Source organism: Furipterus horrens, unplaced genomic scaffold, assembly GCF_987537825.1.
Source record: "Furipterus horrens unplaced genomic scaffold, mFurHor1.1.pri manual_scaffold_21, whole genome shotgun sequence".
In the NCBI taxonomy this organism is placed as follows: Eukaryota; Metazoa; Chordata; class Mammalia; order Chiroptera; family Furipteridae; genus Furipterus; species Furipterus horrens.
In genome coordinates, this window is record NW_028327191.1 from 1957206 (window position 1) to 2239874 (window position 282669).

At 55.0% G+C, this 282669-nt stretch overlaps 3 protein-coding genes and 2 long non-coding RNA genes across 18 annotated transcripts; 3 read left to right on the top strand and 2 right to left on the bottom strand.

Annotated features, from left to right (window-relative positions):
• Positions 1-11377: 11377 nt before the first annotated feature.
• On the top strand, positions 11378-16103 carry HSP90AA1 (heat shock protein 90 alpha family class A member 1). Its single transcript, XM_090265598.1, has 11 exons — positions 11378-11449; positions 11916-12077; positions 12170-12536; positions 12715-12848; positions 13088-13408; positions 13489-13654; positions 13792-13982; positions 14075-14222; positions 14389-14657; positions 14963-15296; positions 15438-16103. Exons 2-11 carry the CDS (start codon positions 11916-11918, stop codon positions 15545-15547), a joined length of 2202 nt encoding a protein of 733 aa, XP_090121724.1. The 5' UTR covers positions 11378-11449; the 3' UTR covers positions 15548-16103.
• Positions 16104-25821: 9718 nt separating this feature from the next.
• Positions 25822-26609, top strand: LOC149990222 (uncharacterized). Its single transcript, XR_016508901.1, has 3 exons — positions 25822-26116; positions 26206-26390; positions 26512-26609. It is a non-coding gene; the product is annotated as an uncharacterized LOC149990222 (long non-coding RNA).
• A 1270-nt stretch (positions 26610-27879) lies between these two features.
• Positions 27880-86554, bottom strand: DYNC1H1 (dynein cytoplasmic 1 heavy chain 1). Its single transcript, XM_090265615.1, has 78 exons — positions 86281-86554; positions 78197-78284; positions 75924-76097; positions 75446-75701; positions 74901-75087; positions 73427-73698; positions 73113-73340; positions 70626-71702; positions 69599-69778; positions 68248-68397; positions 67024-67170; positions 64595-64735; positions 64109-64285; positions 63879-63989; positions 63686-63805; positions 62947-63186; positions 61417-61572; positions 61181-61294; positions 60851-60961; positions 60567-60776; positions 60263-60409; positions 59892-60058; positions 59641-59814; positions 58717-58882; positions 58446-58634; positions 58163-58357; positions 57344-57626; positions 56999-57099; positions 56347-56506; positions 55152-55395; positions 54806-54989; positions 54468-54680; positions 53465-53703; positions 53117-53273; positions 51265-51492; positions 50576-50806; positions 50215-50355; positions 49744-49977; positions 49454-49660; positions 49249-49370; positions 48717-48882; positions 47088-47251; positions 44980-45109; positions 43569-43702; positions 43042-43156; positions 42783-42944; positions 42484-42698; positions 42180-42384; positions 40850-41023; positions 40079-40198; positions 39831-39951; positions 38714-38909; positions 38354-38471; positions 38055-38270; positions 37741-37953; positions 37514-37641; positions 36207-36360; positions 35575-35721; positions 35330-35480; positions 34953-35206; positions 34732-34866; positions 34546-34640; positions 34285-34459; positions 34048-34123; positions 33307-33467; positions 33087-33198; positions 32944-33004; positions 32729-32852; positions 32494-32607; positions 31101-31271; positions 30779-30996; positions 30581-30684; positions 29790-30001; positions 29280-29433; positions 28906-29048; positions 28642-28810; positions 28340-28467; positions 27880-28198 (listed from the first exon to the last, which is right to left on the bottom strand). Exons 1-78 carry the CDS (start codon positions 86537-86539, stop codon positions 28070-28072), a joined length of 13944 nt encoding a protein of 4647 aa, XP_090121741.1. The 5' UTR covers positions 86540-86554; the 3' UTR covers positions 27880-28069.
• A 13880-nt stretch (positions 86555-100434) lies between these two features.
• Positions 100435-224927, bottom strand: PPP2R5C (protein phosphatase 2 regulatory subunit B'gamma). 10 transcript variants are annotated; one of them, XM_090265587.1, is made up of 17 exons: positions 224836-224923; positions 224042-224107; positions 213566-213728; positions 153337-153536; positions 134877-134987; positions 133925-134017; positions 133711-133841; positions 129304-129363; positions 127295-127403; positions 126028-126081; positions 118432-118602; positions 116689-116816; positions 112161-112262; positions 110832-110904; positions 105965-106081; positions 102960-103030; positions 100990-101009 (listed from the first exon to the last, which is right to left on the bottom strand). In XM_090265587.1, exons 1-16 carry the CDS (start codon positions 224860-224862, stop codon positions 102983-102985), a joined length of 1653 nt encoding a protein of 550 aa, XP_090121713.1. In that variant the 5' UTR covers positions 224863-224923; the 3' UTR covers positions 100990-101009; positions 102960-102982. The 10 variants fall into 10 exon arrangements, with proteins under 10 accessions (XP_090121711.1, XP_090121712.1, XP_090121715.1 ...); XM_090265585.1 differs by lacking the exon at positions 102960-103030 and having other exon boundaries at positions 100435-101009; positions 224836-224925; XM_090265588.1 differs by lacking the exons at positions 100990-101009; positions 102960-103030 and adding an exon at positions 104877-105121.
• A 576-nt stretch (positions 224928-225503) lies between these two features.
• LOC149990225 (uncharacterized) lies at positions 225504-231200 on the top strand. Of its 5 annotated transcripts, XR_016508895.1 has the most exons (6): positions 225504-225571; positions 226095-226236; positions 226434-226522; positions 227260-227436; positions 230411-230666; positions 230955-231200. It is a non-coding gene; the product is annotated as an uncharacterized LOC149990225 (long non-coding RNA). The 5 variants fall into 5 exon arrangements; XR_016508892.1 differs by lacking the exon at positions 230411-230666; XR_016508891.1 differs by lacking the exons at positions 230411-230666; positions 230955-231200 and having other exon boundaries at positions 227260-227499.
• The last annotated feature ends 51469 nt before the right edge of the window (positions 231201-282669 follow it).

Genomic DNA, 282669 nt, shown 5'->3' on the forward strand with positions numbered 1-282669 from the left:
TGCGAGCCCTTCCCATAGGTCCCACGTCTCTCAATGGCCTCTGGGTTCGGCCACCCCAGGTTTGTCAATGGGTGGTCATGGGGCACCGCTCACAGGGCCCGAACGCACTGCCGAGCTCCCTGGCTCTCCCGTGGCAAGCTTCAACTGTGGAGGAAGCAGTGTGCTGATTCTGTCCGGGGGAAAGCAGCCAGGTGACAGCTGGTGCATTGCGGCCCTTCCACAGACAGTACTTGGAACAGCTCTGTCTTTGATGAGATGGTTTGGGTCTCAGGAGGTTTGTAAAGATCCCCTTGCTCCTCTGCCTGCGTTCAGAACTACGTGAGAGTCACAAGGCTTGGACAGGTGGCGATCAAGCTATGAGCTTCGTTACTGAAAAGCTGATTAGAAAGAAGAGTCTCACATCTGTGGCCGAGGGCCGTCCCTTTGAATTCAAATTCTCTTAGAACTCATTTCACCCACCAGAGCCTGCGGGGACAGTGGCAGGCCCCGCTGTGGGCAGAGAGCAGGCTGGGGCGCGTGCTCTGTGCAGGAGGCCACCAAAAGGCCTGCTGTCAGGGTGCTCATTCGTCCTCCCAGACGCCAATCATCCCCTCAGAGAGGCGGGGAAGGCGCAGGTGGGATGAGAGACCACAGTGTTAGGCCAGCCAGTCCTTACCTGCAGTCTGTGGCTTCTGGGGGTCTGGGAGTCCCTATAATTGAAATGCATGTGCATGCATGCGTGTGTGTGCGTGTGTGTGTGTGTGAGAGAGAGAGAGAGACAGAGAGAGAGAAAGGCGAGAGAGGCGGGAGCATGGAGGGAATTTTTCTGGAGAGTCTGTAGAAAATGTTGTGGGTACCTTGGCCAGATCCCTTCAACCCACGCCCAGGGCTGTTGTGACAGCTGCCCCCCTTGGATGATTCTCCTTGGCCAAAAAGGAGCCCCTACCCAGAAAGGCTACACCTGCCCCCACGGGGGAAAGCGACCGCCTCGGGTGGAACAGCTGGGTGGTGGGACACGTGCTTCAGGACACCTTGCGAGGCCAGGCTGAGCTGGGGGGGCCTCGCTTAGCCTCTCTCCCGGCCCCAGCCTGCTCTCCTCGCTCACTTCCTCCTGGGAACACTCCCTCCATGAGTCACCTGTGCAAGTGCCCCATCTCCAGGCTCTGCTTCCCGGATATACAAAAAAGATACATTCACATCCTGATCCCTGAAACCTGCAAGTGTCCCCATATTTGGGAAAAAAGGGCCTTTGCGGCAATTAAGGATCTCGAGATGGGATCGTCCTGGATTATCCAGGTGGACCCTAAATCCAATGACAAGTGTCCTTAAAGAGATACGGACACTGGAAGAAGCCACGTGAACCTGGAGGCAGAAGTTAGAGTGGTGCCGCCACAAGTCAAGGAACACCCGGGGCCACCAGAAGCTGGAACAGACCGGGAGGATCCTCCCCTGGGGTCTTTGGAGGGAGCCAGGCTCTGCCAACGCCTTGAGTCCGGACTCCACGCTGAGAGAGACGTCCCTGTTGCTTTAAGCCACCAGCTTATGACAGTCTGTGACAGCAGCCACAGGACCTGATATCGGGTTGGCCAAAAAGTTTTTTGTTTTTTTTGTAAATTAAAAGACCCATTTTTCACTTTCACCAATAACTTTATTGATTTGAATACTTTGAGGATGTTGTCTACCTCCCACATAATATAATGTTGATTGTTCTTAATTCAGGCCTCCATTGGATCACTGTCCACTTCAGCGGGTCCACCCGGCCATGGGGCATCGTCGGGCAAGGAATCTCCAGCACGAAACTTCGCAAACCACTTCTGACACGTTCAGTGGGTCACAGCACCTTCTCCACACACAACACAAATCATTTCTTTTGCATTTCAGTTGCATTTTTACCTTTCTTGAAACAATAAAGTATCATATGCCAAAAATGTCTATTTCCTTCCATCTTCAATATTAAAATGGCTGCACAAAAATTCACCAATTTGATGTATTTTTTAAATGCACGCTGATATGACAGCTGTCATGATACAATCTAACAAAATTATTTCGAATGAAGTTCAGGACAACTAAGCACTACTAGAGCCATCGTATGGAAAAACCAAACGAACTTTTTGGCCGAAGGGTTAAGGATGCCTAGAGCCCCTGAGGCTGAAGTCCTTCTGCAGGGAAACAGGAGTGTCTCCCTCGCCTGCTGCTCCCCTGCCGCTGAGACCCCAGCAGCCCGAGGGACGGGGGGCCAGAGGTCCCCAGTTCCCAAGCTATCGCAGAAGCACACACAGCCTGCCGCAGGCTCCCAGCGGATCAGGGCTCTGTCCTCCCCACGCTCCCAGCGGTGAGTCCTCAGGACGAGGCCAGGGCAGAGCGCAGCGGGACCCCCCTCCACGCGGGCCACGCTCAGCCGGGGCCGCTCACACCCACCCAGTGTCCCCGGGCTCTGGCGAACGGCTCCGTCGACCCTTGCACATGCCTGCCTGTCCCCAAGATGTGTCCCAGAGGCACCGCTGTGCCAAGAGCCAGCCTTGCCCCCGATTCCCTCCTTGGACCCCTGACACCCATGCACACACACACAGTTTTCATTTTAAAAGTCTGCCCCTCCTGCCGTCTTACAGAGACCGTGCCAGTGAACGGCTGGCGGCTGCGCCATGAACGTGTCAGGGTGGGGCACGGTCTCGTCCCCAGTTCTGTCCGGGGGAAGGCAAGACGGCAGGAAATCCTAAGGAGCCTCAAAGCCTTTCCTCCCGGGAGGCCGCACAGCCCCCAGCTGGCCACGCGGTGGCGCCAAGGGCGCAGCACTGCCGCTTCACGCACAGCCCGCCCTTGGTTCCGTCTTTTTCTTCAAGGTGGTTTTATTTCAACGTCGATGAGAAAAAAAAACATTGCTTCCTCACCGGACCCTGTCCGTGGCGTGTGCCCGGGGCCCCCGTGTCTGCGCGGGTGTCCTCCCACATCACAGAGGGGAGGGGAATGGCGTGTCTACCTGGTCCCGTGAGAGTGCCACCGTGGGTGGCTGTGAGTGCCCCTGCGGTGGGAGGGCGCCCTGAGCCGCGGGGAGAGGCTCCAGCCCCTGCGACCCTGACCTGGAACTGTCAGCAGGTTGGAAAATCATTCTCTTGTTTTTATTCATCATTCTTAGATGTCTGTATAGCTCACACACGCGTATATTTCAAGACTTAATTTTAGAAATGTTTTGAGTCTTCATCCAGGAGGTTGGTGATGTTTTGGTGACCAGAAATGGGCTGTAGGAACTTCACCCTGCTCACGTCCGCTAGCGCAGGGTAACACTGCTGTCGCTAGGCCGCGCTGTTTCACTTAAAGTCGCAGCGAAGAGCCCACTGGTGACGCTGGTGAGGGCTTCCTGTGCGCAGTCGTCCCCCACTTTTCTGGCTGCCGCTCCTGAGACCGGGCTGAGCCGGGCTTGGGCCAAAGAGGTGAGAAAGGTCAAGCCTAATGCCAGCGTGGCCCCTGGGCTAAGAGCTGCAGAGGAGGCATCTGGAGTGACTTTGGCTGCAGAGGGTGACTCCAAGTTGAGCTGAGCCTGGTAGACAGGGTCAACCTGCAGAAGAGGTGAGGGCATCAGAGGCGGAGGAGTCACCCGAAGCTTCCGAAGCCGCAGGCCAACGAGGTCCCGGGTTCGTGGTGCTGGTCACCACCCAGCCGAGAAGCAGCGACGAGGACTGGATTGTAAGTGCGCGTTTAATAATATCAAATAAAAACCCTAACGCCCACCTGCCCCCACACATGTCTGGGGCCAGTTTCTCTAGGGAAGCCTGGGATAGGCATGGGGGAATGTGAGAAACGCCCACAATAAAAACCGGGACACAGGACATGAGCAGCAAAGCGAGGCGTTTATTCACGAGTCTGCAGAGTCGGCCGCACCCTCAGCCAGGAGCATGTGTGCCCCAAGTAGACAAAAAAAACTGGTTTATAGTAATGAGATCAGCTCCCCCTCCCCTCTCCTTCTCCCCTGTTTCTCCATGGCTGGTCACTCTGGAGTTACAATCTAACTGCTCATCTAAGTGCCCCCATTGTGATTTGTAAATGTGCTAATGCTGTCAACTCCCTTCTCAGAGACCCTCTAATTACATTTGCCCTTAAGACCCTCTAGTTACACTTGTCCTCTGTTACTAGTGATTTTCTACTGGTTTGGGAGTCACTATGTCCTTGTTTCCTACAGGAAGGAGCACTGAGGGGCCTGGCGAGACAGCGCAGTCTTTGGAGTTTGAGCCCCTGGGAGGCTTTGACCTTGAGGAGCATCTCCATGACTGACATCTGGAACAGGGGGGGTTGCATCCTGATAAGGACCTCAGGGCCAGTCTCCTGGTCAGGTCAATGTGTCCTCCAGCGGTTTCTGGGGTCACCCATCAGTGCCTGCATTCCTGGCGGCCAGGCATGCAGGGTCACGGCTGGGTTAAAAGTCCCTTTGTTCCTTCCTGGTCAGCTGTTCACTGCCACAAAACCCCAGTCAGGACATAAGCTTAAACACAGGCATTTGATTCGTGACACATCCTACTAGTCTTCACCTAAGGCTGTGATGGAGGAGGAGGAAAAGGAAGGGGCAGAAGTCTCTTCTGGTCTACCCCTGACAGCCCTCTCGGTTCCGGACACATTTGGGAGCAACTGAGAGCAGACGGAACAGTCTGGAGAGCAGATCAGGGCCGGGCTGCTGGGTCCTGGCCTCACTGCAGCGTCCGCACAGCGAATGGACTCAGGGGCGGTGGAAACACCTCACCCGAGAGCAGCCGGGAGGGGCTGGCCATCCCCTGCCTGGGGTCGGGGGTGGGGCTGAGAGAACAGACTGGGAAACAATGTGGCCATGCATTCTTGGTGCACCTGCGCCACCCCCCCCCCCGCCCCCACCACACTTCCATGTTCTGTTCTTTCTGTTCTTCCTCCCTCCCTATGGATTTCTCTGCTAGATTCTTAAATTCCAGGCCACCCGGTCATGGCTGACAGTCAGCGGGGCTGTGGGCAGGGCCTGTGGGGCCTGGGCAATGTGTGGGTGTCTGCAGCCAGCGTTCCAGATCTGAGCGCACTGACGTCAGGCGTGCAGACGGGGAGCATCAGGCTGGAGGAATGAGGGGCCCAGGGCGGAAGCAGCAGGGCAGCTGGGCCCTGGACTTCGCCGTCGCGAGAGGGACTGCTGGCTTGGTGTCCCCGGAGCCTTGGCATTTCTGCACTGGGAAGGGGGCAGACGGACACGGGAACGTAGCTCAATAAATCCAGCGGGAGCCAGCGGAAGGTGGCCATGGCATGGGGACCGGAGGGAGGGCCTGAATGAGAGCCTGAGCATGAAGACACAGGACACTGGAAAGGAAAACCCCACCAGCCTTGGCAGCTGTCAGAATGCAGAGGCTGAAGGCTGAGTCAGATGACTCAGGAGGCTTGAAGGTGAGTTCAAGGGGGAATGATGCTTCCGGAAGTTCACCTTCATGGCTGGTTCCTTTAGGACGGAGCTACCTGAAGTGGTCTCATTCCTAGTGTGCAGGATCATCGTTTGTGCCCACCCCCCACTGAAAAGTAAGCTCTTGGGGTGCTGCCTGAGATTCCCCCAGCTGTGAGGGGGAGGGGCCCACTCAGAGCAGGCGCAGGAGGCAGGAGATGCAGATCCAACTTCTGCAAGAGACTAGGGACGGGGAGGGAGAGCCCTGCCACCCAGGCACCCCCACACTGAACCCCCTTCGGAGGCCAGCCTCCAGCCTCCAGTTCCCTCTCCCTCCCAGCCCCCAGCTCCTGGGCTTCACAGAGACCTCTGTCCTCAGGCCAGCCTGCAGCTGTCCAAGCATGGGCAGGTCCCTCCCTTCCCAGCCATCCCTCCACCAGTTCTTGCCAACATCCCAGCACCGTTTCCTGGACGCCCGTCCACGTGGATGTCCCACAGATATTCAGGCCCAACAAAGCGGACCCTGAACCAGTCACCCATGTGACCACAGCCCCACCCCTGCAGGACCCTGCGGGCACCACGGCCTCACCTGGCCTGTTCGCTCCTTGGTCTCTCCGGAGCCTGCCCCCTCCCCTCTCCACCCCCTAGCTCTGAGGTGCAGGCCCTCCCTGGGTCCCACTGGTCCCACGTCCCCCATGCCACGGGCAGAGTGGCCGCAGGTCTGACAGGTTCCTGGGAAGGGCTGCCATGTCCCCTGTGGCCCTCGGGCTGGTGCGCCTCACCTCTAGTCCACTGGGCCCCCTTCCGAGGGCTGGGCCGCTGATTTTCCCGCAGAGCTTGGTTCTGGGTGCACCTCCTAGGCCTTCGCTAAACAATGTCAGTGTTTTTAAAACAGCTTCATGATTTTCTGGCCAAGATGGAGGCCCAGACAGACGCGCTGCGTCTCCCTCCACAACTAAGAAGGAACACAACTACCTCTAAACTAGAGACAACCAGAAGTTCCAGAAAATCAAACTGCACGGAAGGCCAGCAAACAAAGATATAAAGAAGAAATACTCATCCAGACAGGTAGGAGGGGTGGAGCTAGGACGGAGAGGACGCGGTGTGGTGGCAGTGGCGGCGGCAGTGGCAGAATCAGGCTGGTGGAAAGTGCGGTCACATGTTTTAAAAAATCAGGAGGGACACCTGGGGAGCACTCCCAGCTCCTCACTGGACCTCGAAGCTCACAGTCCCAGCGCCGGGGAAAATCAAGCCTCATTGCCTCTGACTGTGCAAACCAGTGGGGGTTGGGGCGGAGGCAGAAACTGCCCGTCTCTCAGCAGAGTCTGCGTGTTTAAAGGGCCCCCACGGTCCTAGAACGTCCACAGACCCACCCACTCTGGGAATGATGGCCAGGGCAACAGCTAGAGGGGTGCCAGTCCCATACGGAAGTGGGAGAAGAGCCTGGAAAAGGGGCGAGTGCTGGGCAGGTGGCATCGTTTCCTCTCATACCCCTCCCCACACACAGCGCCACAACGTGGTGAAACAGGTCGCCCTGTACTGACGAGTCCCTAAGGTTCCACCCCTTACAACGAAACAGGAGCGACAGCTCTACCTGGGACGTGGAGGCAAACACACACAGGAGCCTGTCAGAATGAGGAGACAGAGAAGTATGGCCCAGAAGGGGGAACGGATCAAGGTTCTGGTGGGAGCACTAAGTGAGGAGGAGACAGCCAACCTCACAGATGAGACAGCCAACCCAACAGGCGCAGAGTTCAAAACACGGTGATAAAGATGCTCACAGGCTTGACAGACATGCTTGAGTACAGCAAACACATAAGGGAAGAAGTGAAGGCTATGCTAAGTGAAACGAAGGAAAATCCACACAAAACCTATGGTGAAGGGAAGGAAACTGGGGTTCAAATAAGGAAACCGGGGTTCAATTGGGGTTGAAAAAAGTGAGGAAAACTTCCCAAATTTTGCAAAGGAGATGGACATACAGGTCCAGGAAGCATGGAGAGTCCCGGGCGAGCTGAACCCAGAGCGGACCACAGCAGGATGCATTATGAGTGAGATGCCAAAGTTGAAAGATAGAGTCCCGGGGGCAGCAAGAGAGATGTGGAGAGTTGCCGAAGGGGGGTGCCTATAAGACTATCAGCTGATTTCTCAGAGGACACTTTGCAGGCAGGAAGGGACTGGCAAGCAGTATTCAATGTGATGAAAAGCAACCTACAACCAGGATTACTCTATCCAGCAAAGCCACCATTTAGAATGGAAGGGCAGATAAAGTTCTTCCCAGACAAGATAAAGCTAAAGGAGCTCATCATCGCCAAGCCATTATTATATGAAATGTTAAAGAGACTTACTTAGGAAAAAGATCAAAACTATGAACATTAAAATGACAACATACAACTATAAACAACTGAATCTAAAAAATAAAAACAAAAACAAGCTAAGCAAACAACCAGAACAGGAACAGAATCATAGGTGTGGGGATCATTTGGAGGGTTACCAGCTGGGAGAGGGAGGGGGGGAAATGGGGGAATGGTGCAGGGATTGAGAAGCATAATCTGTTGGTACAAAACAGACAGGGGGAAGTGAAGAATAACATAGGAAAGGCTGAAGCCAAAGAACTTATATGCACGACCCATGGACATGAACTAAGGGGTGTGTGATTGCTGGAGGGAAGGGGGGTACTGGGCGGATGGAAGGAGAAAAAAATTGGGACAACTGTAACAGCATAATCAATAAAATATACTTGAAAACAAAACAAAAAAACAGCTTTATGAGGTGTGAGATAGGCTGTAACCTGGACATGTTTAAGGTGCAGTTTGGTACGTTTTGGCCTAGGTGTGCAACTCTGAACCCAACACCGCAAAGCAGCCGGTGGACAGCCGTGTCACCTGACCTGCCCTCCTGCCCTAAAACCCCGCCCTCCCTCCCTGTCTCGGCAGCCCTGCCCCCCCCAACCGCTGATCTGCCTTCTGTTGCTACAGATTAGTCTGCATTTTGTAAAATTTTATATAAATTTTGTAAAATTTTATATAAATGACTGGCATCTGTCCCTCAGCATGATTATTTTGTGTGCAGAACATTTATCAAGATAATGCATACATTTGAAAGAATTTAAGTGACCTCTGTTCACAATGGAATTAAATATTAGAACCCAGTAAGAAAAAGAGACCTGGAAAACCACCAAATATTTGGAAACTAACACATTAGTAAATTACCCATGGGTCAAAGAAGAAACCAAAAGGTAAATTAGGAAATTATTCATTTACTTTCATGAACATGTACACCAATTACTGGGTGCCAGACCCCATCGGTAGTTCCTTTTAGCCTCTTAACAACCCTGTGAGGAAGCTATTTTCATGCCCATTTTACAGATGCTGAGCTAGAGGCACAGAGAGGGTGCGTGACTTGTCCAGGTCACACAGGGAGGCAGGGGCAGAGCCGGGACTGACTCCAGAGTCTGCGCCTCGTGTTCCAACTTCATGAAGGGACAGTGAAGGTTGCAAATGGAGGAGGAAAACGGTCAGCTTCCCCTGACAGCAAGATCGCTTTGGGACAAGCACAAGGAAGAATTAGGAGCTAGTTCTGCAGGACTTGGAGGGGAGGTAAGAGTACTGGGGTGAGGAGGCCCGGGGAGGTGGGGTGGAAAGGGAAGTGAGGGGGAGTGGACCCGCGGAGGCTCAGCCTCGTGGCTGAGCCCTGTGGTTCATGCCGGGAAGGGGGCCCCACGTCCTGAGAGCGTTTTCACATCAGGGCCTGGCGGGAAGGCCGGCGGGGGTGGGAAGGGGTCCCTAAGGCCATGCGTGAGGACGGCCCACCAGGACGTTAATCAGGAGTAAGCAGGGGCTGGTGTCCCAGGCCAGAGGAGCAGCCTGGGCACAGCCCTGCGGCGGCTCAGGTGGTTGGAGCGCCGCGCTGCGCTCCAGAGTGGGGCGGGTTCGATCCTGGCCCGGGCGCAGGCCTGGGGTGCGGGTTCAGTCTCCTGTCGGGATGCGTCTGGGAGGGAACTAATCGATGTTTCTCTTCCCCTCTCCCTTCCTCACTTTTTAAAGTCAGATGAGGATTCTGAAAAGAATGACAGGGACCACCGTGGGAACAGGCAAACGGGCAGGGGGTGCCCTGGTTACGCAGCTCTCCCAGGGCTGATGGGGTGTCGGTGCGGGTGTGCGCAGGAGGGAACCGCCAGGCTCAGAGCTGCGTTCTCTGCGCTCAGTCCGGCTGGGGGCGCGGAGGGAAGGGGGCGAGTCTGCAGGGGCGACAGCCTGCCGGCGGGGGACGCACAGGCCCGGGAGGGGACGAGGGCAGGGCGGAGACTGTCCTCGGGTTCAGTAACGGAGGCAGGCGGGGGCCCCTGGAGGACAGGGGCTCTGGGAGGCAGGTGGGTCAGTCAAGGTGGGACCTGCTGGGATCAGGTTCCCACGGTGGCCCGGGAATGGCTCATCTTAGACGTCCCGGGTCCCCGCAGGAGCGGAGTAGAGGAAGAGGCGGCCAGGCCTCCAGGCCGGCTGAGCCACTGCAGCCGCATGGGGACCTTTCGCTGCAGACCGCGGCGACAGGGAACTTAAAGTTTCGATTGATCGTCCCTCCTTCCTCTTCCCCTTGTCCCCTCCCCCGCCCCAGCCCGGGTCGCGGGGAAAGCGGGCCAGACCCGCGCTCTGCAGTGCGGCCGGCAGGGGCCGAGAGGCGCGCCACGTGCTCACCGTGTCCGTCCCGCTGCGCCTGCCTCCGCACGAGTCGGGGCGCCACGCGCCCATTCCACAGCCCGTCCCGCCCCCCGTCCTGGAAAGGCTGGGTTTCCTCGGAGACACACCAGGGGAGGGACAGTCAGCCAAGACTGTTTACATCCTGAGAAGCTTCCAGATTGTTCTCGAAGGCCCGGGGGGGGGGGTGCAGCCGCCGCGGGAGGAGCTGGAGACAGAGGAGCTGAGGGCGGGGGCCGGCCCCTGGGAGAGCCTGCAAGGGGCTCGGGTGGGACAGGGGCGCTCAGCGCCCCCCCAACCCCCCAACACGGAGCTGACGGAGCCTAAGAAACTGGCTTTTGGGGAGAGAAGGGGTGGGCCGGGCAGGGGAGAGCAATGGAGGGGAAACTGTAACAGGACAATTAAAGGAACGGAAGACAAAGTCCCCGGCTTTGGGCGCCAGTGAGCCCTCCGCCGTGAGTCAGCTCCTTGATGTGGGCACCCCGAAAGTGCCTAAAGTGAGCGAGAAAGACGGGCTTGGTCCTGGCGCGCGCACTTGGCCAAGGGCTGGGATTTCCGACTAAGGAGCCCCCCGACGTGTGAAGGGCGTGGGCTGGTCCCAGGGGGTGCCCCACAGGGCTGGGGCGCGTCCCTGTGCACGGGCGTGGGGGTGGGGCTCGGCGGCGGCCTGGGAGCCCCGACCTCGGGGGGCGGGCGCCCCAGCCTCTCGGGGCCGCGGAGACCCCCTTCCAGTGCAGGCTCCGGGCACAGGACCGAGTCACAGAAAGGCCCAGGCCGGGACTCCCGCCGCCAGGCCCCGGCCACACCCGCCAACTACACCTCCCGGGCACTGAACCCACACTCGGGGCCCGAAGACAGGCGCTCCTGTCCCCCAGCCCCGGGCCTGGACCCCACGGGGTTGCCCGTCCCGCAGGCCAGTAAGCCCGGAGCGCGGCCGCAGCCTCCACTGCCTGCCCCTGGCAGCGGCGCCCTGCGCTGGGCACCCCGGTTCCGAGGCCGCCACAACGCCTGCAGGGAGCTGAGGCGCTGCCCGCCGTTGCCCTCGCGAGCGGGGGCGCCCCTGGAACTACAAGTTCACTCTGCGGACTCGGCCGCGGCGCGCAGGGGACGCAGAGCCCGGCAACTCCGGGGGGCGGGGCTGTGGGGCTGTGGCCGAGAGCGCGAGACGCTCGCGAGACTTGCGGCCGCGCAGGCGCGGTGCGGGGGCAGCGCGGGCGCGCGGCCGCGGCGGCCGTTGGGGAGGGTGCTTCCGGAAGGTTCGGGAGCTTTCTGGAACGGGCGCCGCGCGCGCAGGGCGGACCCGCGTCTATAAAAGGGAGGAGCGGTTGCTGCGCGCCAGTTGCTCCTGCGTCGCTGTGGTGCTGCGCTGTCGGGGAGTCCGTGCGGGGCCGTAGCCAAGGTGCGGGGGCGGTCGGGGCGGGCCTTCGCGGGGGGACACGGGCTCCGGGGGCGGCGGCCACGTACGGGGCAGCGGGGGCCCGGCCGAGCTGCGCAGCCCCTGGGCCCGCGGGCGGGGGCGGCTGTGGTCCGCTGGAGGCCTCGGGCCTGCTGCGGGCTGGCGTCCTCCCGCGCCGGGCCCGGCCGCGCACCCGGGGGGCGGGTGGGGGCCCTGCCGGGGGGGTGGCCGCTCTAGGACGGGTCCCGGCCCGAGCCGCAGCGAGGCGGCGCCCGGGGCCTGCCGGGGGCTCGTCCGGGCCGCCGCGGGGCGCGCTCCCGCCCGCCGCGCGGCCGCAGCAGTGAGGTCATCGCTTTGTCGGCGGCCTCCGGCCCGCGGGCTCCGGCCGCCCGGCGCGGAGCTTCAGTAAACGGGGCTCCGAGAGCCCGGGGGCCGCGCCGCGGGGCACTAAGCGCTCGTGCCGCCGCAGATGCCGGAGCAAGCGCAGAGCCACGACCAGCCCATGGAGGAGGAGGAGGTGGAGACGTTCGCCTTCCAGGCGGAGATCGCGCAGCTCATGTCGCTGATCATCAACACGTTCTACTCGAACAAGGAGATCTTCCTGCGCGAGCTCATTTCGAACTCCTCGGACGTGAGTCTCCGTCCTGCCGGGTCGGGTTTCGGGCGTCGTCTCCCCCCCCCCCCAGCCCAGCGCCCTCGGGGCTGACAGTGTGGCTTTGTCAGGCCCTGGACAAGATCAGGTACGAGAGCCTGACGGACCCCAGCAAGCTGGACTCCGGGAAGGAGCTGCACATCAACCTGATCCCGAACAAGCAGGAGCGCTCGCTCACCATCGTGGACACGGGCATCGGGATGACCAAGGCCGACCTGATCAACAACCTGGGCACCATCGCCAAGTCGGGCACCAAAGCATTCATGGAGGCCCTGCAGGCTGGCGCCGATATCTCCATGATCGGCCAGTTCGGTGTCGGGTTTTACTCAGCCTACCTGGTCGCTGAGAAGGTGACGGTGATCACCAAACACAACGACGACGAGCAGTATGCGTGGGAGTCCTCGGCGGGGGGCTCGTTCACAGTGCGGACCGACATAGGTGGGCCCCTGGGCCGGGGCGGGGGGGCGGCGACAGCCGACAGCCTGGTTTCAGGCAGGGAACTCGGCTTTGTAGACTTGATGGGAAAGTGTGGCATTGGGAGCTCAGTGGGTTGTAACCTCACCTCGAGTTGGCCATTAAGATTAAACTTAAATTGGTTTTCCTGCTTCCCTTGCAGGGGAGCCCATGGGTCGTGGAACAAAGGTTATCCTGCACCTGAAAGAGGACCAGACCGAGTACTTGGAAGAGAGAAGGATCAAGGAGATTGTGAAGAAGCACTCCCAGTTTATTGGCTACCCCATCACTCTGTTTGTAAGTTCCTGTGTATCTTCTGTACAGACAGGTGAAGGAACCAAATAAAATCCTTAATTTTTAATCTGCTGATAAGGCCAAGACCCAGACTTGCTGCCATTACTGGACTGGACTGAAGCTCTTCCTCAGGGTAACCAGCACATTGAGTATCGAGAAGTTCCTTGGTTAATATTTCTCAGCTAATTTAGGCTTCGGTGTAGTCTTGGTGCCTCCATTTAATTTCTGTGTTGTATTTGCAGGTGGAGAAGGAACGTGATAAAGAAGTGAGTGATGATGAGGCTGAAGAAAAGGAAGAGAAGGAGGAAGAGAAAGAAAAAGAAGAAAAGGAGTCTGATGACAAACCTGAAATTGAAGATGTCGGTTCTGATGAGGAGGAGGAGGAGAAGAAGGACGGCGACAAGAAGAAGAAGAAGAAGATCAAGGAGAAGTACATCGATCGAGAAGAACTGAACAAAACAAAGCCAATTTGGACCAGGAATCCTGACGACATCACCAACGAAGAGTATGGGGAGTTCTACAAGAGCCTGACCAACGACTGGGAGGACCACCTGGCGGTGAAGGTGCGCGGCGACGGCCTCTGCGGGTGGGTGGCAGGCGGCGGGCAGCGGGCGGGCGCGCTGACCACGCCTGTGTGTTGCAGCATTTCTCAGTGGAAGGACAGCTGGAATTCAGGGCCCTTCTTTTTGTGCCAAGACGTGCACCCTTTGACCTGTTTGAAAACAGAAAGAAAAAGAACAACATCAAGTTGTACGTTCGCCGCGTTTTCATCATGGACAATTGCGAGGAGCTGATCCCGGAGTACCTGAGTGAGTCGGGGGCGGTCGCTGGCACTGTCGCTGTTCGTTGGTGCTCGTGCCGGCACGTTGGGGGGCGTTGCGGTTTGGGGCTTTGTGTGTGGGGTTGCTCTGTCCTCACAGAGGCTTGGGCCTTTGTGTCCTTGCAGACTTCATCAGGGGCGTGGTGGACTCTGAGGACCTCCCTCTAAATATCTCCCGGGAGATGCTGCAGCAAAGCAAAATCCTGAAGGTTATCCGAAAAAACTTGGTCAAAAAATGCTTAGAGCTCTTCACTGAACTGGCAGAAGACAAGGAGAACTATAAGAAGTTCTATGAGCAGTTCTCTAAAAACATCAAGGTTGGTGTGAACATTTGAGTATTAGTAGCAGTAACGAAACTTGCTTTTTGTAACATGAAGAAAGTCTTTCTAAAGCCAGTGTTCCCTTGCAGCTCGGGATCCACGAGGACTCTCAGAACCGGAAGAAGCTCTCCGAGCTGTTAAGATACTACACGTCTGCTTCTGGCGACGAGATGGTTTCCCTCAAGGACTACTGCACCCGGATGAAGGAGAACCAGAAACACATCTACTACATCACAGGTGATGGGGACAGCGCTCAGGCCGGGTGCCACCCGCGGGGGCTCCGCGCGCGAGGGGGTCATGCAGGCGCGGGCAGGAATGCGAGTGGGCCACTGGGTGTGTGCTGGCGGGGGAGGAAGCGACCCCTGCATGGCTGGGGTCTGAGAGGAGCCCTCCGCTGTGCTAGGTGAGACCAAGGACCAGGTGGCCAACTCAGCCTTCGTGGAGCGCCTGCGGAAGCACGGCCTGGAGGTGATCTACATGATCGAGCCCATCGACGAGTACTGTGTGCAGCAGCTGAAGGAGTTTGAGGGCAAGACGCTCGTGTCCGTCACCAAAGAGGGCTTGGAGCTGCCGGAGGACGAAGAGGAGAAGAAGAGGCAGGAAGAGAAGAAGACCAAGTTTGAAAACCTCTGCAAAATCATGAAGGACATCTTGGAGAAAAAAGTAGAAAAGGTGTGTGAATGTCATCTTCCCTCTTCTCTCCCTGCATTTCCTACTTTCTGACACTTAGAGGCAGTGATGGGCGTTTCTCAGAGTGGGGCCACACGGGCCCCCTTTCTCAGAAGTTCTGCCTAGTGACCGCACACCGACCCTCCCCAGTCAGCGATGGGTGGAGCTCTGGACCCTGAAGACGTGGGGAGTGGAGGGGAGTGTATGGGAAGGAAGCTTTAGGTGCCCGAGTTTGCAAGTACTCCTGTTAATTGGCACTCGGGGCCCTTGGATTGTGTATCAACCATTGTCACCCTGTTCCCTTCCAGGTGGTCGTGTCAAACCGCCTGGTGACGTCTCCGTGCTGCATTGTGACGAGCACCTACGGCTGGACGGCCAACATGGAGAGGATCATGAAGGCCCAAGCCCTGCGGGACAACTCCACGATGGGCTACATGGCCGCGAAGAAACACCTGGAGATCAACCCCGACCATTCCATCATCGAGACGCTGCGGCAGAAGGCAGAGGCAGACAAGAACGACAAGTCCGTGAAGGACCTGGTCATCCTGCTGTATGAGACCGCGCTGCTGTCGTCTGGCTTCAGCCTGGAGGACCCCCAGACCCACGCAAACAGAATCTACAGGATGATCAAGCTGGGGCTCGGTAAGCCGGGGCGGCGTGGGGGTGCGTCCGGTCACCTGTCGAAGGGGTGGGTTAGGCTGCCTGATCCGTAAGGGATAGAAAGCCGGAGCTGGGCACCAGCCATTCGGAAGAAATGACCGCTGGGTTCTTCTCCCTGAACAGGCATCGACGAGGACGACCCCGCCACGGACGAGAGCAGCGCCGCGGTGACGGAGGAGATGCCGCCCCTGGAGGGGGACGATGACACGTCCCGCATGGAGGAGGTGGACTAGGTCGCCCGCCGGCCCGCGCGGCCCCGCCCCTGCGTCCCAAGTCGTGGGCGATGTATTTGCAAGGACTTCTTTCTTTATTTTTGTTAATGTTTAAAAAATCTGTTTGGCATGACCGTAACCGCTATGGAAAGAGGGTTTCTTTCCACTTCTAAGTGTCGATGCTGTCACACCGCAGGCCCTGAGCGGAGCGGGCTATTCTCTTCAGTTTCCTGTTGGCTTCTTTTAACAGTGAGGTCATGTTATGAGGTGTGCGTAGCCTAGTGTTTAACTTGTGCTCCTTAATCTTCTGTTACCGAGGTGTTAGGCAGACACTGTCCCTCCCCCAGGACACTGTAGCCCTCCCGCCCCCACCGTGACCCACTGCATGCACAGCCCTTAGAAAACTCAGCGCTACGCCCGCCGCAGGCTTGTTTCCTTCCAACGAGGTGCCAGGGCCGGGAGCGGCCCGTGCCGCGAAGCCGTCGGAAGGAGCTCTGAGAAGTTCTGTGAATGGAAATGTAGTGCTCAAGTCACGTTCTGCTTTAAAGGGTTGTGGCAAATACAAACTGAAAAGTTGCGGGGAAGACGTCTTTCTTGGGAGTGCTGGGGGCTGCAGACGACATGGTGGTGTCTGGGTGTGGCCCCGTTAGGGCCACTTGCGTTGCCTGCGGGGAGGTGGAAGGGAAGAGGCAGGTCCCGCGACGCCTTCCCTGAGATGGCTGCCGGCCGCGGGCCTGCCTTGCCTCTGGGGTGGAAGTAAGGCACCAGCGCTCGCCCCTTAGTAGCTTTGGCCTGGGGTTGTCGGAGTTCTTCCCGGTCTGCTTCCTGCCACCTTCCCTGGTAACCCTGCTGTGCACGCCCACCAAGCCCAAGGCAGGGCGCATGGGAGGGGGCTGGGGACCCGGGGTCCGCCCATGGGGGGGGACGGGCGTCTCCCAGTCCTGGAGCTGAGCGGTGGGTAGCAGGTCCCTACAGGGCTCGGTTCAGGGTCTCAGGCCACCCGCCAAGGTTGATGGTGACTAATGGTGGGGGCGGGGGTGGAGGGCTTGCTGAACAGATTGCGTTGGCTCCTAAAACCTGCCAGGCCGAAGTGCTTAGCGATTACTCCAACTGACTGTCAGTGTTCGAGCCCACGTTTAGTTCCAAAGCCTGTAGCCTCGTGCTGAGGGGTTGTCGGCTGGAGGGAGGGGGGGTGCGGGAAGTGGGGTGAACGGCAAGGGCAACGGGGGCTGCTGGAGGGTGTCGGCAAACGGCCTTCCTGAGTCACCGGGAGAGAACGTTGAGGTCAAGTTTCTGCGGCCGCCCCAGGGACCCTGCGCCGGGGGTGGGTGAGGCATGCACGGAGGGCCCCTCACTTCCTGCTTCCAGGCTCCCGAGTCCCCCGCCTGTGTCCCGTCCTGTCCCGCCGACGTAACAAGCGCTGAGAAAGCGAGGACGGGCACGGCCTGGAGAGTTACAGGTGGCTGGGTTGTCTGCAGACGACTAGTTACGGAATATCCCAAAGATGGTCTGAGAACTGACCGCGAATTTTGCAAAGCCCTAGATGCTCGATACACAAAAACCAATTTAATGTCTTGTTAGTCCCGTGTCTCAAGATTCACAGCATATAAACAAAAAAATGTCACGAAAGGCTTTGCAACCTCTGGCCACGACTAAGAGCCCCAGGGAACCAGAGGCCGTTGGAGTGCTGGGAGGAGCCTCCACAGTGGTAGGACGTGGGGTCTCCTGGAAAGCACTGCACTGGGCGAAAGGAGCCTGGCCCAGAGCTGCTATGTGATCTCGTTTTCATAAAAGCTAGGAAGGGCCAAACAGAGTGGGTGAGGGGGTGGCCTGGGGCTACGCATCCCCATGGGCTTGATGGTCAGATAAGGGGTAACATTGGGAACTGTCTCCAAAACTAGAGGTGATCGCACAGGTGTATGTATTTATTGAAGTCCATAGAGCTTAAAATCGGTGAGTTTAATGGTGTGCTGTACCTGAACAGCAAATGCAAAAAGAAAAGATGTAAAAAGCAATCTCCTGGCATTCAAAAGTGGCCGAGCCCTGGCTGGGGTGGCTCAGTGGATTGAGCGCCGGCCTGTGAACCAAAGGGTCGCCGGTTCAATTCCCAGACAGGGCACAGGCCTGGGTTGTGGGACGGGTCCCCGGTTGGGGGCGCACAAGAGGCTGCCACACATGGATGTTTGTCCCTCTTCCTCCCTTATCCTCTGTGAAAAAATCTTAAAAAAAACCCAAAACTTTGAGCAAGTTGCTGGGTCCCAGGGTCATGACCTCATCTGTAGATTAGGGACAGCACCTTAAAAGCTATTCTGCCATTTTGCTGGGTAAGCAGGTTTAACAGGTGCCTGGTGTTACCAAGTGCTGCCAAGTGCTCAAAACTGACAGCTATCACTTCCAAAGACTCATCTCAGGGGGGAGCTTCCTCACTGTTGTCCCATGAGGTCACCTTACTCAGGTTCACTTCTACCACAGATATTGTCAAGTGTAACGTCCTGCAAGTCCCAGCCAAAGCCTCCCCTCCTCCAGGAAGTATCCCTAGACTGCTGCCACCCTCACCATCTCTCGTTCTCTGAACGTGCAGTTATCCCCACCAGGCACATGTGCATCAAGTTTTTGTTGAGCGCCCACTGAGAACCAGCCCAGCACAGCGTGGTGGCGTCCCTGGGGCGGCGGGCAGAGGGAGACGGCGGTGGCAGCTATAGAGAAGGCCGTGGGGAGCCTCGCAGAGGTGTAAGGACAGCAAGGAGGGGCAGGGTCTGGGGGAGCTCCTGGAAGGGGGTGACTGCTGAGGTGAAGCAGACCTAATTTCCGCAAATGGGAGTGGGGAGCCTTCGCAGTGGGGAGGGGTGTCACGCGCTGGAGAGCCCGGACGGTTCCGTCCTGGATGGTCTGAGCCATGAGAGGAAGCGGAGGCCGGGGATCCCTTGAACATTAGCCCTGGCTGCAGGCCCGAGCGGGGATGCACGCAACCCCCCCGGGGAGCGCCCGTGGCCGTTGCCAGGGGCCGCCTCAAAGCAGCGGGGCCTGTGTTCACCCTGGAAACCGTCCTGAACGCCAGGGACACTGAGGCGGTTTGGTGCATTGGTGTCACCACCGTGTTCCATGGCCCTTCGCACCTTCTCTAGCTGCTCAGGTCACCGTACAGACAGGAAACGGGCGCCTGGCCGATGGGGGCCAGCCCGAGGGCGCGGGCTCCCGACTTGCTCGGTGGTCTCCCCGCACGTCTGCGCACCGGCTGGGCGTGAGGCTCGGCTCTGCCTCTGAAGACAGGTCCTGACCGGTCCTGGGTTTTGAGAATAGACATGTCTGCCTGTCACCAAAACTCAACAGCATCCGGCACATGGCACGCACTCAAGTATTTGTTAGTAAATTAGCCTAAGCACTCCCACTTATAGACACTTGAACTTAACAGTCTCCAACTTCTTCTTTTATCTTCTTAACTTTCCTTCGGAGGTTTCCAAACCCGCTCTGCCTCCCCCGGGCCTGGTCGGCCGCCCCCCCAGTGGAGGCCCCGCTCAGGCCTCGGGGCGCCGGCTGCCCCGCGGGGGACGGCGTTGGTCTTCCGTGCGGTAGGATGTACGAGACACTGGCGCGCCGCGGGGAGTGGGCAGCTCAGCCGCGTTCCCTGCGCTAAAACGCTGTGCGGCCATTGACAGAATCTCTTTCCAGGACTGTTTCCCACCCCAGAGGGCGGCCCAGAAGCAGTAACGAGCCTGCGGTGGTTTCACACCCGGAACCAGGCTGATTCCTCGCACTGAATGGCTCAGTTTACAGTCCTTTTTGTCAGACGGGACTGTGTCCTCTCCCCTGCTCTAGGGGCGGTGCTCTCAGTAGTCCTGCGATGACTGGGTGTGTGGTCAGTCCTCCTGCCTCCCTGCTACGTGTCCCCAGAAGGCGTGTGGCATATGTCACCTCCAGCCTGGTGCACCTGGTACATGTAACTGTGTTCCCCCTTCCCGTGGGGATGGCAATGACTTGTTTAAATAATTCTGTATAATTTAGGAAGCTTTTGTTCCTTTTTCTAAGCCGTCAAGATCCGCTCCAACCTTTGCAAGTGTGATGACGGATCACTTCTGTAGGAAGGAGCATCGCTTCACCTCCCTGGGAGGAACATTCCAGGAAGGAAGGCTTTCAGGGAGTCACGGCATATTCACAGCACCAGTAAAATCTGAATAAAGGTTCCCTGAGGATGTGCACAGCCAGGGAGCTGAATACCTCGTCTGCCGACAGCGTCTGTCTGCTGGCAACACACAGCACCTTCTCCTGAAAGTCCTTCAGGGCCTCAACACATGACCAGTGATGTTCCGGAGCTGCACGTGGGGTCCCAAACAGGCACTGCTGACTTTTTAAATTCTGGGTTTAAGAAAAACCCAAAACCCTAACCAGAAAGAAAGAAAATTGACAGAGCAGCGGCCCGCTTGTTAAGTGGCCGAACGGACGGATCCGCAGCCCCCAAAGCATGCCCCCACTCCCAGCTTCTTGAGGCGTCTCCTGGATTTCACTGTCGCTTTATCTGCAAGGACTTCGCCTGCTCCCCAGCACGTTTCCGTAACTCAGATTCACTCCAGGCACTTGGTACCACGATTGTGCGCACAAGTCAGAGGAAGACGGGCTGTTCGTTCCTGCCCGTTCTGTTCAGCGCTGCGCGCGGGGCTGGAGCCAGGCCGTCAGTCCAGAGGAGGAGGGAGCCGTGCTGATGGGACAGGAGGAGTAAGCACAGTCTCTCCGTGCGGGCGGCTTGACCTTCTATACAGAACATCGCCACGCTCTCTGGAGCACGCCCACGCCTCTCTCCCCCCTCGGGCACGAATCTTTCCTTTTCTCCCCTAAACTCTAAGGGTCCCCAAGAGACTGGCAGCCAGGGCAGCAGTGGGCAGTGGTGGCTTGTCCCGGGGCTTAGCCCCGATCCAGTCCACAGGGCTCCCTTTCCTCTGACTTCCCAGTGAGGGGACAGCAGCCACCCTGCCCCGCCCCCGCTCACTTCTTCCCTGTGATGTTTTCAGGAGCCGAAGCGGCCGCCTAGGCTCGTTCCTGCTGCTTTCTCAACGCCAAGCCCTTCCTTTGTCTCGCTGACCCCAGCTTAGATAAATGTCCTCTCAAAAGAAAAAGAAAAGAAAGAGCCCTGGCTGGTGTGGCTCCGTGGGCTGAGCACCGGCCTGTGAACCGAAAGGTCACTCATTGGATTCCCAGTCGGGGCACAGGCCTGGGCTGCGGGGTCAGGTCCTCAGCTGGGCGCACGCGAGAGGCGATGCTTCTCCCTCACGTTGATGTCTCTCTCTGTCTCTCTCTCTCCTTCTCTCTCTCAAATCCATAAACATATTCTTGGGTGAGGGATAAAAAGTACTTAGAAATTTAACCAAAGAAATATGTCACATTATAAAAACAACAAAACTTGGTTAAAACCAAGGAGACCTATTAAAGGAAAAGACGTCCCATGCTCACGGACTGGAAGACATAAAATTCTTAAGATGCCAACACTCCGCAGGCTGATCTTCAGACTCAGCAGGTCCTAACCAAAATCCCCACCGGCACTATTTTTTCAGAAATTGACGACCCGGTTCTAAAATTCCCATGGAAATGCTAGGGACCCTGAAGAGCCTAACAATCTTGAAAAGGGACAAAGTAGGAGGACCCACTCTTTCTGACTTCAAAACGTTCCTTTAAAAATAAATAAGCGAGTGAGCAGCCAGCATTCGCCAGTTAATCTCTGGCAGCTTTCATTCGCCAGCTCATCATTCGTTCTAAATACACTGTTGGCGGCCCTGGCTGGCGCGGCTCCGCGGACTGAGCGCCGGTCTATGATCCAAAGGGTCGCAGGTTCGATTCCCTGTCAGGGCGCAGGCCTGCGGCCCAGCTCCCCAGTTGGGGGCGCGCGGGAGGCAGCTAATGGATGGTTCTCTCCCTTTCTTTCTCCTTCCCTTCCTCTCTCTCTGAAAACTAAATTAAATATTGAAAAAAAAATTCTGTGTGGGACCGCGGGGGCGACGGACTGAAAGTCCCCGCGCGCAGAAGTCAGCAGGCAGCTTCTGGGGAGGCTGGCGCTGGGAGCGGCGACGCGTTGCCATGGAGATGCCGGTGACGTCACACAGCACGAGTCCGGCCCGCATGGCTTTCCTCCCTGACCCAGGGTGATCACGTGGCACAGGATGGACCTGCCACTCAGAAGGTAAGCGCAGCGGGTCTGCCCCGCCCCCGCCCGAGTGACCGTCACCTGAGCGGGCTCCGGGGGCCCCACCTTAGTGACGACACCCGTACTCGGAGTCACCCTCACGCCCCCTTCCTTGCCGCCCCCGAGGTTGAATGGGGGCCGGGGAAACTGGCCCCGCCCCAGTCTCGGGCCGGTGGGCTGGCCAGGGGCGCCCGCCCCCGCCCCGTGAGAAGTGCCCCCACCTGTGGGGTCTTTCCTGCAGCTGCTGTCCCCGCAGGGGCGCTCGTTAAAGCCGCGAGGGCCGGACAGGAGAGGGGGAGTCTCCTCCAGAAAGAAGGGCCCACCCGCGGGGCGCACAGCCCAGCTCCTGCGTGGAGGGGAGTCCCTGCCCCATAGGGGTGAGCATGTTTCCCCCCAAGAGGGCGCGGGCGGCGCCCCTGCACTTCGGGAGTGAGGACATCACCCCCACCGCGCTCCCGTCACCTCTGGTGCTGGGGTCCTTTCCTGAGAGACCCTGGTGGGAGGTGGGTTGGCGGGGAGTTCTTCCATGTCCCCCAGGTATGAGGAGTGAGAGAGAAAGGGCCTCCCCAGGGCGACAGCGGGAGGGTGGCCTGGGGGCTGCCCCAGCTTTGCCCTCAGCAGCCAGCCTGTGCTTGGGTCGTGGGGGCCCCCGCCCCTACCCCCCAAACGCACAGAATTCTAGGGCGCCGGGGATTAACCTGCCCTTAATTAGCACCTGCTGGCGAAGCTACTCAGTGTTTCTCCAAAATATTATTTTAACCTGTGGTTTCCTCTAAAGCAAAGTGACTTAAAACAAGAGAGAGAATCCACGTGGTGCTGGGGGGTCCCCCAGCCTGAATGGGGCTGTGACCCGATGGAGTCCGCGGCCCTTCGGAGCGGCCCCCTCGCACGTACCACGTGGGGTGGGGGTGGGGGAGCGCATCGCAGCCGGTTTTCCCTTGAAAGCTTGAGCGACGTTGTTTTGAACATGAGTTAGGAGTTTTGGCCTCTTCTTCGGGTGGCTTAGGGACAGGAGACTGCAGAATGGAAAAAAATCCACTGTCGTTCCTTTTTAATTTGTTGTCTCTCAGAAAAATTGTACAAAAAAGTGGCCAAAATAACACCAAGGATGGTATGAAGGGGTTCGTCTTAAAACACTGGCGCTGGGGGACGGAGGAGGAGGGAGGGGAAGGTGCGCTTTGTGCCTCAAACACAGGCCTCACTGTCCCCCGAGGAGCCGGCCTTACCCCTCGAGGGGACACACTCACCTGAGCGCCCACCTGCGGTTAGGACCAGGGGTCCTGTTCGGTCCCTTGCCGTCCCCTTAGACACGGAGTCACTGTTCCCGGAGCGTGTCCCGGCCCAGGGGCTTGGCGGGGAGACGATGCTGTTCCCATGAGGACGGGCTCCTGTTGGAAACGTGCGCAGACAAGTTTCTCTTTGAAACCGAGGGCTCCTCACGCTGCGTCCTCCTGTCCAGGCCTGGAGGGCGGGTGCGCGAAGCGGCCTTTCTCCAGCACCCGTGGGCCTGCTCCGCCCCCTCCCTCCGTGCCCCAGGCCGGCGGCTCTGCCCGCCTCCCCTCCGCCACAACCGGCTCTCTGGACGTCGTCGCAGCCTCTGCCCCTGGGCTCCAGGTGGGAACCTGCAGAGCCACCTGGTCCCGCCAGGGCCACTCCTCCTCGCATGGCTCCAGCGGTGGGGGCAGGCGCAGACCCCCAGGAGGAGCTGTGGGCTCTCAGGCCTGGGCCATTCCCTGCCTGTGACAGAGATGCTGCCCTGGCCCCTGGGGGGCGGGACTGTTTGGGGAAGGCCCAGACCCGTCACATGACCCATCGCTTTTCCTTTTCTTGCCTTGTTGGCAGGTGTTTAGTTTGTATTATATTTAAACTTGTTTTGCTATTATCCACAGGTTTTCTGATGCATTAAACATTCTATTTACAAAGTGAAATTTTAAAAGCTTCATTAGAAAAATGTGCCAAATGTTCACCTTTTAACAAATGTCAAATGCACACTCCGGTCTTCCATTTCTGTTTTGCTTTTGAGCTTTTCATCCTTCTGCCTCATAAGCACAGCTGTGTGAAGTGGGGAGCCAGGATGGGCAAGGGGGAGGGGCCAGGATGGGCAAGGGGGAGGGGCCAGGGTGGGCAAGGGGGAGGGGCCAGGGTGGGCAAGGGGGAGGGGCCAGGGTGAGCAAAGGGGTGGGGCCAGGGTGAGCAAAGGGGTGGGGCCAGGGTGGACAAGGGGCACAACCAAGGACTGGCCAGAATGGCCTGCTGCTCCCTAACTTTTCCATTTTAAAACTTCAGGTAACCAGGTTGTGACTTCTTGACATCTGTGAGGTCAGTCTATGAAAATGACTTTTTCTCAGGTTGGGGAGGCGTGTTTTTTTTTACTACCTAAAGCTCAAAAGCATTGGAGGATGGCTCAATCCACTGAGACACACCAGCCAGGGCTTCAGCTTGTCTTTTTGTTCTGCTTGAGGACAGGAAAGACAGGGAGGCTGAGACGCTGGTGCCTTGGGCCCAGGCTGTCCCTGGGGTGGTGCACGTGTGTGCGTGTGGCTCTGGGCAAATTCAGTATTTTTAGCCAGTTTCCCCAGGTGTAAACGGGCAACACCCTCACGCCGTCCGCAGCTTCCATCTGTTGACTGAATTCCTATTGCTGTCAAAAGCGGTATTAGACCCTCCCCAGGTGTCACTCCGTGTAAGTCCCCAAACCACATGGCTGGTGAGGCTGCTGGTTTGACAGGAGGTTCAGGCTGAGGCCTGGAGTGAGTCGGGGTCGAGCGTGTGTGACGGTTCGTGCCCTGCGGCCCTGATCCCACCTGTAGGCACTTTTCCAAGGCAGATTTCTGCCTCCAGCTGTGAGTGCTTGGAAGTGGCTGTAAAGGAGCCCGTGTGGGTCACAAAGAACCCCGGGGTGTGGGGCGCACAGTGGGGGCTCTATGTATTGTGTGTGGTGAGTAGTTTTTTATTTATTGATTTGAGGAACAGTGACTTTGTTGTTCTACTTATATCGTTGGTTGATCCCTGTCTGTGCCCTGACTGGGGATCAAAGCCACAACCTCGGCAAATCAGGACGATGCTAACCAGCTGAGCTGCCCGGCCAGGACTTGCTTGTTTTCAGAGTGAATCTTCTCTGTTCTTTGGGTGTATAGTTTTTTAAAAATGTTTTTAACTTGAAGCTTTTTAGGAAAAGGTTGCAGTTTGCCACCTTGGGTGAGTCCATCCCCAGCCTGGACTTAAACTTCTTCACCTGTTAAAACAAAACAAAGCAGGGAGGACCTCCGACCTGGATGGTGGTCCCCTCCGCGCTCTGATGTTCTAGAACTTTCAGTGTGGATGAATGTGGGACGTTTCCCAGTGAGGGGCTTTCCCCAAGCAGAGGTGTTAATCGTGGGCTATCTGCCCTGCCACCAGTTGCTTAGGGGTTTCCTTTTAACTAAAAGGGTGGGAGGTCCCTAGATTAGTTTTTCTGGTGGACGACAGAGTCAAGTTCACCTCTTGGCACACATCTCTGGTCTTTGACGAACCTGTCCCGTGGAGTGGCCACCACTAAGTAAAGACGAGACAGTATCATACTTCCTGGTCCCCTGTGGTTAACCCCTCCCCGCTCCCTTCGTAACCACTGACCTGTGCTGTGTCCCCACTGGCCCCGAGCCATGGCCAGTGTGTGGCACGGCCGACCCGGCTGCATCCGGGCGGCGTTCAGCATCACCAGCACCAGGGCCGGCTTCCGGAAGAGGCAGAGGAGCGCGCTCCGTCGCCTCAAGGTGCTGGCCGCCCACAGCCCTTCCCTCCTGGGGGAGATGGGGGTGCGGCACAGAGGGGACCCTGTGTGCACGAGGCCAGGAACCCTGCCCTGGGCCCTCCTTGGCATTATCCTCACAGTCCCTTTTCTCCTCCCCGAGCCAGAGGTGCTCACATCCCTGCCCGTTGGGAGTCTGTCTTTTGATTAAGAAAAAACAGGAGCTGTTTCTCCCAGCGGCCCGGGTTTGGGGGGGAGGGTCCTGGAATATCAGCCGCCTGGCTGCGCCCTGGGCCGCAGCCTCTGCACCGCAGGGAAGGGTCCGGATGGCTGAGTTAGTTCTTCTGGCTTCAGGGCCAGAAGGAGCACGAGGCGGCCGCGTGGGGTCGACGGGCTGAGGAAGACGAGCTGCGGACTGTCTCCTGCGACTGTCCCGTTCGCCGTGGCCCAGCTGCGCATTTTAGTCCCTCACCAAACCTCTGTGGCGTCTTATGCTCCTGCTCAGGCTCCAACGAGCGTGTCCTTGTGACCCCCCACCAGCCCGGGCCACACCCTCCGAATGTCCGCGGTGGCAGACCGCTGTGTGGGCACATGTACTCTGCCTCCCTTGAGAGAGGCTTCTTCAAGCCTTTTCTCCCCCCAGACCAATCCCAGAAGGAACTACGGGGACTTTGTGGGCGGTACCTGGAGAGAGGTAAGCTGGAGTGAGCCAGCGGCCACTCCTGTGTAGGGGGTGGCGGGGGCTGGGACCGCCTCGGGGGCTCAGGGCACTCGGCCTGTCAGTTCCTAGGTCCTCCCTGCCGTGGGGTCCCCCGAGACTGGCCGACGCACACAGGGCAGAGCCAGTGTCGTGGCTGCCACCCAGACGCGGGAGTGAGAGCGACAAGGGGCCTAAGCTGTCTCTGTCCAAGAGGAAACTGGAGCTTTTTCTTTCGGAGCCTGAGAAGAGGAAGAGGAAGAGGCAGCACGTGAGGGAGGGTGACCTGGGAGGGACCCGGAGCCCTGTTCCTGCCCTGCCGCTGCTGCGGGCATGGTCTCAAGGTGGCAGCACCTAGAAACAGTGGGGCGCGTTTGCCTCCCTCCCCGCAGGCGCGCAGCCCCGACCGCCGTGTGGCCCGGCCCTCTGCTTGGTCACTATCTGGCAGTCCCCAGGGCCATGCTGGTCCCAGCGACAATAAAAGGGAGTCCTCCCGAGGACAAGAGCCGCGTATCCGTCCTGGTGGCTGGGGGTGCATGGGCCCCGGGAGCCTGTGCCTCTCCTCCACGGGGACGCGGGGGCGTGTGTGCTGCAGGTGGTCCCTCAGGCAGGGGTGCACTGAGCCTGTGCCCCGCTCCAGGGCCCCTTGGGTCCCCCTTCCTGCCAGCTCTGCTGGTGAAGATAGGTAGGGCTGTGGCCACTTTCCAGCCTCACCCTCCACCTGTGGGGTGAGTGGTGGTCCCAGCAGTGGGGATTCCCCCCTCAGGCCCCAGGGACTGAGTCAGGGGGGCGGGGGGGAGGCATGAGGCTTGGGGAGGCCCTGACCTGGGTGCTGTCAACTCGGGTGTTAGGATGAAAAGCAAGTGGGAGCCCTGGGGCTCCTTGTTGGGTCCACGTGGCATCTCTGGGTGGGTGAGCTGCAATCCCAGATCTGGTGACCCGCCCCAGGAGGGCGGGTGTCACGGTGGTGACCGGATGCCAGCTGCTGCTGCTCGGCCCTCTGCCTGCAGCAAGTCCCCGCCCGTGTTCCCTCCCAGCCGGGCCCCTCCCCTGGTGCCGCACCAGCCTGTGCTCGCTCGGGACCCTCGCCTGTGGACGGGGCGGGCTCGCAGGGGCCAGGCGCGGACTCTCGCCTGCGGGCTCTTCTCAGGGGAAGCCTGCTGCGCAAACGCTGGAAACCCTTATTTATTGGGTCAGAGAAGCACATTAAAATGGGTCCCCATTGTCAATGGAATACACCTGTGGCCTGCAGTCAAGCCAGCTCTGCATCTCTGAAGGAACGTTCCAGAAGGAAGCAATGGGGGTCCTGGCTCTAGTCTCAGGCCTGGGGACGCTGACCCTGGCCGGCTCCACGGAAGCCCCCGGGGGTGGGCCCAGGCAGGACTCGGACCGCCCCCTGCGGGTGGCAGAGTGCGGGGCACAGCAGCAGCAGCTCTGTCACAGGGCCTGTACCCACACCTGGCCGTCAACCCTGCAGGTGACACTCGCAAGGCAGCCTGGGCCACACCCACCACGACCCCCGAACGCCAGGGGCGCTGGGACCGCCAGCTGCCTCTGCTCGCCAGCGCCCCTGGGGCTGCGGGAATGAGGGGCTGGGAGCAGACGGGCGGGTGCCAATGCGGGCGGACCGCACCCGCCGCTGAGACGCCGGCACGAGGGGCCACAGGCCGGGCTGCACAGCTGACGTGTCCCGGCCCCGCTGGCTGTGGTGTCCCCGGGCTCCTGGGCTCGCGGGCGCGCAGCAGAGACAGGAGGCGGGGGCGGGTCATGCTTAGTGTTTATTCATAAAACAGCCGCACGCTCGCCCTCCGTGCCCTGCCAGTCCCAGCCGCCGGCCTCACGTGCCGCCGCCGCCGCTCTGCTTCGGCAGGCCCGCCCTTCCACAGGCTTTAAGGGTGAAGAGACGCTCACGTCGCCTGCTCCCGCGCCGCAGGGGAGCCACGGGGGGCCTCACTCCGTGCACAGGACGGCGACGCCACGCTCGTAGAAGCTGCGTGGGTCCTCCTTGGTGGCGATTTCCAGGTCCACGGTGAAGATGAGGTCCGCCCGGGTGAAGTTCAGGTAGACGGGCAGGGTCACCTGAGCGGGGGCAGGGGGCCTTACTGCTGGTCCGGGGAGGTGGGAGGGGGGCTGGAGGTGGCCGGAGCCCCCTTTGCCCCGGGCACGCACATGGGGCCCGCAGCGCCTCCCTGACCGCCGAGGGCGGGCCGTGCCACCTACCACGTTGGCCTTCTTCTCCGCGTTCGTCTGCTTGACCCAGCGCAGCTGCGTGAGCGGCAGGGCCGTGGAGATGGCGTTGGACAGCGAGAGCTTGTTGTTGCTGCACGTGGCGCCCTGCAGCTTCAGCCCTGCGGGGGGGCGGGGGCGGGGGGGGCGTTGTCAGGCCACACGGGCCGCGGGGGCTCAGGGCGGCCAATGGCCCCGCCCGGACCCACCCCCCCCTTGACCTCCTCGGCCACGCGCGGGCACGGGGCTGTGGAGGGCAGCGTGTCAGTGGGGCCCGGCCCACACACCCCACTCACCCGTGACCCCGAAGCTGCAGGCATCGAGGGCGGCGTTCTGCAGGGCGGTGACGTTGACCTCCAGGCACAGCTCCTCCAGGGACCAGCTGTTGGCCTGGGCCACGTACTGCCTGGTGGCGGTGATGTACGCCTCGGGCACGAACAGGCCGCCCAGGCACACGTGGATGTTCTGCGGGGAGCAGCAGCCCGGTGAGCGGCGGGCCTCGCGTGTTCTCCCGGCCCCCCCGCCCCCCCCCCCAGGATCCCCAGGAGCGCGGGCCCCACCTTCAGCTCCTTGGCACCGCCAGACGCGGCCGCCAGTGATATGCTCTGCAGCTGCTTGATCCTCTCGCTGAAGTCCGACACCCACTGGATGACGGTCATGCCCGCAGGCACCGTGTAGTGGGACCAGCTCCGGGGCAGGATCCCTGCGGGCAAGGAGAGCCCAGGCGGCGTGAGTTCCCCAGTGCCGGGCGCAGACTGGGCACGTCTCTGGCGCTCGCCTGCGTCCCACGTGCGCCCACATGCGTGTGCCCCGCCCCCCGTCAGTCCAGTGTGACTGGCGGGCCGTGCTGCGGGACCGCGACCACCCCAGGACCACCGCTCGTCACACAGTTCTGCCACAGCGACGCGCCGCCGGGCGGGCCGTGCGCGCGCACCTTTCACCAGCTCGTTGATGAGGGTGCGCAGGTAGTTGGTCTGCTTCTTCTTCCCCTCGCACACGTGCACCACGTCGGCGAGGTCCTGGCGGACGGCCTGCAGCAGCTTGGCGCCCATCTTCACCTCCCTCTCGAAGAAGCGGAACAGGGGGTCCTGCGGCCGTTCACGGAGAAGGCCCGAGTGAGGGCAGAGGGCCGGGATGAGGCCCCTTCTCCAGAGCGGCCCAGTGTCCGGAGCCCCGGGGTGCTCAGCGCGGTTCAGGGCCCCGCGGCTGCCCCGAGTGCCGGCTGGGACCTGACCCTCATGAGGTGGGTCAGACCTGTCGGCTGACAGCAGCCCCGACAACGCGTAAAGAGAGTTGGAGGGTCACTTTGGTGGCTCCGGGGAGACGGACAACGTCCCTGCCATGCCCTCCCGCCGGGCTCAGGTGTGTGCCCATTTATCTGCCCCCCCCCCCCCGCCCTTTTTGCTAAGAGCCCCCGGGCTCTGGGGCAGTCCCGCCCGGCCACCTTGATGTTCTCCACGGTCCGCCTGAGGTGGCTCAGTGTCTGGGGGACGAGCTGCAGCCAGTTGGAGGCGGTGGTGTGCAGCGTCCGCATCCAGGCCGGGCGCCCGTCGGACGTGGAGTCCGTCCTCGCCTTCTTCTCCGTCTCCGCGTAGGCCAGGTCGTCCTCGTCCTCCAGCATCTGCATCTTCAGCATCTTACTGATCATGTCCACGCCTGGGCGGGGAGGCCACGGGGATCGGAAGAAGAAAGGACTTAAATGTGAAGGCTGCAGAATGTGCTACCCGCAAGGAACAGACTGGGCGTGTGTTTCTAAAGCACAGAGTGGCGCCCTGCCTGGTGTGGCTCAGTGGACTGAGAACCGTCTGGTGGACCAAAAGGTTGCAGGTTCGATTCCCAGTCAGGGCACAGGCCTGGGTTCTGGATTTGGGGCCCAGTTAAGAAAAAAAAAAAAAAAAAAAAAATTCCCAACCCTGGCCAGGTAGCTCAGTTGGGGGAGGGGTTGGATCCCTGGTCAGGGCACATAGAGGAGCCGACCAATGGACACAACAAATCCACGTTTTTCTCTCTCCCTCCCTTCCTCTCTCTGTAAAATCAATAAATATCCCCAAAAAGTCCTGATAAGAGACGAGTAGGTTTAAAACATCACTTAATAACCAAGCACTCCCCGAATCTAAGCACAGTTGAGAGTTCCCTGAACACAGGCTGTCGACAAGCCCTGTGCCCAGCACTGAGCCTGGACCGCAGGGAAGACGCAGTGGGGCCGCGGGGGCGAGGGCAGGCGCGGGCACTCACCCTGGGTGGTGAGGAGGACTCTCTCGGCGTTGTTGGGCAGGCCCAGCCAGGAGGGCGTCTGGGTGTCGGGGAGCAGCTCCACCCACTGCACGAACTCCTCCCGCCTAGAGACCGGCACAGGGGAGACGCCGTCAGGCACGGGCGGCGGGGCAGTGGCCTGGCGGCGGGACCGCGGCGGGCGTGGGCGGCAGCTCCTACCTGATGCCGTCCGGCATCTGAATGTCTTTGTGCCCGTCGACCTTGCAGGCCAGCTTAAACTCACTGTCGAAACTCTTCGTCGTGAACAGACGCTCCAGGAAGGTGTTGAGCAGACGCTGGTCAAACTCGTTGTCCACGCGGCCGCCGTAGATGGACTGGGCCATCAGGGTCTTCAGCGCGGACCAGGGGATCTTGTCGGGCGAGATGTTCTGCCTCCCCTGGGTGAGGGAGGGCTGGTCAGCGTGCGGGGCTGGGGCGGGCACGTCTGACGGGTCCCCCCGCTGCCCCGTGTCAGCCGCCGCCGCGCCTGCCCCCCACTTGCCTTGGCTGTGTCGTCCAGCCACGTGTCCACGGTGTCGCAGGCTGACCGCAGGTCGGACTCCCCAAACTCGTACTTCTTTGACCAGCCCAGGGGGGCATATCGCAAGCGCTCCTGGATGATGGCGTGGAACCAGGCCAGCAGGAAGTACAAGCGAGCACGCTCGTTGGGGGACTGCAGGGGGCAAGGGACCGAGCAAAGTCACCGGAAAGCAGCGCCCTTTCCGTCTAAGACGACACAGCAACGTGCGTCGGAACCCGAGCTTTAGGAAGAGCTTTCCCTGCTCTAACGCTGAGCCCCCCTGAAGTTCAGGGCTTCCTGTGCCACAAATTAACACAACGGTTAGGGCCCCGGCTGGTGTGGTCAGTGGACCGAGTGCCAGCCCGTGAACCCAAAGGTCACCAGTTCGATTCCCAAACAGGGCACAGGCCTGGGCTGTAGGCCAGGTCCCCCAGGTCGGGGCGTGCGAGAGGCCACTGACCTCTGTATCCCTCACACATCCATGTTTTTCTCCCTCTCTTCCCCTCCCTCTAAAAAATAAAATCTTAAAAATAATAATGTAACTATTAGATACGAGTGGCCCAATGGCACAGTTGAGATAAATCATTTAGCCAAAAAAAATCACACAGAAGACAATTTTCCTACAAACGCCAGCAAGTTGCCTAACGGCACAACGAACGTGAAACGCAGCTGACCCCTGAGCAGCGGGGGTGCGGCCTGCGTGGGCCCACCTCCACACGGGTGCTTGCGTTTCGTTTCATTGTTCCTGCTGCCTCAGGTGTCCCAGCTTCCCCTCCGCTCACTCACGCACTCATTCCTTCACAGCTGTGACTTCCTTCTCATACCCGCACGGCCAGCCCTCCGTGTCGCCGGGTTTTGCACCCGTGACGTGGAGGGCTGCCTGTGTGCACTATTCTACGCCATTTCAAATAGAGGACTTGAGTGCTGCAGACTCTGTTGTCCATGGGGGCCTGGACACACCCTCCTGCAGATACCGAGGGTCAACAGGAAAGTTTTGGGGGGAGCCAAAGGTTATACGTGGGTTTCTGACTGCATGGAGGTCGTGCTGCTGAGGGTCAACCGCAGGAGTTAGGAACTGCCCTCCCCCGCCCACGTGCCCTGGTCTTTGCCTGGTGCCCAGGGGGGCACTGCTGGGCCCAAGGCAGCCGACGCTCGGAGCAGAGGCTTCCCAGGCGCCCGGGATGCCCGCCCGTCACCGCGGGCCCGCCCCAACCCTGCAGCCCAAGGGGCGTGCACGTGCCCCCAGCCGTGCACAGAAGGGACGGCCTGCCTGCAGCTCTGCACAACGGGCGCTCGGGCCTTCCTGGGGAGCACGAGGCCCCGTCCGAGTTGGGGGACGGGCCTGTCTCTGGGCCGATGCGGAGCGCGTCTGTACCTTGCAAATCCGTGAGACGGGGATGCTGCTGAAGGTCCTCAGCATGTTGGCCTTCACGCCTGGAGGCGGCTCAAACACAAAGATGCGGCCGGCTCGGAGCAGGTTCACGGGCACCTGCGGAGGACAGGGCGCCCGTCACAGCTCTGGCTCGCTGGGGCTGCTGCCCGGCAACCCCGCTTCTGCACTGAAGGGCGCCCAGTCGGCTGAAAGACCAGCGTCTGGCCCAGCCCTCTACCTTGGGGTTGATCTCCATGGTGAGGAAGAGTCTGAAGCAGGCGTGCGGCTGCAGCGAGTGCAGCTTCTTCTCCAGCTGCATCAGCCACCCTGGGGCCAGGTGCACGTTCTTCAGCATCACCCACCTGCAGGCACAGTGAGACCCACAGCCCTGCTCCAGTCTCCTGCTGCAGCTCCCAGGAGCCACGGCTCCCCCAAGAAGCGAGATGGGCCTACCTCCCCGACTTCACCGCGGTGTTGATCGCCTTATCTGCTTGATTGAAGCCTTCCGCCGAGCCTGGCGCAGAAAATTGAGTGAGCGCGGCAGGCTGCACCGTGGGTTTGGTGGGCTCAGCCCGAGAGGTGACCAGCACCCTTACCGATGGCGATGGATGTGATCTGCGTGTTCTGCTCAGCCGCGAGGTCCTCCACGTGCCCGCTGGCGTCGTACCCAGGCACCGAGCACATGAGGACAGGCGTGTTCGGCTTCACCTGCAGATGAGAAGTCGGGACTCAGCCAGAGCGCCCCAGCAGACCGCGGGGCCCCGTGTGGAAGGAGCCGGGCGAGCCCTGTGGCTGGGGCTGGTGCGGGCGGCGCACCTCTGTGTCCACGATGTGCGTGAGGTCGAGAGGCTGCTCCATGATGGACATGAAGGACTCCCCGAGGTTCGTGGAGACAAACACGTGAGCCATGGCCAGCAGGCGGTCGGGGCGGAAGGCCTGAATCAGGAGCAGGCGGTGGATAGCCTGCCCGATGGGCGCTGGAATGAGGCCGTGGGAGGGCGGGAGGTCAGTGATGACCGGCTGGGGGCTGTCCTCCTACCTGTTCTTGCCGGGAGCCTCTGACCACGACACTGCCTCTGGTCTGCTCTGCCCCCAGGGAGCTGCCTCACCACTGTCCTCAGTGCACCCTCTGGACACACTTATGATAAGGCCTTCCTGGCTGCTGTGGTCATCACGGTTTTAGACAATCCCACTAGTACGTGCTCACTGCGCGCAGAACGCCCACGTTCTCAGAGACGTCTGCAGAGGACAAGTCGTCACCAGCCCACCACTGACCCTGTGGCAGGGTGCAGAGCACCCCTGCCCTGAGCCTGGCTAGCCCAGGCCTCGGGTGACACATTCCACCTCAGCCACGGCCCCCTTGATGCTGGGCCAGGGTCTTCCTATCCATTCCCTCTCGGTCTTTGCACCTGAGTTGAAACAGAAATTAACAAATTCTTGCTCTCCCAATTCTAAGCCACCTCCTAAAGTCTTAGCGTGGACACACTCCTCTTGGGAACAGTGACTGTCCCCAGCTGCAAAGCCCAGGACGGAAGCCACAGGGCCCGGGGGGCTCACTTGCGGGGGCCTCCTCGTTCCACAGGTAGGGCACCGTCTGCTCCGGGGAGCTACTGTCGAGCCAGATGCCAAACTGCTGCAGGGACAAAAGCAGGGTGTCACCGTGGGGCGCGGCCCGCGTCCAAGGACCAGGGTAGCACCAGGCACCAGCAACACACAGACGTGGGGTTCCGGGCTCACAGGACACACCCAGCTCTCTCCCCGACTTCCAGGGGAGGGGACGTTCGGAATGCCCACCTCGTCGGCCTGGACCTTGGCGATCAGGTCTTTGAAGGCAGGGAGGCAGCTCAGCCTCACGACCGCCTCCGCCTGCTCCACCGTCAGGCCCTGCACGGTGGGCGTCGCGCCCGCGGTGAGGACGATCTCCTTGCCTCGCAGGAAGTGCTGGAACTCGGCGTCGTAGGTGGGCTCCCTGCAAAGGGGCAACAGGCCGGGGGTCTCAGATTCATTCTGCTGCTGTGAAACGAGCAGGCAGGACTTACGGAACCAAGGCCTCACCCGACCGTGCCCTTCAGCTTGATCCTGGCCAGCAGCATGGCGAAGGTGATGTGGTCCTGATGCAGCATGCCCCTGGCCACCCGGTTAAACGCCACCTGGGGACCAAAGCGGGAAATGCTGCTGCTCTGGAGCGACCGCCTCGGCACCGCCGCCCCCCGCCCCGCAGACGGTGAGGCTGGCTCGTACCTGGAAGAGGTCCTTCGTGATGACGGAGAGGCGCTGCGTGTGGTCGGTGACGCCCTTCAGGTTCGGGTTCTCGTACAGGACGTTGTGGTAGATGTCCAGGAAGAACTGGAGTGAGTACTGGTACAGGAAGTGGATCTGGAGGAGGCAGGGGTACGGCCGTGAGTGTCCACAGGGCCCAGCGTGAGCCCCCGCCCGGCTGCGCGCCCCCGCCGCACGGCCACCTGCTTCAGGGACTCCATGGTGAAGTAGATGCTGCTGCAGGCGGTGGACAGTGGCAGGTACTGCTGGGACACTGTCTCCACCTCCTGCATGACGACATCGGTCTCCTCGACCTTCCGCGTCACCTCGGCGGCCTCCCGCTTGAGGTTCTCCAGGGTCGTTATGATGGTGTCGTCGTCCAGGATGCGCCCTTTCACCTCGTTCAGCGCTTGCAGCAGAGACTTCTCCAGCTGCCGCAGGCGGAGCTGGAACTCCCCTTACGTGGCCAAGACACCCCAAGTCAGAGGCAGCACGGACCTTCGCTCCCGAGGAACGTGCCCTGCAGAGCTGGCTGTACACCTGCACCCAGAACCCACACCCTGCAGCCCCAGAAACGCACCTTGAAGTTTAAGAAGATCAGAACGTTTCTCGTCCACGTCGGGTCTCTCTGCTTTAAGCACCTCATTCAGACACTGGCTTTGTAAGCTGCTGCGGGTGACCGTGAAGTTGACAAAGGTGACCCGGGAGCAGAGGTCTGGTGGGAACTCCACCTGCCGGAAAGGGTAACAGAACAGTCTGCTTTGTCACATCAGCCGCAACACCCAATACCACCCACTGTCATCCGCAAAGGGCCTCGTTCCTTACAGTCGGGTCGCGGGTGGACAGGAAGATGACAAATGACGGGGACAGGTCGATGTCCTGGTCTCCGAGGGTAATCAGCACTCGCCCCCCCGTGCGCCGCACCTCACGGTTCAGTACTGGGTTCAAGACTGGGTCGTAGCTCTCCACGTCCTGGGGACACATGCGAGGTGGGACGGTGGTTACCACTCTGTTTGCCCAGGTGACAGTGCCTTGCCAGCCCTCCCTTCTCCACAGACGCCCCTGCCCTGAAGCCTGGCCACTCAGACCTGCACTGGTGGCCACGGGCCACGTGTGGCTCCTTTTGTTAAAAATTCTGTTCCCTAGTCACAAGTCAGAAAAATGCTCCACAGAGTGTAGGACGTCTCTACCACCGCACCAAGTCCCAATGGACTGCGATGGCCCAGACGGAGCCTGACTCAGTGCAGGCACTGCTTTTGCGTCTTTCCTCCTTAACAGAACAGCCTCAGAGCTCTCTCCTTGCCTTACTAGATGAAGCCTCACAGAGTTAAAAAGCTATCACCCTGTGTCACTTCGTTTAGTTCTGTTTCACGTCACCCGTGTCTGAGAAGACCTAACGCAGCTCTACAAGGAACCCCGTCTCAGAAGCAGGCCCCGCTGGGCTCAGGGCCCCACACCTGGACCAGCAGGGGGTTCCCGAAGCGCAGCGCGCTCTCCAGGTTCTTCCTGAAGGCGTCGTCCAAGAAGCTGGTCCGCGTGATCTTGCGGTCCTTGTACTCATTCATGATGAACTCCGTGGCCTGTCCTGACGGGTCGATGATCAGCGGGTACCTGAGGGCGAGGGGAGGAGTAGGCTGCGGAAGGCAGCGGGAAGCACGAGGGTGGGGGTGGGGGGTGGGGGCGTGCAGAGCCCGAAAGGCAGGTGGAGAGGCTGCCACCGCTCAGGGGCGGTGCCCAGATTTCTGCTGAAGGTTCTATGGCAGATGGCCGGCGCAGAGTAGGGCTGCAGGGAAAACCTCTCTCTCTGGGCCAGGTCCTCTCCCCGCCGAGCACACGAGGCTGCAGTTACTGTTCTGGTGCCATCTGCTGCCCTCCTGTACAGCGGCCTCCCAGCCGTGGGTGTGGACAACGCGGTAGCAGCACTGAGCCAGGCGCCTCGGCACGCTGGGCTCCCTCACAGCAGCGCGCCCAGGGGGCAGGGGCTGCCACCGCCCCCGCGTCTCCCAGAGGAGCAGGAGGCACAGAGGCTAGACGGACGGCTCAGGGTCACACGGCCAATTAAACAGACATGTAATCGACACGTGCTTCTACAATATTCAGAAGCTACAAAATGTGAGAAGAAGCCCCTTTGGGTCCCCAGTTTCTGGCCCATCCATGTGGAGGAGGACTAGGCATCTAAGGACATGTGTGTCCCGGGGGAACACACCCCCTCGCTCAGCACCTGCCTGCCCCCCTGTCCTCGGCACACGCAAGCTCTGCGGGAACGGCCAGTCGGCAGGGACTCAGCCTCCAGGGGAGACGCACGGCCACCTGTCCCCTCGCCACCATCTGCTAGTGCACTGTCACCACACGGGGAGGCTGCGGGGCAAACACCCAGCCGCGTGCACGTGCTCCGCCTGGACGGGTGCTGCCCTGCGCACGTGCCGCCACGCCTCGGGCGAGGTGCTCAGCCATTCGTGGGGCCTGAGGGTTTGCTCAGGAGACCTAACAGCCCTGCGAGAGGCCACACTGTCTGTCCCTGCAAGACGCTGAGGAGCTTAAGAGGAAATCTGGGAACACACGTTTTAGAAGAGAAAGAAAGCACCAAGGGCGCCCAGGAGGAAGGGCCGCCGCAGAGGAGGGGGACAGAGAGCTGGCGACCCCCGTGGGGCCTGTCCGAGGACTTCTGGGACCAGCGGCGTCCTGCCCGCCTCTCCAAACGAGGGGGTGACTGAGACGGGGCCGGGGCGCGCCCCCACAGAACCCCCATGCACTGAGCGCGTACCTGTTGAAGCGCTTCAGCATGATGGCGTTTTCCGTGCACAGGTCGTCCGCAGGCAGTGAGCTGGCCTGCCAGCGGAGCCGCTCGTCGGCGTTGGACAGGTACTCCGTCCTGGCGATGTCTGTGCGGAACTGAGGGGCAGGGGCAGGGCGGTGAGCGCTCCCCGCCTCCGTGCCGCCGTCCCGGTGGCGGGCACCCCGCAGCCCTGTGGCCGCCCCCTGCGCACATACCTGGATGTTGGCCTGCTGCAAGTGGTGGGACCACGTGGTGAACAGGTTCTGCCGCATCTGCTGGTCGAAGTAGCCCGCGTATGCGATGAACGCGGCCGACAGGAGACAGTCCCCAGCGATGGTGGACATCTGGTTTTTGAACGTTTCGCTCGTTTTCTCCCACCGTTCGCGTTCAGCAGACAAACTCTTCAGGAGAGCAGTGCTCCGGTTCACCTGGGAGGAAGGGCCAGCTGCGTTGACTCTGGGAAGTGCCAGCCACCCCTCTAGTGAGCACCGCACGGTAGCGCCCGGAGGCAGGACGCCAGGGGACTCACTTTCGCTTCGACGGCGGCCAGGTCGGCTTTGATGGCCTGGGCCTCAGAGATGAGCACCGCGTACTCCTCCTTGTAGCGGGCGATGCTGGCCTCCAGGTCGCGGATCATCTGCTCCACCTCGTTGGCCTTCTTCTGGTTGTCCTTGGCGTCGTCCTCCAGCTTCTGCAGCTCGTTGCGCAGGGGCTCCACGCGCTTCAGCATGTCCGCGTAGTTAAGCTGAGCAGGACGAACGCGAGCTCTCACTGACACGCAACTGCACGGGCCGCTCGCGCGCGGGAGCTCCTGGCCCGGCTACTCACCTGTGCGATCGCCCATTTCACCATTGGGCCGCAGGCCAGCGAAGCCCGGTTCACGATTTCGTAATTGTAGCTCGGGTTGGACATGTAGTTCTTCTTCATCTTCTCCCTGATGGCGTCACTGCAACAGGGGAGCTGCGTTACTCAGCACGCGCCGGGCAGAAGCCGGCGGGGCTTTCAGGAGGTCCGCACACAAGGCCAGCTCCCATCCGCTGCCCCAGGGACCACGCAGCGCGAGCCAGGCCGGTCGTCGTTCTAGGGGACACTGATGCCGAGGGCCCTGACCTCCTGCCCCCCGTCCCCGACAGGAGACAGGCCGGGGCACCTGACTGCCGCCTGACGGGAACCGGCCAGCAGCCCCACCTGATCTCCTCGGCCGAGAAGTTCACGATGGTGGGGATGAAGTTCTCCCGCATGATGATGGAGCGGATCTGCTTCCAGTCCGCGGTGCTCTCGCCCAGCAGCAGGCAGATGGACTCGAGCGCCAGCTTCACGGCAGCGGGGGGGTTGGCCATGGACCGCACCTCCACCAGGTGCTGCTTCTTTATGGACTTCACGGCTGTGTGCGGCGGGCGGGGGTTTGGGGGAGAAGACGGCATGCGGTGAGAAGGGGAGCAGCCACAGCCGGACGCTCTCACCCCAACGGAACAGGGACAAGGGCCCAGAATGGAGGTGTCTCTGTCCTAAAACCCTCCAGGACAGCTCCAGCAGCAGATTTGTAGAATCATCATCAAGATCTTTTCACTAAGCACAAACCGCAGCATTTTACTAAAAGCATGGTGTTACCTTTAAAAATGCCTTACAGATGCCTGCAGGAATGTTTTTAAAATGTTTCTGAATGTGAAAAGCGCGGCATAGCCGTGGGTTAGGCACTGAAACTGGGCATTTCACACAATCGGAAGACGCTCCCCCAGTTCAGCTGTCTGGCCGGTGAAGCCACGGCACCGACCACCCTGAAGAGCAGCCGGTGCCTCCCACGGCTGAGAGGGCGTTCCAGCCTGAACCGGAGGGAAGACACTCCCTAAGCAGTTACGCAGCAGAGGCGCGCTGAGTGAGACTCTCCTCTAAATAACGACGAGTGGAGGTCTGCAGTTGGGACGCTGTCTGTTCGTTCACCTTGTGTCACATGAGAAGGACAAAACTGGGCACACGGGACAAGTTCAAGGTTACTGGGCAGGCACGGGCACAGCTGATGGCTGTGGAGACTGTCGGTGACGGTCCTGCCCCACGCTGCCTGGCCCACAGGCGCGGACACCACGGCAGGACAGGAAGTGACTGCGGTCGCCACCAGCCATGACAGTGCACGCTCAGGAACGAGCACAAGAGGGCCGCCCTTCAGAGCGTTTCTTGCTGAAACCCCGTCAGGGTTACTAACAAAGTTTGGGCCGGCTGACCGCCCAGCTTTCCAGTTCTCTCAAGGGCAGGGCCCCGCGCGCCCCACAGGACAGACGGCCCCCAGGAGCCACGGCGCCGCGCCTACCGTTCTGGGCCTCGACCACGGCGGGCTCCACCTTGTCCAGGTCCTCCTTGACGCTCATCTGCTTGTCGGCGATCACCTCCTGCTGCTTGTGCAGCTGCTCCTGGATCTCCTGGCTCATGACCTGGGGTGGCAGGTGGCCCGGCTGAGCGAGTGTGGCTCCTGGGACCACCCCCCTCCCCACCCAGCAACACTCAGACCGCACTTCCCACCCCGCTCAGAGGCCGGGGACCCCGGCGTGACAGACGCACCTTTTTCTTCTCGGCCTCCTGCTGGTCCTTCACCATCTTTTTCAGCTTGTCGTTGGCCGCCGCGTTCTTCACCTCCAGCTCCTGGCTCTTTATCCTCAGGTCGCGACGGAGCTCCTCCACCTAAAGGACCCACCACGTGAGGGAAAGGGCCACACCAACCCGTTCCCTAAGGCAGCGAGTTTCAATCTGTGTGTTGCAGAATTTTAAAAACGTGCTAACACCAGACTATCCAGTTACAGGCACTGACCTCTAACCTCAGGTTGTCAGATAAAAAACTGACAACACAACAATAGCCGTCCAGTAGGAATGAATCAAGACTGTACCTAGCTTTTCCTTTTGTCAGATTACAAAATAGAATGTTTTTTGGTGTGCTGTAGAATTTACTTATTTTTACATAAATCATTTTCCATTATAGTTTATTTTTAAAAAAGATTTTACTGATTTATTCTCAGAGAAGGCAAAGAAACGAGAAAAAGAGGAAGAGAAATATCTATGTGTGTGAGAGAAACATCAGCTGGTTGCCTCTCACACGTGTCCCCAACTGGGGACCTGGCCCGCAACCCAGGCCTGTGTTTGACTGGGAATCGAACCGGCAACCCCTTGGCTTGCAGACCAGCACTCAATGCACTGAGCCACAGCAGCCAGGGCTGTGCCACGGAAGTTTAATACCCGGTTTAGTGTGCCATGAGACAGAGGACGCTGGAAACTGCTGCCTCCGGGGTCCTCCTGGCAGCCCCCACCCCCGCGAACACCGCTGTGCCTGCAGCGTACCTGGTCGACCGTCTCTTTGATTTTTCTGAGCCCGACGTTCAGGTGCATCTGCTGCTCCTCCAGCTCACTGCGCTTCTCGTTGAACAGGTTGGCGTAGTGATTGATGAAGTCCAGGTAGTGGCGTGGCGTGATGGCCATGGTCCTGCCGCCCCGCTTGGCAAGCCGGGCGTTAGCCTGTGAGAGAAGGACAGAGGAGCCTTGTCCACTCTTCAGAGCCTGTGCTGCGACTTCCGGCTGGATGGCTGTGTGACACCGCAGCTCGGCCCCGGCCTTCAGGAGCCACAACCCTGAGCAGGGTTCTTCGCTCGGCCTCTTACGAGACCTTCTCAGAAGTCTCTTAAACTTCAGTTGTCTCCTGAGAGGTCTCTAAGCCGAGGCAGGTGACTATGGCAACTGCACAGGTGTGCTTCCCGGGGAGAGGCAGCCACAAAGGCCACCGCCACGTGGATGTTGCTTACGCCTCCCTCACCATCTACTGCTCATCTGTCTGTTTGCTTTTAGGAAAGTTTATATACTTACCTTTAGAGAGAGGAGAAGGGAGTGAGAAAGAGAGGGAGAGAAACACTGATCGACTGCCTCTCACATGCCCCCCCAACTGTGGACCTGGCCCGCAACCCAGGCCTGTGCTCTGACCGGGAATCGAACTGCTGACATTCGCTCTGTGAGATGACACCCAGTCCACTAAGCCACACCAGTCAGGGGTCAGGGCTACTGCTCATCTGCAGCAGAACCAGAGACTGGCCAGTGGGTGAGACCGCTCAGGCTCCCTGTCAGTAACTGCTCTGGTCTCCCTGCCAGAGGGGACGTGAGAGAGAGGGTGGGAGGAAGGGCCAGCAGGGAGCCAGGACTGGACTGCATTCTGGACACATGGCGGTGACCTGCAGGTGTGGTGGGGGTGGGGGCGGGGGCGGGGCAGTGCCAACAGGACGCCCACAAGCTCTGAGTGGTTCTGACAAGCTCTCCAGATGGAAGCAACCTGGGCTCCTCTGACAGTCGAGAGCAAGGGCCAGCAGGCGAGATCTTGCAACCACACGTTTCTGTGCATGACGCTAGGGGCGGCACAGCACGCCTGTTTGTGTGCCACTTGCAGGGAGCAGCCTGACCGCCAAGGGTGTGGCTTTCCCTGCCAGTCCTCCACAGGAACGGCGCGCAGACCCATCGAGGCGAGCACAGGGCGGCAGGGGCAGGGTGCAGAGAACACTAGACGGGGGCAGAGTCGGGGCAGCGGAGGGGGCGGCACGGGAGGAGAGATGCCAGCGACAGAGGTCCGGGAGCAGGAGGGCATGTCAGTGACGGCAGATAAGCACCTGGGTCTCCCGTGGTCACCCACCTGGTGCAGGGTCTGATGGACGAACACACAGCTGTTTACGATGGCTTCCCGATGGGACGGTGGCTGCGGCAGTTTGTCATACACCACCGGCATGTAATCGGGCACGATGTAATTCGGCTTTTCCAGGTCCATCTTACTGGTGAATTCTTTGCCAACCTGGTAGAGTGCTTCCGTGGACCAGTCCCCAAACCAGTTCAGCACACACCTGCAGGAGAGTCCCGTGTCTCAGAAGGGCCGCCGAGGGCAGGGCTGGCCCTGGAAGGATGCCTGCTGTGCCGACCTGGCGCTGGGCGCAGGTGCATACCTGTTGAAGAGCGCCGGGGACGTGGCGGCGCGGTCCTTGAGGCCCTCGGAGGACGGGTTCATGGTGAAGACGACGTGCAGGTTGCGGATGACCTGGCTGGTGAACCACTTGTACAGCTCCTCGTGCGAGTCCAGCATGAGGCCCTCCTTCTGCGCCCCCTCCTTACACTGGGTCATCAGGGTGGCATACTCGTCCCCTTCAAAGAGGCCGGGGACCTAGGACGGGAGACAGCCGCATGCCCGACGGGCCCTCGTGGCGAACACGTACCGCGCCGCGCAGCGCCAAGGCCCCCAGCTTACCTCTCCGTTGGCCAGAAGTGTGTTCATTCGCTCCAGGAACCCAGAATCCAGCACGTTCGACTCGTCCATTATGAACGCAATCTTCTCGTTTTTGCAGCCAGAGCGTCTCAGCACCGTGCGGAGGTCTTCATCGAAGTCCTCCCCCGTGTACTTCCTGTGGACCTGTGGAAGCCCTCGGCAGGTTAGGGGCTCTCTCGTCCAGGGGCCAGTGCAGGAACCAGACTCACTGCCGGGAGTGAGCGGCGGGGAGCAGACCCACCTTAATCTGGTAGACACTCAGGCCGTTCATCCAGGCCACGAAGCGGGACAGGGTGGTCTTCCCCGCCCCACTGACACCAATCAGGAGCAAGTGGCCTTGAGGCTGGCGGAATATTCTGAAACAGCGCCAGAGAGAATACAGTGTAGGGCTTTTATGCTGCCCCTTTGGATACTCATGTCCCGGGCTCCCAGGATTTACTCTACAGCACTTCTGTGCTTTAACTTGGACTTCCCAGGGCCTGGGGGATGCACAGAGCAGCAGGACCGGGCCCTGCCCTCAGACACTCGGGCGACATGTCCAGCCAGGGGCAGGGGAGGGCTGTCACCACAGGTGTGCTGAGCTCGGAGGAGCTGATGGAAGGGCTCAGTGGACACGCTGGGGACAGAAGGGCTAGGGGAGTCGCTCAGCAGGGAGGGCTGAGATCAGTCAGGAGAAGAGGAGGGGTCTGGCACCCTGTCCCCCCCGGCCCCGCCCGTGAACGAAGAGCAGCGCGGAGCGTGCAGGAACCGCGACACCAGAAAGCGCACCGGTCAATCCTGAGCACGTGGTCCAACACCTCGTTGAACAGGACCAGAGGGACGTCAAGTTCTTCCTCATAGAAGACCTTCAGCCTTGCTTTGACGTAATCCCGCAGCTCTTCCTGGTCCACCGGGATGTAGTCCTGTACACGGGAGGCAAGACTCGCTCTCTGTCCCTGCGCGCCACGGGACAGGTGAGAACGCACCACAAGGGGTCATGCACACCATGGCGACAGGTCTAAGTTCACAGGACTCGGCCCCACGCCGGGGACTTGACAGAGAACACGGCTCCCTGGACGTCACAGAAGACCCACAGGGACGGAGGGACAGGCCGCGCTCATGGAGAAGAGGGACACTGCTGTGCAAGGGCTGCGGCCCCCAAACCCACACAGAACCAGCGGGGCAGTTCCAATCCTGAGTTCCACCTGGAAGAGGAGCGAGCCCACAGAGCTGGGACCCCCCTCCAGAGGAACCGGGCCAAGGGCCTGCCTACGAGAGACTTATCACCAGAGTCAGGACGACGCGGACTCAGCACACGAAGTGACACACCAACGCACGGACAGGACGGTGCTCGGACCCAGGCTCCCTCCCCAACAGGGAAGCTGCCTGTGACAGGGACACTGTGGAGTGGAGGCCGTGTGACAGACGGCCAGGGCCGTGGACACCCACAGGAGAAGCGGAAAATGTGCCCCCAGACCACTTCATGCACAGACAAAATGACTGATGAAGTACGGGCTTAAATGCATTTCTTCAAGAATATTTGTTTTTCAAAAGATGAAAAGCGAAAAGACAGGCCCCGGAGAGGAGACACCGCACGTAAATGAGGACGGGTCAGCGTCTGTGTAGAAATACAGGCTCCAACAACGCCGAACACGCCCACCTGCCGTTTCCGGCTTTGGTGGGCCAGGCGCCCGGCAGCCCCTGCCCACACTGAGGCCCCGGGGCCGCTCCAACCCAGCACGGGGCCCAACCGCCTGCCGGGCACCACTCCCAGCCCGGCCTACCCCGTGCCCCCAGCAGACTGTGCGACTTCCCTGTCCCTGTGCCGGGGCACCCGCGAGGGAGATGCGTGCCCGGACGTCACTCACTGAAATGCCCTGTCCCCAGAGAACAGGCCGGCCCAAAGCTGTGCTGGAAACCACCCCTTGTTTTCCAGGACACGGAGCTTCTTCACACGAGTTACTCAGAAGCACCCACTCTTAGTGCAGCAGCCGCCGCTTGGGAGAAGCTGGCCATCCCAGCCGCGGCCCGGGGTGCCCCACCGTCAGCCCCCGACTCATCGGTGGCTGCACAGATGCGGCGCTCCAGCCCACGCGCACCCACAGCAGGTGCGCAGAGCACAGGCAGACGAGGGGCTGGGTCAGAAGCGGGCCCAGCCGCAGGGCAGCAGGCGGGGAGGCGCCCGTGCGGCCGCTCGCACCTTTGACAGCCAGTTGCTGTAGAGGATGGGCCGGCTCATGGCCCTCTCCTTGTCGACGTTGGGGAAGTGCTTCAGCGCCACCGTGTCGATGTTCTCATCGGTCCAGCGCCGCTCCTCGTCCTCCACGAGCCTGGTGGGGGAGGGCGGGGGCATAAGGCAGCGCATGAGGCCGGGGCCGTGCGTGGGGAGGAGACGCCAGGCTTGCTGCGTGTGCCGGGCGACTCCAAGGGCTGGGATCAGTTTCTACTGGAAACTTTCGTTTCCAAAGAATTGAAAAACCTAGGACTGAACTTAAGGTGGCTTCAGACCCAAAACTTTAATATTAACTATAAAACCCCTCCAAACTATGGTAGCATTGTGCTTATAACAAGTCCCTTAAAAAGGGGGTGTGAAGGCAGCTCATGTAACCACCAAAGGGCTGCACCTTTAAAGAGGCAGAACCCTGAAGCAGGGCCGTAGGGGAACACGCCAGTGCTCTGCCTGCACCTGCAGCTCGCACCCGGCCCTGGGAACTGCCAAGGCCACACGGGGACCCTGACAGCCCAGGCTCTCCCTAGCAGACTCACTGCTAACAGGCTGCCGGTGACTCCCTCCACCTGCGAGTGCCCGAGGCCAGAGGACGTGGCGCCCGCCCTGGTCCTGGCTGACCCAGGGGTGCGCGGCTCCACCCTGCCTGCGCCGCTCGGCAGCCCTTCTCAGTCCACCCTGAGTGACCTGGTCCACAGAACATCTCCCCCAATGATTTGCAAGAGGAAACTGGGGTGCTGCATAAAGTAGTAACTCAGGTAAGACTTATTGTTTAGCAGACGTTTAGTTAAAGCAACACAAATGTAAACTGTTCCTCATTAACCTACAATGAGCCTAAAATCCTGTGAAGGACTGTAGGGCTGAAATACTAAATTTAAAACTACTGGGTTGGCCAAAAAGTTCATTGAGCTTTTTCTGTACGGCGGCTCTAGCAGCGCTTGGCTGTCTCATAACTTCTGAAACAACTTTGTTAGACTGTGTTGTGACAGCGGTCATAGCAGCGTGCGGTAAACAAAAACAAAAAACTCATCGAAAGGGGTGAATTTCTGTGCAGCCATTTGAATACTGAAGATGGAAAACAGGCAGATTTTTGGCATATTATGCTTTATTATTTCAGGACATGTAAAAACACAACTGAAGAGCAAAAAAAGGTCTGTGCTGTGTGTGGGGAAGGTGCTGTGACTGATCGAATGTGTCAGAGTGGTTTGTGAAGTTTCTTGGTACTGTTGACATTTTGGCCAAATAATTCTCTGCTGTGGGTCTGTCTTATGCATTGGAAGGTGTTTAGCAGCCCCCCTGGCCTCTCCCCACCAGAAGCCAATAGCAGGAGAGAGCTGAGATACTCAAAACATCCAAATCAATGAAGTTATTGGTGAAAATGAAAAAGGTGTCCTTTATTTTATGGAAAAAACTACACGGACTTTCTGGCCGACCCAATATTAGGGGAAAACCACCAGGGCAGGAGCTACAAAGACTAAGACTTCACCGTACAGCAAAGACCATACGGAGCCGTAGAGAATGCAAGACCCTGACTTCACCAAGTCAGTAACTTCCTTCAAAGTGAAAAAGACTCAGCTTCTCACCGAGACTCAGACCACAGCCCTCTGCCCTCGACACTGATCCCCAGTCATTCGTGATTCCTTCCCTTTAGCCCTGGTCACACAACTAGGAAAAACTGGAACTTTCCAGACAAGAGCTGACAGGAGTGGCCGACGTTAAAGGAGACACAGCCCCGAGCCCTCTGGTGAGAACAGGGACGCAGTGGGGGCTGTGGAGACCACGTGGGCAGGAGCTGGACGGCACTCAAACGCACCGTGTGCTCGAGGCTTTGCTAGGCTACCAGAGCGACTGCCCCGTGTGGTGCCCACTCGATAGGTAAAGAGGTTAGAGCACCTTCCCCAAGGTCACGGGCGCCCTTGGTGGGCAGTCGCAGTGCGCTGTGCCCCACGGTCGGGTGGCCTGTACGCCCGCCCACCCGCAGCACGGCCTCACACGGGGGCAGGCCGGCCTTATGCTGACCCTCCCTCGGGGGCTGTCAGGGCGGGCCGGGGGCATGGCGCTGACCGGACCTGTGGCCTCACCTGTCCTGGAAGAGGCGGAGGGCTTCGTGTGCCCAGATCCTGATGAGGCCCTCTACAGGCAGTGTCTCCAGCGGCCGCAGGGCCTCGAAAATGCCTCGCACCCACCTGGTCATCTCTCGGGGGGAGTAGATGTAGTGGGGCTGTGTGTCCTGAGTGAACCTCTCCTGCAGGGATCAAAACATGCAAATTACATGGGAAGATCTTAACACATGAACAGCAGTTAAAAGGTCAAATACAGCAGAACATTTTTTATTAAAAAAAAGAATCTGAGCCCTGACTGCTGTGGCTCAGTGGATTGAGCGTCGGCCTGCGAGCCAAGTGTTGCTGGTTCGATTCCCAGTCAGGGCACATGACTAGGTTGCACGTCAGGTCCCCAGTTGGAGGCACGAGCGAAAGGCAACCACACAGTAAAAGAAAAAAAAAAAAAAAAAAAAAGAATCTAGGCCCTGGAATACTTACAGATGAACTAAATAATGTTGAAGCAACTGATTAAATGCTCAGAACAAAGATCCAAGTTGCTCAGCTTATGTTGGAAAAAAAACTACAAAAGCCTCTTCTGAAAATATTTTTAAGAATATAATTCCTAGCCCTGGCTGGTGTGGCTCAGTGGATTGAGCGTCAGCCTGCGAACCAGGTGTCGCTGGTTCGATTCCCAGTCAGGGCTCATGACTAGGTTGCACGCCAGGTCCCCAGTTGGGGGCGCGAGTGAGAGGCAACCACACACTGATGTTTCTCTCCCTCTCTTTCTCCTTTCCCCTCTCCCTACAAATAAATAAATAAATAAATTATAAAAAAAAAAAGGAATATAATTCCCAAGTTAAGCAAAGCCTTTCTAAATAAGTATACTGCAAAAACAGAATTGAAATTAAAAGCATAAACAAAGAAAAAGATTTACGGTGATGACATAGAAATTCTGTAGGAAAAAAAATGCAATAAAGACTGGATCCCTGGCAGGTGTGGCTCAGGGGACTCAGCGCCGGCCTGTGAACCAGGAGGTCGCTGGTTCGATTCCCAGTCGGGGCACAGGCCTGGGCTGTGGGCCAGGTCTCCGGCTGAGGGTGTGTGAGAGGCAGCTGATGAGAGATATTTCTCTCTCTCCCTTCCTCTTTCTTTAAAAATAAATAAAATCTTTAAAAAAGCAAACTGAAAAAAGCAAACTGGAGACATGTCTGTGATGTGCCAGGAAGCCTCCTAAAGCACTCGGCACGATGGGGTCGTCGACGGAGTTGGGGTTCTCTCGTGACCCCGTGAGAGAGGGCTGACATGTGACGGCCTCACAGAATCCGCGGGCAGTGACGTGTTTCATACGTGTTTCATGCATGTTTCCAATGCTAACGACACAGACAGAGGCCTTGCAGGGGGGGGGGTGGGGGGGAGGGTGCAGCCCCACAGACGAATCACCACGGGCAGCTGTATGTCTGCAGTGTTAGAAAGCGCACAGCGTGGGCCCAGCGTCCTGGAGGAAGCCAGCACGCGACACATGTGCAGACAAGGACAGCAAGGAGCGGCGTGAACGTGTGCACAGTCACGGGGCCTGCACAGGAGACTGGATGACAGACTCTGGAGAGCTCCGGGTACAGCTCCAACCCCCAGCAGACCCCAGTGGCCGGAGGAGCGAGCACCACGCACCTGGGACATGGTGTAGAACTCCACCATGGCAGCGGTGAGCGGCTCCGCGTAGGTGCGCAGCGACGGGATGAGCCGCAGCATGGCCCGGTTGAAGGTGCCATAGATCTGCGTCAGGGAGGCGGGTCCCGGGTAATCCACGTACACCACAGGCACGTGGCGCAGGAACCTGCGCAGAGACAGTGGCTCAGCCCCTCCTTGCGCGGCCTGGACACAGGCCCCACGCAGGCCTGAGGCCGTACCGGACCGCGCAGGCCTGCATCCGACACACAGCAGTGCACGCAGAGCACGGGGAGGAGAGGCAGGCGCAGCCGGGAACGCGACACAGCTGCGGGCAGCCAGCTGCTTCCGCCCGAGAAGCCGAGGCTCCTGCCTTCCAGTGTCCCCAGCACTACAGCACGGAGCCAGGAGCCCAGCGGGGACCCGTGACGTCACAGTCTGTCACCTTTTTATAACTACACCCAGATTTGCTGCGTGCAGAGCCACCGGGGGCTGGCGTGTGTGAGGTCAGTGGAGTCGGCGGACCTGTGGTTACCTGTGGGAGAGGGGCTTCCTGCCAGGGTCCGTGGGTGGGTTACAAGCCCCGACGAACTGGATTCTCTCCAGCCTCACCCAGGTCTGGTCTGAGGTTCGGTAGAAGCCTCCGTGTTCCACCATCTGAAGGAAGCAGGAGGGCGGCACGTCAGGAGCCAGCGGGAACAGGAGACGTGGGGGAGCCGGGCTGGAGGACGTGAGCAAACCTGTCTGATGAAGGATATGACCCTCTGCGTCCCGTATTTATCCATGTCTGGCAAGTTGATCTCATCACAGAACAGCACCAGCCACTTTCCGAGCTGAACAGGAGCCAGGACGACGCCGTTGGGCGTGCGCCTGTACTCGCAGTAGTGGTCGAAGGTCTTCAGCAGGAGCTCTGGCGTCGTGGCGCTTGAGAAGTTCAGCCCCACAACCTTCACAGGGGAGAGACTGGTCACGGCCTGTGGGTGGGGCCGGCCCAGCCACGGTGGCCTGCCGCCCCCTCTGGCCCCCTTACCTCCATGTCGGGCAAGGCCCGCAGGGCACTGAAGAGTGTCATGGTCTTGCCGGACCCGGGAGGGCCACACAAGACCAGCGGTTTGTGCTCGGCCAGCCAGGTGTACAGGAGGGCTTCATGGCGGACCGTGTCCAGGGTGGGCACGACAACATCAGGCGCCGCCACCTTGTGTGTCTCCACTTCAATCTGGGGCACCTTGGCCTGCCAGGGCGACCACTCTCCACTGATGGACACCTACACGGAGACGGGACGCAGTCACCCTGGACCCACGTGCCCCCTCACGTACACAACAGGCTCAGTTTCACACAAATCACAGCTTTCAGGTCCATCTGCACGCCCTGTACGGCCTAAAACTGAAGAAGCCGCCTCTGGGGGGCGGTGAGGCGAAGTCCACGTCCACCGCGGGGCCGCGCCACAGGAGCGAGCCCTAGCCAGCCACGAGCGGGGGCAGCCGCGCCCTCCACCACTCACCTCGTAATCGATGATGGGGATGTTGGGGGCCGCGGGCAGCGGCACCGTTGTGATCCTTCTGATGTACTCGCCCAGCTCCGCTCTCATTTTCAGCCGGCTGTCCCCAGACAGGGACCAGAGAATGGCATACACCAGGTACCGCTGCGGGAAGAGGAAGCAGACGCGTTCCCCACGGCACTTCAACAACAAATGAGACTCCTACGGCAACGTCAGCCCGAGAGGGACCCTAGCGCTCTGGATCCTGGACGCGTGGACACCTTCCCCACCACGCACAGAAGCCCGCCCTCCTGAGGAAAGAGGGCACCTCCTGCCCCCGGGCACACTGCCCCTGCGGGCCCCGGTGCCGCGGCGCCGCCCTGACCTGGACGTAGCGCTCTAGCTGCTCGGCCTGCATGGGGAAGTCGGGGTGGTTGGCGTTGTACTGCGCCACGTTGCGGCAGGCCTGGTGCAGCATGGAGAAGAGCGAGCCCAGGCAGCGCAGGCGCGTCAGGTCCATGATGTGCTCCAGCTGGAAGGCGTGCTCCAGCGCCTTGGTGACCAGGCCGTTGGACGTGAAGTACGGCTGCATGATGGTTGCTGCGTCCCTCTGGATCTGTGGGAGGAAACACCGTCAGCTGCCCTCCTGAGCCTGCGCTCCGACCCGGAGAGGCCACGGGGCCGCGGGAGCACAGTGTGGGGCTGGAGGTGAGGGAAGACTCTCCAAGGACCAGCCCTCATCCCTTCATCCTGGCAGTTCTCTCAAACCACGTCTCCTGGGAACCCCGGTTCCCTCCACCACTATGAAGGCAGACTTCCCCTGTCCGTCTGCAGAGGGAGGAAGAGAACAGAGCTCCTCTTATCTCCCTGTGCGCGGCCTGACAGGCAGCGCGGTGGCTGGGAACCCTTAGGAGCTGCTCTAGGACAAACCCTGAGTGCCCGGCTTCTGCAGGTGAGCGGTGACCATGCGTAAATGGAACCTGACGCTCGTGGTTTCCAGACTCCCCTGTGTGTATCTGTGTGCACGTGCAGAGGACGCAAGGGCACGCGGCTGCCGGAGCTCAGGGTGCGCACCTGCAGCATCGGGGACGCAGCCTCCTCCCCCTCGTCCTCTTTGCCCTTGCGCCGGCGCTGGGCCTCGTCCTCCCCTTCATCCAGGGGGATGCTGCGCAGCCGGGCCAGGAAGTTGTTGAAGATCATGTCTGTGCTGAGCACGTCCTCGCTGAACCACACCATGCCGCAGCGCGACACTGTGGCGAGGGTGGCGTACTTCAGGTCCTGCACCTCAAACATGATCCGCACCTAGAGAAGAAGGCACCCCACAGACTGAGCGAGGCAGGTTTGACAGGAACCTGGATGTAAAGACTCTTGCACCTAGACACACCCTGCAAGGGTGATTCAAATCTAAGTTTCCTGCGTTTTGTTTAAAAGTAAAAACATCCACGGCTCCCATTCCTACAGCACCCGCAGACCTCCCTCCACGAGAACCCGGGCAGGAGAACGTGCAGTGGCAGCAGCGATGCCCGAGGCCGCGGGGCCCTGGTGGGGGCGAGGCCAGGGCTCCCCGGAGGGGACGCCAGCAGCGAGCTCACCCGCAGACCCAGGCCGGTGCTCACGGCTGGACCCCACTCAGCCGCTGGGCACTGCCTGGGACAGGCCCGCAGCGTCCCCGTGTTACAGACGGGCCAGGGACCTTGCCCAGGCCCCAGAGCCAGCAGACGGTGGGACTGAGTGGCCCCGATGCCCTGATCCCGGAGCCGGGCCCGCCCTCAGTGCTGGGGGGCCTCCAGGTCGGCCCTCCTGACCACGGCGGGACCATGAGCTCTGGGAGAAGACTCCGACCAGTCAAATCAGACAAGACACAAGCCTGAGGGGCAGTCACGTCCAGACCAGTGCTGAGCGCCCCTGCCTGGTTTCGAAGTGGGGACAACCAGTGATGCTGACCCGTACGGTAAAGGCGCATGGTCACCAACTGCTCTGGACAAACCCTTGGGTGGCGCCCGCTCCTCCTCCCTGGCACACCCACCTCTAGTGCATCGCGAATCCCGCCCACACGAGTTCTAAATCACTGCACTACGCGGCCACTTCCCAGCCCCCACTTCCAACCCAGCCCCACGCTGTGGGGGGCACCACGCGGCCTCTGGAGGCCCCCTGCCTCCAGCGGCCCCCCGAGCGGTCACGCAGACAGCAGCCACAGGGCCCTGGCCAACAGCGGCGGTGCCGCCCACCCCCTACTCTCCCAGAGGGCAAGCTCGGTCCTGGGAGGGGGGCCGCGGCCTGACCTGATCACGTCCCTTGCCTACAGCGGCCTCCCCGGCTTCTCCTCTCGCCGCTCACACCCGCCGGCATGCCTGGGCAGACCGCTGCTCAGGGGTCCCTCTGCCCAGGACGTCGGAAGCCCGTGGGCTCGCCCCTCCCTCCTCAGCCTCCCCTGCACCCACCTTCCCAGGGATACCTCGGCCACCCCCTCCCCAGGTCCTGTGGCCCCAGCTGTCCTGCTCGTGTGTCTCCCCAGCACTTGAGCCCAGGGCAGCAGGGCCCGTCCATGCTCTCGTTCCGGGGTCTCTAGCACCTGAACAAACATGGTGCACAAAGGCGCTCCGAGGACGCCAGGCCAGGAGCACACGCGTTCCCCACACCCGTGGGACCCGGGGCCGCCGTGCACGCTTCCCCTTGGAACGGCTCACGTACAGTAACTGCGCAGGCCCTCACGCCAACCCCTACCTTACGGGAGGGGTGACGGGCTGAGTGTGCTTAATGTTCAACAGACAGCAAAGAGTTACTTATAAGCCCCACTTCTCACTGGCCACGGTGAGAGAAGCTCAGTGCGCAGACTCGGACTCTGAAACCCACGCACACAGCCCCGGCGCCCGCGACCCGAGGCCGGAGCGGAGCCCCGACCCCACAGCGCACGGGGGCTGCTTACGTTGGGCGGGAGGCTGAGGCGCTCCCCGTTGGGCAGCGTCAGGAGCTTGTTGTCGTCCAGTACCGAGTTAAGGTTCTCCACCCACTCGGGGTCCACGTCGCCGTCAAAGATGACCCACTGGCGCTTCTGGAGCTCGCCCCGCACGTTGTCGATGATCCTGGGGGCGGGGGGCACACGGCTCTGACCAGCTCGCCATTTTCTCCCCTCGAGTGCCCACCCCGTGTGGCCCTCCAGCGATTACTTAATTTGTTCAGACTCCGGCTGGCACCATCACACCCACTGTCGGTACAGGGACACGCGCCCGGCCCCTCGCTCACTGGGACGCAAACACCGACCGGGAGCACTTACTTCCGCAGGACGTGTGTGAACAGCCCGTCGGTCCATTCCCTGGTGTTGGGGTCCAGGGTGCCGTAGAGGTGGTCTTTGCTGATGGCTTTGGGGTCGATGATGTGGGCCACGCCCTCAACGCCCTCAAGCCTCTCCAGAGCCTTCAGGAGCACGCGCCAGGCCATGCTCTTCCCGCTCCCCGAGGGCCCAACCATCATCAGGCCGTGGTTGATCTGTGTGATCTGGTAGAGCTGGAGGACCTGCGGGCCACACAAGCCACCATCACCCTCCGGGGAGAGAATGAGCAGCTCCTTCAGCCCCTGCCCTGGGAGCCAGCAGATGAGGCGGGACCTCTCCACGGCAAGCACTGGGTTTTAACCGGAGACACTCCACACCAGCCCCCTGTATGATAAACACCTCGCAAAGGTTCCCACCACACTGTGGGGAGGGCCCTAACCAGTTGGAGGCGGGGGGAGGGCAGCAGAGGAATAGGAGCTGTTAACGCAGCTGCTTGCAAGACACACAAGGCCCTGCGAGGGGAAGGCCTGGGGATGCGCCACCGGACAGTGCCACCCGGCGGCTCTCAGGCCCTGTACACGCAGCTGGTGGGGTAACACTCTTCTTCTAAGTGGACCTCACAGGAAAAGGAAAAAAAAGCAGCCAACGTGGCATGCAGGTCACGTGCTGAGGAGAGGTTCGGGCTGTTAATCCGTGGTATCGGGAAGTCTCATAAAGAGGACTTCCATCTGCATAAACGTGCTCCCTTGTAATCACGCCCACAGTTAACGTTTTTAGAGGACGAACTACCCCCATAAGTGAAACTCCCAGGTGCGTTTTGCTATCTCTATACTGAAGTTAAAAAAAAAGATCCAAACAGGCAGGGGCACCTTCACAAACCAGTGCCTCTAGCCCGGCCTTGGAGGACCGTTCCATCAATGGGTCTCCCCACGTCGCACCCCGTGACGGTCCTCCCTGCAGCCGGTGGGTCTGCGAGGGCTTCCGCCAACGTGACAGTCCCAGTTACCTTTTCAACCCACATGCCGCCAACTTCTTCCCCGTCCCCGTACGTCAGGTACATCTCCTGACACACTTTCTTCAGCTCCTCGCGCAGCGCCGTCATCTCCCCGCGGTGGTACTGGACGCCGGGGAAGACGTCCGACAGCAGACTGAAGAGCAGCGGGATGTCCTCCGCCACCAGCTTGGGCACCATCGTCTCACAGACGCTCTGGATCAGGATCTGCACGGGGGACGGGGGCTGAGTGCTGTGGCAGGGCCCCGGCCGCGTGCCCCCCACTGGCCAGCCCGCCCGTCCCAGGTGAACGGTGTACGAGGGCGCAGTGACTGAGAGACACGCGGACGAACCTCCTGTTCGGGCAGATTCTCGGCAATCTCTCCCTCGTCCACGACCTCGCCGCGCTCCTCCTTCTCCCTCTTGATCTTCTGGATCCTCTCCCGCTTCACGTTGCCCGCGCTCACCAGCACGCTCTTCAGGGCTCGCAGCCCGAAGTCGTAGTGGCTCTGCGAGGACAGCTGCTCGTCACACAGCCTAGGCGAGAAAGAGTCCGCTAAGGACCTGCCCCGCAGAGCACAGGGGTGCCCTGCCAGGACACCAGAGGGCGCCGCGCCAGCACGCTGCCGTGAGAGGCCGGCCGTAAGTGGGCACGTTTACCAGGCCAGAGCCGCGAGGACGGGCGGCCGTGTGACTCACTTGAAGAAGGGGACGATTTTGTTGGCGAGGACTTCGGCCGTGCGGAAGCCCTGGGAGTACAGCATGACCTGGGCGATCAGCTGCCGGTCGGGCTTGGTCATGGCCAAGCTGCGGAACAGCTTCTTCAGGTTGTCTGGGAGGTTGGACCTGCCCGCGTAGCCAGGGTTCATGGTGATGAAGATGGCCATGTCTGGGCTCACCTTGACCTGCTTGTTCAGCAGCTCACAAGTAATGGGGGCAGAGGCTGAAAGTCGGATGATGGCGTTAAGGCTCAGGATATTCAAAAGCTGTGAAAATCTCCCTAAACTTACAAAGCACCCACTTCCCCGCTGGCCTTGCAGCCCACAGCCCAGATTGCAGGCAGCCACTCCTGGCCTCTGTGCAGGCGCTCACACGCATCTGCCCTGCCGGGCACGCCACGTGCACACTCGTGACCCAGGCAGAAGTGCCCGACGGTGTGACCGACCCAGTTCCACAGCAGGAAGCCCGCTGTTGTGCCTGTGTGGCACCACGTGCCACAAGGTCAGTGCCAGACGAGGACTGGGTCCACCCGATGTGGCACGCCTGGCTGGCTTCAATCGTGAGTTACCCTTTTCTGGGCTCACTAACCACCACCCGCAACGGAGCCACGTGGGGCAGCACACTGTATCTGCCCCACAACGTCGAGCACACAGGTGCTGCTTTCTGTGATACGCTCTTTGTTTGGTTTAGGGGTCTGGGAACTGTTTAGTAGGCCGTTCTGCTGTTCTGGGCCAAAAGGAAACACCAAACATTAAACCGGGCCCGTGAACTAGCCCACGTCGCGCCTCCGCCCTCCGCCTGGGCTGTGTGTGAGAAACGGCGGGGTCAGGCCTCAGAGCCTCTCTGTGAGAGGTCCTATTGTGACCGTCACACCCCAGGTGGGTAGGAAGGCTGACCCTGGGGAGGGAGAGGCCCGCGCAGGCCCGACTCCCATCTGAGGGCACACGCGGTAGGAGAGCACAGGGACGCGTGGGTGGAGGCTGCTCTGAGATGAGGCGTGCTGACGCAGGGTTGCCTGGGTCTGGCCTCGCAGCCGCGCTCGGCACTCACCGCCCTGCCTGCCAGGGAGTCCTGGGAGCTGACGAAGCCCCACTCACTCCTGGCCACAGTGGCGCCCGCATGCAGAGCGGCAATGCCCCCGCCCCGAGGGAGCGCGGGTGGGGGGGGGCCTTACTCGTGTCGGGGTGCGGGCTGGAGTGCTCCCGTAGCGCCTCCTGGATGCACTGCACCTGCTGGGACACGGCCGAGAGCATCCGCTCCTCCAGGCGGTTGAACTCGTCAAAGCAGCCCCAGGCCCCCACCTGGCAGAGCCCCACGAAGATGCGCCCCATCGCCTGCGGCAAGAGAACGGGAGAGAGGAGCTGAGGCCTACAGGTGCGCACACCCTGCCTCGGCGACCTGTCTGGGCCTGGGCGACTCCTGTGTGGGAGCCACGTCTCCTCGTGTCTGAAGTGGGGATGAGGGCACCTCCCTCCCGAGGCGGCTGTGAAGGTGGAACCTGGGTCCCGGGGCCACCGCAGGTGCTCGCTTAGCAACAGCGACCCCGCGGGCACAGAGGGAGCCGCCACGCCTTCTCCTCCAGCCCCCCTGTCCTAGCGACAGAGCTGTTCTTGTATCCTCTCACTGTCTGCTGGTCAAACAACGCCCTGCATGACGTCCGCTTATCACCAGACACACGCACACAGGCCGTGCCCGCCAACACCTGTCCCGAAGGCCACGGCGGCCGCGCTGAGTGACGAGGCCGGCGGCGGGGAGAGGTGCCGGCACAGCGCTCCCCACCAGCCCCGTGGCCCTCAGATCTGTGTGGGTCCCACAAAGCTTCTCACCTGGAAATCAAAGGTTTCGTCACAGTTGAAAACCAAAACAAAGCGTCCCAGCTGGTGGCCAAGCGCTTTGACTGACTCGGTCTTCCCGGTGCCTGCGGGCCCTGCCACACGGGGAAGAAAGTACTGAGTCCGCCGTGCAGTGGGAAAGAGCCCCAGCTTTAAGGCAACTGTAAGCAGCAATTCATTCTAAAAAGCACGTGTAACAAACGCAGACACGTTTGAAGTGTTCAGAACACAGTGGCCACATAAATAAGAAACGTACTAAGTCGTTCACCTAATCTTTAACACGGACGTTTGCGCTCTCACCCCCCCCTCGCCGCCCCGTCCCAGTCTGTGGAGCGTTACCGAAGGGGGACCCGCCCAGCCTGGCCTCCAGGGCCTGCGTCATCGTCAGGTAGCAGCGGTCAGTGAGCGGCGTCTGGACAAGCTTGTCCTGGACACCCAGGTACTCAAAGCCGTAGTTGAACTTGGCGTTGGCCATCTGGATCGACAGCTGCTGTAACACGTCTGTCTGCTTGGGGTCGAAGTAGAAGCGCATCTGGCTGAGCCACTCGAACGACTTGCTGTTGTCGATCTTGCTCCTGATCAAGGACCTGGTGACGTCCCTCTGGTGGACCAGCTCTGTGATCTGGGGAGAGCCTGCCGTGAGCGCGTGCCGCCAGCCTTACGTGGACGTGCGGGTCGCCGGGAGCCCACGGGGAGGGCTGCGTCCGTCTCGACTGCACGCACCGCCACCGCCCCGAAGCAGGACCGGCAGCAGACGCAGAAGGGAGCGCTCTGCAGCCAGCGCTGACCCTCACGGGGGAGCAGCAGCCCCTCTGCGTCACCCTGGGGCGCACAGCCCAGCGACAGGGGCCCCGGCTCAGAGCCACGCCAGGCTCGCTGGGCCTGCCGCCACCGCCACTGTGCCTCCTGGAGGGAGGTGACCAGAAGGCGTGGAAGACCTTGGTCAGGGCGTCCCCTGCTTTCCACCAGGATGGTGTTGTGGGTACAGACATGCGCGCGACCCGGACCACCGTCAGCGGACACACGGGGCCCGCGCCCACCCCCGGGTTCTGCCTGCTGCCCCGCCTGCTGCGCGCAGTCTCTCTGGAGTGCGATCCCACCGCCTGCGCTGAGGGCACAGAGCCCACCGCGGGGAGGACGGGCCGGCCCGGGACTAACCAAGTGCTCCAGCTTCCGCCGGCGCAGCGGGGGCTGCTCCATGAGGACCGAGTCGGCCAGCACGTTGAGGGTGGCCTCCACGCTGCTCAGCACGGAGGGCAGGGGCGTCGCGTCCCCGCTCCCGCCCGCGCTGCTCAGCGCCGCCTCCACGTTCTCAGACCAGGCGATCTGGGCCGACAGGACCACGAGCTGGGCCTGAAAGACGCGAGACGCAGGTCCAAGACGGCCTTCGTTTGGAGACCAGGCGCCCTGGGCTCCAGCCCGACCCCCCTGCCCATGGTACCTGGTACTTATCGATCCAAGTGATGTAGGTGTTGGGGTCGATGGAGGTCGCTTTGCCAAAAATCTCCACCTCTGTCACAGCCTCGGCCAGGAGCTTGGCCAGCGTGACTCTCATCTCCTTCTCCACCAGCGTGAGCCACTCGTTGATTTTGGGATGCTCAGTGATTGACACGGGCGTTTTAAACATAACCTGGAACACGTAACGTTGAAAAATGAAGACGTGCGCGGAGGGGAGAGAAGCGCTCTCAGGGGTGAGCACAAGGGCACCGCACCTCCTCTCCTTCGCGGGACGAGATGCCCAGGACGACAGAGTTGTCCTCGTTCAGGATGATGCTCGAAACTCCCGCAAACATTTTCTTGAAGTGTTTCTGTAACTTTGCTACATTTTTGCTATTTCCAATGATTTCAAGCAAATCTTCGTCACCCACAAAATAGAACCTAGAATTGAAAGAGCACCCAAGTTCCTGAAACGTTACACAGAGGCAAACAAGGGGAACCAAGGCAGCACTCGGACGGAGGTGGCACTGGAGGGCGGTGCCCAAACGCAGCCTGGACTCGGGCCCCAGCCAAGCCCCGCCCAGCCTTCAGCAGGGTGCACCCGCTTGCCTAATGGACAGGGAAGAGGGATTCAACAAACTTCACATTGTTCACCCTAGTACACAAGTTCACTTTTATCACTACCGTTTGTTTGTAGAAGGGAAGAGAGGGACAGAAACATCAGAAACATCAATGTGCGGTGCCTCTCGCACACCCCCAACCGGGGACCCGGCCCACAGCCCAGGCCTGTGCCCCGACTGGGAACCGAACCTGCGACGGTTCGCTTTTCAGGTCGGTGGCCGACCCACTGAGCCACACTGGTCAGGGCTCACAAATTCACTTTTATAAAACCTGTCTGATTTACACTAGAGATGCCACTAAAAGAGTAATCAGAACTAAATTTATAAAGAGATGCAAACTGCCTGGGAGGATGGATGAGTTTAAAGGAAGCGTAGTAAACAGATTTAAGATACAAAATAACTAAGGATTATTTGTGACAATTGGGAGTCAGCGCAGGAGAAGGAAACAGCTCTCGTGGAATGGACTGCCTGTAATAAAACCTGTGCTGTCAAAGGGACCGACAGGCCCCGGGGAGGGAGAGGGGCTGCGAGGAAGATCACTGAGGTCGTGCATCACTCCCACACAAACAGCCACCTTACCTGGGGAAAGAGGACCGCTCCCTTTCCAGGTACTCTCCTAGGGCTTTCTGGATCTTTCCCAGCAGGTCTGCCAGCCTCTCCAGAGACCGCTGGACTCCCTGGATGTTGAGGACGTCCATAACGAGGGGGGACTTGGATACTTTCTTCATGAGCGCCAAGAACTCCGTGCTGATGCTACAAACCAAGTCGGCACGAGGTCAGCCTTGGCCTGAGGAGCGGCTCCCAGGCCCTGACCCCGGCCGAGGCCTTACCTCTGGAACCGCTGGGTCTCCACGGGCAGCAGGTGCTTGATGTCCGCACTGCCCGTGAAGATGCCTTCTAGGTAGACCCAGCGCCTCTGCACGTCGATCCACACGTCGAAGAGGGCCATGATGCGGTTCAGCTTGTCTTCCCAGCTCAGGGCGTCCTCCTCGAACACCTGGCGGGCAGACGGAGAGAGGTCAGCGCGCGGGATTTCACTCCCAGCTCAGACGCGGCACAGCCCACCAAGGATGCGGGGCAGGTCGCGTCCGGGTCCCCGGCTCCCTTTCTAAAGCGCCGGCCTCTGGGAACTGCCCTCAGAAGGCAGCACAGGGACGGCGCCCGCGCTCTGACCGGGGAACACGCTCCCCGACGACGGTACCTTGTAGTACGGAGAGAGCTTCATGGCGGAGACGCTGTTGATGTGCTCTTTGACCTTGTTGAAGAGGTCGTCCCAGCCGCGGATCAAGCGACACTTGTTCTGATAGTTAACCAGGTCTAACTCGTAAGTGTTCCACACTTCTCTTATCTGCGTTAGAGCCGGAGAGAGCACGTCACCTCTGGGCAGGCACTCGCCAGCGGCAGGAGCCGGCCCGGGTCACGGACAGAAAGGACCACGCAAAGCTCAACTCCATGGGACAGCCTGGAACATGACACGAGGGTGCCCGTCCAGTCCCATCACTCACCTGCTTCAGAAACTCTTCCAGAGCCATCTCCCCTTGGGCCACAAGCAGCACGTCCTTGACAACGGCCTCATTCTTCTGCAGGTCGACGTCCCAGACCTGGCCCAGGGTCAGCTCGGACACCACCCAGTTCACGCGCAGCCTCTTCATCAGCTGCTTCCAGTGGCGGTCCTTCAGGGCCTCGGACTTCAGCTCAATCACCAGCATGTTGATCTACGGGGAGAGCCGCCATGTCACCCGGCAGCTGCGTCCCGAAGGCACCCGGGGTGGCGGTAGCGGCCACCTACCTTCAGGTAGCCTTTCAGGAGCCTCTGCACAAACTCGTAGGACGCGTACTGGCGCAGCCGTGCCGGGAAGTTCTTCAGCTGGTTCAGGAGGCCGTCCAGACTCTGTCGGAGCTGTGAGGAGAGAGGACGGGACAAGCTCGCCAACGTTCCTTCCCGTGTCTTACAACGTGGCTTTAAAAGGACCTTTACGTCAGGCCGGACGAGTGAGGTCAATGACATGCAGGACCGTTTGTGACTTTTGTGAGCTCCCGGGACAGCCCCCGTTTGCGGTCTCCTAAGTCAGGGCTGCAGGCACCCGGGGCCGCACAGCCACCGACGGGGGACCCGTACCTTCCGCGGCTGCACAGAGACCCACGGCTGCTCCTTCATCTGGTCGATCTGCTCCCAGACCTTAGAGAGCTCTGACCAGACGCCTTTGAGGTCCTGCAGTTCTTCCAAGGCCACCTGTCAGTGAGAACAGAAAAGCGGAGACTGTGGGGCCAGGACATCAGTCAGAGGGGGCCCGGGTGAAGGGCAGGGTCAGGACGAGGTGCTGCGTCCCCGCCTCCCACCCGGGCAGTGCGTACCTGGACGCGCTCCTCGCTGCCGCTCAGCAGCCCCGTGTCCGTCAGCTCCAGCGCCTCCTTGGCCTTGGCACACTTCTCCCGGTCGTCCTTCAGCCTGCCAAACTTGCCCTCGTAGATGGTGAGAGCCTGGAGCGCCTCCTCCGGGCGGAGGTTGCCCTGGAATCAGACAAGGGCGGAGAGTTGCTGGGGCTCTGGGAACTTGTGATGACACGTCTGAGTGTAACGTTTACTTCCGTCGCTGTCCAATGAAACTGTGAGCAAGGAAGGCGGGGCCACCTGCTCACTGAGTGCCCTGGGAGACGGAAGAGCCAGGGCGGACTTGGGCCTGAGGACTCCCAGCCGCTTCCGCCCCGACACAGCTGCCGCACCCACTCCCGAGGCGGCCTGAGACGCCTGCGCTGCTCGCTCCGTCAGCACCTGCGCTGTTCTTCACACACCCCCTTCCCACGCTGACGACGGCTGACCACGACCGTGAGAAATGCCAGTCACAGTCTGGGCCCCAGCAAGTGCCGGCCAGACGAGGCAGCGAGCGCCGCTCAGGCTGGTGATCAGGGCCCTGCCTGCCGACCCGCCCTCACTGTCCCCTAGAGCCAGCATCCTGCAGAGACTGTCCTAAAACAGGGCTCTTTCAACCGAGGTCAAATCCAAACAAGGACCCCTGGCCCAGCCACTCAGACAGGGCCGGGGGCAGGACAGAGCCCCACTGGCGGATGTTGGGAGCTAAACCGCCGGCCAGCAGGCCTGGTGTGGAAAGCCCGCATCCGCAAACCACAAGACCAGCCGACAGTCGGGGTCTTTGACCGCCCTCCTTGTAAAGATGACATTCTCCAACGAGTATGACTGGACCCCGCTGCCACCCTCTCCCCGGGCCCTGCCCTGGCCCGTCACTGCCCTTGTCCAGGGCCCCATGTGAAGCCGCCTTCCCTGTGAGATCCCCGCAGCGCGCCCCCGCGCCCCTGCGCCCCTAGCCCGGCCCTCACCTTTCCCACCGCGCACATCACCATGACTCAAAACACACGCTGCCTTGCCCGATTTTGTCGCCTGTCTCCCCCACGGGAGCACAGCGCCAGGAGGGCAGGCTCCCGTGCTTCCCACTGCTGTGTCCCTGATGCCCGGATGAGAGCCCCACACACACTGCACGGACTGACAGGCCCGGGGTGGCAGGCTCTGGGACAGGAGGCTACTAAGTGCGACCTCAGTGACAGAGAACCGGGCTCCACACAACAGAGCCAGCAGCACCGAGGCTCAGCCTGCCTCCCCGAGACGTTAAATTCCAGCTTTCGAGTGCACCTAGGAGGCTACCTGAAGAGCAGAAAACCTCTCATCTCTGGAACAGTCTTCTGTCTGAAGGCACTGTCGCGAGGGGTTCTGGGTCAGGACACCAAAGTGGCGTCCATGTTCCCAGCCGCCCCACCCCACTGCTGTCGGGACCCAAGGACCAGTCGTCACCGCTGGAAAGCTAAGGCACAGCGAGCCGGCCTAAAAGGACCCCGGGCCGGGCTGCTGGTTTGGGACGCGGCGGGCACTCACTGTGACAGGCTTGGTCTTCTCCCAGTCGGTCAGCAGGTCGGTGGTGCGGCTTTCCACGGCCCGGTCCTCCTGGACGATCTTCATCTGCAGGTTGGCCACCTGCTGCTGAATGGCAGAGTCCTTGCGCCGCATGATGTCATTGAAGGCCCCCCACTCACCCTCGATGTTGTCGATGTAAAGCCAGGAGGGTGGGAACTGGAACCTCTGCTTTTCCAGCAAGCGCTGACCATTGCGGTAGAGCTTTGAGAGTGAAACATAAAGGGCATTTAAAGTTCTACAGCAACAGGACTATTGCCAGAGCCTATGGCAAAGAAGACACGGCGGCTACAGAACACAGAACATCGACCCGTCTGCCCTCCTGCCCTGAGCGCTGTGGGCACCCGGGAGCCGGCGCAGCCAACCAGCTACGCACTCAGCTGGCCGTGGAGAGGACCCCACATGCCGGAGCTGGGCTTCACCCCCATCTCCAAACATAAAAAGGAAATTCAGGGTCGAAGACTGGAAGATCAACAACAAAAGTAAAAGCTCTTAAAGGATGAGAAACAGTGGCTCTCGGACGCTGGGGCCCAGAGGAACCCCCTGCGGAGCCGTCTACATGCATGCAGGTGCCCGGATCTGCACGCTCACAAGCAGGCCGCTGGTTACGAGACAGGGATCTGCAGACGCACCTGAGAAACAGCCCCTGCAGGGCGGGGAGTCGGAGCACATAGTGCACACGTCACCTGCCCCTCGGGCTCACCTCCACTTGCTTCTCAAACTGCTTGATCTTCCGCTTCAAAGACTGCACGTAGGTGATGAAGGTCACGGCATCCGAGGTGCTGGCCGTATCCACCGAGTGCTGCTCCAGCTCCTGGCGCGACTGTTGGGGACAGCAAGCGTTGAGCTTGTGCCTGGCAGCACGGACCCCCGTGCAGGCAGGGCCCCGCCCTCACCTTGGAGATCTGCGTGTGAAACTCTGTCATGTTGGACCCGAGCATCTGCCCGAACTTGCTGAGCACCTCCTTGTGCCAAGAGTCATACTTCAGGTTCACCTTGGACTGCACCTGCAGGGGGATGAGCACGAGAGAGCGCTGGCCTTCCGTGCTGGCTGCCTGCACCTCCGTCGAGCGGAGACGCTGCCCCTGGAGCCGTCCGTCACCGCTCCTGAGACAGCACCGCTCACCTTGCCGTAGTCTATCACCACTGGGCCGAACTCTTTCTTGGTCTCTGCGTTGTCGAAAGTTCCTCTGGCCTTCCTGATCTGAACCAGCAGAGCCTGCCACTTGTTGAGATCCTCCCCGAGCCGGTTGTAGATGTTTTCAGCCTGCATGTCCCACAGGCACTGATACTGAAGCCAGACCTGCACACAGGAACCAGGCAGACAGTTAATTTTTCACTGTGCAGAACATTCATAGACCTTCTCAGGTCCTGCTCATTCACCACCGTCAGAAAAATCTCACATCAAACCCTCGGGGCTTTCATATCAAAAAAGACTAAAATTTACACTTCTCTAAAATGGGAGTTAACATCCTGTAACGTTTGTCCAACTGACCAGTCTTTGCAATAAAGTAGCAAATGTTACCCAGTGAGTCACGTTACACGCAGTCAAGACTGTTTAGCTCTGTATTCATCCTCAAAAGCATCTAACGCAGGGCTCGGTGCGTCTCACCTTCACATACTGCTCCACCTCGGTCACGATGCCCATGACGGCGGAGTAGGACTCTTCCAGGGCCAGGGGGCCATCAGGCATCCGTGTCAGTGAGTTCCGATAGAATTTCTCCTCTTCAGTCAAATCGTAGTGCACGCCCACCTGCCCAAGCAAAGTCGGGGTGGGTGTAAGTGCGCGCGCAACTGTTCCCCTTGGGACCCCTCACAATTAAAATGAGAAGAACAGCCCACAAAAGAGAGTATTGAAGGGACACCACCCACTGACCAAGTCACAGGGAAAATCAAGCCTCATTGCTTCTGACTGTGCAGACCCGTGGGGGTTGGGGCGGAGGCAGAAACTGCCCGTCTCTCAGCAGAGTCCGCTTGTTTAAAGGGACCCCACTGTCCTAGAATGTCCGCAGACCCACCCACTCTGGGAATGACAGCCAGGGCAGCAGCTAGAGGGGCGCCAGTCCCATACGGAAGTGGGAGAGGTGCCTGGAAAAGGGGTGAGTGCTGAGCAAGTGACACCGTTCCCTCTCGGACCCCTCCCTCCACACACAGCACCACAACGTGGTGAAATGGGTCGCTCTGTACTGACGAATCCCTAACACTCTGCCCCTCACCACAGAACAGGAGCAACAGCTCTACCTAAGACACAGAGGCAAACACACACAGGAGCCTGTCAAGATTAGGAGACAGAGAAGTATGGCCCAAAAGGGAGAATGGATCAAGGTTCCAGTTGGAGAACTGAGCGATGGGGAGATAGCCAACCTAACAGATGCAGAATTCAAAACACTGGTGATAAAGATGCTCACAAACTTGACAGATATGCTTGAGTACGGCAAACACATAAGGGAAGAAGTGAAGGCTATGCTAAGTGAAACGAAGGAAAATCCACACAAAACCAATGGTGAAGGGAAGGAAACCGGGGTTCAAATCAATGATGTGGAACATAAGGAAGAAAAAACAGTCAACCAGTGCAGAAAGAGGAAGCAAGAATTGAAAAAAATGAGAAAAACTTCCCAAATTTTGTGGAGGAGATGGACATACAGGACTGGGAAACATGGAGGGTCCTAGGTGAGCTGGAACCAGAGGGGACCACACCAGGACACATCATGATTGAGATGCCAAAGGTGAAACATAAAGAGAGAGTCTTGGGGGCAGCAAGAGAGAGGCAGAGAGTTGCCTACAGGGGGGTGCCTATAGGACTGTCAGCTGATTTCTCAGAGGACACTTTGCAGGCAAGAAGGGACTGGCAAGAAGCACTCAATGTGATGAAAAGCAACCTACAACCAAGATTACTCTATCCAGCAAAGCTATCATTTGGAATGGAAGGGCAGATGAAGTGCTTCCCAAACAAAGTAAAGCTAAAGGAGCTCATCATCACCAAGCCATTATTTTGTAAAATGTCAAACGGACTTAAGAAAAAGAGAATCAAAACTATGAACACTAAAATGACAACAAACTCACAACCATCAACAACTGAACCTAAAAAATAGAAACAAAATCAAACTAAGCAAACCAGAATAGGAACAGAATCATAGGTACGGGATCATCTGGAGGGTTATCAGCTGGGTAAGGGGAGAAATGGGGAAATGGGGAAATGGTGCAGGGACTAAGAAGCATAATCGGTTGGTACAAAACAGACAGGGGGAAGTTAAGAATAATATAGGAAAGGATGAAGCCAAAGACCTTATATGCACGACCTGTGGACATGAACTAAGGGGGGTGGGATTGCTGGAGGGAAGGGGGGTACTGGGCAGAGGGAGCAAAGGGGGAAAAAATTGGAACTTCTGCAACAACATAATCAATAAAATATACTTAAAAACATTTTTTTTAAAAAGGAAAGCATAAAACAAAAATAAAACAACAACAACAAAAAAACACAAATGGATGTTTCCCCCTCCAACCTCTTAAAATTTAAAAAATAGAGAGAGATGCTTTGTAACAAGACCACTGTTTCCTAGGAGAGCCTGTTAAAGAAGAGGCTGTGGAAACTGTTCACCGGAACCGCAGTGCTGTGTAGAAGTAACAGGCCTAGAGGCCAGGACTAAACGGTCTATAGGGCTTTCCTTGTGCCCCAGTAGTACATACTAAGAAGAATGTATTATATATGGAATTTGCCTTATAATAATCTGGTGGGGGTTATGGAAGGAAACATAAATAAATCAAAATTGGCCACACGATGGTAAATACTTCCGTGAATGTTTTGCAAACTTCCATAATAAAGTGTGTGCGTGGCACGGAGGCAGGGGCAGAGCTAGGACTAGAACTCCTGAAGTTCATGGAGGGAGTTTCTAACAGCCTCTGAAGACCAGAGCTGCAGACGCAACTACTGGGAAGAGTGAGCGCAGGGGAAGGTCAGGGCTCTCCACGCTTTCCCGCGGGAAGCCGGGCCGGAGCCCTGGGGCCCGAGAGGCCCGCCAGGAGCTGTTCACGGAGGCTCACCTGGTACCTCTGACTCTGGATCCTGGGCAGGGCCAGCACGACCATCTTCCAGGCGAACATCTCCTGGTACAGCTTGTACCTGCACTCCTCGACGGGCGGGCTCAGGTAGATGACCTGGTTGGTGATTCTGAGCTCGTGAACAACATTCTGTAAAGAAGAGGGGTCCGGTCTTAGGGACCTGTTTCAACAAAGGTTTGGCCGCGCCGCCCTTTCTCTAAACTTCTGAGCTACTTCGGTCTGAACCACGAGGTCAGTTACTTCCACTGGCCATGACCTTCCGCAGCTCCATGCTTGCGGTCTGTGCCCACCCCAAACAAATCCGAGTCAGGCGGCAGGCAACGGCAAAGACTCCTCTCGGGTCCCCATGCCTGGGAGCTCAGTGCAGCCCCATCTGATGGAATGAGCAGCTGAGAGGCCAGGGCCGCCGCAGCAGGGACACGAGGCTGGCACTGCTGCTGGGCTCCTGCTCGCTGGGCCGGTGCCGGAAGCGCGTCAGGACTCTGTCCCAGTCACTGTTAGATGAGCTGTCACTTGGACATGCTCATATGCTTTCCTGAATCTCAGTATTTTAAAAATTATGCTCTGGGGATAAATATCTGTAATATTCAAAAGGGAAAACAGTTTTCAAGTTAAGAGAAAAAACTGAGAAGATAAAGTCTGGGAAGGAAAAAGAAAGCCCAGTGTGTCTTCCAGATCAGTTTTACTTGCAATTTTTTCAGGCTTCTGACTTGTGAGGCCTTTTGACTGACAAACCCTTCACAAGCCAGGCAAAACAAGCGTGGCGCCCAGTGAGTTCCTGTGCGGGGCACGCCCTCCGACCCCCGGCGCCAGCAGGGGACGGCCGATCTGCGGTCTGAACTCACAGGCCTTCTGGAGCGCGCCAGGCTCCAGCCGGCCTGCCCCCCACGGAGAACAGGTGCGTGGAGACGGCCGCGCTGCAGCGGAGCCTTCCCTGAGACCCCGAGCATGCTTCTGTGGGCACGGGGGCATCTCAGGGCCGTGGCTGAGCGCGTGCGGGGAGCCGGTTACGCTCAGCCCGTGGAAGGGTCCCTTGCACACGTGCCCTCACAACGGGAAGGCGGCTGAGCGATCTGGGGAGAGACCACAGCAGGGACGTGTCCCTGGCCTGCGCCGCCCAGTCCCCGCACCCGGGCTCACGGAGGACGCCGTCCAGCCCTCCCACGGCAGCACAGGGGCGCTTCCCGGCGCTCGGGGAGCACTCACTCTGACCTTCGGCTCCCCGCCAGGCTTGTGGCCGGCCTGTGGCGCATCGGTGTCCATGTCGACCTCGGCCCTGTCCTCTGCGCGGCCCAGGAGCACCTGCGTCCAGGCCCGCAGGCCGGCCTGCAGGCGGACGCCCAGGATCCGTTCGATCTGCAGAGAGAGCGAGCTGGGGAGCGGCGGTTCTCCCGCGGTCGGGCTCTCGGAGCACACGACCCAGAAGCGGGGGTTCCAGGGCGAAGGGAAAGCATGACGGCCACAGCCGCCCTCCCTCTGCCCCTGCCAGGCTGACCGGGGTCCAGCCGCGGCCGCGCCCCGCCCCCCAGGGTCGTCAGGGCGGGAGACGAGCACAGAGGCGGGGCCTTGGTGTTTAATACGTGGCTAGCTCGCCTCAGCAACGATGCCCGCCAACTGCAACACGAACATTCAACCGTTTCCCTTTGCTTTTCACGGGGGTATTAGCATGTGACACTATGTTAGATTCGGGTACAGCAAGACGACTCAATACTTGTCTGCACTGCGAAATGATCACAGTAAGTCTAGTCACCACCTGTCCCCCTACACGATGACCTTTTTTGTCATTACAAGAACAGTCTTCTCTCTGACCTATAATGAGACACGTAAGTTTCCCACACACCGGACACCTGTGCCTCTCGGTGAAGAGCCTGCCTGGGGCCACACGAGCACCCTGGGAACGCGTGAGGGCGGCCGAGGGGAAATGGGCGTTTCTGGGGATTCATGAGAGCGGGTTTGCCAGCTTTTACACTGCTGGGGTCCCATTCTGTGACACCCCACAACTGACTTGCCCATTTTAAAAGGGAAAGGGAGAGGGGCGCTGTGAGCTGCAACGAGCCTTGGGACCAACCGACGACCCCTGTCCACCGAGCGACCTCTGCCAAAGGGTCCCCCTTCCTGAGACGCGTCAGGAACACCCACCAACGAGGACGTCCCCGTGTGGTGAGGCTGCCGCACACACCTGCTCTCTCTACCCCCCCACGCCCACACCTCTCCTGGGCACCTGTTGGGTCTTTCTCCTCCGTGTGCTGTGGTGAGGCGCGGGGCTCCCAGGGGAGGGGCGGGCCAGGGGCAGGAAGGACACCCACATTAGAGGGCGGGAAGGGCCAGCAGGTTGATGAACCTGCTCCCTCACAGCGCCCTGCCCCCATCGTGCCGCGGCCGGGAGTGCGTGCGCATCCCACTTCAGCTCTGTCACTGACAGGGAAACCAGACTGCCGCCCTAACGTCTATGCGGAAAGGCTTTTCAGGGGCAGACCTAACAGACTCACGAAGCAGGGCCCGCCCGTGCCAACAGCAGGAGGCGAAGAAGCCACGGCGCCCGCGCGTCCGGCCTCACCTGCAGGTCCAGCTTGCTGACCCACAGGGGCAGGTTGGAGTACGAGTGCAGGTTCAAGTCGTCCACGGCTTTCTGGACCCTGTTCAGGATCTCGGAGAAAGTCTTATGGTCGTACATGCAAGTTTCCAGGGAACGGACTTCTAGGTCTATTTTCTCTTCAATAATCAGCAGATCGTCCACCTAAAAGGAAGTATATTTGATATTTAAGACCCCTGCTCACTCTATCCCGTAATTTTTGTTTTAAAGGTTTTATTTATTTTCAGAGAAAGGGGAAGGGAGGGGGAAAGAGAGGGAGAGAAACATCCATGTGTGGCCGCCTCCCCTGAGCCCCCAACTGGGGACCCGGCCCACAGCCCAGGCCTGCGCCCTGACTGGGAATTGAACCAGAGACCCTTTGGTTCACAGGCCGGTGCTCAATCCACTGAGCCGCGCCAGCCAGGCCTATTCCTTAATTTTTATGTACATTCTTCTCAACTAACTAATAAATGCTCAAGGCATTTTCTTCCAAACCCAGCAACCCCACTGGGCGCAGAGGGATGAAACGTGTGAAATGAGCAGCGTGCCCCCCCCCTTCTGCTCACGGAGGGCGGCCTCTGACCAGTAAGCCTGGGAGCAGGAGTGGCACGTGCTCTGCTCGGCGCCTTCTCTGCCCTCGGGAGCCGGCCGTGCACCGACCACAGCTCTGGTCGGCCCGCAGGCCCACACCGCGCTGCACCGGAGAGGCAGCCAGCACCCGGGCTGAAGCCCGACAGCCACGCCCTGCAGGCGGCTCCATCGGTGCCACAGCACTCGCTCTGCTGACCCCTGTGTCATCTCCCCACTGATCCCCAAACTCAGCTGTTGCTTACTCGAGGGCCGCCCTGGGGCCCCGTGGGTACAAGGCTCCCTTTCCCTTCCCGCCCCCACGTTTTCTGCCTGGGAACAGGAGAACCGACGTGCGGGTTAGCTGTTCCTGTGCCTGGCGCCATCCTGGGACGGGGGGGGGGGGGGGGGGGGGGGCTACAGAGGGGGCTGCCTCAGAACACACCTTTTCCTGGAAGTTGAAGACGGTCTCGGCCAGCCGCTGCACATAGGGGTCGAGCTTGTAGGACTCCCACACCAGGGCGATGCCCTCCGCGATCAGGGCCTGCACCTCCTTCTTCAGGCCGGCCACCAGCAGCGAGATGGTGTTCCGCTCCTCCACCTTCTCACAGGTCCGCTCGTAGGTGCGCACGCTCTCGATCAGCGAGATGGCGAACGGGTACAGCTGGTTGGCCTGGTGAGCCTTGTTCACGATCGCCAGGGGCACCCGGAAACCCAGCCACTTGAGGTTGCGAACCTCTTTGGAGAGCGTGATGATCTCGGGAAGGAAGTTGACCTTGAGCTTGAGCACGTTGCCGGCCCGGCCCCGAACTCGAGCACTCTCGATGGTGAAGATGCGCCCCGAGACGCCCAGGTTCCGCTGCTGCACCTTCCGGGCCCAGTCGTCAAAGATCTCCTGCGTGTTGAGCTTCATGCGGAAACTATCGCCGTCCTGCTTCAGCTTCTGCCCCTCCACGTGGTTCTCCCAGCCCTTGCCCAGCACGTCCTCCACACGCTTCATGTAGGCGGTCAGCTGTCTGTCGATCTGCTTCGCCCAGATGATCGAGCCCGACACGGGCGGCAGGTCACGCACGTGGCTCATCTTACACGCCTGACTCTGGGGGTACTGGACCTTGAACTTGTCGTGGAGAGACTCGATGTCGTCCTTCACACGCTGGATCAGCTGCGTCTGGTACTCGCGGATGGCGCCGCGGATGTGGGGCCTGACGAACAGCGCGTTGAACCTGGAGAAGATCCGGAACATCTCGTTGGCGTTCTTGGCCGTGCCCAGCTGGTCGCGAAGGCGCGCGGTGATGCGCGTCTCCACCCTGTCGATCCGCTCGTCGTATCTCTTCATGGCGGCCTCCCACGCCTCCGTGCCCTCCTTGGAGACGTCCAGCCCGTCCACCTCCTTGACGTTCTCGTAGGCCAGGTTGACCTCCTCAATAGCGTTCGCGTCAGCGGCATCGAAGAGAACCTCAGCTACTTTCATGTCCTGGGGTTCAGGGACCTCCCCTTGATTCTGCTGTGCAACTGCTGTGACCTGAAAGGGAGGATTCGTGACAAGAGGTCAGCCAAACACGCGCGTGTTCGGCTGTACACCAGCCGCGCACACGCACAAAGCCCCAGTTGCTACGTGTGCGTAACTTCTAGCCCGGACAGCACAACCGCAACTCAGCAGAGCAAGTAAAACCCGGCAGCGTGTGTGCTCACGCCGCACTGCACAGACCTTCCGGCAGCGCGGTCTCTCTGCTTAAGAAGCTGAATGACAATAACGTGCTAAAGCCTGGCTCTCGGGTCCTCCCCTTTCCCATGAAGTTTCGTCGGCAATTAAAACCGCATCTGAGCGCAGTGACGCACAGTGGCACCGCGTACAAACTCGGTGTCCAACAGTTTTCCCTTCTGATTTTCCAATCCTTAAATGACAGCCCACGGGTGGGGACACACACAGGGACAGAGGGCGCACTGCGGTAACACCCGAAACCTGCACCCACTCTCTGCAGACTGCTGCTGAGCACGCGGGGCGGGTACGCGCACACACGCTTATCCCCAACTGCTGACCGGAAGGACCGCGGGACTGCTAAGCAAAAAGGAAATATACGATGCTCTTTAAAAGCACGATACGTGAGAAGAGGTACACGGCAAAGGGGTCACGAAACCCTAGGTGAGAAACTCAGCACCCGTCTCGAACTCTTATGTGTAAAATAAAGGCTGAACAGTCACTACCGACACACGTGTACACATGTACAGGTACGTCCCGGGAGAAAAGATGCTGGGACTCGCTGTAACGAGCACTCGGCCCCGAGTGGCAGGCGCCCCAGTCGGTGCGGGAGGCCTCCTGGATGGCACGGTTTCTAGGCTGGAACCCCCTTCAAACTACAGGAGGTTGAAGGAATTATCGCCCCCCTAGGGCCCCACTGCCATTCAGCCAATTAACGTTTGCCACATGCTGGCTTCGCCATCTGCCTCTCCATTCACCAACCCCTTCCCCTCCATGTCCCAGTGCGCCTGCTGTTTCTGGACGGGGCCTTCGGAGGGAAGAAAGCCACTGGCGAAGAGAAGAGGAAGTTGAATTGAGAAGAGAAAGAAAGCATGCTCGAAGGAAATGAGCCCATTACTTTAATAAGCCGCAGGCGCGTGCAGTTATTATCCACATTGCGCAGACGGGAGCCCGCAGAAAAGGCGAGACACCGCGTCCCGGTCACAGGGCTGCTCTGATGGCGGGTTAGGGTTTGAAGCCCAGGCAGGGGTGGGGTGGGGGGGCACGGGTGGGCAGGCTGAGGACCTGGCCCGGAACAAAGCCACGCAGCATCACCAGCGGCAGGAGAGGCAGGGAAGAGAGGAGGACGGGCCCAGGCAGCACTGGCAGCACCGGACAGGAGCGCGGTCAGCTCTGACCGCAGACGAGAGAGGGCAGCGCTCAACGGCGCGGGCAGGCGGGCAGGAGGCGCACCTGCGGCCGCAGCACCCGGACGATGACGGCCCTCAGCTGCTCGTGCTGGCGCCGGAACCTGCGCATCTGGTCCAGGCGGGCCTGCAGCTTCCTGTGTGCGGGGTTGATCCGCCACACCATCTTCAGGTTCTCCTCCCTCTTCCTCTTGACGATGTCCCTCAGCAGCACCTGAAGTTTCTCGTACTCGTCATCCCAGGTCTGGAACACCTCGAAGCATGCGACCATGACCTAGGGGGTAATTTCAGAGAGGAAGCCTGTGATTAAAGCAGTTTCATCTCAAAGCCCGCGGTGAGTTTCCAAATGTTACAACTTACTTTCTCGAATTCTTCATAAGCAACGTGCATGAGCTTCCTGGTGCCCAGCACTTTGAGTAACTGTGAGCTCAGGTCTCTGGAGATGGCCTCCACCAAGCGCAGCGCCCGCTGGATGGGGTACTTCGTGTTCCGGATCTTTCTCAAATGGGTGAAGATGGCCACCAGCGCCTGCCTGATTTTGTCCAGCTCGGTGGCAGACAGCAGATCATTCAGAGGGAAGTCTTTCATCAGAGGATTGTAGTCATTCACGGTTTCCAGAGCCTGTTTCAGCCCTGGGTTAGGACAGACAGTTAGTGGTTCCCACGTAAAGCAACCCAGCGCTAATGTAACGGCAGATGTGCATTTCACCTCCACTAAAGAGCGACACAACAATGGGGATACGCGGGAGGGCTTAATGCTGGGGAGGTGAATGGAAGTGTGTCCTCACGATGGCACTTTGATGCTGCAGAAGAGTCAGTGACACAGAAGCTGGTACTGGACCAAGAAGCTATGCTGTTAACGGGATGGCCCTAGTGTGGTCTCGTTCTGCTTGTCAGAGTCAGCCAGCTCACACGCCCTGCAGGCCGCCGGGGCGCCCGCTTCATCTTTTCTTCGCTGTCTATACTGCCTAAATGTTCTGCTAACAAAAACTAAGTTTAGAAAGACTAGAATGCTGTCATCTCTAGAACAACTAAGATTCACCTTTTATACCCAACTCAGGGAAGTGTGTCGCTGCCATAACACAGAAGCACCTGGGTCCTAGTCTACTTTTTTACTTCCTCTGGCATGAGATTTTTAAAAAATGTGTTAGAAAGAAGCAAAGGTTTCAGAGGTGTTACAAAAAAATGCAAGGTGCGCTTTTTAGTGCCTAGATGCCCAGGTGACGTGCGCAGTGTGGCCAACGCAACGGACGACGTCGACCTGGGACTTCCTGACAGTTCCCCGCGGGCCCCACACCGCTCGGGGGGGCAGGAAGGAGCCCGGCAAGGACAGAGCCCTGACGGCTGGTGTTGGCAGCCTGCAGGCGCGGAGGGCACGGCCCGCTGTGTGCCAGCGCCACCCACTGTCAGAGCTGGGGAGGGGCTGGCGGGGGGACAGAGAACGGAGCAGGTGAGAGGAGGAGGGGAAGTGCCGAGCGGCTCCCGCCCACAGCCCTGCGGGCCAGGAACTTCTGCTTTGTGCAAACCGCCGCCAGGCCTGGGCCTTCTGCAGCCACCCGACTTCACCCTGAGAAAGCGCAGCAACTCGGGGAGCCAAGTAACGGAGGGGCGGGGGCTCCCACGGAGACACGGGCTCATGGTCTCCAAACCCCGAGGGGAAGGGGAGGCGTGGGAACATCGTCCCCGTTACTCAGAACTGGGGGAAAGGCGAGACGAGGTGCAAGAGGGGAGACAGAACTGAGACGGCGCATGCACCCATTTTCATCTAAACCATCAGGAGGACCTTACAGACGCCAGGTTAAGCCCCCGACCAGACGACCGGCCCCAGGGTTTACCTGTGTCAGTGTCGAAGCTGACGGTGGCGTGGAAGCGCTTGCCGTGTTTCAGGATGTCCAGAGTCAGCAGGACTTCCGGGCTCTCGCGCTTCTCCTGGATGCGGTACAATGCGCGCTCCAAGTTCAGCCAAAAGCTGATTTCCTGTAAGGCGGTTCCGGAGGCGGGGTCTCGGTCCAGTTTGGTCACCTTGAAACACAAAACAACACTGAGGAGCAGTCACTGTGTAAAAAAGGTGGAGAAAGTATTAACTAAACACATGCGTTACAATTTCATTTTCCTATTTCACGGAGACTCCCTGCCTGTGAGTAAACGGTGAGCAGTTTAACTTGAGATCCCAGGCAGGACGGAGGGGAGGCCCGTGTGCTCGGGTAAGGTGGACGGCCTCCCACGCCCCCGGGCCTGGCAGTCCCACCGAGCAGAGCCAGGACCGAGGGTGGGGACCGCCGCCCGTCGCCGCGGAGTTTACCTCACTGACAACATCTCAGCCAGTTCTCTCAGAGGTCAAAGAGCGAAGCATTTACAGACTTTCAGTCTGTGCTCTTACTTTCTGGATTTCCCGGATCCAGCGGTTAACTCCAGATTGTAGCTGATTGAGAAAAGTCGGGTCTTCAACCTTATCTCCAAAGTCTGTAACTTTTGGCTTTTCCCCACGTTCATAGCACTGCTTGGCGACGTTTGTAATGATGGGGTGAATCGGCAGGCTGATCTCTGGGATCTCAATGTTCTGCTGCAGGTGAAGGAGCCCCATTTCAAGCTCTGCAATCTTCTTTTCAACGGAAGGAGCCATTTTATCACCATCCCTAAAGAGATAAAAATATTGCGAAACTCAGTGCACTATCGTCCCCAAAGAGATGCTCTTATTCTAGGTCTGTCAAATATTAGTCACATAATTTTATCAATGCCGTGGGTTTACGTCCTCTCGGTTGTCAGCTTTGCCCTCCCGACCCCTTCCCCATCACCTCCTGGGGTCTTATGAAAACCCAACGGGACGGGACCGCCGCCACAGAGGGACGCGCTCTCACCTGTCTGCCTTGCCAGACTCTCTGATGTAGGACTTAAAGAAGGGGGCCACCGCGTTGCTGATGAAGGAGTGCAGGGTTTCATAGGGCGAGTCCTCGCTGAGCGTGAGCACGCGGAGCTGGGAGGACACCGGCTTGTCTGCGTCGATCACCGGGGTGCGTTTAATGAAGGCCAGGCTGGGAGGAGCAAAGGAAGACATCAGGACAAGAGTCACATTCCTGACTGGTCCCCGTAACCATGGCCTTCTCTCTGTATTGCATTCATATAAAAAATTTATTTGAATCTTTCCATTAAAAATCCTATTCAAAATAGACTAAACTGTTGCGTAATGGTGCTCGTCTTTCTTTACTCACTCACATGAGAACTGATCAAATCAAGGGCATGGTGACAGCCTGGGACCGTGAACCCAGCCTAAGCACTCCTGTCGCATAAATGGGTGATGGTTATAACCTCGGCCTCATTGAAACTAACCTCTAGCAACTGCCAAGTTACGAGCCTCAATATACTTACACCTCATCTTTTTTTGGGTCCACTGAGGCATCATTTTATTTGCATACATATATTGCATCCCTAGAGAAAGAACCCCAGGATTTCCCTTCCTGTGCGTTCTGCTTCTTGATCTCGTACTAATTTCTACCATTCCCTTAGGGCACTAAGTCACACATCCGCTTGAACAAAGTCGCCTCAGGATGAAGTGCAAGGCATTTCAGGCCCCCCCCCATCTCCCAGTCCAGCCCCTGCTGTGCACCCCTCCCTCACCTGAGTCACCACTTAAGCTCGAAGTAACCCTCAAAACCCACGTCCTGCATTCCTCGGTCCACGGGCCTTCCCTAACCAGCAGCAGCCGCACAGCCCCCGCGGGCTCTGTGCCGTGTGTCAGGATCTTCCTCCCGAAGACCGCAAGCTTCCCAGGGACAGGGCCCGGTCTAGTTCTCGGCACGCCCACTGCCGTATCGCACGTGCGGCAGGACGTACAGGGGGCTGAGGAAACACCTCTAAGAAAACTGGTATCTGAGCCCTGGCTGCTGTGGCTCAGCGGACTGAGCGCAGGCCTGCGAACAGAAAGGTCCCTGGTTCGATTCCTGGTCAGGGCACAGGCCTGGGCTGCGGGCCGGGTCCCCGGTTGGGGGAGCATGAGAGGCCTATAAGAGGCAATTGATTGTTTCTCTCCCACATCGATGTTTCTCTCCCTCTTTCTCCCTCCCTTACCCTCATTCTAAAAATAAATAAAATCTTTTAAAAAAAGAAAATTAATATTTGACATTTCCACTTCCCAGGCCAGTACTTTATATCTGATACTTAATATTCTAAAAATTAACGAAGCTTCTGACGTGACGTACTGAGAAGGGACAATGTCGCAATTGAAGTCCTGCCCCAGATGTACAACCTGAATCTAACCACGGACAGACCTCAGACAAGCTGGTCTGTGCTCACCAAAAATGTCAACGTCAGGAGAGACACCAGAAGACACAGACCCGAGTTCTGGGCCACGGGCAAGCTCCTGTCAGGAGCACTGCCGGGACCGCCTGAGCACACACTGTATCTGCAGAACAGCGCTGTTCCGACATCACACTTCCCGAATCTGGTCACTACAGAGGCCTAGAAGCAGGATGCCCCTGTTCTTAGCAAGTACCCTGAAGTATTTCGGGAAAAAGAGGCAGGCTGTCTGCAACCAACCCTCAAATGGTTCAGGAAAAAACAGGAATGCAAATGCGGGAAATGTTAACAGCTCATACTGGGAGTTCTGTATACTATTCATGAAACTCCCGTGAGCTTGGAATTGTTCAAAAGAAAATGTTTTTAAAAGCCAGCGCAGAATCCATGATAGCGTTTACATATTAAATCTGGACACGCTTACCAGAGTGTAAATGGGCAAAGCCTTTCTGGGGGTTGGGAAAGCTAGGAACGTGCATTATAAATGCTACTAATGTGTTGCATCTGAACTTGAACCACTATGTCGAGGGCTGTATCCTGCAAAGGCTCACGCTGGTGGCTAAGACTGTTTACTAGTCATCTGTGACAATGGAAACCCAGCCATGACCTGAGAGCATCTTTAGGCATGCTAAGTACATTACAGTCACACCTAAAATGCGTGCCATGGCATGGAGAGCAAAGTAAAACTATTTCAGAACCCATGAGATCAAAGGCAAGACACTGGATTTATAGAGGAGAAATCTTTTGAGTGTTTTCTCAAGGTCCTCATCTGAGCCAACGAAGACTGACAGTCCTCCTTGCAAGTTCAGAAGCAGAGACTGTGGTACGCTCACCCACTCACCTGTTGGACTTGACCCCGTAATGGATGTCTATGTTGATGGTATAGGAAATGAATTCTTTCTCCTCTTCTCCTTCGTCACCAACATCCTCTACAAATCACAATGAACACTGTGGTCAGCAGCTCCAATCTTGAGTTGGCTCTACCTATTTCCCCTCGCTACCTGCTTCTCTCCGACTCCAGGCCCGGGCAGCAGAGGCGTGCCCGGGCCAGGAGGCGCGGCCCCGTTTCCGTGCCTGCACACCGGGGTGGCCCTGGCGTGCCTCGGTCGCACGCAGCGGGGACGAGCTGTGGCCGGCGTGCTGGGGCAGGGCCCGGCTGGCTGGGCGGCGCTGGGAGCTGTGCCCTACAGGCTGCTCTGCGGGCCCCGCCCAGCCTGGTCCCCTGGGCCCCGGACAGGGAAGTCACCGCCACGCGCCCCGCAGGCTGCGCTCAGTGGCTCACGCAGCACGTGCTGGGTGACAGGCACTGGACTAAGCGCTCAGCACACCACACCTTTCAGCCCCAGACCACAGCGCCGTGGGGCGGGCATGACCACCACGGTCCCGCCTCCCGGGTACGGCGTGCAAGCAGCTCGCCCTCAGACACGTGGCTGGGAAGGCACAGAGGAAGGGCTCAGAAGCCTGGGGTTCCAGACCCGGGTCCGCACCAGTGCACAGGCAGCCCCCATCACGGCCTCCGGGGCAAGCCCCCATCAAGAACAGTGCCAACAAGAAACCCCCGCAGGGTCCGGCCCCCCCCTCTGCCCCAACAGCGCTTCTCAGAGCCCGCGGGGGCGCTGGCTGGGCGCGGACGGCCGTGCAGGGCGCCACCCCCGTCGGTAAGGTGCCCAGCAGCCGTTGGAAAGCTCACTGGGTTTAACAGTAAGTAGCGCAAGACACATGTGAACAAAATTTCTAAGGAGTTCCAAGTGAAAATTGCAAAATTAAAATGAAAACCACGTCAGAACGGGAAGTCGTCCAGACCTCTCGGTCTAGCACTGACCCGCGAGAGGCCTATCTGCTCCAGTCGGGTTGTTTCACCGCAAGTCACAGGGAAACCCGTGCGAGGGCCAGTCCCACACCATGACCGTGTGGCTCGCCTCCACGCCAGGCAAAGCAGAGGCGGCAGCAGGCCCGGCTCAGTGGCCCTGGGAAAGTCTTCTCTGCCTCTGGGCTTCAGGTCTGCGACAGGGCGGGGGGTACTAGACCCAGGGGTCCAGTTTTTTCAGACGCTGAAAACCAGGAAACTTGCGGGTGTGGGGCCTGAACAGAAGCTCTGCTTCACTCGATTCAGGATGAGACGAAACCCACACTTAAAAGTGTAAAAGTTATCACTGTATCAGTAAGACAATAACTCTTTTAAAATTTTGTTTCTGGTATAACTTTAAGAAGGAGGGGTAGAACATTCTAATATGCCAGGTACTTCCAAGCTGTTTTGAACCCTTTGAGTGCCCGCGTCGCTCCCAGAGACTTTTTTCGATGGCTGTGACTGTAAGTAACACTGGAATGATTCGTGTTTTGTTCTCTTTTTTGTACCTCAGGACACATGCTGATATAACTTTTTCTCATTTGATCCAAATTTCGAATTTTTACGCTTGTTCAAATACTGACATATTAACTGTTATAATTTTTACTTACGTTTGAAACGGTCCTTTTACATTCATCTTTGCCGTAATGGCTGAAACTCTGCAGCGTGCGTGGCGAGCAAGCGTCTGCTAACGGGCAGTCTCACCGCTTCACGGCAGAGCGCGAGCGCGTTTTCCCGTGTCTCGGCACAGCAGGTTTAGTGCTCTCGCGACGGACACGCGGGGAGTCCTTGAGCCACCTGGCCCCCTCATGTGGAGAGACAGGGACCTCAATGTGGAGGTGACAGAGTGGGGGACCTCATCCCGTCTCACAATGAGTCCGTCTTTCCGACGGGGGGACACTGTTTACTGAGGAACTGCGAAGTGCTGCATCTGAGGTCCGTTTCACCAGTGACGGAATCACGGTGCGCTATGAAGTTTTCCGTTTTTTTCAAAAATTTAGGCCATAGTTGGCACACTTCTTGATTGTTATCCATGTTGCTATGTGGTTTTTCAAATTATAATCATAGGTTTTATATTATGCCATATATTATACTTTAAAAGCCATATTGAAGGAAGAAATTTTTCTAAAATAATTGTTATAATAAAATAATTTCAATGCAATATTTTTTTACTAAATTGCATCAAAGAACACTGCTTAAAAAAGACGAGTGTATTTACTATATGTAGTGAAACTTTCAGCAAATTATTACAAATAATAATGCTTTTATAGACATTTTTAATAAACTGCATTTCTCAGCAAAATAGCCTGGCATTTCTCACACAAATTTTAGCAATTATGCATGGCACTCAAAGGGTTAAAAAGTGACTGACTAGCTCTGGCTGGTGCTGCTCAGTGGATTGAGCCCAGCCTGCAAACCAAGGGGTTGCTGGTTCGATTCCCAGTCAGGGCACAGGCCTGGGTTGCGGGCCAGGTTCCTGGCTGGGGACAATTGGTCGATCGATGTTTCTCTCTCATGTCAATGTTCTTCCCCTCTTCTCCCCTCTCTGAAAATAACTAACTAATTTGCCCTCTTAAAAAATAACAACTAAAAACAAACCAACCAAAAAATCAGCTGTGTTTCCTAACTACCAAAACGTGCCTCCACCACAGGGAAGATGGACGGCGCTGCCGGGACTGCCTCGCGTGGACGGCAGCGGCACCTGCACTGGGGGCGCCAGGAAGCACGCAGGCGACGCGGCTGTCGGGGTGGTGGGTTGTGAAACGGCTTCTCCCTTCATTGTCTGAACTTTCCACGCACTGTTCTATAACTTAGATGAAACACATCACCAAAATAACACCCAAACAGCAACAGGAGATAAAAGTAACATTCTAGAATCACCAAAGGAAATTACTGAGTAACTACAAACACAGCACGCCAACTTGGAATCATTTCTCCCTCCCAGCTCAAGGCTCAGCACCTATACGAAGAAAAGGCCGACTGGACGCAGCGCCTAAGGGTGCCCCTGCGCTTCTGAGCGCAGCCCCGGCTAAGGGACCGGGCGGCAGGCCAGGCGGCCAGGCGATGAGTCAGGGCTCCGTGGGCGCCCAGCCCCACACAGGTCACTGCACTGCAGCAGAGTGGCCGGGAGCCGCACCCGATGACATCATCCCCAGACAGGGACAGGGGCTGCACGCGCCCTCCCTCACCACCTGCTCGGGGAACTTCCACCTCCTCCCAGTGCCGACAGCTAACGGGAGTCCTCACCACTCACTCACTGCAGACATGCTGGGGTCATTTTTTAATGCCTGTTCCCAAAAACACCGAGACTGGGGGGGTGGGAGTATGTCTGACTTCCACAGTTAAAGAATCTGTGACACTGTTTTATAAACTGCCATCACATAACTTAACCTCTTTGCCCCTCTGTAAGTGACTTCATCTTCCAAACAACAATAATCTGACACTCTACGTCTGCAGAAACATTAGAAATTGCTCAGAGGGGGAAAGACACTTGGTAGTTAATTCTTAGTAACAGAGGCTATTAATTCTGCTATACTTGGAAGCTTATATTCAAACACAAACTCTGTGTTTTATCAGGGAGTACCTTTCAGGAAAGCCTGACTCAGTTTCCCAATGCTGCTGAACATTCCTGGCTAACACAGACCCACCAATGTCTCCGGTCCGTTAACAGTCAGAGAACCAAAGCCCCAGGCCAGGAAGTGCTGGGCTGCCCATCACAGCCACCTTCTGGGTTTGCCATATTTCTGGAGATGTTCAAAGTGTCGTGAGCACTAGCCTGCACGTGCTTCTGTTGAAGGACTAGTTTATTTCCAACTACAAGCGGCCTGCATCATCACACTGTGAGTCAAGTGAGCACCATGCCTCCTTTAATGGAACAGGAAAAGGTACACATCTGTCCTGGCTGCTGTGGCTCAGTGGACTGAGCGCCGGCCTGCAAAAGTAAAGGCCGCTGGTTCGATCCCCAGTTAAGGCGCAGGCCTGGGCTGCGGGCCGGGTCCCCAGCTGGGGGTGTGTGAGAGGCAACCGCACACTGATGTTTCTCTCCCTCTCTTTCTCCCTTCCCCTCTCTCTACAGATAAATCACATTTTTAAAAAGGTGCGCAGTCAACAATCTTAAGACTGAAACTCCCTCTCCTCTCCCGGGTAGACGGGGATGTTTCCACAGACACCGGGGGACGAGCGACTGGACAAGGACAAGGGAGATAGCAAGCTGGTACAGGCCCGGGGGAGGCGGCCCGGCCCCCCGCGCCGTGGGCCCCCTCTCATCTATGCCACCCCCACCCCCGCCCACAGGGCAAGTCTCCGCCCCACCCGTGAGTGCAGCCAGTTCCTGCCCCGGCACCGCACACATCACCAAGTCACCTGTGATGTGTCCCACTCCCCACGGCTCTGGGGCGCCGCCCTCACGCACACCCTCCCTCGTCCCCCTGGGGTGGTGGCTTTAGTTTTCCCCTTTCCCGTCTCTGGCGCGGTCTCTCCTGTCCCCAACACCCACCCTCCGTCGTCCTGCCCTCCCTGCCACGAGCACTCCGGGCTCGGGGACAAGGCTGAAAGCTGCTGGGGAGGCTGCGTCTTCGCTCCAAGGCTTTCACTCGTAACCCCGTCAGGACTGCGAGAGGAGGGGAAAGCCCCCACAGCGCTGACACGGAACGGAAAACGGGTTCGTTCTACTTCCCGAGAAGAAGAGAAACAAGGACAAGCAGGTTACTGACGCCTAAGGGATTTAAGATACAATATTTTAAGGCTAATACAATTCAAAAGGAATAATCAGTATGAAATCAATGAAAACGAATGTTCCTATTTTTTGGATTCCAAGGAACCAAATTCTCCTTCCACCACCTTTTTCCCAACTGCGCCTTAAAATGCTGGGTCTTGGCTTCCTCCCTCGGGACAGAGCGGCTGGACTGCATGCTGCCCCCTGCCTGACAGTCTACGAGGCTGACACACGGGTTTTGCGTCCAGCTTTAATTTTTACAGAGAAGTCAAGACGATTTCCCCGTGGCTGCAAACAAATACCTTTTTAGTCATCAACCGACTTCACTTCTTCACCCTTTAGGGAAATGAGGTCCTCAGACAAATAATTTTTAAAAACCAACACACACACGAAATCCCCCACGCGAGTCTCCAGAGGGTTCCAGCCATAAGCAGCCGAGGACGGGAAAAGGCCCCGGCTCTCTTCCGGGGAGCGGCCCCCGCTGCTGCCGCCGATGAAGGGGAGGCGCGGCCCCTCAGTTCTGGATCTCAGGGAAAACAAGACTTCTACGCTTGCCAAGTGCTGACCAAAGGCAGCCCCTATTTTCAGTCTTAAAGCTCTAAGCTCCAGTTTCAGACCTAAGTGTAGAAACCCCAAATCCCACAGCACCTGATCCGAGCCCGGACACTCACAAGCGGGACGACCTGCGGGTCCTGGGCCCACCAGTGCCACCCCGGAAAACTGGCGCATCTGCCTCCCGTTCCCCCGTTCTTACCTTCAGCACCCGCCCTCTCACGGGGCTGAAGCACAACCCAAAGTGTCCTTGAGTCCGACATGCTATAAAGCACCAACGCCGTGAAATGCCTGTCTGGCAACGAGCCCCCATCTGGTCAGAATTCCGGAAGGATGGGCACTATGAAGAAACTGAAAAAAGGCCCTGGGTGGTGTGGCTCAATGGTTTGATACCCAGTTTGGGCAGGTGCCCGAGTTGTGGGCCAGGTTCCCGGTTGGGGGTGCACAAGAGGCAACAGATCGGTTTCTCTCTCTCATTCTCCCTCCCTTTCCCTCTCTCTAAAAATAAACAAAATCTAAAAAAAAAAAAAAAAAGTTCTACAGACCAGGGATTAGAGAAAGGAGACGGCTGTCTTTTTGTTAACTGAGGAGCTCCAGTCTAACGTGCCCTTTTCCTGGCAACTCTCCAACTCTTCACTATCATTCCGGTTAAATTCACAGCCTCTACATCTTAAAGAATGCTGTGCTGAAAAAAATTATGAATTACATGACTTCATTGTTGGTGGTGGTCTTTATTCGGTTTGAACAATTTGCTTTCCACGCCGCGATGCAAGCCTGCCTTTCAGTGTAGTGACTCCTGGTCGCTCCTATTTGCCTACATGTGCCCATAAACGCCGCCTGGAGGAGAGCCCTCCTGCCGAGTGACCTGCACCTGTCCCATCCCCACTCTGCCAGCATGGCCAGGATGCTAACGAGACTGACTGCTGACACCACAGTCTTTCCTTAGGCTCTTTCCTACGGGAAAAACACATTACAGACAGGCCGAATTACTTGAAATACTTGCGGGATTTTTATCAACGCAGGAAAGAGGCAGGATTTCCATTTTAGACAGTCTCGTTCCCCAGTCAACGTTCAAAAGTGCAAGTCATTATGAAGCTGAGATTGGATGCCTGGACGTCCGCTTCGCTGAGGGAAGCAATGTGCCCACCAGCAAGTCACAGACAGGTGGTCTGCACTAACTGGAAAGCGACTAGAGAAATACGGTTCCGCCCGATAATTAGCAAAGTCCGATCCGAGATGTGTGAGAAAAGGGCATTAATTATACACTTAGGAGCAAACACCACCACTTACAATTAAAAAAAAAAATTAAAGACTCAAGATAGAAATCACTGCTTTCAATACAGGAACACTGCAATGAAAAATATGGTCAAGAATTAGCCAATGTCAAATTACTCAAAACACACAGATTAAAATATAGTTTAATAAAATACTGGGTATTCACTGAAAAAAAGACCAGAAAGACAGACGACCAAAAATGCTGACTGGCTAAAGCCAGGCTGAGGGTTCCAGGCGATTTACATTTCCTGCCATGACTATGTAACCTTTTTCAAAAAGAGTAGATGACTTAAATGTGTTAAAAAAAACAGTGGGTTTCCATTCAGTAAAGCGTAAACCCCATCATAACAAAACCGCTAAACATTGGTACATGAATAGCCTCAAGAAGCCAAATGGCTTATTTGCTCTGACACCCCTGGGGATCTAAGAAAAACGCTCTTCCGCTCTTCGGCCCCCAAGCCTCCTGCAGAAGCAGAGGCTACAATGACGCATCGCCTGCGCCTCTGAAAGAAACAAACGATCAGAAGGAAACCTGAACTGTGTGGGGGGGCTGTCCAAGGGCGAAGGTCTCTTGCTGACTGAACCCCGCAGCTTTTCAGACCGAAAGCGTTTTCAGACAAGGCGCGACCCCTGGGTACCACTGCTCAGACCCACTTTGCAGGGCACCCCTGGGTCCCCACGGGCGGCGCCACACCCACCGCGCCGTCACCGTCCTCTGCCCCGCGGTCTTCCAAGGTCCATGGGAACCCTCCCTGAGGGCAAGCTCCACCCTCAAGGCAACCCAGCCCTGCTTTGGGGAGGTCGCCATCTGCCGCCTCTACCCCCGTTGCCTAAGCTGAATCTTCTTTAAAACCTGTGAAACGGACGCACATATCTATCCCAGGGCCCTCACGAGGACCAGCTACGCCGCACGCAAACGAGAAGATGTGATCCGCAAAAGCAAGCGGGGGACTAGAAACCGAGCCGCAGAGTCCGGGGACGAGGATTAGCTGGTGACCTTGGCTTCCCCCGAGCCTCAGTTTCCTCGATGTGACAAGGGGAGATCACCCACTCGGCACGGGCGCTGGGAGGACCAAGAGGCGGCCCTGCGCTCACGCATCCGCCCAGCGGCGGGGCCCGGCCCGCAGCCCGATCGCCCCAGGCCCGCGTCCGGGTCGCACACGGCGGCGGCGGGGCCGCGCGCCGGCTCCCGCTCCCCCTCCGCCCAGACCGCGCAGGGCCGGGAAGAAGCCCGGCTGCCCGCGGCTCCGCGGGTCCGCCCGGACGCATCCCTGCCGAGCCGGCCTGGCCCGGGCACAAACCGAAACCTAAAAGCTCATGTGACACTGGAGGCCGGGATGCGGCCTCCGCCCGCCGCGCTCGGCCGGGAGACGCTGTCTCCACCCAGCTCGGCCATCTTGCGGCCCGACAGACAAAGCGACCCCATTGTTGCGGGTGACGGCGAGACAGGCGCCCCCTCACCCCCCGCCGCCCGGAAGGGGCGCCCCGGGCTCCGGCGGGGGCGAGGCTGCGGGCCGGGCGCCGCCCCGCGCCGCACCTTTGAGCGTGGAGCGCTCCACCAGGACCGTGTGGACCTGCGGGTCCGAGAGGAACTTGCGCATCTGCTCCACGGCGCTCTTCTCCTCCAGCGCCGCCTCCAGCGCGGCCGGCGCCTCGCCGCCGTCCTCCAGCAGCAGCGGCACCAGCTTGCGCAGGTGCTTCTGCAGCACCGACACGTCGGCCACGTTCTGCACCGCCGACACCTCCAGGCCGGCCGAGCCGTCCTCCCCGCCGCCGCCGCCGCCGGGCTCCGACATGACGCCGCGCTCGGGACCTGCGCGCAGCGCTGAGAGGGCAGCCGAGACTTCGCGCGACAGCGAGGGAGCGGGCGGGCGAGAGAAACAGGAGCCGAACCCCGACCGCCGCTAAGCCGCGGCGGACTGAGACTAGCGGCACCGGCTCCGCCCTGAAGGCCACCGCCCGCCGGCCCCGCCCCGCCCGCTGTCGCCGGCCGCAGCCACTGGCGCCCGCTCGTGGCCCTGGCGTCATGACGTCGCGCATGCGCGAAGGCCTGCCCCGGCGGCGCCACCGCGCGGCCTTCTGGGACTTGTAGTCCCAACCTAGGGCGAGACCCTCCCCGCCGCACCCCCGGCTTCCCGCCCCCGGCCACGTCTCCGCACCTGAAGCCTTTAAAGATGAAAATTGGGCGCGCGGGTGGGTGTGGGGTGGTCAGGGGTTAGGTTTCGTGCTGCTTCTTGCTGTGGCCGCAGCGAACAGCGCAGAGCCGAGACACTCCATAAATACTGAATGAATGAATGAATGAGCGTCAATGACGAGAGCTAACGTTTTTTGAGCATTAGCTTGTGCCAACATTGTTCTAAGCCCTTAGCCTGTGTTCTCCCGCTGAGTGAATGGATGACTACAATGTGTTAAGGGCTGAAATACATAGTCATGGCCTATGTGTAATCACACATGCAGACGGAGAGTGAGGAGGGTTTTTATCCGAGGGCTCGGAGACGAGGGGCGTGTCCAGGCAGGCGTCACGTGGCTAGGCTGGAGCCAGGCAGGTTGGGAGGGGGCGTCCTTACGGAGGAGGAAGTAGCTTCTAGAAAGGCGGGGAGACTGAAGGTTGCTGCTGCCGCACCGACTGCGGGGCAATGTTAGGGAAGGCCGGGAGGTGACACCTGAACAGTGGGGTAAAGCCAAGCTACTGTGGGTCCTGGGCTGCTCATGACAAAATAATTCCCCCCCAGGATGCTGTGAGGACCAAGAGGGAGACCCACTTGAGAGCCTCCACCTAGGACAGGGATGCTCTGCAGGCAGCTGGGGCTGGCACTGTCATTCGTGGGCCTCAGCACCTGGGTCCACACCAGGCAAGGGCTGAGAAGCCTGCTGGCTAAGGGTCTCCCAGCCCCCATCCACCTGGACCTCCTTCCTTACACTGAAATGACATTAGGGCCAGAATCCAGATGGTCCACATTCTTGGTTTATTTTATTTTTATTTTTTACACATTCTTGGTTTAGAGATGATCGTTTCTTTTAATTGGCCTTTCAACTCTATAGTTCAAATTCATAACTTGCTTCTTAAATTGTGTGGAGGAAGGGAAGCCAAAGGTGCTATTTTAATATCAAAGTGCATAGTCAGAAAGCTGTGTCCTGATTGGTGGAAAGATGATGGGATGATTTGATTTCCCCAAATCATCTTTGGAAAACTTTGGAGCATAAAATTATCCTTGCTCAATTACCAGGTGCCAGGACCCAGCAGCTGCTGGAACATGAAGACTAATCAGATGATTCTCGTGTTTAAGGAGCTAATGGAGGAGGAAAGAGATTAGGACCCCATCCACCGGCCCTGCAGTCCACCCTTGGGTAATACGCCCAAGCAGATGGAACCTTCCAGGAGCAATAAAAGCAACTGCGATGAGCTTGTGCTGTGATCACAACTGTAACGAATAATAACACTACCAACAGCTAACAATGCTCACTCAGTGCTAGGCATTCTGCTAAGTTCTTCCCCTACGCCAGGTCTTTTGGTGTAGGAACAAGGGCCAAGAGGGAAATCTATTAGGTGCAGGTCTATGAACTCTGAAGGGACTGCACACCATCTGAGACCCGGAAGTCCAGCAGCGACGTGGTGGAGGGAGAGAGGCTGCTTGAGGGATGCACCATGAGTCAGCACCGACCTGGAGACAGAGCTGCTCCAGCGTGCAGGCGATGCCAACATCTGCAACGCGGGCCCCGGCCAGGGCAGCAGGGCTGTGGGCAGCCTCTGGGTTTGCAGCCTTGCATGACAGGCTCAAAACTAGGCGTGTTTCTCTCTAAGAGGATGGAAATCCGGGCACCCGAACAATCAATCTACAGGATTCTCACATTGACCAATCTACAGGGACTCATGCGTTTCCGCTTTCCAAAGGCATTTGTTGTATTTAATAAGCAATAAGAATGGCCGACATAGATTGAGTGCTACTGTACACAGGGTACTAAGCACTCTGGATTCCTATCCTGGGGGTTGGCTAGGCTGCCCTGGAGCTGAAAGGTGAGGGAGGCTTCTTGTGAGATGTCCCTAGGCCTCCTGCTGCCAATCTCTGTCCCCTGCCCACACATCATGCCCCAAGCTGACCCTGGGTGGGGTGGGGCCCCACGCCCAATCTGGCTGCTCTCATTGCTTGCTGGATTTGGCGTCTCGGCCGTCTCTCCTGTCCCTACTGGAATCGTCTTTCAGTTGGCAGCGGGCAGCGGGCGCAGGAGACGGGATTCATTCTAAGTTGTGGGGGATGATAATGGCTGCTGAAGAGGCACTTGTACGTCATCAGGAATTAGAGAGAAACTGTCTACAGGGAGGAGACCGCATCCACACCCCGCCCCTCTCTTTAAAGTACTGCGCTGGTGGCCCCTAAAGTCCGAGTCGGGAGTCTCATCTCCAAGCGCAAACCCCGCTGGCCCATCGCTTTGAGGCTCTGCGCCTGGGATCCCCTCCTTTCCCTGGAAATTCCGCTTTGGGCTGGCCCATTCATTCATTCCATGGCCTCCTTCCCAGCAGGTGCTGGTTACGGCTGCGAATCCAATGCCTTACCCGGGGAACGGCCGGTCCACAGGGCACACACTTCGGATTTTGACCTTCCCAGCTGCCGCCAGAACGGGGCTCCACCCATCTGTCTACCACCGGGCCCCAGGCTCCAGGGCGCTGTCAGGTGAAGCTCCTCCCAGGGCCCACCCCCCCTTCCTGTCAGGGCTCCTGGTGGAGAGCCTCAGGGTGAACCCGGCTCCCGGAGGCTCGGAGTTCAGCTGCGGGCGGTTGCGGGGCCGGAGCGGAAGCGTCCCCGGAGGCAGAGGGCGGTCTCGTCGCGCCCTCTCGTGGCGCAGAGCAGGACGCGCACAGTGGAGCCTCCTCGGGCTGCAGGAGGCCCCACCCCAGCCCGCTTCGCTACCCATCTCGGCGGCGCCGCCTGGCTCACCTTCCCAAGGTCACCTGCGTCACCCGTCCAGGGTCCCAGAGCGAGCGCTGGCAGTGACCAGAGGAAAACGCCGGCCCGTGACCCAGCCTGCATCCCAGCGCCCGCCCATTGGTAAAGGCTCTCAGAAGCCCTGGCAGCGCCCCGGCCCCTTCCTTCTCTTACGCAAGAACGGCCTGGGTCCCCAGCCAGGGCCAGCGGGCGTGCCCTGGGTGTGCCGCACCCCACCCGCTCCTGGATGAACATCGCTCTAAAACCCGTCCCCCCCCACCCCCGCTCCCAAACATTCTCTCTCCCTCCTAAATTCTTCCCATTGGTGTCCAGTCCATCCCAGCGCATCCCTTTTTTAAAAAGAAGAGAAAAAAACTGCCAAACCTTCCTGCCAGTTCCTTTGCATCTCTTCTTGGCCTTTTCACCAAAACTCCTTGCAAATGAGTCTGTGTGGGGACTGCCTCCCACTCATCTTGAACATTCCGATGGGTGCGTGAGGCCACCCTCCTGGGCACGTGCTCCTGTGGAGGTCACCCACGGCCTCCTCCACGTGGCCAAACCCTGTCACCCCGCTCAGCCCTCAGCTTGCTGACTGTTGTACAGCATGACACAGCAGAGCACCCCCTTTTATTTTATTTTTATTGATTTGAGAAACTTTGAATGCTGTTCCACTTATTGATGCATCATTGGTTGAGTCTTCTATGAGCCCTGACTGGGGATCGAACCTGCAACCTTGGTGCATCTGGACACTAACCAACACAGCTACCTGGCCAGGGCTATGGACACCTCTTTTTTTTTTGCTTATAAACAATGGAAATATATTTCCCACAGTTCTGAAGGCTGGAAGTCAACATGGTTGGTTATCAAAGAGCCCTTACCCAACCAACCAAGCCTGGGTTGCAGATTTCTCCGTGCACCGTCACGTAGCAGAAGGGGCTAGGAGGCTCTATGGGATCTCCTTCATAAGCGCACACTCATCCACCCCCACCAGCATGACCTAATCGTGCCCCAGAGGTCCCACCGACCGACTCCGTCACAATCGGCATTAGAATTCCAACATGTGACGTGGGGAGGGGGGCACGCGCTCCTTTATATGTTTCTTCACCTGGCTTTTGGCAACCGTGCTCTCCTGGCTGCCCTCCTCACCACAGCTCCTTCTCTGTCGCCTTTGCTGGACCCTCTCTTCTTTCCAACCCCTGAAATTTGGAAGGACCCATGCTCAGCCTTCAGATGGCATTTGTGGTCTCTGAACGCTCCCTCCCCAGGCGACCGCAGGGCCCTGGGACATTGACTACATGACGACAACAGGACTCCCACCTTAGGCTTCCTGCTGCTGTTGGGTGGAGTCGTCTAGGCAATGCCGGTTGGGCCGCATTGGTTGAAACTGCTGTTCAGGTCCTCCACGGGCTCACTGGTGGGCCACCCACTTGTTCTATCAGTTCCCAAGGGGCACTGAGCAGCTGGGTTATAACCAAGCACTTGCTTCTCTCCTGGCAGTAGATCCGTTTGTGCTCCATGTATATTGAGGGTGTTATTAGCTGCATGAACTTAAGGCATTGTTATGTCCTTTCAGAAACTGACCTCTATGATTTTGAAATGGTCCTCTTTATTCCTTGTAGTAGTATTTGCTCTATAACAATAATTTTCAAATGGTATGCTGCAATAATTTTTAAAACACACAATATTCGACCCTTTAGTCAGGGGCACTGACTCCTTTTCCCTTAGAGTGTAAAAAGAAAAAAAAGGCAACGGTGAACACAATAGCCATCTGCTGTGAATTAATCAGTTTTACCAAATTTTTTTCAGATTGGCAAAAATAAATTTAAAAAATAAATTATTTTTAGAGTGGGAAAGAGAGGGAGAAAAATGAGAGAAACATCAATGTGCTGTAGCCTCTCCCATGCCCCCAACTGGGTGTCTGGCCTGCACCCCAGGCCTGTGCCCCGACTGGGAACTGAACCAGCGACCCTGTGGCTCTCAGGCCGGCGCTCAGTCCACTGAGCCACACCAGCCAGGGCGAAACGCGCATCTCTCGGTGTGCAGCAGAATTCTAGCCATTAGCTTATGTGTGCCATGAGATGAAAGGCGTGGAGAGCGGCTGCTCTACGATCCTCCGTCCGACTTCAGCACACGCACCCCAGCTGTCTGACCAGCTGGTGCGGTGTATCCGCTCCCATCTTTTACTCTGAGCCTGGTGGGGCCCTTATATTTAAAGCGGCTCCTTTAGGCAGCATATAGCTGGCTCTTGCTTTTTAAAGATCCGAACCGCCCTTGCCCTGTGTTTGGGGGCGTTACTGCTATCGCTGGGCTAAGTTACCCTTTGATTTGGGTTCTCCGTTGCCTCTTCAGAAACCGCGCTGCTGCCCCGCTGGGGCTCGGGATGCCCTTGTTCCCGCCCGTCTCTTCCTCTGCCGCCGTCCTCGCCACCCGGTCCACGCCCGTCCGGCTCTCATCTGCGGAGCCGCAGGCAGGCTGTTCTCCATGCACAAGGGACACAGTATTTTTTTAAAAGGTTTTCTTTATTTACTTTTGGCGAGGGGGAAGGAAGGGAGCGAGGGAGAGTCGCATCCGTTGGTTGCCCCTCGCAGGCCCCCAACCCGGGCACCTGGCCGGCACCCCGGGCTGCGCCCTGACCGGGAATCGAACCGGGGACCTTACCTTGTTCGCCGTTTCCGCACCGCACCGGAAGGCAAGGCCTCTGGGGGCGCGGACTTGCTTCTCCTGTTTAAGGCGAAGTCCCCAGCGCCTAGCCCGGCGCCTGGCACCCAGCAGGTGTCCCTCGGTCCTTGCTGAATTGGACGCGTTAAGGCGGGGGCGGCCGCTTCTCTCCGGGCCTTTGCCCATTTCTCAGCCCTCGTTCTAGTTCTGTCCTCGGGCTCCTCGCTGCGCCTGCCGCTGCTCTTCCCGGGGCTGCCCGACACCCTCCCGCCCCCGCTGGACTGGGCTCAGGACACAGACCGCCCCGCCCGCGGGCAGACTGGGACGCGGCCGGCTCCGTCCTCCAGCCACGATCTCGCGCAGGCTCTTGGGGCCTGGGTGGCTCCGCGCAGAACGGGGACGGTGCTCCCCGCTGGCTCGCCCAGCACCTCCTCTCCGGGTGCGAGGGCCCCCGGCGGAGGGCTGCGCCGGGAGCAGGTCCTCATCGGCCTCACCGGAGGCCCCGCGGACACGCCGAACGCTCGCGGCTGACGGTGCGGCCCGGCCTCCGCCCACCGCCTACGACTGGCCGCCGGAGTCCGCCTAGGGCGGGAGCCGCCCTGCCCCACGACCGCGGGGGCCGCGCGCGTGCACGCACCCTCCACCCGGACCCCGCAGGCCGCGCGCCGCCCTGCTCTTCCGGCAACACTGGGCCCAGGTCACTCCGACCAGAGGACCAGGGTCGCAGCAGGCGGGCTCCTTCCCTTAGTACGTGACCGAAGCCGCCCTGCCGACGGCCGCGCGCGGGGGCCGGGACCGGCGGGAAGCCTGCGAGCTTCGCCGTCCCGAGCCCTGGTTTGGGGGCGACTAGGACTCTCCAGCGGATAAAACCTGGGTTCAAGGACGCCACCGCCTCGGTCACGTGCGCAGGGAAGGCGGCTCGGTCACGTGACCTCGGCGCGCCGGGTCATGTGAGCCCTCGGACCGATCCCCCTCGGCCAGGACCGGAAGGCCTTGGGATTGGCCCGTCCCGGCCAGGGTCAGCCCCTTCCGGCCCCAGTCTGTCATCCGCGGGAATCCCGCTCTCTCGCGAGACCCGAGGTCGCGGGCGCCTCCAAGCCCCACAATGCACCGGGCCGGGCCGGGGCCGTCGCGGATTGCGCAGGCTCGCGCGCCGCTGGCGTCATCCGTCTGGGTCGGCCTTGACTTTATGGCGCTGCTCGCTCGGAACCCTGTGCTCGGCTTCCTGCTGCAGGGCGAGTGGGACGAGTTTCCTACCGCGGGCCCAAGGGGCTCCCAGCGCCGAGCCTCCCCCGCCCCGCGCTCCTGTCCCGCGACTTCCGAAGCCCTCTGTGCCTTCTCGTTTCTGCCCCGGCGTGGCTCGCGTTCCGAGCACCGTGTGCAGGGATGTTTGAGCCGCGGCCCTTGGCCTGGCTTCTGGGGGCCGTGACTCCTCCGAATCTGTGCCCAGCAGGCGCTTCTGTGGATTTGGGGGCGGGAGTGGCCTTCGGGAGACTCACATGCTGAGAACCCCCCAGGCTCCGGGGCCCTGCGTTGTCGGTCCGGGCGCAGGTGGGCCGGAGAGTGTGCGCGCGCGGGTTCTCCCGGTTCGTTTCTGCGCGCCCCTCGCGCGCTCCCCCGGGCACACCGGTTGTCGCCTGCAAGCGGCTGGTGCTCGCACGCCGCCCTCCTGGGGCCGTGCTCTCCTCGCTCCGCCGGCAGCGCTCCTCCCTTGGTCCTTGCGTCAGAGACCCCCTGAACCTAGGCGCTTGGGGTGGAGGCGAGCCCGTTCCAGGCACTGGAGGGCGTGGGGAAAGCACACGAGCCCAGCGCCACGGCCCGCCCAGAGCTGGGCCCCGCAGGGGAACCAGTGAGCGCCTCGGGGTCGGGCACCAAGGCTGAAGGCCGAATGGCTGATAACCAAGGCAGGGCGAGAGGCGGACAGCGGGTTGGCAGGCTCACGGGTGAGATTCTGGCTGTCCCAGGAGAGCAGAGAACGCAGCGGGGCCGACGTTTTGACCCTCGGGGGGTTGCTAGGCAGGACGCAGGCTGACCAGGCGAGTGGTTTTGACCCCTCTGGCTGCAGGGCGCACGGGAGGGAGCTGGGCAGGCAGCCGCGGGGAGAGAGCCGCTGAGCACAGGCTGGACTGAGAATTCCGAGCACGTGTGGGGACTCTCTGGGCCTTGGTTTCCCCACCTATCAGTTGGACTCCATCTTGAAGGCCCTCCCACCTCTGATAAGATGTCGCCACAGTCAGGCAAGTGAGAATAAGTGATTAAGACAGAGGGAAGGAAGAGGCGGGGGAGGGACACCGGGAAGAACAGGGTTTCACGGGGAGAGCAGGACCCAGAAGCCCGCCCAGGCCAGAGCCACTCTAGACGCAGAGCCTCGGTTGTCCTGCTGAGACGTCGGAGGGAGCGTCAGCGAGGGCACGCTCCGGGCGCCGGGCCTGCAGGTTCTGGCTGGGGCTCTGCCGCCTGCACCGGGTTGTCGTTTCTTCTGTAAATACGGGGATGGGGGCTGTACAGAGGGCGCGGTGCGCGCTCAGGACCCCTGGCCTCTTTGGGTTCTGCCTTTACCACCAGCTGGTAAGTCACCAATTCCGTCATAACCCGTGTTCTCGCTTGAAAAACAGGAGTTGCCACCACCGACCTAACTCTGCAAACCCAGTGAGGTCAGATGCTGAGTGCAGGGGCCACCCAGCATGTCACAGGCGCTTCTCCGCCAGCATCGAGGAGCCCCAGTTGGGCCGGGCAAACAGAAACAACTCGGAAATGCTACTTGTTTCCTTCCCGAGCTCAGTTGCACCCAAAGGCTTTCCCGTTCTGCGCTGCGGGGAGAACAGGCAGACAGCCGGACAGGGCTTTTGTAAAGACGGCCGAGTGCCAGGCGGCTCGCGGCAGATCCCTGTGCACGGGAGGACGGCGACGCTTCTCCCTGCCTCTGGCAGGGGCCCTCGGCCGCTTCCAGCCGCAGCCTGGCGGTAGGGACCTGCGCTCGGTCACGAGGGACCTGACAAGGCCCTGGTGTCCGCTCGGGGCGCAGGGTTAGGGGCTCACGTCGGTACCACGGCGACGCAGCAAAGGGGCCCCCACAGTCCTGGGCTCGGGGCTCCTCACCGGTGAAGCAGTTTGCTCCGTGGAGTCCGGCCAGCCTTGGGCTGGAGAGAAGAAGCTGGCGAGAGGCCGCTGTCGGTTCCTGCTCCAGATGACTTCTGGGTTCGTGCGGTGCGCCCAGTGTCTAGGAAGTTCTCTTCGTCCAGCGTGGTCCTGAGGGTGTGCCTGGGCTCTCACACTGTTAGGTAATCCAGGGACACTGGTTACCTGACCACATCCCGTGTCACCACTCGGTACCAAAATGTCTTCGCCATTGGAGCAATGAACGCATTTCCCCTCATTTGGACTCTGAGTTCGGGGCGGGGGTGGGTGAGGTGAGGTGTACATTTACTGCCTGTATTTACTTAATGCTGATATGGAATACAGGGCACCTCAGGCTTTTCAGGGTGAGGGAGTGTGTTGAGACACTTCTGAGACACAGACCCATTTGATAAAAGCTATCTTCTGCAGAAAAGAAATCCAAACGTAACTCCAGGGGGTCCCCGGAAGCTCCCGGGTCCGAGGCAAGGCCTCACGGTGCACCTGCCCTTTCTCCGTCCCGACTGCCGAGTTCACCCAAAGTGTCTGCTGTTGGCTGCTTTTATTACAGGGGTGAAGGTTTCTGGGGGGTACAGGAGAGGGATGCTCACTAAATTTACTGTAGCGATCTCGTCACATGTGCATCAAGGCAGTACTCGCCAGCGCGTCCTCGCCATCCACTGTCCTAGACGCCGATGGAGCAGTGAGTGCGCGTCCCGGCTCTGGGGCCCACCCGTGTGCCAGCTGTCTCAGTAAAATGGGGAACAGATGGCCCCGCAAACTTGCACGTGACTAGTCACCAGTCTTGCACTGCAAAGCCTGGATCAGCTCCAGCTTGTGTTTAATCATATTTCTAAAAGCTCCCATGGCTGCATCTACCTGGCGCTGGATATGATCAGGAAAAGCTCTGGACAGAAAGACAAATTAGTTTTTCACCCCACTCCTGTTCTGTGGAGTTTACATGATGCTTTTGTAAAAAGCAGAAAAACGAGACAGCTCGTCATAGCTGGGTGGGGGAGTACTTTGACTTCTTTCTCCAAGTGTTAATCTTGGTGGATCTCAAACTTTTTGGTAGTGGAACCCATTCCGCATCCCCCCCGCCCCCCATGAAATCTTATGTAAACCACATCTAGACCCTGGCTGCTGTGGCTCAGTGGACTGAGCATCAGCCTGCGAACCAAGTGTCACTGGTTCGATTCCCAGTCAGGGCACATGACTAGGTTGCACATCAGGTCCCCATTTGGGGGTGCGAGTGAGAGGCAACCACACAGTGATGTTTCCCTCTTCGTCCCTTCCCCTCTCTCTAAATATAATCTTCAAAATAAATTGTTTAAAAAAAGGACAAAAACAATACCACATCTACTAAACAAATAACAGCTGAATTTTTGATAAATCTGTAGATTCATAATAGTAACAAAGTAAATGAGAACAGAAGCTAATGAGTTTCTGGTCTCCCGAGTGTTGAAATTTGGTATAACATGTTTGAGTGTTTTTTAATAGTTAAAATATTACAGAATTTACATAAAATAGCTTCTTAAGTGTGGGTGCAGGCCGCTGTATTAGACGGTCTCTGCGGTTCTTTGAGCTCTAAAAGTACAGTGTCAGAAGCCCTCCCGTGTTCACGGCCCCCTCCTGACACTGCAGGTCCCAGGGTGTTTCTCTGGTCACCCCGGGGCCCCCACCGTGTGATCTCGGCCTTCCCCTAAAGTGCTCTGCGTGTTTCCCCAGTGTTCCGTGGTGGTGAGGGGCTGGGACTCCAGGGCTACCCCACTGGGGTTGCAAGTGACTGCACTCAGTGCCTGTGTGACCTTGGCAAGTGACTTATCTGTGTGCCTCAGTCTCCTCATTTGTCAATGACAATAACGGGGACACTTGGGTGGGTTGTGAGAACACAGGTAAACGAGGCACCTACAACAGCCTGTGGCATAGAGAGGGTAAGAAAGTAATTATTACTATTGGGATTGTCAGACCAGTTCTCACGGAAGGTGACTCAAAGCCAGCTCAACTTTGCTTTTAGGCCTCCGGCTGCCTTGGAGTGCAGCAGGAAGCTGGACTTGCACCTTAGCATGCCTCTCTTCTCCGTTCTTCCAAGAACTCTCAAGCTGAAGGAAGTCGTTAAACTACAGCTGCCTCCAGTTTCAGGATGGGGGACAAGGAACACGCAGCCTGAGGACGCAGCAGCTCTGGGAGCTGCACCAGACTCCGAGTCTCCTGAGCAGCGTGCCTGCTCCCCGCTGGCGGGGACTGTGGGGTTCTCCAGAATACCCACGAGGTGACCAGATGCTCAGGCCACCCGCCACATGGCTCGGTCTCTTCAATGCAGCCCAGCTCTAAGAGCGACTTCTCCCGCCACGACAAGGAGTTACAGACACCAGCTGATAGATGCGGCCACCAAGGAGCACAGGCCACAGCCCACCTGCTGCAACGCTGATCAAGAGCAGCTATGGAGATGGAGCAGATGGCCATGACCTAGCGAAGCCTTCGTCCTAGGCCTCCCCTTGGTGACGGCCTGGTAACAGCACCGGGGAGGACAGTAAGCTCCGATAAGCGGCAGGTGGGTCACCTACGGCCCCACGTTCATATCCTCAGTGATTCTACTCTATTTCCAAGACATTAAGGTTTCTATCACAAGTCACTTTCATCACAATTAGGGCTCAAATAATTCCATTCCTACAAACTCCACACTGATTCACATTTGCCTACTCAAAAAAATGAGAGGTGGTCGATATAAAGAAACCCCTGCTCCTTCCTTTAGAGAAATTAAAACTGAGTTTACAGAAGCCTGGCTGTCTTGCAGCCAGTGTCCCGCACGTGGCTGCCCCGACCCTAACAGTGACTTGGGAATGGTCGGAACCAGCTTGCCCAACACCAAGGCTAAATTTAGTTTCATGATGAGCAGTAAAATTCACATGTTCTTTATTTAGTCCATATAATACACCAGTTTTAGAGTTTCTTAAAATTAGATAAAAGAGCATTTTAAATGGCAAGTGTATGAAGTTTCTCTTCATAAACAATGTCAAAACCAAAAGTTTTGAGTTACAAAATGTTAAAAAATATGTAGGTACTTAACATTTCACTAAAGCATAAAGTTACAGATATTTTCTAAAGAAAAATAATTGTGCCACTTACCTACTTTTGCTGTTTCTATGAATTTTTTATTCTGTACATAGGACATTTTGTACAAAATATGAAGTCTACATTTTATTACTTATTACCATAAAACAAAGATACAATGTATGTACAATATTAAAAGGAAGCCAGACTAGAGCCACACTAAAAAGACACTCGGAATAGTGACATTTCTGACGTACAGGTGTGTTTTGGGAAGAGTGAAGATGCCAAACCAGAACTTCATATGAAGAAAAACAGTCACCAGTTTATTTTCAATGCAGTACTTTTGAAATCATTTTGGTACAGAAGAAACAATGTATCTATATAATAATATATAAGTTGAACAATTAGCACAGGGAATCGGAATACTAACTAGGAAAACTTTAATAGGCCAAAATATTTAATAATACTCTTGTCAAAGAAAATTAGTTTCTCCAAAACCTTTTTTCCCCTTTTTGGTGAATGTTTGTCTTCAGTAAAGAACAGAAATAAAATCTGGACAAAAGACGTTCTTATGCCTTGAGCTTTACATGATCACCCAAACAAGGATGTTTTGCTTTTCCCCAGGTCAAGAATCTTCCAGAAAGCTCTCACAAATATACCAAACACCAAAGTCAAGGGTATCTGAGCATCTGTCAGCCAAAGACGGAAGTTCAAACAACGGTGTATCAAAATACATGAGACACTGCTTTATACAATAAAAAGCACCCTTTTTCCCTCAAAAGGAGAAGGCATCGAGACTTTTTTTTAATTGTAAATTTCATAATGGTCAGATGGACAGATACTTGTCAAGTTTCTCAGGAAGTGTGTCTGCTCACAGAGCGGACTTCCCACTCGCGCTGGGCTCTTTCTGAGTCAGCACGTGCGCTTCACACGAGAAGTCCCTCCCCTACAGGAGCTTCCTGCAAGACAGGACACACACATCGTCTGTGGTTTCAGGGCAGGGAACGATGCTGCTTTTACCACATCTGAGTGGATACCAAGTGACCTCGATTAGAAGACAGATCCTAAAAGAAGCCACATTTTATCTTTTATGCATCAAGACATTTAACATTAAGTTATATAATCTTATGCCGCAGACAAAAGAAACTAGGATCACGTGTTGAGAATAGCAGTACACACCTCAAATAGCTTTCAAGCAGGATAAAATTAGTCACAATACTGGCCACCCTGAGAGAAATAAAGAACAGACAAAGCACTAAGTTTAAAGAATATTTCCTCGTGCTATTCCATCAAAAACGAAAGCTCAGTCAGTACATGCAGGGAGGTCTGTGAGATACATAGCAGCATTTGATGGACACTCGGACACTTCTCCCTCTGAGGTGTGCTCGTGCCGACATAGGGCCCGCCCGAAGTCATCCTCGCTGTCACTCCCTCTGAGCCCTCAGGACCGCGTCACAGCAAGAACGGCACGCCAGCGCCCGGCGCGCACGGTGTCAACTTTGCTAATTTTGCCCACAGGCAGCTGAGGTTTGCATTTGGCCAAGAACTGGGTTCTCAAAATGTTCTCTTCTAGCTTTCTACAGAGTGTGGAATTCTTAGAGACTAATTTTATTAATCCAGGAGCCTTGTTAAAGGGCAACAATGTGTAAGTACAGAAAAAAAAATTCAATTCTGCAAACCCCAAGGTGAACACATTGTTTTAAAAATTCCTATTCTGGTCATGGGAGAGAGGAGCTCTTTGTAAAATAAATTTCTCTTACCAGCTTCCTCGTGGAGTCCTGGTGTGGACACAGACCGGCAGATATGGCTTTAGAAACACATAAAGCAGCAGGACACGCGTGGGGCCCATGTCGCTACTCAACGGGAAGGAGACCTCAGGAGACACCCGCTCATCCTTTTCCATTAGAACAATGACAGCAAAGAACCCGTTCAATGAAATTGAAAAAAAAAAAAAAAAAAGGAAGAAAGAAGGAATTGCTGGTGTAAACAATCACGTGGAAACAATTTAAAAGGTTGTAAAGTCCTACAAACGTGAAATACTTTTTAAAAGTGTTTTTTTTTGATTTGAAAAACATTGATATTCTCCTAGAACCACTATTTTGAATGATCACTGGTTCTATTTGGGTAGAACATGAAGGCGGTGACCAGGGTGCGTGCCTCAGCTCTGGCTTTGGGACACTGTCACGTTGGGAACCGTGGGGGGACACCGTGCCGGCTCTGCCCGGGTCTGGGTCACCATTGTTTGAACGCCTGATCTCGAGCTGGGGCGGGATGCGCTGTCGCCTACAGGACAGGGGGGAGGAAAGCTCTGACTCTCGGTGTGACCGATCAGTATGGCACGGAGTGTGTGTCCTCTGCAGACCCGGGACCGAGCGGCGGCGGGCGGCTAGCAGCCGTCCTGGGGCAGCAGCCCGCCGGCCCTGCAGCGAGCCTCCAAGGCGCTCTTGGTGTGGAGGTCCTGGGGCGGCTCGGACTTGCGGCGCGCCAGGGCCCGGTCCTTCTTCAGGTCCTTCTGGGCCTGCAATGACAGAGGCAGCGGCGTTGGCTACGGACCGCGAGCGCATGTGGGCTTCATCAGCAAAGGGCAGCGGTGCGGCCGTGCGCGCACCCCCGGGGGTCCCTCTGAACTCGAAGGGACAGGCAAAGAGGCAAATATCTCCTCTTGCGGAAATTACCCAAAAATGTCGTGTCTCTTAAAAATCACGTCATGCCCAGTGAGAAGGACGGTGTGCACACGCTGTGTCTTCATCTCTGAAATGTGTGGCTTTGCAGGGCACTCATTACCTCTGTTCTGCAAATTCACCCGTCTTAGCCAATCCCATAAACTGGAAAAGCGTCCCATTTGGTAAAATGTTCCCAAAGCCATTCTATGGCTCTGTCCATTCCAGAAACATTTCAGAAAGGAGAAATTTCCTTTGTAGGTAAATAAAAATGAATTAAAAACATCTTAAATGAAACTTAAATAGAAAGTCTCAAACTTCTATAAAACTTGAAAAAAGATACTTTAAGAGGCACTGAGTGAGTCACGTAGGGAGAAAACCCTCTAGAACTTAGAAAACCTTTATTTGCATAAAATTTCCCAACATGAATTATAAAAAAAAGGACTCCCTCTTCCATCCCACCCTCTTCCTGCGGTTTAGAACACTTGGGTTTTACTTAAAAAACATTAAATGAATGCCAGCTTTGCTCGAGGATTTGCAGAACTGAGTCTGCAAAGAAAGGGGGCCTGATACGGGTGTTTCCACTCCAAAAGCATCTGTTTCCATGAATAACAGGTAAACGAATTGCTCAGCTTGGAAGTAGGGCCCTCACGTTGACAGGACTACTTCTGAAGCGTGACAACAAGCCAGCTAACTCACCCAAACCCACGCACACACAGAAGGCTGTCGGTGAGAGCCTGACCCTGCACCGAACTTGGGAATAATATGTAAAGTATGCTTTGCTTTAATGGAAAAATTCAAGAACCTGCAGAAGTCATATGAGAAAAGATCACATTTTTTGCAGAGCTAGTATTTCTTAGGGTTCTCTGCATACTATCTACTCAAACAGCAATGATATCAAGGTTTAGAAAGAATTTTGTGTGACGTCACTCTAAGATTACTTCTAAAATGTTATTTGGGTATTCATATTCATTCACGGTGAAGGCAGGGATTGTGACCTTGCCCTGGGAAATGGTGTAAGTGGCTTCAGGAGACTGTCACGGTCACAGTGCTGGTAGAGAGCGCTTTTGTTTGCAAGGCAGATCTGCCTTCGTCCCACGGGCCTCAGAGGGACGTGCCCCCCTGAGCTCTGTGTCCGTTGCAGCGTGAGCTGTGGAACGAAGCGAGGCGAAGCCACACAAAACCGAGACTCCCGTACCCGAGGGATGTGGCGGCTGCCGAGGCAGCGCTCCCAAGAGGGTTAGGAGCGCTTTGCCAGAAAAGGGCGCCAGCAGGAACCCTGGAGCCGCACGAGCTGCCGCTCCCTGGGAGCACACAGACCCGAGCCCCGCCAGGGCGGCGGGGCTGCTGAGCGCGGGCACTGTAGGTCGGTGTGTGAGCAGCGGCTCGTGTCGGGGGCCGGGAGCGGGAGGGCACCCTACGGAGCACTCGGTGGAGGGGACGTGCTGCAGACAGGCCGGCAGTGGGCGGGACAGACAGGACAGAGTGCCATGACTGTGACGTCTGTGCTGCGGGGTGCCAGCCGGAAAGAAACGGCCCGTTCTGCAGCAAACGGCAGATCTAAGGAAGAGACTGAACTCACACAGTAGGGGGTACACGAACAGGGGCCGGGCGTACACAACTGTGCGTGTTTCGCTGCTTAGATCAGGACAGAACTAATGGCAGTTGCCCTAGGGGCCAGGCTGCGTGGGCCTCACCGTCACAAGCTGGGACGACAGGGAAAATACTTCATGAACGCGACACTAGCTTGTCGGTTCTTTTCCTCGATACAAGACCTTAGCACGCTCTAGAGACGGAGTCACGGATACCTTCACTCCCCACCTTCGTCCTTCTACACCTTTCTGACTGGCATGGTTGCCACTGCTTTTCTCCCGACTGACTGTTAAAAATGAGAATTTAAACATTTTAAGTGTCTCTGATATAAACGTCATTCATACAAAATTTCTTAGGATGTTCTATACAGGGTCATACAAGCTTCTCAAAAGAAACGCAAGCGCCGTTCCGACACGCATACAGTTGAAATTCTGCACAAAATTCCAACCAGCTGTCTTCCCCTGGCCTTCGGATCCACTGCCCCCCGCAATGCACTCGGGCCATTGGAAAGCAATGTAGAATTATTTTGGATAAATTAGTTGAAAATAAAGTTAAAAGGGCATTGGAAATACTAAGGAGCTAGTTTTTAGCTAAAATTTCTTACGCCAACTTGGTCTCCAAAGTGCACACGTACGTGTTTTCCCTTGAGTCTCGGGACTGAATCTCCTCTTTGCTTTACCGACAGTGTTTTTGAGAATTTCAGGGCTATGACTGCAAACATTTTCAAATTAAGAAGGTTCTATCAGGTCAAATATTATACCTGAGACTGCACTATAAATACCTTTATCTAGATACGCTGAGATTAGAGGGGAGACCGAACTGGTCCACAGAAATCCACAAGTCCTGAAACTGGGGAGTGTTAATCTTCCAGCTTCATCCTTTGGTGTTATTTTGGCTGTTCTAGAGCCTCTGCATGTCCTCATGAATTTCAGAATCACTGTCTCTGGGGTTCATTTGGGGAGAACACTAGTGTCTTAAAGGCACTGAGTCTTCCAGCCCCGGAAGGTGACCCACAGGAAACTAAAGGTAAAGGTGGGGAAGCACGTTTGTAAGAATGTCAGTGACTCAAAAAAACTGTGTCATTAACTTAATTTCAAGAGTCATAAAAGCAAACACGTTATGGGTTCTCCAAGAAAACGCCCCGTCCTAAGCAGACGAATCTCCCTCCATTACACAGGGAGGTGTCCCTCCCAGGAAGGAGACTTGCCCTTTGCCAAGGTCACCCCGTCGGGAGGGCTTCCGGGCCCCGGCCGTCACACGGGAGCTCATGCCACTTCCCAAGGCCGTGTTCCTCGAGAGGAGAGTGCTGTCTTGGTTTGCATTCTAAATCAAGTTCACGACCTCCTACAGGAGGCCCTAAGTCATAAACACGCCCACAAGTCACACAGTCATGCACTGGGCATTACAGTCTGGGCCTAGCTGGTTCCCCTCCCAGCTTTCACGATCAAGCCAGAGGCTGCCACGGAGAAAGCGCCTCCAACCCTAAGGCGTTGACTGCAGGACTGGCTCCTAAGCCATCAGTTTCCTTCTCCCCTTCGTACGACGTGACTTGAAAATGGACCCGTGGTTGCACGTTCACAGGCGGGACCCTGGGGAGGCGGGTCTCCCCGGATGTCTGCGGGTGACAGGCTGGCTGTCCTCTCCTCAGCTGTCAAATCACAATGGTAATCAAAACAAGGACCTTAAATTCCTTTCCAAGTTAAAAAAAAAAAAAAATCAAGTAGGAAAATTAACACTCCCACAAAGAAAAATGTAAGAATTCTAATGCCTTTTATTAAGTCTATTTCATTGGCAAAAAATATTAATTGTAAGGAAATTACAGAATTCCACTGACTTAAGTAAAAAGCGAGTTCCTGATGTTCACGAGGGGCGTGCTGGGCTTTCCCACGGCACCTGCAGTACTTTCAGGGTCTCCTGAGCTGAAAGGAGCATGCGCTCACCCGCCTCTTACTCTAACGTACGGCCAGGAGCTGGCGGAAGTGGCATCACCGTGGTCAGCGCGGCGGCTCCTTCTGCAGCTCTGAGAGAAAGTCTAGACCAGGGCTGCCCAACTGAAAGTCAAGCCACCAACGTACGTTCATTCCAAACTTCCTAGTAGCCATGCCAAAAAAGTCAGCAGCAATAGCCACGGGTGGAATTAATTTTAATGTTTTATTTAACCCAGTATATCCAAAATACGGTCATTTCAACATAGAATCAGTAATAAAAAGTGACAAAGGAGATGCTTCTGCGTGCTCTTCCTCACAGTAAGCCTGGGAATCCCTGAGGGGGTGGCCGCACAGCTCAGTGAGGACAGCCACATTGCGTGTGCGGCAGCGTGGGGCCGCGTGGTCTAGACGGGCTGGATCGCGCTCTGTGGAACTCTGACCCTGTGCGACTTGAATTAAAATCGGACACGTTAAAAGCGCCCTCACCGTTTAATGGAGCTCTGAGCGCCACCAGCACTTACGCGCCACCTGCAGATGGTACAGTGTGACTCCAGCCACTCTGACTTCTCACGCGTCAGAGTCCCAGTGCTGGTGTCTTTAGAAACGCCCTGGTTGAAGGGGATTCCAGCTCAAAGCCGGAGGCCTGCGTCCCCAGCCCGGCACTCCCGGGAGGCTCCTCACACGCGGGCAGGAGCTCAGGGCATGGCCCCCCCTTAGAGCCCACGCCGCACATATTCTCAACCCAGGAACGGGGCCCTCCGTGGACCCGCGGGGCCCTCAGCAGCTGTCCGCGCCACAGTGAAAACAAAGGCGCTGCAGCGTGGGCACCGTGCGTGGCAGTCCGGACAGAGCCCCCACCCCGGGGACCCCAGCAGGGCGCAGGCCCTGCCCACGTGCCCCCGCCGTCTGGGCTGCGGAGCTTGGCTGTAACCGCGAAGGGGGACCCACGGGGGACCCGCTGGGCCAGAGCAGAGGTCGGAGGGAGGCAGAAGGAGAAACAGCGGGAAGACGTGACTGCGAAGCTTGGACCTTTCGCTCAAGTGAACATGGAGGGGAGGGTTAAGGTGGGGGGTGACTCCTGCTGAGAAGAAGGAAGGGACAAAGCGCAGGCGCACACCCAGCCCTTAAACTCTGTTTCCAGGACACCGACCCCCGAGAGGCACAGGAGAAGCGCTCCCTATCCATCGCTCAGGTTTGCCGCTCGCTTCGGCTCCCGCAGGAGACCGCGCACCAGCCGCGCTGCTGAAGGGGGCCTACAGCGGGCGCCCCCGCGGGGCCCTGCGCGCGTTTACCTGGCGAGCCTCCTCGGTCACTGTCTTTCTCAGCATCTGCACATCTTCCAACAAGGGCCCATCTGTCTCCATTGCCACCGGGATGCTCACGGTGCTTGCTTGACTACACACTGTGCACTGCAATGCAAAGCGTGGGGTCACTGACTGGGAGCGCCTGCGCCGCACGCCCGGTCTCCTCCTGGCCGGGCAGGGCTTCCCACTGGCGCCCTCAGGGCCCCCGGCTGCCTCCGCCTGCCGTGCCCGGGCCCCGCGCGCATGGGAGAGCAGAGCTGGCCTCAGCGGTCACTCTGCTCTCCTGGCCCCTGGGACCAGGACAGGTGGGGACCCCGCCCTGCAGCCTTTGGTGTCCCGACTCCACGTGAGCAAGGGCACGCCCTCGGTCGGTCACCGGGGCCGGTTTGTGCTGAAACTGCTGCCTCTGACCTCCCAACCCGGCCTGCTGACCAGGGGCCCTTCGCTTTCCTCTCGCATCCTCCTGCCTGGATCCTGTACCCCGTTTCCCTAACTTGCTTCGGCCCGTCACGGACCACCCCCGACCGGCACAGCGGCCACGGTGAGCTGGTACTGCAGGGGCGGCCCAGGGCCTCCTGCCTCCCTGGCCCGCGGCCTGCCCGGGGCCCACTCGCCACCTCCCCGCTCTCCCTGGGCACCAGGCTTGGTGTGGGGGGTGGACAGGCCTCTCAGACCGTGTTTCCTTGCGTGTGGCACGGGGCTAGGACCACAGGACTGTGGGGACAGTTAGTGGAGCCCAGGGACAGGAAACAGCCTGATCACTGCCTGGGTGTAGCGCCCGCTTTCTCTGTGACGGGGAGGACAGGGAAGGAAGACACCCACGCGTCTGCTGTGAGCTGGGTGCTATTCAAGGGGCGTCCATGTCTTGGGACAAGCCCGTCAAGCGGTGCCACGGCCCATGTGACTGCCGAGGACTGAGGCACGGAGAGGAACGTGGCGGCAGCTGGCACCTTCCAACACACGCCCCCCCGCTCCGCCGCGGCAGACAGCCCCTGACCTCCAGCCTCACTCACCGCCCCCCCGCGAGCCTCCAGGAGGAGCAGCTCGACTATTGGGGTCCTTTCTCCTCCCCACACCCCAAGGCAGCGCCTGCTTTCAGCTCTCACCTCTGCACGGGGACCGTGGCTGCCGGCCCGGCGGTGGTACCAGCGCTCGGCTGCTGAGCCGGTTTCTGGTCTCCGGGGCCCGTCTGTGGCCTGACCCCCACACCCGGAGCTCCCCCTCTTCCCTGCCTGCCAGTCCCGCTCGCGTGCCCTTGGGGACCCTACACCCTGCCCGCGACCCGCCTCGTCCACCGTGTCTTCCACAGCCCCGAGCCCTGTCCTCGCAACGGCTGCCCACTCGCCGAGCCTCACCCTCGCCGCTTCTGCAGCAGGGCCCCCCCAGTGCCCGGCGTGCCGCGCCCCTCTGCGCCGCCCAGTGAGCTTTCCGAGGCGCAAGCCTGACGAGGCCGCTCTGCTCCCCGTGACAGCGGCACGCACACGGGCAGCACCCAGCCTCTGCTCCCTCTCCCGGGCACGGGGCAGACCCGGTCCTCTCCCCGCCGCCCGGGGGCCACCTGCGCCGAAGGACGCAGCTTCCCCTCTGTCCTCGCTTTCTGACCTGAGCTCCTTTTCTCTGAATTCAGACTGGTTTGTAAGTCCCCTCAGCTGACACTCCTGCTGGGTTGAGGGCCTCCCACGCCTGCATCGCTTCTTCACGTGCCTCTCTCTGCAGGCGTGACCCGGGCCTCCAGCCACCATCACTCAGCATGCGGAGCGGTCCGGCCGGCAGCACCGCACCCCGGCTCCCTCCCGGCCGTCCGCTCCTGGAAGCTCGCGGCCATGTCCTGGTTCTCATCTCTGTACCGGGAAGGTCCCACCTGCCCAGGGAAGCGATGGCCCGCCAGGCGCAGGGCACGGCCCCGCTCTCGCAAGGCTCGCAGCCGCTGGGCCGGACAGAAGCGACATTCACGCAGCGCCCCCGCGGCGGGCCAGCAGGTCAGCTCGCGGCCCCTGTGAGCGAACACGGAGCGCGCCCCTGGGCCTGGCAGCGGTCGTGCCGGGAGCAGGGCGGGCTCAGTCCTCGCGGGGCCCGGGAGAGAAGTGTCAACAAGGTGCTATGAAACGTGCACAGCCAACTACACATCACGTAGCAGGGTGGGGGCCTTACTAGGAATGGAACCCTACGTCCAGGCTCAAGTTCACAACAGGGTGAAGGGCCACAGGGCCCCGGGCAGGCTCGTCACTCAGGGGAAGGCAGCTGGGCCCCAGGCCCCTGCAGCGTCCTCCAGGTCCCAGCTGCACGAGGTCCCAGCAGAGCTACACCCGAGTTCACAGGGGTGCTTGTCGTCACTTGGCACAAGGCCCATGAAAGCCAGGGAGACAGAAGGAGTCAAATGGGACACGACCTCTTTTGGTGGATTAGGAAAAACACGTTCATGTTAGAAACCGTCAACATTTCATGATTTAAAAAGTTAAATCACGCATGACATTAAAACCCCCATGACGCTGCCACCGCCGCTAGCACAGACCGAGAACTACGAGGCCCCCACTTCCCAAACACCCCAGGCCTCCCGGGCGTGCGTGGCCGTGAGAGCACGGAACGCTGGGTCTGCAAGGAAACGGAGGAGCCGTCCGCAAACACCCTGATACACATCAGTAAACAGACAGTGAGTTGCTGAGAATCCACCTTAAAAAAGCTGTTAAATCAATTCTCAAAACGGCCGATTTGCGATCAAGAACCAAGCTTCAAACACCCAGCCACTTTTGTCACAAAGAAACAGATCACTGACTTTTTGTTGTGAACGGCGAGCGGTGACTAGACTTCAGAAGAGACGGTCTCTCGAGGGAAGGACAGCGGGGGCCAGGCCCGAGCCACCGGACCCTGAAGTAGTTTCTGTCCCCACACAGGCCGGCGCGTGGGGTCCAGTCCCAGACGGTCTCAACACAGGGAGGCGGCGGACGGCGCTCAGACTGGAGGGCAGGTCCCCGCAGGGCGGCCCGCATGCTGCGCTGCTGCCCGAGACGCTGGGGAAGACGGCAGCCACGGGCACGGAGACGGCGCGGCGGAACCCCCACAGCACGCGTTTCAGGGACAACAGTTTCCGCGCGGCGGCGGGGCCAGTCCCTCCCGTGAACAGCCACCCAGCACCGCCCTTCGTCCTGCAGGAGCTCAGACGCCTGCTCTGCATTTTAGGTAAAACCCATAAAACCAGGCACTCTGATGTGTACGTATCTCACGTGTTTCTCGAGGGGCTGGTTTCCAGTGCATGGGACAGGTCCCAGCCGGGTCCCGGCCGGTCCTAGCTGGGACTCTGTCCGACTGCCCCTCGTACCGACACCTGGCCAGGCTTACGGCCTTACCGCGCCGTGAAACCAATGCCAGCGTTTCAGCCTTACTTCTAACGTACGCCCTCTTCTGTGAGGCAGGGGCCCACAGCTGTCTACCTAAATGAAGTACCCCACGGTCTCCCAGGAATCCAACAGCATTCCAGGGTAGCAGCGTGGCATAAGTTAGAAAAACGCTGGTCATTTGTTTTGGGTAGACTCAAGGATACACTTCAGAATGTCACTCAGTTTTCTTATGGTTTTAAGTCTCTTGTCGTTTCAGCAAAGGAAATACAAATCTGTGTTACTGTACAGGTAAATCCATACCTTCCCCTTTGTATTCATTCATGTACCACTTCTTAAGAAACGTGGGAGACTTAAAACCCTACACACCACGTTAGATGACAATGACTTACGTGCCCCTCTCCTCAAAGGCAACAGGCTGCTTATAACCTTGTTAGCCTCATCGAACATCAGGGTTTCAGGGACAGCTGAGTGGCTCTCCTTAGAAAGAAAAACCTTTTCTCTCCTGGGGAGCGGGGGAAAGCCTGAGCGTTCTCAGTGCAGCCCAGCGAGCAGCGGGCGCTCCGCTCCCCCAGGAACGAGTGTCTGTAGTAACGGTGCTCCCGTCACCGGGACCGCAGCCGCGACACTACAGACCACAGCTCAGGCCCCCGGCGCCCGGCCACGCTGGGGGCCAGCCCAAAAGGCAACGCTACGCTGGGCATGGCTCCGCAGCGGGCCGCTCCGGAAGACAGGCCGTTGGTGCCCGCCTGCCACAGCCCTACTGGCCTGGCCGGGAGAGCAGGACCAGCTGCTCACAGGGCAGACATCTAGCAACTTTTTCATGACAGAAGGCTTAGCCTCGCCCTGGCTGCTGTGGCTCAGTGCACTGAGCACCACCGCCCTGCGAACCGAAAGGTCGCTGGTTCGATTCCCAGTCAGGGCACAGGCCTGGGTTGTGGGCCAGGGCCCCAGCTGGGGGCGTGTGAGAGGCAACCAATTGCTATACCTCTCACACATCCGTGTTTCTCTCCCTGTTTCTCACTCCTTTCCCCCCTCTCTAAAAATAAATAAAATCTTAAAAAAAAAAAAAAATGCTCAGCCTACAGAAACTTAGTTTTAGGGAAGAGGACATGAACTTTATACTCAATTGATTACAAATCCAATTTCTTTTCTTTTAGAATTTGATATTAAAAAGAAGGAAATATAGTTTGAGCCACAGCATCTATGACATTTGCAAGAGAAAGCAAATTACAATGTCGGCTCAAACAGAAGCTGTGTCCTGGTTTCTTTTTATCACAGCACGTTCATCAGTTTCATAGCTTATTTAAAAAGCCAAAGAAAAATGCCGATCCTGTGGTAAAAACTTTTGGGGGCAAAATAAGCACTTGTACAAAAGCTGAGAAATCTCTTTATTGCGGGTGTTTTCATACACAACGTCAGTGAGCGCCATTCCCTGCCTCCCACGACGCAGCCGCAGGCCTGGCTCAGAAAAACATTCAGTCACACCCCAGACATTTTCAAGTTAATCCCTTTTTTAGTACCTGGGGGTTTGCTTTGGCTAGATTTTCTATTTTAACCCATGCTTCTTCTCGCTCCTTCATTTTTAGCTTCTCTCTGAAAAACAGTAAAATATCATTGGTATTAGAGAGACGGACCAAATTTAAGAAAGCTTATGGGGAAAACCTGGAATGGGCAGCACCCTAATGCTGGCTCCTTCACAGTGGGGGGTCACAACATACGGGACACAAGAAACAAAATGAGAAGGTGACTGTGACTTAGAGATTTTTAAAAAATGCAAACGTGAGCCGACACCCCCCACTGATGACATTAAAAGGAGCGGTCCTGTCTGGTTCCACCACTAATGAGTCACATGACCTTCAATCAGTTGCTGAACTCAACTTCTCTGCAAAGCCAGGAAGTGTGCCACATGACCTCTGAGGTCCCTTTCAGAAAACCAGGCTGTCGCGTGACAGAAGACTGAGCACCACGTTCAGCCGAGGCGCCGAGGGGGCAGGCAGGGGAGGGCGCAGACGCGTCTCCCAGAGGCCCCTGCGCGCCCACCACCCTCTCACCACCCCCAGCTCACCTGTCTGCGCCCGGCCACCGTTCCCGCCCCACACCGCCAGGCGTGTTTGCCTTGGCCCCCGCGGTGCTGCCGGAGCCCACGACAGGGCCTGGCACACGGGGAAGCACTTACATGGCGTGTATGCAGGGAGCGTGACCGTGGGTTACACAGACTGGAACGTGAGCTCCCTTCAGTCCAGTTTATCTACCTGAGCCAGTTTCAAGGGACCAGCAAGGAATAAAGCTGGCAACAGTTTATACTGGACTCTGAAGTTGGGATTTTGATAACTAACCACATAATTACTAGGGACAGAGAGCCCTATCACACAGACTGGCCCCAGACAGTGTAGACGCAGGGCCCTGGTTCTGCAAAGGACACGGGTGAGACCCCAGAGAATGCCCGCATTACGGACGTTACATTTGAACAAAGTTGTGTAAAGGTGAAAACTCTTGCTCTCTCTCATCTAAACCTTACAGGCTGTATTAATAATTCAAATTCCTGTCTTATAATCGTGAGAAATCACTGCACATGACAGCCTTTAAGTGTCCCCGAGGAAAGCAAAAACCCCGAAAGCGAACTTCTCGACCACACATGCGCCTTTTGCAAAAATGATTGAACTAGGAGCATGACGGAGAAAATAGCTACCTTTAAACACGTGTTCTCGGAAATCAAGGTTATCGCAACCAAGTTTTCCCCAAGCATAAGAGGGTCTGACTTTGCTTTAAAGTGGAGAATGGCGGGAGGCCCAGCCCACGGGCCAGGCGCACTCGGGACCCAGGAAAGGCGCCCCCGCGGGGCAACTTACTTCAGCTTCTCGGCCTTGAACTGCTGGGTGCAGTCGTCGAAGAGTTTTTGGTTCATCTCCATGAAGAGCTTCAGGGCGTTGTAGATCAGGCCGTGTATCGTCCTATAAACAGAGCCCAGTGGTGAACCCCGGACCCTCCGCCTTTGTCACCCGCACCCCCGCTGCTGATCTCTCAGGCTCGCTCAAGAGCCCCACCTCTCACAGGTTCCTGCGCTTTGAAACGAAAGCGGGGCCCCTGGGCCTCCTCCGCCCCTCCTGTTAGCCGGCCACAGAGCTGTGAGCAGCCCCTCGCGGCCTGGCCCCGACCGCGGGCCTCTAAGCCCCACGTCCTGGCTGCCGGGGGCCAGGGGCCGGCTCACTCGGGGCCCGAACACGAGGTGCTGGCACTCGAATGAGGGTAACGGAGACACACTTAATTATCGGGGCAACGACGGGACCACCCCCTGTAAACGCCGGTGTCCTCCGTCTTACTCGCTGGGGACAGGAAAATTAATTTTGACAAAGGCTGTGGAGCCCCCAGGATGTGGGGACCCCAGGATGGAGTCCCCAGGGAGCAGCGCAGTCAGCGGCGGCTGTGGGCCCTGACACCGAGGTGGCGCCTCGGAGGCCTCCAGGCCCAGCTGCCACCTGCGCAGCCACGTGAGCGACCTCGTGAGACCGGCAGAGACTGCCCAGCAGAGCCTTGTCACCCCGGGGAATTGTGAGCAACAACAGAGGAGCCGTTAAGCCAAAACCCAAAACAAAACCTTCAGCTTTCAAGCCAGAACTACTTTTTAATTAACTTGGTAAGGAAATGCAGACCACGCGGAGGCCCCACTCACAAGGCCCTTCCTCCTCGGCACAGGGCCAGACTGGCGCCCGGGCGCGCACAGCGCCGCTGCCGTCACCCACTAAGCTCGGCAACAAAGCGGGGCTCCAGAGGGACTGTCCGAAGTGGCCGTGTCAACAATGACGAGGCTGCTCAAGGACAGGCCCGGCCCCCAGGCTGCGGCGAGCGCTGACAGGGCGCCAGGACTCGCTAGCCCCACCTTAACTAGGCTGCACCTCGAGGTGAAGGGCACCGCGGAGCGGCGGCCCCGGGGCCGGACCACCACGCAGAGGAACTGTCCTCTGTCCGCGGGCGCAGGCTCCTGCCTGCGGTTTACGAAAAGCGCGTCTGGGAGGCGCAGAGCGGCGCGGCGGGCCTGCGCGTTAACATGGCCTCGGTCGGCCTGCGCAGGACGCTGGGCTGGGGGCCGGCAGGCTCCGCTTGCACAGGAGGGCGGCTGTGGCTCTGAGTCCGCCGCGCCTGTGCCCGAGGGAGGGGGACGGGGGACCCTGGCTCTGCTCCCTCCTGCTTTCAAGCCTGACTGACGGGCTCACGTGCGGAGAGGAACGAGAGGAGAAAGCGCCACCCGGCACCCACGTCTGTGCGAGCAGCACCGGCGCCCGCTCCACCTGCCGCAGCGGGACGGCGCCCACGCTGAGGCTAAGGTCTCGGAGAGCATCGCGGGGAAAAACAACCCCCTCATCTTCTTACTTTAAAATTTCTATTTTATTAGTTATGCATTTACAGTTGTCCTGACTGTTCCCCCTTTGCCGCCCTCCACCCAGCACCCCACTCCCTCAGGCGGTCCCCCCACCACTGTTCATGTCCGTGGCCCTGCATGTAAGTTCTTTGGCTGCTCCCTTTCCTGCACTGAACTTGACATCCCCGTGGCTGTTCTGTGACTGCCTGTTTGTGCTTCTTGGTCCCCCCCCTCGTCACCCACCCGCCACGTCCCCTCCCATCTGGCAGCCATCAAAATGCTCTCCATATCCATGATTCTCTGTTGTTCTTTGTTTAGTTTTTTTAGATTCAATTGTTAACAGATATGTATTTTTTTTGCCCTTTTAGTGTTCATAGTTTTAATCTTCTTTTTCTTAAGTCCCTTTGACATTTCATATAATAATGGCTTGGTGATGATGAGCTCCTTTAGCTTTACCTTGTCTGGGAAGCACTTGATCTGCCCTTCCATTCCAAATGATAGCCTTGCTGGATATAGTAATCTTGGTTGCAGGTCCTTGCTTTTCATCACCTTGAATACTTCTTGCCAGTCCCTTCTTGCCTGCAAAGTTTCTTTTGAGAAATCAGCTGATAGTCTTATAGGCACCCCTTTGTAGGTAACTCCCTGCTTTTCTCTTGCTGCTTTTAAGACTCTCTTTACCTTGAACCTTTGGCATTTTAATGACGATGTGTCTTGGTGTGGTCCTCCTTGGATCTAGTTTGTTTGAGACTCTCTGTGCTTCCTGGACTTTTATGTCTATTTCCTTCGCCAAATTAGGGAAGTTTTCTTTCATTATTTTTTCAAATAAATTTCCAATTTCTTACTCTTCCTCTTCTCCTTCCCGCACCCCTAGGATGAGAATGCAGGAATGCTTCAAGTTGTCCCAGAGGCTGCTTATACTTTTTTGATTTTTTGGATTCTTTTTCCCTGTTGTTCTGTGTTTCTTTCCTTATGTTCCACATCATTGATCTGATTCTTGGCTTCATCCACTCTTCCGTTGTTCTACTGTGAATTGTTCTTTATTTCAATTAGTGTATCCTTCGTTTCTGACTGGATATTTTTTATGCTGCTGAGGCCTTCACTAAGCAACTTGAGCATCCTTATAACCAGTGTTTTGAACTCTGCATCTGACAGGTTGCTTATTTGCATTTCATTTAGCTTTTTTTTCTGGAGTTTTGATCTGTTCTTTCACTTGGGACATGTTTCTTTGTCTCCTCATTTTGGCGGCCTCCCTGTGTTTGTTTCTGTGTATTGGGTAGAGCTGCTTTGACTCTGTGTCTTGGTCGTGTGGCTTAATGTAGCAGGTGTCCTGTAGGGTCCAGTGGCACAGCCTCCCCTGTCACCCAAGCTGGGTACTTGAGGTGCACCCTTCATGTGGGCTGAGTACACCTTCCTGTTGTAGTTGAGCCTTGGTTGCTGTGGGCAGGTCAATGGGAGGGATTTACCCAGGCCAGGCAGCTGCAAGGACAGGCTGCGACCACTGACCACCAGCCTCTGCCCTCCGTGGAGGATCAGCTGAGCAGGGGCAGGGGGTGGTGCTCCGACGTGGTCTGTAGCTGTGCACTGGGGGCGCTGGCCCTGGGGTTTCCCGGGCAGCCAAGGTCAGCCCCCACCTGTGTTCTGCGTGGGGCCGCCCTGCCTGAGCTATAAAGCCATCTGAGATGGCTGCCACTTGTGCTGGGCTTGGAGGTTCCCGGGAGAAGCCAAGCTGTGAATCTAGGCTGACTGCTGCTAGTGCTGGGCCTGGGGCTCACTGAGGCCGGCTGTTGCCTGTCTGATAGGATCTAGGAGGTTGTGAAGCCTGAGCCAAGACCAGCCAGTCATAGGGAAAAGCAGCTTGGATGGGCCCCTAAATTGGGTGGGGTGGGGTCTCTGGGGATCTCCAATTTGGGTCAGACAGTGTGAGCCAGGCTGATGGAGCCTCAGACATGGCACCAGCTTGCCGGCTCTGTGGGAGGAGGGTCTAGAGACGGGACAGTGGCCTCTGCTCACCTTGATGCCGGACACCTCAGTTCCTCCCTGTGTGCCGCTGGGGCCTTTCACGCTGCTACCCCGGTGCTGGAGCTCAGAGGGAGCGAGTCTGTGCAGGTGAGTCCGTGTGTGGGCCTTTAAGGGGAACTGCTTGGGCCTCCAGCAGTTTCTTCCACCGACTCAATCCCCGCTGGTTTTGCAGCCAGAAGTTGTGGGGACTCATGTTCCTGGCACTGGAGCCCTGGGCTGGTGCGGGGCTGGGACTCCTCGCGCCCGAGACCCCCCTCCTGAGTTTTTATCCCCCTCACACGGGTGAGGGACCAGCCTGCTCTGTGTCTGCGCCCCTCCTGCCGGTCTGGATGGACGTGGTTTCTGTAATTCCGTAGTTGTGGGACCTCCATTCAGCCGGATTTCTGACGGTTCTGGGTGGTGGCTGTTCTGTAGTTTTTATGTGGCTGTGCGAAGAGGCGAGCCGTGCCGGCCTGCGCCGCCACCTTGACCGGAAGCCCACTCACCCCCTTCCGCGAAGGGCAGGACAAGCAGAGCACATGTGAGACCCCTCGGGCTGCACTGAGATCACCTGTTCTCCAGGCAGGGAGCAGTGGGTGGTGCTTGGTCATGCAGAAGGGCTCACCAGGGTGTGTGACGGCAGAGCTCGAGGGCCCCATTAGGCAGTGGCCACAGTGCTCCTGCAGGGGCTGAGCCCCATGCGCTCTGGAGGGAACTTAACAAGATGCTGCTACTCACGTGGCCGGGGCAGCAGGTGTGGACACACGTGGGCTTGTAACGTGGGTGAGGACGCAGATTAAAGGCCACACTGCCCCTGAATGACAAGCCCACAGAGAAATCGACACCTTGTTTCTGGAAAGATATTTAAGACTTGGACTTCTGTGCTAACTGGTCTCAAGTATGAGCAGATATGTGAAAAGATGTAGCTGCTATTGCTGACATCGCCACCAATACTGCTGAATGCAAACTGAAACTGAAACCCCCAAACGCCGCGCAGACGCGACGGCATCCAGCCCGCTTACTTGTTCCAGTGGGTCTTTGAGTTGCGGTACAAGGACGGGAACATGATGGGCAGGATCTTGGCGGCGTTGTCGCTGATGAGGCTCATGATGTACTCGTTGTTCCAGTAATACAGCGCTCGCTCCGCCACCTGGGGGACGGGAAGTGCACGCGTCAGCCTTGGCCGCGCCTGAGGTCGGCGGCAGCACCCTTCCTCCCACCCGTGAGTGGGACAATGAAGTACGCTGCGCTGGGAAACTTATTCCTACAAACAAAATACCTTAGACCAGTGGTGGTTAACTGGTGTGTGGCAAGGATTTTTAACGCATGCAGTACCTGACTATTCACGGACACTGACCTTTTTCCCTGAGACTTGCAAATAAACAATGACAGCAGCGAACCAACAGCACCCAGCGCGAATGCCCTATCTTACACCACGTATGTACTGGTTGTATGATAAGACCTGGGTCTTACTGGTCACATCGCGTAACAGTGGTGCCCCTGAACTGGTTCGTTTTGGGCACCAGAAGGCATCACGTACAAGTACAGGGACCTGATTTTTTAAAAAGTGTCTTTGGAGCAAAAACGTAGGTCATTACTACTATTATCATCTTGTAAATCAATTACAGTTATACCTGCTCTTTTGGTCAGATTGGCAAGAGACAGAAGACATTTTCTGACGTGCTGCAGAACGTCAGTAAGTAGCTGAGGTGTGCCCCGAGGCAAGAAAGGGCGAAAACGGGTGCCCTGGACTGTAACCCTGAAGAGCCGGGGTTGCTTGTGCCCCGGGCACAGTGGCACCACGTACTCAGCAGGCGTTCGTGCCAGGCCCTGGGCTGCGTGTGGAGGACACAGTCAAATGGGCCCCTCCCCGCTGCCGCTGCCCATCCGCACGTGGCGCAGCAGGGAGCGAGGCAAGGCAGGGCCCCGGCCTCTGTGGGGCTCACAGTCCAGGCGGCAGCAACACGTCACGTGGGGACCCGTGGCGGGGCGGGGGGCGGGCGGTGCTGTGTGTGGGGAAGGGGGAGCGGAGAGGGCGCTGGCCGAGGGCAGCGGGAGGCAGGGAGCAGGGGACGCCCCCTTGTGTCCTGGGCAGCTGCGCCGACACAGTGTCCCTCGTCCGCCGGGGCACCACACACCTGCGGACCGCGAGGCTTTGCTCCTTCTGTGCCTCCATTTTCCCTTGTTCACGACGAGTTCCCAGCAGGTGTCTGCTCAGCGACACACAGGGACGGGGCGGCAGAGGGGCTGAGTAAAGCCAGTGGGGAAAACCTCTGAAGGAGCCTTGAGGAGTTTGAGGAGGAATTCGGGAAAAGCAAGCGGGGAGTGACCTGACTGGGACCCACAGTGATGAAGATCAGGACTGTGAGGTTCTTATAAAGGGCGAAGGGGGAAAGACGCACACAACGTCAGAAACGAGGGCCCGCCAGAACGGGAGGTTTACCGTCAGCGCAGCTGGTGTATAAACACTGGCTGCTTGGCCAGCTGTGGAAAACAGGGATGTACGCATTTTGGAGCATGCTGACCGTCACGACGGAGTTTTACAGAGAAGTCATTTTTAACTGTTCTCACCGAGAGATGTTTTCAGTGATGGGCACAAAGTACTAAAGCGTATCTTACAGAATTAAAGTCTTAGCATCTTATTTTGACGTATGATTAAAGTAAATCCCAGGAGAAGCACAGCGTGACTGGCCACACTCAGACGCCTGTCAGCGGTCACCCCCACAGGAGCCCCCCTGCAGCCACTCAGCACCCCGCGCCCATACCTGGAAGTGCGGGCTGGAGACGCACTTGGCCAGCTGCCGGAAGAGCGGCTCCATGATCTTGACGAACTCCGAGGGCTCGATCACGTCTAAGATCTCTTCCAGCTCATTGAGGAACATGACCTCCTTCGGGCTGTGCGTCTTTGGCCAGTATTTCAGGAGCGCCATGACCACCTGCGGAAGAGCCAGCACACAGAGTGTGACGTCTGCGGGGCCCGGCCCCCACGAGTTCTGCTTTCGTGTTCCCACTGCAAAGCAGTAAAAGAAGGGGGTGCGCTTTTCCTTGTAGGAGGAACAGTGGTTCAGTCAATAACCACCTGGCCTTTTAATAATGAGAGAAATGGGCCTCACTGTACATACACCTTAGAGCTGCAGTGTTACTGTACAAGACCTACTCACTCTGAGCAGTTTCGGTGTCAGTTCCTTTAAAAGGTAAAAGGGCAGTTGGGACAGTTTAGAGAGCAGAGACCAACGGACACACTGCATGTGAACTGTACATGTTTACTGTCATGGCGGCCAGTTCTAAAATCGCGGGCTGACTTCTGGCCAAGATGGGGGCATAAGTACACGTTTTGCCTCCTTCCACAACCATAAGAAAGATCACATCTACCTCAAAACAAAATCTACCAGAACTACCAGGAAACTGAACTACATGGAAGTCCAACAAAGATATAAAGAAGCAATACTCATCCAGACAGCACCACAGGGTGGTGAAAGGGGTCGCCCCACACTGACAGATCCCTAAGGCTCCGCCCCTTACAATGTAACAGGAGTGACAGCTCTACCTAAGACCCAAAGGCAAACACACAGAGGAGCCTGTCAGAATGAGGAGACAGAGCGGTATGGCCCAAAAGGGGGAACGGATCAAGGTTTCAGTGGGAGAACTAAGCGATGAGGAGATAGCCAACCTAACAGATGAAGAGATAGATAACCTAACGGACACAGAGTTCAAAACACTGGTGATAAAGATGGTCACAGGCTTGCCAGATATACTTGACTATGGCAAATGCATAAGAGAAGACGTGAAGGCTGTGCTAAGCGAAATGGAGGAAAATCCACACAAAACCAATGGTGAAGGAAAGGAAACCGGGGTTCAGATCAATGATGTGGAACATAAGGAAGAAAAAAACAGTCGACCAGTGCAGAATGAGGAACCAAGAACTGAAAAAAATGAGGAGAGGCTTAGGAACGTCTGGGACAACTTTAAATGTGCCAATATTCGAATTATGGGGGTGCCAGAAGAAGAGGAAGAGCAAGAAATCGAAAACTTATGTGAAAATATAATGAAGGAAAACTTCCCAAATTTGGTGAAGGGAATAGACATATAAGTCCAGGCAGCACAGAGAGTCCCAAAGAAGCTAGACCCCAAGAGGACCACACCAAGACACATTGTAATTAAAATGCCAAAGGTTCAAGATAAAGATAAAGAGAGAATCTTAAAAGCGGCAGGAGAAAAGCAGAGAGTTACCTACAAAGGGGTGCCTATGAGACTATCAGCTGGTTTCTCGAAATAAACTTTGCAGGCAAGAAGGGACTGGCAAGAAGTAGCCAAGGTGATGAAAAGCAAGGACCTACAACCAAGATTACTCTATCCAGCAAAGCCATCATTTAGATGGAAGGGCAGATAAAGTTCTTCCCAGACAAGGTAAAGCTAAAGGAGCTCATCATCACCAAGCCCTTATTATATAAAATGTTAAAAGGATTTAATTAAGGAAAAAAAGGTCAAAACTATGAACAGTGAAATGACAACAAACTCATGACTATCCACAAATGAATCTAAAAAATCCAAAAACCAAATACACACACACACACTCACACTAAGCCAACAACCAGAACAGGAACAGACCACAGGTGTGAGATCACATGTAGGGTTGTCAGTGGGGAGGGGGGAGGGGGAGAAAGGGGGCAAAGTGCAGGGACTAAGAAGCATGAACTGCTAGGTACAAAATAAACAGGGAGACATTAAGAACAGTATAGGAAATGGAGAAGCCGAAGAACTTATATGCACGACGCATGGACATGAGCTAAGGGGGGTGGGGTGGGAAATTGCTGGAGGGAAGGGAGGTACCAGGCAGAGGGAGACAAAGGGGATAAAATGGGACAACTGTAACAGCACAATCAATAAAATATACTTAAAAAAGTAAACTGCTGGCGGCACCTACACATGCACAGAATCCAGTTCTCTCTCCAATTACTAACCACTGGTATATGTTTATACACAATCATACAGACACTGTGGGTATATACAGTGTTTTCAGTGGTGCTAACACATGACAAGGACATGAAACAAGCTGGTGTTATTAGCTCATGCCGCATGGGGCTGTGCAGGGACCAGGGTCTTCTGTGCGCGTGACCTTGGCCTGGTCACCAACGCTTGCTGCCTCAGAGTCCTCACCAAAGACCAGGGGCACGGCCGCCGCCCCCCTCCCGGGTCTGCTGCGAGGACTTGATTATGAGATCCACACGGCTGCCTGGGGACCGCTGGCCCGCAGAGCGTGTGCGGCAGTGGGGCCACAGCTAGGACCCCATCTACAAGCTTCTGCGTGACCCGCCCTGACGGAGGCACGGTCCGTCCCATGGCAGTGGCTTCCTGACATGTGGGTGTTAGACGTTTCACTCCTTGTCCAAGTCAGGCAGGTAGTTTCTGCTGGGTGATCTTTCTTTCTTTTTTTAAAAAAACTTTAATTGTTTATTTTTAGAGGGAGGAGGAGGGAGAGAGAAAGAGAGAGAGAGAGAGAGAGAGAGACATCAACGTGTGGCTGCCTCTCACACGTCCCCCACTGGGGACCTGGCCGGCAGCCCAGGCCTGTGCCCTGCTGGGGAATTGCACTGGTGACCCTTTGGTTCGCAGACCGGCGCTCAGTCCACTGAGCCACACCGGCCAGGGCCAATCTTTCCTTCTCTCCCACATTCCTATAGCTTCCAAATTTCCCACCACAATCAGAACAGTGAACACTGTCCCCCCAAAGCGCCTGATCTGACCGTGCAGAGTATCGTATGTTCGGAGTCTGGCCGTCTCACGTCTAGAAGAGCCCAGCCAGAGCTGGCACCCACGGACAAGCACACGCTCTTCGGTGACCGTGACCCACTGCTCTAAAGCACCGTGTAGCCCGGAAACTACCACCCGGCCCCCCGCAGGAGGGGCGCCGCGGAAGCTGCCGCAGTGTCGGCTTGTGCAGACTGGCCAGCGGCTCCACCCGGGCCACGTGCACCCCGAAGGTCACCGGCTCACTACTTAGCAGGCCAGCCTTTTAATCACACTGTGCTGAGAAACGCGGTGCCGTGACCAGCATCCGTTCGGAGCAATTCTGTTTCGATGCTTTTGGCATTCAGGCTCCTGGACAATCTTTTAAACTGCACTTTATAAAACAGAAACTACTCCTAGTTTTGACATCTGACATAATTTACAACACAACTGTCTTTAAAAGCAGTTATTTTAAAACATGCATCATTTAATGTTTTTCCTCCTACTTTTTGCTCAAAACAACTCAACCGACATGTACCAAGTGCCTACTGTACTCCGCGCGTATCGGAACCACTGCTATGACACAGGAGGTGCACATCACGGCACGGACCCACGGCTCCTCGTCCCCGGACAAATGGAGCTTTACAGGAGGAACGTATTAATATTTGAGCTGCAAAACCACTGATGTAGCTACTTAGTGTCGCTGGAAAGGTGTTATTTCTAGCATTGATCGGCGTCAACCCTGGACTTTCACACCATCTGGAACAACCTATGATCAGATCAATAACCATCTGTTGCAGAGTGCGACAGCATTTTGGAGAAATGCCCTGGGAATGCTAATCCCAGGTGACAATGACTGCTGCCTTCTGGGAGCACAAGAACAGGCTTTTCTTTGCAAACTCAACGGGCTACCCGTTCTCTGGAGAGGACAGGCAAGCCTGGGGTGCATGCCAGTGGCCCCCGCCTGGCATTCTGGGGAGTTCCCCTCCTGACCTGGCATGCCAGGAGAGAGAGTTCCCACGAGGCTGTGCAGTGGCCTAACAGGACAGGTGGGCAACGAGAACACAGCTGTATTTGTCACCATCTGATGAGCTGCTGTTCTGACAACGGTGCAGGTGTGCAATGTGCCCAGACGCTTCCGAGCACGACAGAGTTTGCAAACAAAAACATTAACCACAGGTTCCAAGTGGGAGCAACAAGGGACTTCTAAATGGACCGCACTTTAAGAACTCTGGAGCCCGGCCCTGGCCGGGTGGCCTGGTTGGTTGGAACATCATCCCAGGCACACACCTGGGCTGCGGGTTCAGTCCCTGGGTCAGGCACACGTGGGAAGTAACTGTTCGATGTCTCTCTCACATCGACGTTTCTTTCTCTCCCTTCCTCTCTCTCTAGTATCAGTGAGCATGTCCTCGCGTGAGGATTAAAAATAAAAGTTGTGGAGCCTGGACACACACGGACTTCAGGCGTGCCCTGGATGCGGGCACGGGAGCGCCACGTGCTGCCCGTGGCTGCCGAGCGGGTGGGGTGCGTGCCTTCGCAAGCCCACCCCCGCGTCGGGTTGGCCGCAGGCTTTCAGTGCTCAGGGACAGAAGGGCACTGGTATCTTCATAACACATGCCTTCAGAGAAGGGGACTGATTGAGGGGAAGGTCTGAACGTTTCTACTGTGCAGACAATTAAATCTACTTCCCACAGTCAAGCGAGTACTGTTCATTACATCATCTGCGCTGCAGGGAGTTAAGAAACGAGGTGCTCTGGGGGGGAATCCTGGGGACTGGTGGTGTGCACCCGCCAGATCCGACTCTCCTCCCTGTGCTGGGGCGGGAGGGGCCCCGCCGAGGCCAGCGTACCACGTCTCACCTGCTCTTTGACAACCGCAGTGAAAAGCTCTCTCTCCTGCAAAGTCACGTAAGCTTTCTTAGTGGGAACTACAAACATGTGTGAACCCGATCAGCTTTCACATCATCGCGGGTGCCAGTGAACAGTGGGGCAGGTTAGGGTTCAGCTCTGCGGGATGCTGGGGAGCTGCGGCAGACCCTGCATCTAGGGCAACGCGCACGGAGCGAAGTCAGAAAAGAACGCTCTGCTTTCTCTCCTTCCCTATTCTTGTTGCTTTTTTATTTTTGAAGCAGAAAATGGGATGCGGGTGTGTTATACTTTCTTCACATATTACTCTGTTCAGTAAAAACTCTCACCCTTCGGTTTGGAGAAGACCCTCAAACAGAAGAATTCACGTTAGGATGTGCCAACACTGGAGAACAATATTAAGGCTTTTAAAAAACTCTTTGTGCCAGAAAGTTACTCGTGCCACCCCCTTTCTTTCTCCACGTCAGTGTGCGTCTTAGTTCGGTTAAGGAAGACAGAGATAATAGGTCTTTACTCCACACTGGAGTAGATACTTCGTTTCGTATGAGGTCTGGTAAGATTTGGTTCCCTTCCTTGGGAGCTTCCCCACCGTCAGAGCTGAGGGAGGCGTGAGGACCCCCAGGGTCACGGTGCAAGGACGCGTCCCCGGGAAGGGGGCTACCCTGGGCCTCTGCAGGCAGCGGCTGAGGGACGCGATCTGGGCCGCTCCTGAACTCATGGGTGAGATGGGGGCGTGCGCCCACCATGTGGAAGCCTAACAGAAAGCAGGGGTGCGAAGGCAGGCTCACACAGGAATACAGTCGTAGGGCTGCTTCATGGAGTTTCACAAGGAAGCGGAGAGTCTGCCGAAGGGACCGAAGAGACTCAGGAATCACAATACTTCCCTTCCTATTCCAGAAGCAACTTTTTAAAAAAGAGTACTCAAACCTTTAAACTGGTACCTAGTACTTTTTACTTTGTTACTCAAGAGTAAAAAACAGCCCGATTACAGATGGGCAATGGATTGGAAGATGTGTCTCCGAAGAAGACACGCAGACTCCGCCATGCACATGGGAAGGTGCTGGCATCATCAGTCCCCAGGGAAATGCAGCCCCAGCCACAGCGGACGCCAGCCCACACCCGCCAGAATCAGGAAGCAGGAGACACCAGGTGCTGGCGCGGACGTGGAGACGCTATCGGTGAGAGCGCAACCCGGTGCGGCCGCTGAGGGAAACACAGCCGGGGGGGTTCCTCAAAGAGCGGAACCCAGAATTAGGGGTGTGATCGGCAGTTGCACTCCTGGGTGTAAACCAAAGGAACTAACAGCAGACGGCTGAAGAGGTATCTGCACACCCACGTTCACAGCAGCGCTACTCACAGTGCCCCAAATGTGGCAACAACTCAAGTGTCCGTGGACAGATGAATGACAGACAAAGCCTGGCCCACCCATCCACCTGAATAGTATTCAGCCACAACAAGGAACGAAACTCGGGCACCTGCTGCCATTACACTGCGGGGAAGGCCAGCCACAGAAGGCCAAGCCCTGTCTGACTCACTCTGAGGCCCTGGAGTGGGGAATTCAGAGCCGGAAAGGCCAATGGAAGTTACCAGCGGCTGGGGGAGGGGCACAGGGCGTCTGTGGTCAGTGGTGCAGTTTCTGTTTGGGGGGTGACGAAGGGCTGGAGACCGTGGTGGCAGCTGCACAGCTCTGTGAGCGTCATTAATGCCAATGAACTGTACGTACACCTAAAACAGCAGAGTTTACGTTCCGAGCATTTTACCACAATTTAAGAAGTTGATCCCTGGTCAGGAAGCTCAGTTGGTTAGAATGCCATCCCGATAACCAAGGTTGCAGGTTCGATCCCCGGCGAGGTAATGTGTGAGAATCCACTGGGGACTCCTACGGGCCCATGGGGAGGACCGGGAGTCCCCATCCCCATCACCCCCTTCCCCTTTTCCCTCAACAAATCCATTGCCTGATTAAAAAAAAAATTAACCAATGAATGCATAAGTAAGGGGAACAACGAAGCGATGTCTCTCTCTTTCTTCCTCCCTCTATAAAAACTTAAAAAATTAAAAAAACTTAACATACCAAAACGCAGTGAACCGTGCACATTACGCGGGTGCATTCTGCCGTACGTGAACTACATCTCAGTAAAGCTGTCAGAGACGTGCCTGCGAACGCCCGCCCTGGCGCTGCCGCGCCCGCCTCTGCGGATCTAGGCCACGAGAGCCTCGTGTCTCATAGACAAAACGCTGAGAGACGGACCAGCTAAACACCGACGGCAGCAGCGCGCGCCCCTGCTGGTGCGGGGGTCAGCAGACAGCGGCGCCCCGGCGTGGACGCGGCTCTGCAGACGGGGAAGCCTGCCCGGCACCCCCGTTCTGGGCCCCGCTGCTGTCCCGCGGACGGAAGCCAGTCAGCCGTGTTGCTGAACCGAGAGGGGGGAACCAGCGACAACGAGCGCCCAGCGCTCTGCGTTCCAAGTCCCACGAGGAACAAGGGGACAACTGTGGCGGAAATCATCACTGCGACCAAGGGCCCTGCCACTAAACTAAACGGATGGCGCCCGCAAAGCCAGCAAGGCCCGCGCGGACCGGCGTGCTCGGCAGGCCTGTAACTCAGCGGGGGCGCTGGGCGGCTGTGTCCTGAGCGGGGCGGGGGCGTGGGCGGGGCGTGGGCGGACCGGGGCGTGGTGTGGGCTGGGCGGGGAGGGGCGGGGGCTGGGCGTGGCGTGGGCGGGCGGGGAGGCGTGGCGTGGCGTGGGCGGGGCGGGGCGGGGCACTTACTGGCTCCGTGAGCGTGCTGTCCTTCTCCAGGAACTGCACGACGCAGTACGCCAGCTGACAAGTAAGGGGAGAAGCGTCAGCATTTCGTTCCAACACGGACACCCGCTGTTTCTAGGACCTCCCTTCGCCGACACAGGGTCTGACGCGCTCAGCAGCCGCCTGGGCGCCCGCAGGAGGCCCCGTGCCGGCCGGCAGTGATTCTCCTCCCTCGGCAACTGCAGGGGCGCCAGGGAGAGCCGAGGGAACCGGGAGCGGCCTCTGGGCTCACGTCAGTGCGTCGGCCCAGGCTCGATGGGGATCTTTCTTGGGGTCTGCTTTTCTGAAATTAACAAGTAATCTGACAGCTGAGTAAATCTGGTTCCATCTTAAGTCTGAACTATTAATTTCCAACACAGAACAATTAATATATCGACCACGCTGAACGTAAAGATCTTACCAGTTAATAGCAGTGAAAGCAATCAGAGAAAAACTCGGAGCAAAATGCTTCCCAGGAAGCCAATGCCATCAGGGTTAGCTGAAGAACACAGCTGGCCCTTGAACAGGGGCCAATGCCCATGCAGCTAAAAATGCACATGGCACTCAAGCCAGCCCCCCGCACGTGAGGGTCCCCAACCACCATGGGTCTGAATCGCGTGGGTCAACTGGAAAAAGTCCTCGCCCAGCAGACCTGGCGCAGTTCAAACGTGTGTTGTTCAAGGGTCAGCTGTACTTTCTGTAACTTATCCTACGCCCCCCACCCCCCACCCCGCACCGGCTGCGGGGAACCAGCCCCGGCCCTCGGCGCGCCCCGTCAGCCTGGCCGCGGGCTGTCTGCACGGACTCAGAGCCGAAGTGAAGGAGAAACCGACCTCCCGGGTCCACGCAGCGGTTCATAACCACACCCACTCCTCAGGACTGGAATTCAGATTTCCGCACAGTTGTAAAAATCCAGTTTATAAAAATAAACCTTTTCACTGGCCACGGACACACGGGCTTTTTAAGGTACTAGTTTTAAACGCTCCCGCAGACAACCGTCCTCTGCAAAGTCCTCCTCGGCTCTTCACAGAGCTCGTCACTCCCTTCTCTCTGCCTAAAACTCAGCTTCAAGTTCTCCGTCCCTGGGATTTTTCTGACTTTATTGAGAAGGACTCCCCTTGCCCCTTTCATTTACTGCCAGAGCCCTGACGCCCAAGGGCTCCCGAGGTCTAGGACAGGAAGCCCTCCCAGGAAAGGGGCTGGATGGGACCGTGTGGGCATCGCGCAGGGAGGGCAGCGGAGAGGGCCTTACCTGGGGGTGGTAGACGCTCAGGGACTTCACTTTGTGCAAAGGCAGCAACACCTTCAGTAAGAAAATCTTGTGCTCTTCTTTGAGGGGTAAGGCAAATCCATTAATTATACTGTGAAAACAGAATTCACGCAAAGTCTGAATCCTTTGAAGTTCCAGGTCTAGTTGCTGTTTTCCTTTCCATTTTTGTTTTCAGCATGAAAACTAGCAAGCAAAGATATGCTACAGAGGAAAGGAGGCTATCCGCAGAAAACCAAAACTCCAAGGAAGCACGGTCAGCTTTACCTTCGTAACTAGTGGGTAATTTTAGAATTTGGGGTTTGCAGGGTATTATGCAGAACAGGAGCCTCTGGGGACAGGACCTACGCCCTCGGACCCCCGGGTGCCACTCCCAGCACCTTCTCCAGCCTTCCGCCGTCTTCAGGAATTTACTTCCCAGGAGGAAAGTTGGCTCGTTATTCTAATCCTGACAACAGAGTCTGAGTGCACAGAATGGCCTCGGTTAACCGTCACCAAGAAACCGGTTTCCTTCAGCAAAGAATGGGGTGGGGGTGGGGATGGGGGTCTTACTCTCAACCTGCAAATCGAAGTTCCTGCTTCTAACATCAAGCAGTGTACTCCTGCGGGTCCATAACGAGGCAGGTGCAGGTACCTGTCCCCAAGTGCTACAGGGCAGCTACGGCACCTCCTAAAGCGCGGCCCCGCCGCTCGCCAGTCTCGGGGACATGCGTGCTGCAGGCAGGGCTGCCGTACATGGCCATCAGGGATGCTGTGCTCACTCACACGGGGGGGCCCCTCAGGGTCAGACCCCGCTTCTGGAAGGGCAAAGTAACCGGGCCGAGCCACGGGAGGCGGCTGTGTGGGGGACATGGTTGTGCCAGACACTGCCCCCAGCTCCCCCCGCCTGACAGCCTCGCCGGCGAGCAGAAGTGTCTTCCCAGTTCGCAGGAAAGGGGACAGGCACGAAGGGCAGGGAGCCTGCCCCAGGCCGTACAGCCCGTACGGGGCACCCACCCCACCGCTCCCTACGCTCTCCTGAGGGGCAGAGACCCGCCGAGCGTGTGGACACTACTCAAAACAGAATTCTCCGCGAGAACTAACATTTGTTTCAAATTATACCTGGAAGAGCGAGAATAGTTTTGGGAATGGCCCGGGTTTGCCCTGAGCAGTGTGACTCAGTGGGCTGGGTGCCGTCCTGCGGAGTGAAAGGTCGCCAGCCTGATTCCCAGTCAGGGCACATGGCTGGGCTGTGGGTTCCGTCCCCGGTCGGGGCGCCTACGAGGGGCAACCGATTGCTGTTTCTCTCCCTTTCTCCCTCCCTTCCCCTCTCTCTAAAAATGAATAAGTAAAATCTTTGCACGGGTTTTCTCACTGCAGGATTCTGCAGAGCCTTTAGTGGCGATGCGCATGGGCCCCCGGAAAGGAGGTGGAGAAACAGCCCTTTCTAGCTCCTGTGGCCACGGAGCCCCGAGTGCTCTGGGAAATACTGGGTCAGGAGGCCTGACAGCAAATCTTTAGTCATCAGTTAAGAAGCGATGGCACGCAAGACTTTTACTTGGATTAAGATAAAATTTTTGAAATGTTAATTATTTTATAAGTATACATGTGAAAAATTTATAAAAATCAAAGCAATCTGAAATACTGGCGTTTACTCAATTCTCCAAATGTACAACGATCTATTCTTCCAGGTCTCAATTATAAACCTTTCTAATATAACTATTTTTAGCACCGCTCTTGAGAAAATAATTGAACTTGTGTTTCCATAGTAATGCTCCTGCGGTAAAGGAGATGGATGGAGTCTACCTGCGGAACCATACACATGGAAGGCATCTGTCACGGAGCTAACTCTCATCCGAGAACTCAGGGCCCCTTCGGTCTCATTCAGGTTCTCCCGGAGGACGGCTCAGGTGGCCTTGCTCTGGAGTGGGGGCAGCTGGACTCGGGGAGCTGGATCACCCTGGTATGCATGCCGCCTAAAGCCAGTCACTACCAATAACACAGAGATGACTTACCTTCCCAATATTTCCAGTAACTCTGCTATGCCATTGTGATGCTCTGTTTCATAAATAAACCTGGAAAAGCAATTTGTCGTTTAGAATTAGTGAAAGAACAGCTGGGAAGACTAAAACCCTCTGAATTAAAACAACAGCGCCTTTCGGAGGGGGAGCATGCAGCCAGGCAACGGTGAGCATGTTTGTGGAAACGTTTCTCGGGCACTGTTCCTCGCCACCAGATAAGCTCCTCGTGGCCTGGACGGGGAGAACGCCCGGACAGCAGAGAACAAAGCCTGCGCGGAAGTCTCCCCGTTTTTATTTTGAAAGTTTTCAAACAAAGAGTTGAACGGATTTTACAGTGAGCACCTGTGTTTCAACCACAGACTCAACACTGAACGATCAGATGCGCCCCATCTACCCTCTATCCAGCCAGTGGTCTTCTTCTTCCCGCCGCACGTCAACACCAGTGGGCGTCCTAATTTTGATGCCTCCAGCGGGCCTCCCCTCGGACACTCCACACTCCTGCGCGGCTTCCCTGCAGGGTCTCCCACACTGTCAGCCTGAGGACCGAGACCCCTGCGTTGGGACCAAGCCTGGGACAATGATCGGGGACAGAGACCCAGAACGGAAAGGCATCTCCTTCCACAGGGACCTGCTCAGGGACGACCTGCCCCCGGCTCACGTGTGCTCGCCTGGGGTGACTCGAAACCCACACGGGCTAGCCCGGAATGAGAAGTGTCAGAAGCCTGTTCCTATCCGAGGAACACTTAGTTTAGAACAGCTTTAGGCCAAAACTAAGAGTCTGAGAGGGATAGAGAATCTGACTCAAATTTCACTGTCCTTGTTCGGAAACAGATGGTCGCACGCCCACAGGATGTAAAGTGACCCTGCAGGACGGGTCTAGCACATGGATGTCTATACCCAGGTGACCACTTACTGAGGGGCCAGTGCTTGAACTGCACCCCGAGGGAGGACTCCCAGATTTTTAAAAAGGGGGTGTGGAGTCGGGAGAGAACCCCTTTGGCCAGGGCAAAGGTCTGTGACTTGGAGCGGGGAGCGGGCAGCTGGTGGTCCGGTGGGCGAGGCGGCCCACCGAGGCTGGAGGCCAGCTCGGACGCCGGCGAAGCACAGCAACGGGGAAGCCAATCTGGTGTCGGCCCGAGGACGCCCCGGGTGGACCGTGCTGCCTGGAGGAAGGAAGAGCAGGGACAGAAGCCCCGAGCCACCGGCAGAGGCACCCCCTTGCTGCCATGCCACCGCCCTTCCTGCGGGGCCTGAGCTCCCTGCACAGCAGTCGCCGGCTCCAGGGCAGCCACGCCGGGCAGCGCTTTAACTCAGGAAACTCAACCCAAGGCTCCCTTTCGTTTCACTCGTTTGAAATACTTAGAACAGTTTAAACGACCAGAGCTACAGCTCTGCATCTACTGCGACCAAGCACCTTCCCGTACCAGGCCTCTCCCTCAGCCCTGGGGGGGGGGTCCCCGAGCCTCGGGCACAGAGGCGCCTGACCGTGGCCCCTGCGCTTCTGACCCGTCTCCGCCAGCTTTAATGTTTAAATAAGGATGGCTTTTAGCTATAAGCCATTTTGTTTTCCTAAGTCAACTTTACTATTTCCTTAACCTTTAATTAGTTTAACCCTATTTGAAGTAGGTATAAAGAAAGAGGAAATAAGTATAGTTTTCCTTCTTACTTTTCCAGCGGAGACAAAAAAGCTGGGTGTGGAATGGGAGGGAAGCCTTGGAGGTCCATGCAGAGCAGTCTGGGGGGTTGCTCACTCTTCCAGCAAAAAGGAAGTTAGGACTCTGGAAACTGCTTGTCACAGACAGACGGTCTCCAGACTGGACCCCGGGATTGCTGCCCCCCCCTGCAGGACGCGGCCTGCTGTCCTATTTAGAGGTGGACCCCCGTCCTCTCCCTGAGTCCGAGCAGGAGGCGCTGGGACCAGTACTCAGGGCGGAGGTCTGCGTCACTGCCGGCCGCGGCCTGGACACCCGGCGGCCCGCCCCGCGGAGCCGCTGTGGGCCCCACAGGTGGCACCGCCCCACGCCACGGCGGCCAGCCCAGCCCTCGTGGACACCGCGTGCAGAACTGTGCACGGAGCCCAGCACAGGTCAGACACGGGAGCAAGAATAACCTGGTTCTCAGCCACTTAGATGTGGGGTGGTCTGATACGCAACAGGGGGCTGAAGCCCAGCCTCACCAGAGCCACCTAACCTTCGGGGTCCTCTGTTTGCCAAAGCAGGCATTACGGGTTTCTAGAACTCTCTTTAAAACCCACCTTAAAACTGCGGATGAGAATGAGGAACTGTAGACACAGGAGCTCGCCATGAACGCTGTTAGCAGCGGAGGCAAGCGCCCCGCAATGGCCGCCCCCCCCGTAAGGCGCAGCGGCTTCTCCCAGGGCTGCTCCCCAGGTGCTCCTCATGTGGAGTGAGGGGGCTGCTGTTGGGGTGCAGACCCAAGCAATTATGGAATCTACACGACACACTTACTGCTGGTCGTATGTATCAAGAATGATAATTATAGAAAAAACTACTGAAAAATAAAAGAACAATGCCACTCTCTCGCACCGAGCCTTTAATGAGAACGGAACTAAACTATGTGTGGTGACTTTTCGATAATAAGCTACTTAAGTATTTCAGTTACTAAGTTAAGGTTAAGGTATGAGACATTTTCTGTTTCTTAAATGCGAGTGCTGATCTGTGATTCTGTTATCTGAACAAAACTTATGTTTAAGAACAAAAAACCTACTCTGGGGGGAGCTTTAATTTTAGACCTAAAAGACTGGAATTTAAATTGTACCTCTCCTTTGTTTAAATAACATGCGTGTATATTATGTTTTGATAGGTAACGACATCAGCCGAGTAATGATCTTGTTAACACCAAGAACACAGAGCAGGGCCAGGCACCAGAAACATGACGTCACTGACTGAGTGGCTGTAAACATGGGCCTGGGGGACCTGGAAGGAGCTCAGACGGAAGCCACCCCCCGCGGGAAGCCTCTGCCCTTGGAGCGCCGCACCAAGTGTGAAGGCAAGGCAGAGGATGAGACGCTGAGGAGCGCGGGAGCGCGGGACGGGGGGACTGCAAGGCCTGGGTTGTGTGCCAGGGCCAGGCTGGTGACAGCACGTGAGGAACTGGGGACAGACTCCCCAGAGAGGCTGCTGGTCTCGTCCCCCCATCCACCTTGGCCCTGTTCTTCCCCCTTGCTTGGTCAGGGTGTCTAAGGGACCCGCCTGGCCTGCGCAGGGCGCTGGCCGCCCTCTCCAGGCGACGCCGGGGCCGCCATTCTCACTCTGGCACCGCTGCTCAGCCCCCGCGCAGAGGGGCCTGCACGCCGCGCCCATCACCGCTGGGACCCGGCACTGCCTTGAGCTGCCCTGCAGCCAGGAGCCTGAGTGTACGTCTGCCCAAGAAGCCAGGACTCACATAGTATACTCCTGATGTCGTGACCCTTCCAGGGCCAGGGGGGAGCAGTAACCATTTTACCTGTCAACATTCATGTGGTGCCACCAGGGCTGGGCACAGGCTGTCACTACGCTGTGCACCAGCGCGGCCGGCACGAAGCCTGCCCTCACAGGGAGGCTTTCCCGGTGAGATGTTTCCGGAAGCCTGGGAGGTCGGGGAGAAGGGCTGGTGGAAAAGGCCGTCGCAGGAGATCAAAGCAGGCTGCCAGGTGGTGGTGTGGAAGGAGCTGGAGCCGACTGGGGAAGTGGCCGATAAGGAGGCCTGACCTGCGGGGCCAAGGGCCCCGCCCAGGACATAGCACCTGTTCCCCAAAGGGCACCCATCGACGTGCGACTCGGAGGTGGTGGCAGAGACAAAGGGATGTCAGAGGGATGCTGAGACTGGGAGGGGAGGCCGGCATCAAGGGGTCAAGGTGAACACCACACCTGGGACATTAGGGAACCTTCCCCGGTGAGCTGCGGGGCCGCGCCCTCCCCCACGTACTCTGCGGCCAGTCCCCGGCCTGTGTCCCCGTGGGCCTGCAGGCCTAGGCGCAGCTGTGACCACTGAAAGCTGCCTGGCCTCCATGTGCTGCCCCCAACAGGGTGCACAGGGAGTCTCCAAACCTCGAACGTTAAGTCTCAGGTCTGAGATTTCCTCAAGATTCACTCCTGCCTTCCCTGAGGGGCCACGGGGAAGAGCAAGGGCGCTGCAGGAGGAAGAAGGAGCCGGCTCTGACAGATCGCCCCCCTGCATTCCAGAGGGAGCCGCTGGCTTTCGTAAAAACTGCAGCAAGGGAGGTCTGTGGTGAGGTGTGGGAGCGGGCCATGGGGACGGGGACGGGCCAGCCCCAGCCCTGCAGGGACGCGGGTGCAGACCAGGGCCACCTGGTCACTTGTCAAAGGAAAGAGGGTGTGGGGAGAAGTACGAAAACGAGCATCACCATGCGAAAAGAGAAATGTCACCACACTGACTTACCTATAAAATATATTATTTATCTGTTTTCTGATGTAAGCTCTTAAGCCTAAGAATTTTCCGTAGATTCTGTGAAGGGTAGTTTTAAGAAAATCTCTCTCTCGAGGATCTTCACTGTCAAAGAGCTCTAAAAGCTTCAAGAAGAAAAAGACACTTAGTGACTTGAGATTGTCTCTGTCAATTAGGGCTTTTGTAGTTTCAACTAATTTGTACCTACCTGCAATACAAACTTCTGATCAATATATTTCTTCGCTATATTAGGTTGGAAATCTGGAGATTCTAAAAATCTTAAGAAAAATTCATAAACGAGCTAGGAGGGAAAAAAAAACTGAGTCAAAAAATATGGTATTTTATTAAATGAAGATTAAACATACACCATGAGCTGAATCTTTGTCTGCAAATACTAGCCTTAAGAAGCCATATATCTACAGACTCAAGGCCAACTTATGTGGCCTAATTTAACTGTAATTGACGACAGTAATTGTGTCACTTGGCTAAGAACCACAGACTATCTCCGTAAAGGGCATTTAAACAAAATGATTTCCATGCTGATGTCACCAACGCTTTAAATTACGCTGCCTGGAGACCAGTGCATAATAGCCACAAGCCAGGCTACAACCAAAGTCTGAGTGGGACTGCAGCCTGTCAGCTCCCCGTGTCCTGGCAGAGGCAGGGGGACAGGGAGCTGGGACGGGTCAGCGAGCAGGCACCCGATGCCGTGAGAGGGAGCGCTCTGCCCTCCTTTTCTGTCTGGTCCCCTCCCGGCTCCCTCCCGGGTTCTCCGCGCTCCCCATCTCCCCTCCTAGGACTACCCAGATCTCCCAACTGAGCTTTGGGGCACAGAACAGGTGCACACTAAACCTAAGTACCCCAAACTGGGAGATGTCTGTGTGAGTCCTCCAGGCCATCAGCAAAGTGGTTGTTCCCATAAAAAGCATGGGGACAACTTCGTATCTCTGTTGTTGAGATACAGCATCCACTCAGTCTGTTGCAACACTTCCACGTACACACACGTGTGCCAGGCCTATGCTGCTAGTGACCAGAGGTCCGCCTGCAATCAGCTGGGGGGGGGGGGGCGGGCCTTGGGCTGCTGCACCTGAGTAAGGAAGACCCCACGAACACACGCACTTAACCACCGCCTGTTTCTGGCGCAGTCCCAAGTTCAGTACCTGTAGGTGAGGCCAGGCTGCTTCTAACGTTGGTTCGTCTTCCTCTGGGTCAAATTCCGCTCCCGTAGGATTGGAGGAAGGTGGCAATGTTCGAAACATGTTAACTGCAAACTAAAATCCACATATTCTATAATTATAACCAGGACATTAAAAATACTCACAAAGAACATTTTTGAAAGATCTTAAATAATTCTAATGAGAGCCGATTCCAGTGGTTATCTATCTCAAAATTCAGAAGCAGCCCTGGCGGATGTGGCTCAGTTGGTCGGTGTCCTCCCGCAAAGCAAAAGGTCGCCAGTTCGATTCCCGGTCTGGGCACAGGCCTAGGTTGTGGGTTTGGTCCCTGCTCTGGGCGTGTACGAGTGGCAACGGATCAATGCTTCTCTATCACATCAATCTTCCTCCCTGTCTTTCTCCCTCCCTGCCCCCATTTCTCTCTAAAAACAAACAAAAAATCAGCAGCAGTGAGGGCCCCCAATAAAACAGCAGCAGGAACACGGCTGTGGACTGGCGACCACTAAGGTCGCCCTTGGCTTTGAGCTGTCAGTTTTCACAAACAGCACCTACAGGTGCCGACGGGCAGTGAGGGCATCGGAGGCCTTTGTTACATCCCGCAAGTGCAGGAGCAAGAAGGATGCTCCCAGTCTGGTGAGAAGGGGGCGAGATCACCAAGGGAGGGACAGAGACCAAGAGCTGAGAACGGCGGTGAATGGCAACTGCCACTCGGTGCTGGGGTGTCCGGTGCGACTCGCCACAGACGCCGCTGCAGCCAACAGTGATGGCAACAGTCCGGACGGGGGGCTTCCGAGCACGCGGCGAGGGGACCCTTCCCAGAGACAGGCTGCATGCTGGCAGAAAGGACTGTCCCAGGACAGCGTGGCTGTGCGCCCGGGACCGGACACTCAGGGGTTCTTGCAGCGCGTTTGGGCTCACAAAGAAATGACTTGGGAAGAAGACATTTCTCTGGAGTTCGGGTGATTCCCTCCCAGGACTCCTAACCCTTTTCTCAGATCCCCGTCTTTACATTGCCCTTCACCAGCCCCCGTCGCAGGCTCCGTTTATTTTCAACTTCATAAAAATCAATGTGTTTTACCACAGAGGTTTTCTACATTAAGTCTAGGGTTCTTTGGAGCACAGGTACATTTTAAAAAATCCTCACCCGAGGACATGCTTATTAATTTTAAAGAGAAGGAAGAGAGGGAGAGAGAGGGAGAGAGACCTCGGTCAGCTGCCTCTTGTACACGCACCAACCAGGGACTGAATTAGCAATTTTGGCATGTGCCCTGACCAGGAATCGAACCTGCAACCTTTTGGTCTACGGGACAATGCTCCAACTGAGCCACACTGGCCAGGGAAAGCCCAGGTACATTTTAATGTCCAAATGGTTAATGTGAAAACTTAGCTTTCTAAATAAAGCACAGCATAACTGATAGATTTGTGATACAAACAAAAAAAGTTCGCTTTTTCTATACGGTCAGCTTTTTCTGTAACTGAGTCTAACCCTACCATGTGCCAGTGACGGACTTAGGTTCTTACAGGTGATCAGAAAGAGCCCCTGTCCCATGACCCCCCAAAGCACAAAACCGAAACACTTGACGTAAAAGACAGGCTCCGACTCCATAACAACCACCAGAACCCATCTGTGGAGGAGCGTCCAGGACGTGCCGAGTTTTCGTCCCGTCTTTGCTGTTATTGATACTGAGCTCCAAAGCTTAGTATCATTTGTATGAAGAAAACTGTCCCCTCTTTACGTCATCCGCTGTAACAGCCCAGCACCAAGTCTGCTCTGCGTCACCCAGAGGATGGTGGACGCAGAGTAACTACACTGGGGTGCAGGAATGAAGGAATGAAGAAAATGCCTGGAAATCCAGGAATGAGTGGTTAAAAACACTTGCAATAAAAACACGAGGATGTTCCTAAGACACGAGGATGTTCCTAAGACACAGCAGGAAGAAAGAGGAGCTGGAGCCTGTGCACAGGTTGTGTGTCCAGGTGTGAGAAGGGCTTCCCAGACAACGGGCAATGAGTGAACAGAGGTGGTGACAGGCGTTGCCAGGCGGATGGCACGTCCTCGGGTACCGGCCACCAGGGGACTCGTCTGGGCACCCTGGTCCCGAAGCCCAGACAAGACAACAAGGAGCCGCGGGCAGCACACTCCCGCCCCCGCCCCCGGGAAAGGCCGCGCCCTGGGCGGACGCCACTGTCACAGGCACAGAGCTCTCTGTCCTTGCAGGGCCACGCAAGTGAAGAGAGAGAGTCGCAGGCTGTTGCCTTCGTGGGGAGTGTGGCATTCATGATCTGGGGTTTTCTAGCCTCAAAGCCAAATGATCAGGGGGCTCCAAGAGAGTCACCCAGGGACTGGGGGCTCCTTCAGGAGATGGAGGTGGGCGTTGGTGACGGCAGCCGCAGGCTCGGTGTCCCTGGTGGCGAAGGTGTCTGTGAACACACACTACCTGCCTCTCTGGGAGCCTTCAGAAGCAGATGTGCCAGAGCACCTGGAGGGGAACATGCAGGTGGGGGCTGGAGCAGTGGGGGTGCCCAGGACCTGTCAAAGAAGCAGACAGCTCACCCAGATGGGGACTAGAGACCTGGAGAAAAGGGGAGACGGCAGCCCCCCTCAAAGGGTCTCCCGAGCACAGGTATCCCACGCAGAAGGCCCACCCCGTGGGCCCACGCCCAGGCCGCACACAGCAAACACAGAGCGGCCGCAACCCCCGCCTTGCCCACTGCAGGCCCCTCACATGCCAGACCGCCCACAGGAGGGGGACACACGGGCTCTGAGTCTGAAGTTAAAGTGTCAAACTAGGTGGGACAGCTATAACCAGAGATGAAAAAAAAGGGGCAGGAAAGATGTCACAGATCACGGCTCGAGACGGTGGATGAAAAATCAAATGCAGCCTAGTGAAAGGCTAGTCTCAGAGTGCCCCGGTGCTCAGTCCGGCAGCACCGCGAGGGTCGCTGTGAAGGCAGTTAGTAGCGGTTAACACCCACAATTAGCTGACCCTAAGGAGACTGCCCTCGAGATGGGGGTGAGCCTCAGCCAGTCAGCGGAAAAGCCTCGGAGCGACGCTGCGGTCGCCGAGGAGGAAGGAGCCCACGCGGTCAGCGGTCGGCCCTGCCCTAGTGCAGCCCGCACCTGCCCCATGGGGTTCGCCGGACCCAGTCGCCTCCGCAGGCCTAAGGGGTCCCCGAGCCGCCCCGTCCACCTCCCGGACTCCGCCAGCGCCGACGCAGCAGGGGCGGGCTTCTCCGGGCAGCCAAGCGCGGCTCTGGGGCTCTGGTTTCATGGCGAGGCCCCCGCTCGTCCCAGCACCGGCAGCTCCCCCAGGTCCTCGATACTGAGCCCGGAGGCTGCAAGGGGACGTGGCCACGCTGCTTCGTCCCCTTTTCTGTGTCCTTGAAGGACCATCACCCTAGATCCAGAAGTTTTATTATTCACCAACTCCACTTCTGAAAGTTACTTACTTTAGGCGATAACCAAGCATTTTCTCCCTTTTTATTACACTTATTGGGGCGACACTGGTTAACGAAATCACACAGGTCCCAGGTGCACAAACCACTCTCGCGCTGTACCCCCACCCCCTTCCCTGCCACATGGCACGGCCTTAACTTAATGCCCGTGACCAGCAAGGGGAACAGAGGGGCAGGCGCACCGGAGGCCGCCTCGGGCTATTCCCGGGTTTCGGTCCCAGCGACGGTCCCCAGCACAGCAGCTCAGGGCGCTGCGAGGTCCGTGTGCTCGGAGGGAGCGTGCTGCCCAGACGCTTGGTGTTCAGTCTGAGAGGAAGAGTCACCTTTGTCAGCATCACGCCACGGAAGCCGGGGGAACCCGTGCCTCCCTTCGGTGTGGGAGTCGGAGGCGCGCTGCGGTCACACAGGCCCCCGACCGCGCCCCGTGCAGTGCCCCGATGCGAGCGCTCCCGGGGCTGGGACGCGGCTCGAGCCAGGCCACACAGAGAGCGGCACGGCCCCCTCTCACCCGGGGCAGGACCCTCGGCTGAAAATTCTGCCCAAGCCTCGGTCTCCTCACCTGTTGAAGGAGGGTTAAGTCCTCTTTGCACCGGGCACAGGGGAAGGGGAAAAGCCCCGCATGGAGAATATCCACGTGGGTGCACACCTATGGTTCGCGGGCCGCCGTGGTGGCGTGGACTGGCCTCTGTAATACTAGGATGCACCGGCTTGTACAGCTTTCGTGACATTTCCACTTTCAGTACTTAAAATCGGCCCGCCAACGTGCTAGATTTATGGAATCACGCGGAAACCAAAACGGCCCAGGAAGCCACATCATGGAAAACTCTCACGACGCTGCAACAGCCTGCAGCCTTTCTACAGACCTGCAGTCACTCCCGAGGAAGAGGTAATGAAATACTCATGCTGGGTGCCACTGCAGCACAGGGGACACGTGAGCACGTGAGGGTTCAGATATGAAGGGATTCACTCCAAAGAACTACTCCGATAATCTGATTTCAGAGATGACGAGGAAGGAAGGGTTGACTGCTCAGTTCCTTGTTCAAAACCGTAAGGGCTATTCTACGATGGTACTGACGCTGTTTCATCCGCCTGCACTGGATTTATAAAGGTGAGTCCACCGAAGGCCACACTGCGGTTCCTCCAGGGACCCTTCCTCCTGCAGCGGAAATCCTGGGCTCCGAGTCAGGCTGCTAAGAGACACATTTTGGGGAGGAGGGGCTGTGGAAGCCCATCTACATTTCTTTCTAAATAGAAAACTGTATTTGCCTGTAAATAATATAATGTGCAGTATGTGGAAAAACTAACTGAGGCAACAGACAGACCACCCCAGCTGGGCCACAGAAACAAAACCCAACAAAAACCCAAAACCCAAACCTAATGGCCACCCCGTCCGCTAACAAGCAACATGGAAACATAACTGACAGGAAGACCCCAGGTCGCAGCCATGAAAATGACCAAGGGACACACTGCTAGTTACTGGCTGCAGCGGCAAGAGCGTGCAGACCCTAGCGGAGGACGCTGAAGGGTTCGTTCGCCACTTGCCAGGGTTGGGAGGAGGTCCTGGTACCAGAATGCCACTTCTCCGCAGGGCAGTTCACACACTGAACGCGATCTTAAACATAATTCTCCCTGGGTTTTTGATGAACTCGATGGATGTAATTAAAATGCAGGTGGATAATGGAAGTCCCAGGAGCAATCTTAAAGAGCGAGACTGTCCCTTTCCTAGTTGTCACGTTAGCCCACCTCTGCTTTACAGGCAGAGCTCGGGCGTCACGTGGAGACACGCGCCACAACTCACCAACTGCCGTCTCTCTAGCACCTGCTGCAGGGCCGCGCCCACGAGGACCCGTGCTGCCAGTCACCTTCGTAACTGCAACTCCAAGTAAGTACGACAGCTGGGCCCTCAGCCATAGTGGCTCTAACGGGGCGTGTCCCGAGCCCCATCCTCACCGGACCCGATTTTAAGCTCGTCGGTCAGGCTGTGCATCTTCTTCACATTTGTCTGATATCAACGGCGACTGGGCGGTTCTCGGGTTAACGTCCTTCCCCAGCACCACCTCCCAGGCCTCACACCGTCTGGCACGGACGGGCACCCAGTGGAGGCGAAGGAGGGCGCCCCTTCCATAGCACCATTGCCACTACCTCTAAGGCAAGAGCCTCAGAGAACGCGGTTTACCTCCAAACAGACGCTGGAACGTGACATTTAAGAAAAGAGTATAGTTCAATTCTTATTTTGAAAAGCTTATTTTTATAATCACTCAAACGTATTCTTAAGTAAGTTAAAGATATTGTGGAAATAAAAAAATTACTTACAAAGAGGAGCAATAATTTGTAAACAGAGCTGTTCCTTGAATAATGTCATTTTGTTTAACATCATTTCATTAAAACGTTTTTGAGAAAAGAAATCATTTCCTGTCTGAGGCCCCTGTCCGCGGCGTGTGTCCGGTGTCCCCGTGCCTGCCTGGGCTCTCTCCGGGGCTCTGGGTTCCTCCCCCATCACAGAGCCGCGCACGGGTGGGGAACGGCGTGTGTCCGGTGCCCCCGTGCCTGCCTGGGCTCTCTCCGGGGCTCTGGGTCCCTCCCCAATCACAGAGCTGCGCACGGGCAGGGAATGGCGTGTCTACTCTCCGGTGCAATGGGCGGGCACCCAGGGCGGTCTCACCAGGCACCCTGAGCCGCCGGGAGAGGCTCCAGCCACCTGTGACCCTGAACCAGAGTCAGCAGGTTAGAAAATCATTCCCTTGTTTTTACTCATCTTTCTTAGATGTCTGTATAGCTCACATTTACTTCAACGTTTAAAATTAGAAATGTTTTACGTCTTCACTTGGAAATCTGGTGCTATTTCTGAGGCCAGAAATATGCCGTCGGAACAACCCCTGCTCACATCCGGGTTAGTCCAGCGCAACGCTGGTGTCACCAGACTGCGCTGTTTCACTTAAAGTCAGTTTCCAAGGACCCATTGGTGATGTTAAGTGAGGACTTACTGTACTTATAATTCAAGTTAATTAGTGTTCTTTAAAAGGTAACACTGGATTTGGAAGTTTCTCTTAAATGACTTACTTTAGGCCAAAATTTAGTTACGCATAATTCTGAATCATGTATATTCCACAATATTTTATTATGAAAAATACCAATCAAAAGTCTATAATCTTATGCCCTGGCTGGTGTGGCTCAGTTGGTTGGAGCATCATCCCCTAGACCAGTGGTTCTCAACCTTCCTGATGCCGCGACTCTTTAATACTTTACCCCAACCACCCCCAACCATAACTAAAGCATGGTGATGAATCACAGAAACAATCTGTAATTATATATGTGTTTTCCGATGGTCTTAGGTGACCCTGTGAAAGGGTCGTTCGACCCCCAAAGGGGTCGCGACCCACAGGTTGAGAACTGCTGGCTTAGACCAAAAGGTTCAATTCCCAGCCAGGGCACATATCTAAGGTGGGGGTCTGATCCCCGGTCCGGGTGCGCACAGAAGGCAACAACGGATGTTTTCTTCTCTCTCTCCCTTCCTCTGTTTCTAAAAGCAATGAAAAAATGTCCTTGGATGAGGATTAAAAAAAAAGTCTAATCTTATAGGAAATAGCTGTGTAGTCACCAGCAAGATTTTAAATTTACACTCTAAAATATTTGCTTTATCATGTATTCTAATTTTTTTTTGCAGTAAAATGTGAGAAAGTTTAGGAATGCTTCAGAATAGCAAACCTATATATTTTGTAGCCTACGGGATGTAACTAAACTGAAAGGGAAGCCTCAGAGCCCAAGTCCTGAATCATGTGTGTGCCGCCGACCATTTCCATGCCATGTCTCTGAGCACCAGCAGACACACACGTTATGGAATTACAAATCATACAAATGACCTGTGATCGTACCCCTTTTTAGAATCACTGCTGGCTAGAATTGTGTTGATTATTTATTACGGATGAAGCAGGGACTTACACTTAGGGTAACAGGAATGGGATTTACCCACCTTCCTGCAAATAAGCTGGGAAAATACAGGGAATGACAGCTTTGAAGACACTGGCCCTGGGTCAGCAGAGGACAGAGGCCCTGCATCCTGGGAAGCAGCGCGGTGAGCCTGACAGCTGCCCGGGTGCCTGCCCAGGTAGGGTTTCCGGGCTGCAGCGCAGGGAGAGAGAACCAGGGGGGCCCAGCAGACAGCGGCGGTGAGAACGGCGAGGCTGAGGCCCAGAGAGAGGGGAGCTGCAGGGCAAGCGCGCTGAGCCCGGGTCGAGGGATGCATCTGTGTGAGGAGGCCCCTGGGGGCTGGGAGAAGGACCACCTGAGAAGATGACAGAGACTAGCACCCACGCAGGGCAGCAGCACAGCCTGTTCAGCCGTGGAGATAATTTGCCATAGAACTTCCATGTCTCTTGTCCTTCTTAACACACTTTTTTTAAAAAAAAGATTTTATTTGTTTATTCTTAGAGAGATGGGAAGGAAGGGAGAAAGAGGGAGAGAAACATTGATGTGTGAGAGAGACACTGATTAGTTGCCTCTTGTCCCCAACTGGGGACCTGGGCCACAACCCAGGCATGTGCCCTGACTGGGAATCGAACCAGTGACCTTTGGGTTTGCAGGCTGCCACTCAGGCCACTGAGCCACAGCAGCCAGGGCCCTAACACATCTTAAAAGCAAGAACTAAAAGGATCAAACCACTGGCAAGTAACTTAACTTCATCCCAACACAAATCTCAAGAATATTAACAGAAATATTAAGGAGATAGCACTCAACAAGACAAAATTCAGTGTCAGATAAGAAATTAGCAGACATCAAGAGGCGGGAAAATACTGTTTACAATGAAAGAAAAACCCATCAGCTGAACTGCCCTGGAGCTGACCCAGTGTTAGAATTAGCAGTCAGTACTCTACGCGTCCACAAAGGCAGGTGGGGACAGGAAGACCTGAAAGACTAACAAACTCCTGGGGATTCAAGCCACAACCTGGGAAGCGAGACTTCTACTGGGCGGGGACTAACCCCAGAGAAGCACCACACAGAGGCCGGTGGCCTTGCAGATGGCAAAGGAGACTGCCCACTGGAACAAAGAAAGAAAAAAAGACCGGAAAAGAGAAGACAACCCGACAAAACCGCATGCATACGAGACCGGAGTCTCTGCGGGGCAGGGGAGGAGGCAGGAAGCGTTTAAAGAGATAACCAAATACGCCTCCAAATTAGATGAAAACTACACATGAACTCCAAACACAAGAAAAAGAGGGAAGCCATACCAAGGCACATCATAATCACATTGCTTAAAAATAAATAAAAAAAACCCAAAGTAGCCTGAAGGGAATGAAGATATACTGAGTGCGGCAGACTTCTCACTGAACGGTGCCCACAAGGCAGCAGCGGAGCAAGGCTTGCGAAGTTTCGGGAAGTATAAAAGGTTTTAAATTACTTAAATCTCTTTAAAAGACATTTAAAACTAAAAAATAACGCACGGTGGGGTCTATAACGTAGGAAGCAGGGAACTGTGTGTCGGCGGCGGGGGAGGCCCAGAGGGAAGAAACGGGAGAGCGCTGTCGCCAGCCGCTCGCATTCTACGGGAAATGGTACGTCCTCGCTGGAGGGGAGGCTGAGATAAGGTCAAGACACAGCCTAGAAAAGCTAAACAAATAATCGAGGTCAGACGCTAACAGGTAAAAAGCCAACCAAGGAGATAAAATGGAGTCACAAGAAGTGACAGCACAAGAGAAAAGGGAACAGAGAGCAGAGGGGACAGAGAAAACACCGCACAGCAGACGAGGTTTCGGCCCGACACACCGCCCCTCACACTGGAAGCACGTGGCTGTGCTGCCCGACCCGGTGGCCTCTGTGGCCCGCCCGCATGAACGAAAAACAGGGCCCGGCCGAGGAGTGCAGAAGGGCCGCAGCACACGCACCGGCCCGGTGAGCGCTGGAGCGCCCGTGTCAGCAGCAGACAAAGTAGACGCCGAGGCAAGTGACCCCACCAGGGACAAGGAGGATCGTGTGATAGTGACGAAGGAGTCAGCTCACCTGAGAAATAACACTAACACGTGTAAACCAAACGACAGGAAGTACAACCTGACAGAACTTCAAGAAAAGACAATGACTAACTAGAAACAGAAAATAAACAGCCCCCATTACGACAGAACCCGAAAATGAAGAAAGACCCATGTAGGATCTGAATGCTGAAAACTATAAAACAAAGAACCACGGACTGAAAGGGTGAGTATTGTTAGGCCATTAAGCTATCAGTTTTCTCCAAATCTACACATGCAATGCAATCCAGTCAAAGCCCCTGAAGGAGATTTTGCTGGTTCTACAATTTACATGGAGAGTTAAAATAACTAGAAGGGCCACACAATTCTGGAGAAGAGGGAAGGACGCCAACATCTTCTCTGAAGCGACCACAGTGACGACAGTAAGGTGTTGGGGAGCAGACCCCTGGGTCAATGGGACGGAAAAGATGTGCCAACATGGCCCAGCGACGGTGGAGACAGGTGCGAAGGCAGGTCAGCGGAGAGCGGTTAGTCCTTTCAACAAACGGCTCCCTGCAAACAGAGCGCCTGGACCCCCGCACACCAAGAAACGGACCTCCACGCGGACCACAGGCCTAAACGTAAAGTGCAAAACTGTAACACGTCTAGGAGACGGCCTCTGTAAACTTGGGTCAGGCCAAGACTTCTTAGCTGTGAAGCCAAAAGCGCTATCTGTGAAGGAAACAAATCATAAGCTTGGCTTCCTTTAAATTCAGTTAAATTAAAAACTCTGTAAAAGACGCTGTTGAAGTAAAAAGCCAAGCCACAGATGGAGGAAATATTTGCAAATCACATAACTGGGAAAACAACTTTTATACAGAGAATGTAAAGAAGTCTCGATCAAGCTCAGTAACGAGAAAACAACCCAATGAAAAAACGGGCAAAGGACTGGAACAGCCCCCTTCCCAAGGAAGACCTACCAATGGCAAATAAGCACAGGACCCAACGCTCACCATCACACTGATCGGGAAACGCACATTAAAGCCAAACCAAGGCTGAAGGGCTGAGGCCCCGACGAGGCCGTGGGGTCCACAGAGCCCGCGCTGCCGGCAGGGGCGCAGAAACAGGACGCCCGCCCCCTGAGCCAGTGGGGAGCGTCTCACCGTCGGACACACGCTTACGACGCGGCCCAGCCATCCCACGCCTACGTGTCTGCCCGAGTTCCATAGAAACCTAGGTCCAAAATTTGTACCTGAAGATTAATAGCAGTTTTATTGACAAAAATTTGAAGCAAACAAATTATCCCTCAACTGGGCAATGGATAAACCGGGGTACTTTGGTAAAATGAAACGCTACTAAGCAACTGAAAGGCACAAACTACTGCCCGGGCTGGTGTGGCCCCAGTGGACCCAAGGGCTGCGGGTTCAAGTCCCAGCCAAGGCATAGGCCTAGGCTGTGGGCTTGGTCCCCGGCTGGGGCGTGTATGACCGACTGATGTCTCTCTCCCTTTCTCTCTCCCTTCTCCCCTCTCTCTAGAGAGACCAAACTATTACTATATCAACAACATGGATGGCTCTCTAACACATTATGCCAAGTGACAGAAGCCAGGCTCAAAGGCTACATGCTATATGACTCCATTTACATGGCATTCTGGAAAAGACAAGATAGCAGAACTGGAGGACGGACGGTCGCGGCGGGGCAAATGGGGAAGGGGAGGGCCTGGCTACGAAGGAGAAGCGGAGCGCGCTGTTTCTGGAGTGCGGTGACGGCGCTCTATCTTGACTGCGGTGCTGGTTACAGGACTATGTGTATTTATCAGATCTCAGAGAACTGTTCACTGAAAAGTGACTTGTGCTGTATGGGAATTAAACATCAATTTTTAAAAATGTTATGGGAAGATATTTACTAGGCATTAGTTCCTAAACCTTCTTGGTTCACAATGCCCTTAACTGTCTCAGGAGTATTTACTTATTTATTTATTTTGCAGGGGAGGGGGCAGAGAGAGAGAAACACTGATTTGTTGTTCCACTTACTGATGCATCGTGGGCTGAGCCCTGTCCGTGCCCCGACCGGGGATCCGACCCGCAGCCTTGGCAAACCAGGATGACGCTCTAACCGGCCGAGCTGCCAGGCCGGAGCCAGGAATTTCCTCCCCGTGCCCCTAGACCAAAGGAAACAGCCATCGACTTAGAGCGTTAGATGGCCCCCGTCTGCTGAGGTATAACTGATACAGAACTTATTGTACATGTTTGAAGTGTACAATTTGATACACTGAACATAGGCACACATCCGTTACCATCATACAATCAAGGTAATGACCACATCCGTCATCTCCAAAAGTTTCTTAGTAGCTTTCTGACAAAAACTAACCCACGTAAGTCGGTTGGCTGGGTGTAGACAGAATTGGTGGTGGTGGTGGTGGGGGGGATGGAGCAAAGAACGTTTTACTTCCTACTTTTTGGTATTTACTTCACTTATTATAAAACAAGCATGCACTGCTTTTATAATTAAGAAATACCCAACAATATAAAGGTAAACTCTTCTGAAATAAGAAGAGCAATCTCCGAGAAACGGCTCACCACTAGTTGAAGCCGAAAGACCGCTGCCCGGTCTCCAACAGCCGCTGCAGGCTGTCACCGCCATGGGCGCCCCGGCGAGAGGGACAGCCGGGTGAGAAGGGGATGCGCGACCTGAATGGCACCTGACGGGGTGTGCGGCCGTCCGGGGCGGCCTTGGCTAACACACCGCCCTCTGCCACCCCAAGCGCTCTCCCCTCTCCCGCCCCGCAGAGCGGGGCCTGCGCGCCAGAGCACACCGCAAACACTAGGTGTGAAAACGCAGGCGAGCGCCCACGTGGGTCCTAAGTGAAACACGTGACAGCCACAGTGGGGCGGTCTAGGCGTGAAGCCCCTCAGGGACCGGCATGCCCACCCCCTTAGCACGACCCGGGGACGTGGCGGCAAGCACAGAGCAGACTCAACACGATGGACTCGTCTTCCTGGGGAACCTGGCACGCGTGAGCGCGGCGAGAACAGCACTGCAGCCAGGCTCCATACGGGCGGGCGAGGCCGGAGAGGCCACTGTGCGCGTCCGGCACGTCCTGCCATCCGCCAGCCAGCTCCTGCTCTGGCCTTCAGGCTACAGTCACCTGTGGCTGCGAGGACTAGTCTTCCTCTTTTTAAAAAATCGCAGTTACAGTTAACACTCAGTATTACTTTATATTAGTTTCAGGTACACGATTTATGAAGTGCCCCCCCCCCACCAATACCTCTGGCACCTGTCTGGTGGGACAACATTACTGACTGCACTCCCATGCGGCCCTCTGCACCCCGTGACTGTTCGGTGGCTGCCGATGTGGGGTTTTTCACCCCTTCACCCTCTCCACTCAGACCCCCTACTCCCTTCCCTCTGGCAACCCTCGGTCTGTTCCCCGTGTCTGAGTCTGGTCCTATTTTGTTGTTTATTTTGGTCATTGAATTGCACATATGAGTGACATCACACGGTGTTTGTCTTTCTGACTTTCCTCACTATTAGCATCACACTCTCCAGACCCGCCCACGCTGCTGCAGAACAGTGACACTGCACGTCTCAATGCCATCGTGGGCAGCAAACTGCAGGGCTGGGTACAAGCAGGCTTACAGCTGTGAGTACGTGAAACACAGCGTGGGCCCCTGCACTATTATTTATTGATTATTGTATTCTCCATCCAAGTAACTGTGAAGCTGCTTTCTGCCCACCCTGTGCGTCGAGGGCACACTTCCTGAGCCTACGAAAGGCAGCGGGCTAACCTCAGCGGAAGGTGTGCGAGAGCACTCAGGTCCGTCTCCCGAGCGGGGCTGGGGGTCGGGCCTAGGGAGCCAGGGAGAGCCGCCCCGGGCCCAGGCAAGGGCTCTGATCGCAGGGGAGGGCGGCTATTCTGAACGTTGCCCAGAACAGTGATTCTGCAGCTCCTGGCGTGTTTTCAAAATGCCCCTTATGTTTAAGGTTTTATTTTAGAGAGAGGGGAAGGGAGGGAGACCGAGAGGGGAACCTCGGTGAGGGACAGAAACATTAGCTGGTTGCTTCTCACACGCCCCCCAACCGGGGACAGAACCCGCAACCCAGGCCTGTGCCCTGACCAGGAACGGAACTGGCGACCTACCCACTGAGTCTCACCGGTCAGGGCGCGCTTCCGGATGCTCAGGACAAGCTGGAGAACAGGTACGATGGCCTAGCTAAGCAGCGTTCAGGTGACGCTGATGCTGATGCCTGGCCTTTGAGCGGCACTCTTTGGCCCCTTCAAACTCCTAAGCATTACTAAGGGCCCCAAAGAGCTTTTGTTTGTGAGAGTTTTATCTACCAGTACTGACCCTATGGGAAATTAAACCACAGAAATTTAAAAAATATTAATTCATTAAAAATAAACCTATTATGTCTTAATATAAATAACATTTATAAAAAATAACTAATTTTTCACAACTAATGTTAGTTATTTCATAAAAGAACTCATATTAAATAAAAACATTTCCCAAAACAAAAACAACTCAATGAGAAGAGTGTCATTATTTTACATTTTTGCAAATCCCTTTAATTTCTGGCTTCGTAGAAAACAGCTGGTTTCTCATGCCTGCGTCTACGTTCACAACGTTGGCTGGCTGAAGCCTAGAAGGGAAGTCAGTCTCCGAGGGAAGTCGCTGAAGAGGGAGGGTAACGGACGGCCCCTGCGGGTAAGCGCGGGCTCCTTGGATGCTCCAGCAAACCCCACGAGGGCGTCTATGAAGGGCCGCTGCACACGGGGTCCCCGACCTCAGCGACCAGGGTCCCGCCCGCACCCCCAGGGTCCAGCGCTGCTTCTCGCCTGGAAGGGCTCTCCGGCCCACGAGTGGCTTTGTGGCATCACCGCCGCTCCTCCGGAAGACACCGGCCGCCGGGTGATGCAGCTGTCCCATGGGCCTCCTCCGTCAGACGTCCCCCGGGGCCCATTCATCGCGTCGCACAGGCTGCGGCACCGAGAAGCAGGAGTTCGCACCGGCGGATACAGACTTTCCAAAATTCAAATTTTCACTTGAAAGCTTGAATCGATGATGGACAACAAACACTGTCAGTTATTTTCCTTAAAGTGACAGTCTCCTTTCATTTTCTGAGAAAATGCTGCTCATTATTCGAGTCTGAATAAGCAGTTTGTTGGTCAGGCATCCCTCAGGGAAAACCGGTGTCTGGTGGAAGAAGTGGCTCTGCTGTTACTTGATTTCCTTCAGACTTAACTGTGAGAAACCCCAGTGCCCGAGCAGCAGACTGACCAGGCAACCTAACGGACAACACCCCCAACGCAGAGCGGACGGCGGGCTGTATCTGAACACGGCCTGAATGAAGCGGTGATGGCGCTGACGTAACTCAGGCCCCGAACCCAGATGGAGGAGTTTCCCCCGTGGGTGCCGATCCTTTTCATTGTCATCTCCCTGGACCTGAGCTTTTAGTTTATTTTTATTTTTGTTTTTATCCTCCCGGAGGACATGCTTACGGACTTTAGAGAGCGGGGAGTGAGGGAGAGACAGGGAGAGAAGCACCGGCAGGAGAGGGGAGCGCCGATCGGCCGCCTCCTGTGCGCGCCCTGACTGGGGACCGAACACGCAGCCTTCCGGCTTACGGGACGAGGCTTCAACCAAACGGGCCGCACTGGCCGGGGCTGAACCTAAGATTTTTACAATTGGAAAATGAAAGGGTCAGGCCAGATGGTCTGTAAGGTTCTGTTAGGTTTTAGGGCTAGTCTGTCATGTATAAAAATACACAGCCAGGGGGCAATGCCATTCCAAACCCGTGCTTCACCGCCTCACACCGAGCAGGACGGCTGTCACCTAAAAGACAGACACAGCAACAAGTGTAGGTCAGGACGCGGAGACCCTGGAATCCTCCCGGACTGCTGGCGGGAATGTGAACTGGTGCAGCCACTTTGGAAACCAGTCTGGCAGTTGTTCAAAAGGTCAGACGCGGAGTTAAATGTGACCCAGCAGTTCTCCTTGGTAAACAACCAGGAGAAACGAAAACACACCCGCACACAAAGGTCTGCAGACCAGTGCCCACAGCAGGTACCCAAAACCGCCAAGGAGCAGAAACAGCCCAACCGTTCATCCGCGGACGGACGGACAACACCAGGCGGTGTATCTCCGTGTCACGGGGTATGATCACACTCAGCTTTAAGGGGCAGTCTGACACACGCGGCAACATGGGCAAACTCTGAAGACGTGAAGGCCACGTGCTGTTTGATCCCACAGACATGCGATGTCCAGGCGGGGCAGGTCCGCAGACACCGAGGGGACGAGTGCCTCCGCCAGTGGCATCAATGGATATGGGGCTTCTTTCAGGGGCTGACAGCGGCGTAAGTAATGTGCGACTGTGGCTGCACCACCCTGTGACTATACTGAAAATGAATGATTGTACATTTTAAATGGGCGAATTGTATGGTATGTGAGCTTTGGATTCCTCAAAGCAAGTAGAAATTAATGTCTAAAAATACTATGACAACACACACACACACACACACACACGCACGCACGCGCCCACCAGGCAGCCCTTCGAGCAGGCCCGCACGCGCTGCTTCAGGGGCCAGCACCCCAGGGCACCCGCGGTGCTGCGGGGAAGGGCCCTCCGTCGGACGCTCAGTTCTGGGCCCCTCACCGCACCCCGCCTTCTTTCACCCACGCCCTCTGTTCACAGAACAAAACCCCAAACCCGGTCTGCCCCTGCCCTTCATTCCAGCCCCAAAGCTCCAGACGGACTCGAGGGCAGGGAAAGGCACGCTGCCCCGCACGTCCTCTGGTCAGAGCAGGGAGGGAAGACCACCTGTCCCCGTTCTCCCAGGGACACGGGAAAGCACCGCACGAGCAAGTGTCCCGTGAGACAGTCCAACCCATCACGTACAAGGCTTCTCTCCGCACGCTGCTCCCACCACGCGGGCTCCTGGCGTCCTGCGTCTGGGTCCCTTCCTTCACAGAGTTTCCAGGACCTCAAGTGACACACTGCCGGCTGGCTCGCTGGAGGCCTGGCCTCCGTGCAGAGGAGAGCTCTGGGCAGGCAGAAATCAGCCCACTGCTCTATTTTCTCACCTAAAAGGTGCCCGGCCCACGGCGGACGCTTGCTAAGTGCCTGCAAGTGTGTGAGAGGGCCAAGTGTCCAACTTCAGGGTCGGGAACACAGGCAAAGACGGCAGGAAGGGGACCTAGTTAGGACAGAATTCTTCACGGGGTGAGGAGAAGTGGTGATTAAATCTAAAGAAGTCTTGGGGAGGATGAGAATAAAAAATAAGCAGTAAAAGATTATTTTTAAAAATTAAGAAAATGTAAAAAGTCCTCAGAGCTTCAGTAGTCCAAGTGGCTCTGGTGACGTGCACGGCCATGCGGAACGCAGGGGAGGGCTGACTCGGGCTGGCAGGCCCACACCTGGGGCAAGAGCAGGCGCTTGATCCAAACCTGCCCCCCAAGTCTTGGTCTCTGCAGACTCTCCCCTCTGGGTGAAGGGTGGGACTCGGGGGGCTACTGGCAGCCAGGGCTCCTTAAAAAGAGAAGACCCTTCCATACACGTGATTTAATATGGAAAAAATGTTATGTGCTTAGAAACGTAATATGTACTATATTAATAAATTTAATTTAAAGTAAATTTAATATATAATAAAAAAGCAATTAAAATCAATGGGAAAATGAAATATTCAATATATGGCGTAGACAAATGATTTCTCAATCATTTTAGAAGGCAATAAAGTTATATCCCTACCCTGTACCATCAAAAACAAATTCTAGGAGGATTATAAAGTGAATTTTGAACAAAATATGGAAGTATTAGGAGAAAATAGCAGAGATTTTTCTTTGTGAGTCTGGAGTTTGGGAGGCCTTCCAAAGTAACTGAGAGTGGAAATTAAGAGGAAAAAAAAAAGACAGTCCTCAGTTTTCCTAAACCCAAATGGGAAAGGTTTTAGAGCATCTGCTGCTCAGTGCATGCGCCTGTGACTGCCCTTCGGGTGCGAGCTCGGGGAAGGACCCCACGTGGCTTCCGCAGCCGTAGGCTGACCACCCACTGGTAAACTCGGAACTTCAAGAGTTGACAACAGTGCACTAAAACAACCACGTTGGTCTCAGCTCCTAGCCTAACAGACAGACTGTGAATTACAAAAAGAACATTACTTTCATCTTCTTTTCCAAAGCAAACATATTTTGAGAAATAAACATATTTTAGGTCAACAAGTCTAGTCAATTCCGAAATATATAGCTTTGGGGAAAAAAATAATTGAGCTTGAGGAGCTCATATAAGAATTTAAAATTTTATACTGAGCGCCGAAGACCCCCTGGCAGCCGGGGCGCACTGACTCCAAAGGCAGATGAACAGCAGCGACTGAAGAGGAAACTGGGGCTCAGAGGTTAGCGACTCCAGGCATCACAAGAGATTCTCCAGGCGGTACCGACGGAGGCCACAGTGCGGCCTGCAGAGAAGCCGGAAACCGGCTGTGAGGATGAGGCGGGAGAGGACAGATGGAAGCCGTCGTGAGCTAACTGCAGGGGAGAGCTGGCGCGTCTCCTCACGGCGGTCACACGCGCGGGCCGGCTCTGCCAGTCAGGACCGCCGGTCCTCGCTCCAGCTGGGTCCCGTCGCCCTTTTCACTGCACCCCCCCATGGGACACGTATGTATGTAGAACATGTACTAGAACACGTTTACTTCTATATTATATATGGACACTATATTAATGCTATAGATGTTAAAAAACAAAACAAATTTAAAGAGGATGAGAGAGTACAAAGCAGAGCTTTAACACTTCCGCCCCGCCTGGTGACTGTGAGGTTAAGTGGGTCAGCTCCCCACTATTCCCTAGACGGCACCTGGTCTCCGCGTTATCTAAGCCCTGCATCCAGGACCCATCACAGAGACTTTCATTCCTCAGGGGCACGTGCAGGCTCTGGCGGAGGAGAACTTCCACGGGAAGTGCCGTGTTGGACTCCAGCGCCTCAGCTTACTTCCTCTAAGACGCCAGAGTCCCAGTGGCGGCTCGGGGCTGGGACCTGCTGGTCACGCTGCGGTCACTTACCATATGGACCACTTCCGGGTAGATCGGCTCCGTGATCACATTGCGGTTATGGGTGATGTATTCCACCATCTCACTTAAAGCGGCTCGTTTTACTTCCTTCCACTTCAGGTCACTTAGTGGGTCGGAAACAAAGTCAAAGAGGACACAACACTGACGTAACTTCTGGATAAAAAGCTTCTCTTGATCAGCAGGAGGAACATCTGAAAAGCAGAAAGCAAAGTATACTGACTGCAAAATGCTTAAATCCCAAATTACTGTGAAACATTTTAAAGACTTCTACTACTTTTATTTTGAACTAATAGATATTCAAGAAAAGGAAAGATGGGAGAGGGGTGACCAGAAGTTAAACATGCCTTAAAGAAAATGAAAAGAAACACAAAACCACCAGTCACTGCTCAGATCATATGCGTCACACTCTGAAGCCTGAAACCACATGGAGTGCTGTTCAAAACGAATTCCCTCTAAATGTATTCACTCCAACACACTCTGCGCGCCTGCTGCCACACGCCGGCCTGTGTGGGCAACGGGACACGAGGCGAACGAGACCTGGCGCGGGGCACGGGCACTCACACCAGTGACCCCTGAGCTCGCAGGGTCAGCGAGGCGAGAGAAGACCACGGAGGCTGCTGCCCCGGCTCGGCTGCTGCTGTGACTGCACAGGGAAGGCCGGAGCTTCCCAGACGCGCTGTTACGCGCACGCAGCAGGGCCCGCCGTGGAGCTCCCCACGGCGCCTTCCGCGGCTCTCTCCCCGCTACGGTCAGCACACGTCACGCTTGACGACGGTGACACAGGAAGCCCAAATAACCACAGTCACTGCTGCTGACTGGGGCTGACCGGGGCCAGGCACCATCTTAAAAGCTCTACACATATTTACATTCTTCCCCACGAAACCTTCATGGTGATACAAGATTAAGGGTCACAGCAGGGCTGGAAAGTAATGGAGCCCCGTATGACTTCCTGGAGTTCCAGGGAGCTTGGGAAAGGACCTGCCAGTGTGAGCTTGACAGCTTCCCTGGGGGGAGGGGACACCGGGGCGACACTAGCACTGGACTTCCTGACACAGACACTGAAACCTGTCCGTGACTGCAAACTGTCTTAGAAGACTTGTGCCACTCGGTGACCAGTATTTGCCAAGCGATCAACAAGTGGTGTTTCGGAATTGTTCAAGGACAGAAGAGCCTTCCCAAGGGCAAGACGGCTCTCTGGATTCTAATGTAATAAAACGTGCGAGATTCCTGGCACGGTTTCAGAGCCCACAGCTGGGTTTCGGTGTGGGGCCCAGGAAGCCGTCGGCAACGACCTGGACAGGCTACTAACACGCTCCTCTCCCAGTCACGGCTCCCTCCACTGGAGTCAAACGGGCGCTGACGGCGTTCAGAGGCACAAAGGGGCGCCCGCCGTCTCCCCCGGGGCTGGATCGCGAAGGTCTGCAAAACTATAAAACGATGCTGTCCTCTCACTAAACCGGTGTTTGTTCTAGAAAACATGGCTATTTTCCTAACAGTAAGTTATTTCTGTTAATACGGAATAGGTCTGTCATATCAGTACTGAGTTAATGAATAATGCCTACACTTTCCTGTGGTTTAACGTCAAATGTGGTCCGTATCGATAGTAACCCCACACCACAAAACCTCTCTGGAGCCTATGTAGTTGTTCCGAGTATGAAGGGGTCCTGAGGCCAAAGCCCGCCCTGCGCCGCAGGCCTTTCCCTGCTCAGCCCCCGCCTCTTCCCAGAGGGGCCTCCTGCACCTCAGTCCCACTCCCCACTGTCCACCTCCCGTTCCGGGCGTCTCCACAGGCCTCTCCCTCCTTCCCGGCTGGAGCAGAGGGACTATTCTCAGCCACCCATGGGCACTTCCCATTGCTTTAAACCGCCAGCTGCCTTGCTTCGTGGTTTCTTCCCAAACCAGACGCGTTCTGGGGACAGGTGCCAGGTGATGGCTTTCCAGCCCCCCACCCCCTAATGCGCACACCTGAATCGGCCCCCTTTGTGGGGAACCGTGGTTCCCCTAGTTCCTGTACTGTGTGCAGCGGAGTGAGGGCATTAAGACACACACCCACAGGATCCTTTGGAGACCACGGGAACCAAAATTTGATTCATAAACACTGTAATTACTCAAGACTGTTCAACCATTTTAAGTGAGTTAACATCGTTACAATGTTTGGGTCTCTTCACATTCAATCATCCAGCCTCTTTCAATGAGTGGCCTCCTCGCCTGACTTCACCCCTCACTCACTCCTGCACCCTCTGCCCGCCCCCAGGTGCGGCATCACCTTCCGAGCTCCTTTTGTAGTCACCGCGGGCATATCTGGAACCTTCCGGCACTCTCACATTCTTGGCACGGCAGAAAACTAAGAAACGCACATGCACCCCGAAGGGCCACCCTGACACCCCTCACTCAGGGCCTAATCTCATCAGCGTGGCTGCCAAGGAGCGGCCGCTGAGTCCTCCACGCACATCCCATGAACCGTACGGCAGGCACCGCTGTCCCACGTGGAGACGATCAGACGCACCGAGAGCCTTGCCCATGGCCCCCACGCTGCTCAGTGGCACAGCACCGACGTGACTGTACAGTGCACTCAAAAACGAGGGCTTCGGAATGCAAAACGATGCTGGGTCATTCCAGGTAGCGTCACGAGAATCCTTTTTTTTTAAAAGATTTTACTTATTTATTTTTAGAGCGAGGGGAAGGGAGGGAGAAAGAGGAGAGAAACATCAGTGTGTGGTTGCCTCCTGCACGCCCGCAAGTGGGGACCTGGCTCTGACTGGGAACCTAACCAGTGACGGACCTCCCGTCTGTGGGCCGGCACTCAGTTCACGCAGCCACACCAGCCACGGCTCTACATGTGTTCTGAATGCAACTCAGTTCAGCTCCTTATTGGTCACCGCACTGAAAGTCCTCACCTCGCGCTGTGTGAACAGGATTGCACCGCTGGGGAATGAAAACCAGCGGAGGTGGGGAAAGAAAATGCTTTAGGCCTTGACATATTCTGATTTTTGAACAGCATGAATGAGTTATTTTTGTAATTAAATATAAAGTCTTGGGGATAAATGGTAATGGAAAAAAAATACAATTAAACAAATAAGTCTTGCGCTGGCTGGTGTGGCCCCTGTGGTTGAGGCATCGTCCCATAAACCAAAGGCTGTGGGTCCCGGTGGGTATGAGAGGCCACCGATCGCTGTTTCTCCCTCACACCGACGTCCCCACTTCCTCCCTCCCTTCCTCTCTCTAAAAATCAATAAGCAGGTCCTTAGGTGAGGACAGAAAAGAAGAGTCATAAGTTAGTGCCGCGGGTCTTGAAAGGAGAAAAAAGGCGTGACCGAATATGCTGTGTATTTGACTTTATTCTTCCGATTATCCATGTCACGAGAACGGAATGTGAAACCCTAACCAGGACCGACATCGCTGGGATGTTCCTCTTCAGTGCTTGGCAGTCAGACTGCCTGACTCTTCATAGTAAACCATGGCCCTAAGATTTGACCCAACTCTTACGGTTACTTCTCGGTGCAGAACAAAAAAGTAACGGGCTTTGAATCCTGCCCACGAATGACAGCGGCTTCCTTTAATTTCACACTGTACACAGGCTAATAATACAGACGTGCTGGTTTCAAAACATACTACTGGAGAGCCTCGCTCCCGAGAGAGGACCAACCACACAGCACAACGTGAGACGGGACGCAAGCGCAGCCGGTCGGAGCTGCCCAGGGACAACAGGGCCCTCAACTCGGGGCGTGAAAGGACACCTGCCAGGAGAAGTCCCACGACACCACCGAAGGCCAGCGCCACGGGGAAGCTGCTGGTCTACGAGGAAGAGAGAGGAGGCTGGCGCAGTTTAGGTTAATAGTATTAATATCAATTAATCCTTCCTCCTATCATTTCTGAAGAGCTGTAACATCCTTCTACACAAATACTGTCACAGGTACCTTGTGTCTGTGGAAATCTCTTCACCCTCCCACTCCCCGGGCGTTTTCACCGATTTGCTGCGGTGAACCGGGGATACTTCCCAGTTACTTCAAGGCCAACCCTTACTGATAGCCGGAGCAAAATGTACGCACGCCCTGTGCAAAACCTGCAGCGGGAGAAGGGGAGGAGACGCTGGCCCTGGCACCAGAAATAAAACCAGGAAGGTGAAGACAGAGTGTATGTATTATTCTCTCAGAGATATGAATTAAAGGGGAGCCTGCAGTCAGTAAATGGTGACCAGAGACGCTTAACGAAGGCTGCCATTGAAGCAGATGGGAGCACCCACTTCCGACCTGGCAGGGGCTCCTGGTCCCGCAGTGCAGCAGCGGCACAGAGCAAGCTACCCGGAGTGGACTTGTTCCACTGACCTCAGACCTCCGAGGTGGGGACGAGCCCCGGGGATTCCCAAGGTGACAGCAAACTACTACTTACATTTTCTTCTGCTACAAAGAATAAAGAAAGACGTGCCAACATTTACCATACAAACTGATACCCACTGCAGGTGTGTGCCTGAGACCGCTCTGTGGCCAGGTGTGTGCGGTTAAGCCCACAGACCATGCGAGGAAGTAAGGAGCACGTGGCTTGTACACAGGAGCCTGAAACGGCCGATCACAGCACAGCCACCTGCAGAGGCGCTGCAAGCGATGTGTGCCTCACCCACAGGGCACTGACAGACGTGACATCATCTTAACCACCAAATCGCAGGACATGACATAAGGCTGAATTACCAAATTGTCGCTATATACAAAGAGGCATCATGTGAACTCTGTGACAGAATAAGGATTAAAATAAAGAAGCCAAGCCCATTACTACATAACAAGTCTTGGTGGTGGAAAGAAACACTCCAAGATGCAGAAAGGACCGAGTTTCTGCATGACAGCTGCACAAAGACGGCAGGACCAGGCCGCTCTGGGAGGGGGATGACGGCTTTTCCAAGTAACTGTGACCCCAATGACACAGAGACAGAGCTGCAAAAACTACAGGCCTAGAGAATGTCAACCCAATCCACGTCCTGGTCACACACACGATACAGCTGACGCAGCTCAGTTTTCAAGGAGAGCCCACACGTTGCCACGTCAGCCCTGAGGGCCCGCTCAGCTGTCTCCAGCGCACGGCGCGTGGGGTCCGCGAGGCTCTATGACTGCGCGCACGGTGTCAGCCCACAGGGGATCCTCACACAGAACGGAAGCGAACGAGCATCTCTCCAAAGCACAGGGCTGAACCTACAGCTGTGGCGCCATCCTGTCTTCTGATACACTTATCCTTAGTACGAAGTGAGCAGGAACGAAGTCAGATCCAACTACTCACACTTTGGCATACACCTGGCACTCTTCATTAAAATGTACTGGATTCCACTTAGCTCTAGTCCGTGTGTGAGGAAACGGAGCGGACGGTGAGCCCCCCACGAAGAAAACAGAAGCTCAGCCGTATCAGTGTTTGAGAGTAAACTCGGGCGCCGTGTTCTGAAGTGACCGCCTCCCCCTGCTTCCTGCGTGCCCTCCGTCCTGGGCGGTGTCCCCAGGCGCAGGCCCTCTCGGGTCGGGCCGCCGCTCCCTCACCTGCACCCTGCAGCCGTGGGGTAAGACTCACTGCCTGGTAGGGCCCCCCTGCGCCTTGCCCCGCTCCCTGCCTCGGTTACTCACGGCTTTCAAGCTCCTCACATCGGTCTGGGGAGAGGGGACATCTCTGCAATCCTGACTCCTCCAACCCGTGAATGTGGACTAGCTCTCCAATTAAGTTTTCCTTAAAAGTCTTCCAATAAAGTTTTATAATTCTCTCCTAAAAATGTATTACACACAATTTTTTAGATTTATTCTTAGGGATTTGTTATGTTCTGATGCTACTGTAAATAGCATCTTCAAAAACATTTTCTAGCCGCTGCTGTGATATAGAAAAAATGATCTAGGTGTTATTTTTCTATCCAGCTGGCTCGCTTTACCCACTAACTCTAAGAACTATCTGTCCTTCCCTCTGGTTTTCTGCGTATACTGTCCTTTCATCTGCAAATGCCAACGCTGTTCTTTTTCTTGCCCGAGCTGCAAGACGTGGCCCGAGCAGCACCCTCACCTCTTCCCCACCTCCCAGGGACTCACTCCCAGCCCCACCACCGCCTCCGACGCCAGGACTCTGCGGGTAACATTCCCCGGATCAAGGAACTGACCTACAGACCCAGTGCTGTCCCGACCCCTATCTCAGCAGAGACCGTCCACCTGGATATGTGGATCCCAAACTGCGCACACATGCAGAGGGTCAGCACTAACCAGGACCCTTGCAGAAGGGCCGCTCGCCGTAAAGCTTTATTAACGAAAGCGGTCGAGCCCTGAAATGCCACCGAGAACAGAGTCCAGAACAGGCCTGAGCACACGTGGATTCCTGACTTACAACAGCTGGATTACAGAAAGAGAAGAAAGGTCAGTCTTCAAATACGTGGAACAAGTAGATACCCAGGGAAAAAAGGAGGAGAAAGGAAGAGGAAAGAGAGGAAAGATGGAGGGAGGGAGAGAGAGAGAGAGAGAGAGAGAGAGAGAGAGAGAGAGAGAGAGAGAGAGAGCAGAAAAAGAGGTTGGATCGCATTATATACAAAAATAAAATATAAATTCCTGGTGGGTTAGAACATAAATCTGAAAGACAGAGTTCTAATGTTATTAGAAAATGCAGAAAAAAAATCTTATGGAGAGGAAGCGTGAGAGAGGACTTAAGACATAAAAACAGGAATCATTAAAAGATTGATGAATGGAACCACATAAAATCAAACACTTGCCTTCATTAAGACACCACAAGAATGAAGAGACAAGCCACAGGGAAGGGGAGCTGCTTGACTATATAGGCAACAGATTCATGTCCAGAACATGTTAACTTTTCCAATAATCAGTAAGAAAAAGCCAGAGTACCAGGAGAAAGGCAGGGACAAGTCCTCACCAGGCACTTCAAGAATATGCCCAAGGGGCTGATCACACCTCTGTGGAAGGGCTGTCACTCCTAAATAAGGAGAGAAACGCACACCGAGGCCACAGCGAGGTCCCTGCTGTCAGACACCCAACTGCTCGGTGGTCATCAGCCTGAGGACACAGCGCCGGAGGGTGCTGAGCGGCGTCCCACACGTGCCGATCGGGGCTGCAGGGGAGGCCCGGTGCGGGGCGGACCCGTGTGCCCGTGGCGTGTGACCCAGCGAGGCTCACACGCACGTGCCCGACCGCTTACCGTGTGCGCGAGGCCGTGTGCAGGAGCACCAGCATCCCGATGTCCACTAGCAGCAAGTATTTTATATATTCCAAAGCTCCAGAGATGAATGGGGGGTACGTCCTACGAAATGCTGCTGAGTGAGAGGGGAGCTATGGAGGGTTAACCCAGTGTCCCACTGTACAAAGCACAGAAACAGGCACCATGAAACCTCCTGGGGCCTAGCGGGCGTCTGTCTGGTCTGGCTGGTGGCTGTGAGTCCTTGCTTTATAACTGGTTCATTACACTTGTTTTATATGTTTTTGTATGTGAGTTATACTTCAAGTCAGAAAGGCTACAGAATATGTGCACATGGTAAACCAAAACCAAAACCGGGACCAAAACCAAACCCCCTCCCCTCCCGAAGGCAGCCCCCGTCCCCAGCTGGCGTGTCCCCTGGTGCTGCCCCGACGGCATGCACACACGTACGCCTTTTCCACGTGCCTGGGAGGAGTCGCCACTGAAAGCCTCCAAACCAACCTCGTTTACTTGGCACTGGAAACACGTGCACACACACACACAAGCCCAGCATGTCTCCTAAAGCTCCTCTCCACAGGGCTCATGCTGGAGGACTTGAGCCCTGGATATCTGTTTTCTCACTGAAAAAACGTTCCCAGTCAAAATGAAGTTCCAAGCGATCTCTAATTCTTTTCTGTTTATATAAAGTTTCTCCCTCTCCTCGCTAAGAAAAGATCAGCAATTATAATCCCAAATCCAGACTATAAATGGGGGATGACATCGAGCTAAAGCTTCTGCTGTGAAGCAATGGAGACACGGAAGACGAGGCCTCGGAGTCGGATCCGACCTTGAATGCACAGCCTGTGACACAGGGATTGATCTAGAAAACGTGGCCAACGTACACGCCACGCACAGTACTCGGCACTGACAACAGAGAGATAAACTGGAACATGACACAGAGATCCCCCTCATCCACGGTTTCGGTTACCTGTGGTCAACCGAGGTCCAGAATCGTAAGTGGAAAGTTCTGGAAATAAACAATTCCTGAGTTCCAAAGCGTGCGTCCTTCTGAGGAGTACGACAAAACCCTGTGCTGCCCCACTCAGTGCCTCCCAGGGCGCGACGGGTCCCTTTGTCCCGCGCATTCATGCTGCATGTGCGCCTGCCGGGCAGCCCCTCAGAAGCGGCCTCAGTGCTCAGAGGGACTGTCGCAGGGCGGAGGTGCTGGTGCTCCTGCTGCCCTCCGCAGCCTACGCCGTGTCACGGCGCCCCCGTGGCTCGCTCACTCCAGCTCGGGGTGCAGACACGACCGTCTCACGTCACTGCGAGGGCGGTGAGCACAGGGCGGGGTTCCCGGAGCGTGCACCCCTGACTATCACAGGGCCCTGCCGTAGCTCCTGCCAGCCCCTGCCGGCACACGGCTGTAAGGCAGCGTTACCGCAGGTGAGCGTGGTTTCGGGTACCCAGTGGGGACATGGGCCGTACCCCCCGCAGATAAGGAGAGACGACAATATTTGATCTAAAAGACTTGGGAGGTACAGCGGGGACCCAAGGGGTGGGGCGCGGGGATGCACGTTGAGGGAAGGATTTCCTGGGGCGGGCACCTGCCCTCGGCCTTGGAGGAGAGTGGGCGGGCATCCGCGCAGCTTGAGGAGGCTGAGGCCTGCTGTGTAGGGACCGTGGCCCTGCTCAGGGGAAGCCTTTATCTACAGGTGCCCACTGCTCAGATCGGAGGGCCGGGAGGTTACCGGACAAATGCAGCCGGGTGCATTTTCCTGGAGCATCAGTTTCCCCATAAACGGCAGAACCGTAAATGAGGACGCTACTGACTACATTTTACAAACCCTCAATCAACCGCGCTGCACCCTGAGCCGCAGATTTCCCCCGAGGAGGGCCTCTGTCTTGTTCACCGCTTGGGCCTTCACGGCTCACACCGGCTGAGCACACAGTGGGGCCTCAAATATTTGCTGAGTGAACAAACCAATCTGAAGGAATCAAATTTAAATAATTTAACTGAGAGGTATCAAAATTTAAAACCTATTTATATTCAAATAATGCCACATGTCTCAGGGTAGAATGGGAAATCCACACAAACTTAAGATAAAATCGAGGTCTTCAAAGAAACTGCTCGGAACAGGCACCGGGTACCCGGGAAGCCCGCAGGGGCACCGCGACGGGAAACCGTGGGCAGCACCCGGGGCAGGGAGCGCTGAACCGCAGAGGGCTCTTGAGCAGACGAGCGATACCACGTGACCTGGGAGTCAGAAGGATCTGTTCAGAGTGGACCCAGGGCAGGAAGACCTACCTCAAAAGAGAGGGCCGGTCCATGAAACCAGCTTCTCGGTTTTCTCGGGAGGCAACCCAGACACTCAGGCGCTGGCCTGGTGGGGTCGGCCGCCTCTTACTCTGCAAATCCAAACTTCCACGGCCTGAAAGCATGACGGACGTGACTAAATGAAATACTCACTTCTGTGGAGATGAGTGATAAGACCAGCTTCTACTCTGACTCTTACCAGCCACACAATTTCAAAATTGAATTAATCCTCCCCGGCTGTTCCTAACTTGATTTCCAAAATTACAATAAATTTCTCGACGCTAAAATGTAAGTATCAGAGTCTGTCTATTCTAATACACACATTTTCCAAATTAATGTCCCTCAAATTGAGTTCTATCTTTCACCTGACAGATGTTTTCCCGTCCTTTCTTGTAACTTTTAAAGATGGTCTGCCCTCCACAGGCAGAGGCTCGGCCTCGAGGCCACGCTGGGGGGCTTCAGAGTCAGAACACAGGCTGTGTCTCTGGTCGGGTTTCGCGGAGGCCACCACTTCACACACACAGCCACTGAGTCCCTCACGCGCCTACGTGACCGGATGTGAAGTGGACAGGACTCTGAAGCACAGTGCCACATCCCGAGAGTGTTCGCGAGGGCTGTCTACCGGTGTGGGTCTTTTGTTTGGTGGCACTCCAAAAAGAAATCGCCAGAAGCAGCAGGCATTCCCTGCTGTCACCAGCCGCCGAGACAGCCCTCTCCCAGGGGTCCTGCCTGCAAGTCTATCTGGATAGAAACGTGGTAACAGCATAAGGCTGGGAAGCAGTTTCCACACTGACATTCTTGCTTTAAGCACATTTTCTTAAACAACCTGTAGCTCAAAATCCATTATGAGTGTTCCCTTTAAAACCCCAGCTGCCCTGGCTGCTGTGGCTCAGTGGATTGAGTGCCGGCCTGCGAACTAAGTGTCGCGGGTTCGATTCCCAGTCAGGGCACATGACTCGGTTGCATGTCAGGTCCCCAGTTGGGGGCGCGTGAGAGGCAACTGCTCATTGATGTTTCTCTCCCTCTCTCTAAAAACAGATAAATAAAATAAAAACAAAAACAAACAAACATAAAAACCCCGGCTGTGTAGGCCATCGCCTGTGCTCTCCCCCCTGAAAGAAAAGGTCTGTCGCCCGGGGGCCAAGGCCAGGGTGGAAATCTGCGCAGGATGAGCAGGTCTGGTGTGGATCCCACAGCCAAGTGGTTTCCCCCCAAACCCGAGGCTCTTTCCTCCCTCACTTGGAGGGATCTGTGCGAGCCACCCTCCCTTTCGGCTCCGCCTTTATTTGCATAAAACAAGGGGTGACAGAGTCATGTTCCCAACGACTTTCTACCGCTGACCCCTCCACCTATTTCTCATGCAACCACAGTGTAACTTCATCAGACAGATATTCTGGTTCAAAAGCGATGGCCGGGGCCAAGGTCTAGTTCGCCTCCGCCCTTCCCAGGACGGCTGGGGGAGGGCTGCCGCCCGCAGGGGAGAGGGCAGGCCGCTTCCACAGCAAACGAACACCCCTGGTGTCCTGGAGGAAATGAATAAGCTCCATCTAGTCCGCACTCCCCTGAAACAGGGGCAGGGAAGTCATCACAGTCTAAGCCTCGGGTTCCTTAAGCTATGTGACCTGTTGTGGACACACACGTACGTGGATATACAGAAGCATGTCCCCGCCTCCTGGGGCAGGTCACACGTAAGAGGAACTCAAGAGATCTTAGTTGAATTGGAAGCCCTGGCTCTTTCACGGGGCCGATGAAGGCAGGTCGAACTCCTAGGAATAGACCTACATCACTAGCGCCTCGTTTGCTGACGAGGGCCCAGGTCTCCTGCTCAGCGCCCTGTTCAGAAGGCCCTTGGGGACAGTGAGACGGCATCCTCAGCACAACGGGTTCAGCCCCTCGGGCGGGGCGCGTTGCCTCGTCTCCCACTCGAACCGGCGCTTTGGGTGAAGCACGGAATGTTAACGCGCCTCACTGCACACCTCCGGGGACCAACAGCTCTGGCCACCGGCAGCCCCTTATCTAAAGCACCAGGACAGGAACCGTTTCAGGAAAACTAACTGCTTCTGTCACGTCTGACAAAGAACTGCCAAAGGAAGGTTCTGGAACTCCGAGTATGTTTGCCGGCAGACAGAACAGGGTAGAGCCGTGGGAGGACGCGCTGAAACCACACACACACTCCTGTCATTCTCTACTTTAAGTTCTCTCCTTCCTTGCTGTGCCTCACGGAGGCACGCGTGGGTCTTTCTAGACATGTGCGCCCCCGAGATCAGCTCCGGGCTCTCCACACGCGCCGTCTGGCCCAGAGCGGCAGCAGGGAGTTCAGAGGGCGGCACAGTCGAACAAGCCTCGGGGCCTCGGTACCCGGACTGCGGACAGAGCCCTGAGACTCAGGCCCTACAGTGGTGCAGGCATCATGACACATCTGGGGAGCCACAAACCCAGGGCCCGTGCGCACACATGTGTGTCCCTCTGTGTGTGTGTGGGGGGGGGGGCAAAGCAGATGAAAATCAGAGCTGGAGCCCTCTAGTCCCCACCTCCAGGATCTGCTAATTATATTAATTAGTAGCGTTAACATTACCCTAGGCTGGGTTCCACTCTGCATCTCATCTGGCCATCAGCTAATCCCGGTATGAGGCCAACAGTGTCAAAGATACAAGCCAACAGAGAGGAATGAATGATACGCCTTCTAGTCCCCAAGGGCCCAGCAGCCCCAATGGTGGGGAGTGGCCTATGGCCTCCCAGGGGCTGGACAACCTTCCTTGGGGGCCCCTGGACTTGCTCCGACACACAACTCTCACTGTCATCCTGGGAGGAACAGACGCCGAGAGGGGGCGTGGCATCCTCTGCCTCCCCTGTATCCCAGCAAATGACAGGTTCTCGACAAATGTGTCACAAACGAGTGACAGTGATGATGCCAAAGCTGCAGGTGCTCATAACCAGCAACTTCCATGCTACTGTGCAGGGACTCCCTCTTAGACGGGCGCCCCTCGGGCCAGGTGGATGCCCAATGTGTAGGGCAAGAAAGAGTCCTGACATTTGACGGTCTCAGTGGGAAGATCACCAAGAGAAGGCTTTTAACTCAGAGCCTGGATGCAGTCAGACAGAAACACAGGAAGGCCGCTCTGGTGGGAAGAAGCGTCCGTAGCAGGTGTGCCCCCCTGTACCTGGCAGGAGTGACCGTCCAGGGCCTGCTCGCAGGCCTGTGAAACTGGAGGGAAGTCCTGGGGGTGACGTTGAACATCATGCTCACGCTCATGCCTGCGGCCCCTCAGAGAGGGCCCCTTTGTGTATGGCAGGGCAATTACCAGTGACCCTGCTCTGGGGTGTGTCCCTCCCCGACATCCCTGTCAACAGGGGTGTCATGGCTCTGAGGCAGCAAGCCTAGCGGGTCCCCAAAGCCAAGCAAACCACTAAGTGAGGTGGCCAGCCTGGAGGGCAGTGGCACCCGCCTTCCTCTGACAAAGGGAGCCAGGCGCAGAGGCTGGCCCTGGAGGACACGCACCTGTCACCAATTCATAAAAGGGCCTGAGTACGCCATGCGGCCCAGGTCGCACGGCTGTGATACGTTCAGTGACTCATCCAAGCAGCTGACCAGGAGGCCCGGTTCCCTGGAAAAGAACATGCCACCTTACTATCGGATGTTTTTATTATTAGTTAAAACGAGAAACACTGTAGCATTCTGGTGTCTTTGAAAGACATTTAGCTGATCCTTTTCTACACGCATGACCCAAAGTTGTGTCAGAAGTTGAAGGGGGGTGGGGAAGGCAGAAAGGAGCAAAGAAGGAGTGAACAGTGAAGGAGGCCTGACTCCGAGTGGGGAGCACACAGCACTGTACCCAGGTGACGTGTTATAGAGCTGTACGCCTGAACCTGTACCGTTTTATCAACCAAGGCCACCCCGATATAGTCAATAAAAGAATTTAAAAACTGCAGAACTGAGATTATCCTTCACATCACGTACGTCCACACTTCCATTCAGTCCCCCTTTCCTGAGGCAGCAGGGTTTGGTGAGGGTTAAGCCTGCTGGTTCAACAGATGTGGGAGGAGAAGCCCCACTGTCCCCTTTCCCAGGCCGGCAGGCAGCGGCCGCCGAAGGTGAGCCACACACGAGAAGCCGCCACGGGAGCCACGGCCGCAGTGGTCTTTGAGGCCGGGCGGGCACAGCGCGCCAGGACCTAAGAGCACCGGCCTCTGGGCCACCCGCCCACCGCAGGCCCGGTCCCTGGCCTGGCCCTTGGTCTCAAAGGTCCCGCCCCCAGAACCCCACTCCCCACGGCTCTGTGTTAGAAACCAGAGGGTCTCATTACACACGGAACGGCCACCTGTCACAGGGCCTGTCTGCACGGGGAGTGCGCTGGTGAGACCTGGGGCAGGAGGCGGCTCTGTGCTCCGTGCCACAGCCGCCTGCAACTCCGGTGACCTGAGCTGGTGCCCTTTGGGGAATCTCCACGGTCCAGTCCTCTAAATTCTAGGGTTCTGCACAAAGCACTTTCAAAGACTTGTCCTTTATGGTCCAAGTTTATAGTCAGGCCATCGTGAGGTGCAGCCGCCCTTGGTTTCTGAGTCTGAACCCTTCCCTTAGCCAAAGGCGCTACCACAGCCCCCGGGACGCAGGCAGCAGCAGAAGAAAGGCGTCAGAGCTTGCGTGGAAGGCTGGGCTGGCCCCCGAGCCCCACCCGTTACTACCCTGGTGACCACCGTATGGTACTTTACCTCTTTGGGCCTCAGTTTCCTCAACTGGAAAATGGGGACCACTGTCTCTAGTGTGAATGAACAGATGTGATGTGCTCAGAGGGACACCCGAGATAGAATGTGTCCTTAGTAAACACTACTGGTTCTTGATTTTTGTTCGTCGGACGCCGGGAGACTTCTTAGCTCCCACACTGTCCTTTGGGCTCCCGTCCTTATAGAGGCCCACCGCGGAAGCGACGCCCTTCATCCGCCCCAGGCACTTCCAAGCAGGCCACTAATGCACTGTGCTCAGCAACCGAACTCGTCCCTAGCGAGAGGCGGGCTCTCAGCCCGGTGGTGTCTGGCTGTGCTAACACAACTCCGCGGCTGTGCCGGCGACCAGAGCACAGCGGCGCGAGGGCCGCTCCTTGGGTGCGGAGAAAGGGGCCGAACAGGCCCCAGATCCAATTACGACTCGTGTGTCTGCGAGGTCACCACGGAGCCAGCCTCTCCGGTGAGTTCAGGGGCGTTTCAGTTCTAGCAATTTGTGGCATAACTAGATTTGAATGGAAAATATCCTTCAAGTTTGACAGGCTTATAAAGGGTTATGGCGGAGCTGTGCTTGCTTTTTTTTCTTTGGAGGGGGCGCCTAGAAGCTCACAGGGTGAGAAGATAAATAAAACTGGAAAGGGGCCAGCAGGTCTGGGCGGCAGAAGACACTGCGGTGGCCCAGCTGTGACCCGCTGCTGGAGGCTTTCTGGGCCTCAGCTTCCACATCTGAAGACCCGGGTTTTTCTGGCGCCACGAGACTGTGTGCGAAAGAGACCGTGTCCCGGAGACCAGCGCGCCAGAAGCACTCAGGGTGGAACACAGCAGTGACTCCCCACAGGAGCGGGAGAAGAACAGTGCGACTTTTCCTTTTTACATCCAGGACAGGAACTGATACCGGGGTGCCGCAGGGGGAACCATGTAAAAAGCCAAGGTACAAACTTACATGTGCGATCTTTCTGCATAACCTGACCACTGGTCTTTAAATAAAGCTGGAACTCAGTACTGAATTGCCGATTATTTGATGTATTCACGTGCATTACGTATTTTTGAAGAACTCTGTTTTCAGAAAAAGGATACATGTTCACTGTGAAATAAAACACCGAGCAGCAGAAAGGGGAATGCCAAGAACCGCTGGGGCCCCGACGCCCACTCCCCTGGTCTCCGTGCAACAGCACGCTGCCCGTGCCCACGCTACTGCGCCCCAGGCTGCCCTCGCCTGCATCCGCACGCTCCGTGTCAATGAACGGGCCGACATCATTTGCACTTTTGGGGAATGTCACTGTACATGTGTGCTGTATTTTAACAAATCAAACCAGTATTTTTCACAGTAAAAACGCTATAAATAATGCTTTAGTTGGTCACTGTAGGTGGAAGATGGGACACATTTCTCTAGTTAATACTGTCTTCACAAACCTCGCTAAAAAGGACAGCAAACTTTGTGCAGGGCTTGCTCCTTCAAGGCAGCGGGACCGCTGGCCGGAGAGCAGGTTGGGGAGGGAGGACGGCTGGACAGCAGGACAGTGGTGTGGCCGTGAACGGCAAGGGAGCAGCCTGGGTGGCACCAGGGAAGCCCCAAAGGCCCCGGCGGGGATGGCCACAGGCCCCAAGAAGCGGAGTGCCGGGGGGCGGGATGGCAGACAGTCCTTAACCGCTGTCCTCTGCAGACCCCGTGGCCCCGTGACTGCGAAACAAGGGGTCTCTTCTCTGCAGCAAGAAAAACTCGAGAAAATGGTTTTTAAAACAACGTGTTTAGCCCTGGCTGCTGCTGCGCTGGCCTGTGAAGCAAAGGGTCGCCGGTTCAATCCCCAGTCAGGGCACAGCCTGGGTCTCAGGCCAGGTCCCCAGTCGGCGGCGCGCAAGAGGCAGCCTCACCTTGGTGTTTCTCTTTTCTCCCTCCTTTTCCCTTTCTTTAAAAACAAGTAAATAAAACCTTAACCCAACAACAACAACAATGTGTTCAAAGGCCTCCAGAGCTCATCTAACAGCGAGGACTTACGGGCTCAGGGAGAAAAGACGACAGAGCCGCGAGGGATGAGCCCTCCTCTGGGGAAAGGAGCCCAGGCCCCGGCGGCAGGCGGCGCTGCCTGGGCCCCGTGCTCCCTGGGAGAGGGGACACGGGGCAGGACCCAGACCAACGGGTGAGACTCCATGACGAAAATTCTTCGTGCCTTTCTTCACCTTCCCATACATTGAACTTATTTCAGAAAGTTAAAAACAAACATGTCACAAAGATAAGTTGCGGAAGCTGAGCTTCACCCAGCGCCACCATTCAGTCCATGGAGCTGTCCCTTTGGCCTGTGGCACGCTGAGCAGTGACTTTGCCAGGGCTTCTCTCGCCCTCCCCGTCCGCCCCTCCCTCCTCTGCCCACTCCCTCCCACACCGGCTCTTGGGTTTTATCCTCTTATCCGTTATCAGTTTTCAAACTGTCTTTATGGAATACAGAAAGTCTTTATTTTGGTCCTTTTCTGTCTTTTAAAATAGCATTTAAATAATTTCTTCTCATTCTTATTTAATGACCGTCTTTACACATCACCTCTGTAAGACGTCACCTTTTTTCACCAGTCCCTCAGGGAGGCAGGGGCGGCCTGCCTGGGACCTGAGAGCACGGCCCCTGGCGGATGGCCCGGCCGGCGCAGACCTGTCACCGCTGTCACTCTGCGGGTGGGTCGCCTAGCCTGGGCCTCGCCCCCCGGCAGGCTGAATGTAAGGAGGAGCTGCAGCCACAGCCTAGGTGCCTCGGACGGGCCTTAGGGCGGCCTAAGAGTTCCCGTTCCTCGCTGTCGCTCACTTGCCGGACTTGGAGGATAAAGCTTTCAACCCAACGGATAAGGTCCCTGCCTTCATGGAGGGTTCACTAGAGGAGGAGAGATAGGCAAGTAAAAACAAAACCAAAACACCAATAAAACAACTTCAGGAGAGAAGAACCCTAGTGATGGGTGGGACGGGGCTGGGCCTGTCCCGGAAGACGGCCGGCTGACACGTGGGAGCTGCGGAGGAGCTGGCAGGGCCGTCCTGCACCAGCCAGGAGGCCTGCTTCTCCCTCCGCACTTGCTGTGTTTCCAGCTCTACTGCATGACACGAGAGAGTGCGGTTTCTACGCACTGCGAGTTTTGAGAAACTATAGAGCCTCTCTCTGAACGATTATACATGCAACTGTTTCAGGAAGCCTCCCCGGGTTCGCTGCAGTAACCCCTGGTCCCCACCTGCTCTGGGAGGGGGCCCTGGCCTGCCGGACTGTGTCTCTCCAGCTCTTGCCGTTCAGTGACTAGGCCACACGTGTTCACAGTGGCCGTGTCACTCTGTGGCCTGCACTTCTGCGTGAGGAAGTAATTCTGCCTGCTTGAATCATTCTGCCTGGAACTCGCCTTTGTGCAGAATGAAGGTCTTGGCCCCTGTTTCTCCATTCCATCTGCCTGGCAAAACACAGTGTGAACAGGGCCACTTTAACAGGGAGCCGGAGCTGCCAAGCAGAGGAACGTATAAAGCAGGCAAAACAGCCTTTGCACTGGGCCTAAACAACCTTGTACCCCAAAGAACAAGAAAGCAGACACAGACATTACGATTACGTACCAGACTGACGGGCAGTGAGGCCATAATTAAACTGCTTGGAATTAGCATCTCTGTCAGCTTATCTCTACCAACAGAAGTGCCTCTTCTATGGAGGCCCTTGTCCCCCCACCCTGCCCCGCCTTTGTCCCTCATCAGAACACTGTGTGGCCTTCTGCCTGAGTCCGTGTGTCCCCAGTAGCTGTCCTTCTTGGTCTCGAATAAACACTTGTTGCCTCTCACTTTGAAAGGCCTTTTATTTTTAGGCTAACATGCTTAACATATTTCTATTTTCATCTTTCTTCTCTATTCTTTTTATGCCTTTCTATATATTGCCCATCACATCTGAAGGTTTAAAGCTGATGTCAGAACCACATTTGCTCGAGCTGCTACATACAGTGGTGCTCATGTAAGGGTAAATGCCACTTTTATTTAAAAACATTTTTCTTTAACCCTCATCTGAGGATATGTTTATTGGTTTTAGAGAGAGAGGAAGGGACAGAAAGAGAAGCATCAGTCGGCTGCCTCCCGTGTGCGCCCCGGCTGGGAACCAAGCCCACAACCTCTGCTGCACAGGACGGCGCCCCAATGCACTGAGCCCCCCGGCCAGGGCGAAATGTAACTTGTAAGTTTACGGAAATAATCATTAAATTTTGCTAGCCTAGAAAATGTATTTAATATTCCATTAGATATTATATTTCAGTAGGTTTATTCAGTTTAAATAGCATCCTTGAGATATAAGTTTCCACAATTACAGAATGACTCATTTACAAATGACTGAACGTCACGAAAACTAGCTATGAATGTGTACACGATCCCCGAAGCTGCGGTTTTGGGCGGAAGGTCAAGGACATCGCTGCCCCTGCATGTGCCAGTCTTCCCTCAGTGGCCCAGCCAAGGAACTGTGGTCCCCGGACTGCAAGGGACAGGTCCAGACCCCGCAGAACCAGAGACCCTCACGCCCAGAGGACCAAGGCCACCCTTCCTCACTGCTCACCGCTCGAACGCCCCGCTGAAAGGAGACGTGTCCTCCCGGAACCCGGCGAGCCAGGGACACAACAGAAGACCCTAGCAGACCCTTCCTCTGAGGCTTTTTTATCACGTGCCCACATGAGCTGAATTTAAGAAAGCTAATCGCCAAGACCTGAGGACTTTTTCTTAGAGCTTTCCGGCCAAGGCACCCCGGAGAGAAAGGCCAGCGGCAGCAGCTGACAGGGTAACTTCTGATTCTCCCAGCATACAACCGAGGTTCCCTCCTCTGATGCCCAGCCAGACTCCTGATAAAACCAAATTGGTATCTTAAAGCATTAATCCCTGTACAAATGCCCCCAGGCAACCTGACAGCGCGTGAGTGTTAAGCAGCCATTACACGACCTCATAATTTTAAGGGACTCGGATGCCAGGGCTGAAGTCACACCTACAAGACACCGAGTCTGGAAGGGCACCTCCCCTGAGTCCCTCGCCCTGGAACAGCCGCCCGGACCACAGAGGAAAACACCTCCCCAGGGGAAATGACTGCTGGCTGGTGGACGTCAGCAGCGACACCCACACGCCTTCTCGGGGATCATTTCATGCCATGACCCTTCTCCACCTTTTTGGGTGAAGATTACTTTTTGTATAGATTGAAGAGATCGCTTCCTGAAACCGGCCTAGGTGCTGCTGCCGCTGCTGCCACAGCTTCTAGCCCCACAGGTGCCCTCGCGGGCCTGAGGGAGCGCACGAGGAGGGTCAGATGAGGTCAGTGGCCGTCCAGTTCCAGAGCCGGGCCCACGGGGCGCAACACACCACTCTGCTCGGGTGCTCGAGGCAGCCCTTGCAGGGACGGATCGCCCTCCCCGGACCTAAGCATCCCCAGCCGCGCCGGAGAGAACCTCTGGGAGAAAATCCGCCTGCGGCACCTGGGGGTTTCACACGACAAACCCACACGCGCCGCGCTGCCCGCTCCGACCACGAGCCCGGGAATGGACCCTCAACCCGGTCGGGAGAGACGGCGCTCGGACGCAGGCGCGCCCACTCCGCGGCGCTGGCGCTGCGTCCTCCCCCAGCGGGAGGCTGGGCTCGTGGGCGGGCGGGCAGAGCCGAGAGGGGACACAGTGGAGAGCAGTGGGTGTCCACGCCACGCGGCAGTTTCTGGAGGGTTATCAAACCACAGAACTAAGTCAGTGTTTGCACGCAACCTCGTGGTCCCGTAACAGCCTGCGCCCCACTTCGGGTCTAGGAGTCCCTTAACTGACCTCCAGTGACCCATCTCCTTAAGGCACCTGCTCCAGCCAGACTGAGCAAGCCAAGGCTGCTCGCACCAGAAGGGCGGAGGCTGCCTCGGGGCGGGCGCCCCCTCCCTCCCCACGCTAGCGACAGCCCCAGCCCCAGCCCCAGCCGGGCAACAGCAGCGCCCAGTGCCCGCTGGCCCACCCTGGGCCACAGGGGCGGGCTCGGGCCGCAGGGCTCTGCCAGCACCTGGATCCCCTCCCAGGGGCTGGGGCCAAGAGCAAACAACCTGACTAGAGGGCAATGTTTTGGCCAAATCAAAGCTTTTCTCCTGAAAACTGAAGTGGCCAACCGCCAGTCCGCACTAACTGGAATCTGAATTTGGGAACGGGGAAGGGCTGGGCAGACCGGACCGTCGTCACCGCGAACGTCACTGATTTAGTGTGTGCCAGGCTCCGTCCAGGCCCTCACGCCCATCTCATTAAACACCCACGACTATTCCACGGGGAGAACTGCCACGGCTCCCCTTTGCAACCGAAGAAACAGGTAGTTCAGCGGGGTAAGGCACGGGCCCCAGCCGTGAGTGCCTGGGCCGAAGGGAGAGACAGGCAGAGAGCCTGCCGGCAGGGCTGGGGGCCGCAGGAGGGAGGGGCGGCCTCGGCTCCAGACCACGGAGCCTGCGGGGCTCTCCGGAACAGCCCTCCCCCGGGGGCTGGGCCCCAGGGCTCCCCTTGCGTCAGGCGCTCCCAGCGGCTTCTCGCTTTCTGCCACCACTGCGCACAGTCATGCCCTTTACTTGGTGCTTTTCTTTAAATGAGCACACTTTTTACTGAGCTCTGACCTAAGCAAGAGTAACCCAAGAAATCACAGAGATGACATGCTAATTATGTATTTTATGTTCATCAATATATAATTATTAAAACAATGTTCACCTCTGAATCACCAAATCATCACCTGTGCCATGGGTGGGGTGTGTCTCCCACACTCGGAGGAGCCCAGGGCTACCCCACAGAACAAAGGGAAGAACAAGAACCCCGTATTTCACCCAGTTCACAGACCTCTACGCTGACTATTCCTAGTCAACGAAGTGCAGGATGTGGAGTCTCCATCTGTCCGGAATGAGGACCAGGAGGATCATTCTACCCCTACTGTACGGTCCGTTTCTCTCGGTGAAAGGAGAGACGGACAGACAGACAGGCAGTTCCTCTCAGCCGCTGCTGATCCCCTGCCAGTCTTTGGTTCTGTAAAGTAAATACTATTTTGAAACCCAGTGTTAGGATCTCTCCACCGATCTCAGGCTACCAATTAGTTCTTTTCAGTTTTGCCTTCAGTTTTACATCATAATATTGCTGCTAATTTAAGAGTATCTGTGGACAAACGCAACCCCACGTTAAGCAGTGTAAACAACAGGCTCATTCCTTCGCTTAAGGAGGGCGCCCCCGCTCTGCGCCCCTGCTGTGGTTTTAGACCACCGACCAGAAGGCAGCGAGAGGATGCGGTGCCCGCTGGCCCATGAGGAGCATACACTTTTTTCTCAAACTGTTGAATCAACTCCATTTTGAAGCTGAACTGGCCCTCCAGACTGGCCTCTAGTAAGTGCTGTCGCTTTACTATCCTGCTGCATACGCGCTGCCGTTTCAGGCCGTGCCAAAGCTCTCTCTGGAAGCGGCTAAGACAAAAATACCGCCCTACGTGAGCGCGCAGCAGGCGGAGAGCGGGGCCCGCTGCGGTCAAACAAGTCAGCGAGAAGCAGCGCACCCTGCACAGCTGCCCCCACACTTCTCACCCGTGTGACGGCCGCCGGACACCACGTGCTCAGAAACGTGTGCTGAACTCACACACTTACAACACGGGCCCAGTGCGCCCACTGCCGGCACCCTGCGTCCGCACGGCTTGTCCTGCCTGGTCACCCGACCCCCCCGATCCCGCGGGGACACGTAGCGTCTCTATCCTCTTGCCCCTCTAGCTGCCGTCAGCTGACTTTCCGCTGCAGACATCTGTGCCCTTCATGTCACTTAGGCTGCCAACTCCGTGAGGACAGGCTCTCTGGCTTTTCTTTATATTCTCTGCTTTACATTCTTAAATTTTCCTTGTACACCTTTAAACTCAAGTACCTGTAATTTCAGCCATCTTAACAGAAATCATGTGTTGAACAGAATAACACAATATGTTGAATTTTCACGAAGTGCCTTTGCTAGAATGATCCACCTCGTTGGACACACTGCTGCCAGGTCCTTCCAGACACCCCTGTTGGGAGTCCCAGCGTGGGCTCCTTTCGGTTGCTCTGACTTCCACTGACCTGGGCTACTCTTGGCTGTGGTCAGCCTCAAAGCAGGGCCCAATCGGGTCAGAACCTTCAAAGCCACAACTGAGAACTTGCCTCCAGTTCTGAGGTGCTGGTCCCTTGTCAGGGGAAGGGACCCCGGGCTCGTCTGGAGAGAGCAGCATCGAGCTGGAGGTTCCTCTGCAGTTCCCCTTGTGGCAGCTGAGGACGTGTTTCAGGGGCTGTGAATGGGAGCTGAGAACAGGGACCTGGGGTGACGGGTTTGGAAATCCTCTCTTCTATGGACTAAGCACAGTGAGCCTCCAAGAACCAGTGGGAGAACAATTTGGCATTGTTAGGAGTTACACTTCCGTGTTTCTTTGTCATAACCATATCTAACCAAGACCTTCTGTGTCAGCAACAGGCCTGGAAAAGCAAATGTGTTCTTTACAAAATTGTTATTCACAGACTCTGAGGTTCAGATAAGACCACGCGTGTCCTAATTTCAGTTCCAGCTCTTATGACGGCAACACCACCAAACCATCAGCTACGTTGGCAGGGACTAGAGAGACAACTTCAGGAAACTCTTCTTGTTTGTCACTATGGGGACCAAACCAGTGTTTCGTTTCCAGGAGCACAATTTCAGTCCTACAAGAAGACCACCACCACCACAACAAAAGTGGGAGCAAGCTGCTCCCCTCTGAAGAAATGCGATTTGAAGACGCAGTTAAGAGTGATGGGCCAGGGGCTGGGGGCCAGGAATCGCCACCACGCAGTGCTGTGTGTCTGAATCCCTGCCCCGCATGACCAGGGTGGGCGAGACTCTCCTGTGATCAGGGTCGATGTACAGAAAGCCATCTAAACACTGACAACACACAACACATTTACAAACCAGGTCAAGTGAAAAAATCATCTTCCGTGGAAAACACCCAACTTTATGGAATATTATAAGATGTTCTATGAGAAGCACAGCATAGCCAGTATGTTAAGTGCAGCTAAGGTGACAGGCTCCATTAGTTTAGGAAACTAGAAAGCTGGGCAGCAGTGAATGCTCATGTCGCCCCAGAACCCCAAGTCCGGGGGGGGGGACTTCCTCCAGCCTTTCCCCTTTATGGGTGCCTTCTGGAAGCAGCAGAGAAGATCTGAAAAACGCTGTCCTAGAATTTGTAATGAGGATTCTTAGTCACTTAGACAGAATGCAAGGGCCTCTTCTTTCCCTTCCTCTTCTGTACGGGGAGCGGGAGGATGGACCTCATGCGGGTCCCGCTCACGGTTCACAGAACAGAACCTGGCCAGCTGCCTTCGGCTTGGGGCCAGCATCCCAGTCAACAAGGAGAACAGATCCACTAGACAGAGCAGGAAGAGAAACTTGACTCAGATTCCTCTAGGAGGTGATTTCAAAACTTCAACTTCCCAGGGCGAGAGGCTGTAAAAAGCTGGTGGGTGTGACTGCGCCTGAGGTGAGAACAGGGGAAACCTCTGAGCCTCCATGGAGGGTCCTAACAGACCTGCCCCCTCTCCCAGAGCCAAAGTCTACCATCTCAGAGCTTCTAATCGTTATGCTAAGAGATACAAATGGATAAAGCATACGGAGCGTGCGCATGTGTAAGCATGCATCGTGTGCTCACCTGGGTTAATATAACCTGAATAAAACACTCCCCCTCCCACCTTATGTATAATTACAATTGTGAATAAAGTGGGCTTAACAGAATGGAGGTGAAATTCACAGACAGTACAACAAATCATTTACAAATACAATTCAGTGATGTTTAATGAATTCACAATTTTGTGCAACCAACCCTCTCTCTAGTTTCAAAACTTCTTCCTTCTCCCCACAAGGACACCCTGCACCCTTTAAGTGATCGCTCCCCATCTCCCCTACCCCCAGGCCCTGGCACCTCGGATCTGCTTCCTATCTCCATGGCTTTGCTTACATTGGACACATAAAAGGAATAAAAAGAAATGGGCTTTAAGTTACATAAGACATCTGAAATGCTATGTGGTAATTCGAAATGTAAACAAGGTAAAAATCTGGGGTTTGTGGTTTAAAATGATGTTCTGGAGTTAGGGTTGCACAGACCAGTAAAATTCTGTAAAGAATCTTGAAGATTGACATTGGTTTACCATCCTAATTAACAAATAACATACAAAATCGCAGCAGAAATGACATTTTAATACCAAAAAGGACTATCTCAGACTAGAAAGTAGCCCTATAGACTGAACAACCTTAGCTTTGTGACAACCCAGACTACGCCAGCTGAGAGTCTTCATCTGGGACAGGGAAGGGCCTGTCACAGAGCGGCTCGGGCGTCTGGAAATGCTCGCTCCTGGACCGCCACCTTCGGCACACCTGAGCCGAGATACACTAAGTACGCGAGCTCCCTGGCCAAGGACTTGATTTTCGAAAAAAGATAACTTAGGAACGAAATGGATTCCATCCTGTAAGAATGATGAGAATGAAATCTTTTCGATATCAAGACTGGCAGGATCTAAATCTATCTCAAGGAGCAACAGAAAGGATGGCAGCTTTGCAAGAGATCAGGAGCCCCCTCCCCCAGGGCGGACACATGCCGGCCTCGGGAGCAGACAGGTTAGATGGCAACAGTCAGAGAAGCCACCTGTACGGGCACAGGAGCTCCAACGGGCAGGCTGCTCCCCTGCAGGGCCTTTTAAACTGGCCCATGCATTCTGGGGTTGTATAAAGCCACAGGGATTAAACCTGATACACGTCCTAGAATACCAGTGCCACAGTGTAGTTCAATCACGTTAAATATTTTTACATTAAATTGTAACAGCTGTGAAACAGAATATAAAATTCAATTAGCTTTCAACGACAAATGCTGAGATTTCAGAAACATGCCCTTTGGGGGCTCTCGGGGGGCCACGCCTGTCCAAGGCCCCAGACGCCCACGGGGGCTCTCCCTCGGTGGCAGCGCGTCTGCCAGGACGCGTCTGGGCTGCACGGTCCGGATCTATCCAGCCCGAGCGCACACAGGGCTCCAGGAGAGGCCAGGAGCGCTGGCAGAGGGGCCCTACAATCCACACGAAAAGGCCAGGGCCCGGAACGCCAAAACAGCTCTGAAACAGGAGAGCAAAGCTGGAGGAGTCACACTTCCCGATTCTGAAAGTCCTCACAGAGCTACGGCCATCAAGACTAGTGCAGCCACACAGACCAAGGGACAGAACGGAGTCCGGAAATCACCCTGCACACGGATGGCCCACTGACCGTTTCAGCCAGACTGCCAAGGCCATTCGATGGGAAAGAAGCAGTCTTTTCAACCAATGGTGCTTGGAAGACCCAACATCCACATGCAAAAGAATGAACTTGGACCCCTACCTAACACCTTACACAAAAATCAACCCAAGGTGGACTAAAGACCAAATGTAAGAGCTATGATTATAAAAGTCCTGGGGGAAAACTAAGAGCAGGCCCTGGCCAGGCAGCTCAGCTGGTGGGAGTGCCATCCTGATACCCGGTCAGGGTACATACAAGAATCAATGAATGAATGAATAAATAAATAAGTGGAACAACAAATTAATGTCTCCCTCTCTCTGTCTCAAATCACTAAATAAGGAAAAAAAAGAAGAAAACAAGAGCAAATCTTTGGATTAGGCAATAGTTTCTAAGATATAATACTAAAAACAGCAACAAAAGACAAATTAGATAACTTGGACTTCATCCAAATTAAAAACATTTGTGTTGCAAACGATACCATCAAGGAAGCGAAAAGCCAACCCACAGCCTGGGAAAAAAATAATCGCCGCGCGCACCGAAGATAAGGGACGGGCACCCAGCTACAGGGTGTGGCACACGGAGGCTTACAGCCCAGAGTACACGAAACAGAGTTTATCCTTGGATCGTTATCACCGATGTCCGCATCACTTTCCATACGAACAACTGGAAAGCCCCGCCTGCCCGCCCTGGGCATGAGGACTCTGCTGCTCACGCTCCCCTCCACTCAGCCCACTCCCCTCCTCGCCTTCCCCTTCGAGACTCTGCACAGGCCTCCAGTCCTGGGCCAAGAGGAAAACCAAAGCATTAGGCCCCCTGGCTGCCTTCGGAAACCCCCACCCCACCCCGGAAATTTGGGAAAACCCTCTGGGCTGAAGATGACGCTGAGCTCGCTGGTTTTCACAGCTGCATCGCTCACAGATGAGTGAGGAAGAGGGGTGACTGCAGAGTGACAATGTCTGAAACACAGCAAAACTGGCTCATTGAACTAAATGCAACGCAACAGGGGCAGGTCAGCTTCACCAGAATGACACCACCCGCGGAGGCCCGGGGAGGGGAGGGCGTTACGGGATGACCGCCCGGCCCCGCCCGCCTTCATCCTCGGGCGGAGCCCTCCGCAATGAGGGCGGCACTCAATCAGGCCGAGCAGGGGTGGCGAGGACTGCGGGGAGGGGTGGGCAGAGCTCGTTTCTGGCCAGGTCGCACACCCAAAACCATGATCTCAGCCCTCTGGTGCTGCGTTCCAGCCAGTTCCCTGACGGAAGGCACAGCGGTCACTTCGAAGACGCAGCAAGACAGCTCCAATGCGCACGCGGCAAAAACCCTCCAGCCCCCCATCTCAGCGAGCACCTTTACTTTCCCGTCTCCCTTGGGGTCTCACTTAGAGCCATGACACATGTCCCCCCAGGCCCTGTGCAGCGACAAGGCGGCCTGCTGCCCCCACGCCCCCAGCTCGACTTGCACGACCAGCCCGTGAAGCGGCATCGCTCACACTCACTCAATGTAAACCCTCCTCCGGGGCTTCTGCTCACCGCAGCGCACCCCTCACACCCCTCACACCCCCTCACACCCCGCCTGCTGGGTGAGCCACCTCTTCCCTGCCTGCTTTCTGGGACCACCCCTGAGCTGACCGAGTGGGACTCCCGGGAGGCCCCGCCCCTGCCCACCAGCCCTGTCACCCCTGGGCCTGTGACAGGACAGATACTCCGCACTGAGCCCAGCTACCCTTCAAGGCGGTGACCTCTGCGCGTGTTATAGGAACAAAACAAAGCTTTAGGCTGCTCTAAGGCAGGTCACAAATAACCCGTGTTCTCCTTTCTGCGTTCCGTATATTCCACAAAGTTTTCCTGCCTTCGGAAATGAGCGCAGGTAACTAAAACCTTTCAGTCTTAAGTCTGCCCTTGTTTGGCACCAGCGCGCGGAGCTGCTACACGTACCACCCGGGCTCAGCGCAGCGAGAGCGCACATGTCAGAGCGAGGCAGGAGGAAGGGGGCGTGCAGAGCTTTCCGGAAACGAGGATCGTATTCACGGGCCTATTTTTTACTACAGCGCCAGCAACCGCGCACCTGCGCGCGGCATCACGGAACAGTTCTGTTCAGTGCCGTCTCCCCTTGGGCAGGTGCCGACCCTGAAACAGCCCGTTCTCAGACGAAGAATGCCTCTCCCGACTCCCCGAAGCTCTCTACCACGTCGCCACCAGCACGACAGCCCAGCTACTCCAACTCTGAGACGACTCAGGAGGAGCCTGCAGCAGTAAGTCCCTGTTCGGCGCTGAAACACTCTCCTCGGCCGCACTGGAAACGCGACTTCAACGTGAACCCCCCAGGACGGACCAACCCCCTAAGGCAGGTGGAACACTGCCGTGAAGTCCGGGCTTCCTCGGGGCTCCTGGGCAAGGGGCCCGGCAGACTGCGAGAAAACGAGGCTCCGCTGAGTTCATTTCATTCATACCCACGGACCCCCGAGCGAAGCCTTACCTTCCTGGCCCAGAATCTGCATCGCCTGCCTTTCCAGATGACACCCTGAGACCAAGCACACTGGTTCCGGCCGCACAAGCCCAGAGCCCAGCGCCGTGCGGCTAGATCTCCGCGATAAAGGAGCCTGCAGGGGCGGCCCGGTGCCCGCCAGAGCCGTGTGCCCGCAGCCCGAGTCGGGACACCCCAGTGCCTGCCTGCCTGCGCGCAGGCCCCAACGCCTTCTGGGACCTCAGGCAAGTCGGGAGCCTCTGTGAAAAAGGGACTAAGTAATACCTGTCTGCAACCTCACAGGAGAGAGGACAGTTAATGAACACTTGCAAGGAGCTTTGAAGATTAAAAAGGTTCCCGGGTACTAATGACAAACACCCCCCCTTCTCCCGTGGGTACCCCGCCGTGCGGCAGACCGGCAGTGCCTAAGGGCTCCTGGCAAACCGCTCTTCTCAAACAGGGAGAAACTCTGCAAGAAACAGGTGACAGCAGTGCCCGGTGCCCCAGGCCCGTGCAGGTGGCAGGCGCTCGTGCTGGGGAGCTCCCGGTTGCCCTGCCTCCGGCCCGCACAGCCGAGCTGGTGTCAGCGTTTACCTGAGCAGTGCGCTGCAGTCACTATGGATGCCACAGTCAAGGCTATTAAGTGGCTTGTGAGTTCCTGTTTCCTGCCAAAGAACGCTACACTGAACATGTTTCTTCAACTTCCCTTCATTATTTTTAACGTTTAAATGTGAAGTACAGTGTGCAAATTATTTGGGGGGCTCCCAGTTTAGCTTACATTCCACTTAAGGGCTTTCTTCCTTTTTTAAAAAAGAGAAAAGGCTCAAATACACAAATGTTTAAGTGCATTTATCATACTAAATAACAAGACCACAGACGGAGCTTGTTTTTAACTTGGCATCCGGTTCCCATAAACTCATGTGCACGCACATGTACCCCCCCCCCAATATAGTTTTCTAACCTATGTAGGCAGGACAATCTATGCTCACTTAACTGGATACTGATAATTGCAACTCCTATCAAAACTAAATGCAAATATGCAAGATTAATATTTTGAAAGTTTACATTTAATGAACTCAGTAAAAAAAAATGCAGGATTCATAACCGCTGATACTGTACTATTTGCATAAGGAAGCTCACATGTCTTAGAAAAGGTCAGTTTCAATACCCGAAGGCCTCACCTGAAAAATAAGATAAAAAAGTTAAGGGGAGGAAGTAGGGAGGGAGGAAGCAAAAAAGTTCAAAACATGGCAAGTTTAGCTCTGGCTTAAGGTGTGAATTTAAGTAGCCTCTGCTTATGGTGGGTAACGCTTTTCCAACGTGTGGTTTGTGACTTTATTGACAAAGGAAAAAGCTCCTGAATTTATTAGTCTTAAACAAACCCTCGCTCACGGGACAGTCACTTGAGTTTGCTACAGGCACAGCGTTTCTCTTACTAAGGATAAAATAAAGGGAGAACTCTGTGCATTCTTATTGTGCTCCTTGTCCTCAGGGACAGTAGACTGCAATGAAATCTAAGCTCCCTTCTTTCAATTCCATGGAAAATATTTAATCAAATATAATCTTTAAAAAATTTTTATTTATTGACTGATTTTACAGAGAGAGGAAGGGGGAGACAGAGAGAGAGAAACACCGACTTGCTCCTCCACCATCCACGCGTTCACTGGCCGATGCCTGCATGTGCCCCGACCGGGGACCGAACCGGCAACCCTGCGCAACAGGAGGACATGCCAGCCAACGGAACTATCCAGCCAGAGCAATCAAATGCAGTTTTAAACCTAACGTATTTGCAGGTTCAGGAAGGGATGGACACTTAATCAAGGACTCCAGTAACAAACACTGTTGGGCCCTAACCCTGGCCCTGACAGCTCCAGATTCTGCTGTGACTGGGTATTAATTCAGGGAGGTGTGTGTGTGGTCACACATTAGGGCAGTCACAAATTAACAAGACCTCCATGTTTTCAAATCTAGTAAAATATATTTAAAATTTTTCAATTATCGTTGATGTACAATATTATATTACTTTCAGGTGTTTAACACAGTAATTTCACATTTACATGCCTTATGAAGTGATCACCCCCCGGTTAGTCTAGTACCCAGCTGACACCATATTTATTTATTATTACTGACTTTATTCCCTCGTAAAATATTTTTTAAAGCAGGTACAGAAGTGTCAGTGATGCTCTCTAAAGTCAAGTCTCCTAATGACCAGATCCCAAAACGGGGAAACAAACCCCCGCTCCCAGCAGCCTGGTGTAGCAGGAGCGCCAGGTTTCTCTGGCCTTGTTACTCACCGTGTGTCAGGTCCACTGTGGACGCTGATTTTGACAATGATAAAATGAGCATGGGACTTCTCTCCTGCCAGGCTGGGGGTGTTATGTATCTGTGACAGCCCCTGGGACTGTCCCAGCCCAGCGCAGGTGCTCTGTGCTCCACCAGCCACCCCCTCCCAGACGCCCACCTAGTCTGGGAGTTTGAACCACGTGAGCAGACTCAGGAGACCCCACAGAGTTTAGGCCGGCACACGTATGTATAGGACAACGCAGGACGGCACCACGTAACAATTTAGTGTAAGTACCACAGATCATGTCACAGCACTGCCAGGATACTAAAAACTGAAATGTTTCTAAAACTTCTCATCCATTTTTTTCCTTAAGAAATTAAAAAAAATACTATATACTTCCTGTGAGTAAGTGCACATTTGTATTATTTATATAAAAACACACAGGCGCACACACATCTGGAATGATACACAGCACACTCCAAACAATTCCCTTCAAGGCGGCCGTAAAGGGAGGAGACCGAGTCTGGGGATATGGCCAGGGAGAATTTTAGTTTTATTTGTAATTTAAAAAAGGTTAAAAGTGGCAATCTTCATCCACGGAGTGAAAGACAAGGGCAGAAGAAGAGAAAAGGCAGCTGACGATGGCAGGAAGGGAGGCCGGGTCCAGGGTGGCTCCCTGCCCACCGCACAGGCGCCGGTGCACGTCCTGCCACGCATGTGCCCGAGAGACCTGCTGACATTACCAGGTGACTAGTGAACACAGAATTTTATTTTTGGAGGCGGGGGGAGGGAGAACCGTGCAGAGGCTTGTGAACAGGGTCGGGGTCACATATAGGCCACGCCGGAGGGGTCCCTGGGGCAATTGTTTTGGTGTCAGAACCCACGGGCACTCTGAAGCAGCAGGCGGCCTGAGGAGCCGGGTATATGGACTATACCCACGAGAATGATCAGATGAGAGAATGTTTAAATATTTACTAATTCATTTAAAATAACAACAGGCTCATTTCATGTTACTTAAGTATCATTATGAAAATAATTTTATTTTTAAAAATTAGGAAGAATTAGGGGAGAGCAACAGGGGAAAAATGGGACAACTGTACTAGAACAATTAAAAAGATTTAAGAAAATGAGGTAGAACGGCATTCTCCTGCACTTCCGCACACCTCTTAACGTCCGACCTGGCAGAAGACAGCGAGGCTTGTATTTCTGCTTCTGTCTTCCATCTGTTTGAGCCGGTGTTTTGGTTGAAGTTTTTGAGCCAAAGGCCAGCCTCACATAGACAAGTTTAGTTGAAAAAGGGAAGCATTTCAATGGCTTTTCAGAAAAGTGTCATAGTTTTTGATTCCACAGTAAGATTCAACAAGTGGTAGTTTCTTACAGATGAGTCGCGACGCGGAGCCTGAAACTGCGCCGGTGGCCGTGCCGGCCCTGCCAGCCCCCGGGCACCCTGCGCTGCGCGGGCGCTGAGTCAGGCTCACCTCCCTGCCCCGTCCACGCCAAGAAGTCTGTTTGTCAACATCGCCTGTCTTCACCGCCGGCAACGGCCAAGCTCACGCCGGCAGATTCAAGTTCTCTAAAATTCGTATTTTTGCTTGCAAGCTCCCATTTTATTAAGGCAACAAATGGTGTCATTGTCGTTTCCCTTGAGGTGACAGGTTCACTTTGTTCCTTTTCGAGGAAATGGCTGTCAAATATTCCAGTCTTAACCAGTTTGTCTGTCATTCGTTCTTCCAAGTAAAAATGTTCCTGAAAACAGCGGCTAGTTCAGCTTGCAACTCACGCAGCTGCTCAGGTCCCCTGGGGACGCAGGCCGAGGGCTCTCTGTGCGCTCTGCAGCCGTCACCCGACGCTGAAAAGCTGCGTACACGGGCTGGGAGTCTAGTAAGGTTAGCCACCCCATGCTTCAGCGAGGACCCCTTGGGGAGCCCGGCGTGCACCCGGTGGGGCATCCCTGCCCTGTCTGCGGAAGACGGTGACCTGTGTGGCCACCGCTGCCTTGGCACCATGCGGGCAAGTGGCCACACAATGAAAGAGGCAGCTGCGGCCCCCTGGAGAACGTCTCTGGGATTCCACCTCGGAACACTGCCCAACGCAGAGACTAAGGACACCTTCACAGCTTCCAGGCTCTGAGGACACAGCCACCCAGGGCCGCCCCTGGAGACGCTCAGCGTACTGCACATGGGGACAGTGGGGACAACCGCAAGTGCACAGGTCCGTGTCGCCCTCACCTCCAAGACTCGGGGACCAGCGACTTAGGAAGAACTGGGCTTGGTCCCCAGAGTGAACAGAGCTCTCCTCCTTAACTTTGTAAGTCAAAATACTGTAATTAGAACACACCGCTCGTGAATGATATAACCAGCCGACGCGAATCCAGATGTTGCCCTAAAAGTTCACGTACAGCAATGACAGCCTGAAAAACCGAACCAGTGTTAAAGCTCTAATTCTATCAGGAATACCACAACATTAAAACCTGAAACAACAAGACACAAGGTTACAGCTGATATCCCACTTAGTTCAAATCCTATCTCAATTTAAAAAATCTCAACACAAAAAAGGAATTCAGAGGAGTTTAATATCATGGGATTTGACAACAGACAGTAAATTTTTGGAAGTCAAATCGCTACCAAACAAAAAGGAACATTTGCATAAAAAACAACTAAAGGGACGTGGCAAGTGAGGCCATCCTATTTGTGACTATCACATATAACGTCTCTCGCTTCTAAACAGCATTCCCCGTGCGTGTTATGCAAGAACTCTTCAAGAGCTAAACTGGGGGGGGGGGGGGGGGCTGTGTATAAATGTCAGTCTCTCGTGTAACTTGGCAGAGGGGCCCATGAGAACTGACTGGGTCACCCCGGGAGGACGCTGGGTACAGAGACCCCAGCGGAACGCAGCACACACTCCAGGACAACTGCTGGCACTCATTTCTTCAAGAGGGGACGCGACAAGACAAACAAGGGCCCGTGACACGTGGTGGGGAGAAAGCAAGGGCGGTTACGGCGCAGGCCTCTAAGGGTCACACGTGACCTGGAGAAGGGGCGACCGCGGCGGCCACTGACCCCGGGAGCCTTCCGGCACAGCAGCGCCCCCCACACTGTGCACGCACCCACTCATTCAACCCTCAGAAAGCCCAGGGGGGCGGGTCCCCTCGCCCCCATTTCACTCCTGTTTCCAGGGTCCTCCGAGGGGCGCCTGCTCCAGGCCAGAGCCGGTGGCATGGGGGCGGGGACGGGGACGCTCACCCAGCCCTGGGTACCCAGACCCTGCCCTCAGCCACACTCCTGGAGTGTGCCTTCAAAATACCAATAAAAATGGTAATGAACATCAAAAAAAGTGCACACCCGTGAAACACCGTTTGCTGAGAGGGAGCAGCGGCCGGTGCAGCCACTGCGAGGTGGCAAGGGGGGGCCGCTGCTGGGGGGCTGCCAGCTCCGAGGGGCCGCTGCGCGACAGGGTCCCAGCCTCGCCCCATCCAGATGGCCGAGCCTGAGTATCTCACTGCCGGCCACTGATTTGTCAACACTGAAATAAAAAGGAAAACACAGGAAAAGCCAAAGCTCGAACATAAAAGTCCACTGCCCACAATTCAGGAAACAATTCCAAGCAACTACATTTCCTTTGCATGTTTTTCTGAAGCAGAGCATTTTGAAGGCATTTCTCTTCAACGTTAAGCTGGAGTCTAGACCCACACGGCAGCCGGATGGACACCTGCGCACCCACGGCTCCGGGCGCTGCGGTGGGGTGCCTACGACCCCGCAGGGGAAGGACAGCCCCTCGGCGCCCCTGCAGGGGCAGCGGGACCACTGCTGCCCGGCCGCCCCGACAGCGCCTTCTGAGGTTTGAGCCCGGTCTGCAAACGAAGCCCGAACACAGACTCCCGGCCGGACTGCACCCTTACAGCCCTCCAGCTTCGCCTGCAGGCTGGGGGTGTGGTCGCTGACTCGGGCGCGGAGCAGAGCCCCACGGCCCCCGGGACCTGCCGCAGCGGCCGGCCCCCAGCCCTCGGGCCAGCGCCTGCTCCAAGAGCGCTGGAAGGGAGGCGTTTGCCCGTCTTTAGTTTTCCGCGCCCCCACGGCCTTGGTGGCGCCACGTCCGCCCCACGGGGAGGAGGAGACCGAGGGCGAGGGGCGGCCCGGAGCACAGCGGTTACCGGGGCCCGCTTTTCACCGAGGCGCCCTGCACAGCTTCTCGTGAGCCTGACAAGTGCTACTTGGCCAAGCAATTGGCTCAGAAACACACCAAATAACCGTTATCCGAGTGGTCATTCAGAGAAATAACTTTATTTTCAACCCACCAGGGCTTACATTCAGAGATGGTCTCGGCTGTCATGAGAAATACCCAGCTGACCAGGGCCTTTCCTGGGATGCTTACGATTCATGGAGGAAAGAAGAAAACTAAGGCAACAATTAATAAGTGAAATGGGACAGCAGGCAAGGACACTTTCAACTTCTCCCTCACCCCAAGAACACATGCGTGGAGGTTCACAAACTCTCACGTAAGCCTGAGGTGAGTCTCAACTCCAGACACTCAGACGTATTCCAGTACAGAAAACAGTCAGGAGGTGCCCGAGACGGGAGCTTGCCCTGCACCCCAGAGCACCCTGCCCTGGCGCTGAGGGGCCGGGCTGGCTCCCGCCTCCTTCGCCTCTGCGGCCCTGGGCAGGAGGCTGCCCCCGCGCTTCCAGGACGCACGCAGTGACACTGCCTCTCAGTGCGGGGGCTCCGCGGAGAGCAGAGGGAGGCCTGGCCTCACCGGGCGCACGGAGGGTGCTGCCCCAATGCTGCCTGTCCTCCTGGGACAGCCTCCGGGCCGGGGCCTTACAGGTTGGGGACCCTGGGGAGAGAGACCCCAGGACGCATGCTGCACCCCGCCCCTCCAGGCAGGGAGGCACAGAGCACAGGTCAGTCCGAGGGCAACAGGGTCACAGCAGTGCCTTGCCATGACACGGACACGGGGGCCAGAAGCAGCACGTACCCCAAACCACTCTGCCTGTGCGGTATCTCTCCTCTTCCCAGGTTTGAAAACACGCACCCTTTCCTCAACGACTCACTTTACCTCTTTATTTTTCTTAGGCTTCAACACAGTAACATTGTCATGAAAAAACCCGTAGGAGTTTAGCGTTTGCTGCAAGGCAGGAATCGTGGGCGGACCCTGGGCGGACACCAGACCGAGCGCGGGGCGGACCCCTTAACCACGGCAGGCAGGCTGCACACGGCGCGCCCCTCCCCCGTGTCGCCACGGTGCAGGGCCACCCCTCAGGGTGCCAAAGGGACCCCTTTACACAGGACGACACTACAGACGAGCTTTACAGGCGCGTTTCTAAAAAGTGACCTCACAGAGAGTGACAGTCACACAACATACAGGTGCCTGTGAGATACTCCTGAGCGGCTGCGCTACGCAGGGAATGAGTCACTAGTTTGATCTTCCGAAGGGTCCCCTGGTTTCGGCCATCACCGAAACCCTTCTTCCTGACGTGGGGAATGAGGGGAACCCTGGGCGCCGTCCTCACGGGCACGTCCTGACTGCACAGCACGCAGGCGTGGTCCCTCCCAGGAGCCCACGTGTGCGTGTGCAGGTTTTGCTCGCAGCACCGGCTACGCCATCTGACGGAGCGCAGCAGGAAACGCGGCCATGGAGCCCGACCCGCACAGGCTCTCCCGTGCGCCCTCTCCCCACTCTCCCTGGGAAGGAGACTTCCATCTCACTGGTGATCCAGGAAGGCGCGCGAGAAAACAAACCTACGGCCGGACCCCCACTTCCCAGGAAGAACGGGCTGACACAACAAGAACGGCTCGCTCTCTGGCTCCGCACCAGCCTTTCAGACAGACGCAGCCCGGCCCGCCCGCTGAGGAGCCCGCTAAGGACGAGAGCAGGACGAGGGCGGTTAGCACCTCTCCTGACGCCGGAGTCAGGGCCAGCCGGGGAAAGGTCACCTAGCCCCTTCCTCTCCGCCATCAGCGTCTCTCTGGCTTGGCTACCCCTGCCTGGAGCCCAGCTCTGGAAGTCGTGTGAGCTCCACGGAGGGCCCAGCTCCCGACACCCCACCAAGCCACCTAGTAGAGGGAAGACCCCGCGGCACCTATTTTACTCTTCTTCAAGGGCAGTTAAAACATTCAAGCCATCCTCTAGAACACGGGCCGTGAACTATGGCCCCTGGGCCCCGTGTGGCCTGCCCCCTACTTTTGTGCATAGAGCTCTCCTGGGACCCCATCGGCCCCTTTGTTCACTGTCTATGGCTGCGTTCATCACAGCCAGAAATGCTGACTGCCCACGGACACGCCGTCCACCCCCAACCAGAGCGGTGCTGTCTGCGGCGGCGGCCACTGGCCACGTGCCTGTTTAAACTGAAAATATAATAAAATTTAAAACTCAGCCACTCAGCCGCACAGCCACATTTTTAAGGGCTCGGCAGGTACACGTGGCCAGGCGGCACGGAGAACGTCCCCGCCATCGCAGACAGCTCTCCTGGACGGCGCTGGAAGCACAGGATTTGGGTCACCAAGCTAAATTTACAGACAGGCGCTCCAGGCTCCTCCTCCTTCTGCAGGCGAAACGTCTACACTAAGTTTCAACAGGATGCTCATTCACTACGTTAATGGAAAACTCTAGACCATCTAATAGAGGGGAGCTATCAAGCCAACTGGAACTACTCATCAGTGGGGTGATAATATTCATTTATTTGTTTACTTGACCCTGCCCCCGGCCAGGGGACCATAAACTCTGGGAAAGCTGGGCCTTCGCGCTCTTCTGATTTAGGACCCTCCATGGCACAAAGAGGTAGGGACTGGACAAATATTTGTACAATAAATGAAGAAAAGAGCCCTGGGCACAAAACTGTCATACAAAAGAGGCCACTGAAACAGATGCATATTGATAGGGTGCTGAAAAAAAAAATGCTATTAATCCTGTGGCAAAGGTTCAACAAACAGCCCAGATTTCCATAAAAATTTTTTTAAAAAAGATCCAACAAACCTAGCCCTGGCTGCTGTGGCTCAGTGGATCGAGCATCAACCTGCGAACCAAGTGTCGCGGGTTCGATTCCCAGTCAGGGCACATGACTAGGTTGCACGTCAGGTCCCCAGTTGGGGGCGTGAGTGAGAGGCAACCACACAGGGATGTTTCTCTCCCTCTCTTTCTCCTTTCCCCTCTCTCTACAAACAAACAAGTAAATAAAAAGATGCAACAAAACTACACAACTGGCTGGGTTTAGATCCCGGCCCATACGCTCACAGGCTGTGTGCCCGTGAGCAGGCTCTTTCCCCTTCTCTGTGCAAGACCCTCTCCCCTAAGTGGGAACTACACAGGGCCCCCCAGGGAGGGAGGGACCCCAGGGCTGCCCTTGGCCCTTCCCAGCATCATCGCATCAGGCAGCTCCCCAGTGTGCCCCGGACCAGGGCCTCGGCTGGGTCTCTCCACCAAACCCTGGGCTCCTCTGGGGCGGGGCTGGGCCTCAGTCCTGGTTAATGACCTTCAGCACTGCACACAGAGCAGGACTGCTAACTGCATGTTAAACTTATCAAGACTCTAAAAGCCAATATAAGTAAGACAGTTTGCGAACCTCTCATTAACATGCTTTCTCTTAAAAAGTCCTTATGAGCAAATCAAGCATCCTTCGAGTTATAAAATTAGAAAGTACCCCCATCATTTGAATTAGAAATTAGTTTTAGGTCCCTGAAGGTCACCCGTTGTTAACAACTCAAGTCTCTTCAGGTAAATGCACTTCCCTGTTTCCCCTCCACAGAGAGCAAGAGCAGAAAGTACAAGCTGGCCATTATGAGGTCTTGGACCGCCCCCTGCCCCAAATCAGTGTGGTATAAAATATAAAATCAAATGATTTCATTTCAGAATAAATTCCTAGTTATAAATAACTGGTACTACACTAAGTGTCTAATAAAATCAGAAATGTCACAAACTAAAAAAGTCTATTATTTATAACTTAAAAGTATAAAATAAACATTTTATATGCAATACAATCATCTTATTGCTAAGCTGTTAGTGTTTCAGAACTAAGTTTAGAAATCTAAACACAATTTTACATTTGCTTTTGCCGGTTCGGTTCCTGCTGCTGAATTATCTACATGCCATGCTCGGGTGACGTCTGCTCTTTCCTAGGCGAAAAACAATGAATCCACAGCCTGACCTACAGGTTGGTCACTGTGGACACTCATTTCCATCACCTTCAGTAGAGAGGTCTGGGGAGCAAAGCACCACCCATTTTATCCCAACTGACCGGGTCTTCCCGTGCATTTCTCTTCCCTGGGTCCCCCCTGGGACCTGAAGACCCTGGCCTGGTGTCTGAGCCTCAGCGGGAAGTCGTGGCCCCCACTGTTCCTTAACACGGGCTTTAAAAGAGACTCCTGAGAGGCCAAACTGCCTTGCTAAGGCACAGATGTGATAAAAAATGTTAAGTACTTGGAAGAAGCTTAACACCCATTTTCTATTTCACTCAATTCTGAACAAAATTTGCATAACAAATATTTTAAAATACCAACTAAGTATACTAATCAGCCTGACACATTTTAATGTTACTATTATTAATTACTACAGTAATTATGTTTTAAGCTAAATACGTGTTTCCAAGCCAAATTTTGTATAAACGATAAGAGGTGAATTATTAAAAGTCATCTATACAGACACATAAAACTTGTTGCCACGCCAAATTCTGAAGTCCAATGGCAATACAGAACCAACTTAAATGCAAACTATTTCCCTAGGAGTCCACGAAAGTGCTACATTTCAGAAATTATGGCCCATAATGGATTTCAATATTTCACAGCACGAGTATGTGTCTCCTTTCGGCTCCACAGCAAGAATGAAAACAGTCTTTGTAAAGGAAGTTTTTCCCTAGTGGTGTGCACATTTCCGACCGCAATCCACCTTTAATTCGGGGCCGTGTCCCCGCGGAAACCGGGGCGGCGTTCAGTGGCACGGATGTAACAGAAACTCTGCGGACAGACGCTCGGCCGGGCGCTGCCGCCCTCCTCTCCTTCCTCCCCCCACCCAACACCTTCCCCGGGCGGTGACTTCACATCCTTTGACATCAGCACAGCTCGGAAGGGGGATGGGAGCGCGAGCCGAAAGCAGAAAAACCAGCTTTGAACTATGCATGCAAGGCCTCTCTCAAGACCCGGATTCTGTGAGTACCCCGTAAAACGCCAAGCGCAGGACACACCCGGCCGCCCCGTTCAGCCTGCAGCAGGACTCGCGAATTCTGCCGGAAAGGACTTCCTGCTCGCCTCATCTGAAGCACAATGGCCATTTACCCGACGCGGAATCGCACAGCAACTCACCTCGAATATGGAGAAGGGCCACGGGCGGGAAGGGCCCGTTGGAGCCGGCCGCGTCCACCACCATCCTGCCCCCCGCTTTATTACATGTCAACATCTAGGCTCGGCGGGGAAGGCAACGGACTCCTTAAGGCAAGAAAGCGGCCTCCATTTTAGTTTAAAAAAAAAGGCAAACTGAAGCTCTGCAGCTGGAGGGAACTGGCTGCGCGTGATGTCAGCAGGCAGGGAGCCCGCCGATTGGCCGGAAGCTGCAACTTAAAATGACACTAAAAAAACCTGCAAATGGAAAGAGCCTTCTGTTTGGCTGTCAACGTGCCTGGGAAGCCTGGGCATTTTCGGCTCTCTGCAGGGCTCGTCTCAGTAACTTTTAGGCAGAAGCTCATCTCTTAGGGGGCAGGACTGAGGCTGTAGTCCAGCCAGGCTGTACACAGATTCCCAGAGCCACCAAAACAAAAACAGTGGGGCCATGTCTGCCGGAACCTGGAATTTCAGCAGACCCCTCCGGGGCCCAGAGTCGGGGCTACTGTGTACTCACCTGGCCGCCTCGACTTCCTAGTGCTAATGACTCTAACGTCTGCATCTTAGTTAGCACCGGGCACGCTGCAGCTTTTTGTTTTTATTTTTGTTTTAAGCAAGTGGCTATTCAGATATTTCATAGTCCTACCACACCAGGCTACAAACTTCTAATCCTAATAGACCTAATTTTTTTATTGGGAAATTCAGTTAAAACTTAAATTACATGGAAAACAAAAGCTTCTTTGAATTTAATAGCTAGAGAGGAGTTTCAAAAAGCCATAAAATAAAATTCAGTGTTTAGTTTTTATTTTAAAGATGTTACCATATTAGACACTTTTACATTTTAGACATTTCATTAAAAATTTTTAAATTAAATATATATTTCAGTTATTTTTATGGGTCTAGTATTCAAAGCTAGGATTCAGATCTTAATTTACTAGCTGGAAAAAAGGTTAATGAAAAGCTGTCCCAAGGAGAGAGGCTGTTTCTAAACCGGAGTATCCTGGTGGGGGGATGGGGGCGGGTTGGGCAGATTCCTCACAAGATGGAATGTCATTAGAGTACCAAATAAAAACAAGTCAATTCTAAGAACAACCTCCGGGGCAGGCAGAACTGAAGAACTTCCTCACTTCTTCACAAGCACAGCTCCGTCTGTCTGGCCCACGGCTCCCTTCTCACAGTGTCTCCTGCAGCCCCCACCCCGCTTGCTCACTTATTAACAAAACAAAAACCTTTTGGTTCCTAAACATAACACACAATAGGGAGAAGCACCAACACGACTGGGGTTCGCATTACACCTGTGGACTGGCAGGCTTCCATTTCGCTGTACCATGTTTCGGGGGTGCTTGCTGAGGGCCCCCTCACATGTTATCAACAGCCATTAAAAAACAAACAAGTAAAAGCACATCAAATCCCATTCCTGTCCCTCTTTCCGCAGAGCCAAGGGCGCTGCTGGAGTCCACATCTGACCACGAGATGGTAACAGGCAAGTGGGAGAGGGCGCGGTGCAGGGTCCTCCCAACCGTCTGGCTCCTCTGCCCCCTGAGCAGCAGGCGCGGCTGCACAAAAAGAGCCTGGGCTCGCACTCAGGCGCTGACCCCCTGGCTTTGTCAGAGGGGGTGAGGCGGCTCCCCGGGACTCACGCCCTGGGACCCAGCACCAGCGCTCCCCAGGGCGGGATGCCCGATGAACGCAGGCCTCGGTGCGCTGGGAGTGAGGCGTGCGGGGGCTGCGTAACAGGTTCAGAAACACATGCTTACTGCAGGTCTGTGCTTTAAATAGACAGGAGGCCTGCCCTCAAAGTCTTTAATTTTCCATCTGAGACGAGATGGAAATGTGCTTGTCCTAGATTGTGCTGATGAATCGGGATGCAGAAATAAGGGGCAAAAAGCTCTTAGAACCCTTATATACAACACAGATTAGAGGGCAGAGAAGAAGTGAAGACACTTCCTGATGCCTGTCTCCTAATGGTCTCAGATCAAAGGACCTCAGCTTAGTGGTTCCCCATGCTCTTTAGAAGCCTTGTGCATTATAAAGCAGTTCTTTAAGGGGCTCAAAGACTGTGATCTGGAAATCTCCCACAAAACACACTCCAAAATATACACAAACAAATCAATACTATGGGGAAGGAAAAACACTTGAACAAATAAAGATAAGGTATGTTTCTGGACTCGAAGCAGAAATACTATACATAGGCTGGTGTTAATTCTTCCCCAAACGGGTTTACAGTCAAAATCACCTTTGTCTCTATATTTTTCTGGGTACTTGACAAAATAACCGTAAAATTCACCAGGAAAAAGGAGGAGAAGAATGAGACACTTCTAATGAAAAAAGACCAGTCCTACCAAATAGAAGCGCATGAATTAATGACAGTGTGATACGGCTTAGGAGGCAGGCTGATGGGACAGAGCAGTGGCCCCCAAACAATGAGTGTATTTGTCCAAGTGTGATATTGTAATAAAGAACGGACCTCAAGTGAACGGAAAAGGGGAGAGCGGTTAGGTGCCTGGCTGGCTAGATACGGGGAACATCTAGGTCTTAACTTCATATCAAAATAAAATCTGAGTTGGGTTAAACAGTTCACTAAAAAACAGATGGAAACAGCAACCCTAAGTCTCCAGAGCCTTTACAAGAAAAAGGAAGTGAACATCAATTCTGAAGCAGAAAAGAACATTTAAAAACACTGAATCCCTAAGGGATCTTGATCACATTAGAAAGTTTACTAATTTCTGTATGTTCCCTCTGGAAGACAAAAGGAAGTATAAATGTTACAAATGCAAGGAGTTAATCGTATACTATCACTGATTAGAAGGAAAACTGAGGCCTCAGTGTTTAAATGACTCAGTTCACTGAAGAACTATAAGTGATCAATAACGGCATGAGAAGGTATTTCTTCACCTATCAAGTCAATAATTTTTAAGAATGATCATTACTCAGTAATGGTAAAGGCAAGCGTAACCCTGCCAACAGACCCATAAATTGTTCTGACACTTTTAGGAAATAATTTGGTACCATGTGTGACGGTTCTTCAGGAAGTTCTACTCTGAGCATCCATTCAGGAAGTGCAGTAGCCATGGTGAGCAGCATATATATGTATGTATTTATTTAATCCTCACCCAAGTACATGTTTCCTGGTTTCAGAGAGAGGAAGAAACATGCCTGTGAGAGAGAAACCCCCAGCGGCGCCCTCCACATGTGCCCCGCTGGGGACCTAACCTGCCACCTCAGTATGTGCCCCCGTGGGGTACCGAACGCGCAGCCCCTTGGTGTACGTGATGACGCTGCAGCCGACCGAACAATGGGGCCAAGGCGAGCATCGTATTTTTAAAAACTTTTTAAATACACATAACATCGATCACCTTAACCCTTTTTAAGCGCACAGTTTAGCGGCACTGCATGCACTCCCACTGCTGCGCAGCCGTCACCACCCACCACCCACAGAACTCCTTCCGTACTGCAAAACAGAGCACTGTCCCCAGTGAGCGCCAGCTCCCACCCCCCAGCCCCACACCCACCATTCTACTTTCTGTCTACGAATTTAACTATCCTAGGGCCTCACGTATGGGGAGCCATACAGAGTCCGTCCTTTGACAGGATTATCTCATTCAGTGTCATGTCCTCCAGGCTCATTCATAATGTCAGAATCTTTCCTTCTTAGGGCTGAATAAACTTCCAGTCATCCCTGGAAGGACACTTGTCTGCTTCCACCTTTTGACTATTTAAATAATGCTGCTACACCGTGGGTGTACAAATATCTACTGAAGTCCCTGCTTTCAATTCTTTGGGGTACATCCCAAGAAGTGGAACTGCGGGGTCACACGGTAATTCTACTTCTAATTTTCTGATGAACTTCCGTGCAGTTTCCCACAGAGGCAGCACCAGTCTGCATTCCCACCAATAAAAAGTGCACAGGGTTCCCGTTTCTCCACGTCCTCACCAAGGCTTGTAAATTTCTTCTTTTTCTTTTCCTTTTTGATGGTAGCCAACTCAACGGGTGTGACGTGGCATCTCATCGTGGCTTTGTTTTGCGTTTTCCTAATGATTAATGATGCTGATCATGTTTTCATGTGTTTATTGACCATCTGTATATCTTCCTTGGAGAAATGTCTACTTAAGCCCTTTGCACATTTTTAAACAGGATTATGAATTTGTGTCCTGTTTTCTCATTGTTGACTTGTAGGCGTTCTTTATAAATTCTGAATATTGATCCCTTGTCAGATAAATGATCTCCAAATATTTTTTCTGTTCTGTGGGCGGCCTTTTCACTTTGTTGATCGTGTCCTCTGATGCACAGAAGTTTAAGTTCTGATGCAGTCCAACTTATCCTTCTGCCGTTGCTGCTGTGGTCTGTGCTTTTGGTGTCATAGCCAAGAAATCATTGACAAATCCAATGTCATAAAGCTTTTCCTCTGTTTTCCACTAAGATTTTACAGTCTTGGCTCTTACATTTGGGTCTTTGATCCACTTTGAGTTATTTTTTGTGTGTGGTGTAAGGTAAGGGTCCACCTTTATTCTTCTGCATGTGGCTATCCAGTGTTCCCCCAAATCGTTTCTTGAAGAGACTGTCCTTTCCCCATGAGGGTGGCAGCCCTGTTGAAAACCATTTGACCATATGTGTGTATTTCTGGCTCTCTGTTCTACTCCATTGTTCTGCATGTCTGTCTTTATGCCAGTACCGTGCTGTTTTGGTTACTGTAGCTTTGCAGTAAGTTTTGAAATCAGGAAGTGTAAGACCTCCAACTTAGTCTGACTTTTTCAAGATTGGTTTGGCTATCAGGGTCCCTTGAGAGTCTATGTGAATTTTAGGATGGATTTTTTCTATTTCTGAAAAAAGAACCCAGAATTTTGACAGGTATTGCATTGAGCCTGTAGACAGACCCCTCTGGGCAGTACTGACGTCTGACCAACGTTAATCTTCCGATCCAGGAACACAGGTGTCTGTTTATGTGTGTCCTCTTCAGTGTATTTCAGCAGCATTGTGTATGTTTCAATGTCTAAGCCTTTCACCTTCTTGGTTAAGTCCTAAGTAGTTTCTTCCTTTTAAGAGCATCACGTTTTATTTATGATTCTAAAATACTAGAAACTACCTTAATTCAAAGGTAGTAAAACACCACACATACATTAAAAATATTTATGAATTTAAAAAATGAAAATGTAAGTGAAAAGGTATAATTTCTCAGAAATAGTATAATCACACACACAAAAAGACTCCCCAAATATCGACAGTAGTCACTGCTGAGTGTCATGATTACAAATGGTTTTTCTTTCTGAAACCTCTGTTTTTCAGTGTTGCTAAAAAAGCAAAGAATACTTAAATGAAAATTAAAAGTAACAACACGGAAGAGCTCTGCAGACTAAGTTACAGCCGGGGGTTCCCTTGCTGAGTGCTGCCTCCCAGGGGCAGGCTACGAACAGGAAGGGCTGTGACGGGGACTCGGGGCCCAGGACACGGGAGAGCTACTGCAATGCACGAAGGAGATCTGTGTGCAAAAACACAAACAAAAATTAGCCTTGAGTCAGGCAGGACTCACGGAACCAGCAAGCGAGAGGATGTCAGTTCCCCGCCTCGAAGGATCAGTGAGGGACGACTTCACTGTCCCTCACCGCAAGGCTGTCCCCGCTGTGTGGAGCCCATGTGCTCATCTAAGCCATCAGGGTCCAGTCCTTCCTTGACGAAGCAAGCACTCAGCAGTGCCTCCCAGGAAAGGCTCATGACAGCCGCGTCCCTGGCACTGGGACGCAAGTTTGTATCACCTGCTCGGGGAGAGGTCCCCTGTAATAACCCTGGGGCTGGGTGTCTTTCCTCACCTGTGAAAGGGGGTTTATGTGAGCTCCCACCCCCTTGCTTGTGGGGAGACGCAAGTGCCACGTGGAGGGTACAGCCCTGCAGAGGTCCGACCACACGCTGTCACCCCAGCCCTGACAGGTGCGATGCAGGCTGCAGTGTGGGGTGTGGCAGAGCCACTTAAGGGCCCTCGGCTTGGCCCAGGCCCTCTGGGGGGCCCTCCCCTTTCCTCCCTGGGCCGCGGCTCTCCCCCCGCCCCGCGCCTGACAGCGCTCTGCCCACACGCGTGCAGCGGAGTCGCTGAGCCAATGGACAGGCCGAGCAGTAGTGCCCAATTCTGACCCCACAGAGCCCCCAGTTACTCGGAGAGCGCCCCGGTAGCACCGAGCTCAGACAGGCGCCCGCCGCCGCCTGGTGTGGCCTCACCGCCGACCTGTGCGCGCCGGGCAGGGCCGGAGCCAACTCTGCGGAAGGGCGCTGGGGGCCGGGCAGTAGGCCCCCTAGAAGGCGCAGTGGGCCACCGGTGCGAGGTCGCGGTGCGTCTCCACCCGACACAGCGAACACAAACGAAGGGTTAGGAAGGGATCATCCTTTATTCTCTGGTCCCCCGTTACTTTGTTTTGGTCTTTATTTAAAAGCAAAGGGCCTGCCCTGGCCAGTGCGGCTCCGTTGGGTGCCCTCCCACGAAGCAAAAAGGCTGCTGGTTTGATTCTGGGTCAGGGCACAGGCCCGGGTTTCGGGCCAGGTCCCTGGTTGGGGGCGTGTGAGAGGCAACTGATCGATTGATCCCTCCCTTTCTCCCTATGTTCCCTTCTCAATAAATAAATTTTTTTTTTTTTAAAGCGCAAAAGGCCTGTAAATACTGCCATTGATTTTATTTCTGGGGAACATTTCTGAATAAAACCTTCACATTTTCATTTTTAAGTTCACACCCCCAGGCGATTAAAAATGCAATCGCTCGTATTTCAGCGAGGAGGTTCACGGGGTGCCACCAAAAGACCCCTGACTCCGGGGCCCAGAGGCCGACGCCCCATCGCCCTACCGGGGAGCTGCCCGAGCACGGAGGCTGTTCTGTCAGGTAAGAGCCTAACCTAGAACATCTGGCTTCACGTACGGTTTAAAACAGACTTTTTCCTGCGGCAGATCAGAGACCTCTGGCCCTCAGCTGTGTCCGAAGGCTGCCAGGGGCTTTCCTGCTGCCAACAGCAAGGGCAGAGGGACAGGCGCTGGTCCTATTGCCAAGGGACTCTGCGGGAGATTAGAGAGGGGGCCTGGCGGACCCCCGGCCCTGCCGGCAGAGGTCAGGGGAGCAGACATGGGGGGTTCCCTCTGAGTGCTGGGGCGCTGGCTGGCTGGGAGAGCTTGGCCCGAGAAGGGGAGACGCCGCATGCACAGAGTTCCAGGGACCGGCTGCAGGGCTTTCACGGCAACTCCCAGCGACAAACCCATTTTACGAAGGGCCTGCGGCAGGAGGGGGGCCGACCCCGCGGACTCTGGGTGCCCCCGAGAGCGGACCCCACAGCAACCCCGCGGAAAGGACAGGAGAAGGCCCGAAGCGCTTCTCATTCCCAGCAAACGTGCCTCCCTGGACCGGGCGCTGCACCAGACACACAGGCAGCCTCTGCCCACGCGCGGGGTGGCAGCGGGCAGCGCGCTCTGCGCCGTGTCCCCGACGGGCGAGGACGCACCAGCTGTGGCCCTTCCACACAGAGGAAGGCCACTCAGCCGCAGATCGGAAGGGGCTCTGACAGACGCGACGACGTGGGGGAGCCGGCCGGCACCACAGGACACACAGTGCACGAGCCACGTACGGGGGACCCAGGGGCGCCGGCCTCACCGAGGCAGGGTGGCGGCGGCCAGGGACTGGGGGAAGGATCAACAGCACAGGGTTTGGTGGCGCTGAACAGATGGCGGTGACGGGCACGTGGCACTGCGGAGGTCCGAGGCCACTGAGTCGTCCCCTTAGGAGCGGTTAGAACGACAAACACTACGCTGTGCACACTTTACCACAATTAAATAAGATAAGGCAGGCTCGAGGGAGGGCAGCGCGGGGGCACCGGAGGGGACAGGCCAGCGGGACGGGGGGCTGCCCCTGGGGAAGGAAGGGCACGAGGAACCCGGGCCCATGGGGACTGGACAGAGGATGGGACCGTCCTAGGAACAAGGCGTGCGGGGGGGGGGGGGGGGGGGGGGGGGACAGAGTGGGAGGGAGGAGGCGGGGCGACAGAGCGGGAGAGAGAGACAGAGAGGGGACCCGAACGAGCGGGATGTAAGGTGCCGGCGGAGACCAGGGGAGGTGTGGGGAAGGCCCGAGCGAACACTCCACGCGCGGTTACAGCTGCCGTGGAACCAAACGCCGTTCTGCCCAGAGGGGCCTGTGGAGTATGACAAGCGGAGGCCGGGACTCACGCTGGGGTAACAGCCCCGTGTGCGGCTGGAGGAGAGCGGGCAGGGGGTGCCCCGGAGGGGCCGGGCTGGCTGCGGCTTGTGGCTGGGCTCAGGCTGACGGGAGGCCAGCTCTCACCTAGTCACCAGAGCAGCCCCGGTGGCACCTCTGCTGCGCACCTGCTGGCAGAATGCGGCCACGGGGCACCGGAGCTGGACAACCGCGGAAGGGAAGGGCATCTGGGTCGGTCCGCTCCCGGAGGGCAAGGGCCATCTTTGGTAACGTCACCGTCCTGACCCCCTCCCCGTGCTCCACACAACCCAGGTGGTCAGTGAACATTTGCTGAGAAGGACGCCTGCCTCATCACGCCCAGGGCTGCTTCCTCCCATCACGTGTGGGGGGAGACACTGCAAGCCAAGCCCGGAAGGAGACACAGCTGGGCCCCAGAAGGAACGCTGATGGAGGCGGTTCCCGCTTGGGGAACGTCTCTCTTCATTTCTGTTCTCAGGCGAGAGGCCAAGCTCCTCAAACAGCTACATCGGCCCGGCCGCTGTGGCTCAGTGACTTGAGCACCTACCTATGAACTGAAAGGTCACCAGTTCTGTTCCCAGCCAGGGTTGCAGGCCAGGTCCCCTGTTGGGGGCGTGCGAGAGGCAACCAACTGAGGTTTCTCTCCTCTTTCTCCCTCCCTTCCACTCTCTCTAAAAATAAAAAATAAAAATGCTTGGCCAAACAGCCACATCATTCATTTGTAGGCAGGAAAACAATCCACATGGTGGCAAAACTTTCAACTGTATCAGAAAAAAAAAGTGTTGAATGAGGTTGAAGTATTGTATTTTCACAAGGGGGGGAAGAAACAAAATTTTACCTGCCACTCAAAAGCCAATTTTTAAAAAATTCAAGTAAATTCTCCCAACAACAATGTGGCAACTTTTTCACAAAAGGCCAAATACTTAGAAACTAAACTTCTGCCCCAGGGTCTCCAGCTAATTGGTATTAAGCCCTACTCCTTCTTTTATGACTTCTGACTTTGCCCAGACCTTTCTTTTCCAAAACAGGGAGAAAGCCTCAAGAAACAGAGCCCACAGTTAATTTACTCCTCCCATAGGTAATTTTTAAAAAGTGATCTCCTCATTTAACATTTATCTACTGATTGATTGATTGATTGATTTTAGGGAGGGAGGGAAGGAAAGAGAAAAAAACATTGATTTGCTGCTGTTTCACCTATCCACGCGCATTCATTGATTGACGTTTGTTGTGCCCTGACCAGGGATTGAACCTGTAACCTTGGTGTAATAGGGACGATGCTCCAACCAGCTACCCAGTCACGGCTCTTCATTTAACATTTGACACTTCTACCTTCCAGACCAAAAATGCTAAACAGAGTGTTACAGAAGGGGGGTGTCCAAGAACCCCCAGAGCTTGCAACTGGGGGATGGGGAGAAGGAAGCAGCTTTCAGGATGCCTTCACTTGCCTGGGGCTGGTGGCTGGTGTCTTTGTTACACAAATGACTTGGATGCTTCCAAGGCCTCAAGGAGCTGGGAGGCGTCTTGGACCGGGGGATGGTATGGAAGAGCACACAGAGCCTGCGTGAGGTTCTGTGAATGGTCAGAACTGGGGATCATGCCCACTGCGTCACAGGACGTAGTCAGGGATTTAAAAATGGGCAGCAGATATTTTTAGACCAGACTGACCATGCAGTTTTGAGAACTGGGTTCTCCATGCAGATTACAAAGAAGGAAAAACTCCATGCCGTTTACAAGGAGGCTGAGAATCCACGAGGTGTTTGGATTAAAAGCTGGCGAGCACCTTAACACAGACAAGGCCTCCCCAATCAGAACTGAATGATTGGCAGCTACCGGAAAGCTGAACTGTGGCTATAAAGTAGGGAACGGTGTCTCTAACTTTTCTAAGACTGGCCTGATTTGGTAGGGGGGTGGCAAGGATATGTTTGTGGGTGTTTTAAGGAACATAAGACTTAACGGCAGAAATCCGCAAATAATTAGGTCTGTATAACTGTTAAATAAACAGTTCTTTTTCTTTTCACCAAACTTTGGTATTGAGTTATAATTCTGGCGGCAGGCAATCGGGCCCCTAACTAAACAGCCCGTGGGTTCTGTTTCAATCGGAGCAGCCCAGGGGTTCTGTAACAAGAGGGACTAACTAAGAAAAAATCTGAACGAATAGGGCCTAGAGACCACATTCGGCCTTACTTAAAAAAAATTATTGAAATACAGGTGACATGCATGATGTTAGTTTCAGGTGTACAACAGTGATTTGACATTTTTATCCCTTACAAAATGATCACAAAGTCTGGTAATTATCTGTCACGCACAGTTATTACAATATTACTGACTATATGCTCTATGCTGCACATTACGTCCCCATGACTTATTTACTGTGTAACTGGGATTTTGTCCTTTTAATCCCCTGCACTGGTTTTGCTGTCCCCGCTCCCCCTCCCCCCACCTCCGGCGACTGTCATTTGTTCTGTGTCTGCTTTGTGTTTTAGATTCTACATACCAGTGAAGTCATATGGTATTTGTGTTTTCCTGACTTATTTCACCAGCCTATTAAATAAATAAAAATAGGACATACTCTTTTCCACGTAACAAACGATCACTAAAGCTTTCAGGTGGTCCCGGTACTGGGAAGGCGCAACGGACAGGCACACTACACGCCCTGGGCAGAGTGTGTGGTTCCACCTCTCTGGGGGGCTCCTGAAAACGCACGGTCTTAGACTCAGTACTTCTGTTCCTTGAATCCAGCTTTAGGAGAGGTTCAAAGACGCGAACAGCAAGAACAAAAGACTTACAGTGGAGATAAAAATAATTTTTTAATTAAATTATTTTTTGAGAGAGGGGGAGGGAGGGAGAGGCTCTGACAGGGCGAGAAACATTGATGTGCGAGAGGAACCCGGACCAGCTGCCTCTCACGTGTGTCCTGGCTGGGGACCAAAGCCCACCACCCAGGCACGTGCCCTGACCGGGCATGGACCCTGCGACCGTCCGCTCTGAGGGACGACACCCTGCCCACAGAGGCGCCCCGGCCAGGCCTCACGGCACAGCTCACAGCGGCCGAAACCCTGGGTGCCCACAGAACGGCATAATAAGGGGCTGTGAAAACCATGCTTCCCTTTCCACGAAAGCTGGGAACGGACCGAGCATGCCCGCGTCATCACCGCAGACCTCTGACCGGATTTTTCGGTCAGCTCAAGAGAAAGACGCCAGAAATAGAAGAATTAGGAACAAAGAGGCGAGATGATCGTTCTGTGCAGAGCTAATCAGGTACTCTGAACATCCGAAAGCGTCACCTGAAAACTGCTGCAAACCATAAGGCGATTCAGTAAGGGAGCAGACGCCAAGGGCACGGACCTACAGCCTCCACGCGAACAATCAGCAACTGTTCAGGAGACCCCCTGGGAGAGAAGGCCCCACTGCAGTAACAACAGGGACAGAATATGGGGGCATACGCTTTCTGAGAAATGCGCGAAACCCACAAGAGGGAAGCTTAAAACACCCTAAAGGAAACGCGAGTGCCCCCGAACGAGCAAAAAGATGCAGTGCACCCCTAGACAGGAGGCGGCAAACATCCTCAGAAAGCAAAACCTCCCTGGATGTTTTTAAAGTTTGATGGGATCCCAATAAAAACACCAACAATGAAACAAACCAATTCAAAGTTCCCACTGTTTTTAATCTATCAATTGTTTTTAAACAATATCAATATTGTTACTGTGAATGGTTTTAATAGGACATAGCAATAGTTATGTCACCGATAGTAGAAACCAAAATTTTCAGTGTAAGATAATGAGATAAAGTTATGAAGATTCAAGAGCAAATGAGAACTATAATGGTAAAGCTGAATTAGAAATATCGATACGAATGCATGACTAAAAATATACATTTATATTTACACTCTGGCTTCTTTCATTGAAAGCCCTTAGGAGCAACGTCAGCCCGGTGGCAACAGAAGCAGCTCAGTCCCCAGGTTCTGGCCCCTTATCACCCGCCACGGGGAGGAATCAGGGCTCCCTGAAAAGCGGCTGATTCCAAGTCTGGGCCGAGATGGCACAAACCAGCCTGAGAGACAGCTTGCTGCGCCAGAAGTCAAGGAATCAACCATTAATGCAAATGAGGCCTGGCAAAAACAGACAGGAGCTAGACTAAAGGGCACACAGTGGTTAAAATTATGTATTTGCACGTCAAAAAAATTAATGACCTAAGTAGATTAAAACACACTGAAATTAACAAGATACATGAGTACACAGTGATATGCAAAAAAGGGAAAGCCAGAAAAATCTTAGTTTTCACCACTTGAGGGAAAACGGAAATAAAAGGCAAAGAATTAAGCTGACCCCGCCTTCCCAGCGGGAACTATAAGGTGGGATGACCCTAGGGAAGGGTTTCCCCTCACAGGAACCGCAGGGAATACGGGGAGTGCTGACAACCAGCTTGGCTAATCTAACGAGTCGGAACCAGTGCTCTGGTTTGTGTCCCTCCCAGGCTGGTGGCGAACCCAGGTGTCTGGCAAAAACAAATCCCTGTTGAAGACGATACTTTCATTCTAGGTTTCAGTTGATTTCAAATATTTGAGTACAGTGACCAGAGCAGAATAAAAAAGTCAGGGACCCATCCCGAGCCACCGGGGACCAGGAGTTTAGACACTAGAATTATCTGACAAAGACCACATGGAAAGCCGTTGGGCTTACTATACTTATAGAAATGACAAGTTTTGTGGTAGCTGCAAGAGACCAGGAAACTATTTTTAAAATCACAGTGCAGATTTAAGACAGAACTTCCAAAAATGAAAACAGTGTCCCTGAAATTAGAAGCTCAACAGGTGGGTCGGACAAAATGCACGGCAGCCTGGCCGGAAGGCTCCCTAACGAGGGACAGAAGCTGCGAGCGGTGTTTAGAAACTCGGACAGCAACGTGACAAGGTAATTGCATGTCCACTGACCACGGCCATAATTCGTGGTTGTGTTTTAGATTTCACTTTAAGAAGATTTTACTTATTAGGTTTTAGAGAGAGGAGAAGGGAGGGAGAAAGAGAGGGACAGAAACATCCATGTGAGAGACATCGATCGGCTGCCTCTCACGCGCCCCAACCACTGACTGAACCCGCCACCCAGGCCTGTGCCCTGGCCGGGAACTGAGCCGGCGACCGTATGCTCTGCAGAACCAACCAGCTGAGCCACACCAGTCAGGGCTGTATTTCATTTTTATAGTAATCTGTTTTTATTGTATTTTTTGAAAATATTAATCCATGATGAGTTGAAAATTAAGAAAAAGAAAACTGGTCTTCACAATGGATAATGTTGAGAGACTTTGACCAAGAAGACAGCTGGTAAACAAAAAGGCTGAAAAATGCAGATGGGGATTAAAGAACGACAGTAAATGAAAAGCCCAACACACACTTGATTAGCGCCAAAGACAGCAAAGAGCCTGATATGCAGATAACTGCAGAAACAACGGCTGGGAACTTCCCTCTGTTGAGGAAACACAACAATCCACAGATTCCAGACTAATCCCCCCCAAACTGACTAAAAAAAAAAAGAAAACCCCCTTGGACACCAGCACTGGAACTACTGAAAAATTAATGTCAGAGACGAAAATCAGAAAAGTGGTCAGAAACCCCAACAATACCTTCAAAGAGGGACTCAGGCTGCTCGATGCTGAGGGAAGGAGTCAGTGGCCATGAAATGCTCACCTTCAATGTCCTGAAGGAAAATAGTTCAACCAACAATTTGATACTCAGTGAGTGTATTTCAGGAATGAGGGCCAAATAAAGACATTTCCCAGATAAACAAATTCCAGAATTTGCTACCAGTAGACCTTTGTTAAAAAAATTCTAAATGATGTGTTAAACAGAAGGAGCGTGGTCTGGTGTCTGAGACCCAGAAAGTCTGAGTTGCCAAAAGGAATGAAGGATCAAATGATCAACGGTAGGTTAATCTGAGGGATCAGTAAAAATAATGGAGTTTAATGTTTAGTTCCCAGAAGAACGGAACGTAAAGTATCCTCCCTCAGTGTCCCCTGTTAATAATCTCTTGCATTAGTGTGGTACACCTGCTATGACTAATAACATTCGTCATCGTCGGCAGCCGTCCGTCTCGAGAGACGATGGTGTAGCTTCTTAAGAGTCTATCTGCACCGCCGAGAATGGCTGTGCAGTCCGACTCGGGAGTGACACGGTATCTGTCTCCTCCCGTGTTGAATCGACATCTTGCGATGACGCTGGAGTGTCCTCTCCAGTGAAGCTGAAGCTACAGAGCCTGGGCAGGGTGATATGGAGGGTCTGCTGTTGCCCATGCAGCAGACCCCCCCTCTCTTCGCAGCTGAAGGGTCCAAGGGAAAGACGGAGTCAATACAGCTTGGCTTCAGGTGCGCCGCAGGAGTTGCCGGTGTTGACTACAACGTCAAACCGCCTTAGGGACTCCAGCTCCGGATTTTCTGTCGGGGTTTACTCCCTTAGCCTTTCCCCTGAAGAGGTATGCCGCAAGGCAGCGGAGGTTTTTTGGAATCAGAGTTTTCCTTCTCTGATGTGCCCTGACTGGAAAATCGAACCAGCGACACTTAGCTCGCAGGCCGACGCTCAATCCACTGAGCCAAACCAGCCAGGGCATTATTATTAACTAAAGGCCACAGTTTACATTAGGGTTCACTCTGTATCTGTATATCCTGCGGGTTTTGACAAAGACAAAATGCCACCCATGCAGCCACAATTTTGGTGTCGCAGAGAAGAGTTTCAGGGCCCTAACCCTCTCCTGTGCGCATCGGTCTGTCCCTCCCTCCTCCCAGCCCCCAGCAGCACTGACCTGCTCACTGTCTGCACAGTTCTGTCTTTCCTGGAATGTCAAACAGCTGCAATCGGAGAGAATGCAGCCCTGCCACACTGGCTTCTTCTGCTCAGTAAGAGGCATTTAAGGGTCCTCAGCGGAACCTTTTCATGGCCTTACCGCTCATTTCTTTTTATTGCCAAACAATATTCCACTGACTGGACCACAGTTTACTTGTTCATTCAACAGCTGAAGATGACATCTTGGCTGCTTCCAAGTCTGAGCAATTATGAAAAATGTGTGGCATTTTTTAATCTCTCCAAATTTTTGCGTAAAATCACACAGAGCAACTAAGATGGCAAAACCAAAGGCCCACGGCCAATGTCTACAACAAAATGCGCTGAAAGCGTGTCCCCACACACACGTGAGCCTATGGGGACAGCCTGCCAGCAGCGACAAGACCAGTGCAGCAGAGAGGGCCGGCCTATGGCGCCCGCGGCTGGGAAGCACGCGATCAGAGCGCGGGGCGACCCCCAGACAGCCGCGGCTGCACACGGAAGCGTCTGTGCCCTCCCGTGGGCGGGAGCGAGGTGGCCGTGGCTAAGTCGGAAGGGGCCGAACCCGCCAGGGCCCGGGAACCCTCACAGCCCAGCAGCTGCGGCTCCCGTCCGGAGCTACGCCACACTGCGGAGGCTCTGCTGGAAAGAGAGTCCCCGCTGAACAGCCGGGGGACAGAGAGAAAATGCACCGAGCACGCCCAGACAGAAGCAGGGAAGAGACTAAAAGAGGGCACTGAGAAGGTGAGCTGCCATATTTTTGAAAATGTCACAAAAATAACCTAAGCTAGAGCTCCAGAGCCCAAGCACCTCCTCTCTAATCAGTCTCTCTCACACACAGACACGCACACACACACACGCGCACACACACACACATACACTCGAGCAACAGGAGGGATCCAAGTCCCACACAGAATGATTACAAGGAAAAAGAACAAGGAGGACTTCCGGCGAAGATGGAGGTCCAGACAGACAAACTGCATCTCCCTCTATAGCTAAGAGGGAACACAACTACCTCAAAACTAAAACAAAACAAAACAAAACAGCAAGAACTACCAGAAAATTGAACTGCACGGAAGTCCAACACAAAAAAATATAAAAAGAACTATTCATCCCGACAGGTGGGGGGGGGGGGGGCGGGAATGCGGTGTGGTAGCGGTAGCGGCAGGCCAGGGCAGTGGCTGTGGCCAGTGGCAGAAAGCACAGTCACACACTTTAACAGTAGGGAGGGACACCTGGGGAGCGATCCCAGACTCAGACCAGACCTAGCAGCCCATGGTCCCAGCACCCGGAAAATCAAGCCTCATTGCTTCTGACTGTGCAGACCAGTGGGGGTTGGGGTGGAGGCAGAAACTGCTGGTCTCAGCAGAGTCCGCTTCTTTAAAGGGCCTCCACGGTCCTAGAACATCCACAGACCCACTCACTCTGGGAACGACGGCCAGGGCAGCAGCTAGAGGGGCGCCAGTCCCATACGGAAGTGGGAGAGGTGCCTGGAAAAGGGGCGAGTGCTGGGCAAACGACATTGTTCCCTATGGAACCCCCCACCCCTACCCACAACACAACGTGGTGAAACAGGTCGCCCTATACTGATGAATCACTAAGGCTCCGCAGCTTACAATGTAACAGGTGCGACAGCTCTACCTAAGACACAGAGGTAAACAAACACAGGAGCCTGTCAAAATGAGGAGACAGAAAAGTATGGCCCAAAAGGGGAAACGGATCAAGGTCCCAGTGGGAACACTAAGCGACGAGGAGATAGCCAACCTAACAGATGAGGAGATAGACAACCTAACAGACATAGAGTTCAAAACACTGGTGATAAAGATGCTCACAGGCTTGACAGACATGCTTGAGTACGGCAAATGCATCAGGAAGAAGTGAAGGCTATGCTAAGTGAAACGAAGGAAAATCCACACAAAACCAATGGTGAGGGGAAGGAAACCAGGGTTCAAATAAACGATTTGGAACATAAGGAAGAAAAAAACAGTCAACCAGTACAGAATGAGGAAGCAAGAATTGAAAAAAATGAGGAGAAGCTTAGGAACCTCTGGGACAACTTTAAACGTGCCAACATCTGAATCATAGGGGTGCCAGAAGAAGAAGAAAAAGAGCAAGAAATTGAAAGTTTATCTGAAAAAGTAATGAAGGAAAGCTTCCCAAATTTGGCAAAGGAAATAGACATACAAGTCCAGGAAGCACAGAGAATCCCAAACAAGTTGGACCCAAAGAGGGCCACACCAAGACACACCATAATTAAAATGCCAAAGGTTCAAGATAAAGAGAGAATCTTAAAAGCAGCAAGAGAAAAGCAGAGAGTTACCTACAAAGGGGTACCTATTAAGACTATCAGTTGATTTCTCAAAAGAAACTTTGCAGGCAAGAAGGGACTGGCAGGAAGTATTCAAGGTGATGAAAAGCCAGGACCTACAACCAGGATTACTCTACCCAGCAAGGCTATCATTTAGATGGAAGGGCAGATAAAGTGCTTCCCAGACAAGGTAAAGCTAAAGGAGCTCATCATCACCAAGCCATTATTATATGAAATGTTAAAGGGACTTAATTAAGAAAAAGAAGATCAAAACTATGAACATTAAAATGACAACAAACTCACAACTACCAACAACTGAATCTAAAAAATAAAAACAAAATTCAACTAAGCAAACCAGAACAGGAACAGAATCCTAGGTGTGGGGATCATCTGGAGGGTTATCAGCTGGGAGGGGAAGGGGGAGAAATAGGGAAACGGTGCAGGGACTAAGAAGCATAATCGGTTGGTACAAAATAGACAGGGGGGAGTTAAGAATAATATAGGAAAGGGTGAAGCCAAAGAACTTACATGCACGACCCACGGACATGAACTAAGGGGGGTGGGATTGCTGGAGGGAAGGGAGGTACTAGGCTGAGGGGAGCAAAGGGAAAATAAATTGGGACCACTGTAACAGTATAATCTATAAAGTATACTTTAAAAAAGAAAGAAAGAAAAGAAAAAGAACAAGGAACAGGCTGACATCTCTCCAGAGAGTAAAAGTATGCCAAAGACAACCCATAAAGACATAAAAACGCCAACTTAGTATTTCAAGATGAGCCAAATATATTTAAGGAATAATAAAATGTGTGAAAGGACTACATGAATCTTGAATAGAAAAACCTCAGAAATAGGTAATATAACTGTAAATAATTAAAAATAAAAAAAGAATTTGAGAAGTAAAGATTAACTGTAAGGAATACAAGAGCAAATAAACGCAACATAAAATGCCTTACAAGAAACAGCACACGAAAAGAAACGATTTCAATTAAAAAGAAGTGAGAAGCACAAAGAGAAAACAACTATAAAAAGGGGCAAAGGAGATTCACTATTCATACAACAGGAGCCCCACAGGAGAAAATGAGAGCAAGGAACCAGAACCAAGCCTTGAAACAACCACCCAAGGAGAAGAGCTGCTCCTACACGCAGAGAGAACGTGCCATGTACGTGGGAAAACCAACCCAGAATGATACATTCTGAAATTATTGGTCTTTTAAAGGAAAAAAAAAAACTAGGCATGAAAGCGAACAGACCAGGTAACCTGTAAGGGACAGAGAATTAAAGTGACATCAGCCTCGGACAGCAACGTTTATTACAGAAGGAAGTGGAGGAACAGCCTTAAGACTCTTGAAAAGAAATACGAGCCCAGGACTTTCTAGCCAGACATTCTTTAAAGTGTGAGGTTGAAGTCTACTCCAGAGCAAGCCTCAGGAGGCAGAGTCGCGAGGGCGCGTGGGGGACCGAGCCTGCACGGGGAGGGGACGCCGGGACCGTCCACAACGGCCCCCGGCCTGACGATGAGCAGAGAGCAAAGCTATAAAAGCGGGAGGGGGAAGAAAATGCAAAACTGCAAAAGATGTTAACCTTTCAATCATGACATTGATTATAATATCGGTATTACTTTCCTGAGAATATTTTGTGTGTAAGGTGGGATGAAGGCAGTGAATAAATTACCCGATGTTTCAGTTCTGTTCTCTGGGATGTCCTCGAGAACCCCAAATCTTGGTGTGGCAAAAAGGAGGTGTAAGATGGAAGTTAAATAAATGCCTGTCAACCGACATTTGAACCGAAAATATCGTACAGACTCCTGACGTGCTGCATCCCGACGACACGTATCTCCGAGTCAGGCCCGCTGCGGAGGCCTGTGAGCAGGGACCGTCCGGCGGTGACGGGAGCCCGGGCGCCCAGGCTGGGCCAGGGGGGCTGCCCGCGGCTGCCGCACGTGCGACGGAAACTGACCCCTCGGGAAAGGGCAGGCAGCCTGCATGCCGTCCCTGCTCGGCACGGAGGGGCAGAGAAAGCGGAGGCTGAGAACGCAGCGCGAGGCCCGGAGGAAGGGCCGCGGACGGCACGCTCGGGAGGGGCCGCAGGCCTGGGCCTCGGCTCGGAGCCGAGCCTCACACCCCGGACGGGCACTAGCGACGGGGCTGGGACAGAGGAGGCCCAAGAACGGTTATGGGACAGCTTCTCCACCGCAGGCGCCCCCGCGTGGCGGCCGGGCTCCGAGGGGCACCGGACGGAGGCACGGGCAGGGCGCCCCTGCGCTGGCCGCCTCCCCCGCTGGGCCGGGGGTTCGCGGAGCAGGCCGTGGCCTTTGTTTCATGCTGCGCCCCAGTACCTAGAACAGGGCCTGCTTTTGTGGGTGCTCCGTGCAGTGTTTGCAGAATGATGCATAGCACGAGAAAGGCACGGACGGTCTGGGAGGGGAGGGCCCCTCAGAACAGAGCTAGGATGCCCTCTGTCCCCCTCAAAGCCAGACCCAGCCCAGCCCAGGCCAGACCCAAGCTCTGCAAACGGCGGAGCGGGCTCCTAGAAACCAGGAGCAGGAAGCGCACCCAGGACCCGTCAGTGCCCCCTCCGCCACCCTTCCGCCCTCCCCCCTGCACCCCCCGCCCCACACATCTGTATCGAGCTCCTGAGTTCATACAAAATGAAAATTAACTGTAAAAGACCCATTTATTGCGTATTTGAGCTATGAAAAAGGCCTGATGCTTTCTTTACGTATTATGCTAGTCTTAGATTTTAGTAAATACCAAGTTTTTCAAGGTTCGCATTTGACGTTAGGGTCCTTATCCTACTTTATTCGATAAGATTTTATGTACTTCGATCTCAAAATCTCCTAGAGGACCACTTCTAGGGGCTGAACACCCTCAGGAGGAAAGGGCGACTGCCATTTTGGGGAAAACTCAAGCAAAAGAGCTCTACTTCCTGCCTGTCTCCAGCAGGAAGCCCCTGGGCAGAGTCATCACCAACGCCCCAAAGGTAAAAAACGGCCACCAAGCCCGTGCTCCCAGTCCTCACTCCTCCGACCCCAGGAAGACCAAGGGCCCTCCCCGGTCTCCACGGTGACTCGACTGGGACCGACTCCTCTCTGACTCGGGGAGTTCTCAGGCAACCGGCAGAGGACTCGCTTAAGAGAAAACTGGCCGACTTAACTACAGTTAGTATGAGAAGCCTTGAAGTCCTCCTTCTATTATTTTTTTAGTGTATAATACACTCATGGCTAGATTTTTATCTTAAGGAGCTCTGGAGTTTAAAATATTAGTTGAGGAAATAAGTTAGTGGCACTCAATCTAAAAAAAAGCTCAACAAAGAAGAAAAGAGGATCCCACGGAATACAAACACGGCACAGGTGTAAGAGGCTAACGAACTATCAGAACATTACTCCTTCTCCCTAAATAGGCAAAAGTTAACTTTAAAAGACAAATAGTGAAAGTTACCTTTTAAAGACGGTAGTTTCTGCAGTTCCCTATTGTTGCTGGCGCTGAACCTGGAGGAGTTCTGCCGTTTGTCCTTCTTCACTATGGACTGAGGGGCTGGCACTTTTATTTTACTAGATACTGCAGACGGCACAGCAATAAGGCTGTTTTTCCTGCTGGGAATCTGTTCACAAAATAAAAACAAAAACAAACAGATGTCACGTGATTTTATTTCATAGCACCATTAGAATATGGAAAAAATGTGTAAGTTTTACTCTGGGACAGTCCCTTCCACTCTCCTGTAAACAGCGTGACTGTGCGGTTTCTGGACTTGGGGCTCCATCCCACCTCTTGTAATGCTTGATAGCGAGAGATTCGCAGCTGTACCTCATTTCCCTTACCTCCCTTTCGGCTTTTAAATTTTTACCATATAGGCTAATGGTAATGACCCTCCAAAGATGTTCCATGTAATCCTGGGGCCTCACTTGGCAAAATGGACTCCGCAGATGTGACGAGGTAAAGAATTCTGCAATAGCAAGACGGCCCTGGGTGCTCAGGGTGGACCCCTGTAACCGACCACACAGGTCTTTACGAGACAGGAGAAGGCAGTGAGATGGCAGAGCAGAGGCCAGACAGAGACTGGGAGGTGCCCCGCTGCTTGCTCTGAAGATGGAAGGAAGGACCATGAGCCAAGGGTGCAAGGCGGCTTCTAAAAACTGGGAAAAGCAAGGAAACAAATTCTTCTCTAGAGCTTCGGAAGGAACTAGTTATGCCGGCACTTTAATCTCAGCTCCATTTCAGACTTCTAACCCCCAGAACTATAAAGCAAAAAGTTTACATTCTTCCAAGCCACCGAGTCTGTGGTCAGCTGTCCACCGGCGATGAGAAGCTAACACAGCCGACTACCTCCTAAGTGACATCTCCCTTCCAGCGCACCACGTGGCCTCAGGAGCCAGTAAAGGCTCCAGGAGGGCGCCCGCCCCTGGAGCCTGGGAAGCTCTGCCTTCCGTCCTCGCCTGCACCTCGGGGCTCCAGGCTCAGTGCCCGTCCACGGGCTGCTTCTCCACTCAACGGCCCTGCGACACGCAGCCGCTGCCAGGGCGAGAAGCAGCGCGTGTGCTCAAGAAGAGGTGGGTGAGTGCCGGGCGCGCGCGCAGCAGAGTGGGGTCCCCTGTCACCCAGATGGGCCTCAGGGCACCCGGTGGCCCACGGAGCCCCGTGGCGCTCAGCTGTGCTGGCCCTGGCGGTGATAGCCGACAGGTGCTCTGGTGGGTGCCGACCACCCAGGTTCCTCGTGCAGTGAAGGTGCTCACTCTCCGCGCCCTGCAGTCTGCCCAGAGAAACGGAGTCTGTACCCCCGCGTGTGCCCTCTGAAGGCCACCAAACCTGCCCCAGAAACACTCACCTGCGAGCCCCTCCAATCACGCAGGGCGTGGGAGCGGGCTCACCGCCTCGGACCTCTAACCATTTACTGTCACCACGGAACGACATCTTTACGAAGAAAGTGCTTTCCTTTTTAATAAGGTGCTGAGGACGCTGTGCCTGGGAAGTCCTCGGAGACGTCAGAGCAGCACACGCAGGTGAGCCTGGGCAGGAGCAGGCCCTGGGCTCCCGTCCTCCCAGCGGCCGCAGCCTCTTCCTCACAGTGGGCTTTCCCAGGGGGCCCCCCGCCCCCGCCACAGTCGGAGGGACACGGGGGCTTCGGGGTGATCGGAAAACCACGTCTGAGACTCAACCCGCAGCTATGCCTACGAAGTGGGAGCTGTGCCCTTCCTCCTGCAGGGGAGGGTTTTCAGGGTGGGAACTGGGATCCTTGACGTTTGGCGTGGGGTCCTAGAGGAGGGGGAGGGGGGCCGTCCCAGGCAGGCGCCCAGCCAGGGTGGTGGGGCTGCCGCCCGGCCCACAGGCAGCTACAGAGGCAGAAAGCATTGTCTGCCTAAGGGGTGCCAGGCACTCTCCCCAATTCTTCCGAAGCAGCCACTGCGCAGGCTGCGCCTCTGGAGGCAGAGGCAACAAGACTCCAGAGGCTTTCTGAAGGAAAAAGTGAGCCACTGCGGCTTCCAACAGGAGGTGCATCAAGCCTGCACATCCCAGTGCCTGGCGGTCACCCCACACTCCCAGCCTTCTATGCAGCCAAGCCACAGCGCCTCCATCAATTCAGAGTGGGAAGTAAAAACATGAGTGTCTGGGAGGTCCTCTACACGCTGAGGTATTTCATTCAAGCGACGAGGCAGGTGACCGGATGTGGGACGGAGCCGCATTCCTAGCCAGTGTCCCAGTTAAGGGGTCCCTGTCCGAAGCAGCACCTCTTCCCTTCCACCCAAACGCTGCAGGTCTGACACTCACACTGAGACAGAAGCCATCTGTCGCGCAACCGGGCAGGTCAGCCCACGGGTCTCTCACAGCTTCTAGACGCTGAATGAAGCGAAGACGGCAAACCAGAGCAGGACAGAGCAACACTCCTTCCAGCGCGCCCCCACCGCTGGGCGCAGGTGAGGGCCCCTGCGGGGAGCAGCAGTGCCCAGCTCCACCCGCGTTCCCCCGAGGCCCGGGGTCACCCAGACACAGCCCGTGGCATGCCTGCCCCCTGCTCCGTGAACGAGGTGTCACTGGTACACGGCCACGGCTGCTCGCTCATACACATGGCGTCTCTGGTGCTCGCCTGCTGCAACAGCAGAGCTGAGGAGTTTCCTCTGCAGGAAGTTTCCTGACCCCTGCACCAGGCCAACAATCCTGGCCGAGAGGAGGAAATATGGGAAGGACGGGAAGATTTTCTGCGTCAAGAATGACCACGCGCTCACACCAACCAGCAAACCTCGTGAGCCCCGATTACAGGTGAGAACGAAGGAACGCGGGAATTAAAGCCCCCAGTACCAAAGGCCCGCGTGGGGAGTCGCAGGTGCGCCGAAGGACAGGAGCGTTCAGCAGACGCCAGGGCAGTGGGAGCGACCGGGAGAAGGCAGGCGCTCTGTCCCGGGCGCAGAAACCCTGGAGGGCAGGAGTCAGACGTGGAGCGGAAAAGCAGCTTCCTCTGTGGTCTGAACCCCACCCTGTCCACGGCCACTGAACGTGTGCACAGCTCTGGCTGAGGGAAGGAAAGTATTCTCCAAGGGAACCAGCATGTCGGGGAAAAACTAAGGCTGCTGGTGTTGGGATAAAGCTCCACTCCGGCCTTCAGGGGTCCTACGCCTCAAAAGGCTTGTAGAGCAAGCTGTCAGCTGACAAGCCACCCAAGTCCAGAGCCCACGGCCAGCGGTACCAGGGCCTCATCTTTGCACGTGCGGACAGGACGCCAGGCATCTGAGAGGGCCTTGTCTCCTAGCGGTCTCCGTTCTTCACCTCTTGCCCCTCTATTTCCTACACAGAGACCTGCTGCAGAGATCTTTTAAACACTTAAGTCAAATCATCATACTTCCCCGCTCTAAATACCTCAATGGCATCCCACTGCCCTTAGAATAAAAATCCAAAGCCTGCCAATGGCCGTGGACAGGATGCTGCTGGACGCGGCCTGTGTCCACCCCTCCTGCCTGAGCCACCCTCGCTTCTCTCCAGTGAAACTGGCCTTTCTTGGGGACACACGCGGCAGCTCCCTTGTGCCGCAGGGCCTTTGCACCAGCTGATTCCTCTGGCTGGACTGCTCTTCCCCAGATCTTTGCGCCACTGGCTCCTTCACGTTCTGCTCTCACCTTTAACTTCATCTTCTTGGTGAAACCATCCCTGACTACCTAGGGCTCCAGCAAGGGGGCTGCCAGAGGCGGTCCTGCCCCACCAGGGGTTTCTGGAAACTTGTGACACGATCACCAGAGGGAGCGCTGAAAGGGGTGCGGTGCTCTCGCCCCAGGTGCCACCAGTGCCCTGAGGAACACCAGCGCACACAGCGTCCCCGAAAGCAACCGCATGCGTCCGGAGGCCGTACTGCGTCCCGTGCTGAATCCCCAGCCCCCGTGCTGGCACTCGGCACACAGCAGGGCCTCAGGACGAACCTGCTGGTGACCGGGAATAGATGCACCCACAGGTGGGAAGTCTGCGAGAGAAAGGGAGGAAAAGGACAGAGAGGGGACGCCCAGCCCGCTGAGCAGGAGGTCAGACTGCAGAGCCTGCCCTCTCCCACACCGCCCGCCTCCCGGGGGCCTGCACGGGGGGCGACCAGCACAAGCACAGAAAGAGCTTTACCCTGCCACACGGACTTGACAAGGGACTAGGTGCCACGGGGACCGCAGCTTTCTGTACCGCTTTGTTTTTTAACCATGTGCTTTTGGATGAATGAAGATAAAACGTCTAAAAAGGACATCGAGAAGGACATCTCCCTTGGGTCTCGAGGCCCATTCCTGAGGGAATGGAGGGTCCTCAGAACACAGGGGGTCTGAGCCCAAGTGGTGACAGGGCCTCCCTCCCATCTCATCACTGAATTCATTTTCTTCCTTGCCTCCTTTCCCTAAATTTACCTTCTTTCTTCTCCTTTGCCCATTTCTCTTTTCCTTTAATCTTAAATTTGACATTTCATATTAAAAAGTGATAACAAAGTTAAACATACTCATGTTAGAAATACTTCGGAAAACACTGCGAGGGTATAAGGCAGTTCTGTCTGCTAGAACTTTCTGTGAAGCAGGAAACTTTCTAGTGAGAGCTTGAAACGGGGCTCCTGTGACTAAGGGACTGATTTTCCAAACTCGACTTAATTTTCATTAATTTAAACAGATACATGTGGCCTGAGGCTAACGTCCTGGACAGTGCAGGTCCGACACCTCAACACTACCAGGTACTCTGACGATGCCACCGGGAAAACATGGCATGAGGTCAGAGCGACCTCCCTCTAGAACCGGAGTTAACCCCACCTTAGAAAAGGGAAGCATAGTGGGGGGAGGTCAACAGGGAGGGGGAGTGGGGAGAGGGAGGGAGATGATATAGGAATTGGGGATCATGGTAGGAGGGAATGGAATAGACGGAGAGGTTGGGAGGAACTGTATGCACAACTAATGGACATAATCTAAAAGGGGGGGACAACTGGAGGGAGGGGGGCCACCGGGTGGAGGGGAGCAGAGGGAAGGGAAATTGGCACAAATGTAATATTTTAATCAATAAAACACATTAAATCTGAAAAAAAAAAAAAAAAAAAAAAAAAGATGAAGGAAAACCCACTGCCCTCCGACCGAGCCAGCCTTTCCCCGGGGAGCGCGACTCCCAGGCTTGTCCTCTGGCTCCCCCAGGTGGAGGCGGCGAAGACGGCACGTGTTTGGGCCGCGGAAGCGGCACTTCCGCAGAGGCTGCTCTCAAACCCCACCAAGGGGCCAGGAAGTCTTGCTGAACAAAAACGGAGACAATGACCAGAAAACGCAAGAGTTACCTCTGACAGGTGCTGTGCCAGACACCGCAGTGCCCTGACGGGGGTGGGGGTGGGGGTTCCCCAATGTTTTAGGGAGCCTTGGAGATTTTTTATAGCTGACATTGTTCAGATGGATTTTCCCTGTGACTTAGGAAAATGTCACCATGACTCATGCTGGTGGCAGACTGACTCCCCAGCTCCCCAGATGCAGGAGGGCGCCTCTGCACCACCACACGCTGCCTGACCCCAGGCTCTCACAGAAACGGCAGGTGCAGAGGCAGCGCTCAGCTGCTACCCTCACGGACTCAACTTGGTTAGGGAGGCCAGTCACAGGTAAATGAAGGTGCCCCGGGCAGTACAAATGATAATCAGTAGAGCAAATAATTGCTACTTAAAGTTAAAAGATGGAAAAAATATGGTCCAAAATGGGGACAAAAATCCTCCTTAAATTTCAGAATAAAGGAGCCTGAGTTGGAGCTAAAAGGATGGAAGGACTCAGATGAGCAGCAGGGAGGCCGGAAGAGGACTCACAGCAGTTCCCCAAGTGGGGTCCCGCAGGCCCCCCCGGGGTCTGTGTCTACGACAAGGCTAAGACACAGGCTGCCCGCATGGCCGCCCGCATGGCCACCAGCATGTCGCTATTTCCCCGGCTACAAGACACGTGACTGCAACAGACTGAGCGCAGGAGCAGACCTGAGGAGCTGGCTAGCTTCTATTAAATTAGACATTAACGAGATTTGCAAAAACAGAGCAATGTCATTTTCTCAGTGCATTTTTGTAGCAATTTATGTTAACATGTAAATGGCATGCTATCGTTGTCACTGGATGAACTGATGACTAGTCCAACATTTTAGTTATAATTTCTAACACGACGCCCACCGGACGGCTAGCTCTGACCCACCGAGTAGAGCCTCCGGGGCTCTCACTAACCTTCAGACGGCGAAGGCGCTGAAACCCCTGAGCTTGAGCACCGCCGCTCGGAAGGAAGGCGCTGCTCCCAGGCTCGCAAGCTAACCCAGCTCACGGAGCGGGCTTCCCAGCGCAGCGGTCTCAGCGGTGGGCCCTTCTGCCCTCCAGGAGGCATCCGGCAACATCTGACGTCACTTTTGGTTGCCACGCTGGAGGGGTGGGGGGCTGCTGGCACCCACCGGGGAAGGTCAAGGGCACGGGTGAGCCTCCTACGGAGCACAGGCCCACCAGCAGCGGTGTGCAGAAGCGCTGGCCCCACACAGGCTGCGGAAGGGGGATGCCTGCCCCAGGGCAGTGGGTCTGACAGAGGCACTCAGGGCCTGTAGAGTCTCGCTTGTAAGTAGGACAGGAGTGGGCGCTGGGAAGGGGACAGCTTGCGGAAGAACTGCCTCCCCATTACCCTGAGGGAGGGAGGCTCCTGGCTCTGCTTCTACAAACTCAAATGCTTTCCCATCCCCTCATCTTTCCTTCATGGAGCTGTGGGGGACAATGAACCAAGAGGTGGCAATTAAAAGTGGAGGCTTCCTGCCCGTGGCTGGTGTGGCTCAGTGGACTGAGCGAACCATAGGGTCGCTGGTTCGATTCCCAGTCGGGGCGCAGGCCTGGGTTGTGGGCCGGGTCCCCAGCTGGGGCCTGCAAGAGGCAACTGATCGCCATTTCTCTCTCACACAGCCTGTTTCTCTCCCTCTCTTTCTCTCCTAAAAGTAAATAAATAAAATCTTAAAAGTGGAGAATCCCATTTCCTACATAATAATTAAACATATATTTCAAAGAAATTTAAAGCACTACTCCTTTGGGTCATCTCTGAGTTTCTCTACAGTCCAGTCTAGGGCTGTATTAGAAAGAGCTGGGAAGAGAACTGCAGAGAATGTGCTGTGGGAGGCCCCCGGCAGAACCCCAAGTCCAGAAAGGAGCCTACAGAGTGGCTTCTGGTGTCCTGGGGTGGGAATCGGGGACTCTGCTCTCTGGGGTGATAATCACAAATGCCGCCCCAGAAAGCACACCCGCTAACAAGACAACTTTCCTTGCCCTTTTCTAACTCTGACTAAAATTCCTGCTGCAGGGAATAGTGACTAGAAAGTTAAAAAAACTTTCTTGAAAAGATATTTTTCATAAAAACATTACTTACATTAACAGGTAATGGGTGTTATTATTATTGGAGAAGTTAATAAGTATTCCCAAAACTTCCGTTTGAAGTCCTACACCCCTACACCTCTGGGACCTACGCCGCCTGGTTCCCTGTCTCAGACACCGGGAGTGGGGCTGGTGGCCGCAGGGGAACGTAACGGGACGGGTGATGAAGAGAAAGAAGTTATTTCCAAAGGCAGGTGTCAGTGAGCTATCAAGGCGGACAGAGCCCGTTCGGCTTTCTCCACGGCAGCGGACACTACGTAAGAGTCGCTGCAGAGCCTCTCACCCAAAAGCCGAGCGGGGCAGGACGTGCACAGTGCACGGCCCGAGGACAACTCTGGGACAGCCTTGACAGCCTAACACCAGTCACTCTGCACACAGGACACAAATTCAAAACAAAACCACTGCTGCGCGGTCAGACCCTCCAAACGGCCTTTAGGACCCTGAGAAATTTATTAAGGTTTAAATATTCACAAGCTGTCCCCAGCTGTTTCCACAATGGGAGTGCCACACCACGAGCAGCTGCTCGAAGACAAGCTCCCTCTGTCCCTCCAGTGTCCCGCTTCAAGTGGCCTCACTCCTTAAAAGTGTCCCACAACACAGACCAGCGGTAGGTACTGGGCAGCACTTTCATTTGCAGGACACATGTGGACAAACAGTGAAATGTGAACGTTCCACTTAGAGGGGAAAAAAAGAAAAGAAAAAAGCACCAATGCACATTATTCAAGGAAGAGAAATTTCTAGAAAAAGGCGAAAACTGTGACCGGGATCTCATGATGCTGAAGGACACACCCTGCCAGACGGACTGCAGGGAGAACTTCTCCCAAGAGGGGTTGTGCCTAGTCTGTCACACGGTAAAAATGGGCCAAGCCTGGGACTCTGCCAATCGCTTCCGAGATGAGAAGCAGGGCCCCCACAGCGAGGCCGTGGTTCCGGGCCCCCGGAGTTAGCACCTGCGCCGTTCAAACTCCAGGCAGAGACGCTTTCCCTGCATCGCTCTCACCCTTCGCTGCGGGGCTTCATTCCTTCCTGAGAACCCAGGCCACCAAGGGTCCCTTTTTTGAACCAAAAAGCGTGCTGCAGCGTGAGGCTGGGTGACAGGAAGGCAGACTGTGGCGTCGGGACCTTCCCACACTCCGGGCCGTGTCTGAGTCAGCCGCGGGCCACACTCCGGGACACGTCCGCTGTGGGAGTATGCCCACACCCGGCCACTCTGCTGCGGCCAAGCACCTGTCCCGCACACGTCTGGGGCTGTGCGGCCGAATGTGGGGACCGTCCTCACAGAGGGGCGTTCACAGGGGACCCGGGGTGAAGGCTGACTGTGACGGGGCTGGGACACTAAGAAGCTTGGGGAAACAGTGCGGGACAGCAGCCCGGTTACAACATTCAAGTTCCGGGTGACAGCGGGAGACAGGAGAGGGCAGGTGGCGCAGCAGCAGCTCAAGGCACCTGCCAGGCCAGCCGTGTTTGCTAAGGGGGTGGGACGGGGCGCGCAGAAGCGGGACAAGGACCGAGGGGGAAAAGCGGCAATAAAAAGCAGGGCCCGATTCAAAGTTCAGGTGCACAAGTGCCCCCAGTCCTAGGCCTGCAGAGTCCGTCCCACTCCCACCGGCCCAGGCCCTGCCCGGTGCCGCCCCGCCCCGGGTCCTCGTGGGCTGTGGCGGGGGACCTTCACGCTCTGCAGCAGCAGCTCTCAGGCAGCGGCGGGGGACAGGCACAGAGGCCACGGGAGCCTCACGCCAATGCCGCGGGCCCCCCAAGGCCTCTGCGGCTGACAGCCCAGCAGCCCCGGCAGTCCGCCTGGGAAACACGCCTGGCCCACGCGCGTGGCTTCGGAACGTCTAGTTACCCATGGACTGGCCAGGCTCAAGCCTAATACCCTCCGCCCCCCAGGCAGGCTCTTTCCGCTAAAACAGGAATAAGCTCGCCGGACCCATGGGTCCTCCTGCTTGACGAGAGCGGCGAGAGGCTTCGGGACGTGGGAGACATGCGTCAGGGTGTCCCGTGAAGTTCAGCGCTTTTAACGAAAGGCCAACCAAGCAACCAAGCCTCCCGGAGGGACCACACTTCATTAGGTCAACTGAGTCAAAGACTGACCCCGAAGGCAGCGAGGCGACCGCGAGCAAGCCACAGCGACGCCCGGGCGTCTGCCAAGACCGCGGGCAGGGAAAGGCCGGCACCAGCGACCCGCCCATGGGTGCGTAAGGAACCTTCTGGGCTTCTGCTTGCTGCTTTGCGGCGGGCACCAGACATGCTGGGAGAACCCTCTTGCTGACCGCCGAGAACGCGCCCGCGGTGGGGAGCGGCAGCCCGGGCCCCCCGTAAGGAAAGCTGGTGCGGGGGACGGCCACAGCCTGCGCTCCTTCTGCCTCGGCCAGCAGGCAGGCGTGATGGCTGCAGGTCCCGGCCCCGGGGCCACGACCAGGGACCCCACCGTCCGGCTGCCGCGTCAAGCAGCCTGCGGGCCCCCCGTCTGCCTGGGGCGGGTGGCCAGGCCCGGCGCTGGCCCCGACGGTGCTCTCGAAGCTCGGTTGTGTCAGGGGCTGACCCCCGCCCGCCGGGCAGCCACAGTCCAGCTGGTCCCTCACGGGCCCAACCTCAGGAAGCCAAGGAGGCAGGACTGGCCGACGGGGACAGAAAGAAAATGAGGCAGACGGCGGCTGTACGAAAGCACGCGAACCAGAAACCCCAAGGACACCGGCGACGCTCCTGGGACTCAGAGGGGCCAGGGGCCAGCCCGCAGGGCGCTGTCCCCGGACCCCAGGCACCAGGCAAGGCCAGGGCGGTGGCAGGAGAACGACCCGAACGAAGGGGCCCAGCGGTCGTCCCCGGCTGGACAGGGCCCCGGGCGGTGGCGCTGGACGTGAGGGAACAGGAACCTGGGACCACGGCGGCAGCACGGCGCGCACAGCCGTCCCCAGACACCTTCGGGCGCCCCAGCACAGCGACCCCAGAATGGCTGAGCCCTAGGGGGACGCGACACCAGGGGACGCGACACCAGGGAACGGTACCAGACCGCAGGCGTCGCCGCCCCGGCCCGCAGCAGAGCGACCCCGACCCTCCGGCGCACTCACCTCCGGCTCGGTCCCCTCCGGCGCTTCCTTCGAACTCTTCCCACCTTTCCCCGCTTTCGGCGGCTCCTGGGGACACCAAGCAGACCAGTTAGGCGCCGCGCACAGGGCAGCTAACACGGACTGACCCGGAACCGGGGCGGCGCTAACGGAGCCCCGGGAAGCCCTCCCCCCGCCGCCCAAGTCCGGGCGCCGCCGTTCTCCGTGGCTCGGGGCTTGACAACTTGAAGCAGAAACAGGTGACCCCGAACCTGCACAGGATCGGCGGCGACTGGGAAGGCGCACAGCTCGTCCTTCCCTCCGCTCCCGGCTGCGCCCGCGGGCGGGGACTGCTGGGGTGGCACCGAGGCAGGGACACCCCCGCCCGCACGCGCAGCGCCCCCGCGGCCCCGCCCCGAGGACAGGATCCCGGCGCCCCGGCGAGCGCAGACCCCTCCTCGCAGGCGTGCCGCGGGGTCCGGCGGCTCCCCGCCCGCGTCCCTCCGAGGCGCCCGCAGCCCCCGCCCCGCAGCCCGTGCCCGAGTCTGCGGGGCTGGGTCAGCCGCCCCCGCACGCCCGCCGCGCGCGCCTGCCGGGAGGACCCCCGCCGCGGCCGCAGCACAGCCGGCCCGGGGCGACCCACCCGGCCCCCACCCCGAGAGCGGGCAGAGCGGGGCCCCCAGAGCCCTCAGGACCCCGGCGTCGGGGCCCGGGCGCGGGACCCCGAGCCCCACGGCGCCCCGTTCGCGGGCAGTTCCCCGCTGCCCTCCGCGCGGCTCCTTCCCGCCGGCCCGTCTCGTGGCCCGGGCCCGACTCACTTTCTCCTTCTTGTTTTTATTCGGCATGGCTGGTGCGGGCCGCCGCCGCCGCCCCCGCCGCCGGCCCCTCCACAGCAGCAGCAGCAGCAGCAGCAGCAGCGCCTCCGCCCCGGCCGCCGCCGCCGCCGCCCGGGGACTGAGCCGTTCGCTCGCTCGCGCTTCCCCTTTTCCAGGTTCCCAGAGGCTGCGGCAGCCGCGGCGGCGGCGGCGGCGGCGGCGGCAGCGGCAGCGCCGTGTCTCCGCCCCTCCCCCGGGCCGCCCCTCCCCTCCCCTCCCCTGCCCTGCCCTCCGCTCTCCGGGCCGTCGCTCCCGGGCAGCCCGCCCCTCCTACCCCGTAGGCCCCGCCCCGCCTCCCGCCAAGCGCCCCGCCATTGGCCAACGCGCCCTCACGTGCCCTAACGCTCTCCCGCCTCCTGCGCTGGGCTCTGTCCCTCTCTCCCTCGCTCGCTGCTCTCCGTCTCGCGGCGGCGGAGGCGGCGGCGGCGGCGGCGGCGGCGAGGGTACGGCCGGGAGAGCGGAGCCGAGCCAGACGAGGGGCCGTAGGACTGCGACTGCGGTGACTGGTCAGTTCCCGCGGTGGCGGTGAGGGACGGAGAGCCGAGGGAAAATGAGGCGCGGAAACGGCACTTTTGAAACGGATGGCAACAACTAATGAAGTCGGCGCGGCGCGGACCGGCGCGAATGGCTGCCCTTTGGCCTTGTCCTGTCGCCGCCGCGGTGTTCGTGGCATTCGAAGGTACCCGCGCGCCAGTGCACGGGGCGCCTGGGAGGCTCGGGAGCCGCACGAGCGGCCGTTTCGCGGGGCCAGCCCAGGCCCTGCTCGCAGGCGTCCGCACCGCCCCCTCCAGCGTAGGTCCCGCCCCCCGGCGCCCGCACCGCCCCCTCCAGCGTCGGTCCCGCCTACCGGCGTCCGCACCGCCCCCTCCAGTGTAGGCCCCGCCCCCCGGCGCCCGCACCGCCCCCTCCAGCGTAGGTCCCGCCTACCGGCGTCCGCACCGCCCCCTCCAGCGTAGGCCCCGCCCACCGGCGTCCGCACCGCCCCCTCCTCTCCAGCGTAGGTCCCGCCCACCGGTCCCCATTCCGAGGCTCCACCAGCTCCGAAAGGCTCTTTTTTTCTTTAATTTGGCTTGGTCACAAACCACGTCGGAAACGTCTGCGTTTTGACCGCTAGTCACGTGGTTCCGCCACCTTGCTAACAGCTCTGGAGAGACGAGGTTACCAGGGGAAGGTTGACCTCGCTGGACGTGCTCCTTCCACAGCGCAGGGCCAAGGCCTTGTCGGGGACCTGATGGCGACACCGAGGCTGAAGGCGGGCACGAGGCAGTTACAGCGCCTGCAGGAGTGAGCGGGTTCACGCGTGAGAAGCACTGGGCGTCACCCGCCGGGTCACGGAGCCGGATCGTAACTGCGCCCTTGGAAATCACAGCGCTCTCTTTGGCCCCGGTTTGGGCGTTTCCCTGAAAGGCGGCCGGCCAAAGCGTTTCCGGGTATTCCTGCTGCTCCGCGACAGGGAAGCGGAGAGAGAGAACGGGGGTGGGGGTGGGGGACCTACAGGGAGGGGTGTCGTGGGAGGCCCTGAAAGTGAGTCCCGCCCGCAGGCGTCTGACCGTGCGCTCTCAGAGGAATACGTGCCGATCCACTGCACGACCTGGAAAGCGTCGTGTGCACAAGGAGCCGTTAGTGATTGGTATTTTCAGCGCGTTAACAGTTTCTCCAAAACGAGTAGTTAGAAAATACGGTGTTTAGAGCAGGGCCTAGTTAGCTTAATATCGTTTCATTAATTTAAAAAAAAAAGTGCTATTAGTAAGAGGCACCCAGTTCAAATCCATCTCAAGAAGGAGTAGCGCTGACACTCCTAGTTTATGGCCACAACTCTAAGAGGGCTGGGCGCTTCTCTGAGACGGTCCCCGCCTCCAGCACCCTTGTGTGACCAGGGGCTGTGCTGCCGGGGGTTGGAGGCGTTCGCTCATTCAGCGGACATTTGCTGGGTGCCGGCCATGAGCAAAGCACAGTGCTAGGGATCCTGCGATGAACAATCTGAAAGCTCTAAAAAAAGTTTAAAAAACATTTTAATAAATTTTACATCCAAGTATTGAAGGAAAGTGGGAAAAGCAATATGAGGGGGGACAGAATTATCTTCTGGAGGGCGGGCACTTTGTAGGACAGGCTTCCCCTGCTCGGTAAGAGTTGTAGGAACCAGCTGGCGTTGTTGTGAGAGGCTGCGTTCGGCTTCAGTGAGTTGTTTTTGTTTTTTAAGACTCCTTAAATACGTTTGCCTATTTCACAATGGGTGATTTACAGGTGCACCTGCCCACACCACACTGAGTGTTCAGCGGTTTCTGACCAAAAATGCATGACCCCCGTGTCCCACCCTCCCTGTTCACCTGATCTCGCCCTGAGAGACTTTTTTTATTTCTTTGGAAGAAAGAAGTCTTCAAAGGGAAACGCTTTGCTGACGTAGAAGAGGTGAAACAAAAAACGGCAGGAGCACTAAAAGGCATCAAAATAGACGAGTTCAAAACCTGGAGCCGTGGAAAAACATCTCGCTAAGTGTGCTGCACCCGATGGAGAGGACTTTGAAGGTGACTGAAATTTAAACATGTAAGAATAAACACAGGATTTTCAATAAATACCATTTTTTGGGGGGTGGTCCCCCTCGTATAATTCCATGTTTATGTGTATAGGATGAAATGCAGTTCCTTTCTTTTTTCCTCCCAAATCCCTGTCCCAGTGGAGGGCATAGGACAGGACAGAAATAACCTGCCCTGGGATGGAGAGACAGCCTGAGAGCGTTAGTGAGCCCGGGTTCGGAGCTTCTGGAGGGAGGAGGGCACGTTTGGTGGGTGGCGGGCAGCAGAAAGCCTGCTGGAAGCAAGGCCTGACGCTAGCTGCAGGGTGCTAAGTGCTGAGTGTGAGTTCTGGTCCGAAGTTTGGCGTTACTGGTTTTAAAAGTCAGGAAACAGATGGCCCAGTCAGGAAGGTCTAACTGGAAGTAAGTCCATGAAGATCTGTGCGGTTGAGGAGAGCAAATCACGCCCGGGCTAACGGCCTGGAGCTGGCGCCGTGCCTACGCCTCTCTGGGGAGAGTGAGGCGGTGGTGCTCCCAGAGCCTGGCTGAGTGAGTCATCTTCAGAATCCCAGTGTGCAGGGAGTGGGGGTGGGGGGGGACCAAATACCCCCACCTCTTCCCTGTCCCTCTCTCACCTGTGCGTCCCGCTGGCCCAACCACACGGAGCCAGTGGGCCAGGAAGCCAGTGACGTTCCCCGGATGTTCTGCTCCAGGGCATGGAACCTGGCGGAGAGGCGTGCGGGCGGCTCTCAAGGGACCTCACGTGGCCGGAGTGTATTGGGGAGGAGTGGGAGGTGTGACACAAGGAGACTCGGGTATGTGTAGACTGTGTGACCTTGGCGCAGGCCCTGTAAGTCAGTGGCTCTCAGTTAGGGGTGGTGCGTCCTCCCGGGGGACATCAGGCAGTGTCTGTAGAAATCTGGTTGCCACAGCTGGCGGGGGGTTGCTACTGGCATCTGGTGGTTGGAAGTCAAGATGCTGTCAGACACCCTGCAGGGCACAGGACACGACAGAGTCCTGCCCCAAATGTTGGCAGGGCCGAGGTGGAGAAACCCCGGTCTAAACCAGTGTAAAACGGGCATGACACACCCGCCCTGCCCACTCTGCGGTTTCTGTGAGCATCGCAGAGGAGGATGGGTGTGCAAGCCGGTATTGTGTCTGCAGATAAGTGAGGGAATCCTGTGTTTCTTCCTTATGTTCCAAATCACTGGTTTGAATCCTGGCTTCCTTCCTTTCACTGTTGGTTTCTTGTGGATTTTCTTTTCTTTTTTAAGATTTTATTTATTTATTTTTAGAGAGAGGGGAAGGGAGGGAGAAAGAGAGAGAAACATCAGTGTATGGTTGCCTCTTGCGTGCCCCCAACTGGGGACCTGGCCCGCAACCCAGGCCTGTGCCCTGACCAGGAATCGAACCGGCGACCGTTTGGTTCACAGGCCAGCACTCAATCCACTGAGCCACACCAGCCAGGGTGATTTTTCTGTATTTCATTCAGTGTAGCCTTCATTTCTTCCTGTATGCGTTTGATGTGCTCAGTCATTTCTCTGAGCATCTTTATCACCCGTGTTTTGAATTCTGCATCTGATAGGCTGGCTACCTTTATTTCACTTAGTTCTTTTTCTGGGGGTTTGTTCTGTTCTTTCATTTGGGCCATACTTCTCTGTCTCTTCAATTTGACAGCCTCCCTGTGTTTCCTTGTGGGTATTAGGTAGAGCTGCTGCACCTGTTACATTGTAAGGGGTGGAGCCTTAGGGATGTGTCAGTGTGGGGCAACTCGTTTCACCACTTTGTGGCCCTGTATTTGGGGGAGGGGTCAGAGAGGGAAAAAGACCATGTGCTCAGCACTTGCCCCTCTTCCAGTCACTTCACCCATTTCCTATATGTGACTGGCGCCCCTCTAGCTGTTGCCTGGTGATGGTTCCCAGAGTGGGTGAGCTTGCGTATGTTCCAGGACCATGGAGGCCTCTAAATGGACTCTCTTGAGAGCCAGGCAATTTTTTCGGCTCCCCCTATTTGCACTGGTTTTTACAGCCAGAAACTATGAGGCTTTGTTTTCCTGGCGCTGGAACCATGAGCTGCATGGCCTAGCCTGGGGCTGGGATCGCTCCTCAGGTGTCCCTCCCGGCTTTTACCTGCCATTTGTGGATGCAGGACCACTTGTTCCACGGGCTGCAGCTGCTGCCTCGTCTCTGCCACTCCACATCCCGTCCACCCTGGTTCCCTGGCTCCGCCACTCCTACCCGTCTGGGTAAATATTTCTTCTTAAATCCTGGGTTTTTGGACTTTCATACAGTTTGATTTTCTGGCAGTTCTGGTTGTTTTTTGTTTTGAGGTAGTTGTGATCCTTATTTTGGTTGTGCGAGGAGGCAGAGCATGTCTACCTGTGCCTTTGTCTTGGCTGGAAGTCCATAGAATTGTTTTCTTAATTTTGTTTTTGGATTGTTCATTGTTAGTCTGTAGAAACAACTGATTTTTGTGTGTTGATTTTTTTATCTTGTAACTGCTGAACTCATTGATTAGTTCTAACAATTTTTTTAAAAGAAACATTAGTGTTTTCTAGATATAAGATCATGTCTGCAAACAGAGATAACTACTTTTGCCTTTCCAATTTGGATGACTCCTCCCTCCTTTTAATTTTTTTTCATTTCCTATCTAATTGCTCTGGCTAGGACTTCACGTCCTGTGCTGAATAGAAGTAAAAGCGGTCATCCTTGTTTGGTTCCTGGTATTAGAGGAAAACTTTGTCTTTCATCATTGAGGATAACGTTAGCTGTGGGCTTTTTATATATAGCCATTATTATGGTAGGGTAGTCTCTTTATATTCTTAGTTCATTGAGTGTTTATATCATGAAGGGGCACTGAATATTGTCAAATGCTTTTTTGTCATCAATTGAAGTAATTATTTGTTTTTTTCCCTATATTCTGTTAAATGATACATTACGTCGATTGATTTTTCTCTCTCTCTCTCTTTTTTATCCTTACCTGAGGATATTTTTTCATTGCTTTTAGAGAAAGAGTAAGGGAGAGAGGGAGACACTTTGATGTGAGAGAAAAGCATCAGTTGGTTGCCTCCCATATGCACTTGGACCAGGGATCAAACCCGCAACCTAGGTGTGTGCCCTGCTCAGGAATTGAACCCAGATCTGTCGGTTATGGGACTACGCACCAACCAACGGTGCCACACCAGCCAGGGCTGCGTTGCATCAACTGATTTTCATACGTTGAACTGTCTTTGCATTCCAGGAATAAATCGCAGTTGGTCATGGTGTGTGATCTTTTTAATGTGCTGTTTTTATTATGCTTCTGTTCCACCCTCATCCCTGTCATCTTCCCCAGCGCCCCGGCCCTCCTGGTCCTGCCTCTGCTCCTGCCTGCCCTGTGCTGGCTCCCCGACCTCCTTGCCTTTTGAAATCCTTGCCGATTTTCAAACTCAGTTCCAAGTCTGCCCCTTCCTGATGCTTCCCAATGTCCCTGTTGGAATCACTCCTCCTCTGGGTCTCAAAGACACCATCCCAGCACCTCTAGGAAGAACTTTCTTTGTCTTCTCCTGCAGGCTGGTTACCTCTCTGCCCCTCTTACCTCTTACCTGTGACCTTGTCCGTCTCGTGTGCTGGGATCACCACTTGAGCCTGTGAATGGAGCCCAGGCTAGCGCCAGGATCCACCTCCTGCCTCCCAGCCCCACTGCAGGGAAGTGACTGAACTTTGTGCCGCAGGTGCCACCTCTGTGGAACGGGTGTGATGACTGTGCCTCTTCCCCAGATTGCTATGCGAGTGGAAAAGAAAACGTGTGACTCTGAGTCTCTCTTCCTCGTGAATCCATAACCCCCGTCCGGGCAGGGGTCGTGGCGTATCCATCTTGATCTCTTCCCCCCAGCCCTGCAGCTGAGCACAGCATCTGGGATTCAGTAATCACTCAATAAATTGTCATGGAACTGGACTGTCAGGCAAGGTCATACCCCCTTCTGTGAAGGACCCTTCCTGTATTCCCATGGGACCTGGCGTATTGCAGCCACTCAGTACATGCGTTTGGATTGAACATGGGAGTGTGTTCCCCTGGACCTTGAGAACATGTCCTCACTTAGGTCTCACAGGTGGGGACGCTGTGGCCAGCTGCAGATTCAGGCTGGGTTCTTTGGACACAGTGGGAGCAGAGTAGAGAGGCTCGAAGGCCACAATGACAGAGACACTCGGCATCTGCAGTTATTCCCTGTTCACAGGGGAAAGGTGTCATTCTAATTTACGTGCGTGGCACTCACATCCTCTTTGTGCTGAAATCCCTCTGCCCCACATCACCTGATGTTCACACACTGTAGGGGCTGCGTTTGCCCCAAATAGGCTTTTCCTTCCTCCGCCCATCCCTCCCTCCCTCCCTCTCTTACTGAAGAATAAAGCAGAGCTCTCAAAGGGTCAGTTTAAAATGACTTACAGGGTTATCAGGATTCAGATTCTGCGTGATTCATCTGGCTACGCCCGGGGAACGTAACTTCCCCTCCAAACCCTCTCCAAAGCCAGGCTCTGCCTGTGCGTGCTGTGATGAGGCCATGAAAGCAGACGACATGCTGTCACTCAGGACCCCACAGAGCAGGACAAGCCTGATGTGGGGCCAAATCAATGAGGCCCTTTGGGCCTAAACTATGGCGAGTCTGGATGTTGCCGAAGACTAGAAAGCATTTAGCACACTCCCAGATTTGTCCCTTGGCTAACCTGCAGCTATTCCAAGTCTTCACTAAATCAATTCTATAGCCATTTATTATGTGCCTTCTGTGTGCTGAGTGGTTAGGAGCGGCAAGGACTGTCCCTGTCTGAGTGGGTTCCGTTTAAAGGGTGGCCGAGAGAATACAGGGAGCAGATAGAGGACTTGACACAGAGCGGCCACACTGACCCCCAGCACGCAGGCATGGCCGTGCACACTGCAGGCGCTCAGTAATTGCTCACGGCAGGGGTGAGTCATCGGCCTCTGCCCTCTGCACAGAGCCTCCGCGTGGCTGTGTCATGTGAGGAAGTCAGAGGGCAGGGGGGTGAGGGTCCCAGCGCTGCTGTAACAAACTGCCGCGGACTGGGTGCCTCGCCCTTCTCGTGGCTGGGAGTCTGAAATGCGGGGGTCTGCGGGGCTGCTTCCTTCTGAGCGGTCGGGAGGTAAGGAGCCGTCCAAGGACTTGCTCCTCGGCTGTTAGGTGGCTGCGTTCTCCCCGTCTTCACGTTGTCTCCCTGGTGTCTGTTTCTGTTCCTAATGTCTCCTTTTTATGAGGACACCAGTCACACTGGATCAGGGCCCACCCTGGTGACCTCGCTTGAATTTGGTCACCTCTGTGAAGACCGATCTGCACTAGGCCACATTCTAGGTCCTGGGGGTTAGGACTCCAGTGTGTCTTTTGGGGGGGGTGGGGGCCGAATTGAATATATCCCAGCAGGAGAGGTTACCTTGTGACCAGAGGCCAGAGGACCAGCATGAGCCTGTCTCAGAGTCTTTTGCTTTGGGACCCTGAGCTCTTTGCACTGTCCCATGACCAGGCAGAGGGATAGAGAGACGGGAGCAGAGAGAAGGCCGTGCCCGGAGGGACCGGGAGCCTCCGCTGGGTCAGCACGGAGCTCCGGAGATGCTGGGGCGAGCTCACGTTGAGACCAAGGTTGGAAGGGTGTCTGTCAGGTACACGGTGCTCCGTGGTCGGGCTCCGAAGGGGGCGGTGTGGGTGGGGTTGGGAGAGGCGAGCTGGGGTGGGACTGACAAGGAGTCCAAAGGTGGGCGTGGGGCGAGTTTATGAGAAAACAGATCACGCCCTCAATCTCGAGGGTTGCAGGTCTCAGAAGGGTTCAAAGTCGTCAGGCTGGCAGCTGAGCAGGTTTTCCAGAGGTGATATCAGGTGGCAGGTCGGCTGAGCGGGCCGGGGAGGAATGACCCATGGGCTGCCCCTAGCAAGGGCAGCCGAAGCTGAGGGAGAGCTGGTGCGCCCAGCATGCGCGGTGGCCTCTGGGCCCCGGGAGCCTGGCCTCCCCATGTCTCCCCCCGCAGAAGGGGAGGGCAGGCAGCATCGTCTTGGCAAAGCGCTTGTGCTGCTCAGGAAAGCCGGCGGGGGTCGGGGCAGGCGGCGTTCTGAGCACCGTCTGGGGAAGCCCTGCCCGCACCCCTCACTTGAAGAACTGCATCAGCCTCCCCGCTGGAGTCCGAGCCAGGCCGTCCCCTCGTGGGTGCAGGGACTGGGTGTCTCCAGGGCCTCCACAAAAGTCTGGGACCAGAAAACCCCCCGTAGGCCTTATGTTGAGTTAGGTCAGTTTTATTCATGGATTAAATTGAGTATTAGCATAAAGCTGTCTTGAAACCGGTTGCTGGGTTAGATTTTCCTACTTTGGGAGGATCCCTGAGAACACGTTATAACCCCGAAATCTAGGCACGTGAGGGGGGTGCTGCCCAAGGCCTTGAGCTTTTGAGGGCTCCACACTGGTCCAGAACCTTCAGCAGAGCCCCCTGGCTGTGAGGGCCAAGGACACGAGCCTGTCAGGAGCCCATCCCACCCTCTGTAGACCACACTCTGGGTGTCTGGGTTCCTGGAATTCCTTGTCCCCAAACCGTAATCTAAGACTCTTTCCAGGGTCCCTTCAAGGGCTGATCACATTGCTGGGTGCACGCCCTTAGGCCCAAGGAAGAGGAGGGGGAGACTATATAAGCGGCGGGGTGAGCGGAGCTGGACGTGAAGGCCGGGCTGCCTGCAGCCATGCGGATGAAGCCCTTGCAGTGCGGGCTGGTCTCCCTCTGGACTCTCGCCCCCAGCCCCCCAAACATGAGGACTGTGCCTGTCGGCAAACACAAAAATGCGCAGTAAGGCAGCCCAGAGTCCATGACATGTGCTACCCACAAACAAACAGCTTCAAAAGCAAATTTGCTAAAAAATCTTTTAAATACAATAGTCTGTCCTTATTCAAGGGGGGTATGTTCTCAAACCCCCCACTGGGTGCCTGAAACTGTGGATCTGCTGAACCCTCTATATACACGTGTGTTCTTACATGCACATGTCTATGGTGAAGTTTCACTTACAAGGTAGGGACAGTAAAAGATGCACGACTGTCACTAACAGTGAAATAGAACAGAACAATATACCATAATAAAAGTGACGCCAGTGTGGTCTCTCTCTCGCTCAAAACACCTTATTGTACTTGTACAATTCCACGGCTATGAGACCCGTCCTTACCTTACATCCCAGCAGCCGGGGCACGCGGTTACTTTTCTTTCCTCGTTCAGCTGAGCGCGTTCACCTGCCACTGAAAGGAAGCGCTTACTGGCCTCCCCGGGACATACCTGAGCTGCCGGCATCGCTGCTCTTGCACTTCGGGGCCATCATTAAATAATCAATACTTTCTACATGGAATACATTGAACACAAGCGCCGCGATGCCACACAGGCGCGCTCCCACCGGAGGGGGCTGCTCAGGGATGAGAGGCGGGAGCGTCTCCAGCTCGGAGACGCTGGGCACAGGCGTGAGTCGCCTGGTTGCGGGGCGGACGGAGCCGGGTGGTGTGAGGTTTTTCGTGCTCCTTAGAACAGCGCACAGTTTAAACACGAGTTGTTCAGTTCTGCTGTTCTTCACTGAGTACTTTTGGACTGTGGCTGACCGGGGTAACTGAAACAGCGGATAAGGGGGACCGCTGTACATCCGACAGCATAGCAATTACGTTTCCAGTTTAGCTGGCGGGCATATTTTAACATGTATCCGATGCATGTGGCGGGGGGGGGGGTTGCTTCTCAAACTGACTCCCTCTGCTTCTAGGCACCCATCACACAGCCCCAGACTCACTCCTTTCCCCCAACCCCGCTGTACCCAGCAGCCAGAACTATCCATAAAAACGCAAATCCGATTGAGTCACGTTCCTACGCAAATCCCTTTAGAAGCTCACCAGTGCCTTCAAGATGCAGTTTGACCCCATGGCGTGGCTGCCGAGGCCATCTCATCCCTCACCCCCACTGGGCCGCACCCCGCCCTCGCCCCACCTGAGTAAAACCACCGCAGTCTCCCCTGGAGCGCTCCGAGCGCCTGCCCGCGCCCACCCCTCCGGCTCACTCTTAGGGGCCTCTCTTCATCACCTGGCTGCTGCACTTCCTTGGGCTCCCTTAGTCCCTGCTCTTCCCTCCACCCTGTGACTGCCTGTCACACAGCGCAGTGGCCTGTGAGCTGAGGCAGGCAGGCCCTGCTGAGTCTGAATCACGCCCCTGCCCCAGGCCCCGCTTGGAGCCTGCCCAGAAGTGGACCCTCCGGGGGAGGGTCTGAGTAATTCTACACAGCCTAAAAGACTAGAAACTTGCCCCAAAATAGGAGCTTGAATGGGTTTCTTTGGGAGGGAACGGCCCTGGTGTATACCTCGGGGCTGGTTATAGGACTCACTGCCACCTGAGGCCACGCCATGCAGGACCCATCGGCCATGTCAGCTGCAGCTTGAGCAGTGTCTTCGGAGCACCAGGAGCTCGCCGTGGGTCCCTTCCTCTCTGTTCACATCTCTGCCGATTTGATGCTAAACAGGCAAAGGCCCTGGGCTGTGGCATCTGAATTTCAACCGGGGTCGGTTTCCCTGCTTACGGAGGCGTGTGCCCCAAACGCTAACCTGTGTGATGGGAGAAACACGTCCTCATTTGGGGCCTCAGGAGCAGCCACCGTGTCTTGGGGGATTGATCTGCCTACAAATATGGCAAAACCGCTTTTACTGGGAAAACTCAGAAAGATTATTAGACAAAGAAATGCATGCTCATTAGTTATAAGTTCATAATTCAGACAGCGATGACACCTAGATTCACAGAGAGGCCTCTAGCAGGCCTTATAGAGAGAAAGTAAAGAGAAATGTAATGATTGACTCTGTGCTCGGAAGGTACACGTGACAGGTGACACGCCAGAGATGGCCCCAACAAGGTCCTCCATCCCCCGCGCTCTTTTTTACGATGTGGTAAGGACATTCCTCCTGTCTGGAGGCAGGACTTAGGGTTCCTCCTCTTTGAACTGGGCAGGCCTGTGGCTACGGTGACCGTAAGGCTATGAGACTCCCGAGCCCGGGTCATAAAAGGCTCTCCCCCAGGACAGGACCCAGCCACCATGCTCTAAGGAAGCCCGGTGCCCCCGAGGAGGCCAGGTGTGGGTGTTCTGGCAGCACCAAGAGCAGCCATGCGGGTGACGAAGTCTTCAGATGACTCTAACCCGAGCCAATGCCTGGACTGCATGAGACACCCCGAGTGAGGAACGCCTAGCTGAGCCCCATTGGCCCCCCAGAATCAGGGGTGATATAACACAATATTGATTGTAAAAGGCTCATTGTTGTTTACACGTGACAGGCATCAGCATGTGCACACAACATTGCATGTTAGACATGTAATTATTAACATACTTCTCAGCAGTGGTCTGTGAGGTGGGCGGCTGTGGGGCGCACAGACGCGGACCGTGGCGGAGCCGGGGCCCCAAAGCCAAGGTCGTGCTCGTTAGCTCGGCAGTGTTACGAGGTGTGTTCCCCTGAGAGCAGCAGTCTGTGAAACAGGAAACGGGCAGGTTTCTTGTCTTCGGCCTTTGCAGACTGAGGTTTTGTTCTTTGGGTCCCGGCCCCGGTAAGAAAACGGCACTGTCTAAGCCGCAGTGCTTTCCTCAAAGGGCCGGAAGCTGTGCCGGCAGAGACAGGACTTGCTTTTCAGAGTCCCCGGTTCAGAGAGAAACGCAGATGACGCAGGGCCTCTTGGCCCAAGTGACACAGCACGCCTGGGAAGGACGCCCGGCACCAGCGCTCGGCGCCTCCCGGGTGCCCGGTGGTTACCCACCACCTTGTTAGTCCCCAGAGCAGGCCTCCAAGGTGGTGGTGACAATGTTGTCCCCGTGGCGGGGACCGGGGGGCCTCGGGAGGTGGGACTCGTTTGCGAGCCCTGAAGGCTTCACGTTAGGGAGGCTCCTTGGAGGGAAAGAACACGCGTAAGAAGCGACGGTAATTAACAACGCAGATGGCGGCCACCTCTGCCGAGGCCTTTCGCCCGCCTTAGCCGGTCCGTCTAGCAGCACCCCTGAGACGGGGTGGGTTAGGTTTCTCTTGTGCTCAGGAAGCCTGGGGTCACTCAGGCAGTTTTCTCTCCTTCATTTCTCCCCTCTGTGTGGTCAGAGTACAAAGCCACGTTTCCCAGCATTACGTCCTCTAATCGCGTGACACTTTCTCGGTGGCACACCAGCTTTCTCCACTAGCCTCTAACGTGCCTGCGTGCAGCGTTGTTCAAAGCTCTGTGCCCTCCCAGCAAAATGCGGGGGACAGCTGCTTTAGTGTTTGCTGAAGATACCAATCAAGGCCGAAGGAATGAGTAAAATATAAAAAGAAATACCCCCCCACCATGCACTAGAACCCAATTAAGAGATGTCTGAAGTTAATCAGAATATTAGCTGCCTTCTCCTTTTAAAAGAGAAAATAAAAGTAGAAGCAGGAGGCAAAGGGAGCTGAGGGTGTGGGGAGGCCCCGGGAGCCCGGGGACGGCCGGTCAGCCTGGCTGGCTCCCAGGTAGACACACCTTTGAGCCTGTAAATGAGATAACGCAGGAAACCCATGACGCTGGCATCTGAGCCGCCTCTGTCGGATGCAAAGTCCGAAGTCTTTCTGTAGGATGGGGACACACTATGGCGGTGGCGTTCTCCAAGGAGGCGGGTCTGCAGGGGGCCCTGGGACGCGTCCTGAGCGCTCTGTGCGCCCAGGGCAGGGTGGCCGACCTCTGCCAGCACCGCAGCAACGCAGGAGGAGAGCCCTCCCGCAGGCGGCTGCCCCCCCCCCCCCCCCCCGGGCAGCTCCACCGCACCTCCTCCCCTCCCTCCCAGCCTGCCCCCCCATCCGTGCCCAGTTCCCTCCTGGCAGCCCTGAAGAGCATCTAAATGAGGAAGGCAGGGAAAACGGGGTGTTTCTGCTATGGACGGGGCCTTCTTTCCTTCTGAAAGGAGAACAGGCCCTGCCTGGCCTGGCTGGGGCTGCCTGGTCCCTGCGGGGCCCTCAGGAAGCAGGGCGGCCCGTCCTCCTTGCACGTCCCAGTCCAGGGCCTGGTGCACGACCCCCGCCCCACGGGCATCCGTGGAAGTGCTTCTTCCTTTTACTGCGGATCAGGGCTCCCCGCGGCCCCGCCTCTGAGCCACCCCCGGGAGAATGCAGGGACAGGTACCTACTGATTTCCGCATGGCACTCAGGGACGACGCTGGTGTTACTGTTTTGGTCACCCAGGTCCCGAGAGAGGGGTCTGCAAACGTGTGTGGGTATTAGGACCTCTTGGGGGGCCTGTCCCCGGGCTCCGGCATCAGCCCGTCCAGCACTTCAGCCGTGGAGAGCGGAGTCTGGAAGCAGGCTTTGGACAAGAGAAGGGGGAGCCCTTTCTCATCCGTGCATGTGATTTTTCACCTCACTTTTATGGACAGCTTCCCGGGGGTCCCACCGACCCCCGCGCCACCAGCTGCGCGCATTTACAGAGCACAACCCAATACATTCTGACACACACACCCATGAAACCTCCACCACATTCAAGATAACAAAGAGACCCCCCCCGCCCCCATGTTTCTCCTGCCGGTTGGGAGTCCTCCCTGATGCTTCTCCCGGCCCCCACCCCAGACGGCCACTGATCTGCTTTCTGTTGCTGTAGGTGATGTAGAATTTCCTAGAATCTTCTACAAATGGAATCAGACACTGTGTACATACTCCTTTTATGTCCGCCTTCTCTCACTGAGTATTGTGATTTTGAGGTTCAGCCATGTGTAGTATTGATCAAAAATTTAACCTTGAATTCTGGATAAGCCTCCCTGGTCAGAGTGAACGCTCCTCTTCTGTATGTTGTTGAACTCTATTTGCTACAATTTTGTTTGAGTTTTTGTGTCTATGTGCATGAGATCTGTACTTTCCTTCCTTCCTTCCTTCCTTCTTTCCTCCCTTCCTTCTTTCCTTCCTTCCTTCTTTCCTTCCTTCCTTCCTTCCTTTTGATAATATCAAGCTAATACTGGTCTCATATGTTGGGAAATATTCAGTCTTTTTCAATTGTCTGAAGTGTTTTTTTTGTTTTTTTTTTGGCAGGATGAGTATTATTTCTTCTTAAATGTTAGACTCCACCAGTGAAGACATCCAGGTCTGTATTTTCTCCAAAGGGAAGGTTTTCCAAAGTAAATGCTATTTCTTTAACAGACAAAGATCATGAACAGATAATCGATAGATTAATAGGTAATAGATAAACCAATTCAAGTTATCTATGTCTTTTTTAGAGTATATTTTATTGATAATGCTGTTAAAGTAGTCTTGTTACAGAAACAGGGGAGTCCAAAAACAAACCCCAGAGTTTGCGGCTGGGAGAGAGGGAGCAGGAAGCAGCTTTCAGGATGCCCTTGCATGCCTGGAGCCAGTGGCTGGAAACATGGTTGCAAAGATCCGCTTTACTTCTGAGACTCAGGAAGGTGGGAGGGGTCTTGGACTGTGGGCTGGTACGGAAGAAGCAGACAGAGCCTACGTAGGGTTCTGTGAATGGTCAGAACTGTTTGCAACGTGAGAGGACGCAGGGGGAGAGAGGAGGCAGGGAGGAAGAGAGAAGCAGCTGCGGACATTTTGGGCTGGCTCTGGCTCTAGGAGGCTCACTCTAAGGCTCTCTCTGGCCCTCACGCCCTCACTCTCTGGCTCTTGTGGGCTCCCTCCATGTGGCTTGGAGGAGGGGGTCTCCAGGCTGCTTTAAGAAGAAGCTCTCGCCATGCGGTTTTGAGAAGGAGAGGAGATCCGTGCGTTTTGCAGGAAGAAGGCAGTTTACAAGGAGGCTGAGAATCCAGGCGGTCCTGCATTGAGAGCTGGAGGGCACCACAGCACAGAGAGGACCTCCCCAATCAGAGCTGAGTGATAGGCAGCTACTGGTAAAGCTGAACTCTGCCTAGGAAGTAGGGAAACGGTGTTTCTGACTTTCCTAAAACTGGCCAGGTCTGGGAGGGGGAGGCAGAACTATGTGCAAATAAACAATTCTTTTTCTTTTCACCAAACTCTGGTATTCAGAGTTATGATTCTGGCGGCGGGCAATCGGGCCCCTAACTAAACAGCCCGTGGGTTCTGTTTCAATCGGAGCAGCCCAGGGGTTCTGTTACAGTCTCAATATTTTCCCCTTTGCTTCCCTCTGCCCAGTACCCCCCTTCCCTCCAGAAATCCCACCCCCCTTAGTTCATGTCCATGGGTCGTGCATATAAGTTCCTTGGCTTCACCCTTTCCTGTATTATTCTTAACTTCCCCCTGTCTATTTCGTACCAACAGATTATGCTTCTTAGTCCCTGCACCATTTCCCCCTTTCTCCCCCTCCCCCTCCCAGCTGATAACCCTCCAGATGACCCCATACCTGTGATTCTGTTCCGATTCTGGTTTGCTTAATTGGGTATTTTTATTTTTTAGATTCAGTTGTTGATAGTTGTGAGTTTGGTGTCATTTTAATGTTCATAATTTTGATCTTTTTTTTCTTACATAACTCCCTTTGATATTTCATATAATAATGGCTTGGTGATGATGAATTCCTTTAGCTTTACCTTGTCTGGGAAGCACTTCCTCTGCCCTTCCATTCTAAATGATAGTTTTGCTGGGTAGAGTAATCTTGGTTGTAGGTCCTTGCTTTTCATCACCTTGAGTACTTCTTGCCAGTCCCTTCATGCCTGCAAAGTGTCCTCTGAGAAATCAGCTGATAGTCTTATAGGCACCCCTTTGTAAGTCTCTGCTTTTCTCTTGCTGCTTTTAAGAGTCTCTCTTTATCTTTTATCTTTGGCATTTTAATGACGATGTGTCTTGGTGTGGTCCTCTTTGGGTCTAGCTTGTTTGGGACTCTCTGTGCTTCCTGGACTTGTATGTCTATTTCCTTCACCAAATTAGGGAATTTTTCCATCTTTACTTTTTCACATGAGCTTTTCACTTCTTGCTCCTCGTTGCTTCTGACTGTGCAAACCAGTCGGGGTTGGGGTGGAGGAAGAAACTGCCGGTCTCTCAGCAGAATCCGCGTGTTTAAAGGGCCCCCACGGTCCTAGAACATCCACAGACCCACCCATTCTGGGAATGACGGCCAGGGCAACAGTGAGAGAGCTGCCAATCCCATCCTCTTCTCCTTCTGGCACCCCCATGATTCAGATGTTGACACGTTTAAAGTTGTCCCAGAGGTTCCTAAGCCTCCCCTCATTTTTTTTCAATTCTTGTTTCTCATTCTGTACTGGTTGACTGTCTTTTTCTTCCTTATGTTCCAAATCATTGATTTGAACCCTGGTTTCCTTCCCTTCACCATTGGTTTTGTGTGGATTCTCCTTCATTTCATTTAGCATAGCCTTCACTTCTTCCCTTATGCATTTGCCATACTCAAGCATATCTGTCAAGCCTGTGAGCATCTTTATCACCAGTGTTTTGAACTCTGTGTCCGTTAGGTTATCTATCTCCTCGTCTGTTAGGTTGGCTATCTCCTCATCGCTTAGTTCTCCCACTGGAACCTTGATCCATTCCCTCTTTTGGGCCATACTTCTCTGTCTCCTCATTCTGACAGGCTCCTGTGTGTGTTTGCCTCCTCGTCCCAGGTAGAGCTGTCGCACCTGTTATGTTGTAAGGGGTGGAACCTTAGGGACTTGTCAGTACAGGGTGACCCGTTTCACCACGTTGTGGCGCTGTGTGTGGGGGAGTGGTCTGAGAGGGAACAATGCTGCTTGCCCAGCACTTGCCCCTTTTCCAGGCACTTCTCCCACTTCTGTGTGGAACTGGCATTCCTCTAGCTGTTGCCCTGGCCGTCGTTCCCAGAGTGGGTGGGTCTGTAGATGTTCTAGGACCATGGGGGCCCTTTAAATAAGTGGACTCTACTGAGAGATCAGCAGTTTTTGCCTCTTCCCCAACCCCCACTGGTTTGCACAATCAGAAGCAATGAGGCTTGATTTTCCCCCGTGCTGGGAATGTGAGCTGCGTGGTCTGGTGAGGAGCTGGAAGCGCTCCCCAGGTGTCTCTCCTGACTTTTAAAAACATGTGACTTTGCTTTCCACCGGCCTGCTGCCGCCACTGCTGCCACCACACCGCGTCCTCTCCGCCCTGGCTCCGCCCCTCCTACCTGTCTGAGTGAGTATTTCTTCTTTATATCTTTGTTTGTTGGACTTCCATGCAGCTCGATTTCCTGGAACTTCTGGTTGTCTCTAGTTCTGAGGTAGTTGTGTTCCTTCTTTGTTGTGGAGGGAGAATCAGTGTGCCTACCTATGGCTCCATCTTGACTGGGAGTCCTACCTGTGTCTTTTTGAGAGAACTGTGATAGCCTGTGTTATTCAAATTTGTGCTTTTAATCTGAATTGTCTAATTTATGGGCATAAAGTTGTTCACGATATTTCCTTAAAATTTTTAAAATATTTGTGGAGTCTGTGACTATCATCTTTTTTGTTTCTGACTTGATCATTTGTGTCTTCTTTCTTTTTCTTCCTGATCAATCTTGTGAGAGGTTGTAGGGAACCGCTCCTTGTGGTTTAGGGAACTGTAGCCCCAGCCCAAGCCTGACCTGCTACCACACCCTGGCTGTGCTTGTCTTTAAGTCTCAACATAGGCTGCGTGGGAGATGTAACCGAAAGCCACTCAGAGGGTTTCCTTTGCAATTGGATTTAAAGAATGCTTATTATGCTTTAAAACTTGCTCTGCTTTTCTTAGCTCTTAATGTAACATAAACAACCTCTAGAAAAAAATGTATAAAACCTTGCACCTACTGCCAGTGTGACGTCAAGATGTTTAATAGACCCTGACACAGACTGGTCACTGTGCCTCCTGTACTGGTACATGTGATCTATTATTGTCAACTGTAATCCAAGTGCCTAAAAGCTATTAGTGATTCATGAATCTTGACCTTGTATCTCCCATATGTATCTTTCTCAATAAAAGGCATGAGGGACGAAGGTCTGATTGCTGTTCTCCCCTAGAGAGCAGCCACCTTCCTTCCCCCCAGATATAATATAGTATCCTGGGTAGATTTGTTCCGCCGTGATCGTGAAACCTCTGCCGGACAGAGCAGCTTCCAACCGAGCCGGGGCGTTGGAGGCAGCTCCGCCTCAAGAGGTTTATCCCTTTTATTAATCTCCTCAAAGAATCAACTTTTCGTTTCATTGATTTTTCTTTTTCTTTTTTTTCTTGTTTTCTGTTTTGATGATTTCCACTTTAATAACTCTTATTTCCTTTCTTCTGTGCTGACTTTGCTTCTCTTTCTTTGGTTTCTTAAAGTAGATGCCGATGTCATCGATTTGAAATCGTTCTTTTCTCCTATGGGGTTTAATGTTGCACATGCCCCCCAAGTGCTGTCTCAATGGTGTCATTTGTCAGCTCCGGCTGCCATAACAAGATGCCACAGACTGGGTGGCTTAAAAACAAATTTATTTTCTCACAGTTCTGATCAAGGTGCCATCAGGGCTGGTCTCTGGCGAGGGCTGTCTTACTGGCTTGTAGGTGACCATCTATTCACTGTGCGGTGAAAGGGCCGTTCCTTTGTAGGCGGAGAGAGAGGGAGAGGGAGTGGGAGAGGGACACCGGCTCTAGCACATCAGGGCCCCATCCTGTGACCTCCTTTAATCTTTGTTACTTCCCTAAAGGTTCTATCTCCAAATACAGTCAGGTGGGGGTTGGGGCTTCAACATACAACCTTTGGAGGAGCACAGTTCAGGCCATTATAGATGGTATCCCCCAAATCCTCATACATTGTATCTTTATTTTCCTTCAGTTCAAAGTATTTTCTAATTTCCCTTTTGATTTCTTCCTTGATCCATGGTTAGCTAAAAGTATGTTATTTACTTCCAAATAATTGGAGATTTTCCAGGTATCTTTGTTATTGACTTGTCCTTTCATTCCATTCTAGCAGAGAACATACTTTGAATTATATGAATTATATGATTCTCATTTTCTGGACACGAATATGATTTATTTTGATAAATGTTTCCTGTGCAATTGCAAAGGATGAATATTTTTCATGTTTTTGGGTGAAATGTTAGATAAATATCAATTAGGTCAAGTTGGTTTGATAACGTTCAAGCTTGATATATTTTTGCTGATTTTGTGTTTATTTGTTCTCTCAATTATTGAAAAGTTGTTGCTGAAATCTCCAACTATATTTGTAGATTTGTGTGTTTCATCTTGCAGTTCTAATGGTTTTTTGCTTCAATGTTTTGAAGCTCTGTTATTAAATGCATCAAATTTTAGGATTGTTATGTCCTTTTGATGAATTATCACCTTTATCATTATGAAATGATTTTCATCACTGGACATACTCTTTATCTTGTCTGATACTGATATAGTCACTTCTACTTTCTTTGACCAGGTGTGGTATGTCTTTTTCCTTCCTTTTACTTTTAGCCTATTAAATTCTTGTATTGAAACTACATTTCTTGTTGGTAGCAAATAGTTTATTTTTAATCCAGTCTGGCCATTTACATATGATGTGATTATTGATATGATTAGGTTTGAGTCTATAATCTTGCCATTTTTTTTCTATTTGTCCATCTGTTCTTTGTTTCTTCTCTTCCTTTTATTATATTGAATGATTTTTACAATTTCATTTTAATTCTGTTGTTGATCTTTCAGCGATAAGCCTTTTTTTTTGTTACTTTAAGGCTCACAGTATACATCTCTAACTTATCACAGTGTACCTTCATGTGATGTTATATCATGTATATTCACATATAGTATAAGAACCTTATAATAACTAATATACCACCATATCGCCTTCCTTAGCCTTTATGTTGTTATTCATTTTATTTATACATATGTTATGAAATTCCATATTATTTTACATTTTGGGCTACAAATTATATTTAAAAAAATTAAATAAGAATAAAACCTTAACTATTCACCTATGTGGTTAACATTTCCAGTGCTCTTTGTTTCTTTGTCTAGATCCATATCTCTACCTGGTATCATTTTTCTTCTGCATGAATAATACCTTTTCATGTGTCTTATAGCACAGAAATGCTAGTAAATTCTTTAAGATTGTGTATATCTGAAATTATTATTTTACTTTCATTAAAAAGTTATTTTTGCTGGGTATAGGATTCTAGGTTGGTAGTTTTCTCCTTCAGTACTTAACAAAAGTCTTGCATCTGTTGTTTATGGTAAGAAGTCTTCTGCCATTCTCAGTTGTTCTTCTCTACATGATGTGTTTGTTTTCTTCTGGTGGCTTTTAAGATTTTCTCTTTATCACTGGTTTTGAGCAATTTGATTATAATGTGCCTTGATGAAGTTTTCATCATGTTCTTTGGACTTTGGATTTGTAATAATTCCTGCAGCTACGGGTTTATAGTTATCATCAAATTTGGAAGATTTGGGGTCATTATTCCTTCAAATATTCTTCTGACCTCCTCTCTTTTGGAGACACAAGTTGTGTGTGTGTCAGGCCATTTAAATTTGTCCCATAGCTCATTGATATTCTTTTCATTAAAAATGATTTGTTTTTTTCCTGTCTTTGTTTTATTTTGGGTAATTTCTATTGCTGTGTCTAAAATTAAGTACATTTTTCTTCTTTAATGTCCATTTTTTTGTTGCTATAAACATTCTCGAACTTTGTTTTGGAATAGGGTTGAGTTCTTTGCACATGGTTTGATCATCTGTGGGCTTGGTTTTATGACGTGTTAGGTGGGTACATAGTAACTTTTATTCTGGGGCTAATTATTGCCCACTTCTGAGGCAAGACCTTCCTGAGGACTTTACGCGATGCCCCACGAATTACGAGTTTTCCAGTACGGATAGTGGGGCCAGGCGCCATTCGCAGCCGTAGGTGCGTGTTAGGCACTGCCGCCACTGACCCTTTCGGACAGGCCCTTCCCAGCCTTGGGTTGTCCTCTCAGAGGCCTGTGTCGGCCGGTTCTCAGCCAAATGCGTGAGGGGCACTCGGCAGGTGTCTGGGCTCCGTCTCTGGACAGCTCTTTTCTGGATTCTGTCCTAAGAGTTCTATCCATCTTGGTCCCCCTGAACTCTCAGCTCTATTTCCTCAACTCAAGGAGCCTGCCGACTTCTGCCTGGGCACCACTTCCTATGCCATGGCTTGGAAACGCCCTCAAGGAAGCGAGCTGAGGAACCGTGGGGCTCACTTATTTGCTTCCGTATTCTCAAGGCTTTTTCTGTTTTGCTGCCTGAGACCCAGTGCCTCGAGAGCTCCTGTTTCCTACGTTTAGTCCCGTTTATCTTGGTCGTTTCAGGCAGGAGGGTAAACCCAGTTACTATTATTCAGTCTTGTCTGGGAATGCAAGTTTCCATCTTCTTTTAAAATCTAAAATATCCTTTCAGTTATAAAATTAGTTCCCACTCATTATAAAACAGTTAGAAAATAACAAAAACATGAAGAAGAAAACAGAGTCACTCCAAATGTCGTCCCTCATTCATAACCACCATTACACTTCGGCTCGTATGTTTCATCTGTCACTTTCCCCCCGTGCGTATGTGTACATGGAGCGGGGTCACAAGTCACTTACAATATACAGATGTGCAGAGAAAAGCAGCGCGTCTCTGTTTTCCTGCTTAAGTAATTGGATCTTTCTCGAGAGGGACCACATGCTGAGTAACACGAAGCGGGGAAATGGGTGCAGTCTAGCAGCCTTACCATAACACGATAATTTCAACAGTCCTTTGAGAAACTCACGATTCTTGGGCTGAAATGCTTGGCCAGTCAGGTTTCTTACTGCTTCCGTCCTGCTGAGACTGGCTGGCGTGTGGGGGACGGGCTGTAGGCTTTCTGGGTCCCCTTGTCAGCCAGGAAGAAGGGGTCTTCTGGCCTACATCTGTTCTCCGGGTGCTTCCTGACTTTGGCTGCACGTAGCTGCTCCATGGGATGGTGGCTGCTGAGGGCAGTGACAGTGGGCGCCCAGACCACACAGGGATCATGTGAGGTCCTGCGGGGCATTGTGAGGACGTCAGCTTTTATCCCAAGGGGAACAGAGCCACCGTTGCGTGGCTTCCCTGCAGCGGGGAGGGGCAAACGCCTGGCAGACAGTGAGGCGCGAGGACTTAGAGGCCAAGAATGGATGGATCCTTTCAGAGTCTTCCTCCTGGCACGAGGGGGAGAGTGGGGCGGGCAATAGATTCTGTTTCTGATGGGATGCAGCGGGGCTGACCACCCGAGAGGGAAACGAGGGGCGCCGGGGGGGGGCAGCGGGCCACGGAGCGGCAGGGCAGGCGGCAGGGCAGGTGTGGCGGGAGCCTGTTAGTGTCTCTCGGAGGAGCAGGAGATAGGTTCCCCTGCCAAATGCGAGGTCTTGAAGTGGGGAAGGACGTGTCGGGGTTTCGATGAGAACGGAGGGGGCGCGCGGTCGGACTGCCAGTCTGCACGGGGCGGCACTTGGCGTCCGGTTCGCGAGAGGTAACTGAGACCAGTCGCCACGTCGGCAAGTTTCCCTCCAGCGTCCTTCAACGCAGCAGGCGCTGGCCCGGTTTATAATTAACCAGGTTCAAGGCTGTCATTGTATTGTGAAGACGGCGCGGTGGTGGGGAGGCGAGGGAGCTGAAGGTCCCCGAGGCGGGTGGCAGTGTGGGCGGTGGCTCCCGGCGGGGGGGCGGGGGGCGCAGGAGGGCCCTGCAGGGAGCTGGGTCCCCAGCAGAGCAGGGCGCGGGGAGGGCTTGCAGGAGAGAGATGCTCTTGGCTGGTCTCAAGTTCTGTTGCGGGTGGAGGGGCGTGGAGGGCGGGGCTGGATTAGGAGACAGGCGGAGGCTTATGGGGATTAGGGTCCCAAGGGATGACCCGGGGCCCTGGGCGTGTTTGGTGATGAGAAGAACAGGGGGGCGCTGCGTTAACAACACTCCTTTGGCGTGACTTGGAGCACGTTCCCGTTTCCGTGGCGTAAACACTGCCACCATGTCGGTTCAAGCTCCCGGTGGCTTGACAACTGGCTTGCAGGACACCTGGAAGTCAGTCAGCTCTTGCAAGCCAGTACACGCCAGTTCCGGCACCAGGGCGCTGGGTACCAGGTGTCGCAGAACAGGCCCTGGTGGGCTCCAAAGCGGACAGCTGGAGGGATGGGGGGGGGGGGGCAGGGAGGCACGGAGATCTCCAGTCCCTTTAACTTCTTCATGGAGTATGGAGAAATGGGTGGCATATTTAAATGACTTTTAACATGCACTTTTCTATATCTTTGTGATGATGAGTCACCAGTCCCTCCTCCAGGAAGCACCTGTCACCCTGGCTGCTGGGAGCGCCTTCAGCTGTCAGCGCCTTCAGGGACTGCTCAGCTGCAAAGAGCCTCCTAGCCCAAGGTCAGACTCTCCCTGGACAGCCTCATCCAGTGACACACCAAGGCGGGGGCCTAAAGGCCAGCCAGCCCCACCCCACTGAGAACAGCTCTCCAGCTCAGGCCCTCCCTGTGGGAGCTGTCACCAGGCCCGTGTCCCTCTGCCCCAGGCCTCTCTCTGCCTTACACAGCTCTGATCCCAAGGCTGGTCCCTGGTGAGCATCCTGGTGCTCCCTCCCTCCGTCGGACTCCGCTTCCCAAAGAGCCCGGCTTGCTATGCTCCTGCCAGGATATCAGATCCCCCTAGGCCCCGCGTGCTAGGGAGGGACGGTGCCTCCAGCGAATGTGCCTCTCTGGTGGCTGGGGGGCGGGACACAGGCCTTTCCCCCTTTCTACAGGCGTTGACTGAATCGCTTCCTCTGTGGGGTGTCTGTTTGAATTACTTCCTTTGCCTGTTTTTCTGTTGAGGTGTTTGTCCTTTTCTTATTGATAAGAGTGTGCGTACATGTGTGTTTATACATGCTGTATATATAAAACTGTCAGAGATATTTTTATGCTCACCTGAAGATGTGTTCGTTGATTTTAGAGACAGAGACTGGGGGTGCGGAGAAGAGGGGAGCATCGATATGAGAGAGAAACATGAATCGGCTGTCTCCCACACGCCACACCCCCTGACCTGGGATCAAACCAACTCTAACCAACTGAACCAGCCAGGGTCCATCATAAAGATTTTAATCTATGCTTTTCATACCCAGTTTACAAAATGTTCTCCGGTTTCCCAGCCTGTGGCATGAGTCTCCTGTGGTTAAGGGCAGAGACTCGACCACACGGGCTGCCATTTCCTGACTGTGTAGCTTTGGGTGCATGCCACCCCCCACCAGAGCCTTTGCTTTTTCATCTATACTCGTGGGCAGTATTAACACTTGGTAGGCTTGTTATAGGCATCGAATGAGTTAATAAAATGTTTGTAACAGTGCTTGGAGTATAGTGAATATGAAATAATTATTTGCTCTCTCTATTAGTACCTGTATAATTTTTCTTGTTGGTCATACAGAGATTACGTTTTATGTATGTCAGTACTATCTTTTGTGAGTTTTGCCTTTGGAGTGATACTCAGGAAGAACCTTATTGCAAGATTTATAAATATTTACCACAATTTTCTTTTTAGTACTTTTGTGGTTTTATTTAAAATACATATATTTTGGGAGGGAGATCCAAGATAGCAGAGGAGTAGTGGAAGCTACATTAACCTCCTCCCAGGACCAATCTGGAATTACAACTTCATTGTGGAGAAATCATCCGGAATAACCACTTGAACACTCGCTAGAGAGAAGCTTTATAACCGTAGACAGACAGAAAAGGCCGCTTCATCACAACATGACTGGTAGGAAGTGTGGAGACACGAGAGGGCTATCTGGGTTCCCACGGGTGGCAGCTGAAGGGATAGAGAAACATCTCAGCAGCCGGGGGTTCCCCCTGAGAAGGGTGGGGTTTACGTCCCCAGCTGGACTTCCCAGCTGACAGCAACAGAGCTGGGAGTGAAATAGCAGCCAGCTGTGAAAGGCGAAAAGCTGTGAGTTTTTTTGCCGGCCTGAGAGAAATGGCTGGGGACACAGATCTCAAATGGACCACGTATGAAAATACATTGGCACCCGCTTACCCTGGGCCCCAGCAGAGGGAGGGCAGAGAGGACTAGAGACACTTAAGGAGAGTTTGGGGCGGTGGCTTTGAGGAGAGAACTGAGGGAGCAGCCGACCAGGTCCCAGTGCTGACTCATCCCCATGCTGCAGGCAGGCCACTCCCCTCCCAGTGGTGTCAGCCTGAGGGGCATTAATCTGACCCACCCTCAGTGCTTAAGCCTGAGGGCTGATCACAGATTGAATAGATTAACAACTAAGGGAGACAGACAAAGGCAGTGGATCTCTGGTCGTCTCCAACTGGCTGCCTAGGCCCAGACTGGGACACAATCTGACGCCACCAGGGGCAGATCCAGGAAGTAGAGAAAGGGCACATGGACAACAGGACACAAGATGTGGAGGGAGGAGTGACTGTCAGTCAGCTGGAGGGACGGACCCACCAAAGAGCAACACAACAACAACCAAAACCCAGTACAACCAGGCAGCCCAAACATCATAAAGGGCATCCCAAGAGCATCAAGTTCAGGAGATCAAGGAGACTGCACCACTGAATCCCACAGGTCTCCTGTCACAGAAGGTCACACCACGAAGACAGGAAGTCAAAGCAGACCCATCTAAGAAGCAGAAACAGACAAGAAGAGTCACAAAAATGAGGAGACAAAGAAAGAAACCCCACCGGAAGGAAAAGAGGAATCCCTGGAAAGAGTGCTAAATGAAATAGAGGCAAAGAAACTGTCAGACATGGAATTCAAAATAATAATCATAGGGAAGCTCAATGAGCTCAAAGAAAACTACGAAGAGCTCCAGGGAAGCTACAAGGAACTTACTGAGAATTACACCAGCATGAAAAAGGACAGAAACTATCATAAGAGCCAGAAGGAACTGAAGAATACGATCTCTGAATTGAAGAACACAGTAGAAGGAATCAAAAGCAGGCTGGAGGAAGCAGAGGATTGGATCAGCAGGCTGGAGGACAACGTGGAGTAAAATTCCCAGGCAGCACAACAAAATGGAAAAAGACTGAAAAAAAATGAAGAGGCTCTAAGACAGCTGCAGGACAACAGGAAACGAAACAATATCCATACCATAGGAATTCCAGAAGGAGAAGAGGAGCAAGGGATAGAAAACCTGTCTGAAAAAGTAACAACAGAAAACTTTCCTTAACTTGATGAGAGAAAAAGTCACTCAAGTCCAGGAACCACAGAGGGTCCCAATGAAGACAAACCCCAACAAACCCACTTCAAGACACATCATAATTAAAATGGCAAAATTTAAAGACAGAGAACCCTAAAAGCAGCAAGAGAGAAACAGCTAATAATATACAAGGGAGCTCCAAAAAGGCTATCAGCTGATTTCTCAACAGAAACACTACAAACCAAAGGTGAACGGAAAAAAATATTCCAAGTAATGAAAAACAAAGGCCTACAACCAAGACTACTCTACCCAGCAAGACTCTGATTCAAAATGGAAGATGAAATAAGAAGTTTCCAAGACAAAAGAAGGCTAAAAGAATACATCTCCATCAAACCAGCATTGCAAGAGATGCTAAAGGGTCTGCTTTAAGAAGATGAAGAGAGAGAGAGAGAGAAAGAGAGAGAGAGAGAGAGAGAGAGAGAGAGAGAGAGAGAGAGAGAGGAACACAGGTACAAAGGGGAAAAATAACAATGAATAAGTACTTATCAATATAACCTTAAATGTAAATGGGTTAAATGCACCAATCAAGAGACATAGGGTAGCTGAATGGATTAGAAAGCATGACCCACATATATGCTGTCTATAAGAGATACACCTCAGAACAAAAGATCTACACAGACTGAAAGTGAAGGCATGGAAAAAAATATTTCAAGCAAATGGACATGAAAAAAGAGCTGGGGTAGCAATATTTACATCAGACAAAACAGATTTCACAACAAAGGCCATAACAAGAGACAAGAAGGACATTTCATAATAATTAAGGGAACAATTCATCAAGAAGATATAACCCTTGTAAATGTATATGGACCCAACATAGGAGCACCCAAATATATAAGGAAAATCTTGGAGGACTTCAAGAAAGATATCAACAGCAACACACTCACAGGAGGGGACTTTAACACCCCGTTGTCAACAACGGACAGATCTTCCAAGCAAAGAAACACCAAGGATATTGAGGCACTGAACAACACTCTAGATCAAAGGGACTTAATTGATGTATAAAGAATCTTTCACCCCAAAGAAGCAAAGTATACATTTTTTTCAAATGCACAGGGAACATTCTCAAAGATAGACCACATGGTAGGACACAAAACAAATCTTAACAAATTCAAGAAAATTGAAATTATATTAAGCATCTTCTCAGATCACAACGGCTTAAAACTAGAAACCAACGTGAAGGAAAAAACTCAAAAACATTCAAATTCATGGAGACTGAATAACATGTTATTAAATAATGAATGGGTTAACAATGACATCAGGAAGAAATAAAAAATTATCTGGAAAAAAATAAAAATGAACACACAACAGCCTAAAACCTATGGGACACAGTGAAGGCAGTCCTGGGAGGGAAGTTCATAGCAGTACAGGCCTACCTATAGAAGATAGAAGAATCTCAAATAAGCAACCTGACTCCACAGCTGTAAGAACTAGAGGAACAACAACAAACAAAGCCCAGGGCGAGTACAAGAAAGAAAAGAATCAAGATCAGAGCAGAATTAAATGACAAAGAGACTAAAAGAACAATTCAAAGGCTCAATAAATCCAGGAGCTGGTTCTTTAAAAAGATAAACAAAATCGACAAGCCTTTAGCCAGACTCATCAAGAAAAAAAGGGAGAAGACCCAAATAAATAAAATCAGAAACAAAAGAGGAGAAATCACAGCTGATACCACAGAAATACAAAGGATTGTAAACAATTACTATGAATGACTGTATCACAAGAAATTTGACAGCCTGGGTGAAATGAACAAATTTCTGGAAACATAATCTTCCAAAACTGAATCAAGAAGTAGGAAGCCTGAATAAACTGATAACAACTAGTGAATTGAAGCAGTAATCAGAAAACTCCCAGCACTCAAAAGCCCCAGACCGGATGGCTTCACAGGCAAATATTAGTAAACATTTAGGAAAGAACTAACTCCCGTCCTTCTCAAACTATTTTTAAAAAATCCAAGAAGAGGGACAACACCCAAACTTTCTATGAGGCCAGTATTACCCTAATTCCAAAACCAGGTCAAGACACAACAAAGAAAGAAAACTATAGGCCACTATTGCTCATGAACACATGCTAAAATTGTCAACAAAATTTTGGCAAACCAGCTTCAGCAATACAGTAAAAAGATCATACACCGCAATCAAGTAGGATTCATCCCAGGGATGCAAGGATGGTGTAATATTTGCAAATTAATGAATGTAATACACCACATAAACAAAATCAAAGACAGAAATCACACGATCATATCAATAGATGCTAAAGAAGCATTTTATAAAGTACAACACCGATTTATGATGAAAACACTCAGCAAAATAGGAATAGAGGGAGCATCCCTCAACATAATAAAGGCTGTATATGAGAAACCTGAAGCCAACATCATACTCAATGGGCAAAAACTGAAATCTTTCTCCCTAAGAACAGGAACAAGACAAGGATGTCCACTCTCTCCACTTCTATTCAACATAGTTTTGGAAGTTTAGCCACAGCTATCAGACAAGAAAAAGAAATAAAAGGCATCCAAATTAGAAAGAAGGAAGTAAAACTGTCACTATTTGCAGATGACATGATAGTGTATATAGAAAACCCTATAGACTTCACCAAAAAACTCCTCGAGTTAATAAATGAATTTGGCAAAATAGCAGGGTACAAAGTCAATATTCAGAAATTGAAGGCATTTCTGTACACCAATGATGAAATATCAGAGATAGAAACTGGAAAAAAAATCCAGTTTACTATAGCAATAAGAAGAATAAAATACCTAGGAATAAACTTAACCAAGGAGGTAAAAGACCTGTACTTGGAAAACTACATAACCCTGAAGAAAGAAATTAAGGAAGATACAAATAAATGGAAGCATATACCATGCTCACGGATGGGAAGAATCAACATCATTAAAATGTCCATACTGCCCAAAGCAATTTATAGATTCAACGCAATCCCTATTAAAATACCAAGGACATATTTCACAGCCCTAGAACAAATACTTCAAAAATTTATATGGAACCAAAAATGACCCTGAATAGCCTCAGCAATCTTGAGAAAGAAGAACAAAGTAGGAGGACTCACAATACCTGATATCAAGCTATACTACAAGACCATGGTAATCAAAACAGTCTGGTACTGGCATAAGAACAGACATATAGATCAATGGAACGGAATAGAGAGCCCAGAAATAAACCCAGGCCTCTACGATCAACTAATATTTGACAAAGGGGGAAGGAGCATAAAATGGAGTGAGAAGAGCCTCTTCATCAAATGGTGTTGGGAGAACTGGACAGGGACGTGCAAAACAATGAAACTAGACCACCAGCTTACACCACACACCAGAATAAACTCAAGATGGATCAAAGACTTAAAGGTAAGCCATGGCACCATAAAAGTCCTAGAGGAAAACAGGCAGGAAAACCTCAGATATCCCAGGCAGCAATATTTTGCAGATATATCTCCCAGGGCAAGGGATATAAATGAAAGAATAAGCCAAAGGGACTACATCAAACTAAAGAGTTTCTGCTCAGCAAAAGAAAACAACAGCAAGGTGAAAAGGGAACCAACCATGTGGGAAAACATACCTGCCAAGGATACCTCAGACAAGAGTTTGATCTCCAAAATATATTTAGAACTTATATGACTCAACACCGAGAAGACAGAAAATCCAATTAAAAAATGTGCAAAGGGACCTGAACAGACACTTCTCCAAGGAGGACTCACAGAGGGCCAATTGGCATATGAAAGGATGCTCAGCATCACTAGCCATCAGAGAGATGCAGATTAAAACTGCAATGAGGTACCACCTCACACTGGTCATCATTAATAAATCAACAAACAATGAGTTTTGGTGAGGATGTGGAGAAAGGGGTCCCCCAGTGCACTGTTGGTGGGAATGCAGAATAGTGCAGCCGCTGTGGAAAATAGCATGGAATTTCCTCAAAAAACTAAAAATGAAACTTCCTTTTGACCCGGCAATTCCACTGCTAGGATTACACCCGAAGAATCCTGAAGCCCCAGTTCAGAAGAACCTCTGCACCCCTGTGTTATAGCAGCGTTGTTTACAGTAGCCAAGAGCTGGAAACAGCCTCAGTGCCCGTCCGTAGATGAGTGGATCACAGACTGTGGTACATCCACACAATGGAGTGCTACGCAGCAGAGAGAAAGAAGGAACTCCTGCCATTTGCGACAGCGTGGATGGAACTGGAGAGAAATATGCTCAGTGAAATCAGCCAGGCAGAGAAAGAAAAATACTGTGTGATATCAGCTAATACAGGAGACTAATGAGCAACACAAACAAACGAACAAAATAGAACCAGAAGCATGAGGACAAGGAACAGACTGACAGTGACCAGAAGGGAGGAGGCAGGGGAGAAGGGGAGAAAGAAGGGGAAGGGTCTAGTCAAGGAACTAGTATAAATGACCCATCGATGTAAACAACAGGGTGGGGATTGAGTGTGGGGGAGGGGGATGGGGGTGGAGCAGGGGAGAGCAATGGGGGAAAAAGTGGGACAACTGTAAAAGAACAGTAATAAAGAAAAACAAACAAACAACCAACCAAAATGTATTTTGGATGCTCTTCTGGGTCCAGTCAAGATGGCAGCGTAGGCAGAGATGGCTCACCTCCTCACACAACCACATCAAAGCTACAACTAAAATATAGAACAACCATCACTCAGAACTGTCAGAAACTGAGTTTAAAGGAAGTCTGACAACTACAGAATTAAAGAAACCACATCCATCCAGACGGGCAGGAGGGGCACAGACACTGAGCAGGCTGGTCCCTCACCCGTGTGAGGGGGATAAAAACTCAGGAGGGGGGTCTCGGGCACGAGGAGTCCCAGCCCCACACCAGCCCAGGGCTCCAGTGCCAGGACGATGAGTCCCCACAACTTCTGGCTGCAAAACCAGCGGGGATTGAGTCGGTGGAAGAAACTGGAGGCCCAAGCAGTTCCCCTTAAAGGCCCACACACGGACTCACCTGCACAGACTCGCTCCCTCTGAGCTCCAGCACCGGGGTAGCAGCGTGAAAGGCCCCAGCGGCACACAGGGAGGAACTGAGGTGTCCGGCATCAAGGTGAGCAGAGGCCACTGTCCCGTCTCTAGACCCTCCTCCCACAGAGCCGGCAAGCTAGTGCCATGTCTGAGGCTCCATCAGCCTGGCTCACACTGTCTGACCCAAATTGGAGATCCCCAGAGACCCCACCCCACCCAATTTAGGGGCCCACACAAGCTGCTTTTCCCTATGACTGGCTGGTCTTGGCTCAGGCTTCACAACCTCCTAGATCCTATCAGACAGGCAACAGCCGGCCTCAGTGAGCCCCAGGCCCGGCACCAGCAGCAGTCAGCCTAGATTCACAGCTTGGCTTCTCCCGGGAACCTCCAAGCCCAGCACAAGTAGCAGCCACCTCAGATGGCTTTATAGCTCAGGCAGGGTGGTGCCGGGAAAAACACAGGTGGGGGCTGACCTTGGCCTGCACCCCCCGGGAAGCCCCAGGGCCAGCGCCCCCAGTGCACAGCTACAGACCACGTCGGAGCACCACCCCCTGCCCCTGCTCAGCTGATCCTCCACGGAGGGCAGAGGCTGGTGGTCAGTGGTCGCAGCCAGTCCTTGCAGCTGCCTGGCCTGGGTAAATCCCTCCTATTGACCTGCCCACAGCAACCAAGGCTCAACTACAGGAGGAGGGTGTCCTCGGCCCACATGAAGGGTGCACCTCAAGTACCCAGCTTGGGTGACAGGGGAGGCTGTGCCACCGGACCCTACAGGACACCTGCTAAATTAGGCCACATGACCAAGACACGGAGTAAAAGCAGATCTACCTAATACACAGAAACAAACACAGGGAGGCTGCCAAATTGAGGAGACAAAGAAATATGGCCCAAATGAAAGAACAGAAAAAAACTCCAGGAAAAGAACTAAATGAAAGGGAGATAGCCAACCTATCGAATGCAGAGTTCAAAACACTGGTGATCAGGATACTCAGAGAAATGATTGAGTATAGCTACAAAATAAAGGGAAAGTGAAGGTTATACAAATTGAAATAAAGAAAAACATACAGGGAACAAACAGTGAAGGGAAGGAAGCCAGAATTCAAATAAACAATTTGGAACATAAGGAAGAAAAAAACTCACTCGGAACAGAAAGAAGAAACAAGAATTGAAAAAAATGAGGAGAGGCTTAGGAACCTCTGGGACAACTTTAAACATATCAACATCCAAATCATAGGGGTGCCAGAGGGAGAAGAGGAAGAACAAGAAGTTGAAAACTTAAGTGAAAAAATAAGGAAAACTTCCCTAATTTGGTGAAGGAAATAGACATACAAGTCAAGGAAGCACAGAGAGTCCCAAAGAAGCTAGACCCAAAGAGGACCACACCAAGACACATCATCATTAAAATGCCAAAGGTGAAAGATAAAGAGAGAATTCTAAAAGCCATAAGAGAAAAGCAGAGAGTTATCTACAGAGGGGTGCCTATAAGACTATCAGCTGATTTCTCAGAGGACACTTTGCAGGCAAGAAGAGACTGGCAAGAAGTATTTAATGTGATGAAAAGCAAGGACCTACAACCAAGATTACTCTGTCCAGCAAAGCCATCATTTGGAATGGAAGGGCAGATAAAGTGCTTCCCAGACAAAGTAAAGCTTAAGGAGTTTATCATCGCCAAGCCATTATTACATAAAATGTCAGAGGGACTTCCTTAAGAAAAAGAAGATCAAAACTGTGAACATTAAAATGATAAACTCAGAACTCCAAACAACTAAATCTAAAAAATAAAAACAAAAACAAACTAAGCAAACAAACAGAAGAGGAACAGAATCATAGGTATGGAGATCATTTGGAGGGTTATCAGCTGGGAGGGGGAGGGGGAGAAATGGGGAAATGGTGCAGGGACTAAGAAGCGTAATTGGCTGGTACAAAATAAGACGGGGGGAAGTTAAGAACGGACATGAACTAAGATCGTGGGATTGCTGGAGGGAAGGGGGGTACCAAGTGGAGGGGGCAAAGGGAAAAAATTGGGACAACTGTAATAGCATAATCAATAAAATAGGCTTAAAAAATGAAATACCCATATTTAAAAAATGCGTATCTTACAGACATCCAGAATGCAGAAAGCGTTTTGCTATGAGGTTTAAGTCTGTGGAGCAGACACATCACTTCTTGAGGTGTGGGGTGGCTTGGGCCCCGGGTCTGGACGCCATTTGGCGGCTCCTCACAGACTACCTGGGACTCCCGACGAGCCCTGGCCGCACGTGCCCGCGTCCCGGAACGCTTTCTCCCGCTTCCCCGGCCCGAGGGCTTTGTAGAATGCAGCTCTCCCCGCCTGTACCCGGCGGGCCATGGCGCGCGTGGGTAAATGCGGACCCACTCACTCCCTGGACCAAAGGCCCTGGTCGGCCGTGTTTGCCCGTTTCCCGTGGATGTGTGCCCACTGTGGCCCGTGGCGAGCCGGGGCGGGGAGGAGGCGTCCGGAGCAAACTGCCCCGTGGCTTTTCCTCGCTACACGCGGGGGGTGGAAACAGCCGTGGAGTGAGGCGGCGGCAAAGTGTAGGGACGCGATGGGTGGTAAGTTTTAAATTCTGATTACCTTTGCTTTTAATACTGAGCGGTAAGTTTGTATAATTTACTTACTTTAAATTCGTTGGGGTGACATTGGTTATTCACATCATCTATTACTTTTTAACAATGGCTGTGCTTAACAACAGGCCTGCGAAATCCTGGGACATACAAGTCAGTTGGGCGCAAGGACAGCACGCCGCCCCCGCCGCCCCAGCAGGGAAAACCCCAGGCCCTCCGCTGCGTCCCGGGAGCCCTTTTCCCGGCCACAGACGCGCCACCTTGGAAGCTCCCCAGGTCCCTAAACGGGCCTTGCTGCCCTGTTGGAGACCCCCTGCCTGCACCCCTCCCCCCACCCCCTCCGTCCTTCATCAGGACCCTGCAAGCTCCGGGCTGCACCCCGCCGGCCTCTGGCATTTCAGGGTAGGCTGGCATCACAGGGGAGCATCCGCTGCGCAGGAACGCGAGCGCGCGAGGAGTCACACGGAAGACCGTGCAGTGAGTGCGGAGTGCCTGCGGGCCTGGGTTTGGTCCTGCCGGGGTCCCTGCTGTGCGACCTCAGGCAGGTCCCTCTAGCTGAGCCTTGGTGTCTTCATCTAAAACGACAGCTGGACCCTCCTAGGGTGGCTGTGAAGACTAAATGGGCTAAAGGATGCACGTGCAATAGTGTCTGGCATGCACTGAATGATCAACTGCGTAAGCCCTTCTCGCTTTTTCCTGCTGCGTCAGTATAAATATTCCATAAATTTTCTGAGATACTAAAGGCAAAGGTGATCATTGCCCGCCACCTGGTGGTCAACATCTGTCATTACACCCCAGGTTGTGCCCAGGAGGAAACTCGTCCACTTGTGGTCTGCGGACCCCCCAGGGGGCTGCTGGGGGCATTCGCCCTCCTTCCCCCATTTCAGCCCCTTGGCCCCTGCAAGATGCAGCCTCCTCAGGCGAGAGGAGGGTTTCACTGGACAGGCTTCTCTCCCACCCTGTCCTGGACTCTTCAGAGCTGACTCCTGTCCCCGAAGCCTTGGGGGACCGTCACAGGGCTGATTAACAAAGCTGTTCCCCAGCAGCTGCGGGGCGGACTGCAGGGGGTTGGGGCCTTGGAGATGGGGTCTGGCGGGAGACCTCCCTTCCGGTGTGTGTGTGTGTGTGTGTGTGTGTGCGCTGCTTTGTTTTCTTTCCCCGGAAGTCCATCCCCTTGGCTTCTGGGTCAGGGTTAGTGGTTTTCACTTTCCCACAGCAGAGTGGTGTAGTGTTAGGCAGAACCATGACCCTCTTTACTTGGAGATTAAGTATGGTTTTAGGAGACTCACACGGCTGCCAGGCTGACAAAGGGTAGGCTTGTGATGGTTGCTGTCAACTTGACTGGCTGTGTGGAGCCCAGATTCGACACTGTTTCCGGGTGTGTTTGGGATGTTGTTTGCAGAACAGATTGTCATTGGAGGACTAGACTCAGAGACTTAGGTGGCCCTCCCGAGACGTGGGTGGGCAGCATCCGATCCGCGGAGACGCTGAATACCATCCAGTGAAATGTGGAGGGAGGAGGGACGGCTCGCCTCGTCTTTTCCTGCCTTTGGACCGATGGTGAGTTACACGGTCCCCTTTGCTGTGTCTCCGGGACTCGGACTGAATTACAGCACCAGCTTTTCTGGGTCCAGCTTGCTGATGGCAGACTATAGTCATGTGATCTAATTCCTCATTAAAAGTCTCCTGTTATGTCTGTACCTGTACCTGTATCGTCCTGTATCTATCGTCCACCTCTCTCTTATCAGTTCTCTTTCTGTGGGCAGCTCTGACCAAGTCAACAGCCCGGCACCTCTGTTGTGCCCAGTGGGTGGGCAGGAAGCCCTCAGGGTAGGGATGCAGAGGCGGCAGCTGAAAGTCACCTGGAACACAGTGAAATGTCATGTCTGAGGCACATACAGGGGGCAGATGACGTTGGTTTCACCTCGTGGTTTGATTATTCACCGAGTCCCCTACCCGAGTCAGGTATTACCGTTACTAATTCAGTTACTGGCCCAGTTATTAACCCGCCCGTGGGGGTGTCAAAGTTGTGATGTTCTAACCCATTACTGCTTCTAGATGAGTCAGCTGCCATTCTTCCGTAAGAAACTCCCCCTCCTTCTACTCCCTTTTTCTGAATGTCGATGTGAACATGAGCTTTTATTTACTCAGGGTGTTCAGTGGAGTGCCAGCTGGTTTCTATCTTTTGGCAATAACCGAAAAATGTTTAAGCCTTTCCTTGGTTTTAGCACCGCTGCCCCGGCCTCCCCTTGTCACTTCCTACCCAGCCCTCAAGGCATTTATGTCCCCTAGGAGGACCCCTGTGGAGGAGAACGGTATTCAGAAGCCAACATCAGGATGCTCGGTGTGCTCACTGCAATGGAGGCGTCACTGCTTGTCCCCCACCGCTGGTTCTTTTCTTGATATCTCCCCAGTTATCTCTTGGTTAGTTGTGATGGTGCCCAAATTCCTTTAACCATTTCGCGTGTGTTTTCTGTTTGCTGAGAGAAGCTCACCGGTCTCCTGGGCATCCCAGTGTGCTGCTCGCCTTTCTTCTACCCACCTTCATGCTCCTCCTGGGCTTGGTGGTCTTGGACTGTGAGTTTATGGCTTGATCTTCCTCTGGGGGCATCTCCAGCCTGAACTGGGACGATTTCCTCATGAGAGGATTTGCTTCCTCTTTTACCAGCAGGCAAGCGATGGCACCAAGTTGGGACCGCCAAAACTTCCCCTGAAGGTCTGCTGTCATTGCAGGATGTCCAGGGGTAGCTCCTGTCTTCCACATCCCCGAGGCACTGCCACTCGCTGTCCTCAGGACCCTCGTGTCCCTCCCGGGGGCCTGGTGCTCAGGCTCTAGTCCATAGCTCTTTTCTCTCCTGTTCTTGGTGAGATCAGTGAGGCCTCAAAGAATTTGTTCTGCAATGTGATGCCAAAACCAAAGTTTTGGCTTTAATTTTCATGTTCTGTAACTTGGCTACTACCTCCAAAACAATATTGAGGAACGGTGGGGACACTGAATTCTTGATACGCGTAGGAATGGCTTTAGGGTTCCACCTTGTACTCGGATGCTTGCCGTTGGCTTTTGGCAAATAGTCTATTAAGTTTAGGAGTTTCCTTCTAGTCTGAGGCAGAGCTGCCTCCAACGCCCCGGCTTGGTTGGAAACTGCTCTGTTCAGCAGGGCTTTCACGGCCACGGAGGAACAAATTTATCCAGGACACTGTATTTTGTCTGGGGGGCAGGGGGGAGAAGGAGTGGCTGTTCCCTCTAGTGGAGAAAGCGCAAGACCTCCATCCCTCCCGTCTTTCATTGAGAAGGGCACGCACGGGAGATACAAGGTCAAAATCCATGAATCATCAATTAGCTTTTAGGCGCCAGGATTACAGTTGACAGTTACAGATCACAGATGTCAATCTAGAGGGCACAGTGACCAGTCTGTGTCAGGGTCTGTTAAACATCTTGATGCCACACTGGCATTAGGTGCAAGGCTTCATACATTCCTTGCTACACACTGTTTACAGTTAACGAACAGATAAGAGGAGCAGAGCAGGCTCTAAGGCATAGTAAGCATTCTTTAAACCCAGTTCCCACGGGAACCCTCTGAGCGGCCCTCGGTCCTGCCTGCCTCAGCCTTCCGGTTTTCCCCTGAGACTCAGAGGCCTCCGGGGGGCCGGCTCCTGGCTTGGGCTGCAGTTCCTGATCCCACAAGGAGTGGTTCCCCTACACTAGTCCAGTTTAGTTTTTAATCCTCTGATTTATCATTTTAATTAGTTTTTTCTATTGTTTACTTAATATTGGCACATCCTTATTTTCCTGAAATAAAAACAAATTCATATTGTATTTGTTTAATACAAGTTTGATTTATTTTTGTAATGCTTTACTTATTTTTCCATCCATCTTAAGAAGTAAAAGTTGTTCATTTATTTCTTTTTAGAAGATAATTTCAGAAAGCTTGGATATTAAGGGTACATTAACTTCACAAAATGAACGGAGGAAGTTCACAGCTTTTCCATGGCTTGGAATGCCTTGACTAACAGAAACATCACCCTGACTCGAAAGTTAGCTAGCACTTATTTGTAAACCCACCTGGGCCTAGCCCTCCTTCATGGAGCCTACCATCATTTAGACACTTATCTTTAAAGATTTTATTTAGTTATTTTTAGAGAGAGGGAAAGCGAGGGAGAAAGAGAGGGAGAGAAACACTGATCAATCACCTCTCATACACACCCTTTCTGGGGATCGAACCTGCAGCCCAGGCCTGTGCCCTGACTGGGAACCAAACTGGCGACCTTGTGCTTTGCAGGACGAAGCCCAACCCACCGAGCCACACCAGTCAGGGCCATTTAGACATTTTAAACTTTAAAATTTGGATCTTGCTTCTGGTAATCCTGAAGCCCAGGTATTTGGAACAGCTCCACTCTTGATGACAGCAAGAAGAGCTGGATTTAAAAAAATCGTCCTGAAGGTATTGGAGACACAGTAAGACAGTGAGGACTGACCGGGCTAGAAGTTGGCAGAAGCGATAAACCAGGGAGGTAAGCCTCGAGTTTTGGGGAGCTTCTCCCCCGGGGCGGGGATTGCTTCTTCTGTGTGGGAGGTACTGAGGCACCAAAGGGTGCTTTCTGAAAGAGATACGTCTTATAGTCTGATCATATTTGACATTTTCTCTTTTTCTTCAGTTTTCTGCAGCTGTACCGTGGCATATCCAGGTGCATGCTTCCTTGTGCTTCTCCTGCTTCAGTTTAAAAATGTTCTCAGATGTGTGCTTGCCCCCCATCATCTGTTCGGGTAAATGCCGGGGCACTAGTTCTTCAATGATTATTCTGCCCCACTAATATGTATTGTCTATTATTGTTTTGTACAATATAGTATACATGTACAATGTCCATGTAAAGAAGGTGTATAAAGAAAATACACATGTGTTTTCTTTACATGTATAAAGGTGTACACATATATGATGGCCCTTCTTTCTTCTCTCTTCCTCTTAGCATCTCTTCCCCTGAATGCTCCCCCTAACCCTAAGCCTCGGTGGTAAGAGGCTCCCCTGGAGGCTCCAGAGGGAACACAGCCGGGCTGATGCCTTGATTTTAGATCCCCGTCCTCCGAGTTGCCAGCGTGAATTTTTGTGGCTTTAGCCGCCTGGATGTGGCACTTCGTTACGGCAGCCACAGAGCAGATAAGATTCACAGGCTCAGCGCCACAACTTTAGTGGAGGGGACACCCGCCACCGGGGGGAGAGGGCTGGGGCGGCTGGTGACGAGTGTGATGGTCGCGCTCTCTCTCTCCCGCAGCGTCTCCCGAGAGGCCGTCCCATGACTGAGGGTGGGCAGCTCCCATGCGGGAGGGGAAGGGTGGGCTGACCAGTCCGAGCTCAGTCCCTCCGTCAGGGGTTCGCTCCCCGGACCCCGCGCCACCCCGCCTGGTGGTGCACGGACGTGAGGGAGGGAGTCACGGGCTTTTTGTTAAAAGTGTTGACCCTTTTCCTTTTTTGAAAAGTCTCCATTTTACCTTCTCGCGTTAATTTCAGTCTAACTTAGAAAAGGGAGCCCGTGTTGCTGCTCACGTGGCGCGTCACCAGTGTGGCCCCGGTCCCGCTGTGTCTGTGTCGGGGGCAGCAGGGGCGGCCGCCAGCCTGGGAACGCAGCCCTCGGGCTGAGACGCCTGCCCTGCGCCACCGCGGCCGCGCGCGGCCCTGAGCAGGAACAGACACGAGGTCCCACGAGTGTCCCGGTTCGACGCCCCCTGATGGCAGGGGCCCAGGAGGAGGCTGAGATGAAAACGTTTCTGCATCGGCCGGGAAGCCCCGGGGCGCTGGGGTCGCGGGGGGACAGGGACGACCGGGCCCAGCGACCGCGGTGGGCGCAGAAGCGGACGCGTGGCCGGCGGCCCTGGGACCAGTGAGGCCCCGAGAGGCCGGAGCGGCTGAGGATACGCGCTGTGAGCGTTTTCAGGGCTGTGCCACCTTCTCAGTCTGGTCTTCTGGCCCCTTCAGCAGGCCGGCCTGCGCCCGTGGGTGACAACCTGTGGTCGTTTCAACCCCTGGCTGCCCGGGGGCTTGTTACTGTTCTGCTTCCGCGCGCCTTTTGTGCGTCTCGTGGTGGGATGACGGCGGGGCAGACCTTGTTTCTGTCCCGTTGCAGTTCTTCTAAACGCGGGAGGACGTCCTCCTCCGGGCACCAGAGGGCGCCGGATCTCCACGGTGTCCCCACGAGCGTCCACAGTGACTGTGCCTTCCCCACCCCAAAGGGCTGGGGTGCTTCTGGGTTACCCCTCCACCAGCCACTGTCCCCACCAAAGCGTGGGGGGGGGGTCCATCCCTTCTTCCTTAGTCTTCCAGCTGATTTTCCACAGAAAGAAAGGGACTTCAGAGGCATTTGAATTGTATATTTAAGCTGCTATAACAAAAATCGTTGCCAAGCGAGGGTCTTCTATGCAGAGAACATGCCCTTCAAGACGAAAGGTAAAATAAAGACGTTTTCCAACAGCAGCAGGGCAAGCTTGGCTCGGGAAGACCCACACTGAAGCAAATACAAAACTATTTTTCAGACAGAAGGGTAGCCTCAGGAGGGAGGTCAGAGGCACAGGGAGGGAGAAAGACGGTAACACAGCAAATCTGTCGGCAACTATAAATGAACGCGGAGCATCTGGGACAGCTCAGGGGCCTGCTGGGTCAGAACATGGGTGCGTGAAGGCACGCAGCGACGCTGGCCTGCTCTCTGCGAGCGCGGAGGTAGGATGAAGGCGTTCTGTGGTTTGGGCATTGTTCATAAAAGTGTCATTTACCATGAGATTCTGATAAGCTCAGGAAGCCTGTTATGATCTCTAGGGTAACTACTAAATGAATAATAACAGAACACCTAACTTCAAGGCTCACAGAGTTCAAAAAAATGGAATAATAAAAAACAATTCACTGGAAGATCGTAGAAGAGAGAAAAAGGAACATAGATCAAGTGGGAGCGTGCAGAGAACTTATTAAGCCCAGCTAGCTCAGTAATCATGTGTATTTAAACCTAAAGATGTGAATAAGTTCATTATATACGAACTACCAGAGGCTCGTGTTTCTAACCAGCATGGAATGACGGGGATCATATGCGCCCCAAGAATGGATGAAATATCCGACGCAATGGCTTTCAAGTCTCAGAGAATCAGGCAGCGAAGAGCAGCGGCCCCTGCTCGCTGCCTGGACGGGCTCTGAAGTGGAGCCTGGTGGGCCCTTGGGGTGAGGCCAAGGAGGTCAAGGCTCCGAGTTCTCAGACAGGGGGCCCGGAGAGGGGCGAGCCCCAGGGACCAGCAGGGGCCCCTCCTGAGCGTTCGGCTCAGCAGCAATCAGGGCATACATATGAGAAACGCCTGCGTCTAGGGAGAGAACTCCAGAGGGAGCAGGCCTCTGTGCCCTGACGGGGTTGGGGGGAGAGCCTGTTCCACGCAGCCCGCTGGGGAGCTCAGACCTTCATGAGGCCTCAGTCGCAGGGAACAGTCAGTCCCAGACTGCTCTGGTCCACTTAACAAATCTTAAAAGGAAGACCCAGGAGGATCACCGTATCTCTGAGGCCCTTAGCAGCATCCCAGAATTAAACTCAAGAATCGTTAAGGAATACCACAATGCCCAACACCCAGGCAGGTGAAATGTACATCTCTCATCTATGCAAACTTGGCCAGACCTGCAACAAGGCAGAGAAGTGCCGCCCACCATGGAGGGAGAAACCGAGCCGCAGGAACCAGCCCCAAACTGCCGCAGATGACAGACTCAGGCGGGGGCGTGAAGGCAGTTATTGTAACCGCATTCCGTACGTGCGGAGAGGATGTAAATGGCCGGAGTCAAACGTTCACAGATGAAACAATTTGCGAGCTGAAAAGTACATTGAATGGTATTAGCTGAAGTCCGGACGTTGTAGAGGAAAAGATTAGGGGACGCGAAATGATAGCAGGAGAAACGCTCTCTAATGAAACAGGGGAAAGGGAATGAGAAAATGGAAAACACCATTAGGAAGAGCTGTAAGGCAATTTCATGTGGCCTGATGTATGGGGACTCGGACTCCTGGAAGGCACGGCGGAAGGGAGAAGGCACACACAAAACTGCAGATATAACAGCTAAAATTGTTCCCAATCTGACGGAAACTATAAACTCAGTCTCCCTCTCTGCCCCCAAGAAATTCAACGCACTCCAAGCGCAAGAAACCCCGGTAAATCTACCTGAAAGCACTTCATAGCCAAACTGCTCAAAACCAATGATGAAGAGCAAATTGAAAAAGCCGCCGGAGGAAATATAGGCATTTACAGAGAAACAAGACTGGAAATGACAGCGGATTCCTCATCAGAAACAATCAAAGCACGAACCGTGTGCAGCGACACACGCCCCGGGAGCATGAAAAGAAAAAACCTGGACTTCCCAGAGCTAATGAAAATATCTTTCACAGGCGACAGTGAGATAAAGCCCTTTGCGGAAGAGCGAAGGCTGACCGGCTCCCCGAGCCGCCCAGCTGCAGAAATGGGAAGGGAGGTGGCAGGCGGGGACAATGGGACGCGCAGGACCCCGCTCTCCCAGAGGAGCGAGCGTCCCTGCCGCGCTAAGGGCGTTGGTGAGGACATAGGACTTCTAAAGTTTCCCCTGTCCTTTGGGAAGAAAAGCGGGGACAGCCTATTGTTGGGGGTACACACTTAGAAAAGAAAAGTGCAGGCCGGCGGGAGCACAGAAGTCATGACCGAGGAAACGGGAGTCTGCTGTTCGGAGCTTCTCCCGTTGTTCGCTGAGCGGCGGGGTCAGGGAGGCGGAGAGGGGAAAGTTAAAGGTGTGGGCTGTCATCTCTCAAGGAGCCGCAGACGTTATAAACAGACCCGATAAGGCAGAAAGGAGAACTACTAGGATGCAGAATACCCAAGGAAGCCTACAGGAGGCGGGGGCAGAGGGCAGAGAGAGCCCGGAATGGGCGGGATAGAAGGCAGATGGCAAGACAAACCTGAACCCGAACCCGAACCCAGCCAGCACGAGGGGTGCCGGCCCGTTACATGTCAAAGACCTGAACAAACAGGCTGGCTCTTGGGGAGCTTTCGTGTCTCCACCAGTTTTTTAAACAATAAAATGTATTTATTTATTTACCTAGAGAGAGGGGAAGAGAGGGAGAGAGACACTGACGTGAGAGGGGAACACCGGTCGGTGGCCTCCTGCGTGCTCCCATCGAGGACCCGGCCCGCAGCCCAGGCCTGTGCCCTGACTGGGAACCAAACTGGCAGCCTTTTGGTTTGCCGGACAGGGCCAACCCACCGAGCCACACCAGCCAGGGCCGCTTTGAATGCTTTCTTACTCTCTGGCACAAATAATTGGGACTTGTCCCAGGCATGCTACCAACGCGGAGATTCAGTGGAGAGGGCTAAAATGTAAACATTTAAAGATTCGTTCATACTGATACTTCTAATTTTATTCCAGCATCTTGGGGGTCTTCCCATCCTCCCCTCCTGCATTTTTGCACCCCCTTCTCCTACGAAAATCCGTGGATTTCAGTAACATCCGTATGCTTAGTGTTTGCTCAGTCCCACAATACACAGAAGGCAGCCAAAGAGCAGCAGCCGCCAACAACAAACTTCTCAGTCAAGTTCGAATCTTCTTTTAGTCCTTCTTATCCATACACAGGTTAACGTGTTCCAAAGGCCCTTGGATTCATTCTTTTCGTCTTCTACGGGGTTATGTTATCAAACCGACACGCAGTTAATATCCATTTGCTTCCGTTTGTATTCAGTTTTAGGGCTCCCCCCAAATCTTGTTGACTTAATTTAATTTTATAAATGTGTAATATATTGACATGGTTCAAAAGTCAAAACAATTTCAGAAAGTATATTCAGAGAAGTCTCATTCTCCCTGACTATGAGTGAATCTGCGCATCTGAAAGTATATTTAAGATTTTTGCTCTAATAGCTAACCAATTTCACCAGTTCCTGGGGTTCTTTTTTTCTATTTCTTTTTGCAGGCCTTCGTAATTTTCTCAATTTCTCTTGTGAAAATAGGCTATTCGAACTTCTTGTCTTTGCTGGGACCAATTTTTGTAAATGGAGCTTTCTTAGAAAAATGTCCATTTCATTTAAGTTTTCCTTTATTTTCACAGAGTCTGGCAAAGTGTCTATGACGGTTTTCAGCACGTCCTCTTCTGTGGGTCTGACTTGTATACCTGGGCCTTTGCTCTGTTTTCTTCACCATCAAAGGCTTCTCTGTGTTGTTACTTTTTTCAAAGGATCAGAATTTTGATTTATTAGTTTTGTGGCTTTTTCTACTTTCCACCTCACTGATTCTTTCTTAGAAATCGAGGCGCGAGGTGCATAACATTCAGTTGACCATTTCGAAGCCTGCAGCTCAGAGGTATTTCGTGTTCGCCACGTTGTGCAAACGTCATTCTCTCGTTTCATAACCTGTCACCATCCCCCAGCGTGGAAAACGCGGCTGTGGACGGCCGTGTCCAAGTGTCCGTGCGGATGCGCATTTTCATTTCCCTCGGGCGGCTCCCCGGGGTGGGATTGCTTTCGAGGACCTGCCCGACTGTTTCCCCAAGTGCTGCGGGGTCGCCCCGCCACTGCCTCCGTTATTTCCCTGCTGAGCAGCCTTTGGGTGACTTCACTCACCTCCAGTTCTTTTGAGTTGGGAGCTTAGTTCATTTATTTGCCTTGTTTTATTTTCACCGACAGAAGTATTTGAAGCCATGATTTTTTCTCTCTCTGAGAACTGTCCCGAAGATGCTGATACGTCCTGCTGCCATTCTGTGTCGTGCCTTTCACCTGAGAGCTGGAGAGGCATTTTGAATCTCCAGGCTGAAAGTCTGCTTTTCGGTCTCACCTTTACCGCGCCGTAATCGACAAAGCTGATCTGTGTCATTTCCACTGAATGCAAAGTGTGTGACTGTGTGCGTGTGTGTTTTGATGAATGTTTCATGTATGTTTGCGAGGAAGGTGTGTCTCCTTTGTTGTAATGGGAGATGTTCCTTATTGCTTATTTTATACGCTTCCTGGTTTTCTTTTGTTCACTGGACCAAGGGCAATGCGCTGTCCCCAGCCATGGAGCGTTTCTGCCCCTCTCCGCACACCTCCTGGAGCTTCGTGTCTGTCAGGGCGGGGCGGCACTCCTGCCTCTTACACCCTCGTCGTCCTGGAGGCAGGATGTCTTGGTCACATCAGTGTTCCCTGGCCCGACGTCTCCCTTGTCTAGGACCAGAGTCCACCCCGGGCTTCCGGGGGGTTCCCACGTTCGGAGGCACCGTTGCCTGTCCTGGGCGTTTGGCTTTCTCCGTCACTCCGGTTAGAGGTGGCTGCTCTGTAAGCTGATTGGAAAGCCCTTCTGTTTGGACAGAGGAGCCCCGCCTATCCGCACTCGCCGCTGTGGGCTGTGGTTGTATGCTGGTCTCATCTCGGCCGACGTACCGCACGGAGGACTGATGGTGGATGTTGCATTGCCTGATTCTGTTCCTTTCCCTGTGTGATCTGTTTCCTTTGTTCTTATTTCAAAAGCATAACTTAACATTGTTTGTTTTTGGTAAACAGCTTTATTGAGACCTAGTTCACCTACCATGCAATTCACCCACTTAAAGTGTGTGATTAAATCATTTTCGCGTATTACATTATTAATTTTTTAAAAATTGTGGTAAAAATATATAATGTGAAATCTATCGTTTTAACCATTTTAAAGCGTACAAGGCAGTGGCAGGAAGTTCCTGTACAACGCGGGGCAACCGCCGCCACTATTTCCAAAGCGCTTCCAGCACCCCAGATAGAAGTTCTGACCAGTAACAGCTCCCCACGTCTCCCCGCGCCCCTGGCAGCCTCTGGCCTCCTTCCTGGCTCTCCGGCCCTGACTCCTCCAGGGGCCCCTTCCCAGTGGGACCACGCAGCGTCTGTCCTTTCGTCTGCCTCCTTTTGTGTCACAGAACGGTCTCAAGGCCCTTCCAGGCCGTGGCACGTTTTAGTCGCGCGTTTTAGTTGTTGCCTTTCTTTGGCAAGTCAGGGCAGTTTGCGCTTTTTGTTTGATTGGCTGTTCCTAGCCAGTGTCTTTTACGATGTTTAATGAGCGTGAGGCCCGTAGAACTTGGTTTTATAGGTCAAAAATGCTCAGGTATTGGCAGTCTCAGACAGTGCGAGCCAACGTTACTTGGTTGCCCACGTTGAGGGACGGCCTTTGTCGCCCGCTTGTTATTTATGTGACAGTCAATGAGTGTGTCCGTTTCCCCCTTTCTCTCCTCTCCCACCTCAAGTCGCGTTCCTCCTGCTTTGTATAGTGTGTAGTGGATAATATTTACGCATCGTCCCCCCAGGTCCACAGCGAAACATACGTAGGTTCCTCAGGAAGGGCTTGAGAGTATGACATTTCCTGGGCTCTTGTGCGTCCGAACCTGCTTTCCATGGCCTGCGTAGTCGAAGGACCGCCCAGCCTGGTAACCTTGGCGAGTCCCAGTGAGGTCCGTGCAGGGGCCTGCAGTGTCGGGTCAGGTGCGCCGTTCAGGCCGAGAGAGACCGCTGAGTGAGGCCTTCGTGGTTTCCCGCCCCCGGTTCCTCTCTTTGCCTTTAAGCTGGTGACAAACATCACTCTTTGGACGGCCCCTTGAGGATGGGACAGCCGAGCCCCCGAAGCTGATGCCACCTCCCCCTCCGCATAATGCTGAGACAGACGGTGCTGTCCCAGCTTGGCCTTTGTCACCCGTTTGATCTTGTCACCCAGCGCGGAAGTCAGATCTGCGTGCAGACTTTTACAGGAGAGGCTGTGAGTAACGTTGCACTCCCCGTGTCTGGGGGCTTTCTAGAACAAACTCCCGGTGTGGGGCTCTGACCCTCGCACACGACAGCCACGTCTGTGGGGGCACAGCGGGGCCTCTGTAATGAGCCTGCCTCGCAAAGTATTAATTTACCAGTTTGAATGCTTCATTCCCAGTAATTTGTTTAGGGACCATTTTAAAGAGCGAACAGGGCCTCCCAAGTCTCTTTCCGTTAGGGATTCTAATTAGCGCTGTTAACCGAGCCCAATTAGTAAGGCGCTAGTATCCCGATTCATCAATCTGCAATGAAAACTTTTCTGGACTCAATAAACCCCGGATTGGAGTTGTTGCTGTCGTCTGATAATATTATCAGTACAGAATTGACGACATGTCAGACGACAGACCAAACGTCACCCGTTCCGTTCCCTTGGCTTCATTAGTCTCAGGCCCAGCGTTGACAGTTTCCAGTCGGGCTGTTAAAACGAGCGATTCCACAATCACCCGAGTCGTTTTGGCTTTAGCCCTTCATAGCTGCACCTTGTAACCAGCTCCTTGGGCCCTACCCGGTCCCAGGGCTATTGGTCCCGGCAGAGGACCTGGTTTCTCAGTTCACGCCGCTGTCACCGCGTTTTCCCGTCCAGCGCCCGCGCCGCGGGGTCAGGTGCCGGCGACAGCAGGAGCCTCCCTCCTGGCCGGGTGGCGCCCCCAGCCACACAGGACACAGGTGGGGTGATCGTCAGGGCACACAGCTCCCGGCGGGCAACAGTTCTCATCATGCTGCCCAGTGAACGACTTAGACGCTTGGTGGGGGCGGGGTGGGGAGGTTACTGCTTGTTTTGTGACTCCAATAACTTTCCAGCATCAGTGAAGAAGCTGTCCGTTATGCAGGGAGAAGAAACATCTGTAACAGCACATCCATTTAGCTATGAAGCCCTTCAGGAGACCTCAGGCCTTTGCCACTTCTCAAAGTCGAGTTTTCAAGGGTTTTTAAAAGAGGTTGCCCACAGGATTAAATGTTAAAAAACATAGAAGTAAAAATTAAAATAAACCTAAGCGTGGGGTGAGTGAACAAAACAGGGTTTAGTAAAATGGTGATTTGTATTTAATTCAGGAATAAACTTTCTGAAAAATTCACAAAATGTGACTATTACCTACATACAATGTATAATAAATACATTAAAAACAAAATCCTACCCGAGGATGTTTATTGATTTGAGAGAGAGAGAGAGAAACATGCATTGGTTGCCTCTTGTACCTGCCTCGACTGGGAATCAAACCCACAACCGAGGTATGTGGCTGGACCAGGAATCGAACCTACAACCTTTCAGTGTATGGGATGATGCTCCAGCTGACTGAGCCACCCGGCAGGGCCAAAATGAGTACATTTGGAAAAGAGATACCCTCGTGCTGTAAATGTCTAAGGACTGACTTGCTTGAAGCATGTTATACCATTCTTCTTTAAACATGTCAGATTGCTTCTTAATCTCTAAAACCAAATAATAACTTATAAAATTTAATTAAGGATCAGATTTTGGCTAATTATAAAATCTGTTTTTAAGAATAAATTTAAAAGTGAGGTAGCAATCAGGAAAATTAACAAAGCCAATTATTCTTTATTGGGAATATCTAATACCAAAATTCATCATCATTAAGAATAAGAAAAAATTATATAGACTTCTTTTATTTTTCTTCTTAAATTTATTTATTTGTTTGTTGATTTTTTTTGTTTGTTTATTTATTTTTTAGAGAGAGGGGAAAGGAGAAAGAGAGGGAGAGAAACATCACTGTGTGGTTGCCTCTCACTCGCGCCCCCAACTGGGGACCTGACGTGCAGCCCAGCCTGTGCCCTGACTGGGAATCGAACCCGCGACACAAGGCTCGCAGGCCGACGCTCTATCCACTGAGCCACAGCAGCCAGGGCTATATAGACTTCTGATGGTATAACTTAAGTGGTGAAAAATAAAAGCAATCAAAAGCACAAGTAAATATTTTCAAATTTTTGCAGGCCCAAGAGTTTCCCTGGTCACGGTGGGTAACAAAGGTCACGATCTGCTTGCCTGACGGGGAGGCCGGGCTCCCGCCCCTGGGCAAAGCCTCCGTGGAGGGGACGGGGTCTGTGCAAAGTCCGAGGGGCCAGAATAATAACGACCGAGTCCCGGAAGGTTGTGGGATTGCTGTCTGCCGTCTGCCGTCTGGTCTAGATTCTTCCCAAAGGCGACTTGGGGGACTGGGTGGGGTGGGCATCCACCCCTGGACTCCAGCTTGCAGACAACACCAAGGCTGGAGTGCGGACCGATGGGGACACAGAGCAGACTCACGAGAAGAGCCTGGGTCTTTGAGGACAGCAGCCGCCTGCGTGGCCTCCGGGCTTCCTGTTCTGTGAAGTAACACTGGCTGGGCCAAAGCGTCCATATGGTTTCTTTCTGTAAAATAGAAGACACCTTTTTCATTTTCCCCAATAACCTCATGGATTTGGATGTTTTGAGTATCTCAGCTCTCCCGCCATCGGCCTCTAGTGGGCAGAGGCCAGGGGGGCTGCTAAACACCTTCCAGTGCGTAAGGCGGCCCCACAGCAGAGAATTATTTGACCGAAACATCAGTAGTTCCAAGAAACTTCACAACCCACTTTGACACGTCCGACCAGTCACAGCACCTTCTCCGTACACGGCCCTGACCTGTTATTGCGTTTCAGGTGCGTTTTTACCTTTTTTGAAATTATAAAGCATCACATGCCAAAAATGTTGCATATTTTCTTCCGTCTTCAATATTAAAATGGCGGCAAAAAAATTCAGCTATTTTGATAATTAAAAATAAAAGCATGTTGATGTGACAGCTGTCACAGCACAATCTAACAAAATTGTTTTGAAAGACGTTAAAGACAACTAAGCGCTACTGGTCACAGACTTTCTGGCCGGCCCAGTGCGCGTTCTCAGCGTTTCAGCCGGAGTTGGCGTCTTCTGTTTCTTGGAGCCGACGGCATCTCCACGGAGGGGCCCTCGGTGCGTGTTTGTGGCACACGCTGCTGGGAAGGCCAGTGAGAAGGGTTCTCGGGGGTCAGAGTACGAGCTGTGGGTACAGAGGGACGTCCGGGGTCCCCCGGCCCAGCTGGTGGCGGGTGTGGGTCCTGGTGGGGGAAGGAGCCCTGCTGGGCCGGCACTGAGCAGCAGGCCCATCAGAAAGGGCCTCCGTGTTCACAGCAAGGGCTCAGGAGAGAAGCAAACAGCTCTGGAAAGTTTTATTGTGACTCAGAAAGGAGCGACAGCGTTGTGGCGCGGGGGCGGGTGGGGGAGGGAACCCTCAGTCTTCTCTCAGGTTCCATCTTCCCGCCTTTGCTCAGACCCTGGGTGGTGGGGGAGGGGGTGTGCATGCGCACCTCTAAAGGCCGGTGCGCAGACGGGCGGGCCCGTGGCCCGGACACGTGCCTTGCGTGACCAAGGCAGGATTCGCTAACGTGTCAGCCGGCTCAGAGCCTGTCAGCTGTCCTTCCAGGGCATATACCTCATCCCCCAGGATTTCCAAACCGGCCAGGCCGCAGCGGGAAGCCGCGCCAGGCTGGGGGCCTGCGGGAAGCGATTCCATCCCCTTTGTTCTAAAGCTTCGGTGAGAACGACTCTAACTAGCACCGTGCCCGGCCCCTGGGGCTTGGTTTTAGCATCACTGGCAGGTGGACGTGCTGAGTCCCACTCAGAGCAAAGGAGCCTTGGAAGGTCAGGGATGGCCCTGGACACCCACGGGCAGACAGAGCTGGACGGCCTCCCTGGGCAGCATGTGGGACCAGAGTGCACCCTCTTACCTGCTACACTCAACCCTGCTCCCAGCGACACAGGCTGGGCCCCGGGCAGCCACGAGAGAAGAGGCCAGGTACCCCCTCGGGTTTGTGCATGAGATAGAAAAAAGTCACCCGGGAAGGGGGACGGGCTTACGTTTTCTGGTTGCAGGCCAGCTCCTGGGGGACGTAAGCAAGTGCCCAGGCCTCGCCTGTGCACGGAGTGAGGGTGCCGGAAAGGGAGGGCCGTGGTTGTTACTCCTCCTGGGCATCGGAGGAGCCTCTGGGTAGGTGAACACCAGGAGCGGGAGCAGCCGGCCCCACAAGCATCCCCACCCCCCTCCCAAAGTGATAGCTGGCTGGCCCCCTCCCCACAGCACCCCAGTACTCAGTCGGCATCCAGCACATTCCAAACACTGGTTGAAAAGTCACAACCCCAGCAGAAATGCTCGCTCACTGTGGGAGACTTGGAGAATGCTGGAGTGTAGAGGTTCAAGCACACAACTACTCACCACCACCCTGGAGAAAACAGCGGGGGCCCTCGTCTCTCCCACCCCCTCTCTCCAGCGGTCACCCTCGCATGTCTGCATTTAGCCCACAAACGTTTACTGAGCACCTACTTTGTCCCAGGCACTCCCCCCGCCCCCCCAGCTTCCAGTGTGTGTGCGTGTGGAGGTGGGGCTGGTGAGGGGAAGCTGCTCCATGTGGGGCCGGCAGGAAAGGCCAGACGAGGAGGCAGCGTCAGAAGGGGGCAGGAGGGCCCCATGGCGGCTCTGGGAGTCGTGCCGGGGTGCTGGGAGCCGATCGGGCAGAGGTCCTGAGGGGTGGGTGCACCGGGCAGTTAGGGGGCAGCAAGGGGCCCCTGTGGCTGGAACAGGGGGAGGGGGTGAGAGGTGGCAGGATGAGCAGGGATGGGGTTTCTCATGTGGAAGGGGACTCAGGCACAGGAGACATCTGGGATGAGGATCACCTGCCCACCTTAGGGGCTCTGATGGGCCCAGGCCTGCGGGGACTGAGCTGTCCCCTGCGCTGTGTCCGTGTGGCCTGGGGGCCTCAGGCTGAGTCCTTGGAGCCCGTCCCTGCCCGGCTCTGGGAGCCACTTCGCACCCCAGGGGCCCCTCACCCTGATGGGCTCTGGGTTGCTGCTCTTCCAGCTGTGGGGAGTCCCACCCCCAGACCCTGGGGTTCGTCCTCTGTGCAGTAGTGGGGTCCCAAGTTCAAAGCAACCTCAGAAGATGCTGCCTCGAGGACCTCTCCTGCCCGGACACCCCCACCTGGACTTGGCATGTCCGAAACCAAACCCTCTGAAGTCCCCAAACCTGCCACTTGGCACCATGTGCCTCGGTCCCCAGCGGAGTCTAAGGAGCAGAGTCTCCCTGGTCCACGTCCCCAGAGCCACCCCCCACGGCCCCTCTCGCTCCGCAGCATAGCCACAGGGAGTTTTTAAACCATGCACTTCCGGTCGCACCGCCCAGCTCGAACCCCCTCACTCTTGGGCTTCCCACCGCCCTTAAGATGGTCGAAATCCTCAACAAGGTCCCCTGCTAAGTGCTCTCTGAGTGCCCCACGGCACCGCTCCGGCTGGGATGGGTTAGCGTGGGCTGGTTTAACGCCTGCCCTCTCCTGGCGTTTGGCTCTCTGCGCCTTCCTCTCAGCACCAAAGCCAGCGTTACGTTTATTTGCAGAGAAACAAGCAAATAAGAAAGACAGCGAACAGTTGGGTTCTTATCTTTAGGTGCCGAGCTAAGCATTTTGCGTGTACGAACCCCAGGAACCCCATGAGGCAGGTGCTGTCCTCATGGGACAAGCGAGGACATTGAAGCACAGAGAGGTTAAGTAACTTGTCCAAGGACACACAGGAAAGGCTGGGCCCAGGCAGTCTATCCTCCAGGCCATGCTCAGAAATGAACAAAAACATACGTTAATGCATGTCAGAAAATGCAGAGAATTGAAAAAGAGAAGTCACTCAGAACTTGAACATTTTAGTGTATTTCTTTTTTTAAGACTCAGCAAGCAGGAAAAAAGTTTATTGGGAGAGTCAACAAGCGGGGAGGGAGCCATGCTGTGGGTGGTTCTGACTCCGAACTCCTAGGGGAGGAGGGGGTTGCTTTATAGGAGGAAGACAAAAGGAACTATTGAATTTAGTCGCTGTTTTTGGTAATCTTGCAGCTAATATGACGGGCCAATCAAGGCCAAACGCAGCTCGGCTTGATGTGTCCTGCTATCTTCCAGGCCGCTACAGGTGGGGAACTCCCGGTCCAGAATATTCTTTCCCACGCAGCTGCAGGCGGGCGGGGGTAGGGCATGGGAACTGAGGCTGTCATTCTAGCCTTTCTGTTTTAATAAAAGGAGGCGAGGGGTGGGGTGTGTGTTTTGGTTTGGCAGAGTGGTTTTATATGGCAGAGATCGGTTGGGAGAGGGGTCGTGGAATCTTCTATAATGACTTCCTGCTGAGTTAGGGCGGTGGGAGGGGGTTGACTGCCGGTTTGGGGGTTGTCTCTTGCCACGGGTTGATATCTTAGGATAAAAACAGCCAGCTTCATCCTTTTGGTAAGCATCTTCAAATTGGTTTTCGGCTGCACCCAAAGTTGCAGATTGAAATGTCTCCAGTACTCCAGGAGAGCTCAAGACATCATGAAGAAAAGTAGGTCTTTCTCTGTCCGGATGAGCTCCACTTCTTTGTAACTTTGTACGTTGGGCTTCCGTTTATTTTCTGGAACTTCTGGTTATTTCTGGTTCTGCGGTAGTTGTGTTCCTTCCTAGTTGTGGAGGGAGACGGAGCGTGTCTGTCTAGGCCTCCGTCTGGGCCAGAAGTCTCTAGTGTATTTCTTTCTATATCTTTCCCCTTTGCCTCCGCGTTAGTTAGATATAGATCAGATGTCCCTACTAATCTCTTAACCTGGACCAGTGACAGCCTCTCCATAGTGTTTTGTAACCTGCTTTTCTTGGTAGGCTGTTTGGTTAGACCACCTCTCCATGGTATTATCTGCAGCATTTTTATTTCTATTCCAGGGTGCGGCTGAACACGATTTGCTTAATTCAACCCCCTTGTGACGTTAGGCACACTCCGCGTTGCACATTTAAAACGTTGTAGCCACGAACACGGGAGGAGCTAAATCGTCCTTCTGGTCTTTACCTATTTCCGGTGACCAACACCTTGAGGTGAAGTTGCTGGGCCCAAGGCCGTGTTGGGCCTTTGGACTTGGATTGGTGCCAGAGCCTCCCAGGAAGGGCAGAGGGACCCACGTGCCCGACCCACTCCCCAGCCTCACCCTGCAATTAAGTCAGGTGCACATGTGGCAACCCCACCCGCCCGGGCTGTGTCCTCGTCATGCACTTATGGGGGACAGACTTGAAAGACGTGAACAGGGCGATCATTTCCCCACTGTCCCCAAGGATCCTCCTGCTCTTCCCCCAGAGGCAGGACCGCAGCCCTCCAGCACCCGGGCAGGGGGCTGTCCTTAGCGTCCCGTGGTGCGGCGGTGGCCTGAAAGCCAGAGTCTCTCCCCCGCCCCGCTGCCCCTGCCCCAGATCTGGGACGCAGCCAGGGTTACGCCTGTTCCATCAGTGACCAGGGCTCAGCGTTCCCCCTCCCCCCTCTTTCTTCAAGTCGGGACAATTCCTTCCGTTGCCGAGTGAGGGCTGTTAAGAAAACACTGGATTCCCATTAAAGACAGGACTTTGCTTTTTTAAAAGGCAAGATTTTATAAGTTTTCAAAGAACTTGGAACAGCTGAACAAACTAAGCATGACAGTGGCCCTGGGGTGGCCCCCGCTGGTGGGGTTTGAGGGACAGGGGCTGGATGTGGACACCGGTGGGCCTGGCATCTGGGCCCGGGGGAGAAGGGAGCAGTCTCGGGGACACAAAGGGACTCTTTCCCCTGAGACCCTGCACTTTGACACCAGAAAAGGCCAGGCTGGGGTATTTGCTGACTAAAAATCACTGTGTATCGTGAGCAGGCGCCGCTGGCCCTGCCCCGGGGAAGCCCCCTCTCCGGGGCGGCTGAGACCCCGGCTTCGAGGCCCCTCTCCCAGGCTCCGGGGCGGTCTGCCGGGAAGGAGGAGGGGGCCTGCGGTTCAGAGCCTGCAGGCGACCCTACGTCAGCTTCGAAGCCACGCACAGGCCATACCGCGTGCCATCAGCATGGGAGGCCTGCCAGGCGGGCGTTGTCATCCCCCCCCACCCCCCGTGCAGATGAGGAAACTGAGGCCGGAGAGCGAAGGGACATGCCCAGGAGCCGCGAGGTAGGACGGGGTCGGGAAGCGGCCGAAACCCGCCTCCCCACGCGCCTGCCCACCCTGAGACCCCGGCAGGAGCTGCTCTGGGTGCGGCTTGCTCTTCGGCACTTTCTTCTCCTCGGTAGAGGGCGGTCGTCGAGGCTCAGGCTTCCTGGAAGAGACGTGAATGTCAGCTTGGGGGAGCTTCACCCCCAAACTGCCTGGAGAGATGGCTTTTTGGGGGGGCCATGCCTCTCCCTGGTCGCTGTAGTTCACACTTGCCCCAGCAGGGGGCTCGTAGCCCCCGCGGCCTCTCCCCGCCGAGGCAATATGCTATCTTTATTCTGTCACCGTGATAGATGAAACATGCCCTAGCCTAAAACAAATTGTTTTTTTTTCCACTGAAAAGTCACATCTTCATCAAACATGTTTGGGAAACGCGAGGAAGTGCGATCAATGGCTGGGCTCCCGGGCCGAGAACACGGTGGGCCCGGCAGGGGCTCCGCGGGTGACCGGCTGGATAAGGGACACAGAAAGAAAAGACGGGGTCCACCACGCAGGGACAGTCCTGGCGCCCTCAGGGTGCACATGTTTCCTCTGAGGTTTGTTTCCATTCATCAGGCGCTGCCTCGGGCACACGGTTCTTCAGCCTGTTATTCACTTGGGATGGTTGGGTGCGTCCGCTTCCCTTGTAGGCAGCATTTTAAACATCTCTCTGATATCCCGGAGCGCGCGAACCGTAGCTTATTTGAGCCTTCGGTTATTGAACTTTCAGGCCGTTTTTAATTCTCCTCTTTATCAGGGAGGCAGCTGACACCTTCACGGGAAACCTGTTTGCATGTTTGAGCGTATTTCCCAAGGAGGGAGTCTCAGAAGAAAGATGAACGTGGTCAAAGGTTCTTTTGTTTGTTGTTCTTTGTTTTTAAATCTGAGTTCATATTTCTTGGCAGTGATGCACCTTATGAAATAACTCTATATCTGCTGAGAGACCTGGTTAAGTTCTTTTTTTAATATTGTTTGTAAAAATGACCTGTTCTGCAAAACACCCTGTGCCTTTCCGCAAACAGCAGATATGAAAGGCTTGTTGCCTCCCAGCTCTTAGAAGGCCCCACGGTTCAGGAGGCAGCCTCGTCACATCCACGCGTGTATCAGATGGTTGCCATGGGAACAAGTTGCTTACCGCCACGGCTGGGTTAAGGCTTCGATCAGTGAGGGAGGGGCGAGGCCAGAGCAAATGAGTCGGCATCTGAGCAGCCCTGAGCGATAGTAGCAGCAAGGGGTCTCTGTCCGTTCCGCTCCCATGGCGGGAACCAGGCAAGCAGAGGCAGCTGTGAGGGCTCCTCCGTCCACTGCCGGGGTGCAGGGGGCAGGAAGGCAGAGAACAGAGTCCTATCAGGCAGAGGAAACTGTTCCCCCAACCAGATATTGGAGCAAGCGGGGCCCAAGACAAGACTGGGGACCTGGATTCCCAAGGGCAAGGGGAGAGAACCCGGGATGGACCCCAGATGGACCCCAGGGCCTGCCGGCTGCCAGTCCCGGCCTCTCTGCTCCTGCAGCGTTTGCTCGGCCGGCTGGGACAGCTGGCTGCACCCCTCATCCTCCGGGTGGGGAACCCAAGTGCAGAGAGGAGCCGTGGCTGGCTCCAGGGGCAGAGCAGCTCCCGGTCTAGCCCCAGCGCTGCGTGGGGATGACGCAGGCCCGACAGCGAGTGACCCAAGCCCACGTGCCCGCCAGGGGCTCCCGGCAGTAACTCGTGACGCAGTCTTCAGGTGCTCGCTCACTGACTCACCCCAGCGCGTCCGGGGCATGTCCGAGGGGCTGCGCCCGGGCCTGGGCCGGCTGCGGAGACCCACACGGACGGAGCACGGCCTCTGGGGTCAGATATGGCCTGGCCACGTGGCGGGCTCCTCACCTGCGATACACTATGACAATGACGTAAAGCTTCAGATCCGGGCCTGGGGAACAGTGAGCACGCAAGGGCCGTTGCTGTGACAACAGTCTCGGGGGTGGGGAGGGTGCTGTGGAGTTTGATGGGGGTGAGAGGGGGTTACCTACTGAGTCTTCGCCTGAAGGCTGACTGGGGCGGGGTCCGCATGGGAGGAAGGCTGTGTCCAAGGACCAAAAGGGGGCACTGGGCTGGGATTACTCGGGGAGCAAGGGCGGGAGCAAAGTCGGGGGATCCGGGACCACCCGTCGCTGCACCTGTCCGCCTCGACCCCCTGAGCGGCTGGTTCAGGTGCAGGGCCCACCCCGAAAGACCTGGCCCCATCGCTGGGAAGTGCAGTCCTGGCCAAGCTGCGTTTCTGCGGCAGGCTGCCTCAGCGCCCGCCCTGGCCTGTACCCCAGGGTCCGCCCGGCGGAAGGGCTCCCCAAAGGGGCATCAGCTGGGATGCACTTATTAGAAGGCAGGTTAGCAACCTGCGCCCCAAACCTAACACCGTCCCAACCATTGGTCTCAGCCATTTGGCTTCTGGGAGTCTTTCCTGGGGACACGATCCTGAACCGAGAGGCCGCACGGCGCTGTTCACGGCAGCTGCTGGGCACCGTGCGAAGCCCCGGGTCGGGCATTGGCCCCTACGTCAGGCGTCTGCGACACACATCCCCCTCCCGCTGGGAGCCAGAGGCGGCCGGGCTGACCGGGCCCGTCCTGGCGCCCACTCCTGCCCGCTTCCTCACTGTTGAGCTGGCCCGGTCGCGGCCACCTGTCTGTGCTCAGCTTCTCGCCTGGAAGACGGGTGCGGGCAAGGCTGCCCTCTCCGTGGGAAGGACCCGCAGGCAGTGCCTGGCCTGGTGCCCGGCAGCCCCGGGGGAGCAGCAACCTCGCCCGCTTTATTCTGCACTCCTGCGCCTGAGCAGGCTCTGGGGGCCAGGCCTGGGACCCCACGGCCACGGAGGCCACCCAGTGGGCGGACAGGAAGACAGTGCCTCCGGGGCCAGGCCCACCAGCTCCTGGCTGTGTGACCTCAGCCTGTCACCGAGCGTCTCTGAGCTTCGCTGGGCGCCTGTGTCAAGTG

Coding starts and splice junctions, on each gene's coding strand:
- HSP90AA1 (XM_090265598.1), top strand. CDS start 11,916: ATGCCGGAGCAAGCGCAGAGCCACGACCAGCCCATGGAGGAGGAGGAG. Junction 12,849..13,087: donor GCTACCCCATCACTCTGTTT/GTAAGTTCCTGT, acceptor TTGTATTTGCAG/GTGGAGAAGGAACGTGATAA. Junction 13,983..14,074: donor AGTTCTCTAAAAACATCAAG/GTTGGTGTGAAC, acceptor GTTCCCTTGCAG/CTCGGGATCCACGAGGACTC.
- PPP2R5C (XM_090265585.1), bottom strand. CDS start 224,862: ATGCCGAATAAAAACAAGAAGGAGAAA. Junction 129,364..133,710: donor ATAAATAATATATTTTATAG/GTAAGTCAGTGT, acceptor TTGCTTTTCCAG/GTTTATTTATGAAACAGAGC. Junction 118,603..126,027: donor ACAGCACGCTCACGGAGCCA/GTAAGTGCCCCG, acceptor GCTCTTCCGCAG/GTGGTCATGGCGCTCCTGAA.
- DYNC1H1 (XM_090265615.1), bottom strand. CDS start 86,539: ATGTCGGAGCCCGGCGGCGGCGGCGGCGGGGAGGACGGCTCGGCCGGC. Junction 63,187..63,685: donor AGTTTGAGAAGCAAGTGGAG/GTGAGCCCGAGG, acceptor TCACTCTCAAAG/CTCTACCGCAATGGTCAGCG. Junction 61,573..62,946: donor AGAAGACCAAGCCTGTCACA/GTGAGTGCCCGC, acceptor GTCTGATTCCAG/GGCAACCTCCGCCCGGAGGA.